This window comes from Lepidochelys kempii, chromosome 1 (genome assembly GCF_965140285.1).
Source record: "Lepidochelys kempii isolate rLepKem1 chromosome 1, rLepKem1.hap1, whole genome shotgun sequence".
NCBI classification, from domain to species: Eukaryota; Metazoa; Chordata; order Testudines; family Cheloniidae; genus Lepidochelys; species Lepidochelys kempii.
In genome coordinates, this window is record NC_136380.1 from 142,862,225 (window position 1) to 143,150,582 (window position 288,358).

At 41.9% G+C, this 288,358-nt stretch overlaps 1 long non-coding RNA gene across 3 annotated transcripts; it reads right to left on the minus strand.

Annotated features, from left to right (window-relative positions):
• Window positions 1–1,189: 1,189 nt before the first annotated feature.
• Window positions 1,190–159,200, minus strand: LOC140916159 (uncharacterized). Of its 3 annotated transcripts, none has more exons than XR_012160445.2 (3): window positions 158,227–159,200; window positions 102,645–102,831; window positions 1,190–2,528 (listed from the first exon to the last, which is right to left on the minus strand). It is a non-coding gene; the product is annotated as an uncharacterized LOC140916159 (long non-coding RNA). The 3 variants fall into 3 exon arrangements; XR_012160444.1 differs by lacking the exon at window positions 158,227–159,200 and adding an exon at window positions 134,242–134,639; XR_013636245.1 differs by lacking the exon at window positions 1,190–2,528 and adding an exon at window positions 82,552–82,698.
• Between the last annotated feature and the right edge of the window lie 129,158 nt (window positions 159,201–288,358).

Sequence of the window (288,358 nt, forward strand, 5' to 3'; positions counted from 1 at the left end):
ATCAAAATTCTGCAAGGAAAAATCAAAATTAAAATATTTTTTAACCACAAATTAAATGAAATATAACAGTATTTGAACCTTCTTTAGAAATGCAGGTATTTTGTATTTATTTAGCACATTTTATCACCAAATCTACTGTAGTGGTTTATCATTCCTTGAACCAACAAAAAATAAAAACAAACAAGCAAAAACTGACCTAGCAGGTATGATTTTTAAAACTAAATAAAGTTGTTAAATAAGGATTTGTTAAATTGAGATTAGTTTTTGCAGTAAATTAGATGCAGAAGTCCAAATGCAAAACAAAGACAATGAAGAATTCTCTGACTCCTTGTGATATCTCAAGTACTGTGCAATGTACCAAAATTATTGTGCAGTTATAATGGGTTCTTCTCTCATACTGGTTATCAAAATACTAGCACAGTAAGTAAAAGAAAAGCATCAATAAGCCTAAACCAATGGACTTTTTTTTTGTTAACATAAAGTCTTTTTAAATTCCAAGATAGAAATAAAGGAACACCAGCTCTTTCAATTTGTGTTCCAAAAGAGAATGCCTCTGACCGGAGAAAACAAAATTATATGGCAAGTTGCTGTGCTCAGCATCAGCTGTGTTTGTTACATCATTTATTAGTCCTGGGGGAATTCAGTGCCAAAACGTTAAAAATTCTGCCACAATATTTCAAAATTCTGCATTTTTATTTATCAAAATTACACAATATAATCACCCCTAATATAATCAGTTTCAGTTATTTTGGTAATTATTTCAAAATACCTGTCAGCAAGTATGTCTACAACAATACAGACGTCAAAAAAGACCCAGGAAATGTTATTTGACAAAGATTCCTTACTAGGCATATTAATACAGATCTTTGAGTAATAATTCATTTAAACTGCAATACAGAAATGTATTTCCGACCCCCCTCAAAAGCAGTGCAAAGGCTTGAGGGAGTCAGGGGTAATGGAGGAGCTGAGGGAGAGGGAAGTAATTGCTGGTAAGGGGCCTGGGAGTGAACCTGGAGGGTGTGGGTGGGAGAAGTATGGAACAGGATTATTTGGAGGGAAGGGATTGTTAGGGAGTTAGAGAGCCTCCCCCATGCCGATGTTGGTAACCCCTAGCCTCTTTCTGAGTCAGGCACACCTGCCCTGTTCTTATGTGTTCTTGCAGCCCCACTCAGCCATCCACACTGCTCCTGTCCCCATGTGGCCCTGCATCCCCTCCCCATCTCCATGTGGCCCTGCACCCCAACTCCCCATTCAGCCAGGCATAGCTTCCCCTGTCCCCGTGTGGCCCTACACCCCCACTCTCATTCAACCCTGGCTGAATGTTGTCACCCTACTAGCTCCTGTGTCCTAGCCCTAGTCTGTCCCCCCCAACTAGTCTTTCTGAATTTCCATCTGTGAGACTCCCTAGCAGCCCTGTGCCCCACTCTGTCTCTCCCCTAACCCAATTCTGTGCCTCCTCACCTGGCCCTGCAGGTAGGGTGCTGTGAGGAAGGCAGCCTCTGCCCCCTCCCTTTCTGCAGCTGGCTGCTCTGGCCCATGGCTGAAAGGTGTAAATGCAGCATCCCTTCCCTTCTGCATTAGAATCAATTATTTTGTCGGGTGGGGGGGGGATCCACAAGGGATATTAATTCTGTGCTTGTGCAGTGGTGCAGAATTCCTCCAGGAGTAATGAAAGCTGACGTTTTCAAATTTGGAAGACGGTCGGCTATTTATGACCAAAACATGGCAAAGTCAATTTCAACTGACTGTAGAATGCTTTGCATCACGTTGGGTGCCACCTTCCTGGTATTCAAAGCAAACTCCTCTGCTGAAATGTCACTGAAGACAGGAATTGAAGTGTCATCCTTCTTGACATAAGACATCATAGGAAATCTTCTGGGGTTAAAAATCCTTATGGATTTCAGGAACTTAATTGCAGGCTGCCCACTCTCAGTATCATTGATGTACTTCTTCAGCTGAATTGTCAACAGCTGAATGAAACAGGTGCACCAACTTTCTATTTTGATCAGTTGTTACATTATTGACATCTTCTGCCTGAGAAACCTTTGAGTGGTTTCCACTGAAAACTGAGTATGTGTCTCAAGGAAAAACAGTAGGTCTTCCATATTCTCAAAAGCAAAGAGAGTGCACTGTCTCTGGCTTTCAAATGTAGCCATTAGGTCAATGATTGGCTTGCACATTTCACTGATAAAATACAATGCAATCTTCAGCATTAAACGTTAGGTTTCATCTGACAGCACTTTTTCAAGTTCTTGCAATGAATGTGGCAAAGAGTGGTCCCCCACACTCATTTCTTCTTCAACAAACCCATGATAATATTGAAAGTGCTTTTCATGGTACTCTATATTCTTTTCATGGTCTCTATATTCTTGCAGAGGGTTGTTTAATTATGAGCCATTTTCTATTAAACTGTCTTACTTTCCATTACATTATGAGGATACCACTGTTTAAATACTTTTTGTGAAAAATTCTTTCAATTTTATATTTCTCAAACAAAGATTTGAGATCAAGTAAGTTTGTTTCTTGAACTGTTGAGAAAAAACAGACGTGAACATTAAAGCAATTGAACTGGATTTTTGTATTCTGCCTTAAAAAGCTAAGTGAAGAAACCATGTTGTTTTAAGAGGAAAGGTTGGTTTCAAAACTGGGAGAATAAATGGGTAATTTTGTTCGTTCTCTCAGGCAGCATTTGTAATTTCAGTCATTTACTTTCAAAAGGAGAAAACATTACCATGAAAAACTGGGTAGAGTCTAACCCACATGGCTATACTTCCTGGACGCTTGCTTCACTGTGCGTGTGCAGTGTTTAGCTAAGGCAACAAGGACCTTTCAAATAATGGGACAAGAGTAAAAGAGTTATAGAATGGCTGGCTAATTTTCTCAGACCCTCATTTTTTTCACCCCCTGCCAATTACTTTATAAACAAAAAGTTTAAATATCCATGTTAATTACATTTATTAGTCCTTGCTCCAGCAGTTTCCGCTGATGATCAGATTTGTTCTAGGCAGCTGCTGCAGATGCTCCAAGCTATACATTATTAATGGGTAGCAAGGTTATTTTACTCTAGATAGAAGGACTTTCTGGGACACACCGTTCACCAAAGGTGTTAATTCATATTTTATTGAGGTGATTATCAAAGCAGAACCCTTTTGCCTGCCTACCCATAACATTTGAAGATATAGCAAAACAGGTGATTTACACAGAGATTTATATGAGTGCTGTGTGAAACTCAGTGGTTTCCATTCACAGGGGCTTGTGCAGATTAGAGATGGATCCAAACCAAAGCTCTTGATCTAATCTAGGTTCAGCCCCAAATTTGCAGCTATATGCTCTCTGTATAATGGACTGATTCTGAACATCATAAACTCTGTGGAAATAGGCCCAGATTCTCCTCTGCATTAAGAGAGTTTAGCTGGTCATAAGAGGCTCACCTCCGCATAAGGGGATTCTTGGATCCTTAACAGCTCCTGTGACAACCCCTCCAAGCTGGGCATGGCTGTGAAAAATGGGCATAGGTAGGTACAGCCTTTTGACCCCACAAAACCCATCTGCCTAAGACCGTCTCAAGAAGGAGGGTCTAGTTCAATGAGCAGTATAACCAAATTCCAAATGTTGATAAATCATGAGACAGGCTTCAAAATTCTGAGCATGGCTAAAAATGAATAGATTTTGTTTAAAATAAGAATGTATCCTCACAATAGCCCTGTGAGGCAGGGAAATGCTATTATCCCTCTTTACACATGGAGTACTAGTCACAAAGGGTATGTCTACACAGCAATGTGATCCTGAGCTCAAGCCTATCCAGCCTTGTGTCCACACACCAACTGTGCTAACCTAGGGTTCGGACCTACTATCCCAGGACCCTGCAGGATCCAAGCCCATGGTAAGCTGGGACCTAGGGTCTGAGCTCTATTGCTTTCCTGTGTGCAAGCAGCCCCTCCTTGACTTGGGTCCTGGAAGTCCTTCAGATGTATCCATCCCAGAGTTCCTGCTCTCAGAGGAGCAGCACTTCAGCCAGCCAGCACAGAGGCCAGAGGCACCATTACTGCCTGGGCAAGCATGCTCCCAGTTCCTGCTCCTGCTCTCTTGTGCCTAGAACTGGGAGCAAAACTGAAAGGTGGGAGGAGGCTCCTGGCTGCTGGATTATTGGGGGTCATCCTTCCCCCCACTGTGCTGAGCTGGGAGCCCTGCCACTCTCCCTCCCTACAGAACAACCGCTTGTTCCCTGCTCTTCTCTCTGGCCCTTGCTCCCAGGCCCTCCCTGGGTTGCATGTGCAGCACCTGGGCAACGTCCACTGTGAGGGTGGTGAGTGGGAACCAGTCCCCAAACTTCTTTACAGCCTCCTGGGGATCCCTTATCCCTGCCTCTCAGTGAAGTGCCCCCCCACAGGGCTTAGTGGGCAGTGTGCTCCAGTACTCCCCAGGTATCCCTTATCCCTGCTTCCTAGGGTGTAGCAGGGGCAGGGGAGAGGGATCTCCAGGGTGGTTGTGTGGGGTGCTGGACCACACTGCCCCCCAAACCCTGGGGATGCACTTCACTGCTCCACAGCCAACAGCAGCCGGGCTGGGGTGTGTGTGTGTTTTTCCTCTGAAACCTATATTTCATGTCAAACTTCACAACAGACAGACAAAAATAAATAAAAACCCAGCCAAACAAAAACACCTTCACTGAACATCCCGTTTTAAAAATTAAGAATGGCAAAGTTTCATTTTAATGGTTTGACAGCCCTGGAGACTAATGTGCTAATTATTCCCAGAACAGGTGCACATAGGCATTTTCCTGACAATGTGACTCAGCCTAGAGGTGGACAACCCAAGTATCAGATTAGATGGTAGTTCAGTGTAAAGCCTGCTCAAGCTGCAGTCATTCTACTGAGACAGACAGGAGCTAACTATGCAGCTTATATGCTCATGTGCTCCTTAGGGGCACCTGAGACCTATCAATAGCATGGTCAGAACTAGGAAACAGGGAAGGCAATAGAGTTTTCCCACAGTGCAACAACATTTGTTGGGCTAGAGTGTCAACACTGGAGTGGGGTGGGGGGGCATTACGCATGATGGGCTGGGGTTACTAGGGTCTGTGCACTGCAGCGTGGATACCAGAACATTAGGTTCAAGCACAGGTGAGAAAATCCTTAACCTACTGTTACAATGCAGTGATTCAAGTCCTACTAACCCTAGGCTTATATTGCTGTGTAGACATACCCAAAGAAGCTAAGCAACTTGCCCAAGGTCACACAGGAAACTTGTGGCAAAGCAGAGAATTGGACTTAAGTCCCCTTAACTGCTGAACTATCCTTCTTCTTCTTTATATCCTTCTGATATAAACTAGTGCAACCCCACTGAATTCAGTAGATTTTGAGCTAAAGTCTCTGCTGGCATAAATGTCCTTTGATGATAATTAAAATTGCTTTCTCAGCAATGTCTAATCAAATGAAATGTTTTCCCCCCAAAATTCTCAGTGTTTCATGAAGCACATGGAAACATTTGGAAAGGTCCAGAATAATTTACATCAAGAGTCTCCCAGTCCTAATAAACACATTTTCCAAGATTTCCCAGAATAACAGAATGAATGGATAGTTTGTTCTTGTCTCATGGATATTCAGGCTAAAAGAAGGAGTTTTCAAACTAAGGATAATGAAGAATTAACAAATCACTGACGAAGTGTTTGAAGGGAGCATACTAAACTGGAATTATTCATGTAAAACTGCAGAAAAATGTTGTGGCTCCAACAGGCAATTTGTCCTGATGTGCTGCTGTTAGAAGAAAAATGGTTTGTTTCCAAAAGATGCAGCCTAATTCTTCTCTGCAGCTGGGTGTCACTGACTAATGAAAATATATTGGCACAATGCTTGCAGGTTATTGTTCCATGTAACTGCAGTTCTTCACTATGTATTTGTAACCAGGCCATGACTGAAAGCAATATGAATGAGCTCAGCTATACATATATTCAAAATATATCATGCTATATTTATTGGAAACAAAGTCTGACAAGATCATGTTTATACCTGGAGTAAATAATGGAATGTGCATGTGTACTGGCAGTGTGAACAGCAAAGAAATTACAAATCTTAAATATTTATATAGTAAAATGAAATGCAACTATTAATGCTTCCAGGAAAGCATGCAGTGCAATGCTATAGACAGACATGAAGAACAGAGATATTCCAAAACTCTAACAGGCTAATTTATCATTTTTACAGAATGGCTCCATGTCTGGTTTGCAGACAGTGTCTCAAGGAAATTAGACTAAGAATGAATAAGAATTGTGGTCAGGCCTGACAACAAAAAATGCATCTTACTAACTGCTGGGTAAGTAGATACTTGAAAAATAGATGTTGTGAGTAACTCATTTTTTTCTGGATTATTGTTTTATTTACTTTGATTTAAACATAATAAATACTCATATTTTATAGAATGTTCTACAACATTGTACGAATGGTTCTGAAAAAGATCATTTATTGTTTTCTTTTTGTTAATGCAATTCTTGGAAAATATATCATTTTACCTCGTAGTCTTTGGGGAAGGGCTAAGTCATAAATACAACTATCTCATTATATGGCTAATGGAGGTTAATCCTGATAGCTTTTTTCTTTGTTATTATTATGGGGAGAAATCCTGAAGACCTTAAACCAATTAGAGATTTGCCAGAGTAAGGAATCAGTGAAAACTGAGGAAGGATGCTGGATTTGGTCCCATAAATAAAATCATAACACTTGCCATTTACACGTAAGCTAAACCAATAAATGAATCTTACATCTGTGTATAAAATGTCATTTTATGCCCAACATGAAATGCCCAACATGAATGGGGTCCCTCAGCAAAGTTCCTTCTGGAGACTCCACTTTCTTTACCAGTTTAGAATGGCCTACACTTTAGGAGTGAAACTACGGCCCCATTTAAGCAAAATTCTCATTAACTTCAATAGGGCCAGGATTTCACTCTGCATCCCCAGTCCCAAAGTTTGATGAAGAAATACTGGTTTCTGGCCCGTGATGAACAGAGCATACTCTGCTATTACACTACTAACCTTAAAGGTAATGTCTTAGGCAGCTGCTTATGTTAGTTCTGAGTAGCTGCTGTAAAATGAAAAAGCTTACAAAACACAACAAAACTTAATGGAAGCCTTCCCCATGTGCCAAATACAAGTTGTACCTACTTTCATTACTTTGTCTCACCCCATCTTGCTTTCACTCCATTCAGCTAGGTTTTTCCAGTCAGGAGTATTCTAAAAGCTAGGGAAAAGAAAAAGGAGCCCTACAGATTTCAAAAGCCTTTGTAAAGCCAGGTTAACAAAATGGCGACCATGCCAAATCACCAGAGCAGTAGCAACCCTCAACAAGTTAAGGTAAAGAGAGGCAAAAGCCAACTCACTGAAAAAGATGATGAAAGGACAATATTCTGAGGGTGATTTCACAGGTGTATAAACTTGGCCTGGGGAAACCCTTAAACTATAGCTATTGGAATAAAGAGCAGTTTTGAATAATTTTGGGGTCAACAAGAAAATAAGTTTATGTTCTGATCCAGCATTCAGTAATTTGCAATAGCTGTGCTAATACTGTAGCCCTGGTCAGCAGAAACATACAAATGAAAGGTTACAGGGATAATGGACAAAACGAGTTATTATTTATATCAACATGCAGTCAGGTAAAGAGGATTTAGGGCCAAATCCTTTCCTTGTGCCCAGTCTGAGCAACTGGACCAGATATGATGGAACTCTGCATGAGCAAGTCAGAAGAATTATCCTCCTTGCCCCATCTGCTGGAACTTCTCTGCAGCTGTTTTTCCCCTCAGAGTAGGTGTGACAGATGCAATGCCCTCAGCGCACTCCCTCTACATATGAGAAGAAAGATTAAAGAACCCGCCCCTCTTCCCCCTTTTTCCCAAGTCCCACCCTCACCTACACAGAGGCTGGGCTCTGTACTGAACACTTTGTGTGTGGCCTCACCAAGTTCGACTCATTGCTTCTGCACAACAGAATTGAACCAGTTCCATTGTGGGTGGAACCTTCCCTATAGTGGAGGTGGGGACCAGGCATGTCCTTTAAGGCTGATAAAACTATGAATGAACACTAAAGAAAATTAACCCAACAAAACACAAATTGCCCATAATGATGTCCTGAGTGTTGACTAATACATCTTCCATTATTGTTTACACCAACAGAAGCTGGCCCAATAAAAGGTATTACCTCACCCACCTTGTCTCGCTAATATCCTGGGGACAACACAGCTACAACAACACGGCTAAATAACTTTGGGAGCACACATAAAGTAACTGTATGAACAGTGCACAAGATGGCTTCCAGGAAACTGGTAGCATATGGAATCTTTTTGTTGTAGTAAAAACCTAACTAACATTGGTTATTTGGTCTCTTAAATATATTTCATAACAAACCAAAGTGTGGTCAAGCACTTAATTATTCATGAGGAAACTACATACTGTATCACTTTAACAAACAGGCTTGAAAGGACATGATTAGGGTATAACTTGCTTGTGTTGAAGGACATAAGGCCAAAGGCAAAGCAACTTTAGCTTCTTCTTTTTAAAAAAAAAACAAACACATTCATATCGGTTGTGCATTATCATCTACATCTTTTGCATTGAACAATGTATTCAGAATAGTCTTTTAATCTTTTTCATTATTTACTCTAAAAATAGTTAAAAAAAGAGAAGGACAGAGTGGTGAAATGAACCTTTTCTGCTTACACACTTTTCCATTTTATACATTTGGCAAAACACAACTGTTATAATGCCATGTTAGCTCAGTACTAGCAACAGATCCTTGCCTGAGATTACTGGAGAGTGAAGTCTACTGTTCTTCAGAAGAGATAAAACATGGATTGTCTCAAGGCATGCTCCCCAACCTGTCCTTCCAATGTGCCCCAATGATGATCTAACACGCAAGGGTAGCTTAGACTTTTAATTCAATACTTAACTTCTTTTCTGAGTCCACTAACAAGGGGTACCAACTGTGACTGTGTTTTTTGTGATATGGGCACTTCTCTGTAAGGAAATGGATTGACACTGCCAATGTATTTCTCATCATTCACCAAACAGCTATTAGGGCCAACAAGTGACTAATATTGATTTTGTGCATCTCAACTTTTGGGTACCCAGCTTGGGACACCTTAAAGGGGGCCTGATTTTCAGAAAGCAGAGTAAACAGCATTTTCTGAAAACAAGGCCCCTTTAAGGTATATTGAGTTAGGCACCCAAAATTCCTTGTCACTTCTGAAAATGTAAGCCTAAATGATTAGGGGTGCCAGTCAGATCCAACCAGTGACCTAGAGGCTTTGTAGTCCATTACCAAGCTCCTGAGCCAGCCAGTCCCCAGACGTGATTTTGTCTGGTTATAACTGTGCCATTAAATGGCATCATGTTTTCAAGTGTAAATCTGAATGCTTTGAATCTACATTTTTCTTATTGGTGCACAGAAATGCTAGTGTTGAATAACTATTGGGCTGCTTCTCTGTGGTACAGGATGCACAGATTCTAAGTCAAATCCCCTTTATTGAGGGTTATTAAGAGGTTTGTATTTTGCCTGAACTGCATACTTCTGCATCTTTACTTATGAACACAGTGATAACCTGTTCTGATTTATACGAATGAGTGAAGGCTGTTTACAGTCAGACACATGGCCCTATTTAAAAGGGAAGATAATATTTCTCTGTTTCCTCCTCACAGCTGTTGTGAAGTATTAGTAGCTTTGCAGTATTTGTGATCAGAGAATGGCTGAACCAAAGATCCAGATCAAAGCACCTCTAAAGTTTGGCGAGTTTGAAATCCGGATCCTGCTTATAGGCATTTTACAATTTGGATCCCTCTACTGAGTATACTGTAATTCTCAGAGCTGAGAGTCACTTTGCAACACTACTAGGAACAAGCAGAGGATTCAGAGGACTTGGCGGTTTGTTTATGGTGCTATGCTATTTACTTATCACCAAGTCTCATTAATTGTTTCCATCATACTTGAGGGCTTAAGTTTTGTCCTTTAACCTAAGCAAATGGAAATGGTACAGGAGATGGAAAATTCATTTGCATGCTGCATGCTCTTCATCTCTAAGCAGCTCTCTAGGGGACACGGTGCGATGGAACACTCTAGTGAATTGTTGTGCTCAATTGTCTGAATCACTTAGAAGTATTACTACCCTTCTGGAGGATTCATGGCCTGCCTGGGGAATTAATTTACATTCCACTGAATTTATTTTAAAAAGACACTCTCCTCCTGAAGACATGTATAGACGTGGTGAAGCGTCAGTTGTATACCTACCTACAGCGAGAAACAGAAAAGCCTGAAACTTCCCTCTGGGCTGAATATACCCCTTCATAAGCTTACCTCACTCTAAGCTTCATTCTTCCACTGAAAAAGATGGAATAAATTATCTACAAGACAAAATGTAAGGAAATAATACAAAATATGGGCAATGGTGGAGCTCAAGACAACATTAATGGTCTCCTCCCTGGGCTGAACTCCCTGCTGTCCTTCTTTTTATCACTATCAAAGCAGCAGTACCCAAGGGTGTGAAACCTATGGCCTCCTTGGTTGCTGAAGTACCACTAAAAGTCCTGAGATTTTTAGTGGCAGCCCTGAGAGCTTGAGAAATGTCCAAAAAAGAAATGGGGCAGTCAATTTGATGTCAAAAGTCAGCTGTTAGGCAAATATGTCTCAGGGCCCCTTTCAGGGGAGGATGTTGGGCAGTGGCATCCACTGAGTTTGGTTGACAATCCCATAAAGCCCTCTTTTCTGGGGTCAGGTCGCCTTCAAGAGAGCACGCATGGAGGGTACCTCCTCCATGATTGGTGGAACTGGAATCAGAGGGCCAATGTTCCCTGGAGGGCCTATTATTAACAGAACAGTAGTGGAACAGAGAATGTGGGGAGTCTGGCTGGAAGCAGCTCAGCCATATGAGCTCAGGGTTTAATGAAGTTTCACTGGTTCAACTTAACCTGCATTTGGCCTCACACTTTGAGCTGTGAGTTCTCTGCCATGCAGTAGCTGGCAGTGTGAGCCACGGAGCTCAGTCTGAAGCCATTCCAGTGCCCTGGATTTTGCAGCACAAACTCAGCTCAGCAATGGATCTGGTAGAAGGCATTTGAGCTGTACACAGACCTGGCCATACAGGAGGACGACAACCGCAGGAAAGTAAAACTGTTACTTTACCTTATTGGGAAACAAGGCAGAGAGGCCTGCAGCACTCTGAAGCTCACCAGCACTTCAAACCTCACAGCAGTCCTAGGAGCCCTGGGGACCTATTGCACCCCAGAGCAGAACAAAACTGTGGAGCCGTTTGACTAGAGAGGATAAATTTTTGACTAGAGAGGATAAACCTCCTGTGTTATTGCCTTATGGACACTGGCTGCTACAGGCAATTTTGGGGACTTGACAGGACTTCCTGATTATGGCGGGATAGGCTGTAACAATTCGGAGCAGCTGCTTGTGGAAAGCAATCTCACATCAGACATGGGATGTGCAATGGAAACCTCAAGAGAAAGGAAGAAAGCACTACGATACACAGCATGCCCAGAAGTATATGCGGTGAGACAACAGCGAAGGAGAGAGGTGACCAGGAGTCCCTACCTGTAATGAGAAGCATTTACTGTGGGAGACAGCATGAATGGATAAAGGAGAAATGCCCTGCACTAGGACAACATTGCAAGGAATGTGGCAAGTTGAACCATTTTAGCAGTGTGTGCAAGAGCACAGGAAGGTCCGAGAAAGATTCAGTCAGACTTATACAAGAGAGGAAGAGCACATCAAATAGAGTGATGACATGATGATTCTCTCCAAGAGCATGTCATGTTCAGGCAGTCAGGATGTGTTATTTCTTGACTTTAGCAAAGCTTCTGATACGGTCTCCCGAAGTATTCTTGCCAGCAAGTTAAAGAAGTATGGGCTGGATGAATGGACTATAAGGTGGATAGAAAGCTGGCTAGATTGTCGGGCTCAACGGGTAGTGGTCAATGGCTCCATGTCTAGTTGGCAGCCGGTATCAGAGTGCCCCAAGGGTTGGTCCTGTGGCCGGTTTTGTTCAAAATCTTCATTATGATCTGGAAGATGGAGTGGATTGCACCCTCAGCAAGTCTGCAGATGACACTAAACTGGGAGGAATGGTAGATACGTTGGAGGGTAGGGATAGGATACAGAGGGACCTGGACAAATTAGAGAATTGGGCCAAAAGAAATCTGATGAGGTTCAACAACGACAAGTGCAGAGTCCTGCACTTGAGACGGAAGAATCCCTTGCACTGCTACAGACTAGGGACCAAATGGCTAGGCAGCAGTTCTGCAGAAAAAGAATAGGGGTTACAGTGGATGAGAAGCTGGATATGAGTCAACAGTGTGCCCTTGTTGCCAAGAAGACTAACGGCATTTTGGGCTGTATAAGTAGGAGTATTGCCAGCAGATCGAGGGACATGATCATTCCCCTCTATTCGGGAGGACTGGTGAGGTCTCATCTGGAGTACTGTGTCCAGTTTTGGACCCCACACTACAAGAAGGGTGTGGAAAAATTGGAAAGAGCCCAGCGGAGGGAAACAAAAATGATTAGGGGGCTGGAGCACATGACTTATGAGGAGAGGCTGAGGGAACTGGGATTATTTAGTCTGCAGAAGAGAAGAATGAGGGGGGATTTGATAGCTGCTTTCAACTACCTGAAAGGGGGTTCCAAAGTGGATGGATCTAGGCTGTTCTCAGTGGTAGCAGATGACAGAACAAGGAGTAATGGTCTCAAGTTGCAGTGGGGGAGGTTTAGGTTGGATATTAGGAAAAACTTTTTCCACTAGGAAGGTGATGAAGCACTGGAATGGGTTACTTAGGGAGATGGTGGAATCTCCTTCCTTAGAGGTTTTTAAGGTCAGGCTTGACAAAACCCTGGCTGGGATAATTTAGTTGGGGATTTGTCCTGTTTTGAGCAGGGGGTTGGATTAGATGACCTCCTGAGGTCCCTTCCAACCCTAATATTCTATGATTCTATGATAGGAAAGCAACAAGGGACAATATCAACCTCCATGCATGCAACAATGTTAACAGGAATATGCCCTCTGTCATTTTAGCTAGATAATGGGGCCTCATGTAATGTGATTCCTTAGGGTGAATTGAATTTGAAAACAGCTATTACAAAGACCCGGCACAATCTAATAATGTACAATGAGAGCATAATGCAGTTCATAGCAAAATATGATCTCATAGTAACTAATCCAAAAAATAATAGATGGTACCAACTGAAGTTTGTGGCAGTGGATGGTTAGCACCACAGACCCCTGTTGGGGAATACAACCATACAAGCCATGGATTTGTCAGGATGCAGCCTCAGAATTTCATAGCTGTAATGCAAGAAGCAAAAGGGGGAGTCCCATGGATAATGGAGACAATTTTAAAGGTGTATGGGGTTGGTTTCAAAGGCAATGATGCCTCAAAGGAAAGCTGTGACTGGAAGTAGACCTGACAGTGGAATCTGTGTGCTTACCACAAAGGAAAATTCCAGTGGTATGATGTAATGCAAGGAGCTCAAAATTCTGCAGAGTAGGGCTTTGATATCAACCGTAGAGGCCAGTACAGCCTGGGTAAGCAGCACTGTGGTGGTAAAGAAGCCATCAGGCAAATTACACATCTGCATAGACCCAAAGCAACTGTAAAAATGTCACTAGTCACCACCCATAATTTATGACATCTTGCTAGCACTTTCCAAGGCCAGAATCTTCATGATTTCTGATGTGAGGAATGGGTTTTGGAACATAAGCCTGGATAAAGAGTCCAGCATGCTGATGGCCTTTGCAACACTATTTGGTCACGACAGATGGCTGTACATGCCAATGGGCATAAGCCCAGCACCAAAGATGTTTAGAGAAGATTCTCCCAAGTATTGGAAGGACTGCCTGGGGTTAAAATAATTGCAGATGATATCCTCATGGTAGGTGAAGGGAGTCATGATACCGAAGCCGAATGAGACCATGACAGAAAACTACAAGATTCCTACAGCAATGGACAGACAGGAACACAAATCTCAACCCAGAAAATATGTGACTCAAACAGCATAGGTGATGTACATTGGGACATCTGCTCACAGCAGAGGGACTGAAAGCAGATCCCAACAAGATCAAGGCAGTCAGAGACACATCAGCTCCAGTGGATGTGAAAAGGGTGTATTACTTCATAGGAATCATAAATTTTCTGTCAAGTTCTGTCCATACCTGCTTGGAAAAGCAGAACCTAGACTGCAGCTCACATGGCAGGATGCTGAGTGGGACTGGGCAGGGCCCCAACAACAAGCATTTGACATATTGAAACAAAGGATAACGGATGCCTCTGTCCAGAAGCACTACCAGCCGAGAGAGACGCTCACACTCCAGTATGATGCATTGTAGAAAGGACTGGGTGTAGCTCTTTTTCAGGAGCAGCCTGTTGTTTATGCCAGCAGAGCCCTGTCAGAGACAGAACAGGGGAATGTCGAAATAGAAAAAAAGAGCTTCTGGATCTGGTATTCGGAGTGGAGCAAATTCCATCAGCACACATATGGCCACCTTGGTATAGTGCAATCAGGCCACAGACACTTAGAGACAATGATAGCAAAGCCCCTTCTTAGGGCTTCAAAGAGATTGCAGTGCTTGCTGATGCACCTCCAGTGCTACTAAGCAAAGATCAGATATTGTCCAGGACAAGTACTAATTAGTTGACGCCCTGTGCCGGGCTGTATACTCAACACCAACAGGTTGGGGGAAGGGGATCAGGACATAGTGCAGCATGTTAATGGATTCGATCTCCGAGTTTCAACAGAAAAGCTGACGGAAACCAAATAGGCTATGAAAAATGACAGCCAAGTAGGGGCAGTCAAGAGAGTGATACTAGCAGAGTGGCCAGAAGACAAAAGCCAAGTACCGATAGGAGCAGAACCATATTTTCAAATTAAATATGAGCTGAATGTGCAGGATGGAATCAGATTTCAAGACCAGAGAGCTGTTGTCCTGCCTTATTACATAAGGATGTCACGCAAAAACAATATATGTTTCACACTGGGGCATTGACATCTGTCTTAGACAGGCTTGAGAGGATGTTTGTCAGCTGGGAATGAATACATAGCTCCTTTCCTTGATAGACGGATTAGACATCTGACAGGCATGTGCTAACCACCAGCAGAAAGAGACTTACTGCATAAGCTGGACACCAATCCATGGGAAGAAGTTGGGGAGCAGACTTATTTACCTTTAGTGAAATAGTACTTGACTGGAAAATAGTATGTGGACTACTATTCAATTTTGTGGGAGATCAATGCCCTGCTTGATACAAGAAGGAAGTAATGGATTGGCAAATTGAAGGTCCACTTTGTGAGGTACGGCATTCCAGACACTATTCACTGACAATAGAGTCCAGTTTGCCTCAGATGAATTGAAGGAATTTGCACGCAAGCAGGAGTTTGACCACCACACCTCCTCCCCAGCATACCCACAGAGTAACGGTAAGGTGGAATCAGCTGTGAAAACAGTAAGAGACCGGTTTCAGAGTAACAGCCGTGTTAGTCTGTATTCGCAAAAAGAAAAGGAGTACTTGTGGCACCTTAGAGACTAACCAATTTATTTGAGCATGAGCTTTCGTGAGCTACAGCTCACTTCATCGGATGCATACTGTGGAAACTGCAGCAGACTTTATTATACACACAGAGAGAATATGAAACAATACCTCCTCCACCCCACTGTCCTGCTGGTAATAGCTTATCTAAAGTGATCATCAGGTTGGGCCATTTCCAGCACAAATCCAGGTTTTCTCACCCTCCACCCCCCCACACAAATTCACTCTTCTGCTGGTGATAGCCCATCCAAAGTGACAACTCTTTACACAATGTGCATGATAATAAAGTTGGGCCATTTCCTGCACAAATCCAGGTTCTCTCACCCCCTCACCCCCCTCCCAAAAACCACACACACAAACTCACTATCCTGCTGGTAATAGCTCATCCAAAGTGACCATTCTCCCTACAATGTGCATGATAATCAAAGTGGGCCATTTCCAGCACAAATCCAGGTTTTCTCACACCCCCCCCCACACCCCATACACACACAAACTCACTCTCCTGCTGACCGTTACACATGGCTACTTCTTCTGGTTCAGACCCCTTATTAGTGTTTTTGACACACAGGAATACCCCATCATAGGAGTGCCAAAACAGTTCAGCACAGCCACGGATGGGATGAAGGACACAGTGAGAGGAGACCTGCTGTAGTCAGAAGGCTGGAGACTCCGCTGACAAAATAGCCAACAATCAGAGATAACAGGCACTATAATACAACAGGTCAGCCCAGGACCTACCAGCACTGGAGACAGCACTCCTGTGAGGATCCAGCCATTAGACAGACACCAGAAGGAGAGGTCTACAGGAGTCAGGAGGAACGCATAGCCATAAAAAGAGAATACGCAAGAGGGACAAGTGATCCAAACAAACAGGAAGCACTTATGAACCAGCAGACACAACACAAGAGAAAGCCTGCAGAGATCGTCATAGAACAGAAAGATGGAGAACAATTTGGAGGCCAACCCCACTATTCTAAAACAAAATAGAATGATACCTATTCTATCCAGCCAGAGGTATGTCACTTTGAAACAGTCTCTCAAAATTCTACACACCCACTTGTCCTCGCAATTATTTTTTTCCTTTGATTGACAAACAGAATATTTTTAATTTCTTCATTATAATTGTTATTAATATAAAGGGGAGATGAGTAGATTTTGTGCCAGTACTTGTACATTTGCAAGACTGTTTTAAAATATAGTACCAGATGAAATGTCATGCAGTGTTTGAGATTATTCACAGTTAGGGATAGTTATTGTCTTTTGAAATTGCAGAGAGCTGGCCCAAAATAAATGCGTAGTTTTTCTGCAAAAAAACATTACAAAAAAGTATTGGGGCAAGATAATGTCTGACAGAGATGAAATGGTATAGCTATGACTGACTGTGAGTCATTCATTCCTTGGGATCTCTCAGCTCTTTACGAAATGGTAGAAAGCCAGAAGATAGGATTGAATGTTACCTTTTGCATATTTGACTTAGCTGAGAGATGTGAAACACCCTCTCCCTCACCACACTGCTACTGACCTTTAGGCCGACTGGGCAAAAAAGGTTCAGACCTTTGGCACATGTCTGCTTCTCTACAGGCAGAGTGGGGTGTGCCGGCCTCCTCACTGCCCAACCACCATATCTTTGGGCAAGCCAGTGAGGAGAGGTTCCTGGCCTCCTGCTGCTGTCACTGCAACTCTATGGGCATTTTTGGACTCGCTACTCTCCCTGCTGGCAGCCCCTCCTGCTGTTCCTTAGGGGTGTTTTGTTTATAAAGTGTGAAGCTTAATGAAGTTTAAATTGAACAGGTCAAACTTTATTAAACCTTTGGCACTGCTCTGTCCATGTGGTTGAGTTGTTTCCAGCCTTACTCGCTGTGTTGCCCGTTCCACTGGTGATCCATGTGTAACAGTCCCTTCAGGGAACATGGACAATCTGACCAGGGGGGAGGGATAGCTCAGTGGTTTGAGCATTGGCCTGCTAAACCCAGGGTTGTGAGTTCAATCCTTGAGGGGGCCATTTAGGGATCTGGGGCAGAAATTGGGGATTGGTCCTACTTTGAGCAGGGGGTTGGACTAGATGACCTCCTGAGGTCCCTTCCAACCTTGATATTCTAGGACTCCAGTTCCACTGATCATGATCCATCTTTGCTATTTTAAAAACATTTTAATATAAATATTAATACAAATAATTGATAGCCAGACTCTCACCCTGTGTCCCTTTGGCCAGAGGTTGCTAGTACACAGCTGCGTTGGAGTCTTGTCTTTACCACAGACTCGGCTGGTTACATAACCTTTGAGATAGTTTGATCTCCTCAACAGGTGACCACACTGGGAGAAACCTATCTCTGTCTCACATCATCTGACGCATTGTCTAGACCGGGAATAAGACTGCCTTGCTCCGGGGTGTGAATTTTCCACGCTGCTGAGCAAGTTAGTTATACCTATATAAGTTCCTAGTATAGACCCAGGCTAGAGCATATAGGGACGATTTTCAAAATATTTAGGTATCTAAAGATGCAGATAGGCACCTAGGTGCTTCTGAAAATCCCACTGAATGTCTAACTCCCATGGGAGTTGAAATAATTCAAATCAATGAGAGTTAGCAACTAGATGCTATTGGAAGATCCCACAAGGTGCCTATCTACATATATAGGCACCTAAATATCTTTAAAAATCTGGCCCTTAGGAGCTGTTGTGGGGCTTGTAGACCCCATCACTCTTAGGAGAGGGGGGAAGGGAGTTATAGCCGAATGGCTAAGTCCAAATGACCACCCTAAGTGCCAGGGCAGTATGGCCTAATGGCTGGAGTCAAAAAGGTGGCCATCCCTTGCGGGGCCGTGGGACCTAGTGGCAAGAGGGGGAAGTGGGCCTCCACCCAGGGGTGGGTGGCAGCCGGGATAGGAGGACCCAGACCCTCACTGCTCCACCAGGTCCCAATCCCAGGCCCTGATAGCGGCAAATGGATTTGCCACTAGGTCAGCAGGGATCCACAAAGGGATCCCAGTTCCACAAAGGGATCAATGTCTAGTTCCCCTAGGCTATTTTCTACCCTGTTTTCCAGTGCTGCCATCCACAGGCCTCCTGGGCCTCTGGCCTTTGGGGTCTGGGGCTCTGGAAAGCTGGCTTTTGGGATCTGGGGCTCTGGCACATGGCTTTTGGGGTCTGGGGTCTGGCAGCTCCTGGGAGAGAGCCTTCAATGTGTGTTCTCCTTCCTTGGAGGTCAAGGCAAACTGAGCTGGGCTGCTCCCTTTTATACTGAAGCTCCAGCATAGCTTCCTCTGCCCACAATATGGGGTTATCCCCTTCTTGTCCAGTGCAGGGCTGGTAAGCCCCCTCACAGGAGCCTAAGTCCCATTGTCTTTCAATGAGACAGGCTCCTAAATGCCTAAGTGCCTTTTGAAAATGTGATATACACTCCTAAGTCACATAGGTGCTTTTGAAAATGTTATCCAGGGCTCATTCTCCCATGGCCCTGTGCCATCATGATACTTCAATGAGGAACAAACTGGTGAGACTCCCTTCTTTAGGTCAGACATAAACATACTTCAAATAATGATATTCCCATATAGTAAGATATTCGCTGTAATACCAGATAAGAAAATTTCTAAGGATTTCAGTATGGGTCTAATGCTCTTCTCACTGTATACTAAATCCATCCCATTGAAGCCAGTGAATAACTTCGGTCAGTCATGAAATCAATGAGGTTGCACCAGTGTAACTGAAAACAGATTTGGAATCAATGAGGAACTATGTATTTATTTATTTATAAAAACTAGAATGTGGCATCTTAAATTAACCCAATGCTAAGAGCTAGCCTCAGATATTGCGTGAAATTAACTGTTGATTGAATGGTGGAAGCATGCCTCTGCAAGGCACTCCCACAGTCAGATCTACAAAATAAAATCGTAACTAATGAAACAGGAAACAACTTGGTAGAAATTTGGCAACCCATGGTATATCCAGACCAGCTGAAAAATTCTTTTCTAACTATGACATTCTTTTTCTTAGTTTTCAGAATTGCTTCAGCTAATCAATTATTTATCTTGTGTACTTTGAACACAAACTATCTGTTCTAAATCTCTACATTGCAAGTGTTTCAGATGATCCTATTTGCTATTTTATATTAATCTGTTCCTGCATCTCCTTCATATCCCAGTCTTCAGCCCTCTCTGGCTCAGAGAGCCAGCAGGCACCTGCCTCTGTTACTCTCAGCCTTCAGCCTTTTCCAGTCCTCTCTGGCCTCCCATTACCTGCCTTCCACTTTCAGCAGCCTGGTCTGGCTCCACTCTCACTGCTCCCCACATCAGGGTCATCCCCTCCCTGAAGCTCTCAGCCCAGCTCTGCGCTTCTTCTGAGCAGTCTCTCCCCATTTAGGACTGTGGACTCATAATTCTGAATTCTCTCTCCCTATAGGCTGTCTCATTTACAACTCTCAAGGGAAGCCCTATCCTCCTCATTACACCAAACTAGGAAGCACCTGGACTGGAGCAGGAGAACTGGGCATGGTTTCATTTAAGGGGACAGTTCCACTGTTACACATTTCTACGAATAATGGCAGGTGCTCCATATGGAATGAACAGAACAGGTAATCATCAAGTGATCCATTCCCTGTCACCCATACCCAGCTTCTGGCAAACAGAGGCTATGGACACCATCCCTGCTCATCCTGGCTAATAGCCATTGATGGACCTATCCTCCATGAATTTATCTAGTTCTTTTTTGAACCTTGTTATAGTCTTGGCCTTCACAACATCCTCTGGCAAAGAGTTCCACAGGTTGATTGTGTGCTGTGTGAAAAAATACTTCCTTTTGTTTGTTTTAAACCTGTTGCCTATTAAGTTCATTTGTTGCCCCTAGTTCTTGTGTTATGAGAAGGCATAAATAACACTTCCTTATTTACTTTCTCCGCACCAGTCATGACTTTATAGACTTCTATCATATCCCTCCCCCTTATTTGTCTCTTTTACAAGCTGAAAAGTCCCAGTCTTATTAATCTCTCCTCATATGGATGCCGTTCCATGCCCCTAATCATTTTTGTTGCCCTTTTCTGAACCTTTTCCAGTTCCAATACATCTTTTTTAAGATGAGGCAACCACATCTGCCATGCAGTATTCAAGATGTGGATGTACCATGGGTTTGTAAAGAGGCAATGTGATATTTTCTGTCTTATTGTCTATGCCTTTCTTAATGATTTCCAACATTCTGTTCACTTTTTTGAGTGCCACTTCACATTGAATGGATGTTTTCAGAGAACTATCCACAATGACTCCAACAGCTCTTTCTTGAGTGGTAATAGCTAATTTAGACCCCATCATTTTATATGTATAGTTGGGATTATGTTTTCCAATGTGCATTACTTTACATTTATCAACATTGAATTTCATCTTCCATTTTGTTGCCCAGTCACCCAGTTTTGTGAGATCCTTTTTGTGAGCTCTTCGCAGTCTGCTTAGGACTTAACTATCTTGTGCAGTTTTGTATCATCTGCAAATTTTACTCCTTTTTCCAGATCATTTATGAATATGTTGAATAGGACTGGTCCCAGTACAGACCCTGGAGGACACCACTCTCTCCATTCTGAAAACTGACCATTTATTCCTACCCTTTTTTCCTATCTTTTAACCAGTTACCGATCCATGAGAGAAACTTCCCTCTTTTCCCATGACAGCTTAGTTTGCTTAAGAGCCTTTGGTGAGCGACCTTGTCAAAGGCTTTCTGAAAATCTAAGTACACTGTATCCACTGGTTCCCACTTGGCCACATGCTTGTGGACCCCTCTGTCATAAATATAAAGGGAAGGGTAAACCCCTTTGAAATCCCTCCTGGCCAGGGGAAAGCTCCTCTCACCTGTAAAGGGTTAAGAAGCTAAAGGTAACCTCGCTGGCACCTGACCAAAATGACCAATGAGGAGACAAGATACTTTCAAAAGCTGGGAGGAGGGAGAGAAACAAAGGGTCTGTGTCTGTCTGTAGTCGTCTTGGCCAGGGACAGAACAGGAATGGAGTCTTAGAACTTTTAGTAAGTAATCTAGCTAGGTATGTGTTAGATTATGATTTCTTTAAATGGCTGAGAAAAGAATTGTGCTGAATAGAATAACTATTTCTGTCTGTGTATCTTTTTTGTAACTTAAGGTTTTGCCTAGAGGGGTTCTCTATGTTTTTGAATCTAATTACCCTGTAAGATATCTACCATCCTGATTTTACAGGGGGGATTTCTTTATTTCTATTTACTTCTATTTTTTATTAAAAGTCTTCTTGTAAAACACTGAATGCTTTTTCATTGTTCTCAGATCCAAGGGTTTGGGTCTGTGGTCACCTATGCAAATTGGTGAGGCTTTTTATCCAACATCTCCCAGGAAAAGGGGGCTGCAAGTGTTGGGAGGATTGTTCAGTGTTCTTAAGATCCAAGGGTCTGGATCTGTAGTCACCTAAGCAAATTGGTGAGGCTTTTTACCAAACCTTGTCCAGGAAGTGGGGTGCAAGGTTTTGGGAAGTATTTTGGGGGGAAGGACGCGTCCAAACAGCTCTTCCCCAGTAACCAGTATTAGTTTGGTGGTGGTAGCGGCCAGTCCAAGGTGTAATATTTTGTACCTTGGGGAAGTTTTGACCTAAGCTGGTAAAGATAAGCTTAAGAGGTTTTTCATGCAGGTCCCCACATCTGTACCCTAGAGTTCAGAGTGGGGGAGGAACCGTGACATGGTGGCACAGTGGTGGGATTAACCTGAAATCATTTTGAGATCCAGTTGAGATTTTTTGAACTAGAAGTACAGATTTTAAAAAGGAATTTTTAGGAAGTCCAGGAAGCAGCTTTGAAACTGAAAGCAGCTTGGTTTCTCTCTGCTTTGTGGCCAAGCAGAGACAAAAGGGGATTATCTTGTGAATTGCAGGTTTTCTTTGCCTGGAGGCAGGGTACTTAACTCCTGCAGGGAAATTCACAGTCTTCCAACCCAGAGGTTTTTTTTTTTTCTTTTCTTCCTAAAAGTAAATAGGGGGTGTGTGCTCTACCCATTTGCCTGGAGACAAAAGTGGCAGGGTTTTTTTTAGGATTTTGATTTTTTTTTTGTTTTACAAGGAGCACAGGTTTGAAAAGAAAATTTTTTTTTTCTTTGGGCTGGGTAAGCAGGTTTCCAAGTAGTTGGAGGTTTTTTGCTTTAATTTGGGCCCAGAGCAGAGACAAGGGAATTGTCTTTTTCTGTAGGCTGACAATCACTATCAGAGAATAGGTATTCTATTCCAGCACAGCAAAATTTTACAGCCAAGTTTTGTTTGTTTATTTCTAAACCTCGGGTGTAAAGTTAGTTAAAAACAGAGAGGTTAGAATGGCCAAATCCTCGGCTCGACTACAGCTGGAATTAGCCAAATTTCAGGCTGAGGAAAAACAAAGGGAACATGAAAGACAGATAGAACTCATGCGGCTGGAGGAGGAGGTACAGGAGGCTGCCCACAAGAGGGAAATGGAGGCAAGGAAGCATGTGGAGGAGATGGAGAGGATAAAGGCCCAGCAGAATATACCAACAAACCCTAGCAATCCTTCTCCAGGTACCACTTCCCATCCCAGAAAGTTCCCCACCTACAAGGCAGGTGATGATACTGAGGCCTTCTTAGAAAACTTCGAAAGGGCCTGCCTTGGGTACAACATCTCTACTGACCAATACATGGTAGAGCTGAGGCCGCAGCTCAGTGGACCCTTAGCTGAGGTGGCAGCTGAAATGCCTAAAGAACATATGAACAAGTATGAACTGTTTAAATCCAAGGCGAGAGTCAGAATGGGGATAACACCCGAGCAGTCTCGTCGGAGGTTCCGAGCCCTAAGGTGGAAACCAGACATGTCATTTACCCGACATGCCTACCACATTGTGAAACATTGGGATGCCTGGATATCAGTAGCAAGTGTTGAATCTCCAGTAAATTTGCCCTTCCTAATGCAAATGGAACAATTCCTAGAGGGTGTTCCTGAGGAAATAGAAAGATACATCCTAGATGGGAAACCCAAAACTGTAATCGAGGCAGGAGAGATTGGAGCCAGATGGGTGGAGGTGGCAGAGAAGAAGAAAACTGGTCGCAGTTGGAGCGGGGACCAGAAGGGACCACCCCAGACCACACCCTATTACCGGGGGCCGCCCAAAGCCCCACCTACCTCCCAAAGAACCCTCCAGACCCCTTATCGTCCCACCACCCCGTTCTCCAGCAACCCACCTCGCCCCGGTGACCCGTCAGCTGGACGATGTTTTAAATGTAACGAGCTGGGGCATGTAAAGGCCAACTGCCCCAAGAACCCCAACAGATTACAGTTCATTGCACCGGAATCACACCAGAGGTCCACAGGCCCAGATACCTCCCAGATACCCTTGGAGCGGAGGGAAACTGTGAGTGTGGGCGGGAAGAAGGTCACCGCGTGGAGGGACACCGGAGCACAAGTGTCAGCTATCCATGCTTCCTTAGTGGACCCCAATTTAATCAACCCAGAGATCCAAGTGACGATTCAACCCTTCAAGTCCAACTCTTTCAATTTGCCTACAGCCAAGTTGCCTATCCAGTACAAGGGCTGGTCAGGAATGTGGACTTTTGCAGTCTATGATGATTATCCCATCCCCATGCTGTTGGGGGAAGACTTGGCCAATCATGTGAAGCAGGCCAAGAGGGTGGGAATGGTCACCCGCAGCCAGGCTAAACAAGCCGTGAGGCCTAGCTCTGTTCCGGAAACTTCTATCAGGACCCAGTCAGAGGTGATGGACCCGGACCCCAGGCCAATGTCTGCAACAGCAGTAGTGGATCCAGTCCCAGAGACCCAGATGGAACCAGTCCCAGAACCGGAACCAGCCAAACAACCAACACCAGACCCCGTGTCAGCACTGAATCCAGTAATTGCAACCTCAACACCAGAGGGCCCCACCGAACCTGAACTGGCAGCAGCCGATAACCCTACACAAGAGGCTCAGCCGGAGCCTGAATCCCAACATAGTGCACCAGCGGAGAGCGGTTCACAGTCAACAGAAACAGCTCCATCCCCTATATCGCTTCCAGAGGGACCAAGCCTATGTCCCCAATCCAATGAGGAACTGATGTCTCCAGCAGCAAGGGAACAGTTCCAGACCGAACAGGAAGCAGATGAAAGCCTCCAGAGAGCGTGGACGGCGGCACGGAGCAACCCACCGCCTCTCAGCTCTTCTAATCGATCCAGGTTTGTTGTAGAAAGAGGACTTTTATACAAGGAAACTCTTTCTGGGGGACACCAGAAAGACTGGCATCCTCAGAGACAGTTGGTAGTTCCAACTAAATACCGGGCCAAGCTCTTGAGCTTAGCCCATGATCACCCTAGTGGCCATGCTGGGGTGAACAGGACCAAAGACCGTTTGGGGGGATCATTCCACTGGGAGGGAATGGGCAAGGATGTTTCTACCTATGTCCAGTCTTGTGAGGTGTGCCAAAGAGTGGGAAAACCCCAAGACCAGGTCAAAGCTCCTCTCCAGCCACTCCCCATCATTGAAGTTCCATTTCAGCGAGTAGCTGTGGATATTCTGGGTCCTTTTCCGAAAAAGACACCCAGAGGAAAGCAGTACATACTGACTTTCATGGATTTTGTCACCCGATGGCCGGAAGCAGTAGCTCTAAGCAACACCAGGGCTAAAAGTGTGTGCCAGGCACTAGCAGACATTTTTGCCAGGGTAGGTTGGCCCTCTGACATCCTCACAGATGCAGGGACTAATTTCCTGGCAGGAACTATGAAAAACCTTTGGGAAGCTCATGGGGTAAATCACTTGGTTGCCACTCCTTACCATCATCAAACAAATGGCATGGTGGAGAAGTTTAATGGAACTTTGGGGGCCATGATACGTAAATTCGTAAATGAGCACTCCAATGATTGGGACCTAGTATTGCAGCAGTTGCTCTTTGCCTACAGAGCTGTACCACATCCCAGTTTAGGGTTTTCCCCATTTGAACTTGTATATGGCCGTGAGGTTAAGGGGCCATTGCAGTTGGTGAAGCAGCAATGGGAGGGATTTACACCTTCTCCAGGAACTAACATTCTGGACTTTGTAACCAACCTACAAAACACCCTCCGAACCTCTTTAGCCCTTGCTAGAGAAAACTTACAGGATGCTCAAAAAGAGCAAAAAGCCTGGTATGATAAACATGCCAGAGAGCGTTCCTTCAAAGTAGGAGACCAGGTCATGGTCTTAAAGGCGCTCCAGGCCCATAAAATGGGAGCATCGTGGGAAGGGCCATTCGTGGTCCAGGAGCGCCTGGGAGCTGTTAATTATCTCATAGCATTCCCCACCTCCAACCGAAAGCCTAAGGTGTACCATATTAATTCTCTAAAGCCCTTTTATTCCAGAGAATTAAAGGTTTGTCAGTTTACAGCCCAGGGAGGAGACGACGCTGAGTGGCCTGAAGGTGTCTATTACGAAGGGAAATGTGCTGGTGGTGTGGAAGAGGTGAACCTCTCCATGACCCTTGGGCGTATGCAGCGACAGCAGATCCAGGAGCTGTGCACTAGCTACGCGCCAACGTTCTCAGCCACCCCAGGACTGACTGAACGGGCATACCACTCCATTGACACAGGTAATGCTCACCCAATTAGGGTCCACCCTTACCGGGTGTCTCCTCAAGCTAAAACTGCTATAGAACGGGAGATCCAAGATATGTTACAGATGGGTGTAATCCGCCCCTCTGAAAGTGCATGGGCATCTCCAGTGGTTCTAGTTCCCAAACCAGATGGGGAAATACGTTTTTGCGTGGACTACCGTAAGCTAAATGCTGTAACTCGCCCAGACAACTATCCAATGCCACGCACTGATGAACTATTAGAGAAACTGAGACGGGCCCAGTTCATCTCTACCTTGGACTTAACCAAGGGGTACTGGCAGGTACCGCTAGATGAATCTGCCAAGGAAAGGTCAGCCTTCATCACACATCTCGGGCTGTATGAATTTAATGTACTCCCTTTCGGGCTGTGAAATGCACCCGCCACTTTCCAAAGACTTGTAGATGGTCTCCTAGCGGGATTAGGAGAATATGCAGTCGCCTACCTTGACGATGTGGCCATATTTTCGGATTCCTGGGCAGACCACCTGGAACATCTACACAAAGCCCTTGAGCGCATAAGGGAGGCAGGACTAACTGTTAAGGCTAAGAAGTGTCAAATAGGCCTAAACAGAGTGACTTACCTTGGACACCAGGTGGGTCAAGGAACTATCAGCCCCCTACAGGCCAAAGTGGATGCTGTCCAAAAGTGGCCTGTCCCAAAGTCAAAGAAACAGGTTCAATCCTTCTTAGGCTTGGCCGGTTATTACAGACGATTTGTACCGCACTACAGCCAAATCGCTGCCCCACTGACAGACCTAACCAAAAAGAAACAGCCAAATGCTGTTCAGTGGACCGGAAAGTGTCAGAAGGCCTTTAACAAGCTTAAAGCGACACTCATGTCTGACCCTGTACTAAGGGCCCCAGACTTTGACAAACCGTTCCTAGTAACCACAGATGCATCCGAGCGTGGTGTGGGAGCAGTTTTAATGCAGAAAGGACCTGATCAAGAATTCCACCCTGTAGTGTTTCTCAGCAAAAAACTGTCTGAGAGGGAAAGCAACTGGTCAGTCACTGAAAAAGAATGTTATGCCATTGTCTACGCTCTGGAAAAGCTACGCCCATATGTTTGGGGACGGCGTTTCCACCTGCAAACCGACCATGCTGCACTAAAGTGGCTTCACACCGTCAAAGAAACTAACAAAAAACTTCTTCGGTGGAGTTTAGCTCTCCAAGATTTTGATTTCGACATCCAACACATCTCAGGAGCTTCTAACAAAGTGGCTGATGCACTCTCCCGTGAAAGTTTCCCAGAATCAACTGGTTAAAATCGTCCTTGAGATGTGGAAAATATTGTTAGTCTTTATGTACTTGGTAGTATATTTAGAGATGCATGTGTCTTATTAACTCTGTTTTCCTAGAGCTCCAGGAAGAAATCCCAGCCAGTGTTTCACCCTAGCTGAGATTTGGGGGGCGTGTCATAAATATAAAGGGAAGGGTAAACCCCTTTAAAATCCCTCCTGGCCAGGGGAAAGCTCCTCTCACCTGTAAAGGGTTAAGAAGCTAAAGGTAACCTCGCTGGCACCTGACCAAAATGACCAATGAGGAGACAAGATACTTTCAAAAGCTGGGAGGAGGGAGAGAAACAAAGGGTCTGTGTCTGTCTGTAGTCGTCTTGGCCAGGGACAGAACAGGAATGGAGTCTTAGAACTTTTAGTAAGTAATCTAGCTAGGTATGTGTTAGATTATGATTTCTTTAAATGGCTGAGAAAAGAATTGTGCTGAATAGAATAACTATTTCTGTCTGTGTATCTTTTTTGTAACTTAAGGTTTTGCCTAGAGGGGTTCTCTATGTTTTTGAATCTAATTACCCTGTAAGATATCTACCATCCTGATTTTACAGGGGGGATTTCTTTATTTCTATTTACTTCTATTTTTTATTAAAAGTCTTCTTGTAAAACACTGAATGCTTTTTCATTGTTCTCAGATCCAAGGGTTTGGGTCTGTGGTCACCTATGCAAATTGGTGAGGCTTTTTATCCAACATCTCCCAGGAAAAGGGGGCTGCAAGTGTTGGGAGGATTGTTCAGTGTTCTTAAGATCCAAGGGTCTGGATCTGTAGTCACCTAAGCAAATTGGTGAGGCTTTTTACCAAACCTTGTCCAGGAAGTGGGGTGCAAGGTTTTGGGAAGTATTTTGGGGGGAAGGACGCGTCCAAACAGCTCTTCCCCAGTAACCAGTATTAGTTTGGTGGTGGTAGCGGCCAGTCCAAGGTGTAATATTTTGTACCTTGGGGAAGTTTTGACCTAAGCTGGTAAAGATAAGCTTAAGAGGTTTTTCATGCAGGTCCCCACATCTGTACCCTAGAGTTCAGAGTGGGGGAGGAACCGTGACACCCTCAAACAATTCTAGCAGATTGGTGAGGCACGATTTTCCTTTACAAAAACCATGTTGACTCTTCCCCAACAAATTATGTTCATCTGTGTGTCTGACAATTCTGTCCTTTACTATAATTTCAACCAGTTTTCCCAGTACCAGAGTCAGGTTTAGTGGCCTGTAATTGCCAGGATCAGTTCTGGAGCACTTTTTAAAAATTGGCACCACATTAGCTATCCTCCAGTCGTTTGGTACAGAAGCTGGTTTAAATAATAGGTTACAAACCACGGTTAGTAGTTCTGCAATTTCACATTTGAGTTCCTTCATAACTCTTGGGTGAATACCCTCTGGTCCTGGTGACTTATTACTGTTTAATTTATCAATTTGTTCCAAAACCTCCTCTAATGACACTTCAATCTGGGACAGTTCTTCAGATTTGTCACCTAAAAAAATGGCTCAGGTTTGGGAATCTCCTTCACATCCTCAGTTGTGAAGACAGATGCAAAGAATTGCTTTAGTTTCTCTACAATGGCCTTATCGTCCTTGAGTGCTCCTTTAGCATCTCAACCATCGGTCGAGCCCCATTGGTTGTTTAGCAGGTTTCCTGCTTCTGATGTACTTAAATTTTTTTTTTGCTATTACTTTTTGAGGGCATGTTTTTGGTTCTCTTACTCTGTTTTTTAATTGGGTGTATAAATTTAAATTGAGCCTCTATTATTGTGTCTTTAAAAAATTTCCATGCAGCTTGCAGGGATTTCACTTTTGGCACTGTACCTTTTAATTTCTGTTTAACTGTTATTAGCTATTGTGATATTTTTTATGAAATTTCACTTATGTCTTACAGCTGAGCTCCCAATTAGGGTAAATTTGTAGGCCCAATTATTACAATAGAGCTCATGTTCAGTTGGTAATCCCTACAACCTTTTCAGAGTCCCCGTCTTCCAAGATACAGCCCCTCTCCCCATCCAGTAAGGGTGATCTATACTCTTTGTTCCTACATGTATGACTTTGCATTTGGTCGCATTAAAACAAATGTTGTTCAAATAAGCAGAGTTTACCAAGTGATCCAGGTTACTCTGTAGACCTGACTGGTCCTTTTCATTATCTAGCACTCCACCAATTTCTGTGTCATCTGCAAACTTCACCATCCGTGACTTATGTTTTCTTCCAGATCATTGAATAAAGATATTTAATAGTACTGGGACAAGTGGGGATCCGTGTGGGACCTGACTAGTAACACCCTTATTGGAGGACAATTCCATATTTACCGTTACTTTTTCTGAGATCTATCATTGAGCCAGTTTATCGATTTAATATGGGCTACATTAATTTTGTATATTGCTATTTTTTCAAATCATGTAATTCTAGGTCAAATGCCTTTTAGAAGTCTGAGCATAGTATATCAATGTTTTTGTGAAGTAACAGCCTGCTGCTCTACACCCTCTCTGTCAATTAGTGAATTCATTCATGTGAGATGGAGAGAAAAATATGGCCCTTGAAGCTCAAATTACAATTGTAACTCATTAGGCTTTTTGTCAAAGCAGTAAACAGGCAGAATGAAAACAAAACTAGAGTGAAATATAAAAATCAAACGATAGGGTGCTGAAAAAGAAGGCCATAAAATACAAGCACTCTTCTTTTTAATCAAATGATTTTGTAAGGTTGTTTAGCCAGAAAGGCAGACAATTTCTGTGATTTAAAAAAAAAAAGAGCTATCTGTGTAGCACTAGAAACCAGTACAGAGGAAGATTTATGTCAAGTATGAGAAATGTAATGAAAAAAACAGAGGTACCGGAGACAAAGCAGAGGGAAATTTGTCATGACAAAAGCTCAAACAAGAAAAACATAATGAATCAATTACACATTAACAGACGTGTTTACCAAAATCCTTTTGCAAATGTCCCATGTGCATCATTGGTTGGTTGGACTCATTTGTTTTTATCAGGAAATGGGCTTGAACCAGTTCAGATAAAGCAAGGACAGATTCTCAAACTGATCTTATTTGGAGGTTCTATTGTGATTAGGTAGCATTTGTGAAATAAATGCACACACTCAGCTTTGGATGGTTTACACCTGAAACTGTATATCAGGGTCAAGTTTGTTTGAAACCAAGCCCACACCTGCATAAAGTTTCACAGGGTTTGGTGAGCTTTGCCCCAATTTGGGGGTTTTTAATGGAAAGTCTTTTGCATTCATCACAAGTTTTGCACAGTTGTAATCCTAAGGATATGTCTACACTTAAACCACTGCAGCTGTGCTGCTGTTGTGCTTCAGTGTAGACACTTCCTATGCTGATGGGAAGGGGTCTCCTATCAGTGTAGCTAATCCACCTCCCCAAGAGCCAGTAGCTAGGTCAAATGAAGAATTCTTCCCTTGACATAGCACTGTCTACACCGGGGGTTAGGTTGGCATAGCTACATCTTTCAGGGGTGATTTCATAGCTATGCCGATGAAATTCCCAGTGTAGACCAGCCCTGAGTCTTTAGAGTTTCTTCTCCTCCATATCTTGTCTCTTATTCAATCTGAATTTTAATAATTAAATTAAATTAAATTTTATTTGAATTTTTACCTATAGTATTCCTTTTACTTGTTATCTGCAGTCCCACCACCTTGTTACACTGCAGCAGCATGAGAGAATGATTTATTATCAGTGATTGTATGTCAAGTAGGCAATCTAATGCATAATAGACAAAAAGTACTAGTGCAGACATATCACTCATATATAGCTCCCAAAGAGTAAGTTGTCAGCTCACACTGTAAGGCCCAACAGTTCTTGAACTGAGGCCTGGAGAGCTGCCAGGCAGCAAACACCTCCACAGGCCAACCAGCTGTAGTGGTAGCCAATTTGTGCTCCACTACCCATGACCCGCTGTGCACACAGACCATGGGAAGTCCCACCTCAAGTGGTCTGACAGGCAGTAGCCCCATGGCTTGTGATTGGCTCCTTGCCTTATATAAACCCAAGGGGCATTCCAGGAAGTGTGCAGGCAACAGTGGGAATCTTCTTTAGGTGCCATGACTATTCCTGCACTTGAACTCTTGATTTTGGCTTGATTTGAACCTCACCTCCTGACCTGGTCTCTGAAACCAGACGCAGATGCTGAGCCTTGATATCCACCCCAGTCTGGAACTTGACTACAAATGCCTCTGCTGCTCTGGGCCTCAGGTTTGACTCTGCTCTGACCATTGGTCCTGACTGCCCTTGTCAGGATCCTGACACACAATAATATCAATTTATTTCATAATCACCTTTGCTATCACATTTTGGATTGTCCATGGTTCAGCTCATTAGCTCAACAACCAGTTGAGGATCAGTGATAGGGAACATGTTGTGCTGAGTGAATATCAACCAACCATACCCTAACAATCCTCCATGATTTAGTTTCTCTAATATTCATTAAAGACACTTTAAAAAGAAGTTAAATGTACATAATTGTTCCCACCTCCATGTTTAGCATATCTGCCACCCATTTAACACACACACACACACTCAGCTTTATAGTTCTAATCAATCATATTGTACAAGTTGTTATATTTGCATTACATACATAAATAAATATTACTTTAATGCTTCAGGTGTAATTCAGTGTAATTATATGAAGTATTCTTCCTTGCATGCACAATCTATGCCAGGGCTGGCCAAATTTTGGCTCGTAAGCCACATGCAGCTCTTTTACCATTAAAGTGCAGCTTGTGAGCCCCCCACATTTCCCCATTCTCTGCCTACCAGACTGCAGGGCCGGTGGGGGGGGGGGGGAGCTTGGGACCTCTGCCTTGCAGTGGGGTCGTGGGGTAGCAGCTTCTGTCCAGCAAGGAGGAGGATCTCGGGGCTTCAAAACGAGCAGGGCTGAAGCCCCGAGCCCTGGCTCCCAGCACGTGTGCCCCGGCTCTCGAACTTCTGAATATTGCCATATGCGGGTTGGAGGGCCAGTAAGTTTGGCCACTCCTAGTCTATGGGAATAGAAACAGATCAATACTGGGTTCCATTTGAAAATTGAAATTGGATGCTATTAATTTATCTGTTTCAAAGTTTTCCTACCATGCTTTAGATTAATGCTTGCAGAAATCATTTTATATCTGATATTGACCTATGTCTCTCCTCCCCAACCTCCAAGGCTTTTAGAACTAGACAGATTTTGGGGATGTGCTGAGTGTTACTATTTGGGAATTGTCTGAAGGCACTCAGTACAAAGAATGATGCTCTCTGTCACCAAGGGCTATCAATGTGAGAGTGCAACAAAGATGGGATATAGAGGAAAATCAACTAGTGATTATTTAAAAGAAAATAATTATCTTGTCAGTTAAACCACAGAAGGAAAAGCAGACTGTGTGTGATGCTAGTAGACGAGGTCATGCTAGAGTGTTTTCAGGTCAATTCACTTGTGTATTAGTAAAGATCAAAGTAATTGTTAACTGTATTAGAGCATAGTTGGTATTAAAACTTCATAAAACTAATGGGATGGTACATGTATTGTTTTTACTTATATATGTCCTATCTCGATGTAATAGCAAACATTGTTACTACCCCTGTAACTAAATAACTCCTCAGACATCAAAGAAGCCTGTGGAAGGACTTTATCAAAAAAGATGCTAACTTCAAAGCAAATGGCCACTGTGTGTGACGACCAAGGTCACAGACTCAAAATGTATTCCTCACTCTCCATTATCAAAGGAAAAACCATGTGAGTAGAGACACGGTCAGCTTGTTTTCTGTGAGAAGAAGATATTAGAATGGATTCAACGAAAGATCTGTCAGCTCTGAACTGTTTTAATTCTTACAGGGAAAGGTACCAGATGCAAAGCAGAGATCCCCAGAGACAATCTGGGAACCCTGAAAAGACTTTTGGGAAACTGGCAGTTTATTACATCACTGCCACCATTTGGAGTTACCAACTATGACTCACCTGTGTATGTATTTTACCTGCTTTAATCTCTCAGTAACTTTCATTTCCTTTTCTTAGCTATAAACCTTTAGTTAACTATAGCACTGGTTGCCAGTGTTGTCTTTGGTGTAAGATCCAGAGTACCAATCAGGACCGGCTCTAGGCACCAGCAAAGCAAGCACATGCTTGGGGCGGCATCCGGCTTCCTTTTTTTTTTTTTTTTTCTCTTGGGCAGTTGTGTCCTCGGAGCTTGGGGTGGCAAAAAACCTAGAGCCAGCCCTGGTACCAATTGATCTGGGGCAAGTGACTGGTCTTTTGGGACTGGAAGAAACCTGATGTGATATGATTTTCTGTTTAAGTGACCATTATTAAGTGACCAGTTTGTTGGGGTAGCAAGATACAGTAGAGAGTTTAAGGGGACTGTCTGTGACTCTGTGGTAAGACCAGCATAGTGATCCAGGAGTTTAAATTTCATGAAGCCAGTAACAAATGTGATTATAGAACATAGCACCGGTTTGGGGTGTCTGCCCTCTTTCTGATAGTCTACACTGAGGCAGGCACTCACAATTATGAGTCACTCCAGCATGAAAGTATGCACCCGCTTTATTCTTATGCCACTGAAAAAATAACCTTGTGATACTATTGCTCGGGGCGGGGGAAGGAATGGTTGCTTCCAAGAACTGTCATTTAGAAATGTAGGACCTGTTTTTCAGACAGTTGAGGCCTGAGTTTACTGCCTGTTTACCTGCTTGCCTACTCTGTGCATCCAATTACCATGGGAGCAATTTGACATTTTAATCCATTTGTGAGTGCAAAGGGTTCATTTGATCATGCAACTAGAGGCAATAGGGAGAATATTGTTAGTGGCCAGATACTAAATGCAGCCCTCAGAGCATCACAGCTTGAGAAATAGGTTTAACACAGTTATTGAGTTGGATGGGTGAGTGTCCCATTGCATGCATATACACAGTTCCCTAATGGTGTGGCTCTTTCCGTATGGGACGGACTCATGGCTCTGGAAGTACTTCTGAGGGGAGTTTTATGACTGTTTATGCCTCCTTCCTCTGAAGAGAAGGAAAAGTAACAGCAACACCAGAAAGACCCTGGATGGAGGAGGTAGAGGGATAACTGCCTTTGTAATCTCTTTAGCAATAAACAGACCTGTTTCTTTTATTCAAAGAAAGTCCTCCACTCAGGGAGAGGAAATAAACATCACACATACAAAATGGAGGGAAGTAACCAATCAACTGCAATCATTGCATGAAAACAATTTTGTTTTCATCTCCTCTCCTCAATAATGTCCTAATATTGACAGCTTATGTAATCAAACACTATAATTGCAATGGGTGTGGCACAGAATTGGGATTGGGAAGATGGCAGGAGACATGGAACATGAAAAGTGGTATTTTAAGAAGTGACCACATAATGCAACAGTTTGAGAATCACCATCTTAATTGAAAGACTTAATTGAAAGCTTGCTGCAGAGGTGATCAAAATCACTGATGCCTTAAAATCCATGGATCATGCAAAATTAGAAACTTCTTATAGATTTTGCTATGTACTCCCATTCTTTCATCACTCTACAGCCAACATAGTGTCCAATCGATGCTTGAAAACCAAATTGTCTTACCTCCCAATCTCTTTTCATTGGTTTAATTAGCACTGACAGTGGAACCAATGTTGTTAAAGCAGTGTGAGATGGAAATTTTCCCTTGAGGCATATTTTACTTGCAAATATATGGCTCTGGTAAGAATGGCAAACATCTTCTGAGAGAAGTTTGTTAGTGATTTACTGAAGTTTTACAATCAACCAGTATATTCATGGGAAACTGCAAAAGAAAAACAATATATACATGCAAAAATCTACATATATATATGCTGAACTGCCAGCTTGATAGTAATCTACTTTTCTCTGGCTTGAAAAGATGACAAGAGCATATCCAAAATCTGTACATACATACAAAGTGCATGTGCATAGACCAACTAGTTTTCATTTCTGAGCAGTGGAGATTCATGTTATGTGTGTCAGATTTTACAAACTTTAGAGGAGGCCACTCATGATGTCGGCAGTCATCAGTCAATAAATCTACTCATTACTCTTCTGAGAATTGCACTGGACACCTCAAGAAAATGCTTCACCATAATGAAAAGGAATTGTCTGAAACATGAATGCCCTAGGGCCACAATAGCATTTCTGAGCCCTAGTGTCTTGCTTGAGAGAGGATTGCTTAATGAAGCCAGGCATTGCATCAATTAAATCAATGCTAAGACGTTAAAGATGAATGTGTGTGTGTGTGTAAAATATACAGCAGTGCACACACACACAGAGCATGGTCACAATTACTAAAATTAGGCTGCTAAATCCATATTTGGGCACCAAATTATATGGCTTTTTTTTTAAAGGAGCGGCTGAATATCCCCTGCTCCAGTTCATTCTGGAGATGAGATTGAAGGATTCCTGAACACAGCCATACCCTAAATCGGCTTAGTCCTTTGTCATTTTAATCACTATCAATTTTTGACAAGTCACTGAGAGTCAAATTCAGCAGGAGAACAATAAGTATTTTATTAACACAGATACTGGATGTTGTGTTGTGGATGCTCAGCTCCCCCCATTTATTTAGGAGCCAAAATATGGAGTAAAATGCCTAACTGTAACCAGCAAGGTTTGGCTCTAACCTCAGTCCCCACATCTGTAAAATGAGGACAGTGACATTTACCTGTGCTTTGAAATTTGTGGAGGAGAAGCTTTCTAAGTATTATTATTCTGAAATGTTTTTTTAAAATAAACTATTGTGCCTTCGGGCACCATGCCTGTCTCTGCACACCACTGCTTAGGGGAAGTGCCCCCAATTAAGGGGTCAAACTCCCTTCCTCAATTAGCAAGCTTTACTAGCCGTTGTAGAGGAGGGACTACAGCGCCACCTCCTTCCCTCACCATTCTTTCTGGAGCTGCTGCTAACACTAGCAATGCTACCTAGGCGTTATCCTATATCACAGTGTGCAAGCAGCTGTGGCAATCAACTCTACAGGATTCAGGGTAACAGCCGTGTTAGTCTGCATTCGCAAAAAGAAAAGGAGGACTTGTGGCACCTTAGAGACTAACTAATTTATTTGAGCATAAGCTTTCGTGAGCTACAGCTCACTCCATCGAATGAACAGGCAAGAGTGAAAAGATTCTTTAATCCTCTCCCCCTTTGTGTCCCATGCCGGGGCCAGCCACAGTCTAGCCCATAGTGAGTACAGAAAAGATAGTGCGTGTGTGTATATATTTATGTCTAATAGCAAAAAAGACACTGGATTGCATCAAAAAGATGAGGATAGCAGTGAAGGAAGTGATATGACTTTGCAAAGCACAGCCAGCTCTTACCTAGAACAGATAAGCATTCAGAGTACTTTTTCCTGTATTGGGTACAAAGTAGAACATCTAAGGTGATTTTCTTAATGTTAGGATTATTTGATAAGAGAAAAAACTAAAGGGGTTGCACTTATCTTCCTTGGAGGAAAGATGATTTTAGGGAGACCTTCTAGGTACGTTTTTATTATTAGCAATAGGGTTTGAGAAAGCAGAACAAGATTAACCGTTTCTGACTCACTACTCACAGTTTGCCTTTGGTCTTGACTTATTGGTGCCAGTTTGATTTGCCTAATTTGCTTCCTAGTAACAACCAATTTTAGTCCTCCTATCCTTGCCCTCCCCCATTCTCCTTCTTCACTGTTTACACCTTTCTTTACCAGCCAGGGTGGACCTACCATAGCCCTTAGAATGCAAGCTTCTTAAGGCAGGCAATGAATCTTTTGGCACTTAAATAATCATAACAGAAATAATGATGATGCCAGATAAGCTTTTACTCTGACAGTTCTGCCCCACTCAACTTCAGAAAAAATATAATCAAGAAACATGCAGCACTACATACTCTAATAATAATACTTTCTCTGAAAGTACTCTGAAAAGCTCTTGGAGATCTAGTGAGGAAAAGCACTATATAAAAGCTAGGAATTATCAAGTATTATTGTTAGGGCTCTAAAAAGTATAATTAGATTGTGGTTTATCCACAGTCCCCTGAGCCCAGAGTTAATTCTATTAGAGAATTGTTACAACACACATGCCATAAATGACAATGTTATGGTCTCTTGCCATGCCTTGTATATTACTGAAAGTTACAATACTGACAACTGCAAATATGAAAAAATAAAGTCTGTAGACCACTCAAAGTGGCTTTACTCAGGATTGACCAGTGGGTATTATACTGGGATGTTATTTGCCCTCTCAGCTCCACCTCCTGCTAGCCCCATCCTTGTCTGACCTATTCACTGCCTTCATCCGCTCTAGTAGCAGATCTCTGAACCAACACAGAGCCTTCCACAGGGCCTGTGGGGAAGAGGAAGATATTTCTATGGAGGTACCTGACCCTTCTTCCTGTTTACAAGATGTAGCCTGAGGCAATTAAGAAATACAGTGCAATTTGTTACATCTCTCTCAGATGAACTAAAAAATGTACTTATTTTAGTAATCTCAAAATGTTCGTAGATATTCAGGGAGAGAGAAAAAAGTATGTAGCAAACTGAAAGGATAGTAAATGGGAAAAACAATTCTAACAAAAGTGGTGCTGGTTCAGAAACACAGATCAGACTCAAACAGAAGCTTATTTTCAATACTTCTGTGGTTCATGAGGAACATTTTGCAGAGCCTGAGTTGATAAAATAATTAAGTGCACAGTACACATTAGTATACATGCTGAAGAATGCTATACAGAAGCCAGGCTGTCTGTAGCGGGGGGATGGACGGGACGAAATGCCCATGTAGCTTAAATTTGGGAGTTTGGAGCTCATAGACTGTCTGTAAAACTAGGAAAAGCTATTTCATCCATTTCTTCTGGTGTGTTTTAAACTTAAACCCAGTCTAAAACCCCTGAACTCATATCATTCAGTTGATCCATTTGTTCTTACTTAAAACAATCCCTTTTTACTTATAAAAAGTTTAATCTTTACAGCTTTCTCAACCTTTCTAGTTCTTGATTTATTGGTAAACTTAGTGAGCAATAGGAGCTATATTCCTTCTGCATTTAATGACCTTTGATACTGTCTGTGTTAAAAAAAAATAGAAGAACATAGGACAATTCAGTGTCACCTGCTAACCCTGAATATTTGCACATATTGTCTGGAAAGGAAATGCTTCTTCTCTTTACTTGTGTGCTCCCCTAGCTCCTTCAGGAAATGAGGAACACTGGCTTTTCCAACAGAGACGATTAAGTGGGTTGGTGGAAAATTACACAGCATCCTACATTTTAATCCCATTGAAGGAAACGATAGTCCTGTGGTGATCCCCAGTATGGTTCTGCCGTTTCATAATATTGGAAAGTGGCACAGTTGGTCTGGTAGAGGCACTATATATGCTAATTGCATACAGGCTAAGTGTTTGCAAATTTACAGTGCTTCATCATCTACTCTCTTTCTTCCATCTGAGGTCAGCATACAAAACATGCTGAAGGTGACTTGTCTAATCTACAGCAGCTTGAGCACTCTGCAGTGTCCACACAATCACGTCTCAGCATTTTTAAATGAAGTTTATGGAGACTTGTTGTACCTTCAGAAATTACATTCAGTGGTGTGGATTCTGTCAAGAAGCGACTTAATTTTTGGTGACTTGGGTCTTATGTAAAGACATAAAATGTCCTGCCTGTCAGTATTCAGTGCAAAGCAACAAGAGATTTTCTTTTTCACCATATAAACTCAATCAGCACTGTGCTGAGGAAAAATGTCTAGGCATTTTAGCTAGCCACTCCCATTTTTGACTCATGATGGTTCTTGTAAGAATTGGAGTCAACCGATACCTACCACCGCCGTATAAAATTTTGGAACCCTGGCCAAAGACAGGTGATTGGGATCAGGATATAAAGATTAAGTTTTTACCATCACTCGTGTCTCACTGTTATTACAGGTCTACACAAAACAGACCCTCTCAGTTCCAGGCCAGTGGTTTGGGTCACACACCTGTTGTCCTTTCCACCAGGCTTGCTTTTCACAGATTTCGCTCTCTGACATTTAGAATAACAGCACTGCATGTGTAATTACATGCCACAGCGAAAGGCAAACTGTGTCCGTACTTGTCACTGTGGTGTGTAGCCACTCAGCAGAGTGAAAGGCTCTGACAGTGGGGAGGCAGCAGGGAGATAACAGAGCCTTTCCCCACAGCCAAAAAAGGCTCCATCAGTGGGACATTACACTGCTCAAAATAGCAGTGTAGACATGGGAGGTACTGCTTGGGTGTGTAAAGAGCTGTGTTGGGTAAATACCCTGGCGGTTCAGGTGTGTAGGCATTCTACTCGCCTAAACTGTGTCTTACAATCTACACTGATTTTATATCCACTGTAGCCGGGTGTGCAGTGTCTACTCCACCTGCCACTGTAAACGTACACATTTAAGGAAACCACACCATACCTGGTTCCTTTATCTGATTGCTGACTCTTGGGATTTGTTTCCTATTGTATTTCTTCCACCCCTCTGTAGCAGGATAGACACCTGCTCGGGCCCAGAGGGGTTTAGAACAGCCCTGAGAGAGGGCTGCTGTAGAAGGAAGGCAGCGGGGCTGACTGGGGAAGCAGCCTCAGCTGGGGGCCACGCCCCAAACAGACCCACCCGGCTCTTTAAAGGCTGTGAGCCAGCGATCTAGAGAGAGATTCTCTTAAGCTTCTGAGAGGGAAGGACCTGGCTGCAGGGACCTAAGCAGAGTACCTAGATTGGAGCAGGGCTGGGGAAGGGCCTGGGGAGCTGAAGCCAAGAAAGTCCCAGGCTGCAGCCTAGCATTAGGCTCAACAGGTACTGAGGTTGCAGGGGACAGCCCAAGGTTAGACAGAGGTAGCAGGTCCAAACCCAACCTTGCCTGTGATGAGTGGCTCATACTGCAGTCTGCCCCAGGGTGCAGGGGCTAGCTGGTGACAGGTAGGAGCCTATGACTGAGGTGAGGTAGGGATAGTGGGTTGGGGGTTCCCTTGGGAGGGGGAGACCCAGAACTGTGGGGTACTGCCAGGGGGCAGCACCTGGAGGAAAGTGGCACTGGGGTCCTGGGAGGGACATGGGAGCCAGCAGCAAGGTAAGACACCAGCCTGAGGAGGGCGCTCTTGGGGCTAGTGAGCTAATTCCCTGAGATGACCAGCAGGAGGCGCTGCTGCTGTGTCTGTGCCCCGGTTACACCCCCAAATTAAAATATCACCTTTTCCTTGGCCGTGATTCAGCAAGGTATATAAGCAAGTGTCTGTGTTTCAGCATGTGAGAGGCTTATTGACTCATCTGCTAAAAGTTAGACATATGCTTAAATAGCTTTCTTCCTCTTTAATGCCTCTGTTCACCAAGATATACATTAGTTGTTTTAGTTCTTCAGAGTGTCTTCTGCTCAAACAATGGAGAATGACTTCTGTTTGTTTAAAAGGGATGAGGGGAGAACTCAGAATTCAGGAGTAAGGAGAAAGGGTATGAAGAGAATTTACTAATACTATACGTATATAGTAAAGAAAACTAGCACCAGCAACTGTACACCATCAGCAATTAGCACCAAAATCTCTAGTGCATTCACATAATTGATATCAATAAAATCATTTCAGGGCCAAACGGAGCTCCTTATTCATATTGGTGAGCAGCTACTTGCACAAGTGCTATAGCCAGAATTTTCAGAAGTGGTCAGCACCAATAACTGGGGTCAGAGTTTCAAAAGAGCTTAGCATGTTGGGTATCAAAAGAGTCTAGATGCTCCACTTACAGATTCCAACAGCAACTGGAATAGTTATGTTTCCTGCTTCACTGGTGTCGTGACTTTGAATTATTCCAGTTTTGTGCTTATCAATTGTCTGTCATGAAAAGAAATATTGTTGGAGGGTGGGACAGTGACAACTGCCCTCCCATTACTTTACCAGACTGATAACTTGGTAGGATTGTTACTTTTCTCCTCTTCCCAGGTCTCTTTTCTCCCAGAAGGATTATTTGATAGCCTGGGACCAACATGGCTACAACTGCACTCTCTTCAGAGAGACAAGGTAGGTGAGGTAATTGCTTTTATTGGACCTGGGAAAGAGCTCTGCATGACTCAAAAGCTTGTCTCCCACTAACAGAAATTGGTCCAATAAAAGGTGCTACCTCAGTCACCCTGGTCCCTCTATTTGAGGAAAGGAAGTTAAATATTAACCACAGTATTGGTCAGACTTATATCTAAACAGTCTGGTGATGCCGAACGCATGGCACACAGCGGCTAAATTCTTGGTATTCTGTCTGGTTTGAAATTAAAAACAAAAATTCTTGTAATTTTTTTCCATGGTGTGGTAACTCTGGTGTGTACAATGGGGTGAATCTCCTTTCATCTGCCAGCCAGCAGACATCCTCAAATTGGGTGGGGTGAGTTGTACCTCCCTGTTCTTGAGTTCCTGTGTAGTATCGTTCTGAATTCAAAGAAATTAAATGTTACATGGCAACCTTCAGCAAGAGTATTTTATATTTTTATTTCACTTCTCTGTGTATGCTGTGAAACTCCAGGAGGGAATGGAGATTTAACCCGGAGTCTAGAGAGGAAAGACTGCCTAGAGGAACGTGAAAACTAGAGGTGTACAGATGCCAGAGCAAACCCATCTGTACTCTTCTCATAACTTCCTGAGGGCACAGGACAGAAAACCAGAGCATGGAAGGGACTAGTTGTGATCCCTACCAAACCTATCCTGGAACAGGTCAGTGATAGTGAAGATCTTGGCTTTCCTGTCTGAAATTCTACCACTTGCAAAAAAACAAACAATCAATCAAAGCCTGAAAATGTGTAAAGTATTCTTCTTAAGGGAAGGTAGGAGAGAATTAATGCTCTATCCCAGATCCTTTATTCAGCCGCAGGACAAGCTTCGATACACATACTGTGCTTGAAGGAAGTGGATGACTCAATTTAATTAGAAAATAATCAGCAATGAGCTCAATTGTGCTCCTTTCTGTGACTGACCCAAATAGGATGAGAGACTGTTACATTCCAGCTAGAGAGCTTAGCTGTAGCTCAAGCTATAGAACCTTGTTTTCTGCCCTGTAGGTCCTTGCTTCAGTTTCTGGTGATGGGCAAAATGGCAGCTATCATATTTACATGGAAAGTGGAAAAAAAATTGAAAGATACAAGAAGCAAAATATCTCCAGGCTGGATTTCCTACAGTGTTAAATATAACTGCCTTGGAAAAAAAAGCCAGTGTTGCCTGTGTATTTCATAATGCCCTGCTCAGATATCAGACTCTGAAAAGATGTCAGGGTAGAAATACTTTAAAATACTCCAATAATCTCCACTTTCTCAGTGCTGACAGAATGGCCAGCAAACATTACCTTAAATACCTTATTATACATCCTTGCATGAAGGGCTGCAGGAGACAAAAATGGAAAGCATGAGTCACGATTCTATTCATCTGTAGTCAGAGGCATTTGCATCTTCTCAAGGTATCCCACCTCAGCTGTGTGCAAGACACAATTTAAATACACATTCACCAGTTACAGTTTAAGAAATAAAAACTGCTGCTTTTGAGATGAGATGTAATTCATAACAGTGCCCCACATTAAAAATGAAAATTCCAGGCTAGGAGGTGTCCTCTTAAATTAAGCGTTAGTAATGTTCAGACATAGCCAATCCATCTCTGATGCTACAGAAGAATTATTTTGAATGTATAATCTCACTTAAATCTAATGAAAGAGAATGGTCCTTTTCAAAGGACATGTTACAATAATTCTGCCAAATTAGTTGTCTAGGCCAAGGACCAGAACTTTCGGTCATTGGGTCAAATGACCATTTCACTTGTGTATTTGAACAAGGCCTAGACCGCTATCGTACTTAGGCGTCTAACCTCCATTGACTTCAGTGGGAGCTATGTGCTTAAATATCTTTGTGAATATGTGCCCAAGTGACTAAACTTTCCAGGTATTTAGTCAAAGGAATGATATTAGCGTTATCCAGTGCAGCATACAGAGGGCCCTAATTTTCCCTCATCTCTTTAAATGTTATGATTCTGTTTGTTCCTACATTTGTGAGGGAGGGGGAGACACACACCTGTATCATATTTAAGTTCATTTTATGCAATCTAGATATTGACCTTAAATTACAAAACAAGTCTTTAGCAGATATTTACTTAGCAGCCATGGTCAGTATCTTTTCTGAAGGTCATAGATTACTATAATGTACTTTTCTAATCAGGCATTCAGTTGACTAACATCCTACCAATTGTTAGGCCAAATAGATGGACCTTAGCCTATCTGTTTTACATTTTTTATTAGTGTTCCAGATTCTGATTACTGATGTTTATAAAATATTTAATATAAACAAACACAAAAATAAAATCTGCTTAGAGGTGTCCTACTAGGAAACAGCATCACAGTCTATGGGATTACTCTTTGAAACTAAGTTTTGGTTATTTATTTTTTTAACATAAAACACTTTCCCCTATTTCATAAGTAAGCTGGAGAAATTCAGGCTTGGTAGAACTACCATAAAGTGGATACATAATTGGGCAAACAACTACAAACAGAGTACCTATTTATGGAATGATGTCAGATTGGAGGGAGGTCTCAAGTGGGGTTTCACAGGAATCTCTTTTCAGTCTGGTGTTTAACAGCTTTATTAACGACCCAGATGTAAGAAGAGAGAGCATACTGATCAAATTTGCAGATGAGACAAAGCTCCGGGGAAGGTTGCAAACACTTGGGAGGAGAGAGATCAAATTCAAAGGGATCTTGATAAATTGGAGAACTGGGCTATAGACAACAAAAAGAAATTCACCAAAGACAAATGTAAGATGCTACACTTAGGGAAGAAAAACCAAATGTACAAATACAGAATGGGGGGAAACTGGCTTGGCCAAAGTACTGCTGAGAAGGATCTGAGAGTTGTGGTGGCTCACAACCTCAACATGAGCCAGCAATGTGATGCAGCTGCAAAAAAGAAATGAAATTTTAAATTGCATTAACACAGGCATAGCATCTAAATCATGGAAGGTGATAGTGCTTCTCTACTTGGCCCTAGTTAGGCCTCAGCTGGAATACTGTGTCCAGTTTTGGTCACCAATGTACAGAGAGGATGTAATGAAACTGGAAAGGATCCAGAGGTGAGCAACAAAGATGATAAAAAGGATGAAATGCAAACTATTATGAGCAAGGGCTGAAGGAACATGGTCTCTTTAATTTGGAAAAGAGGAGGTTAAGGGGGAACATGATAGTGGTCTTCAAATATTTAAACAGCTGCCATAAAGATGGAGAAAAGTTGTTCTCTCTTGTCACAGAGGGAAGGACAAGAGGTAATGAGTTCAAACTTCAGCATAGCAGATTTAGATTAAATCTCAGGAAAAACTTCCTAACTGTAAAACAATGGAACAGACTGTCTAGAGAGGTTGTAGAAGCTCCTTCACTGGTGGCTTTTTAAAGGAGGCTGGATAGTCTTCTGTCTTGGATGAGTTAGACCCAACAAATCCTGCATCTTGGCACCTGGTTAGACAAGATGACCCTTGCGGTTCCTTCTAACGCTATGGTTCTATGATTTCCAAAATCCTCTGCAACCTTCCTCCCAAGACAAACTCTTCTTATTCAGAGGACCTATAGTGACCTGATTTGTCCCTACATTTCTTTGAAAACATGTACCAGGACACTTCTCCCATTTTCATTGCAGAATTATTAAAAAAAAACAAACACCATCACAGTCTCTGACAGAGTTTGGAGATGAAGACAATCTAGTCCTGAAGCCATATTTTTGATTAACTGCTCATCTTCTTTTCTCCACATGTTCTAGTATCATACTTAGTTTCATTCATTTTTCATTTTCTGTCCATGGGAAACATTTCAGGCATGTTTCCCTCACACACCCTGGAAACACTGACAAATCATTTTAGTTTTCCAGCAATATCCACCTCATTTATCCCCAAGCCACCTCCATTATCCTCCAGTGCCTTCTCTCTACCTGCAGCTCCTTATATATTTGTAAAGAATTGTTTGTTTTCACAGCTTTTGCAATTCTCTTCATTTTTAATCTCCGAGCCATCTGTTCAATGTAGGAAGAAGCTGTTAAAGAGGGAAGGAGGAAGATGCTCCTATTGCAATTTTACTGCAGGTTTTTCCATCTCATTTTACAGATAGCTCTGTCTCCCTCATGATTTACTTTCATTAGGTAATTTGATGTACTGGTTTAAAATATTATGCTAATATAATTGCTGTCATATTAGGGATTGAACTAGGGACCGCTGGAGATAACAGTATGTGCTGCTATAGTGTCAGCTGAAGAGCCAAGTCTCTGTAGTTTTGGGCTGTAACAACTCATATCCTCTTCAGATTGGTGCAGAGGGAGACCTGTAACATACACACACTAGTGGGTTGCACTATCATAAGCTATGTTTCCTTAAAGGTCTCCACCTCCCTACACAAATATTGGACCCTTCCAACTCACAGCACACATCTTTAAGCTTCCTTCCTGTTAACTCAAGGCATAAAGGAAAACATCATAGTAAATGTGATGTTGCACTCCATATGTTTTATGGAAATACGCTAATGAGTGAATATAATGTAACTGGAATATGCTTTATGCAAAAGGTATAATTGCAAAGTTTATAATCTGAGTGTTCATCCTATTTGTATATCTTGTATCTAAAACTAAAAATATGAAGTATAACTCTGAAGTCCTATTGTAATTATGCAAAGTGTGGGCCATTAATGGTGGCTTAGAATCTTGATGGCTCCCATTGACTAGAACAATTGGTTGTAAATGTCTCTGTTTATTTGCAAGCCTTCCTGTGCTCCTGTGAGACAGGCTGGGAAGAATGGAGGCTTGGGGTCTCACAGGACATGGGACCATGCCACCAGGTACTGGAATCCATCTTAAACCCGGTCCTTTTCCATTTAAAAGGAGGGGTGGGGACCTAGAGAGACAAAAGATTCCTGTCTTGTGCCAAAGCTATAAAAGGGGGTTGAACAGAACAAAGCGGGCTGCCAGTCATGAGAAATCCTCTACTTGCCACCTAAGCTGGAACTAACAAGGGCTGTACCAGGGGAAAGGATTGGGCCCAGACTAAGAAGGAGTTTAGTCTGTAAAAGCTTATTGGAACATCTTGGAGGGTGAGATTTATCTATATTCAGTTTCTTAAATGTATTAGGCTTAGACTTGTGTGTTTATTTTGCTTGGTAACTTACTTTTTCTGTTATTACTTGAAACCACATAAGTCCTACTTTTTAAACTTTAATAAAATCAAATTTGTTTATTAATTAACCCTGAAACCCAGAATAAGTGATTAATACCTGGGGGAGCAAACAGCTGTGCATATCTTTCTATCAGTGTTATAGAGGGTGGACAATTTATGAGTTTACCCTGTATACGCTTTATACAAAGTAAAACGGATTTATCTGGGGCTTGAATCCCATTGGGAGCTGGGTGTCTGGGTGCTGGAGACAGGAGTACTTGCTGAGCTGTTTTCAGTTAAGTCTGCAGCTTTGGGGGCACGGTTCAGACCCTGGGTCTGTGTTGTTGAGTTAGAAATGCTAACCTGCTGCAACACAGGGTTCTGGAGTCCCAAGCTCACAGGGAAAATGGTCTCAGAGGTAGTTTCAGCACATCAGGTGACAGTCCCAAGGGGGTCTCTGTGACCAAACCCATCACAGTAAGTATTCATTAAATCCAAACAATTGTTTTTAACAGTCTCCAGCATATACAGTATAAACCAGCAATGAATGAATCTCATAATGGTTAAAGATTTGGTTTGGAAAAATCACCCCCCCCCCCAAAAAAAAAAATCTAGACTGTACATCCAACACTCATATGAACAATCCAGACTTTCCAGATGTGTAAAACTGGGCTGAATATCTCACACAACAAGGCCTTCTCTTGATATCCTGGTGGTAGATGTGATATAAAAACATACAAGGCCAGAGAAATAAATGCCTGGTGTTGTTTATTTCCAGACATCCTTTCCAGTGATATTTTTGCTCTCCTCTTATAAGTCCTGGGGGGAAAGATTCAGTTCAGGTTCGGTATCGATAGAAGAACTATCTTGAACCTTATGTAAAGCCAGATTCCCTCCTCCTGCCCCATCTAAACTTATTAACATAAGAGGGTTGACTGGCAATATTTAGAATGATCACATTTGCAGTTGTCCTCTTCTGTCCCTCACAAAAAGACAGTGTCACCTCCCATCTTTTCATAATTTTCTTCCTCTCCCCTCCAGGACTCTCTTATCTAGGTCCTTTTTCTCTATTTTTTCCTCTAGTAGACCTTGCCAAATACAGGTTTTCACAAAAAACAAACAAACCCGTCTTTTCCTTATTGAAAAATTTTAAAATTTCCAACCAGTTCTCATAGAGACATAGTAGAGAAGAGAAATCACTAGGAAGAGAAGCCCTGTTTTCAACTACCTATACTTTGTAGCACTTTCTTTTCCTCCCCATTGTACCTTGTTAGTCTTGACTTCAGTTTCATTCTTCTTCCTGATGTCAGTGTTGTGATTCTTCAAAATGGTATTCATGTTTTCCTTTTTATATCTCCATGGCTTGCTAATTGTGACGTTTGAGAAGTGGGGTGGATGGGGTGTGGTGTATACATCTGAGATTCAGGACACACTCCTACAGTGACCAAACGGTTACAACTGTCATCTGTAGTTCCAATTCTGCCAAAAATATTTCTTAAAACCCGTACTTAAGGGATATGGAACCTCTCAAAATTTTGCTCTCAGAGGAGGAGATTCACATCCAATAAATTCAAATGTTTTAGGATTACAAGTCTTGAATTCTAACCACGTTCTTCATGGTAAGACACCTTAGTAAAAAGATTAATAGTTTGTATATGTGAGAGAAAATTAATGCGAAGTTAGCAACCTAATTTCACCTCTTGCTGAGAGCCCCTGGAAAATACATATGAAGAGGCGACAGGGAGCTCTATTAAAGGTTTAGTCTATTTTGTGTTTGAAAAGGTTTTATTTGAGAATTTAATTTCTGCTTGTTCCTGGAGTTCCAAGACAGCAGTGCAAATAAATAAAAACACAGATTAAATTTTCAGGTTTTTTTCCCCATTTACTATATAACTGTAGAATACGTACTGTATAACAGAGTCCAAATCTGGCTGAGGTCTCTAAGCACTACCACAATATAAATGGGAAATAATAAACACAATAACATGCAAGCAGCACTTGCTTCTGGTAGTAGAGTTCCTACCCTGAATACAAAAGTTGCCTGTTTCTAGCAAATTAACATATTGCACAGTAGAAAGCCTCTGCTAAGTGTTGTGAATTTGGGCCTTGATACAGCAAAGCACTGGAGCACGTGTTTAAATCAGTCCACATTCAGCAAAGTGCTTAAGACCCAATGATTTGAAATTAAGCGCATGCTTCTCTGCTTTGCTGAGTCAGAGCCTTGGAGAGTAAGAACCTACTATATTTCTGGATCAATGAGCTACACTGCATGTAAACTGAATTTTTTCCAGAGGATTAACAAAACTGGAAGAAAATAGGAGTTCTAAAGCTACTATTATCCACTCGCTGATGCAGCTCTTTATGGCTTTTATAGTTTCAACATGACCATAATTTCAAACTTTTGTCTCTGTGTGCCAAAACAACCTGAACAATATTTACATATATGGGGGGGTTGGATTTTATTATTTAGTTTATCATTTAGTCCAAATTGAAAAACTTTCCTTTCTAAACTCGGCAGTGCTGTTCTCAAGGGAATACCACCAGAAAAATCATTTTAGTTGAATATAAACACATATCAGTGGTTTCATCAGTGGCATAATTAGGTTCCATTAAAACAGAGATGGGATTGTCACTACTTTGGTGTGATTCATACTCAGGGGTGAGCTGGAGCTGGTTCGCGCGAACCGGTTGTTAAATTTAGAAGCAGTTTTAGAACCGGTTGTTAGGGCTCCCTGAGCTCCCGGATGGGGAGGCTCCCCCGGCCCTTCCCCTGTCTTCCCCCCTCTTGCAGAGCCTCAGCATGCCGCGCCGCTGTTGCCAGCACTCTGGACCACTCCTGGGCAGCTCTGCAGCGTCTGCCACTTCAAGCGGCATGGTCAGGGGGTGGGGCTGCAAGCTCCAGCGGGCTGCGCGGCATCCATACACATTGCCCTGAGTCCAGGAGAGCTGGCTGTATTTCAAGGAATCCCTGTTGAGGTTACAGGGACAAACCATCCCGATGTGTCGAAAGAATAGTAAATATGGCAGGCGACCAGCTAGGCCTAACGGTGAAATCCTAGCAGATCTTAAGCATAAAAAAGAAGCTTACAAGAAGTGGAAGGTTGGACATATGACCAGGGAAGAATATAAAAATATTGCTCGGGCATGTAGGAATGAAATTAGGAGGGCCAAATCGCACCTGGAGCTGCAGCTAGCGAGAGATGTTAAGAGTAACAAGAAGGGTTTCTTCAGGTATGTTGGCAACAAGAAGAAAGCCAAGGAAAGTGTGGGCCCCTTAATGAATGAGGGAGGCAACCTAGTGACGGAGGATGTGGAAAAAGCTAATGTACTCAATGCTTTTTTTGCCTCTGTCTTCACGAACAAGGTCAGCTCCCAGACTGCTGTGCTGGGCATCACAACATGGGGAATAGATGGCCAGCCCTCTGTGGAGAAAGAGGTGGTTAGGGACTATTTAGAAAAACTGGACGTGCACAAGTCCATGGGGCCGGATGAGTTGCATCCGAGAGTGCTAAAGGAACTGGCGGCTGTGATTGCAGAGCCATTGGCCATTATCTTTGAAAACTCATGGCGATCGGGGGAAGTCCCGGATGACTGGAAAAAGGCTAATGTAGTGCCAATCTTTAAAAAAGGGAAGAAGGAGGATCCTGGGAAATACAGGCCCATCAGCCTCACCTCAGTCCCTGGAAAAATCATGGAGCAGGTCCTCAAAGAATCAATCCTGAAGCACTTACATGAGAGGAAAGTGATCAGGAACAGTCAGCATGGATTCACCAAGGGAAGGTCATGCCTGACTAATCTAATCGCCTTCTATGTTGAGATGACTGGTTCTGTGGATGAAGGGAAAGCAGTGGATGTATTGTATCTTGACTTTAGCAAAGCTTTTGACACGGTCTCCCACAGTATTCTTGTCAGCAAGTTAAGGAAGTATGGGCTGGATGAATGCACTATAAGGTGGGTAGAAAGTTGGCTAGATTGTCGGGCTCAACGGGTAGTGATCAATGGCTCCATGTCTAGTTGGCAGCCGGTGTCAAGTGGAGTGCCCCAGGGGTCGGTCCTGGGGCCGGTTTTGTTCAATATCTTCATAAATGATCTGGAGGATGGTGTGGATTGCACTCTCAGCAAATTTGCGGATGATACTAAACCGGGAGGAGTGGTAGATACGCTGGAGGGCAGGGATAGGATACAGAGGGACCTAGAGAAATTGGAGGATTGGGCCAAAAGAAATCTAATGAGGTTCAATAAGGATAAGTGCAGGGTCCTGCACTTAGGACGGAAGAACCCAATGCACAGCTACAGACTAGGGACCGAATGGCTAGGCAGCAGTTCTGCGGAAAAGGACCTAGGGGTGACAGTGGACGAGAAGCTGGATATGAGCCAGCAGTGTGCCCTTGTTGCCAAGAAGGCCAATGTATGGGATGCATAAGTAGGGGCATAGCGAGCAGACCGAGGGACGTGATCGTCCCCCTCTATTCGACATTGGTGAGGCCTCATCTGGAGTACTGTGTCCAGTTTTGGGCCCCACACTACAAGAAGGATGTGGATAAATTGGAGAGAGTCCAGCGAAGGGCAACAAAAATGATTAGGGGTCTGGAACACATGACTTATGAGGAGAGGCTGAGGGAACTGGGATTGTTGAGTCTGCAGAAGAGAAGAATGAGGGGGGATTTGATAGCTGCTTTCAACTACCTGAGAGGTGGTTCCAGAGAGGATGGTTCTAGACTATTCTCAGTGGTGGAAGAGGACAGAACAAGGAGTAATGGTCTCAAGTTGCAGTGGGGAAGGTTTAGGTTGGATATTAGGAAAAACTTTTTCACTAGGAGGGTGGTGAAACACTGGAATGCGTTGCCTAGGGAGGTGGTGGAATCTCCTTCCTTAGAAGTTTTTAAGGTCAGGCTTGACAAAGCCCTGGCTGGAATGATTTAATTGGGGATGGGTCCTGCTTTCGAGCAGGGGGTTGGACTAGATGACCTCCTGAGGTCCATTCCAACCCTGATAGTCTATGATTCTATGAGCAGCATGGTAAGGGAGCAGGGCCGGGGCTGGGAGGAGGGGTTGGATAAGGACCAGGAAACGGTTGGAGGGGGCAGAGGTTCTGAGGGGGGGTGGGGGTGGGTCAGGGACAGGGAACAGGAGGGGTTGGGTAGGCAGTCGCCGCCCCAGAAAGTCCCAGCCAGGCTGGGGCTTGGCTGGGGCAGCCCCCCAGGCCAAGGGGGCCCCGACTCACGGCGCTAGGGAGGGTGCATGGTGTAGGGCTCAGTGTTATAGAAGGGGGCTGTTGGAGACAGGGCCGGCTCTAGGCAGCAGCAAAATAAGCAGGTGCTTGGGCGGCACCTTTCTAGGGGCGGCGTCCCAGCGCTGGCCGTGCTGCCCCTAGAAATGTGCCCCCGCTGCCCCAGCTCTGCCTCGTCCTGCTCCCCTGAGTGCGCTGCCTCTCCCTCGCCTGAGAGGGAAGGGGGAAGAAGCAGAGCGGTGGCGTGTTCAGGGGAGCAGGCGGAGCGGAGGTGAGCTGTTGCAGGGGGAAGCCATAGGAAGCAATGTGAGGGGGGTAGAAATGCCTCATGCTCGGGGAGGAGGCGGGGCCGAGGATTTGGGGAAGGGGTTGGGAAGGGGCGGAGCCAGGGGGTGGGGGGGCACACAAAAAAGCAGGGGGGGCCAAATTTTTTTTGCTTGGGGTGGCAAAAATCCTAGAGCCGGCCCTGGTTGGAGAAGGGGCTCGGTGCTAGAGGGGGGGTGCATGGAGCAGCACAGTTGGGGGTTTGGGAGGGCTACGGGGCCCCGAGTCCTGTCTCGGGGCGGGGCCACGCTGCGGCTGGTACCTGCACTGTGCAGCCATCCAGGCAGCCACTCCAGGGCCCCGCGCGCAGAGGCTGATCCGATGCCGCCTCGCTCAGCAGCCGTGGCCAAGCTCCATGCTGCCTCCTGCCCGGCCCAGGAAGCGCAACCGGCTGCGCTGGGCAGGGAGATCAGGCACCATGTGATTGGGCGCTGCGTAGGGCTGGGGAGCCAGGCCCCTGGCAGCAGCAGCCTCCTCTTCCCCAGGAGCCGGGCAAGGCTGGCTGGTGCCATGGCTGGGGGCTGCCTTGGACATGCTGGGGTGAGCCCCCCCAGTCTCTCCCACTCCTGTGCTGTGGGGCTGTCCGGCCTCTGGCACTTGGGGGTACTCACATCCTGCGGTGGGGAGTCAGGCAGACGGCAGCCTTTGCCTGCAGGAGCTGCTGCCCCACATGCCGGGAGCGACCCCACTGTGCAAGGGCTGCAGGACTCCTGCGCCACCAGCAGGCACCTGGGATGGAGAATGGGCCTGGGGAGGGAAGGGGGACAGGATAGAGGAACATCCCTTAAATCAGAACTTTCTATAGGGAACCGGTTGTAAGATTTTGGCAGCTCATCACTGTTCGTGCTCCATGACAAAAAGTTAAAAGAGATCTTGCCAAATATGTGCATGACCGATCACTGTAGTCTGTGCTGCTTTCCTTCCTCACAAAGCATTTTTTCCAGGAAATATTATTGCTTTCACAAAATCAGCAGCTGGAAGGGAGCCATGGTAATTTCTCCCCCCTAGTGCTTCCTCAAATTTGTCACTTCCAAAGACTGAAGTAATATAAAAAGAGACCCCAAAAGTTCCTTTGATCTCACATAGAGCAAGGGTTTGGAGAGCATACTGGGCTGTCAGCAGGTTCTCACATTTTGGTGGTCTAGGGTTATAGACATGGTGATTTAGCTGCATAACTTCCACTTATATTAATGGGAGTGCAGTTCAACCTTTGCACTCCACACAGAGTCCATTACACCCTTTAATATCATATGGTGGATAAGTGCTAGCACTTCTGCTATTTAGGAGCAGCTCCCTCTTCGAATGTGAAAACCAGAAAGTAAGAGCGAAGCGACACTACTGGGCAAGCAGCAAATAAACTTCTCTACGGATCTAGCATATGGGTATTAGTTTATAACTAGTTGGGAGCTAGCTGACAAACTGCATTTTTCTAGAGGCTTAACAAAGGAGAAAGAAAATAGCCGAGAGATCTAAAGCTACTATCATTCACTCACTGACAAATACATTTATTGTTGTTATAGTTTCAAAATGAGGGAGAAAATCTATTACAAATGTGGAGACAGGCTGCCAAAATGTTATGGGGTTCCCTAAAAAAATCCTTTTGGCAATGTACAAGAAAATCCCTGGGCCCAGAGTTGCACTCATCCAACCCATACAGAAGTTCCACACTATCTCTCGTGCAAATCCATTGATCTTCCCTTCACTGACCAAACTCCATTCGTGCCACCACCTCTCTCAACTCACTGCAGGAAAACACATGTCTAGGAGAACTAAATAAAGAGGAATATCTTACTACATACCACACAGACTATGCTGACAGCTTGTGCCGCACACTCAAAGAAACTGCGGAACCACGTGATCAACATCCTCTACAGTAAACAGGGAAAGATTAAGAATGAGCTCTCAAAACTGTATACTCTCATAAAAAAAAAACCTTCCACACAAGCTCTCTCATGGCTGGACTTTACAAAAACTGGACAAGCCATTTACAACACACACTTTGCTTCTCTAAAAAAGAAAAAGGACACTAAACTATCTAAACTACTACATGCCACAAGGGGCCACAACAGTGGTTCCCTTAACAATTTTGTTAATCTATCCAACTATACTCTTAACCCAGCAGAAGCATCTGTCCTATCTCGGGGCCTCTCCTTCTGCCCCTCCACCCCCACGAACATGATACAGTTCTGTGGTGACCCAGAATCCTATTTTCGACATCTCTGACTCAAGGAATATTTCCAACACACCTCTGAACAACATACTAACCCACAGAGACCTTCCTACCAAGACTACAAAAAGAAGGATTCTGGGTGGACTCCTCCTGAAAGTCGAAACAACAGATTGGACTTCTATATAGAGTGCTTCCGCTGATGTGCACGGGCTGAAATTGTGGAAAAGCAGCATCGCTTGCCCCATAACCTCAGCCGTGCAGAACACAATGCCATCCACAGCCTCAGGAACAGCTCTGACATCATAATCAAAAAGGCTGACAAAGGAGGTGCTGTCATCATCATGAATAGGTCGGAATATGAACAAGAGGCTGCTAGGCAGCTCTCCAACACCACTTTCTACAAGCTATTACCCTCTGATCCCACTGCAGGTTACCAAAAGAAACTACACCATTTGCTCAAGAAACTCCCTGTAAAAGCACAAGAACAAATCCGCACAGACACACCCCCGGAACTCCAACCAGGGGTATTGTATCTGCTTCCCAAGATCCATAAACCTGGAAATCCTGGATGCCCCGTCATCTCAGGCATTGGCACCCTGACAGCAGGATTGTCTGGCTATGTAGACTCCCTCCTCAGGCCCTACACTACCAGCACTCCCAGCTATCTTCAAGACATTACTGACTTCCTGAGGAAACTACAATCCATTGGTGATCTTCCTGAAAACACCATCCTAGCCACTATGGATGTTGAAGCCCTCTACACCAATATTCCACACAAAGATGGACTATAAGCCGTCAGGAACAGTGTCCCTGATAATGTCACGGCAAACCTAGTGGCTGAACTTTGTGACTTTGTCCTCGCCCATAACTACTTCACATTTGGGGACAATGTATACCTTCAAATCAGCGGCATTGCTATGGGTACCCACATGGCCCCACAGTATGCCAACATTTTTATAGCCGACCTAGAACAACGCTTCCTCAGCTCTTGTCCCTTAATGCCCCTACTCTACTTCCACTACACTGATGACATCTTCATCATCTGGACCCATAGAAAAGAAGCCCTTGAGGAATTCCACCATGATTTCAACAATTTCCATCCCACCATCAACCTCAGCCTGGACCAGTCCACACAAGAGATCCACTTTCTGGACACTACGATGCTAATAAGCGATGGTCACATAAACACCACCCTATACCGGAAACCTACTGACCGCTATGCCTACCTACATGCCTCCAGCTTTCATCCAGACCACACCACACGATCCATTGTCTACAGCCAACCCCTCAGACAGAGACAAACACCTACAAGATCTCTATCAAGCATTCTTACAACTACAATACCCACCTGCTGAAGTGAAGAAACAGATTGACAGAGCCAGAAGAGTACCCAGAAGTTACCTACCTAGTTGGACAGACCCAACAAAGAAAATAACAGAACGCCACTAGCCATCACCTTCAGCCCCCCCCCCCCCCCAAAACTAAAACCTCTCCAATGCATCATTAAGGATTTACAACCTATCCTCAAGGATGACCCATCACTCTCACAGATCTTGGGAGGCAGGCCAGTCCTTGCTTACAGACAGCCCCCCACCCTGAAGCAAATACCAGCAACCACACAACAGAACCACTAACCCAGGAACCTGTCCTTGCAACAAAGCCCGTTGCCAACTCTGTCCACATATCTATTCAGGGGACACCATCATAGGGCCTAATCACATCAGCCACACTATCAGAGGCTCGTTCACCTGCACATCTACCAATGTGATATATGCCATCATGTGCCAGCAATGCCTTTCTGCCATATACATTGGCCAAACTGGACAGTCTCTATGTAAAAGAATAAATGGACACAAATCAGATGTCAAGAATTATAACATTCAAAAACCAGTCAGAGAACACTTCAGTCTCTCTGGTCACTTGATTACAGACCTAAAAATGGCAATTCTTCAACAAAAAAACTTCAAAAACAGACTCCAATGAGAGACTGTTTAATTGGAATTAATTTGCAAACAGGATACAATTAACTTAGGCTTGAATAAAGACTGGGAGTGGATGGGTCATTACACAAAGTAAAACTATTTCCCCATGTTAATTTCCTCCCCCCGCCCCCGCTGTTCCTCAGACGTTCTTGTCAACTGCTGGAAATGGCCCACCTTGATTATCACTACAAAAGGTCCCCCCACCCCCGCTCTCCTGCTGGTAATAGCTCACCTTACCTGATCACTCTTGTTACAGTGTGTATGGTAACACCCATTGCTTCATGTTCTCTGTGTATATAAATCTCCCCATTGTATTTTCCACTGAATGCATCCGATGAAGTGAGCTGTAGCTCACAAAAACTTATGCTCAAATAAATTTGTTAGTCGCTAAGGTGCCACAAGTCCTCCTTTTCTTTTTACCTAAAGTGGTTATTTAAAGACAGGTTCCTGTTCTAATTCTCACTTTGACTTGCAAAGCAGGCAACACTGCTAATAGTTGGAGTAGAAATTTGCTTAAACAACCAAGCTCCCACTCAGAAATGAGATCTGAACTCACCAATCACTATTAGGCTGTAGCTTTATTCTCTTCGAGGAAGCAAGAAGCTAGATGTTGAATTTTCTTGGGCTTTGACTGCAGCTACAACATTGCTGACTTCCTGGTTCGCCCTCACCATTTTAGTTTGTAAGCATCATATGACATAAATCAATTATTGTGAGTGTCAGTCCCAATGCTGCAATAATGCAGAATCCTGCACTAGGGCAGAGCTCCGTTGACTACACCAGTGCAAAGTGGGTGTAAAATGTTACCAAAACAAACAGCTAACTATACAAAATGCAAGTCGATGGTGAATCCCAACACTAGGTGCAAGAAAGGCAGGGAGCTGCCTAACACAAAATAAAGCTGTTTTGGCAGTTAAACTATTTCTTTGAACTAATTTAAGAAACCCGTCGAAGTCAAATTAGCCCTTTTTTTTGGGGTGGGGGGATTAGGAGAGGAGAAAAAGAAAACAGGTACACATGACATCTCCAGTACAAGTTGACTTTGATTTGTTAAATCTTGTCCAGGGAGCCGACATCCCTTTGTAGGTAAAAATGGTTAGCTGATTTTTTTTTTTTTTACTTTTAATCTTACAATTCAAAGTGAATTTTAATACTAATGAAAGATGCTGCACTGACAGCACAGAACAAACTCCTCTCCTCAGCCATAAAACAAGACCAGCCCAAGCGGCAACATTACAGACTTCTTTATACCGACCCATGAATGAGTCTCAAACCTGCTGTGGAATGATCACCTACAGGGCAAGAGTTTGCCTATTCGGCATGCATGTTCAAGCCTCGAGGCAAAATTTTCAAACACACTTGTCATTTTTGAAATTGTGACTTAGCCTTCTAAGTCACTTAGATTTTTTTGAAAAATTTACCCTTAACCACCTCTTACTGAGGATGCTGAACAATGCTGGGTATTATAATAATGACTGATAATAGCACATAAAGGTTTGATTCAGATAAGCACTACAAACTGAAAGGGTTCTTCAAATCTTATGCATGGTTGCCAAACAAGGCTGGAGACTGAAAAGTAGTCTGTTTCTAGCCCTAACAATAACTAGGAATTTCACTGGTGGAATGGAATATACAGAAATTTTAGGAAGTTAACCAAACATTTTTAAACCTCAAAAAGAATCCCTTCAAAATCTGAAAAAAGGTTCGGATATTACAGTCACACCAGTTCAGCCATGCTTAGAGTCTATTTATGGTAGGAAATTATTTTGGTTTGTTTGGGATTATTTTTTGTCTATTTGTTAACTAAGAACTAGGATGGCAAATCACTCGAGTTGCCAGGATAGGAAGAATATTCAGTCACTCCTGAACTGGACCAGATTCAAAATAGTAACCTAGGCTCAGGTCCTCAAAGGTATTTAGGTACCTAGCTACCATGGATTCAAATGGGACTTGGGGGCCTAAATACTTTGGAGGATTTGGAAAGACTCAGTAACTATAACAGTGATTCCCTCAGGTAGCTACCCTCTCTTGGTGGCTGATGTCTATTCTGAAATGGGGGGAAATGGTGGGTGGGGAGCAACACTTCAAGAGTTAGCTGCAAGCATTGCTTAGAGGAGGAAATTTCAGTACAAATATACAAAGACAGATCTGCATTGCAGAAAATGGCAATTGTTTATCATTTCAATAACAATTCAGTCTAACTGAAGGAAATCCAGTTTCAAAAAATGGAATAGACATTATCTGCATTTAACTCACATGACTCAAAGAATAAAAATGGCAACTTTGCCAGAAGACTAGATGTCTCTGATTCTTACAAAGACAGAGTGGACAAGGAGCCTTCCCTTAAACTCCTTGCACGACTTATGTTGGAGCCAGGCACAACCGCAGTCTTCATGCTCACCCATGGCCCTGCCCTCCTTTCAACCAGCAGAATCAACTGGTATATAGGGTAACAAGGAGTAAGATTTTCCTGCATGGAAGGGAGCCTTGGGGTGATACCTCCCATACGGCGCCTTGGGTAGGATGATGCAGTTTCACTCTAACATGGGACTGTATACATAGGCATAAGTAAGCCTAGAGTTTGCACATTTGTAGAACAATAGAGTGTAAATTATACTGACATCAATTACATAGCTCTATTCATACATCATCAATTATCTACACATAGGAATAATTTCTCCTACTGATAAGCAACCACCTCTATCTGAGGTAAAACAGGCAACTGTTTAACAATGCAGAAGTATACTTCACAACAGCTTAGGAGAGGATATGAAAAATACCTTTTCCAATTTAAATTATTGGGCTATTTTATCTAGGCAGAAAGTAATTATGCAGATTGTAGTTTATCTTGTACATCATGGAAAACAGCCCCATTTGTGCAATAGCGCCATGGAGTTATTAATGTCACAGTCAAAACATTCATGTATTAAAGTTATTCAAGCATATTATATCAGTGCTTCCATTTGTTAACCAGATGATTATTATGGGTAATAAACCATTCTATATGTGCTGAATTAGTGCTCAGAGCAATACAATGACCACTTGGATTGTGTCCTGTGAGTGTAAAGTGGATTGTTTCAATATATATTGTTCATCAAGGGCTCTAAAACATGGACATCTGACAAGGCTTGGGAGGGGTTGTGAGCAGAGCAGTTCCAACCACACTCCCTTATTTTAGGTAGGAGGGGGACCCAAAACTCATTCTAATATGGGGTCATCCATTTTAATATGGGGTCATGGTATATAAAAGTTGAGAACGACTGCGCTAATGTAATCTGACAGATGTTGGGAGTTTTAGAAAGCTGGAGATTTTAAAAAACCTCCAGAATTAGATATTAAAATATTATCTAAGAGACTGTACCTTAAACTTGAAACAAGAAAGTTCTTTTGATAGAGTGTATCTCCATAGTGGGAGCATACTAAAGCTCAACTTTGTGACTACTTTATAATTTATATGAAAGGTGACATTATATCTGAATGTATTTATTGGTGAAACTGCGCAATCTACCTTTAACATTTCACTGACAGATTGTCTATAACAGAGGTGTCTATAACCGTCCTGCCCGGCCCCTGAGCTCATGGCCTGGGAGGCTAGCCCCCGGCCCCTCCTCTGCTGTTCCCCCTCCCCCACAGCCTCAGCTCACTGCACAGCTGGCACAATGCTTTAGGCGGCGGGGCTGCGAGCTTCTGGAGCAGTGCAGCTGCAGGGACTGGCCTGACCCGGTGCTCTGTGCTGTGCGGTGGCATGGCTGGCTCCGGCCGGTCGGCACGGCTGTAGTGCTGCCAGCCACCGGTGCTCCAGGCAGCACGGTAAGGGGGAAGGGAGGTCAGAGGATGGGGAACAGGGGGGTTGAATGGGGGCAGTCAGGAAGGAGAGGCGTTTGAATGGGGTGGCAGGGGGCAGTCAGGGAACAGAGAGAAGGGGTGGTTGAATGGGGCAGGGGTCCCAGGGGGGCACAGTCAGGAATAAGAGAAGGGGTTAGCGGGGGGGGGGGGGGGGAGTTCCAGGGGCGGTCAGGGGAGAGGGAGCAGGGCGGGGTGGATGGGGCAATTTCCGAAACCCGATGCGGCCCTCAGGACAAAAAGTTTGCCTGCCCTTGTCTATAAGGAGATAGCTGTTGACCAAGACTGGAGTGTTGTTTGAAGCTGGATAGTAAAGGGATATTGGAATTGTGAAAGAGGAACACATTCTTGGACTAGATTTAGAAATAGCTCAGTTCTGTAATGAAGTGAAGTTTGCATGTCCCGGTATTCTATATGAAAAAGAACCTTTTGGGTTATTTTCCCGAAGCATAACAACAAATATCGCTATAGCAATGCCACAACAGAATATGTGCAATATAGGCTTCTTGTTAGAGGGAAAGCTAATTCAAACTACTTCACATCTAGTTAGTATTGTTTTGCCCAGAAACAAAACTGCTACTGTCAGTTACTTACAGTTAACATAAGAGCACAGTAGAGGAAATATCAAATGCTTTTACAGTGCTCTAATGACCACAGTTCAAAATTATTTATGTTTGGAGAAAAATCAGTGTGAAAACGACAAGATAAGGTACAGCTACTGACTTCGGTTACCAGTCAGTATGGGTTACCAAAGTTTTTCACGCTATTGTAGAATGCCTAAAAGCAAAACTCAGGGTGATATGGTATGCCCCTCTGGGTTCTACAGCCGCTCTCCTCCTTAAGCTCTGAACCACTCCAGAACATCTACAACTCAGCCCCGCATTCTCCAAACTTCACTTATCTGACATGCCACCATTTTTTTCCTCTCTTCCTTCCCCCCCCCCCCCCCATTTGGCACCGTTTTGAACTCTGCCTGAACAAGGTAGATACTGTAGGGAAGAAAACAGACAGACATTTAAACTCCGAAGTCTAGATTCATATAGAAATTTGAGATAACAGCTATACCTGTCGTCAGTATAAGACCATGAAACTCAAGTGACCTGAAAATGTCAGCTCCAGTGTCTGCAATGACTGCACTGTTGTCCATAAGACACATAAGTGCAGGATCCTGTGTGCTACTACTAGAAAATCTTTTAAATGTCTAGTTAGACTTAGGTAGGCATTTATACCATGAAGATAAAACACTCCAACTCCTCTTCTAATGACCGGTATAATACGACTACATATATTTAGGTGTCAATAGTTAATGAACTCCAATAGAAAACAGAAGGTAGATTTAAATGAATAGTCTAAACAATTATCTTTAGTTTGTACAAATATCAACTCTCTAAATTGGTTTTATTTGGATTTTGCTTCTAGCAGTTAAACACAGAGCTATTTTTTCACTTTATGATCATAACTGCTGAACAGTGTTTCACTCATTGAACCAACATGTAAGTACTTTTTTCTATTACTAAAGAAAAGTAGAATTGTTTGGGTTGCCACCTGAAAGGAGTTAGATGCTCATGGTGTGTTAGAAATGCTTCAATGGGTCACCAATTGTATGTATATATTTACTTAGTTGTGTTGGGGGAATTCTTTATGATCTTCAAAAATCTAGATCGGGGTGGCCAACCTGTGGCTCCAGAGCCACATGCGGCTCTTCAGAGGTTAATATGCGGCTCCTTGTCTAGGCACCGGCTCTGGGGCTGGAGCTACAGGTGCCAACTTTCCAATGTGCTAGGGGGTGCTCACTGCTCAACCCCTGGCTCTGCCACAGGCCCTGCCCCCCACTCCACCCCTTCCTGCCCCCTCCCCTGGGCCTGCTGTGCCCTCGCTCCTCCCCCCCGAACCTCCTGCATGCCACGAAACAACTGATCGGGAGGTGCGGGGAGGGATGGGGAGGTGCTGATCGACGGGGCTGCTGGTGGGTGGGAGGTGCTGGGAGCAGGGGGCTGGGGGAAGAGAGCTGATGAGGGGCTGCTGATGTATTACTGTGACTCTTTGGCAATCTACATTGGTAAATTCTGGCTCCTTCTCAGGCTCAGGTTGGCCACCCCAATATAGATGCTTTGTAGAGCATGTGATTTGAGTTCTTTCAATTTATGTAAACACAGAAAACTTTTTAGGGGCCCCTCAATATTAAGATTTGCATTAAATTTACTTCTGCTTCAGACATGCACACGCCAGAGAGAGTATATATGTCATGTGTCAGCTTTCTATTAAATATGTAGGTATCCTTAAAAATGTGGAAGAAGGTAAGAATCTACCAACCTTCAGGAACAGTAGTATGATTATTCAGACAGGCTATCTGCTACTGGGATTCCAGTACTGTAGTGAGGTGATTATACATTCAAATTATAATGGCTCTTATAGAGCCATCATATGATACTAATATAGTTATAAACTCATTCACTATCACATTAACTAATCCCATGCAGTCTATCTTCTCTGCGTGCAACAGGTGCTTTTTTGTCTCCATTTCTGGTTGTCAAAGAAGTAATTTTGTATTCATTTTAAGACCACGTTGAAGCCTATAGAAAACTCTTGACTTATGAGACCCAAATGTACAGTGCACAGTTCTACTCCACCTTATTAGACCTTCTTCGACCATGCAACTGATCTTTAGCAGTCCTGTGAGGGATTAGTTAAGTGAGGTTTTGCCGAGTAGCGGGAACCCCCATTTTTTGCTGCATGTAATATACTGGTGCCAATCCCTTATGCAGTCAATCCCAGATTAAATTCTACATGCACCAGCTGTACTCCAAATAAATGCTATAACTCTTGCAGCAAGATTACTGTGTACAATTCTGAATGTATATTCAGGAGATTGATGAATTATGACAATATTCACAAACTATTATAACATGTCAGCCACTATCTTGGATTCTTATCTTAATGCTTTTTAAGAGAAGCAATGTATGACTTAAAGAGAAGGTTAATGGGTGACTTGATTAGTGTCTTTAAGTATCTACCTGGGGAACAAATATTTGATAATGGGCTCTTCAATCTAGCAGTGAATGATATAATACAATTCAATGGCTGAAAGTTGGAGCTAGACATATTCAGACTAGAAATAAAGTGTACATTTTTAACAGTGAGGGTAATTAACCATTGGTACAATTTAACAAGGGTTATGGTGGATTCTCCATCACTGGCAAATTTAAAAATCAAGATTGGATGTTTTTCTAAAAGATCTGCCCTAGGAATTATTTGGGGGAAGTTCTATGGAAGTCAGACTAGATCACAGTGGACCCTTTTGGCCTTGGAATCTATAAACCAAGCTGCAATCCAAAACCCGAATTCTCTAATGTTTTTCATGCAGATTGTCTAACTGACCTCAGTGAGGACTGCCCATGGGTGTAAGGGTCTACCCATATGGATTGTTTAGGAGGATTAGGGCTCAAATCCAGTAAAAATAACTTGTATGTATGATTAGACATTAATATAATTTGCTGTTTTCTGTCTGCCATTTTCTGAGGAATTAAAGCTAAGATTTTAAAAAGTGACTATTGATTTTGGGTGTCTCAATTTTTGGTTCCCAACCTCAGATATCTTTAAATGGCTTACTTTGCTGAGGATGGGTCTTCAGCCCTTCAGGGCCTACAAAAATGGAAAACCCCCAAATCACTAATCATTTCTTAAAATCTTTGCCTCTTGATTCTGTGGCTGTGTTAGGTTAAAGGGAAAATGTCCTTTTATTCATAGGACTTTCATAAGTATTTGAAATATATGTTTCACTGAGGCATTCAGAATGCCGGATCCCATGTTGCCTGTAGCAGTAAGACCATTAAGTATTTGAGTAAAATATGTGAAAGATCAAGGGTAAGATGAAAGAATTAAAATCAGACTATGTTTGATGCTTTTACAGTCTCCCAAGCATTACAAATTGACATGTTAAGATATGTTCTTCATTACTAAATAATCTATGACCTGAAAATTCTGAACTCCAAACAACCAACTATGACTCCAGCCTCAAACCTATCCTTCAGTTCCTAAATTTCTGTTCTCTAGTAAAATCATGTGTCTTTAACTAGTTATATTCAGAGAATGCATCAAAGAAAAATTGCATCTTGTTTATGAAAATTAGTGTTATTTAACCAATTAATTTCTTAATAAGTAAAGCTTTTAGCAAGTAAAGCTTTTCAGTAGTTTTGACATGGAATAAGATTTGGAATTCAAAATCGTTTTTGGCAATATTACTACCAATTGTGCAATTAAAAGCAGTAACTAATAATGTAGGCTTCTGTGAATGAAAGAAATTGCAGTCCTAATAAAAATAATCATGCTTCCAATCAGAACTCATGAAATATTCAGTTCCATTTTATGACATCTTAACTCCAATCAAACAGAGCAGGAAAGAATTGGAGACTTGATTGATTGTTTAAAGGAAACACTGTCAGTTTGATTACAGGCAAGTGAACAGACATCACTAAATGCAGCTGCATTTAATTTCATTATGTTACCAGTTTTAATAACAAATCACAAATCAGTTATGTAAATTGAACTGCTAGGCACTATGTGTATACAGAATTCAGATACTGAATGTGAACTCTGATGACAATTATTTTAAATGGAAGGTTTTTAAACGTTATCAAGAAACAAAAGCTAATTAAGACAGAGCTATGCAGAGAAAAATCTGCATTATTTGAAGCAAAAAACTGAGTGCCCAGATTTTTAATCTAAGTAGGTTGATTATGGTACAAAGCTTTGATTCATCTTTGTGTTGTGAAGGAATGCATTTACGCTGCTGATATTCTACCATTTGAATGCTTTTTCAATTAACTTTTCATTGACTTTGGTTTTGCTTCTCTTATCTTTAAGTGTTGCAGATGTTTAGGTTGCAAATATATAAATTTCACAGTTCATGGAAGGAAACATGCTCACAGTACAAAGTAGGTTGGAAATCAACAGAGGTGGGATTTTTAAACTTAATTGCCATTTTCTCGTATGTCTTTGCAAGTTTTACAGATGATAAACCTCTGTGGTTTGTCTCATTACTGGAAAAGTCCTGTTATTTAAAACCACAAATTACTTATGACAAATGGTTTGCAAAGAATTGGGGGCCAGACTCTCAGCTGGTGTAAACTGGCATAGCTCTACAGGCTTCAGTAAAGTAGGGGGGTGGGAGGCAGGGGAGGAAGAGGAGGAATGGGGGTTGGGGAACTAGAACATCTTGACTATTTGGCACCTAACCCCCTCCTCCCCAACATATATACATACACATTAGTTATATTATAATTAATATATATGAAGAAAGTGACAAAAAGTTTAACCTCACCCTGTAGGTTACGATTATAGCAAAAACACGATTAGAATAACTAATGTCTATGTATAATAAATGAAATTCACTTTTCCTCATCCTTATCCTCCCCAAGGGCAAAGGCAAGACAAAACACAAGGATATAGTTTCAGATACAACTACTAATTCTGGTTGCCTGTGTTTGGGTGTCTAACTGAAGAAACCAAGGGCCTGATTTTCAAAGGATCTGTCCCCCCACAGGTCTTATTGACTTCATTTTAGTTGTGGTTGTGGGTATTCTACAACTCTGAAAAACAGGCCCTGTGTGTCTTATGTTGAGCAATCAAAATTACTGAGGCCAAATTTTCAGTAGTGTCCAAATAACTAATTTTGTAACCACAGGACACAATTCAGAATCAAGTTTTGTCTCCTTTACCTTGTCATGATTATCAGCTGTAGGAGCCAGGATAGCATTAAACCAACAATACTATGGGAGGGTTCTAAGAAAGCAAATGTAATACAAACTCAAACAGCATGTGATGAACAAATTACATCAATGTAACTAAAAAAACCAAAACAACCCAAGCCTGATTTTATTCTTTGAAATTACAAGTTTGACTGATAAAGGTAACTGTATAGATGCAACAGACTTTTGTAAACCATTTGATATAGTGCTCTAGGACATTCTGGGTAGCACTACACTGTTTCAAAGCCCATCTCAATGGATTAAGAACTGACTAAGGCACAGATCTTAAAAGATCTCGTCAGTGGGGAATCATCACATGCGAGTGTTTCTAGCTGGGTCAAACTGGGACTGGTAGTAGGCCTGACACTATTCTACATTTTCAACAATGATCTGGAACAAAATTTAAAAATCACTGCTGATAAAAATCTGAGGATGATGCAAAGATCAGGAGAATGGTAAGTAATGATGAGGGCAGGGTGGTCATACAGAGCCTTCTGAATCGCTTCGTGGGCTGGGCCCATTCAAACAAAATGAATTTTAATAGAGCCAAATATGTGCAGGCCATACCTACAGAATGGGAGACTGTATCCTGGCAAACAGTGACTTTGAAAAGGATTAGGGATCATAGTGGCCAAGCAACTCAACATTATGCCTAGTGCACTGTTGTAGCAAGAAGGGCTCTCTCTCGTAACAAGTATGACCAGGAAGGTGATTTCACCTCTGTGGAACTGGCCAGACCAAAACTATAATACTATGTGCAGTTCTGGCATCCATATTTTAAAAGAGGGTGTGGAAAAATTGGAGAGAGTGCAGAAAAAGAGCCACAACAATTATTGGATGGCTGGAGAAAATGCCTTACACTTGAGAGATTTAAGAGCTCAAGCTGTTTAATTTACCAAACAGAAGATTGAGAGGTGACTTGATTATGTGTATAAGTATCCTCCATGGAGAGAAAATACTAGGTATTAAAGGGCTCTTAATCTAGCGGAGAAAGGCATAACAAGAACAAGAATGGCTAGAAACTGCAGAAACTATATGCAGTGAAATGTGTTTTCCAGCACGGGTAGACAGACACATGCTAGCTTGGCTCAAGCTAGCACATTTAAAAATAGCAGTGCAGTCAGGAGTAGCAAGGGTGGTGGCTTGGGCTAGCTTACCCAGGGGGTCTGGGTGGGTTAGCATTCTGCTATTATTAGCCTTCTTGCTCAAGCTCAAGCAGAGCTACCGTGTGTGTGTCTATCCTGGGAAGACACACAACCAACTGCAGTGCAGATGTATCATCAGTTTGTATGTTTCCACTTCCCCCAGACACATATCTCAGTTTAACAGAATCAAAAGAGCTTAGGGCGGAGCAGAGAGCAGAAGCAAAGCTAAGGAAAGACATGGAAAGATTACTTTGCGAAGCTGGGAGAATGTTTGCAGAAAACTAGAGAAGCCAGGGGAAAGTTAATTCATTCTTTATAAGTTTGCCATTCTGCAACCGATATATGATCTCAATTGCATCTAATTAGATTTGTCTAAACAATTTTTGAAGTATATTTTAGAAAATAATGGGCATTTCATCTAGTGAAACAGTCCATTAAGAGTCTGCAATTCTCCAGTGATGTTGCAAAGGATTATTGTAAATCTGTTTCAATCTTTTTGTCAGCTTTATTTTACCACCTGTTTCATATTTCTGCTATTTAATTAATAGTGATATACAGCAGTCAAGTTTTATGCTAAACAATGGGTTCCTTTTGTAGATGAGAACTAACGTCAGCATTATCTACATAGAAAGAAATTCCAAAGTTCTAGTGACAACTATGTGTGGGTTTTACTGCTAAATACAATAACACATGGCAAAGTTGTGTGAAGATTTGAGCAGGTCTTTCATTTAGATAAGCAACTACCTCTATTGGCACTGGTTCAGTTTTGGCAGCTTTCCTGATATGGACATATTAGAACGGAAGACCAATGAATTCCAGAACATTTACCAAGGAATGCCACTGTGTTGTCAGCAATCACCTGGTCACCCAAAATCTTTGGGGGTGGTATAAGATCACACATGATGGACTTAAACTAAATAATCAGCCAGACTGCCTTAAGAAACTAGCTAGAGACCAATCCAGATGGCCTTCAATCTGCAAGAAAGCTAAATCCCTTTGGAATTTGCCATGATGCTGATGCCTTTTTCTTGTTGTATTTTACATATACAGGATGTTAATTACTTAAAAAAAATCATACTGACCTCATTTTGTGTGTGTGTATACACTAGAGCTAGTATTGATATCTGTCAAAAGACTATTGCAGTAAAACATAATACGTCCTGCAAATTCTTAGTGTGTGTAGGGGACAGCTTTCTGATTCAGAGGGAAGAGGAAACAACTAGGACGTCATCCATTCTGGATCTGGTTTTGACCATCAGGGATGAATTAGTTGTGAACATGAAGGTGGTCAGGAATTTGGGAGGAAGTGATCATGATCTGATGAAGTTCAAGATCCTAAGGAAAGGAGGACATGAGAACAGGAAATCAAGGACACTGGACTTCAGAAAGGCAGATTTCAACTGGCTCAGAGAAATAGTAGGCAAGGTCCCATGTGTGACGTTATTGACATAATCTGGGTCTGTATAGATCATTGTTGCAACCAAGGTTCTGTAGTGGCACCAAATCTTGTATAAAGGGGGTCTAATAAGGTGTCTAAGACAAGGTTATGGTTGGCTGGTTATGATTATGCTATCTGTGTGCATGTATCATTTTTGTATTTAAAGTATTGGCTCTATACTGTCTGTATTTCAAACTTATGTTGTGCTTTCGGGTGACACCCCAGACAAGTTGATGTCAGCTCTGCCTAGCCTGCTTGATGGCCCATTAAAGACCATCAGATATACAACTGACCCATTGAGAGAAGGCAGACACACCTTGTGAATCAGCAAGGTATGCAGGGATATGCGTATGGATAGAACTCTGAGGTTTTTCCATGCCATGTGATGGACAGCTTGTCTTTGAAACAAAGAAAGACAGACCGCACGACAAGAGAATATAAATAGCTGCTGCAGCTCTTCCATCTTGTCTTCAATCCTGCTTCCTACCTCTGGAGGGATTTTGCTACAAACGGAAGCTCTACATACAGGACGGATGACCCATCCCAGCTGTGGATGTACTCTAGAGACTTGACTTGAACCTGCAGTTTATTCTATCGCTGCTACAAGCCTGAACCAAGAACTTTGCCATTACTGTATGTAATTGATTCCATTTAACCAACTCTTGCTCTCATCTATATCTTTTTCCTTTTATGAATAAACCTTTAGATTTTAGATGCTAAAGGATTGACAACACCGTGATTTGTGGGTAAGATCTGATTTGTATATTAACCTGGTTCTGGGGCTTGGTAACCTTTTTTCTTTTCCTGGGGTATTAGTTTTCAGAACCATTCATCCCCATACCGAGTGGCACTGGTGGTGATACTAGGAAACTGGTGTGTCTAAGGGAATTGCTTGTGTGACCTGTGGTTAGCCAGTGGGGTAAAAACAAAGTCCTCTCTGTTTGGCTGGTTTGGTTTGCCTTAGAGGTAGAAAAACCCCAGCCTTGGGCTGTAACTGCTCTGCTTTAAGCAATTTGTCCTGAATTTTTTTCAGAGTAGCAGCCGTGTTAGTCTGTATTCACAAAAAGAAAAGGAGTACTTGTGGCACCTTAGAGACTAACCAATTTATTTGAGCATAAGCTTTCGTGAGCTACAGCTCACTTCATCGGATGCATAAAGTGGAAAATACAGTGAGGAGATTTTATATACACACAGACCATGAAAAAATATACATTGTAAGGAGAGCGATCACTTAAGATGAACTATTACCAGCAGGAGAGTTGGGTGGGGGGAGAGAAAACCTTTTGAAGTGATAATCAACGTGGGCCATTTCCAGCACATTTCCAGAAGTTAACAAGAACGTCTGAGGAACAGTGGGGGAGGGGGGGAATAAACAAGGGGAAATAGTTTCACTTAGTATAATGACTTAACTACTCCCAGTCTCTATTCAAGCCTAAGTTAATTGTATCCAATTTGCAAATTCATTCCAATTCAGCAGTCTCTCATTGGAGTCTGTTTTTGAAGTTTTTTTGTTGAAGGATAGTCACTTTGAGGTCAGAAATCAAGTGACCAGAGAGATTGAAGTGTTCTCCGACTGGTTTATGAATGTTATAATTCTTGACATCTGATGTGTGTCCATTTATTCTTTTACGTAGAGACTGTCCAGTTTGCCCAATGTACATGGCAGAGGGGTATTGCTGGCACATGATGGCATATATCACATTGGTAAATGTGCAGGTGAACGAGCCTCTGATAGTGTGGCTGATGTGGCCCTATGATGGTGTCCCCTGAATAGATATGTGGACAGAGTTGGCAACGGGCTTTGTTGCAAGGATAGGTTCCTGGGTTAGTAGTTCTGTTGTGTGGTGTGTGGTTGGTGGTGAGTATTTGCTTCAGGTTGAATTGGCACTCTCAGTTGGGTCCCACCAGAACCAGCATCGTTACACCATGGAAAGACCAATTAGGAAGAAAAGGAGTCAAAGGGGGCTGGCAGTTCTTAAAATATGTAATACTAGAGGCTCAACATCAAGCTATTCTGACACAGAGGAAAGATAAAAGGAGCCGCAGGAGGCCAATCTAAAAACCAAAAGGAATACATACAGGAAATGGACGGAGGATCATGTCACCAAGGAAATATACATGGGAACAGCATGAGTGTGTAGGGACAAAAATCAGGAAAGCCAAGGCAAAGAATGAGTTATAGTGGGCAAAACATGTTAGAGACAACAGGAAGGAGTTCTTCAAATACATCAGACAAAAAAGAAAGATCAAGGATGGTGTGGGTCCACTGCCTAATGGAGAAAGTGAGCTGGTAACAGAAGATAGGTAGTCAGAACTGCTCAATGCCTACTTTGCTTCAGGCTCACTGCTAATCCAAAGATCTGAACTTCTTGAAGTTTACCTAATGACAGTAGTTTATACAGTGTGATGCCTGTTACCTTCTTTTGAATTATGCCTGGAAACTATGTGATCTGACACTTGTCTCCTCCTCTCCCCCCAGGATTAACACCATCAAAGGCTACCGTATGAAGAAGGTGCACATAAACATTATCTCCATACATTTTGATAATTGCAGTTGACAAGCTTTTGTAGGGAAAGTCTATCAATGTGTCTCTTGCTCATTAAGGTTAATGGGAAGAGGCATACCTTCATGTCTGCTTATTAAACTGGTCTCTTTGGCTTTTCTCTAGGAGCCAATATTTTGGTTATAAAAATGCATGTGCAAATGAGACACCCTGACTCTCAGCAAAAATCAATCAGCAAGTTGTAGTCAGTTACTCTTCTGTTCAACTTGTATGCTATTAAACAATACATAGAAGAAAAAAACAGTGTGGTGGGGATCTATGGGATCTATTTATAACAACTGTGAAGATTTCTCTATACAAACTGCACATTCTCATATACAAACAGCTGCTCGGGAGGCGGTTTGTACTTTAAATGTTATACCAATAAAATAAAAACCAGCAGGATCTTATTAAAGGGGAAAAGGCAAAATACCACATTTATTGTGAATACAGAAAGAATCAGTTATAGCTATAATATTCCATTCAATCTCATATTTATTCACACATTCATTCATACAAACACACACACACACACACACACACAGGTTTTGCAAGGTTGTTATCATAAAGAAAAGGAGTACTTGTGGCACCTTAGCTTATGCTCAAGTAAATTGGTTAGTCTTTTTCATGAGCTACAGCTAACTTCATCGGATGCATACTTGCATAATGACTTAACTACTTCCAGTCTCTATTCAAGCCTAAGTTAATAGTATCCAATTTGCAAATGAATTCCAATTCAACAGTCTCTCACTGGAGTCTGGATTTGAAGTTTTTTTGTTGTAATATCGCAACTTTCATGGTCTGTAATCGCGTGACCAGAGAGATTGAAGTGTTCTCCGACTGGTTTATGAATGTTATAATTCTTGACATCTGATTTGTGTCCATTTATTCTTTTACATAGAGACTGTCCAGTTTGACCAATGTACATGGCAGAGGGACATTGCTGGCACATATCACATTGGTGGATGTGCAGGTGAACGAGCCTCTGATAGTGTGGCTAATGTTATTAGGCCCTGTGATGGTGTCCCCTGAATAGATATGTGGGCACAGTTGGCAACGGGCTTTGTTGCAAGGATAGGTTCCTGGGTTAGTGGTTCTGTTGTGTGGTATGTGGTTGCTGGTGAGTATTTGCTTCAGGTTGGGGGGCTGTCTGTAGGCAAGGACTGGCCTGTCTCCCAAGATTTGTGAGAGTGTTGGGTCATCCTTCAGGATAGGTTGTAGATCCTTAATAATGCATTGGAGGGGTTTTAGTTGGGGGCTGAAGGTGACGGCTAGTGGTATTTTGTTATTTTCTTTGTTAGGCCTGTCCTGTAGCAGGTGACTTCTGGGAACTCTTCTGGCTCTACAGACAACAGGCTGTTTCTGTTGTTACAGAGTATTGCTTTGAGTCTCTCTCTGTGTGAATTGCTTTGAGAGCAGACTCTGTCTTAGAATGTACTAACGCAATTAGCAGCTTGCAAGTTTCACACATAGAGGGACAGAAACAGTACCAAAAACCAAGAGACCTCTTAATTAGTAATACCCTGGAATTTAAACTATGGGGAATCAAACTCATTTGTGATTTTAATACAGAACTTCTTTAATATGATCCAACATACACTGTACTCTTATTTTACTTCAGTTTTCAGCATTTAGGATCTAATTTAGAAGTCTGCAGAATTTAAGTTTTTTGCTTTGCTAACTGGCTCTGTAAGATCATTACAATAAATAAATATTTCCCTTTTTTAAGTCCAGATAAATGACCCCAAACTGCCCCCTTTCCTTTGGGAAACATTAAAATAGAAACAGGAGAAAACTTGGAAGACTGCAACAAGCTCCATTCAGGCACAGCAGTCCGTCCACCTTTATGGACATTATTACACAATTGGTTCCTAAGTTCTAAACACTCCTTGGTTTTTTGGGAGGAGCAGGAGGGTTCTTGAAAACATACCCCAGTAATACAAACAGCAGCTGCTGGGCATCTCTAAATATAGCAGAAGAAGAGTAATGTAGCAGAACTCTGCTTTGACCCCTCTACACCCTAACACACCCTCTATATCACAAATCAACACAGAACTCAGATCCAGCACATCTACACAGAAAGGGATTTCCCCCGCAGCTGGGGAATTCTCCTCTGGCCACCTGTAGAAAGAGTCCATCCTTTTGAGCCACTTGAGCCATCGAAAGGGGCTGGATTTCAGTAGAGAATCCAGCCCTAGTACTTTGCAAAACAAAGTAGATGGAAAAAGAATCTCTACATGACTACGACTTTGTAATCAAGACCGGTTTTTGACTTAAGCCCTTGTGTTATTAAAAATAAATAAATATGAAAGAAACAAGCTATGACATTCTGAGGTGCAGTCCAGTCCTGTGAGGGGCTGTATCATCACTTATCTTACAATCTTGGGTGCCTCACAATGTTTTGCTGCTGTAGCTCCCAAACTTGGCCCTTCACAAACAGCACTCAGGTCACACCCTGAGGGTTTGTGTATAGCTTAGCCTGCCAGCACACTCCAGTCACACTTTCGCTTCCAGCCACCTTGGTTTCTACTTGCAGGGTGACCCCAACACAGCCCCAGTACCAATTTCCCCCAAAAAATGTGTGTTGTGCACTGTCCCGCCCTCTCCAGGAGAGTCTAGATGTTAGAGGTCTGTCAATGTACAAGAGTTTGCTACTTTAACTGGAGTTACCAAAAAATTCAGTTTGAACAACACTTGATTATTTTGATTAAAGTTTATTTAGCTACAAAGAGTAGGTATTACGTGAGTAAAAAGATAAGGCATTGAAGTCAAAAATGGTTACAAGAAAATAAAGATAAAATGCTTTCTAGTAACTAAAACTTAAACTAGACTTGGTTCAAGGTAAAATCCTTGCCACATGTTCCCAGCAACAGGGCTGACCAAATTCTCAGGTCAGAACCCCTCCCAAAGTCCAAAGGCTGATTCCTTTGTCTTCTCAGGTGAAAGAGAGAGAGAAAGAATGAATACCTGCCGTGGTTTTGCCCCTCCCTTTTATAGTACAGTCACCCTTTGAAATGCATTATCCTGAGAGTTACCCCTAGATAAGTTCCTTCCCACTGTGAGACTGGAGACATGGAGTCTTGTGGTGAAAGAGGTTCCATGTTGTTGTTTGTTAAAGTGGAAATCGATCTGTTCCTACTCCTTTTACTGACAAAGAATGGCTACTTGACCAGTAATTGCTAATCAACTTTGATGACACCCAAGTAGAAGTGTCAGCTTGTCCTTTGTCTTTGAGAAACAGGTTTACCCCCTCTACAGATTTGTCTGGTAAACACTTTTCAGTCATAACTTCATCTTTATAATGTTACATATAATATTTCTACATGCATTTCACTATATGATTGACTAATGAGTTATTAGTCTTCAAATGATACCTTACAAGGCATATTTTGTTGTGTGTAAGGTATGTTTACAGGGGTGCATTCAATTATAAGTACTTTTCATATAAGGTTTTGCACTGCTCCCATTGAGATCAATAGCAGAATTCCCATTGACTTCATCTCCAAGTTGGGGATTCCAGTTTGATTGATTTTTCAGTTTTAACAGCAATCAATCAATATGGTAATCTTAGTGGACATCTTGGTGATGCATAGCAGGGATGTGTTAAGTATCTTTTGGGGAGTGGCAGGTTTTTAAAAGCTTTTGTGTTTTTTCCCCTTAAGTCTATTTCATTGTTAATGAAACTGATTTCTGCTCAAAGGCAAAAAATCACAATTCAAACACTTAAACTGATTTTATTGTGAAGTTACAAGGCACTAAAATAGCCAATGAAAGTGATTAAAAATGGAATGCTTTATTGTATATGTCAGGGGATATGTTGACCTTCTGTTCTGTAAATTATTCATAAAATCAGTATCAGTTGCCTTAGAGATAGGAGTATCAATTATACCAATATATACAGATACAAAACAGTGCACTTATCCAAGTACTGTATAAAAAACTTACATTATTTATTTAGATGAGTTATTTACTAATTGCATTTATGTAATCAATGCAACCACTGTGTATTGTGTGGCCACGGAAGGTGCCACAGAATGACCCCTTGCCACGGAATATAATATAATATACAAAGAGGTTGTGAAGCATGGCATTAATGTACACCTTTGCTGGCATTCCCAGCAGAAATCAAGCATTAAGTATATAGACTGAACTACCCTTTCACTCAAAGATGTGGTTCCCCCAGAGCTTAGATGAGTCACATTAGTGGGAACACGTGGAGAAGCTTGCATTGTATCTTTTCCACGTTATACCTATGCTGTGACTAAAGAGGACACATGGAGTAGCTATCATTGTCCTGGAAAGATATGGATACAGACTCCAGAGGCCGTCCTCCATTTGGAAGTTGGATTGCTGGGAGGTGTAGACAGTTCAATGCTGTTACAGGAGAGCTCTCTCCATACCTATGTAGTCTCTGGCTGCTCTTTATATCAGCTCTTAAAAACCATGCACTGGTTATTGTATAAGGCTTATGTAATGTTCAAATGACAATAATTTAAATGGTGAATAAATGCTCTTCATGCCTCTATAAGGAAAGCGTCATACATTTCTAGTCCTATCTGGCATCCTTCACAAATGCTAAAGTCACAAAATATATAATTTAAAAATATTTAAAAGAAGGTCTAACATGAGTGACAATCCTTGGGAACTGCAAGTTAAGAAGCTAAATTTCCTCTTTCAACCATCAAGAGGAATTCTGAATTTCTTTTTTTAAAATATTGGGGTTCTCCCACCACATGGTAATGCTGATTAGCACAGAAAACTTAAATATATCTTTTCCATTATAGTCTATTTAATGAACAATTAACTCTATCAAAACTATTTACCACAATAGCTTGAGTTTATAGTTTGAAGAATTTCAGTACAACTCTGTGACAGGTTATATAACACTTACCTAATTTGATTCTACCTCCTGTATTTGTCAGTGCAGTTTATTTATATTCATGCTCTGTTTTCCACCTCTTGACTCAAAGAATGCTGTACCTTCAGAACACAAAGCAACCACCAGTATGAATTAATAACTAACATGATGCAGGGCTTGCTCCCACAATGGTGTTAAGTGTTCTTTATGCAAGACATTTGTGTAACCAGTTCAACAAGCTCCGAGGAATAATTCCTTCAACATGATCAAAAGAGTCATCTGAAGTCAGTATGCAAATGAATATAAATATCAGGAAGCAAAGAGAGATTGTTTAGAACAAGTACATTTTAAAAGGAGAAGGAAATTACTTGTGTGTGTATACTTGTAAATAAGTTCTCTAGCTACTTACATGGCCCCATCTCCAAAGGAGATAATGTAGTCAAAGTAAACTTCTGACAAAAAGCTGTAAATGTACTTTTGAATTAAGAGAGGAAAGAATCATCCATACTATATAATACATCAAACTGGGTAACAGGGTTTAAAGCCCAAGAACATCTCCACATTAAACATCTCTATCAACAATTAGAAGGGTTATAAGGAACCCAGACATTTGTTCTAGCAAGATAAGTGACACTTCTCAGACATAGCCTTGCAATGGGGGATTGGAAGATTTTTTTTTTTTTTTTTTAAGTACATGACAACAGTAAAAAAGAAACATCTAGGGCCAAGTTCTGCCTTTGATTTCAGCCTTTTGAATCCCACTGAAGTCAATGAGTTTCCATAGGTGTAATTGACAGATATATTTGGCCTTTATTCAGTAACTCCCAATTTAGAGTCAGTCTAAAGAGGTTTCTAACATTGAAGCACATGCGAATTTATGACCCTTTTGGTTCCATTTTCACTTTAGTCCATAATATACCGGTAAACATAACATTGTGTTTAAAAATCAAGCGATCCTTCACCTATACATATGCGGTAATTAGCTAATGCACTCAAAGTGAATGAAATTCAGACCCTGGAGGGAGGTAGTTTGCTGAAGAAAACCATGGTATGGTTAGTCAAAGGACCAGAGAAGGTTGTGGTCTCCCTCTTGGCTCCTAGTGGATGCAAGAGTGCCAACACGAGGGCCAAACAGCCTATAGGCTTAAGTATAAGTTGAAACACCTGGTATAGAGATTCTCTGCCCCCCACCCCCTTAAAAAAATATTTTAAACTTCTGCATTTGGATACTTGGGATTCACAAGATAATACTCGTAAGTCTTGTCTGACTCCAACTGAAAGCAGTACCCTATATTTAAGGTTAATTTGACCATTCATATCTTGATCTGTTTATAAATGGTACTGTGCCTTCTCGCAATTCAGTAAAATAACCTGACTTTAGGGATAATATGACTTTGAAAGATTTTTTTTTTTTTTTAAATCTCAGCTAAAAATGAAATTGCAGCACAGATGCAGTGGTAAAAACAAAATCATCAAATGTAAATAGCACTCTGTGTTAATAGATGAATGTGAATCCTTATCAAGAACTGTTTTGACAAACACTGAAGAATCACTTCTTTTCAGAGTCCTACTGATTTTAAAACATAAAATGGATGCAGCTGTCTATTAAACAATCATTAGTTTTCTAATGCTCAGCCTAATGCTATTGCACTCACTTAATATATTAATGTCTTTTGAATTAATCCTTTTTGAAGCTTGAATTTTTATAGTCCTGCATACTGACAGAGCAGAGGCAGTTTTGGCCAGAAACCAGGAAAGTCTGCCATCTTCCAAAATGTTTTTCCCAGCGTGAATCAATTTGCAGTAGATCCCGTCTGTCATGGGTATTGGAGAAACAGAAGTAAAGAAATGCCCTCCATCCTAGCACTTACCTGAGCTTGTAGATATTAAATACAAGTCAGTGGAATTCTCATGTGAATAGCAAAAAAAGCCCAACATTTCTTATCTGTGAGTCAGATACCCAGTGGAAGTTCTGACCATGGCATGAGGGAGTAAACTGAACTGCTGAACAAAATACTAAAGCTTAAGGGCCAGGTAATGTAACACAGCTGAAGAAGATTCAAATTCTGTTTTAGGCAATAAATCAAAATCATTAGGGTTTGAATTTAGGACACTGAATGGGTCATATCATCTATCCCCTTAGTTGCGCTTTGATTAATTGCATTTTCTCTACCTATCTCTGATGGGAGTACAGCCTCACCTTGAGTATCTCCAGGAACTATGACCTGAAAATGTCTTTGGCAGCTGGATTCATCACCAGCAATACAGGGTTGAGCCCTCACTCAGTAACATGGAAAATCTAAATATCTCCCTGGGTGCCCTTAATGGGAAATACTTCCCCACTCACAGGCACTGGCGGTTTAAAAGTGAGGCCTTATTAAAAGGAAAAAAGGCAACACAAATTTGGGAGAGTCCGCAATAACAAATCAACAATAGATGCATCTGTTAAGCAAGACTCCTAGACTCCCCCAACCCCTGGTCTCTTGGCAATAGTCTTAAACTCAGTTCTCTGCTTACAGTTGTGAGCATCAAACAAGGTAAGGTGTTCCTGCAATAGCACTTCCCTTCTCTGCTACCTCCCACTCACCGTTCATTGTCTGGCATCAGCAGAGTCCAGGGTCTGGGTGTGTCTGTTTGCAGTCCCTAGGGGAAGTGCTGCCTGGTCTGCTCTAAGGACTCTACTACCAGCTGTAGCAATTACATCTTTGATTTCTCCAGTACTTAACAGCTATGCTACTGCCCTCCTGCCACTGACTGCCTCTGTGCTGTCTGTGACTCTGCCTCTGATCCTCAAACCTACCTCCGTCTCTGCTCTTTGCAAAGGCTTTAGAGAAACATCAGAAGCATACAGGTCCCTGAACAGAGTCCTTATCACCAGAAAGGCAGCATGATGATGATACCATTGTTTCTCACCCTGTGGGTTTGTCCAGGCTATGTGCCAGATTACGGTTTGGTTAGGGTAACCTCTCACCTTAGGAACAGTTGGGGCACTTCTCTCGTCCTTTCGTTTCCCAACAGGGACGATAGCATTTTATTACCTCAAAATCAAAACTGTTGACGTTTTAGTCAAAATGCAGTTAAACCTTCACGTAACTGAAATGCAAATAAATCCTGGCTCATTCAGTCATTTCCCCTTGCTCACCAACAGATGCCAGCAAAGAACTTTCCCCTGCTAGGGAGCCTCTGTGCAACTGGAGTTTTCCAGCAGCTCTAGACTACTCTTTGTACTGTTCACCAATAGGTCTAAATAGTGAGCTCCCTGTGCTCTAGGACTTCAGGCCACAGGGCTTACATAAGTAATATATTTTTTTCAAATGGTTATTGTACTTTTGTTTCCCGCTGCTGCAGCTTAAATTCACTTCTTCCTACTTTGTTTGCTCAACTGTTAATAACAGAACTGTGCACTCTCTGCAGAGGTCAGTTTGCAGTGGTGCTTATGAACTGAGCTGAACAAGTCAGATCATCAGGGGATGGCTGTGAAGCAACCTCTTCATGTTTCCTTTACAGGTTCTTTTGATTAAGTCCATGCTCTCACCCCAAGGACTTCCTACCTTTTTTGCCTCCAGCTCCCATCTCTGCCTCAAGCTCAGGACCCCATTGCTTTTGAGATCTTGATGTTCCATCCTGCCTTCTGCTGTATCCTGGCTCCTTGCTTGGGCCAAAGAACATCTTGTACGTCTCAGTATGGTAGCCTGGGAACCTTTAAGCATTCCTTAGCAACCATATATTATGAAGTGAAGCCCCAGAATCTTAGTGCATGGGTCCAAGCCTTAAAGGGAACTACCTGTCCCTAGTTTTAGCAAAGATCCAGCAGCAGCAAGAGAAAGGTGGTTGTTGTTTTTTTTTCCTCAGAAGTCTCTTAAGATTTACTTGGCAGTCAGCCAAAGGTTGTGGGAGGACCAGTCAATGTCTCCTTACCTCAAAGGATTCCAAGAAAAGAAGCACTAAAGAGGAAGTAGGCAGGTGTGGTGAGCTCACTAGGTCCCCTCTGAAGATACCAACAATAAGTAGGGCTGATCTCAGTGGTTGGTGGGGATCAGCAGGATGGGTGTTGGTTCAGAGGGAGGAAGTTTTCTTTTCCCCAGATTATCAAAATAAAGAGCTTCAAATTGAGACTTGTTTCAAGTGGGTTTGAATTTCACAATGAACATTTTGAGCAGGTCTAATACATGCAATCCAACAAAGCAGCACCTTCTAGTATTACCTTCTTCACTCAAGTTCAGCATTCACATTCCCTGCCATGCTCATCTCTTTCTCTGAAGTATAGAGACTAGCCCAAATTTTCATTTTCTGTCTTTGTGAATTTATATTCCTTCCAATGTGAATCACTTTGCATCTCTGATGAATTTCATTTTTACTGATTTCAGCTAATTTATTAAGTTTGTACTGTATTTTAATACTATCCCATCAATGTATTTATCATCTAAACTTTGTCTCATGTGCAAATCAGGATGGATGATCTGAACTCCCCCATTTTGAAAAGATATTGTCTATCACTGTATTCTGAGTGCTTCTGAACCATAACACCCTCAACCTAAAATATATTTGCAAACATCAGTGCATATTTCAGTAAATCTGGGCCAAGTTAAACTTTGTGTTTGTACAGATTTTAGCACAATGTTGCACCAGTCATGGATGGCTTCTAGGCACTATAATAACCATTATAAATTACTACTAATAAAATAGTAAATTCATTGTGAAAATTATGCCCTATTTTTCAATATCCTCTGCCTTTGTAGCTAGCAAAGAGCAGTTATCTCTGATGATGATATATGAAGGAATGGCAACCCTTAATTAGGGCTTGTCTGCACATGAAAATTAATCCAGAATCAGGTTGGCTGTGAATTTAAAGCAGATTAATTCCTTGTGCAGATTCTTTTATTCTGGAAAAAACTGTCCTATTCTGAATTAGTTTAATCCAGTGGTTCTCAACTGTGGTCCACCGCTTGTTCAGGGAAAGCCCCTGGCATGCCCGGTGGGTTTGTTTACCTGCTGCGTCCGCAGGTTCGACCAATCACAGCTCCCACTGGCCGCGGTTTGCTGCTCCAGGCCAATGGGGCTGCAGGAAGAGCAGCCAGCACATCCCTCAGCCCGCGCCGCTTCCTGCAGCCCCCATTGGCCTGGAGCGGCAAACCGCGGCCAGTGGGAGCCGCGATTGGCCGAACCTGCGGATGCAGCAGGTAAACAAACTGACCCAGCCCGCCAGGGGCTTTCTCTGAACAAGCGGTGGACCACAGTTGAGAACCACTGGTTTAATCCCAGCGGATTAAACTAATTCAGAATAAGGCACTCTGAGTCCTGAATAAGAGTTTTTATACATGGAGTTAATCAGAAATAGTTAATCAGGATTAGCTATCCCAGAACTCCCCATAGAGACAAAGCCCCATATTACTCCAAATTCTCAGTTAATGGTGAGGGAGGAGACTTTTTTTTGGCATTCACTATGATATGCTGGAAGGTGTTAATGGCAATCATCAATCATAAACATGGTAGAAGTTGGTGGATATTTTAAGCATTCATCATTCAGTTTAAATGATGGAGCAACTAAATGCCCCTTTCATTAGTGATAGCCAAAACTACAGAATTTCACCGCCCAAGGCATGCACCAGCAGGGCCAGGCCTGAGTAAAAGCTAAGCCATGTGGCTGAAGGCATTTCCCTGGAGACTGATTGTAAATGCAGGAGATGGGGCATTGATTTAATTGCAGCTGTGTGTGTCCATATATATATGTGAAAGGAACCAGAATGCAGAAACCAAGGGAGATTCTTTTGGGCAGAGTACTTGTTAAGGTGGCAGACTTGCATTTCTGAACAAGGAAACTGCCTCCTGTTGATTTCTACTATTTTCAGGGAAACTGGACTTTGTGTACATTCTTTTTAAATAAACAGAATTGCACTAAAGAAATAACTGACCTGTCTCATCAATTTTCTTTCTCACAGAAACAACCCAATATGGCCCCAAATATTTGCTAACCATTCAGGTTCAAAGGGGGCAACAACCAGATAAAACATAGTGGGTATTTTTTTCTTTTTCCCATCAAAGGTCTTTTAAGAAGCTGATAGTGAGACCCAAACTTCACACATTTAGTATACATATTCTCAAGAAAGTCTCCAGGGATGTGTAAGCATGTGACTCACTGGCCAATGTATCCGCTGCTGGCTAGGTATTGCTAACATGACCAGAAAAAATTGGGACACTTTTTTTTTGAGGGGGGGGCAGGGGAGTAATAGTCACATTAATAAGTCAAAGACCATAATATTGGCACATCTGGTCACCCTAGGTATGGCAGAGTGGCTCACCTCTTCCTTTGGTGGACCCTACTGACAGTCACTCTGCCCTATCATAGTCTGCCTTTTCTTGTGACTTGGCCTTTGGGCAGGCCACTTTCAGTCCCGTCCCTTCCAGGAAAACCTGAATCCAACATGTTACTGAACTGGCAGTGTCACACTTGGCCAAACTTCAGGCTTTTGGGGCCTGCCAGTCCTTGGCTTCAGGGTTTTCATGCTCCCACCTTCCATGGACCAGTAGGGGAACTCAGGCTCACCATCTACTCTGGGTTCGAGCCCAGGGATCCTGTATGAACAGACATACAGTTCATAGTCCCTGGGCTGCTCGCTTCTGTAGACTGCTGTAGGTCTATATCACAGTCTCTTCTCTGGCTGACTCTTCTGCAGGACCCCAACCATATGAATCGAGGAACCAAAAGCAACAAAAAGGTTTTACACCAGGCTTACCTGCTCCAGGGAATCCTTGACACATAGGAGGCTTAGGCTCTAGCCCCAGCTGATCCTGTCTTCCAGGCAGTTTCTCATTAGAGTCTGGTCCCACCCAGGCTTTCCTTCAGAGGGGTAGCTTGAGAGATCTACTGCTTCCCCAGTCAGCTAGCACTGAACTGGGCTTTTCCTCTTATCTCCTCCCTCCAGGCTTGATACCTACTGCAGGTATAGTGGGGTGAGGCTGATTGCACCCACAGGTTCTCCTTAACCCCTTTAGGCCAAGGGAGACGTTGGTACACACCATCATAATAGTGTAGATTCACAAGTCAATGCAATTAAAATATTGGAATGAATTAAAAATAAAGATGTGCCCAGCCCACATAACTTCATTCCGATTCCCCAAGAAGTCACTGGAGAAATGCTGAATTATTTCTGACAACAGCACCAAATATCTAGGGGAATTAAGTAGATTGTAGGATAGGGAAATCTATGCATTGCAATGATTCTAAAACTTTCTAAATTAGGAGTCCCAAACCAGCTAGAGTTTCTTGTCATGATTGCAACACCACAATCATTTGTGGTCATTTACCTTAATCCACGGGGCTAATGGCAAAAAAATGTACCTGGCTTTGTTTAGGTGGGGGATGTTGAATGAGGTTGACTCTGCTCTGGAAGGGATCTGATTTTTGCTGCTGCTAGGGTGCACATGTTGGGGTAGTTGGTGACTTCAAAAAAGTCATTTCGAATCAAAAATACTAAATCTTTTCATTTAAAATATGTTGAAATGAAATGTTTTGATTTTTATTTTTAGAAACAATTTGGAAAATTCAGTAGGAATCTGTGGAATGTCTCAGTAGACCCAAATCAGCATTTTTTGGTGAAAACTAACTAACTAGAGATTAATTCCAGAAGGAGCTTTTCTTTGGAAATTCTCTTCATAGGGTGGGGGCAAGTTTTATAAACTAAGCTCTTGCTATTTATAAAGTACTTTGAAATACTTCTGGATGATAGATGTAAGTTTGTCTTCTGTCAATGTACTTTATAAATAGCAAGAGCTTAGTCTATAAAACTTCCACAGTTGTGCCCCCACCCTATGAAGAGCATTTCCAAAGAAAAGCTCCTTCTGGAATAGACATGTATATTTTTAATCAAATATTTTCAGTATGAAAATCTGGTATTTCCATATGCACCAAGCAACAGGATGAGTGAATTACTAATGTAAATATAGTTGGTATATATAGGTAGATAGAATGAGGGATAATAAAAGGGGGGCAGAGGGAGCAGACAAAGTAAAGAGATGAACACTTTAAAATCCCTCTCATCTAGATATGCTAGATGTATCGAGCCTGATCCAAAGTTCACTGAAATCAGTGGGAGTCTTTCTGCTGACTTCAGTGGGCTTTGAATCACACCCTCAATCATTGCCTGCAGAGAAATGAACAAATATATCCTTCCATCTTCCTCTTTCACTAGCTTCCTGTCTCTCTCTACATCTCCATTCTCCCCTTCAAGGCACTCCTTAACTCTGCTGCTGCCTACATATCCACCCTCATCTCTTCTTATCCTTCAGCCCATCTACAGTCTGTCATCTCCACTTGCCTTCATCTTTCCCCTCATTTATAGTTCAGGGCTTTCCTCACACCAACCTCAATCAACAACTCCAAATCCATGCTCAAAACTCACCACATTTTGCTTGCTTTATACCACTAATATCCAGAGACTCTTATTTGCCACTCTCAAGCCTTTTTTTCCCTTCTCTTCCCATTCCATTATCCCATTTAAACTACAAGGGTGGGGAGGTAGAATGATCTTGTATAGTTGTACTACCTGTTTACATTAAACTGTAAGCGCTAGGCTAGGAGACCTTGGGGCAGATCTGTCCTGATTTTCTTACAAAGCATGAGGCACATCAAGATGTGATGTGTAAGGAGGTATAAGTTAGATCCCTTAGATCCTAGTTACCAATTCTACATGGGTGTAGCTCCAGGGTGGGGGGTAGGAGTGGTCCAAAGAAGGTGTATGTTAAAGTAGAAAATAGCCTACTGCAATTTAAACCTTACATGCTCCCATTAGTTACCTCTCTTTCTGGTCCTTTTTTCTGGCTCCTTGATACGTAAGAGTGACACCAATTTAGGACTCAACTACATGAAAGGTTGCACCAGTTTAATTTAAGGTGTGACTTTTTAAGTGGTTTTTAGGTAAACCAGTGCAAAAGACTGTGTGGAAATTCTTATTTGGGTTTAATCCAGGCTTATTTGGGCTGAATTTAAATTGAGTAGGAACAGGTTTTAAGATGAAATTAATAAGCCCCTCTTAAACTAAAATCAGTGTTTTCACACAGGCTTTTGTACCTGTGTAACTAAACCAACTTAAACTGGTGTAGCTTACATCTTCTGTCATTCCTCCCCCTAAACATGTACTTCACACCATTTTAGACTCCTTTAAACTCACTTACTTGACTTCACATAAGGTCGCACCCACTTGTATGTCACCTCTAAATCTGAACCCAAGTCCTTGTCTACATACACAGATACACCAGCTTAGTTTAAGGCTCCCTCTGGAGTTATCCTCTGAATATGGCCCTATTTCTGTAAAGCAATAGTCACTCGTATTTTACTGTGTATCTATATATGTTTGTCATTGTCATGCAATAGGAGGAAAGTCATATGCTTGGGTTACTATATCTTCTTTGCCCCAAGGAAACAAAAGTAATAAAAAGAAAAGGAGGACTTGTGGCACCCTAGAGACTAACCAATTTATCTGAGCATAAGCTACAGCTCACTTAGTCTCTAAGGTGCCACAAGTCCTCCTTTTCTTTTTGCGAATACAGACTAACACGGCTGCCACTCTGAAAAAAGTAATAAATGAGACCAACAATAATACTAGTACTTAGTACATGGAGCTTCTTTTCATTCAGAGGTCTCAAAGTACTTTACAAAGGAAAGTTAGTACCATTAAAATAAGAATCATCATAAACTGGGTTTTAAGGTTTTTCTGGGAAGATACGCAGAGATATAAATGGCCTGAACAGAGAAGAGGAATGATATGATCACTCACTTGTTCAATGCAATTAGATAAATTCACAAAGGAGAGATTGATTAAAGGTTCCCGTGGATTAATCACTAGAATGGCTGAAGGTCATTACTTGTCTATTCCTGCAAAAGAACAAAGAGTTCTTATTGAAGTAAAATAAAGACAAGCCCCAAGATGCATCATGCAGAGGAGCTTCAATCAGCAAAGTGCCCTCAATCCTAGTAAACAGAAATTGGTTGTGGTTTCCAAGAGAATGTAACACAACAGTATACAGCTAAGTTTACATTGTCTGGGTTAAAATATTGTGTATGAGAGCAAAAATTTACGGGGCAAAATGAGGTAGGGCTCCTGTGGAAAAAAATGTGTTTGTGTAATTAAAGACTGTATCATAATGAATATGCATAATGCTCAGGCAACCTCAGTGCTGGCATTTCCTAATTTTTAAGTGCTCGACTTTGCAACCTTAATGTTCTTGTAACATAGTTTTTACTTTTAATAGAACAAATAGTACGTGAGCATGTCACTAAAGACTGTATCACCATGCAAGGGACTCTACTGAATTATAGTGTTATGGGCAACCTTAATTCTGGCATTTCTTAAATTCTGGGTGAATTGACAGCAATCTTAATGGTCTTTTAATGTAGGTTGTTCTTTTATAAGCAAGCTGAAAAAAAAAATCTATCATGTGGAGCCATAGTGACCCCTGCATAGCACAGTGTGAACCCAGGACCCGTAGAGCCACAACACAGGCAACTACCACGACTGTTACAGCTAGAAGATCACCTGTTAACAGTAATAGTTTGTTATCCTCTGTGAGAACAAACCACAGGAAGGGGAGACAGCACAGGCTATGCCAGTGGTTTACACAACTATCTGACAGCCAGCTAAGGAATGTTAGAACTCCTGGGTTCTACTCCCCTCTCTCTGGAAAGGAGAGGTTCGAATGGTTACAAACAACACAGCCAAACACACATCCGGCACATTCATTCTAAAAAGCAATATGCCTAAAAAGATGAGAGTCGAGCCAGCCATATTCCCAGCTCTGCCAGAAGTAACTATATGCAATCTCAGCTGTGAAATAGGAGTCGTGGTACTTACCTGCCTCCTAAAGTAGCAGTGTGGAGCCTTGCTCAGTAATAAGGGCTGAACGTGCACAGAACTATTAATACCAATCACTGGAAGGTCACTTGAGGGATAGCCTAGCACATCTTCCCCTAGGCTACAGATGGGTGGCTACTGCTACTGTGCTCGTGTCTCATCTGTAGGAGGCTGAGTAGAGAAAATGACATTGATATGCAGGAACTTTGTACGCCTGGAGCATGCTCAGTGTGGATGGAATATTCACAGATTGGAGCAGCAGGTCTTAAAAATTCTACAGAGCATATGCAAATTTTCAGAGACTTACAATTTGACCGAATTTGGAAGTATTGTAATAAATCTGCTGGCTCATTACTGGGCACTGTGTTGACCCCCAGTGAAATATTCATCTAGAGAAGAGGGCAGGGGACTCCATAATACTTCCAGAAAATGGAAATGAATTACTGCTAGAGATCAGAGGGGACCTGGTTCCGGAAGCAGCCTGTGAGCAGGAGCAGCAGTTGGGAGGCTGCAGTCTGGAAGCTGCCTATGGCGGGAAGGACACATAGTTTAGAAGCTGTGACCACATGGCTGGGAAATAGCCTGTTGCTGGCAAGGGTGCCAGTGGTAGCCAGAAAAAAATGGATATTGGGAGCAACCTGGAGAGCATTTGGACAAGATTGACAAAAGACAAGACTTGCTGTGGGATTTTCGGATCAGTGGATGAGTGTCTATGGGAAAGAGGTGGCCTGGAGTGAGAATCCAGGGCACTAGATGTGAGGAGCCCCATGTTCATACTCCTATACTGGATAGCCCTTAAGGGCTGAGATAGGAACTGTGGGTTTATTTTTTTGTTTGCAACCTTAAACCATTGAGCCTCGGGTAATGTCACTGTTTATCGGTGGCAGCCCTAGCAAACCAATCTGTTGTTCTTCATTAGAGTCTGTAAGTGTTTATGGAAATCCACCAAAGACTAGAGCCTGAAGTGCCTAGTGCTTGAAGCACATACTGCACTTGCATCCAAGCATGTGATACATGAAGGGATTGGGGTACCACAGCACTCAAAGCAACTCCTTGCAGTGGAGCTGCTTCAGGTATTTTCATAAGAGCAGTAAAAGTTCTCCCTTACCACAGGATTATCCCCCTGCCAAATTTCAACAGCTTTGCTCCACAGCTTGGAGAAGCATGAGCACTTAAAAAAAAAAGTTGGAAAAATGTATTAAATTACCAATTTCTTCCCAACTTTGTTCTTGCAAATGCCCTCCACGGTCAGAATGTTGATATCATGAGGGTATTTATACTAATGCCAACCTCCTGGTCAGTTGTCCTGGTAGCTGAAATGTTCCAGAGTTTCTCTGCCACTGAAGGGAAAATAAGCAATGAAACTTTGCAAAAGGGCCAGTCTGGTATCCTGTCAATCTGGCTGGTATGTAAACTGCAAGGAGGCCACATCCCTTTGGGATTTGCTATGATGATGATGATTATTGTTGCTGGAGATTTTTGCTGACATTCCAAAAATTCAGCCTGAGGTAGAAAGCAACCATGGAAATTTTCAACCAAATATTTTGGCAAATTTATAAGCGAATGAAAATAGGAGAAATGGTAAATATTAGGGAACCTTCGCTAGAGGCACTTGCTACTGGGTCCTACTGTAATACTCCATAAATGCTGCACAAAAGTGCTATTTCAGCCAATATACACTGTGTTTTATTCTTCTAGTAGTAAAACCCAAGCCAAACTTTTTTCTGTGTATGACTCTAACTGAAAGCAAGATAGCTGAGAGAGTGAATTCTAAGCAGTGCTAGTAACGGCTTCTACTCACTTCGCTGTAAAAACACAGACCTTTTCTCTGTTTTTAATAGGCATGTTTTCCTGCTGTTTTCAATTGCAAAAAGCTCCTTGCAGAAATTGAAAAATATTTTCCATATAATCATTTGGCAAGCCCCAAATAAGCCAAATATAAGAAAATATGCTAAATAACATTACTGAAATGTAATTGTGCTGCTGAGATATAGATATAAAGGAGGAGTGAAACACAGAATAACTTTGATTTCCCTTTCGTATCTTGGCTGTAATCTCACTCCTGGTGCAATTAGTTTCTGTAGCTCATGAAAGCTTATGCTCAAATAAATTTGTTAGTCTCTAAGGTGCCACAAGTACTCCTTTTCTTTTTTAGAGTTTCAGTAAGATCATTTTCACAATCATTGGCAAATGCAAGAGATAGGGATGGGTTTAGAGTTTTAAAAAAATTTATAGTGAATTTATTCAATGAATGTAGCCTTTTTTTCTATTTGCAAATTAGAAAAGTAGTTTTATAGATAATGAATAAACTCAAGAAAATCCACTATTTGAAAATACTCACAAAATAATTTCTATGAATGAGTGATTAAGTTGCAAATATCCCATATTTGAAATTCGCCCTGTGTAGTTAAGTTTTGATCAGATGCATAGTTCATAAGATATGCAGCTGTTCCACTATTACCAGCCACAAATATTCAAAAATCATGAATCAGGCACAAAAAAAAAATCATGAGATTCTAAAACTAATAAACTTTGGGTCCTTTTTAATTGTCCTCTATGGCCGAGACTTTACAGTTCATATTTACAAGGTTTTCTCAGCAACCAGGAAGGCTAAGCACTTCATTGTAGAAAAAGTAATGAAAGCCCAGATTCTCATTAAATCACATGAGATCATCTCAAGAAAAATATGTTTTTGCAGAACCTGTGTTTTCCATCAGAAAATCATTCCACCAGAAAATTCCTGATCAGCTTCTATTACAACTAGGAATATTTAATTAAAAACAAAACCATAAATAGTTTACAGACAGTATTCCCCTGATAAAACTTTTATTAAGCCGTAGGTCTGACCACTCCTCTGCCTTTGCCTTCCCTCCTCTGCATCTTGTTTGGGGGATTATCACATACACAGCTCCTACTCTCCCCTCTGTGCCCCAACTGCATGCCAGGGAGCCTAGACACAGACGGAGCTGAGAAAGACTTTATTCTCCCTACCTTCCTGGAGCAGTGTATGCTGGCCAGTCAAAATCTACCCCTAACTATTCCACATTTACTGTGATGAATTTCTAAGAGGTCTCTCCTGGATGAATGATAGCTTATATCTTCATCTAAAACAAAAGAATGTCACACAACTCCCCAAGTTTCAGTGTTGGACAATTCTGTTTGCTATTTACAGTGCATATATTATATGATATGGGTGAAGTTTTCATAGGTGACAGTAGACGGCTGTATGAGGGCATTAGAAAGGCCACTGGGCCAATAAAGAACAAGACAGCTCCACTGAAAGATCTGAATTGCAATATGATAACTGATAAAGGGAAGCAACAGTAGAGGTGGCTTGAGCACTATGGAATGATATACTCAAAGGAATCAGTAGTAGACCAACGTGTGTTAGAAGAATTGCCTGGGTTTGAAGTTATGACTTTGCTGGATGCCAAACGTACACTAGACGAACTTGAACCTTGCTGCAAAGATTGCGTGAGGTATTACTACTCTTTTGGAAGGAAGAAACTGTTCTGCAAATTTTAAGGATGCTCATTTCATCCAACTCTATATAAACAAAGGAGACACAGATGTATATCTCTTCTTAACATAGTGAGAGAAATCTTAAACTGTATTCTTTTACCTAGACTTCAAACCTTAGCTGAGAGAATGTACCCAGTGTGGCTTCTGCTTCGGAAGCTCCACCATAGACATGGTCTTCTCTGTAAGACCGCTTCAGGAAAAGTACAGAGAAAAGCGTATCCCACTATAAGTGGCTTTTATAGATTTAACAAAAGCCTTTGACTTACTAGTAGTGACTTAGGCACTTAGGGCTAAGTGGGATAGATTGGAATAGATGGGAGTTAGAAGCCAAATCTGTTTAGGCATTTTTGAAAATCCCACATGGTGCCCATCTGCATCTTGAGTTGCCTAAATACCTTTGTAAACCTGGCCATTTGAAGCCTAAATCTCAATGAATGTCAATAGGGCTTCTAAGTCACTTAGATGCATTTGAATATGGTCCCCCATATCTGTAATTATTCAGTTAAAGGAAATACATTACAAAATAATTTTTGGCATTTTACCCTCCTAGATGAAAATAATCAGCGGTCAGACTAGCAAAAAATAAAAATGAAATGAAATGAAATATAGAAGTTATGAATATAAACCAGGGAAGAATAAATATTCTATTAAATACTAGACCATGAGCAATAATAGTTACTTGTTTTAGGATTTTATTTCCATTTCAGTTTCTATCAGTTAATTTAAAAGAAGCTTACTCTTGTTCTATAAATGTCTTTAACAATAATCGTTACCATGGCTATCATGAAGGAATTCTAAATGTAAGAAATATACAAAATACATTTTCTGCGGGGAAATTTGAATTTTTAGATTCAGGGCTGCTCCATTAGTGAAGCAGTGGATGAACTGTCACTAATTAACTGAAAATTAACCGGTAGAATTAATTTTTTTTTCTTCAGACCCTAGGGTTGCATATATTGTTAGCATTGTATGACTTAGGGATAGATAGTCCAGTCTCTACGTAAAAGAATAAATGGACACAAATCAGATGTCAAGAATTATAACATTCATAAACCAGTCGGAGAACACTTCAATCTCTCTGGTCACGCAATCACAGACATGAAGGTCGCTATCTTAAAACAAAAAAACTTCAAATCCAGACTCCAGCGAGAAACTGCTGAATTGGAATTCATTTGCAAATTGGATACTATTAATTTAGGCTTAAATAGAGACTGGGAGTGGCTAAGTCATTATGCAAGGTAGCCTGTTTCCTCTTGTTTTTTCCTACCCCCCCCCCCCAGATGTTCTGGTTTAACTTGGATTTAAACTTGAAGAGTGGTCAGTTTGGATGAGCTATTACCAGCAGGAGAGTGAGTTTGTGTGTGTATGGGGGTGGGGAGGATGTGAGAAAACCTGGATTTGTGCAGGAAATAGCCCAAGTTGATTGTCATGCACATTGTGTAAAGAGTTGTCACTTTGGATGGGCTATCACCAGCAGGAGAGTGAATTTGTGTGGGGGGGTGGAGGGTGAGAAAACCTGGATTTGTGCTGGAAATGGCCCACCTGATGATCACTTTAGATAAGCTATTACCAGCAGGACAGTGGGGTGGGAGGAGGTATTGTTTCATATTCTCTGTGTATATATAAAGTCTGCTGCAGTTTCCACAATATGCATCTGATGAAGTGAGCTGTAGCTCACGAAAGCTCATGCTCAAATAAATTGGTTAGTCTCTAAGGTGCCACAAGTACTCCTTTTCTTTTTAGATAAGCTATTACCAGCAGGACAGTGGGGTGGGATGGGGTATTGTTTCATGGTCTCTGTGTGTATATAATGTCTTCTGCAGTTTCCACGATATGCATCCGATGAAGTGAGCTGTAGCTCACGAAAGCTCATGCTCAAATAAATTGGTTAGTCTCTAAGGTGCCACAAGTACTCCTTTTCTTAATACTTCCATACTGTTATGTTCATGGCATACAAAAAAAAAATCAGATAACATAAGATACACTTTCTGGAAGGTTGCCACATAACACTGCTTTACTTCTTAAAATTCAGAACTTTAAACACACAAGAACCAAAAAGAGAGATTTCAGAGTAACAGCCGTGTTAGTCTGTATTCGCAAAAAGAAAAGGAGTACTTGTGGCACCTTAGAGACTAACCAATTTATTTGAGCATAAGCTTTCGTGAGCTACAGCTCACTTCATCGGATGCATACTGTGGAAAGTACAGAAGATCTTTTTATACCATAAAAGATACAGAAGATGTTTTTATACCTTGCTTTAGACTGGATCCTGGCAGACTGACTGCTCAGAACCAGATTCCACGCTTCCTTACAGTGTTCCCTAATCTGCAAGTGGGACCAGGAAACTAGGTAGGCATATCAATGGGTTAAGAGCAATAATGACACTGTGAGTAGCTATTCTTTAGTCCTGCTCCCTGCGAAGGGCTTCTGTGGAGATAGGAGCACTGACACCATCACCCAGACGCACTGAGTTTTCATCCCTTCTTTTCATAGGGTCAGAAGGGATGATTGGGCCATTATCATTAACTGGACTTAATTTAGTAGAAAATGCACAATGCTCCTAAAATAAAAAAAAATTATGGATAGTGCTGATATTGATAATGAAAAACCAGCTAATGTTCTTTTTAGTTAAATATGGATATATGGGTTGAATCCTTGCAAAACTCCCATTGACTTCCATGGAGCTGTGATTTCATCCATGCTGTTTTATGAAGAAGGTATCTTTCACCTTTGGGGTCAAATTCTGCTCTCAATAACAGATATAAATCTACCAAGGCTATGTGAGTTATCCCACATTATACCCATATAACTGAGAGCAGAGTTTGTCTCTTAAGTTTTTTTTACAAACTTAACTGAACCATTGACTTCAGTGATGTTACACCAACATAAAACTGGAGTAACACAGTAGTGAACCAGGACCCTTAATTTTACCATAAAATGCTTTATAAATTTAATCTTGTGGATGATGGAGATAATCCTAAAACTACTAGAAGACTCCTATGCAATAGAGTGATAAAAATATAGTGACAGCATGGTAAAGAGAATCAACATTACATAAATAATACAGGCCTGAGTCTCCACTCTGTGATACCATTTTTCTGCCACTGTAATTTCTACTTTTATTAAAACAAAACCAGATTAAACCAATCCTTTATTCAACTAATACTGTAGAGTGACATTTTATATCGTAATATTGCATTGTGTGCTCCCTTAATTATATGCCTGAATTCAAAGCTTGCTGCCATGTATTTGGTAAAAGTGCCAAGTACATTTGTGTGGGCGGCTTATGCAAATTGCTTTGCAATGCATTATAAAAAAGGAAAAACACTTTAGCTTCCTATTTTTGGATTCACAGAAGTGATTTTATTTTTTTCTGTTATGAATATGAGTTGATCCCTTTGACTAATGATGAAAGGCTGGTTTTGTGTCACTGAAACCAGAACTATGAAAGCTATATAAAAAGTAAAATTAGTTCAGATAACACGGTGAAGCGTAGAATGTTATGTTTGTACTTAGCAAACATCAGGATATTATGAGATACGTATGCTAAGCACACATGTACAGATAGCATCTAATGACCGTTAGACTTAACTGCTGAAAAATTATGAACTGTAACAGGGCGGCCTGCCCAATTAGCCTTGCCCTGTTACACCTGCCTTGGGTGTGGGACTTAAAAGGAACTTTCTGAGGAGCAAGGAACATTCCAAATAAGTGAGGCTAGGAGTGTCAGACAGGATAGAAGCCTAGGAAGCTGCACTTGGGAGGACAATCCAGCTTCAGGAAGGAGGGCTGAGGGCTCTTGACTCCAGGGGGGATAGAAAGACTGTACTGGGGTTGTGGCCCAGAGGCCAAAGTATGTAAGAACTAAATAAACTGGGCCTCAGAAGGAAAAAGCAGGGGGTGGTTAATTACCTTTGGACTGTGATATGGAGTTCTTGAGGAGTTTCATAAGAGAGGGGGAAATGAGGCAGGGACACCCCAGCCACAAGGAGGCACTCAGGAAGCAGCCGCCTGTTAACATGAACATATATACAATGAGAAATATTATTTTATGGAATAAAGGCTACATATAGAAATCTTGCACAGAGCTCCATGCAGGCAGATTTGAGCCACACTGGACTTCCGGATGCTTACATGGGTCTGTCCACATAAAGCTTGGTGGACGTTTGAGGCCATTTACAATGTCACACCAATAGAAAATATAACCACGGAACAATGTTTAAATTCTTAAAATTAACTAATTGATTTTTTTTTCTGTATATAGTTCCGTTTTTCCTGAAGGAAGTCAATGTGTGGCAGGGTGCTGGTTGAGAAGCCCCTAATCAGCTCCTGCCACTCCAGCCCCAAACAAGGGGAATGGATTGGGGCGGGGTGAATAGCCCTGTGCCTACCTGGTAACTGGCAGCACCCGCCAGTCTTATTAGCCCGGAGCTATAAAGGCTTGGAGGAAGCCAGAGAAGTGGGGAGAGGGAAAGAAAAAGCTCAGGCACAGAAGGAAGTGGTAGCCTCCGAGTCTGTTGCTGGCTAGCCCTGTTGTAGGCAAAATAGCTGTGAAGCCTGTATATAGTTGGGAACTGGTGGTGGGAAGCCTCTGGAGAATAAAGAGCATGGATGTTCCAACCAGACTGAAGTATCCCTGACTCATTGAAGAGGGAGGCTTGGGGCCAAATATCCAGAGATGAAGTATGAACCGTGTTACACAGTGCAATACATCATCGTACACAAATACCACAGGATGGTTACAGGTAGGGTTGTCAATTTTGGTCGGATGTATTCCTGGAGATTTCATTACATGACATAATCTTTAGGAGACTCCAGGCCAATCCTGGAGGGTTGGCAACCATAATTACAGATCACTTTGCATATGGGGTTAGATTTAAAACAGTACCTAATGCACAGTCATCTTCTTCTTTCATATGGCTACGGTAGGTAGCAACAACTACAAAATAATATCTGGCTGGCTATCAAACTGCTGCAGCAGTGAGCTGGTGAATGTCCTTCAGGCCCCTGCCAAAGAAACAAAGGGGACATTCAAATATGTTGTGCTCTATCATTTGTGCCTGGTGACCACAGTCACATACAGGTGTTTTCCTCATTTTACATTTAAAGAGGGTTTGTCCACATCTCCAATGAGATGTCCTGATGCAATTCAATATGCACCAGTCTTTCCGATATAAATCAACACCCGGTGGTTCCTCTCAGGATCAGTGACAAAGTTTTGTTTTGAGCGGTCAAAGTGCTGCATTTGACTGTCCATTTAGCCTCAGCATCAAAGTTGGGTGAAAGGATCTTGATATGGTTCCATAGAGGGTTGCGGGATTTTAATCTAGTCTTTGGCGGGTTCTGCAGGTCATGGTGCAGTGGGATCCTCATTTTTGCATTGACATGATTAAGAAAGTGAGATATCTCAGCAGCTCTTCTAATCTATGGAGGCTGGATGTGCAATAAAACTGGGAGCCAGTCAACTGGAGTAGATTTGAGCATCCCGACACTGTGCACATAGCATTATTGAATTGAGTGTCAAGGAGTTTAGTGTGACTGCTATGAGACCACACTGGTGCATAATATTCAGCTGCAGAATATACCAAGGCAATTGTTGCAGTTTGTAAGGTCCATGGTCTGGAGCCCCATGATGTTTCGGCCAATTTTCTGAGAAGCGCGAACATACCAATGTCATCAGTTGGCCACTGGACGTCATTGTACCGACCTCCCAGTGAACATAGCAATGATTATACTTCCTCAAACCGCCCTTTCCAGGACCAAAAAGGTCAGTCCTCCGATATACCAACTGAATGTAGAAGGGATGTCCAGGGAAAAGTGGATCACCTCTTGAGGACCCTCAAAGACCATCACATTGACATTGTGGCCCTCCAAGAACCACATGTGAAAGAAAAAGATAAAGCTGTCAGACATAAAATCTATGGCTAAAGCAAAATTGCTGCTGTCAATCATCCAAAACATGGGCTAGCAGTGTACATACGAAATGAATTAGAAGATGTGGAAGTTTTGGAAGAATCATTGACCAGTGGAAGAGAGATCAACATGGTTAGAATTAGGGACATCATTATAGTAAACATATACAAGCCACCTCACATCATGTGGCCTGATCCCATCTTACCTTCCTTTCCTCATCTGGCCATCTACATAGGTGACTTTAACAGCCATCAGAAAGACTGGGGATTCTGCTTAAATGAGACAGCCAGGGAGCAGATCACAGAATGGGCCTCCCTTGAAAACCTCCACCTGCTCTATGATCCAAAGCAATCTGGATCTTTTTGGTCTGCGAGGTGGATAACGGATCACAACGCTGACCTGTAATAGTGCAGGTGTTCCACTGACCACAACAAGAAAGCACAGTAATAAGGGCCTTATAAAACATTTATGTGATGATGTACATTGACACAGTGTTTCATATTCAGAGGAAGAGAAAAATTATCACAAAGACAGAACCACCTGGACAAGACAAACAAGGTGAATTTGAAAGAGAGAGGGTGTGGGGACTGTTGATGATAAGAAAAAATTGTGTGGACAGATGGGTTTCAAGGAGAAATTGAAACAGTGGGAGAGAAGCTGCCTGGAGAATGAAGACAGGAAGAAGTTTCCAGAAGTAGGAGCCATTATTTAAGCAAGCACAGAGTAGAAGTGGGGAAAAGACCATTTCCTTGCCAGTTTTTAAAATCAGATTGTCAGTGCATTTGGCTAAGTGCAAAACAACCTGCAATCAATTCACCTTACTCACTTCTTTCTACAGCTATACATAACATTACTGTAGGAGCTGGGGCCAAATCTTTGTTCATACAAGTAGTTTTATTGACATCAATAGGGATATTCATGTGAACAAAGCATGCATGACTTGGCCAGCAGCAAGGATCACAAAATGTGTATCCAAAATTAAATCAGCGGCATGCTGATTTCACCGCTGGACTGTTATTTTGCTCTTTCACTGTTATTTCAGCCCATTTAAATGAGTGACATGTGTCAGTATGTCTGACAACACTAAAATAAGTGTATTTTTCCAAACAATGGGATAGAAGTGCAGTTATAAACTAAAGCTGCACATCACTATTGGTAAAAGCAAGATTTCAAATATTAGTTCAGGCATTTCAAAACCAACATTTTTGGACCCTGACACTCAGCTTTTTCATATCAGCACAGCTCTATTGCCTTTAATGCAGCTACATTAATTGACACCAGTTGAGGATCAGGCAACATATGCATATTATGCTTCCTTGTAAATTAAAATTAAATACGTACACATTAATAGGGTAAATGGAACTATGCCAGTTTGTACCAACTGAGGATGTGGCACATTATGTTGCTAGATGTAAGGACAAGATCATTGACAACACAGCAAAATCCTCAAGATCATCCTGGATCATCTCTTTATCCCTTTCCCTTTACATAATTTTAAATTTCTATTGCACTTAATCCTATACTAAAAAAGGTTTAGCACAAACGGCATCTTTACATTTTGAGTTTTCTCAATTGTCTCTTATGCGATTTAATTTCCTTTTTTCTTTTTTTTCTTGCACCTCTTCTGATTAAGTTCTGTAAATGCCATGGGACCCAGATTGTTCTCAACTTGTTCATAAAATGGACACAGCACGTAATGTACAATTTTTAAAAAAAGCACTGGTTGTGAAACCACACAATTCTTTGTGCACAGAGGTCTTTCTTTGCCTCTTCAGCCAGCATGAGCTATTTAAGTTTACCCATCTTTTTTTTTGGTTGTCGTAAAGATAGTCTTACTGGTAAATCCTGAAGACTCAAGAATAATGATCATAATTTGAAAAACTGCTATTGTAGGAAACACTATCTCAAAGTTAAACCAATCTGATGGTGTCCAGTTTGCAAATTAATTCCAGTTCTGCAGTTTCTCTTTGGAGTCTGTTTTTGAAGTTTTTTTTGTTGAAAAATTGCCACTTAAATTAATATTTACTAAGATCACTTAAAGTCAAGGATTGTCCCTCTTAACCAAAGCATTCACTGTTTATAGAAACAGGCAGGATTAAGGGCCTGGGGAAGAACCCACCATAATTCCAGCGCTTTCCAATGCTAAATCCCTATACTCTTCCTAACATCATTGCAGGGGGACTGACATGATCAAGTCAACTGTCAAAGAATATGACTTTAACTGTTACATTTTGTATGGACTGAAGAGAGACCAGAGAGGATAACACTGTAGTAGTCAAAGCTGGATGTAATGAGAGTCTGAATAAGAGATTTGGATGTGGGAATGGAAAAAAAAAAGACAGAACCTGGAGATGTTGAAGAAGAAGAAACAACACTAGGATCTGGATATGGCCTGTATGGGTAGGCAAAGGAATAGGAAGAAAAAATAAACTAAAGATCACAGGCCTGAGTGATGAGAAGGATGGTGTTTGTGTCTGAGACTTTCAATGCTGTCTTAAGATATTTGGACATTCAATTCTCATTAGAATTAATATGAATTGGACATCTAAGCCCTCTGGATGACTTTGAAAATACTGCTATCCATTAGAAAGTGAAGGAGAAAAGTAGAGATATAGTGGTCTCCCTCACTTTCTTGAGGCCAGCAATAAAAGAATATATACACATATGAAATCTCAGCCTATCTAATTAGATTGTAAAGCTCTTTGGGGCAAGGACCATATTTTTCTTGTTCAATGCCTAACACAAAAGGGTGCTATGGTAATACAAATAAATAATAATAATAATAATGATTAATAATAATATCATCTATAAAATCTGGGTGTCATTCAGCCAGCAGGTCAGTGTTTTTTCATTTGCAGCCCAAAAGCAACACTACATGTACTATTATTAATAGTCATTTAACAATGTGAAGTGTCCACAAAAGTCTTACTAGAATTCAAGTGCCTCACAGTTGTAAATGGATGAGAAATACATTTCTGACTCATGAATAAATCCCCCTGCCTTGTCAGCTGAGCACTGGTCATCCTATACTTATCAGGTTGACTATTCATATGAATTAAAGTTGAATGCCTCCTATGGGAATTATAAACTGTTCGTCAGAAGTCCTTTCCTGCCACAGCATTCAGATGAATGTTCTTGGAATTTCTCAGATCATGCTTTAAAAATGTAAGCAGTATTTCGTTTCCTTACTACTCCCTCCTCTTCTGAACCTGCATTTCACAATTTAATAACTTGTTTGCAGTGGAGAAAAAAGCAGATAGCTATATTTATAACAGTGAGTAGCTGGTACATTTAAACAGCATGTGTGACAAAACATCTATACTTGAATTCGTATTCTCCATTAGCCTTGCCAGCAAATATAATCTCTTCCAACCTAGAATAACATTCATTACATGACATTATCACTTTTGCCTTGGGACCTGCGCAAGCTATAACACGTTTCCACTGAGGATAGGCAAACTGGTTTGAATAATATATTCCTTTTAGTCCCACATACTATATATATATATATGACATTAAAAAACCCACCAAATACCTCACCACATTAAAAGATTGTTAAGGTCACAAAGTTAAGCCATCAAAAATTAGAAAATGCCACAGACAAGGCTGCCTGTGCAAATTAATTTGTCCCCCTTGTGTAGGTGCATTGTGACACAGTCTTTACTTGATCATGTATTTTTTCCTAATGACCCGATCACATTTGTGAATGGGTAATCATTCAATAGTTCTCTTTCCCTTATCATTGTGTGTGTGGCCCCAGGTCTTATTTAATGCATAGCATGCGAACCTTGCATTGAATACAAAACTATTAATTTCCTCATGGGCACTTCTGTGGTACTCAAATTGCAGTATCTGAGTGCTTCACAAATATTTACTAATTTATCTTCACAAAATCCCTGTCAGATTAGATGGTATCATTATTCCAGTTTTACAGCTGGGGTATTGAGACACACAGAGGTAAAGAGTAAAACTATCAAAAGTGGGGACCACTTGAAAAAAAGTGGAATCTGATTTTCCAGACTATTCAGTATTTTATAACACTTCAAAGCACAGCTCCTATTGTCTTCAGCAACATTTGTGAGAACTCAGGACTTCTGCCTATCAAGCCACAGATGTTTCGTGTTGGGTGTACAGAAAATGGGGAAAACACAATTAGTAACCATCTACAAAAATGGTGGTTTAAGTGACTTATCCAGCAGCACCTAAGAACTTTGTGGCACAGACAGTGATAGAATCCAGTTCCCCAGGATGGCATTCAACTGCCTCACCCATGCAACGCTCCCTTCTCTTCTGGAAATTCTCTACCTCATTCACAACACACCTTCCAACTTCTGCAACAAATGAGGAGTCTTAATGACAATGTCTCCTCCTCCACTACACAATCCTGATTTCTCCCCAGAGGAGGCCCAGACTGTGCACTAAATGAGGCGGGGTCCTAAGGAAAAACCAGCATGTGATCATGTAACTAAAGATGGGTCACAACGCATACACACAAGGTGACCAAATTAAAGTTGCACAGGCAACCTTAATTCTGACATTTCCTAACTGTTGAGTGCTTGACTTTGCAACTTTCACTGTGTTCTTTTAATGTAGCTTGTTCACGTGACATTTCTTAGGTTTTTCAAAATCAGAAACCCATCGTGTTGGAACCTTTATATCCCTCTGTCACTTGGTCTAAGTAAGTAACTGACAGCAGTAATAGGCTATTATGCTCGATGTCAGAGGTCCCAAGAGTGTGGGGCGCACCCACTACGGCAGTGTGGAGGAATGTTCAGGGGATGTGCCTGGGCCTGGGCCAGTCCCCATGGGGGCGGGGAGGTAGGGCTGCCAGGCGTCCAGTTTTCAACCAGAATGTCTGGTCAAAAAGGGACCCTGGCATGCCAGGCCATTAAAAGTCCAGTCGGCAGTACAGCGGAGGTTCGGGGCTAAGGCAGGCTCCCTGCCTGCTCTAGCTCTGTACAGCTCCTGGAAGCAGCTGCCAGGAACCTGTACCCCTAGACGCATGGGCAGGAAGGGAGGCTCTGTGTACTAACCCTGCCTTGAGGTTTGGCTCCACAGCTCCCATTGTCCAGGAACAATGACCAATGGGAGCCGTGGGGATGGTGCCTGCTGGTGCGGGTGGCATGCAGAGCCTCCCTGGCTGCCTATGAGTCATGGAGCTACAGGGACCTGGAGGCTGCTTCCCAGGAGCCACGGTAAGTGTCACTGGGACCCCACATCCCAACCTGCTGACCCAGCTCAGAGTCCCCACCTGCACCCAAACTCCCTCCTGGATCCCACACCACCCAACACCTTGCCCCAGCCACCTCCTGCACCCCAAATCTCTCATCCCAGGCCCTACCCCAGAGCCCAAACCCCCAACCTGAGCCTTCCGCCCCACACCGCATCCCCACTCCAGAGCCCAAACCCTCAGCCGGAGTGCCTGGACTCGTACTCGTCCCCATCCCTGTGCTAGCCGCCAGCCTTGGCTGCTGGCCATGGCTCTATTCCCGGCCCAGGGCTAACGCTGGGGACAAGGCCAGTAGTGGAGCTGCACCTGGCTGTGGGCCAGACTGCTGGCCCCATTGCAGCCCGGCTGTGGATCTGCTTCCACCCCCAGTCTCAGCGCCTGGCTGCAGCCCCGCTCCTAGCCCTAGGTCCACCCCCAGCTGCGGCCCCAACCTGGGCCGCCTTACCCTGTCTCTTCCCCCCCTCCCCCCGAGCTGCTGCCCTGCACCCAGCTCCGGGGAGGGGGGTGGGGTGCAGAAGGGGTAAAGGGGGGTGTGACCCTCAAAAGTTGGGGACGGCTTCTCTACATTGTGCAGCCACAAGAAGAGGATGAGACATGTACTTTGCCAGTGGGCTTCATAGCTGATAGTAAAGAAACAGATTTCAGAGTAACAGCCGTGTTAGTCTGTATTTGCAAAAAGAAAAGGAGTGCTTGTGGCACCTTAGAGACTAACCAATTTATTTGAGCATGAGCTTTCGTGAGCTACAGCTCACTGCATCCGATGAAGTGAGCTGTAGCTCACGAAAGCTTATGCTCAAATAAATTGGTTAGTCTCTAAGGTGCCACAAGTACTCCTTTTCTTTTTAGTAAAGAAACAGAGACCCAGAACTCCCCAGTTCAGTTCCAAGATCTGTAGGGAAGTGTTCTCTAGTGGTTATAAACCCTACTGCTCCTCTCTTCCTGCAGCCTATCCCTGCTCTCCTGTTCTCCTATCTCCCTGCCACTGCCACCCTTGGCTCCTGCCCTCCTTCTCCTCTATGCCTTTCTACCTCTTACTGCTCTCCCCCTCTGCACCTATATACCCCCACATCCCTCTCCTTTAGCTCCTGCAACCCGTTTTCCCCCTCTGCTCTTGTCCCCCATTCCCTCCCAATCCCATTTCTCATCCCTCTGTTTCAATTCAGCTATTTTTGGGTCATGTAGGCACAGAAATTTCAAATAAGAACATAGGAGGATCCCTAAAATATCTGATTGACCAAATTTTGAGCAAGTGAAAAAAGATGGTGATGAATGGGTGTGATATAATTCAATCCTAGTTACAATTCAGCTGTAATTTGCTGCCAGGGACTGCTAATAAAGATAATATTTACTCATATGCTCATATACATACCCTGTTCCACTGGGTGGCACTAGTTGATGTGTCTGCAGGAATTGGGTGTATCAGTTGGAGGTATTTTGACCTTCTTTTTCACTTTGTTTCTGATCTTTTTCTGGGTGCCTGCAACAGCATCTGACTGGTATCCTTTACATGGTGCCTTCAAATACCAGCGGGTCTGAGCACAATGGTGTCACATTACCTATAAGAACAATTTACACAATAGGTTACACATAGCTCTGAAAGCCAACAACACAGTCGAGATATTGAAGAACTCCTATTGCGAAGCACTATGGAGTGCAATTTACTGGGGAAAGGAAACAAGGGAAAATAAATAATCAATAAGGCAAAGGGAACATCGGATTACTAACCAAACAATAATCGACAGTTTGCACACCTCTCACAGTCACAGCCAATCTTACCAGTTCTCAGAGTCACTAATATCTTAGGTTTCAGAGTAACAGCCGTGTTAGTCTGTATTCGCAAAAAGAAAAGGAGTACTTGTGGCACCTTAGAGACTAACCAATTTATTTGAGCATGAGCTTTCGTGAGCTACAGCTCACTTCATTGGATATTCTTTTTACTAATATCTTAGACTGTGAAACGGGTTAGTTTACCTGCTAGTATCTACACATACCACAGGTCTATGAGCTCGGTGTTCCTTTGGGCTATGTACTGGCAGATGGATTTAACTGGACATGCAGCCAATTCTGTTCAGTTGTGCGTGGGTTCTCATACCTCACTCATCACTGTAGTATCTGAGCACAGTAATGCATCATGTGACATAAGTGACATCTGTCCTATGTTGGTTCGCTCATCCTCCCCCCAGAGCAAAAGGAGTGTGCAGTGGACTGTTTTATTTTTGAATTTTTAATGATACTAATTATATATGTATTAGTATATACATATACTATATGTGTATAAGTATTATTTGAAAAACTGTCTAATCAAGTTTAAGTTCTCCATATTTATTTTCAAGGTGCTCAGTGGCCTGGGGCCAAGATACATAAAAGACGACTAAAACTACGTACATGCACACACACACAATGTTGCTATATGTTTATGGTACAGAAGGCCAGGTTAAAGAAATGTGCCTTGCACTTAGAGCAGAAGCTAATGAGGTTTGTGGTAGTCCTTTGTTCCTGGGAGAGTTCATTCCACAGTCTTGGGCCAGCCCATGAGAAAAATGTCTCCTGCACAGAGGAGTTTACCCATATTGTAGGAAGTTTCACTGTACCAGAAATGTGGAATTATCAACCAGGGTCTTCATCCCAGAGCTTTAATCATCTTTTAGATTCCCCGGGCCATTGAGACCCTTGCACTTGATTCGATATGATGTGGGAAGCCGTTGTAGAGAGTGGAGGACAGGTTTGATGTGTTCACAGTATCAATCCTGTCTTGCCGAGGCACGAGCTGCATCAGTTTTCATTTCCTAAGCACAGGCACACCACATTGCTGTAAACCATCTGAGAAGGGATAAAGGCACGAATAACTGCAACCAGGTTTTACTGTTTCGTTGTGTTCTTGTCACGGTTACTGGCCTAACTACACTTCTAACACCCGCAGGCTTTCCAAGTGCACAATCTCTAAGCATCAGGCCATCACCTCTTTCTTGGGATGGAAACTCGCATATCTCTGACTCTCAGTCTAGGCTTAAGTTGCAGTCCCCTTGTAGCAGGGTGACTACCCTGCTCCTGCCCTGAAGGGGTTAAAGCAGCCCAGGAGAGGGCTGTGGCATGGGAAAAGCAGGCTGATTGGGAAAGCAGCCACAGCTGTGGCCAGCTTAATCAGGGTCCAGCTGGCTCTTATAAGAGGGCTGTGGGCCAGAAGTGAGGAAACACTCTCTCTAGCTTCCTAGAGAGAGAAGGACCTTGCTGCCTGGGAAACTAAGAAGGGTACCTAGGGTGGAGCAGTGCTGGGGAAGGGCAGAGGGAGCTGGGGAGCTCCAGCTGAGCAAACCCCCAGGCTGCAGGCCTAGTGAAAGGCCTATGAAAGGATACTGGGGCTGCAGAGGGGCAGCCTAGAGATAGGCAGCTGGTCTACCCCCCTTGCCGATGATGAGTGGTTCATAGACTGCAGTCTGCCCCAGGGAGCGGGGGCTAGATGGTGACTGGCCACTGAGGCAAGGTGAGGGTAGACAGTTGGGGGATTGCCGGGTGGGGAGACTCGGCTTGTGGGTTACTGCTGGGGCGGAATCCTGACGAGGAGGGCACCGGGGTCTGGGAGGGACATGGGGGCCAGTGGCAGGCGAGACACTAGCCTGCAGAGGGTGCTCCTGGCCGGAAGAGCTAATTCCCAGGATGACTGAAAGGAGGTGCCGCACTGGTGAGTCGTTGCTCTGCCACACCCCTATATATCTGCTGTAATCCTTTTAGCAGGCTTGACTGAGGCTCAGACTCCGCAGGTCATTCCCCTCCAGCCACTGACAACGGCAATCAGTGACTAAACAACTTCCTTAAGGCAAAGTGTCTTTTATTTAGAAGAAAAGCCTTTCCAAGAAAACAGATCTTCAAAACTATACACCAGGGAATATATGGTACTCTTCCCTCTCAGTCACTAGTGGATAAATGCCTGAGCATGATGTTAGAGTCCAGACTGTGCTTCTGTAGGTGCCATTTTTCAGTTAAGACCTAAAACCACAGATCTGATGCCTTGTGCCTGCTAAGATCCTCATCAAGGAGGCTAACCTGAAGACCCAGCTAAATTCCAACTTTGACTTGGAAATATTGTCCAAATGAAGGCTCCAATTCAGCAAAGCACTTTAGCACATCCTTAACTTTAAGGATGTGCTAAAATGCCTTGCAGAATCAGGGCCTTAAAAATCAATCAAATGCTTCAGGTCGCTCTTCCCCAGAGACCACAATTTATGTAGTCTGGGAAAAGTGCTGTGAGGCAGGAAGAAAAGGTTACCCTTTGGAGCAACATAGCTTGTCCTAAAAGTATATAGAATATATATATTACATATAGAAGAGTGCTGGGTGCTTTACAGTACAAACAGAAAGACGTGCTCCTAATCCAAGGAGTTTAATCTCTTATTTTAGGTATGACCCAACAAGTGGGTGGGTGGAGAGGATAGAGGTCAGAGGATTATGGTGACAGCAATGAAGTCTTAGAATACTTGGAATAAGCTATTGTGCTGGTTCAATTATAAGTCTGATTGTGCTATCAAGGCACTTCACTAGTAGCTTGCATTTCAAGCCGCCTTCCATTCCAACTGAATGATCCACTTTGGGTGTTAACATTCAAAATTCGAAACATTCGAACTAAACACAAAAGTTCTTCTGAAAATTGTAAAACACTCTGTCATAAGAAGGTCTCACTATAAAATCTAATAAGCATGAATTATAGTTGGTAACTTTAAAATTAAGTTTGTTCTAAATTAGAGGGTTGAATAAAAATGTATGTCAGAGTGTGCTGAGCATCTCTTCAATCATAAAAGTGCCATCATTTTTTGTCCAATTAAGTCAGCATAACAATGGAAGGGTTCTTCATCAGTTATTCAGCTTGTAAAAACAACCTACACAAGCTGGGGAATATCTGCAGAAATCAGAAGGTCACAGAAAAACAAACCCTTAAAAAGGAAGAAAACTTGATTACTATAGTCAAACGTCTTCTCCTAGCTACAAAACTTAATCATACACATTGCAATCAGGGCATTGCTATATAACAGCACTGACAGAGGCATTGCAAGCCAGTGTCAGTTGGAGCATCCTTGAACAACTGAATTCAGTGGGATTACCCACAAGCACATTCCTAGGATCAGCAACATAGTGGGACAGCCAGAGATGTACCAATGCTGAGATCCACAATGAAACTACAAACTTTCACTTGCTCCAAAGAGAATTTCTCATCAAATTTATTTTTAAATGCATTTTGACCCATTGTTAAGAGGAAGACTGTTCAGACTTGGGAGGAGAAAAATCATATAGGAGCAGAAAACAGAGCTCCATTGAAAAATACAGCAGGTCAGCCCAGAACAGTTCCATTGCTAGTTACAATGGGATGCATTTCAGCTATTGGCACCTTTGTCCAGCAGTCACTGCCTACTAGAAGAACAAACATACATGCTCTAGAAAAGAGAAATAAACTAAAATTATGCTTCCGAGGACCTATGAAAAATACATACATGACCCACCTATATGGGAATGTAATAGAGGGTGCAGATGAATAGTCAGCCAAGCTCCTGTCACTCTATGATGAAAAGAATTAGGTCATCTGACTTGAAGGGGTTAGATGGAATATCATAGTGCCCAAAGGCTCTCCCCTGGGTTCTAAATTCTTTTAGCCTGCTCACAGTCTTTCACATTCTGTGATATCTAGGAATGTGAATCTGTTATAACTCACTTATCTTGGAAGAGAATCTGATTTTTTTTTTTTGGTTAAATCCACAGTGTGTCAAATGAAAGCCTGAGGGAAATTGTCTGCATTAATATATGCAACTGATAGCATCTTTTTGTCTTGTAGAAAGTGTTTTTTATCCCTTTGAAAAAGACCAGTAGGAAAGTGAGGTGAAGGGAGTATTTCTACTTTACCCAAACTGAGAATTTGATGAACAAATAGTGAAAGAAGAGACTGTCACATTAAATTGTTAACACTATTTCTTGAAGGCTCTTCACCAAATATAAATGACAATCCCAGAAGAAGAAATAATCCTATTTGGACCAATTGGCTGGTCCACGATGATTATTCCATTTCATGAGACTAGCTTACATCTATTCTTGGATAAGAGACAATTGGATTGACCATCCAAAAACCCTGAGGAGTTCAACATTCTTTAGCACAGTGGAATGAAAACTCTAATAAGCACAGGCTCATCAGAAGAAGACGATATAAAAAACTGTTCATGTTTTTGGTTAAGCAATCTCTCTTCAAGTCTAAAACTACAGGTATATTGGCCCCAGTCACACTGGCAAAAATCATGATTACTTTCTTTGTCTCTATAGGAACAACTGAATCACATTTTAGTTTCGTCCCTTGACGACGAAGAGTCTGTGAAATTCCAAGACATTCTAGTCAGCATGTCAATGACCTTAAACCTTGCATGTACTAGAGGCTGCTCTAAATTATGCTAGCTGGGTATGGTCCACAAAGGACCACTATACAAATTGAAAATTAGCAGAGTACAATAGACAGGTCAGGAGGCACTTGGCATAGAAGCTGGTTAGTTTGCTTTATGCTAGTTCAGAGTGCCCATTCTCTGGAATTCTCACCGGGCTGGATAAGGCCAGATTCTGCCATTTTGCACTACCTGAGTGGCACAGGGTGACGGGAACAGAGGGAGAGAATCTGTCTCAATTACTTTATAACTAATTTCCAAATGGCAAACCTACATTTTAAAATAAAAAGTAACGTATCTGCTGAATTAATAGAACATGGAAAGTCAACAATCTTCTTGTACTGGATACTAGTAGCAAACACAACCCTGTTTACTAAGGGGGGGAGGGAATATTCCAGGAAACTGCATACATAGACAGTATAAAAATTAACATAATGGTTAGGGTGATCATATGTCCTGTTTTGGCTGGGACAGTCCCCTTTTTCAGTCCTGTCATGGACATCTTCACTTTTTTGGTAAAAATCATCAGTTGGCGAAAGAAAATGGGACAAATCCCCACTTTTGCCAGAAAATGGGGCACACCTCCTTAACAGGATACAGAGTAACGTTTGGGGAGGGCAAGTAGCAATGCCAGCCCTGCATGGTGAGTCTCAGGTGAGTGGTGACACCAGGCGGCAGGGCTCAAGCAAGCAGCTCAGGCCAGCCCCATGCGGTGGCAGGGAGTTAGGTCCAGCCATGCACAGTGTCCTGTCTTCATTTTGAGGAAATATGGTTACCCTAATAATGCTTAAAGCATTAGGAGAGAAAGTGCAAACACATTAAAACATAAAAGCATAAAATCAAAACTTGCAAAAGTGATAGAAAAATTTGCAACAAAATGGAAACTTTTAAATAAACAAGACCTGTAGGTGTTAATGCAAAGTGGGTTTGAACATCATGGATCTTGAAAACACTGCATATCTTAAATTGGGAGTAGGCTGAATGACATTTTTATGTTGATTATTTGGGGGATTCCACCCATAACTGTAAAGTTACCTGACTTTTTAAAATTGTTGTTAAGGTCATCTTTGAATTATGGCCAGCAGAGTACAGAACCTTATTAGCATACATGGAAAGAAAATTAATTTGGCAAAGATTGTTTTCTCGTAAGTAGAGTTATAATACTCAGGAAACAGCCATTTAAAGGTTAGTGGGTCATTCTGCTTTTTGACCTCTGCAAATTTCTCATTAACATCAAGGACAGTTGAATAAAGGCAACATAGAACCTGAATGTTGCATATCACTGTATCTTTACTGCATCTGTAAAATACTCAGCACTAGTACTTTAAGACTGGATAGGATCCTGACGGCAATGGGCAAGAATCCACTGGTGATGGTTCATATTGGCACAAATGACACTGCATTGCAGGATCTCCCACAGATAGTAGATGATTTCAGGGTACCCAGAAGCATGCTGAAGAAGAATGCTCAAGCCATCTTCTGAGATCCTTTTTGTGCCTTAAGTGAAGGAAGGCAGAAGATCCTGGAAGGGAATCACTCGCTAGGTAAGTGGTTTAGAGTGAAGGGCTTTGGTTTAGTGGAACTTTGTTACACATTCTATGGGGAGAGGGTCAGTATAGTTTGGATGGTCTCCACCTTAGCAGAAGGGGGACCAATATCCTCCGACACGAGCTGACTAGAGTAGTCAGGAGGTGGTTGAACTAACTAATAGCCAAAGGAAAGGGTAAAAAGAGGGACGATATGAACAATCAGCACAAAATTAAGATCTTGATAACAACAAAATTTAATCAAGGAACCAAGGGACATGAAGAAAGGCAATTCTTTAATTGCCTATACACCAAAGCAAAGAGCCAGGGTAAACAACAAGAGAAATTGGAATTGCTCATTTGTGATCCTAAAGCGGTACTGCTGAAACCTGATGGGATGACTTGCACGACTGGAATGTTAAAATCAATGTTTATAAACTATTTAGGAAGGACTGAGGGGGCAAAAGAGGAGGGGGAGTAGCAGTCTATCAAAAATGGCATTGCCTGTTTCCAAGTCACTGATAACTCAGAAGAAAATGTTCTTGAATAGGATATTAATTGGTATCTGGTACAGACCACCATATCACATTAAAAAACAAAATGACAGCTTCTTATGTATTTTTCTTCAATGTGTAGGGAGAAAAAAGCTGTGTGATCATGGGGGACTTCAATTTGAGTGACATGCTGCAGGTCTCATGCTGCCAGTACATAAACATCCCTGGAATTTCTAAACATCATAGATGACAATTTCCTAACTCAAGTGTTGCCGCCACCATGGAGGAATTCTATATTAGACCTTGTCCTAACAGATTAAGAAGAACTGATCACAGAACTAAAAGCTAATGGTAGCTTAGGTACAAGTGAGAATGACTTGATCAAATCTATAATATGCAAGTAGAATAACATCCAGATCAGTAATTATATATATACACACCCACCCAATGCTTTAATAAGGCCAATTTCACAAAGCGAAAACTGAGGCTAATCAGCAGGGAGAAAAAATTTAATCATAAAAATGTGAATAATTGGGAATCATTTAAGAACACCTTACTCGATGGGCAAAAGGCCACAATCAAGGAAGAAGGCTGTGCTGATATTAAAAAAATGACCTGATTTACAGTAAGTGAAGACAGCTGTAAAAATATAAAAAAATTGATAGTAATGAATATAAATCAGGAACTAGGAATTGTAGAAAATTGATACAGAAAGCGAAGGGACATGAGGAAAAATCTATCACAAGTGAGTTAAGGACAATATAGAGAGTTTAAAATATATTGACGACAAAAAAAAATCCTATTGTATTGGTCCATTATTAAATGGAAGTGGTAGAATGATCAATAATAATGCAAAAAAGGCAGAAATGTTCAATAAATCATGTTCTGTTGGGGGGGGGGGGGAGGGAAACAAATTACATTGCCTCATCACTCTTTCCATTCCACTGGGATGTTAAACAGAAGCTACTAAAAATAGTCTTTTTTTTAAATCAGCAGGTACAGATAGCTAGCATCCTAGAGTTTTAAAAGATCTGGCTGAGGAGCTCATTGGACTGTTGATGTTGATTGTCAATAAGTCTTGGAACACTGGGTAAGTTCCAGAACACAATCCAATGTCTGGAAGCTGAAGCTAGACAAATTCAGACTGCAAATGAGGCACAGATTTTTAATGGTCAGCATAATTAACCTTTGGAACAATTTACCAAGGGTCATGGTGGACTCTCCATCACTGACAATTTTAAAATCAAGATTGGATGTCTTTTCTAAAAGATCTACTCTAGGAATTATTTTGGGGAAATTCTATGGCCTGCGATATTCAGGAGGTCAGACCAGATTATCACAATGGTCCCTTTTGGCCTTAGAATCTATAATCTGTGATGCTATTAGATGATTAAGAGTCACAGTGAGTAGGACACAGATCTTCCACCCTTCCCTTTTTTTTTTTTGAGCTATTGATCACTGCATTCCAGAGGGCTGTTAAAGACTCTTCTTTCACTCTGTGATTTGGAGAATCTCATAATGAAGAAATAGTTTTACAACAGCACCTCTACATGGCCAGACTCAAACTCATTCTGGTCTCCATTGGTCTGGACTTCCCCAGCATAGGATGCTTAACTCAGAAAGCACTACCTCAGTCCAGTTTCCAATTTTCCTGATGCTGGACTCTAGTTCTATGACATAGTGCAGAAGGAGATAGCATGCTACTAGCCTAATGAGGGACATAAAGATTAGGACCAGTACCATGATATGGCTGAAGAATCTAACTACTGATTTGTGGCTCTGTCTAGTCTTTGTCAGTGTCTAATGCTTCTTCAGCTGATATAAATTAGTACAGATCTTTGGAGTTCAGTGGAGTTACACTGATTTCCACACACTGAGGATCTGGCTCAGTAATTCAGATTTTTGCTTTCTGGCCAGATTATGACATTTTGTTTCAGTTAACTTTGAAGCCTCTGATTTATGGAGATTTAGCAATGCATTTCTTTACTTGCATATTATAAAATGAGCAGTAGCAGCAGGCACCTTTGTAGAGTAGACCACAAGAGCTTCTGGCACATGCAAATGAATTCAACAGGTTGTCACTAGTGACAGGGAATACAGAATGAATTCATCAGAGAAACAGAACAGGTCATTTAGAACAAAACAAAACAAACGCTGCCTCTGTTGCAAAACCACTTTGGAGATTCATTTACATAACCATTTAGTTTAATTCAAATGCTAGATTAATCTATGTGTTTGGACTACTTCCAATAGGGCTTATTTAATAATAGCTTAAAACATTTGCTTAAAAATAGTTACATAAAATATTTACTTAATGAAGAAATATGATGGCAATTTTAGGAGCTATTCACTCTAAAAAAACATTAGGACTGAAGGTATTTGAGTGGAGAGAAATGGAGAACACTGCTGTTCACGCCACCTGGCAGAAATGGCTGGGTTCAAAATCTAGGGGTTTCTCTTAATGATACAAAACAGAGTGGGCTCAAGAAGCAATCTGGGAAAACTTCAAACCACCCGTACTCACCTCTAAAAGGCAATACTATTCTACTCATTGAGCCTTTGTGTAACAAAAGAAAACTTTTAATAAAAAGGGATTCCTTTTGGAAAACACATCAAGCACAATTTGAAAGCATGTGACCATGAGCAAACACCCACCCCGGAGTACATGGGGCAGTGTCCTTTGCCTCAGTTTCTCTCCTTGCAGTGTGAAAGTCCCACAAATGTTCCTTTAACCTGTCACTGTCCTCTCCCCTCCACTGCACCCCACTCACAGTTGTCATCTTTTGTCAGCGACGGCCCAGAGTTCAGAGGCATGTTTACATGAGTTCACCTCCCACTTGGGGGAGGGGGGGCAGGCACTGAGCAATGCCTCCGCTCTTGCTGCGATCTCTGCAACTGACTCACAGTTGCTACCATTCCCTCCGCTGCTGCTAGCGCTGTCATTTACACTGAGGCCACTGGCCACCGCCGTTCATGCTGAGGTTCCACCACTTAACCCAGCTCTCAGTGAGATTTCAGCACCGAGTGGGGAACCTCGCAGCAGGCTGGGCAGTTTCTTTCACTGCAACGCTGTCCCACGCCAGATCTAGGGCTCGGCAGCTAGGTTCAGTTGAGGATGACGCCTTCAATCAGGGCAGGCTAAGTATAATCAGGATAACATTCCTTTACCCCTGCATTCAAATATTAGAGTGATTTGTAAACCAGCACCAGCCAAAATTGATCATTTTGGCAGAGCAGTTCCCTCTGCTGTGCACCTAGGCAGTGTGTGTTTAAGGGGACTGTTGCCCCCTTACTCACATTCAGTGGGGGTGTTTTGGTTGGCTAGCTCCCTGTACTAAAAGGGGAAGGGTCTATGGGAAATCAGGACCCTGAGACTGACAGTCCCCAGGAGCAATGGGGAGAGGCCAATGCTCCAGGTCAGCCTGAATGACAGGATGGGCAGGCTAATCAGGGAGTCAGGAGGCCAGGGAGGTCCCGTCCTCTGTGTGAGCTGGATTTGCCTAGTCAGACAGAGTGGGGCCAAGCTAAGGAGAAAGCAGGGGCCCAAGCTGAGCTGGGGAGCAGAGCTGTGCCAGATCCAGAGAGAGCAGACTTGCCCTGGGAGGAGAGCTGCAGCAACCAGAGCCAGAGGGGCCAGAAAAGCAGCCCAGGAAGCAGGTCAGTGCTGGGAGCAGAGTCACAGAAGCAGCCTTCAGAGCAGACCTGTCCTGGGAGCAGAGCTGCAACAACCAGAGCCAGAGGGGCCAGAGAAGCAGCCCAGGGAGCTGGAGGCAGAGTGGAGCTGGAGCAGTCTGGAGCTGGGTGCGGTGAGCAGCTGGGGAGACCGAGGGGGACCCTGGGCAGCGAGCCCAGCACAGGGAGATGCCTCAGCCAAGAGGCTCTGCAGGCCAGACTTGGATCGTAACCCCGACAGGGCGGGGGCGACACTGGGAAGAAGGGTCCTACCACTTAGAGCCTGAGAGCATGTGGCCATCACCAGAGCAAACGTCCAACCCACAGCATCCCCGTAGCACAGCCAGGGCCTGAGAAGGCGGCCTGGGGCTTACAAGGAACAGACTGTGAACTGCCCTGACATTCCAGAGACACTGTTTGTGATGTTCCCTGCCACAAAGCGGGTTGATGTGTTTCCTTGAACCTTTCCCGTTTTTCCTTATTCTTTTTTAAATTAATTGTTGATTAAATAACTTGCATTTGCTTTAACTTGTATGTAATGGTCAGTGGGTCAGAGAAGTGCCCAGTGCAGAGAGAGTACCCTGGAGTGGGGACACCCTAGCCCCTGTCCTAGGTGACCACAGGAGGGTTGGGGGTTGAGCCCCCCAGGAATCCTGGGCCCTGCCTTGTTGGGATTATGAGGGCTCTGCCAGACAGGAGAGTGGAAGGGGAGTCCTCAAGGACAGGGAGGCCACTGGGTAAAGGAAGTGGGAGCGAGGACTCAGATCCTTTTGCTAGCCCACTTCACCGGGGTAGTGCAGAAGCTCATTCTGCCTTGCTTACACCTAAAACAAATTGTATCGTCATGATCAGACTTTACCAAAGCAAAAATTATTGGCAAAACTTCCCCAATGTGAATCTTTCCCATTGACTTAAATAATATCTGACCCGAAGGCCATTGAAGACAATTGTTTGTATTCTGATTAGAATAAGTTTGTACACTTGAAGTTGAACCTGCGCAGATAAATCTTGCAGGACAGGACATTTTGCAGAACCTTAAATGTATAACAGTCTTCTTCAAACTCACCACCTATAAATACTACAACGTGCAACACTAACATGTCCTTCAAATTACTGATGTGCAACAGAGCAGGATTGTTCTAAATCTCAACACTCTACCTGGCCAGGAGAAAGGGACTGATCTGCAGGATGGAGTGACCACGTGAATGCGCATAGGAGCCCCTACAGTCACAAAGAAACTTAGACCCCTGGCTTTATTGTTTCTAAGGATATGTCTACAATGCAATTAAAACCCATGCCAGCTGACTTGGGCTCACAGGGCTTGGGCTGAGAGGCTGTTTAATTGTGGTGTAGATGTTTGACTCAGGCTGGAGCCCAGCAGCTAAGTCCCAGCAAGGTGGGAGGGCCCCAGAGCTCAAGCTACAGCCCAAGCCTGAATATCTACACTGCAATGAAACAGCCACTTAGCCTGAGCCCTGTGAGTACAAGACAGCTGGCATAGGCCAGCTGTGGGTTTTTAACTGCAGTGTAGACCCAGCATAGAAAATTGTCATTTTATCAGTGTTGAAGATTAGAAGAGCTATTACTTGGTATTTTAAAGGTGGGGGGGGGGAGAGGGGTCAGAGTATCTATTAACTTTGATGCTGTTCCCCTAAATATAGACTAATAGAATCAAAGAAATGTAGGGCTGGAAAGGATCTCAAGAGATTTAGTGCAGCTCCTCATGCTCAGGCAGATAAAGTATACTGAGACTATTCCTGACAGGCGTTTGTGTCATCTCTTCTTAAAAACCTTGAATGATGGGGATTCCACAACATTATTCAGAAGCCTATTCCAGGGTTTAACTATTCAGACAGTTAGAAAGTTTTTCCTCATGTCTAATCTAAATCTCCCTTGCTGCAGATTAAGCCCATTACTTCTTGTCCTTCCTTTAGTGGACATGGAGAACAAATAAGCACTGTCCTCTTTATTTTAACATATGTGAAGACTTATCAGATTCCTCCCTCAGTCTTCTTTTCACAACATTAAACATGCCGTGGTTTTTTAGCCTTTCCTCACAGGTCAGGTTTTCTAAATCTTTTATCATTCTTGTTGCTCTCCTCTGGGCTCTCTCCAATTTGTCCACATCTTTCCCAAAGCACAGTGCCTAGAACTGGACACAGGACTCTAGTTGAGGCCTCACCAGTGCTGAGTAGAGAAGGATAATTACCTCCCATGTCTTACGTATGACATTGCTGTTAAAAGATCGGTGACAGGGCACTATTAGTAGCACCCTAGTCACTGAAATTACGGTAGCACTGGGAAGAGTGCAGGCTTCATTGTGTTGGGGATTACTGACACCTGGGTGGCAATTGTTGGGCCACTGAGGCAGTTGGCTCAGTAATTTGGAGGATATAAGTGGCAGGAACAGGAAGCTGGAGGGAAGCTCAGAGGGTGACCCTGGGTGAGGAAATAAGGGTTCCTAGAAGTCTCCCCCTGCTGTAAACCTGTAACATGTTCTGTTGTGCTATATAAGTGAAGAATAAATACACACATGGTGAAAGGGTAACAACCTGGGGTGTTTGTGGTTAAGAGATCAAGAAAGAGGCCAGGCAGTGTGACACATTGGGTACTGACAGATTTAGGTTGGAGGTCATCTGGCTGAATAACTGTCATGGACTGAACTTACTGCAGATACTGTACCTTTTCCACATTACTGGACAGTTTTCTTAACATTCTTATTGAAAGTTCTTTGATTATAAAAAAAATCTTCAGTCACGTTTTCCCTTTTTTACTATGTACTTTTAACAAACAAAAAATGTCATCCTGAACAATCTGAATTTTTACCTTTTAACTTGAGGAGGGGTCTGAGAACATTGGTGCAAACCTTACTCACTTTTTCTCTCTGTGCTTTTTCTGTCTTCCTTCTCACTCATTCACTGTATCATTTTGCTGTTGCTCTCACTATTGTGAACTTTTGCTGGCTCTGTACTGGAGTGTGTGTGTGTGTGTGTATTAATCTATGGGTTCTATATAAGAAAGCTAAAAAACAGTAGCTGCTTGTTCTCTGCTGCTGTGTTGCTCTTTCTGAGTCTCTCTTCCTCTTTTTTATCCCTTCAGTATTGCTGACCCATTCCCATATTACCCGTAGGGTGCTTTCACCACCACCCCAGACAGAAGAACACCCCCAGGGAATTCTCTCGCTTTAACATGCATGAGGCACAGTGCTTTAATTATTGCTAGTGCAATTGTAAACTGAATATAAAGGCCCCATCTTAGGCAGTCCTCCAGCCAATTTACACTCTTCCACCAATGCAAAGCAGCACTAAACTCAATATATCTGGCCCTATGAGGATCTTCTCTGTACAGGGGGATCCTCAAGTAGCACAAAGCTACACTGTAGTTTCTGGGCTCCCTGGCATGTGGGAAGCACGGTTAGGGAAATGGGTACCGCCAGGCTTCCCAGTGCCTGTGACCAGTTTGGCTGTCTTAATAACCCTGGGGCTGTTAGCAAAGGCAGTTCTCATGCTACTCGAATGTATAATGAGGGATTAACTCTATACCCAGCTAGTGTATGCAAAGGTGGTTTAAAGCCATCTCTGCCCTCTCCCCACAATTCCAGACTATGCTTTGTGTTCATTGGCTAGAGGGGCAGATGGGACTAGCATTTTAGGCTTCTTGGTAAAGAGTTGTAAAATGTGCTGGCTTTGCTTTTTATGCAAAGTGGGTTCTATAGCACCACAGCCAAGAAATAGGAAATAATGCAAACATAATCCAGGTAGGTGCAAGAATCACTAAAACCGCAATTCTTGACAGAATGCAGAATGAAAGAAGCAGACAAAGGAGCTGGACCTACAGTAATTACAGGAGGTTAACAGATCAATATCAAAACCACGGTCTGTAGCCACATACGTGACTGAACAGCTAATTTCTTTTAAATTGAGAACACTTTGAAATTAGATGGAACTCCCATCACCAAAGTAATGAAAAATATTCTCTAACCCAAATAAGCACCAGTGCGTAACAAAGAAAATGCCACATTCCATGGAAAGCAGACAACAGAGAAAAAATGAACAAACAAAAATAGAAGAAAATAGCAGCAAAACACTGCACATGTCCATTACAGCAGATCAAATGACACATCCTAAATCAAGAGGCAGTGATGCATTGTGTGAGAAACAAGCTTATTTGGCCCATTTATGCTAACGGCTTTCACTAAATCAAACCAACTTGATTTCTGAAAAATGTTTTAACTGAAAGAGCAATGAACTGGAAAGACACCTACAATCTAAATGTTAAAATGAGGGAGAGTCAATGTGTAGATTCCAAATATTTGTGTGCTTGTGAATTGTAACCCAAAACTGATCACTCTGACAAAGAAGTTGTGTCTGCACCTGGGCAGAATAGGTGTGTCTATGCAAATACAGTCTGCTCCTCAAGACTTTTTGCCTAATGCATCACTAGATGTTAGGGGAGAGCTCATTCAGACCCTGCATGCATCAGTATTGGATTGTGTGTGTGTCTTTGGGGCACTTACCCAGGGCATGATTCTTACTTACACTTTATTCCCTTTGTACTTCTGTGGCCCAAAAGGTCATAAAGCAGATACCTCTGATCATCTTGGAATTTCCTCAGGATAAAAAGAATCCCTGGGTGGTAATGATGCTCTAAACCATCCCTTTCAGAGCCTCCAGCATTGGGAATATGGCTACTCTGTGGCCATTCACAGCTGCCAGAAAGGCTTTTGGTGCCAGAAGTAACATGATGCAAGTAAGAGCAACCCTGTGGCTTCTCTAACACCCTGGATTCCAAGCTGGCACTTAGTCAGCCCCAGAAGAAGGGGAGTGCAAAGGTGGCATAATGTCACTTTTGCATTCCCTGCTCTGTTCTCGTACTGAGCAGAACATGGCTGGAATAGAGAATTGTTATATAAGAACATAAGAATGGCTATACTGGGTCAGACCAAAGGTCCATCTAGCCCAGCATCCTGTCTTCCAACAGTGACCAATGCCAGCTGCCCCAGAGGGAATGAACAGAACAGGTAATCATCATGTGATCCATCCCCTGTCACCCATTCCCAGCTTAGGGCAAACAGAAGCTAGGGTCACCATTCCCGCCCATCCTGGCTCATAGCCATTGATGGACCTATCCTCCCTAAATTTATCTAGTTCTTTTTTGAACCCTGTGATAGTCTTGGCCTTCACAACATCCTCTGGCAAGGAGTTCCACAAGGTTTCTGTGTGTTGTGTGAAAAAATACTTCATTTTGTTTTTAATCTGCTGCCTATTAATTTCATTTGGTGAACCCTAGTTCTTGTGTTATGAGAAGGCATAAATACCACTTCCTTATTTACTTTCTCCACACCAGTCATGATTTTATAGACTTCTATCATATCCCCCCTTAGTCATCTTTTTCCAAGCTGAAAAGTCCCAGTCTTATTAATCTCTCCTCTTATGGCAGCCATTTCATATCCCCAATAATTTTTGTTGCCCTTTTTTGAACCTTTTCCATTTCCAATATATCCATCTGTAAAGTACCTAGCTGGTATTTATAGGACCTTACCCGATTATCAAGAGATTCTTCAAAGCAGAGCAGCTGTTAGAGCACAAAGTCCTCAAGATACCACTTACCTAAATCTTGAACACAGTTCATTGGTAAGAAATAATGCTATCTGGTAGTCAAACTCTTAAATTTTGTAGCTTTCTGAGTACCTTTTATAGTAGCAATCATCTCTGCTAGAAAAGTTTCTGAGATTGTAATACTTTCTTCTTGGTGTCTCTTCCTTATATTTTACCAGAACAGTGTAGTGCTATGAACCATCCATGGTTTGGTCTAGTGAATTAGTTCTATCCCTAATTTCAGGGATATAGTATCACTACTGAGAGATACTCAGTAGTGATATTATATACTATAGTACAGTAGTAGAGAGAAAGGACTTTATATGATCAGATGCTCCTTTTGCTATTGTTTGTTGTTTCTGGGGATCTAAAAAAGAGGTGAAGCCTCAGACACGTCAAGTCTCACTCATTGGGTGTGAGACTCACTCATTAGCATGCTGTCTCACTCTCACACATATTCCTAAGCTTATCTCACTCATTTTGAGTAAATATATAAAGATTTAAAATATTTTTACTCATGCGCTGAAAGAGACGACAGTGTCTTCTCAAGTTCCCATTACTGTCAAGGGTTGTCAGGATCGTCTTAGTTTTGCCCCACTAAAATGCAAGAGAAGAGAGACTGTTCACTCTTGCTTGCAAGGCCAAACCTTGGACTAGACGGGACACTGTCCTCTATTAGCCAGTGAAGCTGGCAAATCCTGAGCCACGTTTCAAGTTTGAGCCACCAAAAGAAGTTATAAAAATAGCAAATGTGAAACCAAACTAGACATTGAAAGAAATGTGGAATCTGAATAGTTTATCTATGGTTTGTTAGCATCAAATTAATTATATTCAATTTAATTACTTAATTAATATAAAACACAACCAAACAAGACATTAAATGAATGTAAAAATAAATAATTTAATTTTAATACATTTATTTTGCATTTGTTTATTTTGGAATCTGGTTATTTTAGTTTGCTGTAAATGTACTAGGAACAATAATATATAAACCAAATAATATTTGTATTGTAATGTGTTTTTCAAATGTATGATCACTGTGACAAGGTTACATTCAAAATAAACATATTGTTGTATTGATAAAACAGTTTTCATTTTTGTTAGGTTTATATTTCTCTTGTTCTGTTCACTGTGTGCCTAAACCAGGGATTAACGACTCTGGTCTTCAGGGATCTCCAGTCATCCAGGTTTTTGTTCCAACCAGCAAATAATTACAAAATAAAATCAAAACAAAATCTACCGAGTTTGCATTGCATTAGAATTCTAGACTTTCATATGAATTAGGACATTTAAGTGTTCCATATGCAATATTAAGCAGTGTACATTTTAAAACAAACTATTAAGTGCTGGTTTGATTAAAAACCTGGACTACTGGATGTCACCAAGGTGAGAGTCCCTGCCTCAGCAATGACCTAACACATCACCTGGAAAGTCTCACTCTTTGGCCTTGAATCTCACTCTTAAGGACAGCCAATCCTTGGCATCTCTGCATGATTTGCTAAATCCATTTTGGTTTCTTTTATTTCAAGAGAGGGGCAGCATCTTCTTCGTTGCCTGTTACTTTATCTGGTCTCCTTTTGGGTCTCAAAGGAAGCACAACATTTCACCCAAAAGACTCTCAGAAGATATCTGAACCTAGCCATTCCTTCACAAAACATTTTAAATTTGACTTTTGAGTTTCCACTGATGCTACATTTAGACACTGAGCTTTGAGTGAGGTAGTTCAGTAATTCTGCAGTTAAATCTCTCCCTTGTTGACAATCACTTACTGCTACATGGAGCCTATTAGCCCAGGCTGCTGGAATTATGTGAGCAGAAAGTTGTGTTATTCCGCCAGGATAATGTGTTTTTGCCATTCAGTTTCAGCAATCTGAAAGTACTCCCAGTTCACTCTTTGTTAATGTTGATTCTAACTTAAGTTACAGCTTGTTTACTGCTTATACAAAATGAGTAAATACTTAACTGTCTGTCTAGGTTTTGGTATGGCACCCATCATCGTGGTGTCTGACCACTTTTACTGTCAATGTATTAAGGATTAAAAAGTGCACAATGAACATGCCCTTCACATTCTATTTTAAAAATAATCACTAATGTGACTAGCTTTATTTTAGACAGAATATCTGCTATTGTTGAATACACTATATGCCTGTTAGTAAGGACCCCTTAGTAAGGCCTGCAAAAGTATAATATGAATAATAGGCCAAGCTTGGCAAGACTGCTGAGTCCAAATAAAACTAGTATTCCATAGCATATCAACAGGACTTTTCAAAAACTGAATAATTTTGGAATGATGAGTTAGAACCCTAAGGATAAGACCTTGCAATTCAACAATGAGGGACAGGAGCACAGAAAATCTCTCGCCTCATCTTCACCAACCACACATTGGGACCATGACTCACTCTGTCTTCCATCTCTTTCCCACTCCTAGCTTCTGACTGAGCTCTCTTCCATCTCTCTAGGCTGCACAGCTCCCTACATAGCTGACCAATTAGGTAAGCCTCAGTCACTGGAGGTTCTATGTTAGTTCTTCCTTGCTCCCATCCACTGCAAGCATTCTGAGCTACCTGCCCCTGCTGGGTCCTAGGGTGAAGCTGAAGATGAGAGCTATCTCTAGGGTAGTCAGGGAAAGGCTCAAGGACAGGTGAAGGAAAGGAAGAAGTGTCCTGTTGGGGAGGATTGAGGTAGGGTTGGCTCCACCCACAGTTTCCAATCTAGCCCCTTGTTTTATCAACCAGGCAAGGTACTAACAAGCTTCAACAGGACTTTATTTTCAAAGTGGAAACCTCTTTACCAAGCTGCTGCTGCACCCTCTGTAGCTTTCTCCCAGCCTCTCAACTCCTCTCCCTCTTTCCTGTCCTTTCAGACTCCCAACAGCCAGTGCTCCCAATTCTAATAATTACAAGCAACATCTAAACACCACACCCCTCCTCCCTTGACCACAGAATATCCCTATTCTCTGTCACAAGGCCCTTTAGAAACCTTTTGTGCAATCTAAGAGCCTCGCTTATCCTAAGGTAGAAAACACCTCAAGGTTGGCCAGTGTCTCCACTTTTCAGGCTAAGGACTTTCCTCTTCTGGATTTTGAAAGTGCTTGGCACATTTTGGGTGCTATTGTAATAAGTACAAATACTACTACTATTGGGTAAGCATGAAGTTTCAGCTTTCCTGGTTTTTTGTAAATCTGAGCAAAGTTCTCAACATTATTTGTGTTAATATATAGACTTCATACAGCACATTTTAACTAGTGGTGGGAAAACTTCAAAAGGCTTAGAAATTGGTTAAATAAGAATAAGAACCCAGCTGTTCGGATGCTTATTCAAACTACCTGAAGTTCCTGAATTTACAAAAATGAGCTGGAAATTTCATGAGAGATTCCTTGTGAGAATTCCTGCAATTCTTGCCTTGCATCAAGCTCTTCATATCACAAAGCTAGCCCATGTTATTTTTGCGCTTCCATTTACATTCCTGCCTCGAACCTGGAAGTACAGAGTGATACGTGGTATGGGGAGAATTAACTCTTTTTAAAGTTGTTTAACTTTAGCTCTCAAAAAAGATGCAGTTTCAGTTTGGGGTGAAGATTTGGAGTTCTCCAACCTGGTTTTCCCATCTCTACCACTAGCTTTTGTAAGGCATTTTGTAAGGACGCAATTGTGGATAAGTACAGAACCAAAATACCAGGCTCCAGTGCCCGTTTACTTCTGGAAGGGTGTGGAATCACCATGTTTGGAAACCCTTTTAAAAACATAAAAAGAAAAGGAGCACTAGTGGCACCTTAGAGACTAACCAGTTTATTTTAGCATGAGCTTTCGTGAGCCGATGAAGTGAGCTGTAGCTCACAAAAGCTTATGCTAAAATAAATTGATTAGTCTCTAAGGTGCCACTAGTACTCCTTTTCTTTTTGCAAATACAGATTAACACGGCTGCTACTCTGAAACCTTTTAAAAACATGGGACTCGATTCTACTTACATTTCTTAGGGTTGTGACTGGGGGTCTGAAATATATTTTTATTCAATAGGAACAACTCGGTGCTCAGCACTATGAAAATTCTGCCCATTGCATTGAGATGCCTGAATAGGAGCCGAACTGTTTTGTGTTTGATCTCGTGTTTCGATTCTGGGGGAGGTTCTATACATAGAGATATTACTGACATGTGAAGATGATGGCTCTTCTCAACTGGTTCATTTATTCATGAGGGAAGAACCACAATGCTTTTGGTATTATTCCCAGAAGAAGATGGTATTATTCCTTTAGAAGATGGCACATGTGAAAATGACCTTACCTCACACTATCAGCATATCAGCACTTGGCACTCTACTGTCTCTCAGAGATGATAACTTGAACAACAACAAATACTGGCAGATGCCCCCAAAAAGGACAGGGTAAGTGAATGGTGCACACCCATCTCTAACTGTGAAGCTTAACAGTCACATCACATTACATCTAATAAATTGTAACAATTTAACTTAACGTTTTGGAAGGACAAAAAAATTAGTACCATTCCCTTAACCATACTATTTTTTAAAGAGATTGGTGATTCAGCTGAGTGAAGATTCAGCCACTGACAAATTAGCCCTGTCAGCTCCTGTATATAAAAAGATGCTTTGCTGAAATGTATCATTTACAAATACCAATATGCTGTATACGCTAATAGGGGTTTTCCAAATAAAAAAACATATATGTCTTTTTAGCATTTTGAAATTATGCTTGTCAAACACAGTGCATTTCATGGAGTGCTGACCTTAGATGACATCACATACAGAGCTGTATAGTGAATACTTGATAGAGAGAGAATGCAAAATAGCCATTATACATGAGAGTTGGCTGAATTTATGAATACTACTCATTTAATTTAGTTTATATGAGTTGAATATATCCTCCAGGAAGGAAAACAATTATAAACTAAACTTAACTTTAGGGAGAGAAAGGGCGGTCAGGTCACTGACTTGTAATTCAAAAGACCAGGGTTCAATTCCTTGCTCTACAACAGACTTCCTGTATGATCGTAGACAAGTCTGTGTTTCAGTTCCCATCTCTAACAGGGGTACTAGATTGTATTTACACTACCTCACAGGGTGTTGTGAGGATAAATACAGAGTGTGAGAGGCTCAGCCAGTAGGATTGTGGGGGAGGGGGATATAATTAGCTAAGATATATAGGTAGAAGGAAAGAAAAAATTACAATAGGTGAGATTGGTCTCACAGCATTACTTTAATGACCTGAAAATCAAAGTCAGGGAACAATTTTCAAATTCCCACACCCATTTTCAACTCTGAAAATTGCCACCTTGAGACCTATGATACTGAATGGTTAATAATGATGTCATGCAAAGCTATGAGAAAATCTAAATTAATTGATGTTACTGCTTGTGACTCGTGAAGAGTATCAACTGCCAAAAACTACAGGAATCAGCGGACTTTTCACAGAAGTATCTCAGACTTGGTGGCCACCTACCAAAAATCCCCAATAACCTGGACCCTTATATCTAACTTTCCAAGGCACTTGAGGGATCAAGAAGCTTCCTGTGGAACTCTAAATGAAGATGTCCATCCCTTGAAGTTTTGACAAGCTTTCCCAGGAGCTCTCTCTTATTTTTGCCATGTACTTTTGCCATACTCAGCTTGTCTGAGAGGGTGGAGCTCTGCTCCTGTAGAACATCTAAGGTCAGCACTTCAAACAGTTACAATTAAGTCAATATTTTGAGCACCTGCTCACCTGTCAGTACAGGTGTATGTACATCAACACTTAGAGCACATGTGGGGGATTCATCTCAATGCCTCTAATGGCTTAGGTAGTCTGCAGGAGCCCCACTTCTTAAGACTTTACTGTGTGTGGCAATGCATATTGTTGAGTGTATTGGGACGCTCTAGCTGAACTAACAGTCTGGTGTATTTTGTGAAACTCAGCCTCCTCAACATCGTCAGTGCCCTCCAACAGTCGGTAGGAAGTTCACTGGATTCTGATGCATCATTCTGAGGTTCCCAATTTGAAACCGAAGAACTGTTATAATAGGCCCTTCAGTGTCTCTCTCATTTGGTCCATTCTTCCTCCCTAAGGCCCAATCACCCAACCAGAATGTAGCTTTGGCTAAGCACAGTCCTAATTGGACACTAGTGATTTTCTGTAACTTCAGAACTTAATTTTCTCTTGAAATTATAAAAATAGTACCTAGCTGGAATTCTGGCCTTTTTTTTTTTTTTATTACCATGGGCAAGACTACGTATTTCAGCTTCTTGTTTTAGTGAATACCAAGATTTATGTCACTTGCTGGAGCTAACTCCTGACCTTGATTTCACCTTGATTTAAAAATCTTCATACTCATTTCAGCTGGTTGATATATACTTAACTGATTAGCTATTTTGGTTGATGGTTGGCTGAAAGCTGCTGAGTAAATAGTCTGTGTCTAGCGTTATCCTCCTCAAAGGGCAATACAGAAAACAATATCAGCTCACAAGACTGCATATGCAAAAACATGCATATAATAGGCTGCAGCTGAATTAGTTGACAACTATTAAGTTTTTCACTGATTTAGTGTACCACAGTAAAAAATGCTATTTGAACTTGTTACTGAAAACTAGATTTTAAAAAAATACAATCACTAAACATGTAAAAAGCATAAACATGGGTGTATAACCAAAAACTTCATAGGTCAGGAATTATGCAAATGAAAAGGGTGACAGGCAGATTGTACATACCGAACTGAGTGTTAGCGGAGGAGTACAGTGTAGGTGCAACTATGGTAATCTTATTAGGCCTCAATATAATGAGCTCTCAGTTTGGCCAGTGTGAATGAAAAATATAACAATTAAGACACTCGCGTCAATATAAGCAGCCTGATTAATTGTTGAATGGGGTAGTTGGAATTCTGTGAGGGAAATAAAGTGGATTACAAGGATCAAACAGAGAGAAGCACTCCTACAAGATAAGTTGTAGTTTCGACTCCAGTAAGTCAGTTGTGAGGCTGGGTGACTGGAGCAAGTGCTCACACATTTAATTTTTATTTTCATTATTTTAATTTTTTTAAAGGAAATATTGTACAAAAACATTAAAAGAACATTAATTTTATATATTTAAGGACTCAAAAGTCAAGAAGCACAATATTTAAGGATGAATATGTAACCCAAATTCTTACTTCTTGTGTGTATATGCATTCCGTGATGGTCTTTAATTACCTGATAATATACGGTCTCTTGGACCATATAATATATCACAATATTTTTCCACGACTTTAAATACACATGTTTCACTGTCATAATGGTCCCCTGTATCTTTATCAACTGAGACTTTTTTTAATTAAGTTCTGTTCTCTCCAAATTATATATTGTAATAACTTGGTGATCACTGACATTTTTATTTTTGTTTGGAGAAAGATATTTTTTTTCTGAATAGTAACTTAGACTTGTGCACCTCACAAGCTGTTCCTTAAAGAGAACTGCCACACCTAAGGTCAGTGGAGACAATCAAACTAGAGTTCCTTCAATAATAAAACTGCTGGAAAAATATTCCCTTGGAGGGGCCAAATGCTTTAGAATTTACTCTTCTCTACCTTTTTCAACATAGCCCAAATTTACTAGGGCACGTGCTACTAGATTTAATCTTTCCTCTGCGTAGTTTGTGAGAAGGAGTTTGTGGGAGGGCTAGTTTTTAGTGGGGTGTTATTCCTATTTTGAAAGGTCTGATTGTTTGCAGCTGTATATAGCCGGAGTTGCTGCTAGTTTTGTTTGTTCTTTATGTTCAGTTATGCTTTCAAAACAATTGTCAATGGTTCCTAGCATGCAGAATCAGAGAAAAGTGAAAAGGAAGCAGAGCCATGAGCTTACCCTACCTTATCCCCCTCCACACTAGAGGTGTCAGCTATAGAGAAGAGAGAGACTATTCTTTCCCAAGGGTTGGTGCAGTACGTGCACCCTCATCCATGTGCTCCCCAGGAACATTGGGGGGATTTTGCTTTCTGAGGTATATTTCTCCCATAGATGCCCCATGGGCTGGCATGGTTCCATAACTCTCCTAAGGCCAAAATCTTATCCAAATGTATATACACTCAAAGGGGAAGGAATCAAGTTGCAATTAAACCTTAACTTTTGCATTTCCTAACTTTAGAGAGATTAACTTTACAACCTGAACTACACTTGCTATTTACATATATTTATATTCCATCAAAAATGTATCTAGTGATGTCTTGTTTTCATAAGCGCAGGATTTGCATTATTAGAGGTGGCTAAAATTTGTTGACAGAATGTTTTTCCATCAAAAAATGCTGTTTGTCAGAACTGAAACTTCCCACAGAAACATGTCAATTTCAATGAAATTTAATTCCCCCACCCCCACAAAAAGTTGAAAAGAAAAAAAAGCATTTTGATAAGATGCCAAGATGGTCAGGAATGCAACTCCATGATCTAGTGTCCATAAGTGTCTGACTGCCAGGTGCTGGGACTGGAGGACAGGGGATGGATCACTTGATAATTTCCCTTTTCTGTTCATTCCCTTTGAAGCTGCTGGCATTGGCCACTGTTGGAAGACAGGATAGCTGGCTGGATGGACCATTGGTCTGACCCAGTATGGCTGTTCTTAGGTTCATTTCAACATTTTTCAAATGGAACGTTTTGACTTTTCATTTAAAAACAATTTTTCATCTGAAAATTTCTTATTTTATAATATAAATGTTTCATTTCAAATCAGTTAAAAAAACCATTAAGTTGCATTTATCTATGCTACATTGCCTTATGGGAGTTATAGTTTCAGCCCTCATTCTCCCCTAAGGGTCAGGCTCCCTACAGGACTACATACCCCATAATATATTTCCTCTACATCATGAATTGCATTGCTAGGTGCATTATGGGAGATGTAGTCCAGTCAGGGAGTCTGGCCCATAGGCAAGAATGGGGGCCAAAATGTGTGCAGCATACTGGGGTGTAAATCAGCAGTGTTCCAGCATGCAACAAACTGTCCATGTGGAGCCTGCTGCCATGCACTAAAAGTTCCCTTGTGTGCTTTGGATCTACTTCACTTTGAAACTTTTGTGCTATAGATTTATACCCCAACTTGCCGTGTGTTAACTGTTCATCTCTAGACAAACCATACAACCTCCATATGGCAATAGGGAAATGCAGTTTAATGTTGAAATGCAGTTAAACAAAAAACATTTATAGTTTGAAAATGTCCAAATATTTTATTTTGATCAAAATTGTCAGAATGAAGCGTTTCAACATTTCCAAATTTCTGTTCTACTGAAAATTCAACATTCCAACTTTGTCCCATTTTGTGATGAAAACAAATGTTGAAATGTCAGCATTTTCCATGGGGGAGAAATTCCAACTTTTGCTCCATTTTAGTGCTGTATGAGTATTGTTGTTGATGAGATTAAGGAGTGTCTAGGACTCCTGTCTCGAGCAAGTGAAAACCAGAATTAAACATAGTTTTGTTGGGAAATCCCAATGTATTGTAAAGAAACGTTTGGCTGAGTTGATCACAGATTCAATGAAACTTTTGACAAAACACAAGCAGGTTTCCATTGGAAAACTGCTAATGTCTTAGGGTCCACAGCTCCAGCAGGAAACCTGCTAGTCCCTGGCTCCACCCAGCCTCCATAGGCTGGCAGGCACACACTCCTGTCCTGTCCATGTGTGAAACCTGTCAACATCCACACCTCCCGCTGGAGCCAGGGCTCTGGGTTCTGCTAGGCTCCCTGCTCTGTGGCAGCAGACCTGGGTGAAGCCAGGACTCTCAGACTGTATTACACTGCAAGGAGCCTAGCAGCCCCCAGTGCCTTGGCTGGAGCAGGGAACCTAGAAGCAATAAGAGCACTGGCTGGCAGGATCCCTGCCATGGAGCAGCTAAGTGAAACTGACATTCTTGTCAGTTTCATGGCTGCTGTTCAGTGGTTTTGTTTCAGGAACACTATATTTCAGTGTTTCTGAAACAAAAGTTTGAGGAATCTCTGGTTCACTGGGAAATTTTGGTAAGTTTGCTTTTGTTCCAAATTGGAACAAAAAAAAATCATAAATACCAAAATCCCCAGCAAACCAAAATACCTTAGTATCAGCCAACTTTATTCATCTCACATGTTAGCTGAGCTAACTTGAATCAGGTACCTTTGTTCAGTAAGTTCCACCATGAAATATACAGTGAATGACACTTACTATTATTTTACACGATGAGACTGTATCCATCTTATCAAATACCTGCAAGCAACTTTACCCACCATGGGCTTGAACCAAAGCTCATCAAATTCAATGGGAGCCTGTTAAATTTAATCAGCTTTGGATCAGGTCCTACCTCTTCATTGCATTATTCTTTGTCTCAGGACAAAATGAAATTCCCACACCCTTATCATTATACACTGAGAAGTAAAATGCATGTTGATAGGTACTGATGGCCTTGCAAAGATTCTTATAATAAAGCCACATTAAATGTGCATAAGAACCTCCTAACAGATGGAGAAAATTGGAAAACCATTGATGTTAGGAGAAAAGGACAATGGAGAAATATTCACTTTTCCAAGGCATCCTACAGAGTTAATTCCCCAACACATGCTAGGCTTTTGATCTGAGATTCATTTTATTGACCTAAAGATTAAATGACTGGGATGACGCAAGAATAATTGACAGGAAAGAGGGAAAATCGTGAGGTATTGTCAGTTGTTCTCTTGCAAAAAAAGACACATTATGTAAATATATGCAGAGCTTCCGTCATTGAATATTATGGAAAAAATTGTGCTGTTAAAGCCAGCAAGTGTTACAGATGCTTGTTCTAGAAAAAAGGCTACCAGTTCATTACCCACTTCTACAAAAAAAACCCCAACCAACCATCATGCAATAGCTTTCGAAGATTTGAAAATGTGTTTATTCCTTTCTTTGCATGTTACATAGTATAGTGTGAGATAAACACTAAATTGCCACAAGCAAGAGGAAGGGAACAAGATTAACACACTGAAATACCTTTTTCTTATTTCTGAGCTTTCTTTTTGAAATCAAATTAGCGCTGGGGAGGAGGGAAGGCAAACAAATCTACATCAAATAAGCAACAAAGGATAATCAGAAGATCAACCACTTGTTGCAGCCTATATGAAGTACCAGGTAAACATCTGCCTTTTGAACAAAGTGATAATAGAAAGCCAACAGTTGGAGATCCAATTATCTACAGACCTAGCTCTCAGAGAATATAAAAGGTATTATGGGTTGACTGTGGCAAATGCTATTGTAAAGAAAAAGAATCAGTCTGTGCACTGACAAATATTGTCTGTACATAAGATCAGCTGTCATCAGGAATAGACAATTTCTTCTAATACATGACAAATGCTATTCATACGGCATATTTCATGAGATAGCCACAGTGTAAGTTCTTGCCAATACTGCCCCAGTGAGTGAGATATTGTCCATGCTACTATGCAGTCTTGAAGGGATCTCAAAGAAAAATTACAAGTACAACACCAGGGCATAGCATAGTAGTTAAGTAAAACTCTCTTTGTTTATGTTTAGATGAAATAGTGAAAATCAGTGTATTTGGAATCACAGCTTGAACATGAACTGCAATTCTAGAAATGAAAAGACTTTCATGTATACCTACAATGCTGCACTTTTTGAAAAAAGATACTAATTTTCCTAAGCAGACTCATAAAATGCCTCAAATCAGTTTAGCAATCTGCAGGGTTACAAAAATGGTTTTTATGGTCTGGCCATTTTGTATCTTCATTTTGGTGTTGTGATAGGTTTTAACAGATTCATCCTGGGGGGTCAAATTAGAAATCTGAATAAAACTCCTGTCATTTCAATTACAACTCAGCAGCAAAGTGATTTGAAATACTATTTGTAGCATGAAAAAGACCAGTCAGCAACAACCACCCTTCTCTTCCTTAAGAGTTATAAATATATGTACGTGTTCAGTATTGAAACTCAGCCACTTAAGGAGGGAACGGCTTATTAGTGAGAGGTAATCAATATATGAATTAATGTTATACAACAATGGTAGACAACAATTGTGGCCCTCTGTGTGAAACTTTCCTTCTGTAGCCAAACATTCATTAGTATTCGGTTAGAAAAAAACAGCCCACAGTATACAAAGGCAGCCAAAGAAATATTTTGGGAGAGATTCAAAACACAGGACTATCCATATGCCATATATATATATATATATATATTAACTATATTTAAATAACTGTAGTATTCAAGATATGGACAAATATCACTCATGGGGAGTATTGAATAGAAACAATACAAATTACAATTTCAATTGGAATTATGAAAAAGAAAAAGAAGACTTGGCAAACTTCTACAGACTGTGACAACCATTCCCCTTGGGATCGGCGATAAATACACGGAACAGTTTAGAATCAAGTAACTTAGGTTTGGGTGCTGAGCTCAGCAACATTTAAATAGCTTTAAAACTCTGAGCCTAAAGTTCAAAGCTGGATACCCAGCAAGAAAATCTAGACATGCTTATTGAGGAGAAACAAAAAGAAGAGTGGCTAAACATTAAGTTCAATTTTGGTGCACATTTCCCCAAAAATGGTAACAACGTTGTCAACTATTTCTTAGGGAGGGAAGAGGCGGAATCCATAAAACATGTGGTTTTTGTTTCAAACTAATTAACTGGACAAAACTGTAAACCAGAAGTTTCTTATTTAGCTAAAAACTATTAGTACTAATGACTTGTGAGTAGGATTAGCAACGAGCAACTCAACAAACAAATCACAAGGTTTTCCGGCCTGGGTCTTGCCTAAAGACAATGCAACAGGGCTGTGCTACTGAAGCAGAGGCTCTGTGGGATGTGTCTGAAGCAAGTAGGCTCACCTAAGCCTTGAAAGAGGTGATGAGCTTTAGGCAAGACCCAGGCAGGGAAAACTTTTGTGGTCTTAACCCATTTCTTATGGCTTCTTACCTGTACTTTGGGTGAATGGACAATATGTTTGTTTGGAAGGAGCTATTGTGAATCACTTTAATTTGCCACTGATCACAGGCTTCCAGAGAGAAATTGGGTCTGTCGGGTTAACATGGCTAGAAACAGGAGGGATGTCACTCCAGGATCAAGTCTAAGAGTGGTAGAACGGTGGGGTTCCACCCAGAGAGAGGTGAAGACAATGAAATCTGTCCTTTCAGGGGGTTCACTCATGAAGGACTGCAAGTGGGTGTGAGGCTCCGATCACCCTATAACCATGGCCATAGAGTGGGAATAGGGGATCTTATGTCCTGGTGATCCAGTTTAAAGTAGGGTTCCAGTTTGGGAGAATCATAGAAGATTAGGGTTGGAAGAGACCTCAGGGGGTCATCTAGTCCAACCTCCTACTCAAAGCAGGACCAACCCCAACTAAATCATCCCAGTCAGGGCTTTGTCAAGCCAGGCCTTAAAAACCTCTAAGGATGGAGATTCCACCACCTCCCAAGGCAACCAATTCCAGTGCTTCACCACCCTTCTAGTGAAACAGCTTTTCCTAATATCTAACCTAGACCTCCCCCACTGCAACTTGAGACCATTGCTCCTTGTTCTGTCATCTGCCACCACTGAGAACAGCCTAGCTCCATCCTCTTTGGAACCCCCCTTCAGGTTGTTGAAGGCTGCTATCAAATCCCCCTTCACTCTTATTTTCTGCAGACTAAATAAGCCTAGTTCCCTCAGCCTCTCCTCCTAAGTCATGTGCCCCAGCCCCCTAATAATTTCCACTGCCCTCCGCTGGACTCTCTCCAATTTTTCCACATCCTTCCTGTAGTAGGGGGCCCAAAACTGGATGCAATACTCCAGATGTGGCTTCACCAGTGCCGAATAGAGGGGAATAATCACTTCCCTTCATCTGCTGGCAATGCTCCTTCTAATGAAGCCCAATATGCAGTTAGCATTCTTGGCAACAAGGGCACACTGTTGGCTCATATCTAGCTTCTCTTCCATGTCCTTTGATGCAGAACTGCTGCTTAGCCAGTCAGTTCCCAGCCTGTAGCATGGGATTTTTCCATCCTAAGTGCAGGACTCTGCACTTGTGCTTGTTGAACCTCACCAGATTTCTTTTGGTCCAATCCTCCAATTTGTCTAGGTCACTGTCATAAATATAAAGGAAAGGTGAATCACCTTTTTGTATACAGTGCTATAAAATCCCTCCTGGCCACAGGCAAAACCCTTTCACCTGTAAAGGGTTAAGAAACTAAGGTATCCCCACTGGCACCTGACCCAAAATGACGAATGAGGGGACAAGATACTTTCAAATCTGGAGGGGGGGGAACAAAGGGTTTGCTCTGTCTGTGTGATGCTTTTGCTGGGAACAGATCAGTAATGTAAGCCTTCCAACTCCTGTTAAATTAGTAAGTAATCTAGCTAGAAAATGCATTAGATTTTCTTTTGTTTACGGCTGGTAAAATAAGCTGTGCTGGAGGGAATGTATATTCCTGCTTTTGAGTCTTTTTGTAACTTAAGGTTTTGCCTAGAGGCATTCTCTATGTTTTGAATCTGATTACCCTGTAAAGTATTTACCATCCTGATTTTACAGAGGTGATTCTTTTACCTTTTCTTTAATTAAAATTCTTCTATTAAGAACCTGATTGTTTTTTCATTGTTCTTAAGATCCAAGGGTTTGGGTCTGTGTTCACCTGTACCAATTGGTGAGGATTATCATCAAGCCTTCCCCAGGAAAAAAGGGTGTAGGGATTGGGGGGATAATTTGGGGGAAGACATCTCCAAGTGGTCTCTTTCCCTGTTTTTTGTTTAAAATGCTTGGTGGTGGCAGCATACTGTTCAAGGACGAGGCAAAGTTTGTACCTTGGGTAAGTTTTTAACCTAAGCTGGTAAGAATAAGCTTAGGGGGTCTTTCATGCAGGTCCCCACATCTGTACCCTAGAGTTCAGAGTGGGGAAGGAACCTTGACAGTCACTCTGGACCCTATCCTTACCCTCCAGCGTATCTACCTCTCCCCCCCCACCCCAAGCTTAGTGTCATCTGCGAACTTGCTGAGGGTGCAATCCATTCCATTATCCAGATAATTAATGAAGATTTTGAACAAACCGGCCCCAGGACCAACCTTTGGGGCACTCCGCTTGATACCGGCTGCCAACTAGACATTGAGCCATTGATCATTACCTGCTGAGCCCGATAATCTAGCCAGCTTTCTATCCACCTTATCTCTATCCATTCATCCAGCCCATACTTTAACTTGCTGGCAAAAATACTGTGGGAGACCATGTCAAAAGCTTTGCTAAAGTCAAGTTATATGATGTCCACCGCTTTCCCCATATCCACAGAGCCAGTTATTTCATTATAGAAGGCAATCAGGTTTGTCAGGCATGACTTACCCTTGGTGAATCCATTTTGACTGTTCCTGATCAGCTTCCTCTCCTCCAAGTGCTTCAAAATGGATTCTTTGAGGAGCTGCTCCATGATTTTGCCGGGGATTGAGGTGAGGCTGTAGTTCCCTGGATTTTCCTTCTTCCCTTTTTTAAAGATGGGCACTATATTTGCCTTTTTCCAATTGTCCGGGATGTCCCCCGATCATCACGAATTTTCAGAAATAATGGCCAATGGTTCTGCAATCACATCAGCCAACTCCCTCAGCACCCTTGGATTCATTGCATCCAGCCCCATGGACTTGTGCACGTCCAGTTTTTCTAAATAGTCCTTAACCTGTTCTTTCAGCACTGAGGGCTGCTCACCTTCTCCCCATACAGTGCTGCCCAATGCAGCAGTCTGGGAGCTGACCTGGTCTGTGAAGACGGAAGCAAAAAAAGCATTGAGTACTTCAACTTTTTCCACATCATCTGTCACTAGGTTGCCTCCCCCATTCAATAAGGGTCCCACTTTCCCTAACCTTCTTCTTATTGCTAACATACCTGTAGAAACCCTTCTTGTTACCCTTCACACCCCTTTCTAGCTGCAACTCCAATTGTGCTTTGGCCTTCCTGATTACATCCCTGCATGCTTGAGCAATATTTTTATAATCCTCCCTAGTCGTCTGTCCAAGTTTCCACTTCTTGTAAGCTTCCTTTTTGTGTTTCAGCTCACCGAAGATTTCTCTGTTAAGCCAAGCTGGTCACCTGCCATATTTGCTATTCATTCTGCATATCAGGATGGTTTGTTCCTGTGCCCTCACTAAGGCTGCTTTAAAATACAGCCAGCTCTCCGTGACTCCTTTCACCCTCATGTTAGCCTCTCAGGGAATCCTGACCATCAGTTACCTAAGTGAGTCAAAGTCTGCTTTTCTGAACTCCAGGGTCTGTATTCTGCTGCTTTGCTTTCTTCCTTTTATCAGGATCCTGAACTCGACCATCTCACGGTCACTGCTGCCTAGGTTGCCACCCACTTCTACTTCCCCTACCAATTCTTCCCTGTTTGTGAGCAGCAGGTCAAGAGGAGCACAGCCGCTAGTTGGTTCCTCCAGCACTTGCACCAGGAAGTTGTCCCCAACACTCTACAAAAACTTCCTGGATTGTCTGTGCACTGCTGTATTGCACTCCCAGCAGATGTCAGGGTGATTGAAGTCCCCCATGAGAACCAGAGAAGGGTGGGTAAAGGTCTGTCACTTGAAAACACTGCCTAGGGGAAAGAGAGGGTGTGACGGGGTGCGACTTACCATGCTAGCACCTCCTGCTGGTCATCTTGCATATCATCTCTACTTTCAGTGGTGTCTCACCTGCCATCAGTTCTAGTCCTGGACCCGTGTCGCTCTAAGGACCACAGTATCCTTTTCAGGACACAGGCCTCCAGCTGTGCCACACTCTGTGCTCCCTCCCACACACACACACACACACATCTAGGGGAATGTACCGCAGTCCAACGATCCAGCCATTTCCTCAGTGGTGAGTTGGGGTGAGGTGTGGACCCGGGCCCCACTCAGTCCGGATCCCAGTCCAGGGACCCTGTAGATGGCAACCATGCTCTGCGTCTCCCCCAACCTCTCAGTCTACTTCCCTGGGCTGGTTCCCTGCAGCCCCAGCAACTTCCCTGCCCTTGTCTCAGGGCCTCAGCATGCCAGTCTTGGCAGTCAGCCAGAAGCTTACTCTCACTCCCCTGATCCTGCCCGGCTCAGCTCCTCCTGCAAGGTAGCCTGTCCTCCCTCCTTGAGCTCCAGGGAGCAACTAAACCTTCTCTTCCCTGCAGCTCTTCTGATATGGGCCTGCCTGGCCCTGATTGGCTGCTCCTCACAGCCCCTCTCCTATTGGCTGCTTTCTACACAGCCTCCCTAGGGCTTCATTAACCTCTTACCAGCCAGTGTGGGGCAGATGCCCCATCACAGTGAGGGAAAGAGCTCTGCTGAACTCACCTCTGAGCCATCACACCTGTGTTTATCTAGGCATGTCTAATGCACCAATCATTGTGAAATCTAAGTGCAAAATAATAAAGAATCACATAACAATAGATCATGCAGGATGAACATGTGCTCTACACTTCAATAGCTGCCATTGCTTAGATTTTTAAAAAAATATTTCTTCCTCTTACTTTATTCTCCCTTAACTTCAAACTAGTCCTACTTTTAGGGGGAAACAAGTGTGTGCAAATTTTTCCATTTAGCTATGAATATGATTGGATTTGGGATCATTCTCATTTCCTCTGCTAGAATGGTCCACAGCTGAAACCCTGAGAATTCTTTTCTGCCAATTTCCCCCTGAACTCTGTCAACCCTAGTTTCACCACTGAGTTCATATTCATTAGGAAATCACTGATGGAGAGGCAGTTTCTAAAGTAGTAAAGTCCTTGGACATGTAATGTTTTAAAGATCAGTACTAGTACCTTGAATTTGTCCAGTATTAAATACAGCATTTACCTCATCACAGGAGAGAAGCTGGAAGATTGAGCCTTGTGGGACTTTGTACAAGACCAACCCCAATGGAGGGGCTGAAGACAGGCACCGGTGACCACTTCCACCAAACCTCAAGAAATAAGCATGCCAGGGAAGGAATATGTAGCTACTGCCCTTCATCCCACATGTGCAGGGCTTGGAAGTGAATGGAACTGCAAGAGGAATTTACATTGAGGACAAGCACTCAAGGTGGAATATAACTCAGATATCAGGGTCAATCGACACTCTTATGTAAATTCTTTCGTGACAAGATGGGAAAACCTTGTGGAGTTACAGGTTTTACAAAATTCTCAAATTATGTTTTTGGGAAGCATAAAACTAGTAGAAAACGAGAGGTCACAAACTTCCTCCTTAGTAATTTAAACCCATATCCAGTTGGTTACCTGGTTTGATCATGAGTGATTAAATTAGGGGAAGAACAGTATTTTTTTCTAGCTAGCTCTTCTCTTCCTTTCCCCGCAGTCCTGCCAAGTCGTATGTTCTATACTGTCATATATCCCCTATAACCAGACTGGGGCATTGGTTCAATACCACCCCATCAGGAAAACTCCCATTTACTGAATCACCAATATTGCTTTCTGCAGCACCTGTGTTTTTCTTGAAAGTTTTTCCATGATTAGACCCAACATGGCTTAGCTTATAAAATCTGACACATTCAAAGCCCAAGGTTGCAAGACCATGAATATTTGTAAACCTTTTTGCCAAACATACTTAAAGCTGTTTCACAGCATGGCTTCATATTAGCGATGTCCCCACCTGTGGGGATTGCTCAAACAACACAGCTTATTTGCAGAGTCTGGTCAGTTCCCAAATGCATTATGTTTACCAACCTGCAAAACATAGACTGCCTGGAGTGGTGTCACAGCTGATTAACTGGGTCTGCAAAAAAATTTCCATTAGTACTACTGTCCCCAGTGGAGATAACATTTCAGTTATGAAGTCACCTCACAATTAGTTCCCGGGTACACAGTTATTTGGTGGGGGGAGAGGGCTCCCTTGAATATAGGTCAGCATTAGGTTGCACAATGCAATCACATCATCATTTACAAAGGTAGTTAGAATTTTAAAAACAACACAGTGAAAGATTTTCCTTATTTATGTTACAACTTAGGGAAACGTAATTGCTGCACCAAACAACAGGCTGGGAGCCTTTGAGAACAGAGTTGTGTGAAAACTGTTGTAAGTGAAATAAAAACTAGATCTGAGTGAAATATGTATAAAGGAAAAGAAAATGTCTTGTTCCTCCCCCATCCCCCGTACCAATTAAAATTTTACCTGGTTTTGAGTTCATGAAATTTCTGTGAACTTATCGAAGTCATATATCATTTCATGGAAAATGTTTTTCACTGTCTGAATTAAATGTCATTTTTATGTGAAAATCCACATTTTTTAAAAATGTTGAATAAGTTGTCAGAGGAGAGGGAGCTCTCCAGGGTGGAGGGGGTTAAGTACAAGTCTGCAAATCAGGGGGCTGTATGTTCTGTCTCCACCTTTTCCATTGAGCTCCACCTACACTAGCTAATCCCAAGTTAAACTCAACCATTTTTCCTAGTTAAGACAAAGCCATGGTTTCCAGTATTGGCACTTTACAATCTCTGATCCTGCAGACTCTTGCTCACATGTATTAAGATGTGCATTAAGAAGGTAAATATTGTCTTTACCTTTTTATAGGTGGCAAACTTCAGCTTGGTCTACTCTACCAAGTTAGGTTGACCTAAGTATATCACTATGGGCTGTGAAAAATTTTATACCTTGAGCAATGTAGTTAAGCCAACCTAAGTGCTGGTGTAGACACTGCTAGGTCAAAGGATGAATTCTACTGACACAGATACCACCTCCCAGAGAGGTAGGTTTACTACAGTGATGGAAGAACTCCTTCCATCGCTGTAGTAAGTGCCATTGTAGTGCTTCTAGTGTATATACCTAAAGTCCAAGGCAGTGGCAGTGCCAGGATTAGAACCCAGGGGTGAAATCTTGGCCCTACTAAATTCAGTGGGAGTTTTCCCATTGATTTCAATACAGCCAATATATCACTCCCATTCCTAGTCCAAAACCATTAAACCACTCTTCCCCTGTGTAAGGGCCCAGGGCCCAGAGCCCAGCACAGCTGATATTCCCACAGTGCCACCAGGAGGCCATGCAAAGGCACAGCCAAGGACCACTGTGGAGAGTAGGCACCACAGGAAGTGCCATCCAAGAGACCCAGAGTGACTAGGGTTATCAATTTGGGTTGGATGTATTCCTAGTGGTTTCATCACAACATAGTCTTTAATTAAAGATTCATCTTTAATTCTTGGAGACTCCAGGACAATCCTGGAGGCTTGGCAACCCTAACTGTGACAGTACCCTGCAGCTCCCTTCTTAGCCCGAGAGGTTGCCCCAGGAAATTTTCTGGGCAATCACACAGACCTTGGCTGCTGCAATGGCAGACGCTGCTTGATTTCCTGATCTCCAGCCTGACTCTGACCCTGATTCCTGCCTCTTTAGTTTAACCTCATACTGCCTCTGACTCCAGCCTGACAGTGACCCTGACTCTCACTTCCTGATTCCAGCCTGCTACTGCCTCTGGTCTCTGACACTGGCCTGACTGTTGCTTACAGAACCTGGCTCTTGCAATTCCCCCAGCTCAAGCCTCGTGACTACTGCCCCTGGTGGGCAGAATTTTGCACAGCTGTGACTGCCAGCCCAGTCTGCCTAAGCGCCTGTCCATTACACCCTGCAAGTCATACTACCTCTCAAACTCTATTCCTATTTTCTGTATCTGAAAGACAAGATGATGTTGAACTACTAAATAATATTTGTAAATTATTACTGATTACTGGAACGGATATCAGGTTGGAAGTGAGCACGTTGAAGATGAAGTGGATGTGGAATGAGGATTGTACAGCAGGAATTATCACTGTAAACGGGAAAGAAACAGAGGTGGACAAATATTTTTACCCGGGTCAGCAGCTGAACAGAGACAACTCATTCAATGGGGAATGCAGTAAGAGGCGTAAGGCAGAGTAGGAAAGTTTCAACAAAATAAAGATGTCTCTAACGGATGATGAACTGCCCATGAAGAAAAGGAAAGAACTGTTTAACTCCACTGTTCTTCCAGCAATGATATACGGAGCAGAAAGCTGGTCAACGATGAAAGCGGAGGAAGAAAAATTCGCTGTCACCCAGAGAGCAATGGAAAGGCGAATGTGTAAGATATCACGCCGTGATCATGTACAGAATGAGGAGATCATAAAGTGTACAGAGGTGACCGATGTAGCGCAAGCGATGTACGACACAAAGCGAAGATGGGCAGGTCATGTAGTCCACAGGCAAGAAAATAGGGGGACAACCCGCCTCAGTGACTGGATCCCCAGAGACCACAAGCGACCACTGGGCAGACCGAAAACACGCTGGGCGGATCCTATGACAAAACTCTTTGGTAAGAAATGGAAAGAACGTGCTCGCAACAAAATAGAATGGTGTGGTGTCAACTTGCACTTGTGAAGGGACGGTCGAGGACAAGCCCGACAAAGGTTTGGGGTTTTTTTTTAAATTATTAAAGGCTGATAAATATCCCACCATATCCTTTTTTGATCCTGTTTACCACCTATCTTTATGAACTGCCTAGAAAGAGAACTGACCTTTTTAAATTAGTTTATTTTGTCAAACAACTGTAACTGTTTGAAATTTTTGAAAAATGTTTCGCTTTCTATCTCAATTGTTTCCCTTTTTTCCTGATTTTCCTTTTATTCAGTGGCAAAATGGAGAAAAAGAAAAACCTCAAAAATGTGGATTAATAAAAAGAAGAAATTTTTGAACTTTCCTTTAAAAAATAGTTTTCAATTTTTTCAGGGATTCTCCTCCCCCTCCTTGCCCTTCCCGTTTTTGACCAGTTCTAATTACAAATCACTGCCATCTTGCTTTGCTTGGCTAGTATACATTTTTAATTAAAATGGACTTTTGAGTACTTTTATGCTACATTGTGAATAACTTTAAGTCCTTTAAATTTTGCAAATAAATACATACAATTTTTGGTGTTTGTGAAATCACAGAAAACAAATGTTCACAGCAGCTCTAAATGAAGCTAGACATTTTTTCTTGTCCTTTTTTTTTTTGTGTGTGTAAATGGTGCTAAGCCAGCCACTTTTCATTTGTGAAACACCGCTGCTCATTTTGGGATCATTGGTTACACATGTTGCACACCACAGTAACTGTGTTGCACATCACAGCAACAGTGGAAGAGGATGGTCAAATGGAATCGCCATTTGTTGTGACAAATTTTTCAAACTGATCTCATCCACGTGATCATCCCTGCTCACAATTTTTACAAGCAGATCAACTGAAGGAGGAAATCATCTAAGCAGTCAGGCCAAAACCTCTGAAAAATGCCCAAAGAAGCTCATACTCATCTTTTCCCCTCTTTATTTTTGTGTTCAATTTGAGAGACTTTAAAAGGGTCCAATTTTGAGTAGGTGGGTGTTTGGTGCTTTCTGAATACCAACGCTTTCTGAAAAGACCTCTTTTAGAGGTCTTCAGTTTAGAACCCAAAAATTGAGAACCCCCAAATTACTAGTCGCTTGTGAAAATCTTGGCCTTAGATTTTTTCTAGTTTTACATTTAAAAAAAGTAGAAGGCACTTTAGTTTATTTTTATTGGGGGGCAAGGAGGAAAAGCTGGGTGTAAAGACATGTGTAATAGGATGTGTTTTAGACTTCCTTGTTTTGATTTGTTTGAAGAGCAAGAAAGTTTCGAATAAACCACAGCAAGGGATAAGGGGTAGAGGAAAGGTCTAGGAAAGAGATGACGCATTTGAAAAATCTTACTCAACAAAAAAAGAGTGAACTATGCAACTGGGCCCCTAAGCTAGTCAAAGTTTTCTTCATAATGAAAGATCGAGACATTTCTAAGCTGGAAGCCAGCAGTACGACATAGAAAAAATATTGGCAAAAGCTTGACTTTACTGGAGTTTTTGTAGACTCAACAAGCAACAACACAACCCACTGGGACCCAAACTAACCAATGTACTGTATTGTAGAAGTAACAAAAGGAAACTGATAAAGCAAAATCTAGATAAAGAAATATAGACTTGAGTTTGCAAGTTAAATTTAATAATTGAAACGTTTTCTCTAATATTGCAGATGTCAATACTGCGTCATGGCTCTTCTGCAGTTTCCATTCCCAGGCACCTCTCTTCCTTTAACGTTACTTCCCTGCCAACTGACATCATCTGTACCTTAATTCTGCAGTTTTCAGCTAAAGTCACATTTTTAAAATGTGGTCTCTAGTTCTGTGTGTGAAAGTATTTTTTTCACCTATGCATGCCTAAGTGATGACTTTACACATGTAAAACACCATTTTTCTAATACCTTATCCTTATACTTGAGTTAATGTAAAGAATGATTACAATATTTACCCTGAGATGCATATTCCCCCCGCCCACCACCACCACAGCTGGGTGTAAGACGCATTTAGTTTGGTCTGATAGGGAAAGAGACTATAGAATTGAGTCTGAGTCTGGTCCTGCAGCGCACACTCATGCAAAGCACTGGTAGGGAGCTTTGCCTAAGTTAACAGTGAGTAAGAAGGTAAGAGTACAGGGCTGGCTCTCAGGGGTATCTGCAAATTCTTTGGTTTTGTCTTTAGACTTCAACATTTTGTTCAGTATGAAAGGATGACAAGCAAGGGACATTGGGCTCTTGTTCAATAATATTACTTGTCAGTTTGTCAATTAGCCACAGACAATGTGCTGTTCTGCAAGTGTGTTATTGTTATGCTGAACAGATCCTCCAATGGCACACTCTATACCCACCAAACAGCAGCAGAGGTAGCTGCATGAAAACCATGCATTGCTCACAAACCCCTTGGAATAGGCAGAGGGACACATTCTCCAACCCTATGGCCCACAGGATCTTCACACTGGCTCTGGTCCCCAGCCCCAGGTCTCAGCTGCCCAGCTGGAAGGGAGGTATATTCCAGAGGACATCCCTGGGCAGCTGCTGCACGTGGTGCTTCAGAGTGGTGGGGAATTAGAGATGGTCAAAAACTGGAGAAAAGATAACATGGCCTCATACTGTAATATCATTTTTGCTTATTTTCACAGGAAGGAGGAAGATTTTTGTACCCTTGGCAAACCCCATTCATCTCCGTGACACAGAGGCCCATTTGTGGTTCACCACGCTGTGTCAGCAACTCTTCTCAGGCCTTACCTACTCACTACACCTCACACACTGGTATCATGATATTTATTTAAACGGTGACACGTAATACCTTGTTTGAAATCTAATACCACACTGGTCATTAGTGCCACTGCGAAATGTTTGTAACAACTCTGTAAATGAAATGATGGATACTCACTGCTATTCTGTCCCTGAGACTGTAATCGGACAAAGGTGACAAAACAGATTTCTTCTACAGAAAGGGGAAAGAAAATACGGTGACAGATGCCTTGTGCAGAAAAGAGGGCTCTGACTTGCTGCCTCTGAGTCAGCCAATCCTCCTGCAGCTTTGTAAGGGGGGAGGTGTGATCATAAACTCCTGTGTATTTGCACCCTACAGCTATTGAATAATCTTTGTACAAAATATGTCTTGTGAGGTATCATTTGAAAACAAATAACTCACTGATCATTAATATTCTTGTGTGATGTATCTACGTGGTGGGTATTAAGAGTTATTGGTGTATGCTGGACTCATTACTAAAGTGTGTTTAAACCAGGCATGTCAGGGGAAGTTGGTAGACAGGTCAGCCTTAGACAAAGGAAGGTGTATTTTCTTCTCTGACCACTCTGCTCATCAGGTAGAGACAATGAAGGTCGATTTTTACATATCGAGTCAGCAAAGCTATTAAGCAAACAAGTGGGGCAGGAGACAGCATGGCACCAACATTCTACAGGAAATAGAAGCTTGGGTTCAGTTTTAGTTTCCAAAGAATCCATTTCAAAGGGTTACTGGTTTATAGAAACAGGGGCAGATTCTGAACTGATAAGCAATTGAATCAATTGATTGGGGACAATATTACTGTACTATAAAAGTGTACACAGAGTGAGGTTTTTTCTAAAAGCAAATGACACACTGGTGATTAATATAATGAAATGTATGTATTATGAGAAAATATGGAGACTTAATGATATTCAATTTTCTAGTCTAGGGCCAAACAGGGAGAAACAAGTCTCACCCAGACAGGTGAGAAGGCAGCTATTTACCTGTATCCCATGTAAATTAAGGATGCTGGCATCAAAACATTGGAAGCCTCATTTACATACAGGTAGATGGAAAGCCCACAGGAAGGGAAGCATGAGGTCATCCTGCCTCTGGAAACAAAGCAACTGAACTGTTGAAGATATAAGTGAAGACAGAAGCCATCGTTGGTATCCATCACTAGACAGACAACAGAGAACAGAGCTCTTGCAAGCTGAGAAAGATGGGTCCTTCAATCAAGGGGTGACTGAAGTCTCTGGAAACTGAATATAGTTGAGAAACCTGTTTAAGCAAAGATCTTTCACCCAGGAAGACAAAGGAAGCCAGCACCTTGTACTTCTGTTGAAGGTCTTGGCTTCAGAAAAGTCAGCCATGGCTGGGAAGAAGGAAAATAGGTGAGGGACACCAGCTTGAACAAAGTCTATACCTTGCTAGATTTTTAGACTTTTAGATGTATGTTTTCACTTTTAATGGCTTGTAACCCTTTTAACTTTTTACTTAACCTATGTCCTATTGTTAATAAAGAGGAACAAATGAACCCTATTATTTCTCAGAACTCTCCAGGAGAGGGCTGGACATCTGGTTTTGGCAAAATTCAGGACTGGGGGTGTGTTGGGGTCGCTTTGCTGGTTATAACCAAGGCTTGTGGAAGCCAGCGTGGGGTTGTAGACAGACTGTTGGGGTCAGAGTTGCTGAACCAGGGCTGACTGCTTAGCACACAGACACTCAGAGTCTGACCTGAGTGCTAGTAGGCTGACAGTGAGCATCCCAGGAAAGCATTGTGAGGCAATCAGGGTTACAGGGTAAGAGGTGATACAACCCCTCACTGATCTGAATTTCATCCCAAACCCCGTAACCATCTCCCAGCCCACCCAGTCAATTCCTCACTATAGACCCTTGAACTGCAGACTGTTCTCTGTAGTCTGGAAGAGAGAAGAATGGTGCCATGAATGTAGCCAACCACTCCCACCTCTTGGATCTTCTCCACTCATGGATGGGAATGAGGTTGGAGAATGAACCAACTTAGATTTTATATATCTGTCAGAGACAAAACACAGGACACTCAAAAGTTGATATGGTAAATAATGATAGTCAGGTATGACTCTGCAGGCTTTCATCCTCATGGAAAACAATTTATCAGTCACACAATGTAACTCCTATTCTTCTGTATAAGTGAGAAAGCTACCTAAGTACTGTGTTTATGGCTTTAGAATTACAAGTGAGTATCAAGAACCGGTACCTCTCTCAGTTGCAAAGAAGAAGAAAATGAAGTTAATTAATGTGTTGTCCACATGGAACTTGAAAATTCTTTAGTCTAGGGAATACAATGTGCACTGGCTCTTCTCACTTACACTGAGGTGGGAAGTACAGTAACTACTCTGGATTTAATCAAAGCCTTCCCTAAGCCTTAATTAATTTCTGCACTTGATCTAATAATATTCAATGAAGCCTTTATAGTAACTATCAAAGCATATACAAACCCAAACCAATGCTTTTCTCCACTGTGAAATGGTCCATTATTTTGCTGTTTTATTTAAGAAGGGATTTTCATAAACCACGGAAAAACCCAAAATACATAAATGTGATTGGACCAGCTGGTGTTAACTGACATAGTCCCACTGATCTCATAGAGCTGGTCAGATGAGGATCTGGCCTGATTAGCAACAACTTTTGCTGAATCTCAGCAAAAAGTGTCAACCTAAAAACTAATAAATGGGGAGGGAGAGATGTTCCAGAAGGACAGTATTCAGCCAAAACTTAAACTCCTTTCTGGGCAAAAAGCCATGTACCTATATTCTTCACACACACTTTTTCTTTTCATATGCTATTCTGCAGTTACCTGGGAGGTCTGCCTCAGAAAACCAAAGTGCTGCATCGTTATCTCTCTAGTTTTCATCACGCTGTTACCTGCAGGATACAAGTCCTGATTCTCCAGAGCCACAGAAATGCAACTTAAAAAAAAAAATCTAATCTCATTTGGAACAACAATAGTATGCCCCCACTAACCACAAGCACAGCATCTCAGGACAAACAGCCTTGTGGGCCTCGGCGGTAGTAATTTTCAAACCTGTATTCTTCAGATTTGATTCTACAATATGAACATTGTATTTTCTCTGACATGTTCCTTTACATAGGTGAGAGCTCACACTATCCATTTGCAGGGAGACCATTACTAATAACGTGGCATAGCTTTGCTTGCAAAAATGAACCACAACAAACAGAATTTTTTTTTGCCCATCCTCTTTACATTATATTCATTTTTGCAAAGTAAAAAAACTTTCCCTGGCACAAATGGGATAGATTGCAATAGCAAAATATTATTTTCTTTACTACATTTTTGTAATGCAGATGAAAAACCAAATTTGCTTGATTTGCCAGCTTTCTGCAGCTAAAGATGGGTTGGGTGAATAGTTTGCATTAGGGCTGTCAAGCGATTAAAAAAATTAATTGTGATTAATCATGCGTTTAACAATTAATCATGATTAATTGAACTGTTAAACAATAATAAAATACCATTATTTAAATATTTTTGGATGTTTTCTACATTTTCATATATACTGATTTCAATTACAACACAACACGAAGTTTAGAATGCTCACTTTGTTTATTTTTTATTACAAATATTTCTGCTATAAAAACAGAAGAAATAGGATTTTTCAATTCACCTCATACAAGTACTGTAATACAATCTCTTTATCATGAAAGTTGAACTTACAAATGTAGAATTATGTACAAAAAATAACTGCATTCAAAACAATGTAAAACTTAAGAGCCTACAAGTCCACTCAGTCCTATTTCTTGTTCAGCCAATTGCTCAGACAAATAAGTTTGTTTACATTTGCAGGAGATAATGCTCCCTGCTTCTTGTTTACAAATGTCACCTGACAGTGAAAACAGGTGTTCTCATGGCACTGTTATTGCCGGCGTTGCAAGATATTTATGTGCCAGATGTGTTAAAGCATGTCCCTTCATGCTTCAGCCACCATTTCAAAGGACGTAAGTCCATGCTAATGAGGGGTTTTGCTTGATAACAATCCAAAGCAGTGCAGACCGACGCATGTTCATTTTCATCATCTCAGTCAGATGCCACCAGCAGAAGGTTGATTCTCTTTTTGTTGGTTCGGGTTCTGTAGTTTCCACATAGGAGTGTTGCTCTTTTAAGACTTCTGAAAACATGCTCCACACCTCATCCCTCTCAGATTTTGGAAGACCCTTCAGATTCTTAAACCTTCAGTCGAGTGCAGTAGCTATCTTTAGAAATTTCACATTGGTACCTTCTTTGTGTTTTGTCAAATCTGCAGTGAAAGTGGTCTTAAAATGAACATGTGCTGGGTCATCATCCGAGACTGCTATAACATGACATATATGGTAGAATGCGGGTCAAACAGAGCAGGAGACATAACAGTTCTCCCCAAGGAGTTCAGTCACAAATTTAATTATTGCATTACTTTTTTAAATGAGCGTCATCAGCATGGAAGCATGTACTCTGGAATGGTGACTGAAGGGGCATATGAATGTTTAGCATATCTGGCACATAAATACCTTGCAATGCCAGCTACAAAAGTGCTATGCGAATGCCTGTTCTCACTTTCAGGTGACATTGTAAATAAGAAGTTTTACATTGTTTTGTTTTTGAATGCAGTTACGTAACAAATAAAAACTACATTTATAAGTTGCACTTTCACAATAAAGGGATTGCATTACGGTACTGTATGAGGTGAACTGAAAAATACTATTTCTTTTGTTTATCATTTTTACTGTGCAAATATTTATAATAAAAAATATAAAGTGAGCACTGTATACTTACAGGTTTCAGAGTAACAGCCGTGTTAGTCTGTATTCGCAAAAAGAAAAGGAGGACTTGTGGCACCTTAGAGACTAACCAATTTATTAGAGCATAAGCTTTCGTGAGCTACAGCTCACTTCCTCAGATGCATATCGTGGAAACTGCAGCAGGCTTTATATATACACAGAGAATATGAAACAATACCTATTCCCACCCCACTGTCCTGCTGGTAATAGCTTATCTAAAGTGATTTCCAGCACAAATCCAGGTTTTCTCACCCTCCACCCCCCCACACAAATTCAGCAGGAGAGTGAATTTGTGTGGGGGGGTGGAGGGTGAGAAAACCTGGATTTGTGCTGGAAATCACTTTAGATAAGCTATTACCAGCAGGACAGTGGGGTGGGAATAGGTATTGTTTCATATTCTCTGTGTATATATAAAGCCTGCTGCAGTTTCCACGATATGCATCTGAGGAAGTGAGCTGTAGCTCACGAAAGCTTATGCTCTAATAAATTGGTTAGTCTCTAAGGTGCCACAAGTCCTCCTTTTCTTTTTACTGTATACTTAGTATTCTGTGTTGTAATTGAAATAAATATATTTGAAAATGTAGAGAAACATCTAAAAATATTTAATAAATTTCAAATGGTATTCTATTGTTTAACAGTGCGATTAAAACTGTAATTAATCCTGATTAATTTTTTAAATCCTGATTAATTTTTTGAGTTAAATTGCATGAGTTATCTATGTTTAATCAACAGCCCTAGTTTATATTTTGTTGCAAGAAGTTCCTCCTCTTTGAAATCAGCATGAAAGCTTTTTAACTTGAAAAAATGTGAGATTTGAAGTCTACTGGGGTTTGACTTTGCTACTTTTCCAAGAACTTGGAAATTATAGAACCAAATTCTACTTTGATTTACAGTAGTATAAATCCAGAACAATCAACTTCATTGAATTTGGCCTGCATTTACAATAGTGAAGTAAAGACAGAATTTAATTCATGATCCTCAGAGAAATGCAGTGTACATAACACTGTCCTAAAGAAACAGCAAAAAGAATGACTATTGTCTGGTTTGCATGCTACGACTCATAAGAGAACAGAAAATCTACAATGTTCCTTTAGGGAGGCTGGCAAACAGAAGCTCTGAGAAGCTGATTAAGCCCATTTAGAAAAAGCCAGCACATGAGATATTATCTGATGTATTGTTTTGACTCTCAATAGGCTTAATTTATTTATTTTTGCACTTAAGACATACGTTATTTATTATTTATTCATAGTACAATAATGTCCCATAGGCCTTAACCAGGATCAGGACCCTTTGTGAAAGGTAATGTACAAACACAGATCTTTCAAACACATGGTCTTACAATCTGAAGGTATGGATAGACTAGAGTTTGCCGATCTATTGTCATTCAAGTTAACTGAATGACAATTAACTCGAGTTAACAATTGTAAATGACAGTCTAGACGCTCCACAAACATTTGTTCCAGGACACAAATGTTTGTGGTTTACTTTAGGATGAATCCTAGAGTAAACCACAAACATCTGTGGTGTGTCTAGACTAGCATTTACAATTGTGTTGGTTAACCTGAGTTAATTGGCAATCAGTTAATTTGAGATATAACAGGACCATGAACAACTCTCTGGGACTGAAAAAGACAAAGAGTTTACAGTCTAGAGCCCTGTGCACATGTGTTAGCTAGCATGTACTGAACACACTCATTTTCCTAGTTTACAAAGGGCTGTAAAAAAAAAACCCAACAACCCACAGTAGAAAAGTGGTGGGGACAAAAGGGAACAACATGCAGTTCAAGTACAGGTATTCAGGTGATGACAAACCCACATCTTGTTTGTTCTGTTTTTTATTATTTTTCTTTAGCTCATTAGTGGGCAGATGGGAAGGATGGGGTATGACCGGAGAGGGTGAGTAAATAGGAGAATAAGAGTAGAAAGAAGTAAGAAGGGGAGGAGAGACATTGAAGGGGAGACATCTTGTTCATTCACTGTGCTTGCTGTTTTCTTATAGCTTTTTAAAATGTACTTTTGTCTTTTTTTTTTTAAAATAATCATAGTTGGCCACATGCCCAGATGATAGTCACAGAGGAGACATACAGCAGTCATCAAACAGGTATATTTAAACAAACGGTCATTGTTCTCTAGAAATGACTTCAGATAAGGAAGAAAGAAAACCTTTGCTTTGATCTGAGTATAATGGATGTTATTTAATTACTTAAAACAAAAGTTTTGTAGTGAGAATTTTGACTGCAGTTGGAATTCTGTAATAACAGCAGCCAAAATGTTTGGATAGAACTGTTGGAGGAAATAAAAGGATCACTGCATCATGGAGTGGAAAAAATAATCAATGTTACTTATAACAAGTGCTCATCCAGCATTCTCTGGGGTGGGGAAGGGAGGGCATTATGCTTTTCTCATGTAGTACCTTTGACTTTAAGTATTTTATATTAATTTTTTTCTAGAGTCATCATAAATTTAACAGCCTCCAGTGCTTACGGTACAGTGATCCTAATCTTATCCTATGTCAAGCGAATCTTTTACAGCTCTAGGCTAAAAATATGATTTTCTATATTTGGCGAAAATCCCAGTGATAACATCCCAGTCAAGTTCTTTGAACTATAGTATAACAGCCAGATACGTCAGCGAGAGCCTCGTCCAAAGTCCAAGGATGAAAGTTCTATTTTTAAGAGAAGTCAATAAATAGAGATATGCTGACACAGAACTATGCAGGTTCAGGAGGTTGTTTCAAATATTTGTAATTTTATAGTTGGATTAAGAAAGATCAGACTCTTGAGTTACAACAAAGGTACCAATTCTGCAAAGAATGCCATGTGGGCAGATCCTTGTGCCCGTACAGGAACCCACTGAGGAGAATCAGATTCCACCTGAGTGTTGGGTCATGCATGTGCCGAGCTCACTGCAGGATGGAGGCCAACATTTACGATAAGATGCTGAGGGAAGAACATATTTGAAAAGGTGATCAGGGCATACCAAAGTCAACACAACAAACTGTTGAGCTGGTTTGATGCATCAGAAATGCATTGAATTCAATAGATTAGTCTGAACTGGACTCATGCACCCTTGGACTAAAATTCACCAAATTCAGCATTTTGGATAGTGTTTCACAGAGCTCTTCTTCAGAGATGTTTTCCATTCCAAAGCTTATCCACTGCTAAGCATGCTGAGATTTTAACTACCCAACTTCCTGTCCCTGGTCATATAATACCAGGATGGCTGCTTTTTAAAACCCTTCGGTTAATTCATCTTGATATCAGATTTTCACATCTTTCTGGATGACTGGGGTCAGAGGGAAAAGAGAGAAGGGTATTTATATGGATGTCTCAGGATAACAAAGCATAGATTGAAGCTTAGCTTTATGGCACCAGTTTCTATTATTAAACTAAATAAATTAATTTATACTCCTACAGCACTTAGAGGCCCCTAACCAGGTCAGGCCCCACCTTGTGCTAGGTGATCTACAAACATATGGTAAATTACAGTCCCTCAAAGAGTTTGCTATGTAATTGTTCTTGCAATTAACTAGAAAAAGCTGAGAATCTGAACGGTACTTAGTACTTTCCATTTTCAAACAAAAACTATGTGTTCCTCAGAACTAGGGCAAGTCAAAACATTTCTGTCTAAAGTTTTTTTTTTAATTATTAAATATTATAAACCCCATTTTAGAGAGGGGGAAACTAAAGCCAGAGAAGAAGTCACAATCAATCCTGGGACACAAAGATTTCTGGCTGTCACTCCAATTCTCGGGAATACTTTAAGTTTTTTGTCAGTTTTGGTATTTTTTGACTGCCTTAACTCCTGAAACAAATAAAACAAGTTAACTTGTCTCTAATGTGTGAGCATTAAGAGTATGCCCTTAAAACCCACTAATTCACGTTTCTTCAGCTTGCATTTTAACTTTTATAAAAAAAAAAAAGATATTTGAAGTTTCCCCTCTCGCCACCTACTGATTGTAGTTGGCAGCAGATGTGGGGTTTACCCATTCGCTCGATAAGGACACGGCCCATGTGAGGGGATGCAATCTTGTCTGGGCAGGAGATGTTGTGTGTATTGGGGTTGCCCTAACAACAGCAGCAGTGCTGTTTACCCAGTCATCACTCCCACTATGAAAGTAGCTGAAGGCAGTTACAACTAGGAAAACTATAAAAAATAGGTACCACCTATTAATGTTACCTCACCTGCATATTATTATAAAATCTCATTATAAAAAAAGAAGAGAAAAAGAATGGATGATCTAGCTCAGAGTTTGAAGATGCAAGGAAGTGGTAAGAAAGGGCAGCAGTTGGAGAGAAGGGTAGGGACTGAGATTATAGTGTAAGAATGGGGACAGAATAGCATTTCCTTGTCCTCTTCGTGATTGCCTCTGTTCAGGTTATGGTCAGAGAAGCCAAATACCATCCCTTTTTGGATGTCTATTCTGTTTCCAGAAGAACCAAAACACAAAAATCCAGCTCATGTCATGAAACTGTTGTGCAAGGTACTGTAGAAATACAGCAAAGAGAATTCCTGGCCTGAAGAATGTACAGTCTGGGAATATCTGAGCACTCTACCTATGCTAGAATTGTATATATACTATATTTATGGCCTTCAGAGGTGAAAGTAAGCCGGTATGGTCCGGCGTACCGGCAAGAGCCGGTATGCCCTGTCGGACCGGACCAGCTTCCCCAGGCTGGCGATTTAAAGGGCCAAGGGCTTCCTGCAGCGACTGGAGCCCTGGGCCCTTTATATCGCTGTCCGAGCCCGGCTGCCGGAGCCCTGGGGTCACGGCAGCAGGGCTCCGGCGGTCATTTGAAGGGCCAGAGGCTCTGGCTACTGCGGGGAGCCCCGGGCCCTTAAAATCGTTGCCCAAGCCCCGCTGCTGGAGCCGTGGGGTAGCAGCCAAAGGGCTCTGGCAAGTGATTTAAAGGGCCTGGGGTTCCGGCCGTGGGGAGCCCCGGGCCCTTTAAACTGCTGCCTGAACCCCGCTCCCAGAGCCCTGGGGTAGCAGCAGCAGGGCTCTGGTGGTGATTTAAAGGTCCCTGGAGCTCCCAGCCACTGCTACCACAGTGGAGCCCCAGGCCCTTTAAATCTCCACCCGAGCCCTGGGGTAGCGGCAGCAGCTGGGAGCCCCTGGGACTCAGTCAATGATTTAAAGGGCCTGGAGCTCCGGCTGCAGTAGCAGCCGCTGGAGCCCCAGGCCCTTTAAATCACCCCTGAGCCCCGGGGCTCCCAGCCGCCTCTGCAGCTGGTAGCTCTGGGGGTGATGTAAAGGGCCCAGGGCTCCCAGCCGCTGCTACCGCAGCCAGAGCCCCAGGGCCTTTAAATCTTGATTTAAAGGACCCGGGTATTAAAGGCCCCGCCTCTTCCGTTGAGGCCATGCCTCCTGCTCAGGACTCCAGCGTACCGGTAAGTCCTTTAACTTACTTTCAACCCTGATGGCCTTAGACATATATTTGGTGCAGTCTTCAACGTTATCACAATACAGTATCATCCCTGAGACCAATATTTATGGAAGACTTCACCACCCTTGCTACAGATAAAGCGCTGAAAGCCATGAAATTCTAAGTCTTAAAATGCCTATCAACTATGTGACAAAAGGCACCACCATATGATTAAAGGAGAGTGTCAGCTGTGGTTTTAAGTTTCTGGATTTTTTTAATCACAGTGCTATTGTTGTTTAAGCGGTGTGTTAATATCGGTCTGTAAAGGCAGCGCCCTTTATTTATATCATAAAATAATAGACCTATACTTTTTAAGTTAAGCAAAGCTGTGGGAAATTACTGGCCTGTAGGGTTAGACTGGCAGAGCGTTAGTCACAGCCTCAGTTACACATGAATGTATTTGAAAGGAATAAGAAATAATCAGACAATTTAGAAGTAATAACAATCACTGTATCTGTAGACTAACCTAAAATGAGTTTTATAATTCTGTAATGAGTTCCATAGATCTTTCAATTCTTAGGAAAGATAAACTTTCAAGGAACCTATTAGTATAACAACATTATGATTTAATACAATTAGTGATAGCATGGAAAACTTCAGGCTGAGATAGCTGACTAGCCAGGAGAGTAACAGATAGCTCATCGGATAGGTGTTACAAGCTTACCTCCCTGGGTGGTCATACTAGGCATACCTAAATGTCTTCTGCAGGGGTGTAATCCGAGAATTGCCCCGGAGCAGAATGTGTGTGTTGCTGTCACAATTATGATTTTGTACAGTGCAAGTTTTGATTGACCAAAACACAGTCTGATACAGATGGTAACAACATGTGGCTTGTCAAAACTAAAAAAAAACCCATACATTAAGATGGTTAAAATCCTGATAGTTAGATTTATAGCAGTGACTGAAATGACCTGGAGGTGGGCAGCACAGCCATGGGATATTTTCTACAAGCTCAAGAAGCCCCCCAAATGAGTCGTCACAGAAGAATCTTTAAAAGGACTTTTGCACTACTCTGTAGTGTATAAATGTTAAGTTTATTAAAGTGTGTTTGGGGTATTCTCTATACAGAGGGCTGGAAGTTCCAGGAATACTGCAGTAACTACCGCAATTCATCAATACTGACTTTTTAATAGTATCCACTGTATTCATCTGTTGGCGTTTCTGGTATTTACAAAGGATGTAGTGATCCATTAGTGACTCGTTAACAACCTGTAAAGCCTCCAAATTGTTCATTTCAAATCAAATTTTCACATAAGCCAGTTTTTAAAGAACTCAACACGCAGAAGTAAGGCCAGTTTTTCAAAACACCTCACTCCCCTCCCCTGTAGGTACCTAAGTAAGAGCTAGATTTTCAAAAAAGCTCACCACAATCTAACCCTTTCTTTTGGTGCCTAAATGGCAGCTGAGCTCTTTTGAGCCCTGCTATTATATGCAATGTTATATTCCTATTATTTTCTCTTTGTCTTTCCTCTCTCTCTCTAATTTTCTGTACCCTTCAGTCATGTCTGATTCCTAGTTAGACTGCATATTCTCTGAGACGGGGTATCTATTTTGTCCTTGTTTAGTGCCCAGCACAATAGGGTCCCAGTTCTCACTAGGGCCTCTGAACACTACTGTAAGACAAATAAATAATACTAACAGGTCACTTGAAGTCGTTTCATCTAGATGAAAGGGAACTCTTTGTATTGTTAGGCATCTAGAAATTATTTTGCAGTTGTGGCAACATTTTTATGTCTTGGTTTTATGGCCAACACCACAGTTAATTAATGGAAAGCTTTCCTATACTGATCAATGCACAGATTCTGATCTCAACTTCACTAGTGTAAATTTTGAGTAAATCCATTTAAGTCACAGGAGTTATTCTAGATTTACCCAGAGGTGACAAAGTGGGATTTAGCTTTTCATTTGCAGTGGGGATGATGAAAGATAACATGGAAGTTAACTGGTAAAGTCACAATAGCAGATATTCCCTTGTATGTCACTGAGTTACTGTGTGACATACAGTATATCATATGCTGTTTTGACAGTATCATGCTGCAATTTAGGAAGTTAACTCAGATCATCACTTCAGAATAATTATAAGGTTAAACATAAAATTGTTTCCCGCTCCCCTGTCCTTAGTTAAATAAAAAGATAAGGGAATGCAAAATACATAGCTCAATAACTGCAATTTGATCTTTCCGAATTCCTGCTTCAGGTGTTTTAAGCTTCACGTTTATGTAAGCCTGTGACCCTAAAAGGAGATCACTTTCACCCGACGTGGTTCAGAGTGGTGTTAAAATCATAAATCCTCATCTAGAGCCAGTTAAACATTTAAAGACATGATGAAGGCATAGAGCAATGTTCACATAAAAGTGCCTTCCACCTCCAGTCATATTTTTAATGACCCAGAGGCAACAGTAGGTTAGTAGCAAACCACAAAATTTCACGATTTAAACTCCGTTGCCACTCAACTGAAGATTACTGACACCCATAGGGTTGGCATTAACAAAGCGTGGCACCAGAACATTCTATTTGAATAATGACATTGGGCTATGGATTCTACACCTAAACATAAGTCACCTCAGGCAGTCATCTTGTGGAATCCAGGAAAGTTTTGATGCCTAAATAGTGTCTTCCTCTGCAAGTAGTTACACTGAAACCAGCACAGTTACACCCTGAGTAGGGTACTAATCAACATGAATAAAGCTACCAGAACCAGGCCATGTCACAGATAAAAACCCAAAGTTTATCATTCAGCAATCAAGAAAGTATGAAAATAGGAAAAGTCAAGACACATTTGACAAATTCTTGGCTGAAGCAATAGGCCTTGTACTCATTTAAAAGCTGACAAATTTAGTCAACCATCCAAGTTCCACAGTCCAGAACCCTCCACTATTTTTGCACTCCTCAGTGGGGTACATCATGGTACTGTCAGCAAAGCCTCTCATCTGATCAGTGCGTGCTGAAGATCCACCATACTTGCTTCCGTGAAAGGGAACATCTCAGATTATTATTGCACCTTAGTCAGCATATCAGATAACTGGTTTCAGAAAAGAAACATGGGCATGAGAACTTTAAGAGAACTGAACAGACCCACCCACAGCAAAACAACAACAAGAAAAACCGTTAACACAGTTAGGGTTGAGAATGCTTTCCCCATTCAAAATTATTTACTGGACTGTTATCCAGCACTTGAGAATGTACTTATTATAAGTCAGGAAATTCTCAATTTAAGGGTCCATCACCAACTTTATCCCCCATCTGTCTATTAAGCTATTTTCTTTGTGCACCCTGTGACTGATATTATAGACACATGGGATATCTGAGTCTATTGTATCAGCTTCATAACTATATTTATATGTCTGGGCTAGGGGGTTTATTTTAGCTCCCTGGGGGAGTTACAGGAATTACAGGAGATTGTGCAGGAACTAAAATCACTGAGGGACAGTTAAATGTAAATCCCTTGGCAATTAAATAAGACTGGAGAAGCCTCAGCCCCTGGGAGAAATTGCATAGGCTCGCTTGAACTGGTGGAAGAAGGCTGCCAAACAAAGAACTGAGAAGTGCATAATGTGACTAGCCTGACATAGGGGAAGGAAGTCACTGTCACTCGATCCAAGAACTGACATGACCAGTGATTCAAAGGGACCCAGACTCTGTGGGAAGGGTTTGAAGTTCTTTGTTCCCATCAGGGTCTCCATACAGGAGTGACAGGGTGACTGTATGGTAAGCTAAGACTGGCATGTAAGCTGTTAATTGTTAAGATATTTATTCAGAACAAAATCATTACAGAGAACATAACACTTTGTACTATGAAGGTGGACTGGTCACTGATTAACCCTGTCATTGCCTCAGAGAGAGCAGGTGCTGAACTAAAGTCAGATCTGCTGAGATAATCACAGTGAATTGCAGGAGGAATTGCCACCTAAATCCATGGACCAGAGGGACAGACTAACAAGACTCCTCCATAAGTAAGGTGATAGCTAGAGCCTGAGACCTAAGTGGAGTGTCCCCCAGGTGGTCACAAAGCGGGTCAGAGATGCAGTTACCTCAGATACAGTGACACACACCACCATGGTATCCGATTCCCTGCCCCACCTTCAATATATAAGCCAGGCACATCACCCATCCTTATGGCCCACTTCTCTCTCAAGACACTCATTATAATGATACACCCCTGCCAATCTTGGCTACAGTCTCACATCCATTTTCTAGATAGTGCTAAGAGAATCCCATTTCCCCTGCCTAACTTCTTCCTGACTCTCTAGTACTTCACAACCAGCTTCTTGATATCATCTGGGATTACAGTTTATATTATGGAAATAAATAATATATTAGAAAGCATGCACACAAAGATGATGCAGTCCACGGACATATCTTCTGTATTACAAAAATCTGGTGACCTCAATGGTTTATTCAGGGTATAAGGCACCAAAGTGGCTTGGCAAATGGCTGCACAATTGTTAACCCCTTAATAAGATACCTTTTAGTTGTGAACCTACGTGGGTGGCAATGTCTGCCTGAGTCTAGAGAGAGCCTGCAACAAGAGCTCTCAGAGGAGAAGAGATGGGAGAAAGACAAGTGTTTATTAAGACCCAAAGAGAGTACTTTTAAGTGCTCATTTTTCTCTTGAGAGTATGAGAGACAGAGAGTCTATTTGCTTTAATATCCATATGCTCAGGAACGTGGTGACCTTTTTATATATACAGGAGAGCAAGATTGCTCACCAGGCAGGTGGTCTCAAACTCTCATAGCTCTAATTTATAATTTTTAATTGGAGCTACATTTGACTGCTGTACTTTCAGTACATCTATCTGAGCATTATTCCTCTACTTTCAGTAGAGGTAATTTCCAACTAATGATAGTTTTTATGGCCATGCCCTTACACTGATTTATGCAAACTGGAAGAAAGGTTTTAGAAATTCTCTAAATTAGCTTAAAACTGGTTTTGAAAACCCCCAATTCAGTTATAGTAAGGCAAAAGATATGTTAAAATGACTCCATCAGAGAACAGGTTATGATAGGTTTCCTTAAGCAACAAAAATCAGCAAAGTAAATTATTTTTTTTTTAGTAATAAGACACTTACCAGTTTTCTTTAAAGCTGTTGATCAAATGGTTCAGCAAATATACAATATGCTGTAAAACCTCAGCAGCCATTTACCTTGAAGCCTGACACACACACACGCTAGCAGAAAACGTCGTTACAAATAAAAAACTACTTGGGCCGAGATCGGCAGAGGTTTCTTTCGGTTGTTTGTTCTGGAGGAGGAATTTTGCTTCACTGATCAAACTTAGGCCATGTCATTACTACAACGTTACACTGGTGTACCGCTGCCAATTTTTATATATCACTCAGGCATGGCATGAACTCACCACAAGTGGGAAAATTCAGTGTCCCACCGATAGGTATCCCAGTGTGCCCTGCACCAAAATGAGAGCTGCGTTGACGGTGGAGAAGCAAATGGTGATCATGCTCTGGAGGCTTGTAGTGCTGCATTGCTACTGATCAGTGAACAATCAATCAATTAGGAGCTGGGAAATCCACAGTAGGGGCCATTGTCATGCTACTCTGTAGGGCCATTAAGCATATCCTGCTGCACAGAACAGTGACTCTTGGCAACGTACCAGAAAGAGTGGATGGATTTGCAGCAATGGAGTTCCCAAACTGCGGTGGGATGCTAGACATCATGGATATCCTGATTCTGGGACCAGCCTACTTGGTCAGTACTTACATAAACTGAAAGCGATACTTTCCCATGGTTATGCAAGTCCCAGTGGATCACCGCAGATGCTTTGCTGATATCAGAGTGGGTTAGTCAGCGAAGGAGCATGATGCTTGCATCTTTAAGAACACCGGATTTTTCCAAAAGCTGCAACCCTGGAACTCTTCTCCAATCAAAACATTCCCACTGGTGATGCTGAAATGCCAATCGTAATTCTGGGGGGACCCAGCCTAGCCATTGCTCCCCTGACTCACGAAGCCATATTCTGGCCACTGTGGCAGCACCAAAGACAGTTTCAACTACCAGTTCAGCAGGTGCAGGATGACTGTGGAATGTGCTTTCGGTAGATGAAAGGGTTGCTGGCTCTGTTTACTGACTAGACTGTATCCAAGCAAGGCACACATCCCCATGGTTACAGCTCCATGCTGTGTACCACATATCATCTGTGGGGAAAAGGCTACCAGCGAGGCGGCCTGGCTGTCTGCTGAATTTAAACAGCCAGACACAAGGGCTATTAGAAGAACCAACCATGGAGCTGTACAGATCAGAGAGGCCTTAAAAGACCGTTTTAACAGTCAGCCACAGTAGTGTGTGACACTTTTATGAAATTATTGACTCCCATTACAAATTCTGTAATGCAGCAATTATGCTTGGTATAAACATAAATAAACTCTGAGTTTCTGAAACTAGAACTTTAACTTCTTTTACTGTTTCTTTTCCCCATAACAAAGTGCAAATACAGAGGGTAAACACATTTTCGCAACACAACCAATGTGACTGATGTTGTAAAAATCCAACTAAAAACCTGCATAAACAATGAATATTTATGTTCATGTATTAAAAACTTATTACAATGTTTCAATCATGTCACAAATATGTAGCTAGGACTTCTGATTTCAGTTTTAACCAATAAACACTGACAAAACACCCCAATATGAAACAGACAAAGAAAATTATTGCATGGAAGGTTTAGACACGGGGCACTCTATGAGTAGAGGGAAAGTGTGGTGAATATTACCAACATCTTCACAGGCAACGGTGATTTTGGCTGATATCTCCCTCCTGAGGTTGACAAAGGCACAGAGAACTCAGCTGCTACTGTCATCCTGAGGCCACCTGGGCCCATATGCTGCTAGCCAGTTTACTTTAATAATGCCAACAGAACTCATCCGAGAGTGGCATGGTAAAGTCTCCTACCATGGGGGAAAACATAAGGCATCCTTAGAAATGTTTGGGAGAGAATTGCACAGTATCTCCAGGATCCAGATCTCCGAAGAGGACCAAAGGGGCATCCCTATTCAGATAATCCAAGTACTCAGCATGGCTCCCACTGCCTAGCCCAACAAATTGAAGAAGGAAAAGCAGATGCTGCCCCCTATCTGTGCCCAAGCACAGGACACCAATCTGATAATGTACACACACTGTCATACTACTATTTTTTAAATCTATTCTCCAACATTTTATTTGATAACATCATGCAAGTAAAGCAAGCAAGCAAAAGTCAATACTTTGCTCTCTGAACTTGCAGGTGAGATATGTACCATTTTTAAATGAAGAAGAAGGGCACGGGGAGAGAGAAAGAGAGAGATGAGGTTTCAGCCACCGAAAAGGTAAAAAAATGCTTATGAGGAATAATGCAAGACAGAGCTTCACCTCACTTCTCAGCTGGGAGCCTTCCTGGCAATTAGACTATTTCCAAGAAAGCAAGTGGACACGAAATTTCAGACATGGTAACAAACACTTTGCACTCAGCACAAATTAGCTAGAAACAGTTCAATTGCAGAGGTCTTTCTAATTTCAAAGAGATTCAGTCTCAGACTTCCAAGGACACTGGAAGTAGATGTTTGTTATATATGGTTTGCTACTTATTGCCTTTCTAGTATATTATCTTTAAGGTGCATTTCATCCTGGTACACCCATTGAGAAATGTGGAAAGCCTATAACACAAAAAGGTACAACTAGGTAAATAATCAGCTATCCCTTTTTTTATTTTTAATTTGACCCAGGCTTCTGTCAAAAAAATATCCCTTATACTCACTCATTGTAACTAATAGGGTTGAGCCATTATTCCCGCTGACCCTCTCCTTCTTCTTTAAACTGTGACCTGAATTTTCCAAAACTAGACTGAGCATTAATGAATATTTTATTTTTATTCTAAGTGACTATGCAGGTAACTCTCTACTTAAAAGCTTTCAAATATAAAATCATAGCAACTAAATTCACATGCAGAAGCATGCAGTTCTGAAGGTTTCTTTACATATGTGCCTACATCTTGAGTCAACTTTCTGCTCGAGAGTGATGAACTAATAGCACTGGTGATAGCTAGCTTTAAGATAGTCAGGTGCCGTGGCAGCTTTCCCAAACAGCTTACCCAATGAACGTCAATCCTGACTCACAACACCCGTTGCTATTCCAGACCCGAACTTCTCCTGAGCAGATTCTGCAAATCTTTCCAATTATTATAGTGGTTTGGTGAAGTGGACAGATGTGACATTATAAAATCATTGGCTCATACATAACATTTCAATACAGTACTGTCTTGCTTCTATCAATGTGTCTGCTCCCTTACTGATATTACTAATGTTTCCATTTATTTTCTTCTTTCTAGTGGAGTCAAGAGAGGATACACATACGGAAGTCTAGCCATTAAATTGTCAGTTGCAAAGCTGGGACTTGAAATCTATCTTTCCAGCAGTGGCATCTGTGCCTGAGGCCACATTGAAAAGAAGCAGCAAAGGATCTTGGAATAAAGCAGCTACAAAGTTGCCTCAAGGAGTGCTTAAGAGTCAAGCTGTTCTTTAATTTCCTTTGACTAACCTTTTCTGCGGAGGAATTTACTTGTTTCCATAGTTAAAATGTTCCACGAGAGCCTCCTTCAGCACCCTTTCATGATGACCTCTAAAAATGATCAAGAACTAAGTTGTCAAAAATGTGTACCCTTAAATGGGACATACTTGTGCAAAGGAATACTCAGAAATACCTGCATATAGCACTAGATACACATAGATTGTAAGCTCCTTGGGGCAGGAACTGTCATTTGTTACATGTTTGTAAAGTGTCTAGCACAATGGGACTCAACTGGTTTGTGGATTTTAGGTGCCACTGCAACATGTTAAATAAATAAGTGTTTATTTCAACTGGATATATAAATGTGCACGAGTAACTGTTCAGGGAGCTTTGTACCACCCCTCTCTGCCCCCCACTCTCCTCAAAAAATGAAGAGTGGGTGACGCTAAGTCATCCCTGCACATCTGGAACATCCATAGAGGAATAGATTTGAACTATAAAATCTGCCATGATTGAGGGCTGGAGAAGCTGCACCAGCCTAGGAGCAGACTGGTTACTATTTCTGACATGATTTATATAGTGCTAGTAACAGACATACAGTCTCTCCCTGAGTAAAATTTCCCCCTGTACAGAGGGTCAGCACAAAGTGATGCCCCACTTAAGTTTTCAAGATATGGTTTAAGTGGAGTTTAAGTGGTGTGTACACCTTGTGATGTCTCTCTGAATAAGAGTGAATTTTACATTCAGTAGCTAGAGAGGAACAGGTTTCAGAGTAGCAGCCGTGTTCGTCTGTATTCGCAAAAAGAAAAGGAGTACTTGTGGCACCTTAGAGACTAACCAATTTATATGAGCATAAGCTTTCGTGAGCTACAGCTCACTTCATTGGATGCATAAAGTGGAAAATACAGTGAGGAGATTTATATACACACAGACCATGAAAAAAGACACACTGTAAGGAGAGTGATCACTTAAGATGAGCTATTACCAGCAGGAGAGTGGGGTCGGGGGAGAGAAAACCTTTTGAAGTGATAATCAAAGTGGGCCATTTCCAGCACATTTCCAGGAGTGAACAAGAACGTCTGAGGAACGGGGGGTGGTGGTGGTAGTAGATGTGCAGATGAACGAGCCTCTGATAGTGTCCCCTAAATAGATATGTGGGCACAGTTGGCAACAGGCTTTGTTGCAAGGATAGGTTCCTGGGTTAGTGGTTCTGTTGTGTGGTGTATGCCCACATATCTATGCAGGGGACACCATCATAGGGCCTAATCACATCAGCCACAGTATCAGAGGCTCATTCACCTGCACATCTACCAATGTGATATATGCCATCCTGTGCCAGCAATGCCCCTCTGCCATGTACATTGGGCAAACTGGACAGTCTCTACGTAAAAGAATAAATGGACACAAATCAGATGTCAAGAATTATAACATTCATAAACCAGTCGGAGCACACTTCAATCTCTCTGGTCACTCTATTTCTGATCTAAAAGTGACTATTCTTCAACAAAAAAACTTCGAAAACAGACTCCAACAAGAGACTGCTGAATTGGAATTAATTTGTAAATTGGATACAATTAAACTTAGGCTAGAATAGAGACTGGGAGTGGTTGAGTCATTATACTAAGTAAAACTATTTCCCCTTGTTTATTCCTCCCCCCAACCGTTCCTCAGACGTTCTTGTTAGCTCCTGGAAATGTGCTGGAAATGGCCCACCTTGATTATCACTTCAAAAGGTTTTCTCTCCCCCCTCCCCACTCTCCGGCTGGTAACAGCTCATCTTAAGTGATCACTCTCCTTACAGTGTGTATTTTTTCATGGTCTGTGTGTATATAAATCTCCTCACTGTATTTTCCACTTTATGCATCTGATGAAGTGAGCTGTAGCTCACGAAAGCTTATGCTCAAATAAATTGGTTAGTCTCTAAGGTGCCACAAGTACTCCTTTTCTTTTTTAGAGAGGAACAGATGTTTCTGTATATCACAGGTCTCCATTAATCCATTTAAATTTATTCTCCCTTTTTACAACTCTTTTGATTTCCTTTCTAAAGGACAGGGCCAACAGTGCTCCAGTCTTTGATGGCACTAGGAAATTTGTACTTTAAAATCTGATTTTTATGGCAAAACTTGCCTAAGAGACTGGAGATATGATGCTCCCCAAGCAGATGTAGGAGGTCAGGCCTGAAAAGGATTGAATACAGATCGGGGGGAGGAGAAGGGGTGTCTTACAGTGTGTTAGGAAGGCAATTAGGTTATGGTTTTGTGGACCAGCTGGGTATGTATGAGGAGGAAATGGGGAGGATTTGTTACCCCACCGTCAATTGGGAGAGTCAGAAAACCATAAACACCCCCTGAGGTTTGGTGATCACTATGTATTCAGCCTGAAGACACCTGTTAGCCATTGAAATCACCTCTACACTTAGCTTCCCAACTAAAGTCCTTCCAAACAACTGGAAACCCATCAGAAATAAGCCAGTGTCTGACTAGATGCTGTATTAATCAGTTGCATTGATGTAGGTTTTTTTTTTTTTTTTTTATAATCTCTACTTTTCACAAAGTCATACAACACCAGCAGAAGGTAATGAGTGAATGTTAGAACTTAGCTAATTTTCTGCCATGCATTGCTAAAATGATCCTTCACACATGGTGTTAGGAACCAGGAAGTAAGCTGTCTGGCCTAGTGATCAGAAGAGGTGTCTAGGTCAGTGAATGAAAGCAGGGTCAGAGCCAGAGTCAAAGGCCAAATACTGGAGCCAGGGAGTAAAGCCAGTCAGGACCAGGAATCAAAGCTGAGGATCAGAGCTGTGGTCAGATACCAAATGCCACAGCCAAGGGTTGAGCCGGAGTTCAAAGCCAGGGTTGGTAGCTGATGGTCAGGAACAAGGTGAAAGATCAGGAACCAGAGGGAAGCAAGGATCAGGTGACCAGTAGCACAACAAAGGTTAGGGGACATAGGCCCATCCCTCCCCCACTTGGGCCTAGACCAGAACTGGACATTTGGGCTGGCCACCTTTCCATCAGGATGGAGGGGTGGCTGAGCCAAATTTGAGTGGCACTGAAACCCTGTACACCAGGTCGCAATACCACTCACTCAGACTTGGCTCAGTTGTCCCTCTATCAGGACAGGGGGATAGGCAGGCCAAATTTGAGTGGGATTGCAACTCTGGGAACCAGGTGGCAACGCCACTCAGAGTTGGCCTGTCCTGGTAAAGGGGTGTCTGGGCTAAATTTGAGTGGTGCTCCAATGCACCTGCATGGCCTCCTCACCTTTCAAGCATCCATGGGCACTGGGACCCCCAGACCACAGGGTGAAGCAGAGCAGGAAGCACCAGGAATCCCTAGTCTCCAGAAGGATGGGAGGATTGAATCCAGGCTTTTGGTGCTTCCTGGGAAAGCAGAGACATGGAAGGAGGATGGGGTCTGGGGCTCCCAGAACTGCCTGGCCCATGGTAAGGATGGTGCTCTTCAGCATGACCACTTCTCTGAGTAAGAGCTTGGGCTGGATGTGGGATGGGGAGACTGCAGAGCTGGGAGTGGAGCAGCACAAGGAGTGTGTGTGTGGAACTGGGTGCAGGTGGGAGAATGTGGAGCGGGGTGCAGAGGCAGCTGGTGGGGGGGAGTGCATGGGGCTGGGTGCAGTGGGAGAATGTGGGGAAAGAACTTGGGGCTTGATACAGGGAAAGGGAGGGAGCACTGAGGCCCCTTCCTCAGGAAAATTCTGGTTGTGCCCCTGCAGGTGGCACATTTCCTAAACTTCTGCCCATTTCAAGTACTCGTTGCTCCAGTGCTAATAAAAAAGACATTCTGGAATGCCATTCTGGTAAGTGGTAGTATTGGAACGCTATTACAGGTCCCCAAAAAAGTGCCCGAATGGCATTTCAGAATGTGTTGGCATGACTTAAATGCTGCAGATACCACAGCGATTCTGTTTCTTGGAAAAATATATGCTACTAGACGCTAAAAATAATTTAGAGATTACCATTGGTGGAGGGAGTTGGATAGTCCCTCTCTATACAGCTCTGGTGCAAGCACATTTGAATTATTCAGTTCTGGGCACCCTCACTATGAGAAAGATGTAGACAAACTGGAAGGCGTTCAGAGAAAGCAAGACAAATGATTATGGGCAGGAGGGAATGATTTCAAATGGAAGATTAAGTTAGCCAAATATGCATAGCTAAGCTAAGCAACAGCTATAGGTCAGGAGGTGGGGGATACAAAACCTGCCTTCAAGTGATAGAAGGATGTAAACAAGGAGGGACAATTATTTACTAATATTTTGTTATTCTATGTCATCATGGAATGCCAGCAGCGCTAAATGTGCAAGTATTGACAGGCAGCTCTCTTCTTATCAAATACACTTTGAATTCACAGGTTTAAAATACAACTGATTGCCTTCTCCTAGTTAGTAGTCTGTCTTAAAGCCACAGACGGGGACTATCATTAGGTGGGGTAAGCACCGAATTCCCTTCTCTGGTCCGAAATCAAGCACATTTGGATGAGTGGGTACTTTAAATAACAAAGTGTTCAGCTATTACATTGGATTCCCCCTTTCTTCCACTCCCCTCACTGTAGTGCCAAATGATCAGCCTGCCTGGGACTCTGCTTCCTTTGGAGTTATCATTTTTGAAACAGTGAGTCTGTTTTTCCTGATTTCTTTAATGTGCTCTCAGGTGACGTGCAGACTAGGTTGACAACAGAAACAAGAAGCCTTGCCTCTCAGTGAGATATGCATAGCTCTGGCATCCTTTCACTGCTTTCCTGGATTAGCAACAATCAGGAAAGGAGGAGATTCCAACTGTGCTCTCTGTAACATTTCAGGCTCTTTTATACATTTTTATTCAGCACTATACTCAAATACTTGATTTTTCACAGTTGCCTTCATGCTGTTTTCGCTCTGTTAGAGTCTTCATTGGTGACTAATGATGTTTAGTAAGCTTTTCTCAACATAGCCCTTATTATTTCTAGTAATTCTTTGAAGGATCTACTTAATTCAGGCCTTTTCCTCACCTGTTACCCATCTGTAATTGATGTTAATCCTTCTGATCTATCTTTAGCAATGGAGGGGGGGGGGCAGATCGGTGTCAATAACTAGGCTACTTTTAATTATAAAGGGGAACAATCAGAACAGGAGTGGTTTTCCCCTCCCCAGAAGAGCTCGTAAGATTGCAATTCTCTGTAGGAAGAAAATGGTGAGAGTTCTCGTTAACAAGGAATATAAAGCGAGAGCGAAGAGCTGACCCATCTTTTCTTTTCAACGACCACTGGGTCGTGAACTGGAAAGAGACAGAGAAAGAAAACAATGGGATGTAAACAAAAGGTCTCCTGCTCACAATCTAGGTCTTCATCCAGTGTGGTAACAATTGTGACCACAATACTTGACTAGCAAAGATTTAACCAGAGCACATTGAGATACTGCCTTTTCTCAACTCACATCACAGAATAATAGTAGTTACAGCTAGAAAAAAAGCTAGTTATTATAGGTCATTCAGTCCCCTGCCAATTGTTCCCTACTACACATTACATTCCTTTTTGTCCAGTCTGGTTTTAAAAGCTTCAAGCAACACGAGCTGAATTACAGCAGATCACAATACAAGCAATGTGACAACACCCAAAAGCTAAGAGGTGAGATTACCTTACCCTACGCCCTCCTGTGCCACTGGCATATCGGGCAGTGTCCAGTTTCTCCACTGATACGGTCACCATTGTTGTGGGAATTCTTCCCAAGTGATGCCAATGTCCTCTGTCACTGTCTCTGTCAGTTCTTCCCTGGCCTTCCTCACTCTGCTCTTTCCTTCCAACAGTACCCAATTCAGCGCATACTCAGCATGTCCACCAGCTTCCATGGTACACTTGTCCAAACCACCTGAGCCTCTTTCGTTGTTGATATTTTTCTAACATGCCCTGTTATTTCTCTTACATGTGTTATTCTGTCTTGCCATGAAATGTGTAGCACCTTCCTCAGCAATCTGCGATGGGCAGCCTCCAATCTCTTTTTGTGAGCAGCTCATTGGCCAAGTCGCTGCTCCATACAGTAGCAAACTCAGTACAATTGCATGATATAGTCTAACCTTCAGTTTGGTGTAGAGATCTCTGTTTAACCATGTGGCTCATCATTCCAAAAGTGATGTTTGGTTTTCCTAATCGCGTATGAATATCTTTATTGCAGTCACCTTCAGATATCACTCCCCCAGTATTTTATTTCTTTTTTTTAGCCACATACACCTTTACATTTGTTCTCCAATTTCACACTTTCATAATCTCTTTTCTCTGCATTTATTTTCAATCCCATTTTTGCTGCTTTCTGTTCCACCTGTGATGTAAGAGTCATCATTCTGTTCCTCCTCACGCTTAGTAAAGAAATATCAGCAAAGTCAAGGTCTCCCTTTTTATGCCATCCACTATGCCTTTTGTTGCCCACTTCATCATCCAGTCTATTGCTAGTGTCAAGAGGATTGATGACAACACACGCACCCTTGTCTAACTCCAATCACAATACTGACCCAGGCTTGTATCGGATCTTACCGTGCATCTACTTCTATCATATAAACTCATTATTTTGATCAGCTTGTCTAATATCCCATAGCTTCTAGCAATATTCCACATGGTTTCTCGTGAACACTATTAGATGCTTTCTTACAGTCAATAAAGATGGGTTTTTGCTGAGCCGTAGCTTTAGATGATCTGTTGAAACGAGAGCTACTTGGACAGAACCGAGCCTGTTCTTCTCATAACATTTCATCCATGATATGAAAACACTACACTAACATTTTAAAGCAAATAAACCCAATAGAACTTAATGAGCAATGGAGCCGGTAGAAAAATTTGATAGAACAGTGTTCCAACAGAAAGTGCTGTTTCATCAAAATGAAACTGTTTCATGGGACCATATTAATTTCAAAGAATATCGCTATGGGAAGCGTTGAAACAAATTATTTACCCTCATATTTCATTTTGATAAGGTAAACACTTCACCTTCATTTTATTTTTATTACATTAATATTTCAACATTATAGAAACAAAAGAGGTCATTGTTTCTTATTTTTATTTTTAATTTCTGTTCTGTGAGAAATGCCAGTTTTATGACTTTTTGTTCCGGTTTGGAATGAAAACAAAATTTTGACATCAGAATTTCCTGCAGGATGGAAATTCCGGTTTCTGATTAGCTCTCATAGATAAAGTCTTGCTTTTTGGCTGCTAACATATTGGTAAACAACAAAACTTTGACATTATTACCTGTCTTACCTTTGAAAATTTTAGCTTGGCCACAACTGAAAACAAATATTTGCAGATGACCATTCCAAAAAGCTCAAACATAGTCAACATAGCACAAGCTACAGTGACAGGGAAGAACTGATATGTGGACATTAACTTTTTCTGCTTATCGCTTTATGAAGAGCTCCACAGTCTGTACCAGCTTACTATTTACTTATATAGAATTACTTCTAACCACCTCTCTTGAAGTTCACAGTTCATGGCATGCTGCTCTCTACTGCACAGATGATAGTTTTCATATTCTAAAAGGTGGTTTCTGGACTTCCCTGCTTTCTTGGCCCTTGACTACTGGAGGGGAAACTTTAAACACCGGGGTACTTTTATTGTGTACAGAGCAGCTGGAAAACAGTAGCCCCTACATGCAGTTGTTTATGGAGTTAATATTCATTTTTACAATCTCTTAGAACTAATGCATGAATAAACCTTTTGGTTTCTTAATGACATGTAAATGTGTCTAAATCAGTTCTGCATTAGATTGTTTCTCCTTTATTTTATTACCTGAAAACATTTGAGTGAGGCTCAAAGTAGAACATTTTTTGTTTAATTGCTGGAATAAACAGACATAAAAGGAAAAGGCAAGCAAGTTATTTTTCTCCTAATGGATGAATGCATTATTGGCTTGTGCGTGTGTGCGTATAAGAAATTTCAGAGCAAAGATCAAGGTTTAGTAATATAACTGAGATTCTCTGGGCTCAGGATTATGGCATTTGTGCCTCCTTGCCAGCACCGTTGTTTAGTAAAGTATGTGTCACTCACACAACCTTCTGTCAAATCAAACACTGCAAATATAAGATGAACCACTATTGAAATTTCCACCTTGCCTATGCACAGCCAAAATCCTTGAACAAGTGTCTAGTCAGAGCTATAACGTCTACACTCTCAAAACAAAGGCCTTGTTTTAGATTACGTATCATTTCAGCAGCATTTGCATGAAGGAGAAAAAACAAAACCAATCTACAAAGGAGAACACAATGAAAAGGTTTCAGAGTAACAGCCGTGTCAGTCTGTATTCGCAAAAAGAAAAGGAGTACTTGTGGCACCTTAGAGACTAACCAATTTATTTGAGCATGAGCTTTCGTGAGCTACAGCTCACTTCATCGGATGCATACCGTGGAAACTGCAGCAGACTTTATATACACACAGAGAATATGAAACAATACCTCCTCCCACCCCACTGTCCTGCTGGTAATAGCTTATCTAAAGTGATCATCAGGTTGGGCCATTTCCAGCACAAATCCAGGTTTTCTCACTCTCCACCCCCCACACAAATTCACTCTCCTGCTGGTGATAGTTGTCACTTTGGATGGGCTATCACCAGCAGGAGAGTGAATTTGTGTGGGGGGGTGGAGAGTGAGAAAACCTGGATTTGTGCTGGAAATGGCCCAACCTGATGATCACTTTAGATAAGCTATTACCAGCAGGACAGTGGGGTGGGAGGAGGTATTGTTTCATATTCTCTGTGCGTATATAAAGTCTGCTGCAGTTTCCACGGTATGCATCCGATGAAGTGAGCTGTAGCTCACGAAAGCTCATGCTCAAATAAATTGGTTAGTCTCTAAGGTGCCACAAGTCCTCCTTTTCTTTTTACAATGAAAAGGGAGGAACAAACAGAAAAAATGCTTTATAAATGTGCTGTGGGGTACCACTCACACTGTTGCCACTGAGTTCCCCTCCTCCACATACTCAGAGAACTTGCATAGCAAATCAGAAAGATCAACAGCATCTCCACACACTGGCACAAGCTGTACTTGTCTGGCACACAGGTGTTTCAATTGTATTTGACTATTTGCTAGCTAGCCAGCCAAGCCACCGCCTCCTCCAACAGCTGCTTTTCAAAACAAAAAGACCTAATCTTAACAGAAGTCAGTGGAAATCATGGATGCTCAGCACCTGAAAATAAGGCCTTTTTTACTTTAGTGTCTATAAACAGATTTAGGTACCTAAATTTAGACTCTCATGTTTGAAAAAAAATAAGAGGTCCAATAAACCATGCTGCTTTTATTTTAGAGTCTCTCTGGAGCTGTGCAAAACTACCAATATTATGTGTGAACACTGTCTTATATATATTATATTATATATATACACACACACACACAAACTATAACACAGTATATACATATACACACACGTAAATAAATAAAAATCACATTCCATACTTGTCTTCCATGTTCACATGTGGGTGTAATCATATATATTTTTCTGTTCTCTTTTTTCAGCAGTATGATTTTTTTTCCATTCAGCCTTAGTGCTTAAGAATATATGCAACCGTCATGATTCTATCTTGCAGGTTTCCAGAGACCAATTTTAGACCTGTGCTTCGACCGGATAAAAGCTGGTATTTTTCCAGGGACATGGTGGAGAAAGATAGGAATGTGAAAAGTGAAAAATATTTCGTTGACATCTCCTAGTCTCCTCAGTGCAGATGGGGATGCCCATTTTAAGTACTTTCTGTGCGAGGCAGCCATTGCAAGTTAATGAAAACCCAAATATTGAAAAATAATCCGTGTAGCAGAAATTTAAATATATGCATTGATTTATAAAGGTGTTCATGTGTGCACGCACACACAGAGATTAATTGCTCCCTAACGTGCTGTGGGATACATTGTTAATTATTGTCTCTCTCCTCTGCACCTCAGGTATCACATCAGTTTAAAAAACAATCTGCAAACAGATGGAGAGCTGCTGGAGTTGAACCTGCCGGTATATAAAAAGTGGATACAGACTTTATAATGCTGCAGTGTCAGATGGTCTATTAATTTTCAGTAATGGTCTGAAAATAAAGTAAAAAAATATTTTTAGAAAAGGAATTGGAAGAATAGATGAATATTTTAATTAGAATTCATTTTGAATTCACATTTATTGAAAATGATTTTTTAAAATCACTACTTCTACAGAGCTGGCTGGGGATTTGCGACCAAGCCATGCGTCTTAGGCAGTCAACAATATATGTGATGGCTGTGACCTAGTACTGTGACTGGGCACCTTATAGATCAGATAGCTATGGTTCCTTCCCGGCTCCCAACATGGTCCTGGTGCAAGCTGCAATTTACTTCATGCTGGACTAGCTTCCTTGGCTGACCCACTCGTGGGTGGGTGAGGCCAATACTCTACTCACTCTCTACCCCTCTTTTCCCCCAACCTCTCTGGTGTGAATAAATTGAATAACTGTCACGTCAAGCTTGAACAAAACAGAAGTATTGCAATTGTTAGACCTCCAACTTCTGTATTCTGCAAAATGCAAGCCTTGCAAAAATAAAGCTTATGCTTGTGACTTGTGGTCAGGAAATGAGGCAACCAGATAGCGATTTATGCTAACTCCTATGTATTTATCAATCCAAAATTACCCACATTCAAAATCTGATTGGCTACAGAAAATAGATAGGCCTAAAAAATTAATGATACAATGAGGGCAACCACATAAACCATGTGGCCCACCCTGATTGGTTGGTCTGTTCTAAAACACGGCTGTCAGACCAGATAAAAAGGCGAGGGCACGAAAGCGTGTGTCTCGTTGGTCATATCTGACTCACACCCCCTGAACGGAAGGGACGTGCACTTCTCGACTGTCTATACCTGGCCAGTGCGGAAAACGGCTGACTGAAGAGTAAGGTATTTTTCGGACGAATGCAGGGTGAGTAAAAAAGGTCTGGTCGCTCGAGCCAAATTGATCATAGTCGTATCGATACCATAGTAGTAGATGGCTGATGCATAATAGCTTTGCATGTGTTATTGCTTGTTTTTTGCATAGTCCTAGCAAATGCATGTCGTGCTGTCGTTCATCAGCTTTATGTTGCCTTTAAAAACACCAGGAATATAGGGCTGGTGAACAATAGTTTTACCTGTGCTTGTCTTCGGGGATTTATTATAACCTGCCAGGACCAGCCTATGTAGAGTCACTGTTCAGGAACTCGCAAATGGTCCACAATATTACTTGTACTTGCGCTGGTCTTCAGTATAATCTGCCTTTTGTATTAATCCTTATTCAGTGCTGGTCTTTGGTTTTCCTTTTCTTGTTTTGTTTATGCTGTTATTATAGTCGAAAATCCTTAAACGCCTTCCTTGACGAATAATTAGTAGTTCTTACTTATTTTATACGGACACCACTTAACCTCATTACATCTGTGTTGGGTGGTGGGAAGTAGCGAACACCCCAAGGTGAACTGGGGCCCCGAGGCGTGCCTCCTTCTTCCTTCATCTCCACATCTAGTTTCCTCCATGAGCAAGTGGAAATAGCAATCCAGTGGGACTGGCCTGTCTCTGTGCCCCGAATAGCGATCTCGGTAGCCCACGCTGAGTCTGCGTGGAGCAGCATCTTACATTCCCTCTCTCCCCTCTATAGCCCTGTAGGGCCATGACACTATCTAGCCCTAATTCTTTTTAAAATGCAGCACTCTATGACTTTGTGTAAGGTGACAAAGTGATGTCATCATCAAGTAATAAGCAAATGATGAAAAATGCATATTTTGGAGCCATGCTGCATGAAAATAGGTTGACCTTGCAAACATGGAGTATGGAGATGAGGTGATATCATGGTTTAAACTGGCCAACGTTTCATCTGCAAACTGAGGGTCCAATCTAGTATGAATCAGAAACTATGGTGGGCAAGTCGCTCACTCGAATGAATGATTGTTCACCTCATGTAATTGCAGAGTTGGTTGGCAACACTCCTTGTAAGAAGTGTAGGATTGGAATATGAGGGAGTTTTGCAGGTGAAGGCAGAGGAGTCACGACAGAGCGTGCAGTGCAGGTTTGTTAGAGATGCCTGCCTGCACTGTGTCTACTTCAAGCCAGATCAACAAGACTCACTTTCGTGAACATTAGAGCTTCACAATTTCAATGGGAAAGAACACAAGAAAAGTCCAAAACGTATTTGCGAAAGCACAGCCTATTTTAATAGCCCTATTTTACCAGTTTTTCTTCTGAGAGGAAATAAGTGTTGCACACAAAAAAATAGGCTAAACTAAAAGCAGTTACCTCTACCAGTCTAGAGATTGCCATTTATATGTGACAAAGTTAATTCATAGAATCATAGAATATCAGGGTTGGAAGGGGGAGGTCATCTAGTCCAACCCCCTGCTCAAAGCAGGACCAATCCCCAATTTTTGCCCCAGATCCCTAAATGGCCCCCTCAAGGATTGAACTCACAACCCTGGGTTTAGCAGGCCAATGCTCAAACCACTGAGCTATCCCTCCCCCAATTCTGCACTTTAGCAGAGTTACTTTTAACAGAGACCAGAAAAGCTTTCAAGAGATTTGCAATGTGAACATCTAAAGGTATCCAAGGGTTTTAGCACCAGAATTTCATGTTGCTAATCAGACCAGGGGACTGACAAATTGATGTCTGGTAGCGTACTGACAACATTCACTCAGCTAGTCAACAACATGTCAAAAGAGCAACTCATAAAGCTTGTCTTTCCCCCAGATGCTGACACCAGTTGCAAACTATGGACCGCATTGTAAATCAGGGCCAGCCTAGATCATTTGCTGGTGGCATCTCAGACATACATCAAGCCATTCCAGAACATACCCACTTTGACTCACTAATCTCGATTTTGGTTATCTGAATGTAGCTAATCAGTCTTGCCATACAGTCTTGTGCACATAGCTAATCGGTTTTGCCATACAAAAAAAGCAGCATTACAATAAACAGGGAAATTTGAATGAATTGAATTATGTCCAGATTTCTACCTACATAGGAATAGAGGAGATGTGGCAAAAGGGGCTACAATGCAAACTCCATCCCCAATCTGAGTTTTTTCTCCAGTTGTTTGCATTTACTTTTGGGGGGGGGGGAAGAGATGAGGACTTCTGTGGTACCTGCTTCCCCTCCTGCAGTGCCATGCCAGCCAGACCACGGGTTATGTCCTGAGAGTGGTGCTGCAAGTGAAATCAATGTATTTGATTTGACAAGAACAACCTATTCCAACCAATCACTTCTTTTTCCTGTGCCTGATCTTTTAATTTCCTTTATTTTATGTCACTGGTTTTTAGTCCTACTGGGATCCCTTTTAGTGGAGAGCTTTTCCCAGCAGTCATTCACATTGTACCACAAATTCAGGGTAACTTGTTTTACCTCCTGCGATACAGTGTAGTTGTTTTTCAAGTGTGATTGGTGAACACATGAATGTAATAAAGTGTGATGGGTCAAGGAGACAATGTTTGGTCCAAATCAGATTTAGCCTAACATTTGGAGGTTGGGCTCAAACTGAACCAGAGCTATGGTACTTGTCAGAGTGCTGAAATCGCATAAGCTGTTCCCTGACTGTTGCAGGGAGATAGACTGAATGACCTAATAGGGCTTTTCCATTTCTAATTTTTATGAACCAAAATGATAGAGATTTTGCTAGATCAGTTAGCTTTTCTTGAGAGATTTCTGCCACATTTGGACATATCCAGCCTGGAGTTGGAATGTACAGCCCTTTCTGGTATTGGATCTGGCCCACAAGCAAAAAAAATGGAGAGGAATCTGAATTCAAACACTCCTGTGATTCTCTAAAATTAGAGTAAGCAGGAGGATTGAATTTGATGCTCTGGTTCCTGCCCATCTCCTAACAATTTTTCATTTAGAAGATCTAGGTTTTAATCTTAGTTTAGGTCAATTTGGTTTAAACAAGAGGTTCAGAAGCATGGTATGGGACTTCAAATTGAGCTTGCATACTTTGGTCACTACAAATATTGGTGGCCTTATGATCTCAGTCTGATGGTGGACTTTAAACAAAGTGACTAAGATTTCAGTACATTTGTGAACACATACTTATGTGCAATATTTATCTCCCTGTTTTGTACCTCCCAACTTGTTAACATTCCTTTCTGTTGTTCCAAGGTCATTCGAAATACACGGTGAAACTTCCTGTGACAGGTGGGATGATATTTGCTAGCTTTCCTTTTGCTGTGGATGGAACTCCACCCCACGCCTCGCTTTTTAAGCATGAGGGTATTACATAGCCAGCATCACAGTCTTTCCCAGATCCACAATCTGTATATAACCAGCAACACTGTTGCATTCTTAGCTCACATACTTGATCAATGCAGAAGCAGGACTAGACCATAGTGGACCAGGATTTTACCCCCAATATCTCTCAGAAGAGATGGATTACAGCCAGGCCTTAATTTGGATAGCATGCATCAAACAAACAGACAATCTCTTTACAAAGAATCAATATTTAAAGATACTCCCAAAATAAAACATTGCAGAGCATATAAGACATGTGTTGCATTGCATATAAGACAAACACTTAGATAAAACAATTATTTTACATAAAAACAGTTTAAACTATTGCATTAAATTATCCCATGCCTGGCTGAAGGCATATATTTGTAACAGGAAGATTGTAAACCTCCATTCTTACCAGGTCTCTTATGGACTGTCCATCAGAAGGACTCTCACTCCTCCAGAGGCTGGAAGTCTACATTCTTTGGTCACAGCAGAAATCATAGAACAACTCCACTGATTACATTCCTGTGCCAAACATACCTTCACTCCCTTCCACAGGGGAACAGGCTGGAGCACGACTGATCTTTGGTTATGCCAAGCTCTTTCTTTATTTTAAGAGACTCTAAAGTTACCCTGTCAGATAATCTATATCCCCTCTAAAACCTGGCCAAATAATCTGACTACACAAAAACTAGGACAAGAAGGTATTTTTAAAACAAAACAATGAGATTAGAGAAAGACAATTAAGACAATAGATTTGGCTGCTTACTCCAGGGCTGGATTGTTTCTGATGACTTTGGAGATAATGCAAATGACAGTTAGCCTTGAAAGTGTACATTAGCCAGGGCGGAACACGAACACCTGCTGCTTCAGTTTATTGTTCTGTACTAGGTGTTACGGTTTCAGGAGACTGCATCTGTATTCTCCTTTCATGGTCCACCAAGGGAACCCACTTTAGGCTTCTGCTTCTCAGCCATCACCTCTGTTGGGTGGAGACCCACATCACGCATTCATGACTGGAGATTTTATGGCTACACAGCTCGCTGCTTCACACTAATATCCCCAGCCACTTAGAAAGCAGTGACTTTTATGCAGTCTATTTTCATAGATATTTAGGTCAGAAGGGACCATTATGATCATCTAGTCTGACCTCCTGCACAACGCAGGCCACAGAATTTCACCCACCACTCCTGCAAAAAGCCTTACACCTATATCTGTGCTATTGAAGTCCTCAAATTATAGTTTAAAGACTTCAAGGAGCAGAGAATCCTCCAGCAAGTGACCTGTGCCCCATGCTACAGTGGAAGGCAAAAAACCTCCAGGGCCTCTTCCAATCTGCCCTGGAGGAAAATTCCTTCCCGACCCCAAATATGGCAATCAGCTAAACCCTGAGCATATGGGCAAGATTCATCAGCCAGATACTACAGAAAATTCTTTCCTGGGTAACTCGGAACTCACCCCATCTAATAGCCCATCACAGGCCATTGGGCCTATTTACCATGAATATTTAATTACAAAACCATGTTATCCCATCATACCATCTCCTCCATAAACTTATCGAGTTTAATCTTAAAGCCGGATAGATCTTTTGCCCCCCACTGCTTCCCTTGGAAGGCTATTCCAAAACTTCACTCCTCTGATGGTTAAAAACCTTCGTCTAATTTCTAGTCTAAATTTCCTAGTGGCCAGTTTATATCCATTTGTTCTTGTGTCCACATTGGTACTGAGCTTAAATAATTCCTCTCCCTCTCTGGTATTTATCCCTCTGATATATTTATAGAGAGCAATCATATCTCCCCTCAACCTTCTTTTATTTAGTCTAAACAAGCCAAGCTCCTTGAGTCTCCTTTCATAAGACAAGTTTTCCATTCCTCGGATCATCCTAGTAGCCCTTCTCTGTACCTGTTCCAGTTTGAATTCATCCTTCTTAAACATGGGAGACCAGAACTGCACACAGTATTCCAGGTGAGGTCTCACCAGTGTCTTGTATAACAGTACTAAAACCTCCTTATCCCTACTGGAAATACTTCTCCTGATGCATCCCAAGACTTCATTAGCTTTTTTCCCCAGCCATATCACATTGGCGGCTCATAGTCATCCTATGATCAACCAATACTCTAAGGGTTATGACCAATGTATTGCCAGCAATTTTCTGCACTTCTCCTTCTAAGCAAGCACATTTATTCTTAAGGTAAAAACATTACAGAAAAAAACATATTAAAACAATAAAGGAACCTACATGACTTCTAAAAAAACTTATAAGAGATCACCTACAATGCTAAACTAAGGCTCTGGTGGGTTTTAAAGCTTCAAAACCCTCAACTGGGTTTTCCCTGTGGTTGCAAGTTTATCTGCCTTAGACCAAGAACCACAATCAAAGCTTGTCGGAGACATAGTGATTTATACAGCTTGGGCATTTTATTTTGGTATTCTGTAACAGGTAATCAGCAGACAGTCATGCTCTCCTCAGGGTATAGTATTAAATGGCTGGATTTTTGCATAACTGGAATTGGGGAATTTGCACTGACTGCTTCCCAGGGATTCCCCAGGAAATCCATTAACACAAAAGTCCATATTTGTCTGGCAAATTTTCAATACAGTCTTTTGATCTCCCAGGCCTCACATCTGTCATATCTTCCCCCCAGCAAGGTTACACACTATCCCAGCCCACAATGCTACATAAACTTAATGCAATAAGGTCTTCCAAGGATATTGCAGGAACTTGCCATATCTATCACACTAATATATTTTCTCTTTGTTACTTGCTTACACTAATTGTCTTGTTTTAAAGGACACCAGTATCACATAATGACTTCATTAGAATTGCAAAGCATATTTACCTGGCTTTCGGGGCAGAATAACCATTTATCTCCAGTGTCACATCACACTGTGGGGTGGCTTTAAAAAAAAGCCTAAAAACTAAGGCTGGGTGAAGTATTTGCAGCGAACCTGGACCATGCTCATAGTCAAGCTGGGCATGAAGTTTATCGTACGAGAATCTCAGCTCATGGTCATGAAAGATTTGCAAACTTAGGCTGAAGTTGGCATCAAGTTTTCTACAACTCTCCCCGCAGCCAGCCACTCTCCTTTCCCTCCTGTCACCCCTCAACAAATCCTAGAACAACTCCCACTTTTGACATCTTTAGTAAGGAGTACCTTCCCACTCCATCTTGGAGCCAGGTGACTATTCCTCCCTGTTTGATTGTGAGAGGGATACAACTATGCCCATGAAAGTCCTTTGAAATGCAGGATGCATCCCTCTACTCAATAATGAATCAGGGAGCTGAATATAGCTGTCTCCTTTGTCCAGCTGCTGATTAACAATATACTAAACACAGGCTTTTATATTTACCTTCCTGATTAATTAATATCAGATTCTGCACCCTGTTATACAACACAAGGGTATTATAACTGAAACGGGAACTCAAGCTTAATTACTGTAGGTACAATGTCTGCCAAACGCTTAAATAAGTACAAGGCTGTTTCTATTTTCTAAACCTGAGTGGAAACTGAATGAATGTTACCTTGTACTTAGTAAGGATCCGCTCCTTTGAAGCCAGGGGCAAACTCTCATTCACCTCACTGGAATCAGGATAAGTAACCACAAAGAAATAGGTAGTGTTGCATATTATTAATACATAGTGTGACAAAGTTCCTCCTCTGCCTTGGTGGGTCCTGCACTTTTTGGCAGATTTGCTCTCCTCAGAGGTTCTCAGCAGTGCTTGGGCGCTTCTGCTGGAGGCTCAAACCTGCTGTTCACCTACCTAGCCTCATCACTGGCCAGGATGGGGGAAATGGAGAACAATCCCCTCAGTCTCTGCTGATCCACTTAGTGGGTCAGGGATAGGCCAGGTCCCTTTTCCAAATTAGACCTTCCCTTCTAGAGTTTCTCAAAGACCACATCAACTCTCCTGTGTCCAATCAGGAGTTAAGGGTGGGGGCGGGGGACCCGGGCCCACCCTCTACACTGGGTTCCAGCCCAGGGCTCCGTGGATAGCAGCTGTCCATGTCTCCTGTATCAGCTGCGTGACAGCTACAGCTACAACTCCCTGGGCTACTTCCCCATGGCCCCAGCACCTTCTTTATCCTCACAGCAGGATCTTCCTCCTGCTTGTACTCCTCAATCCCCCAGCAGCACACCTTCTCACTCCCCGCTCCTTGCACACACACACACACACCCCGCTAACTGATGGGAGGTCCTTTTTAAACCAGGTGTCCTGATTAGTCTGCCTGCCATAATTGATTCTAGTATGTTCTTAATTGGCGCCAGGTGTCTTAATTAGCTTGCCTGTCTTAATTGGTTCTAGCAGGTTCCTGATTGCCCTAGGGCAGCCTCTGCTCTGGTCACTCAGGGAACAGAAAACTATTCATCCAGTGGCCAGTATATTCCCAATAGGACCAGACTTCTGTACCCCACTGGTCTGGGTCTGTCACAATACTCACTTTAGTTTCCATGTTACTAGCCAAGTAAATTAGCTACCCTGTAATGAAAAGTTCAGCCAGCTCTGAGTAATATTTGTGTCTATTTTTCAGAGTTAAATTCCCATTCCCAGTGACAATCTTTGCATGACATACTTCCAGAGGGGAAAGGGGAAATGCAATTGGACTAGGAAGGGAAGAAGGAAACATTGTTTGGAATAAAAAAGGTGCTTGAAGCAGATCTTAGGTCTAGAATGTAGGATAGGTCCATTATGAAGATATTTATCCCATGGATTGCAACTCCACCTGTGGTTTTGTGTAAAAAGAAAAGATAGATAGATAGATATAACAGTACATATATATATATTACTGTTGTGTACAATTGTGAAGCCAAGTGATACATGGAACATACCATTGGTTCTTTGAGTGCCTCAACTGCCCTCTGCTAATCCACATGCGCAAACATCAAACCAGAATAGAGAATGGCCATACAGCCACTCTGCAGTCTACAAACCATAGTACTGGTAGTATTGGTCAAAAACTACCACCCTTTGGAGGTGATTTATCTAGCATATCACAATACTCTCAAGATACACTGGCCACACATACCTTTCTCCCTGATCTTAACCAGAGACAGCTACAGCGCAGTGCTATGCTGAGAGCCACTGCTGAGTGCATGAATCACAAACCTCTTTGAGATTGGGTGTGAATGCACCCGCACTTAATACAGTTGTAAGAAACACCTACGGAGCCGCAGCTAAAACAGGGCCTAATACGGACATCTAAAACTGCAGTGAAACATCCACCACTGGGCTGTGTCACCTGACTTGGGCTTATGCTGTGGGGCTATAAAACTGCAGTGTAGACATTTGGCTTCGGGTTGGAACTTGAGCTCTGGGTCCCTGGGGAAGGAGGGAAGGGGGAAGGAATTTTCAAATGTTTGAAATTTATCTGCAAAGCCAGTGTAGACAGGTGGAAAAATAAGCTTTCTTGGGAAATAAACAGAAACAAACAGGGCATTTCAGGGCTTGAAGTCATGAAAAAAACCTATAGGGATTGACAGATCAGCAATGAAGTCTTTTTGTTACAATTTTTGTTTTAAGCAAAGCAATGGGTTTCACATTTCAGTCGGTAAACATTCCATGTCAAGGGATGGTCTTCAGAGGCATTTTGTCCTTGCTAATGGGCTTTACTTAACAGGGCGTTGCAGGCGATAAAAACACATCTATTTTTCAATAAAAGGTGTCTCTCGGTCTCACACAAACACTGGCAAAAGCTAGGGGAAGAGAACATTATGATATGAAATACACCCTGAGTAACACAATTTTTAAAATATATTAGTGCACTCTGCCAAGAGTGTAATTTCTGAAGTAATAAATCAAGCTTAGTAACCCATGTCCCCTAATTAGAGATCCAGGGATCCTCTTAAATGGGAAACATTATCAGAGAGACTTTTGATAAGTGTCTGAATATTTAGAAATTTTTGTTCAGAATTCATAGACCAGGATCCCCTTTCTGTCACGGCAGATGCAGAAGTAGCGAACAGTTGGATTCAGGATAAATATTTCATAGATTACCTGTGTACAAAATGAAGCTCCCACCGGGAAGGGCCAACCTCCCTGAAATAAACTGCTCCCTGGCAATCTAGAAAGGTGGGAGCTTTGTTCTTTAAGTGATAAAAAATGGCAGTCTCTAAAATAAGAGTGTGAAACACTTTGGACCCCGTTTGGCTCAATCTTAAATTGCAGCAGGAACTGAAAAGAGAAGATTCACATGAATTGTACACAACCAGTGTCAAGTTGTGTGGGGATTAAAGATGAGAATTTGATACCTTCATAGCTATTAACCCACTTTCAATACTGAAGCAAAATGTGTATCGTTTGGCTAGAAAGTGAGGTAATAAAATTTCAAACTATAGAATGGCTAGGATATTCCAAAGCAGCTGTCAGTAATGGTATAATTGATAGGGTACTGACCAGGGGGGTTAGGAAACCTGGATTTTATTCCTGGCTTTGTCACGACCTGTTGTGTGACTTTGTACAAATCACTTCCCCAGGCGGAGCCTGTTTCCCCACCCACCCTTTGTCTGTCTTATCTGTTTAGATTGTCAACTCTGTCTCTCGCTATTTGTACTCCAGGTAGCACAATGGGACCCCAGTCCTGCTGGGGCCCCTAAGCGCCTCTGTAATTAAATAAAAAATAAAAAAGCAAGTTGCTTGTGCCACTCTCTCTCTCTCTATAAGGGAGAGAGAGGAAGGAAGAAAAGAGAGAGAGAGAGAATGCATACACATATTCTAAAGGATATACTTTCATTACTGGGCACAAAAGGTTCTTTGAAGCCAACAGAACACTTTGGATGCAAACAGGGCAGGCTCTACTGTTTTTGCTGCCCCAAGCAGCATGCCGAATAGCCGCTGCCGCGAGCGGCTGAAGATAGAAGCTGCCACTGATTTGCCACCGCCGGCGGCTGAAGAGACCGGCTGACGCGGAATTGCCGCCACTGCGGAAACGCCCTAATGGCACACAGACTGCCGCCCCTTGCAGATTGCCGCCCCAAGCACCTGCTTGGAACGCTGGTGCCTGGAGCTGGCCCTGGATGCAAAGTTGTGCCAACATTCTGAGCCAGCAGCCAGAAAAATTCCACTAATCAGTTCACACTAATGTGAGTGGGGTTGGTGGAAACACTTAGGCCTCAGAGAGAAAGTCCTCCAGATACTCCTACTGGACATGAGTTTCCCAAATCCAAATAAACTCCAATCCAGCAATAGTCAAGGCACTCTACAAGCCATATGACAATGGCAAGGAATCCCAGAGAGAGTCGTTTTCCTCTGGCATTAAGTCACCAATCCATCTGACAGAAAAAGATAATCTTCACTCCTATTTTCAATTCTCAACTATTACGAGAAAAATAAATAGCTTTCCTTTTATTTGTAACCATTGCATGGCATACAAGATTTAGGATTTTTTTTTAAATGGCTTTAGCAGTTTTAAAATCTTTTCCCCATATGATCTTTGCTAAAATCGTCATCTCTCCATCTTTCTCGTTTTATATCAGTTTTGTTGTATGTTTCTGACCTGTATGTAGTTTTAATATTCTTTTATAAATCACGTACTTTGAGAGTGTGCCATCATGGAGTTAACCTGAAAGAGCTGTGCTATCTAGGAGGAAATTATTCCTTTCAGTGTCTAGCATTTTATGAGCAGCTTGGGAATTTTCAGTGTTTGTACAGAGTGCTCAGAAATACAGTGCAATTTAGACTGTAAGTAAGCGTGAAACCAACTGCTCTATTATGTAACTTATCTACTAGTAAAAATAATGTTCTACATTGTCCTGTTCCAGCTCTGCAGTATCAGTCAGGTTTTCCAAATTTTCTATCCTGTTGTTTGAGTTGAAAGGAGAGATCCCTCCTCTGTGACACAGGAGTCTTCCAAACATAGAACAAAGTCTTTTAGTCAAAACAGGATGACTAATAGCATAGTCATGGACCTGATTCTCTGCTCCTCAGTACCTTGTGTAGTTATTTATACCACTGCAAAGAGGTGTAAATCATTATCATTGGATCAGAGCAATATGCTACATCCATTTTGCCCTGGTGTAAATGGCTATGCAAGGCACAGGAAAATGCAGAATCTGCCCCAATATGTCTATTTCTATGAGAAATATAATAAAAACAGACCCTGTTCACTTGTGGCTGCTTCCTAATTTACAGGTTTCAGCCAGAAATGCATTTAAACCCATACAAAAAAAACTCAAACAACAACAAAAACCACCTATATAATTGAGATGACCTTCCCACACATAGCCGTTTGGATGAGATATCAAACTTCAATATTTTCACTGATCCAGGACTAAATATTGCATATCTAGGCTCTGGGCAAACATAATTTTGAAAGGAAATCTTCACAACTGAGGGAAAGGAAGTAACATTTTTTGTGGCAGGTTATTTTATAAGATTATTTGAAACTGATCTGAAGTTTGAGACATGAAAAAGGTCCATCACAGAGAAATTTAACACCATATCATCACCACATATGTGGTGGAGATGTCTGCCCATGTATATTATTACTCTCATAAAAACTGTGAGACTATCTTATAAATGGATATCTCATGCTCCTGTGATTGTCTCACCTGTCCCCTGCCCACTCATACATCTCCGGGACTTATAACATTTCAAACCACTGAGCAGCTTCAAACATCTTTTTCTGGGAAGGGATTAAAAAAAACACAAGAAATGTTTCCTTCTTTCCCCAAAAATTAACCCTGCCCCAGGGCTGCGAGAGAAACTATTCAGTCCTGCACCAATAACAGCTTTTCTATACATACAAGTGTTACAGTTTTAAAGTTCAGTATGTGTCAAGGCTGAATCCCCACTCTGTCACTCCGAGTGCAGAAGTGGGGGCCCACAAGGATTTTAAAAATTAATACTTGCCACTCCAGGCTTGTATTACACTCCCAAGGTTACAGCTTTTCTCTGACCTTGGCTTGGTAAACACTGCCACCACCCAAATACAAAAAAACCCAAAAGACCCTTGGAACCCAGGAAGGAGCAATTGGGAATTCCTTCCTGTGGGCTACCCTCAAGCCCTTTCATGCCCCCTCCGGGGAAGAGCTGAGAAAGAAAACAAAGGAAATTAGCTGTGGCTATCAGCTAATCAAACAACATGCACAAACATCTTAGGACACCAAAAATCCAATCCTGTTCTTAAAAAAGATAAATTTTATTAAAAACAAAAAGGGAAAATTTACATCTGGAACTTAGGCTTTTTGCTAGATCTTAAAAGAAAACATTACAAAAGTTAAGCACCCAAAATAGCTTTCTTGGGGGTTCAGCTTAAAGGTTACAAGTAAACAAAAGCATCAGGGTTAGCACAGAGGAGATCCACAAGCCAAAATAAAAAATAAACCTGATTGTGTCCAACTAAACATTCCCTATGCAAATAATTTCTTCTAGGTATGGAAGATGTATTTTCATACCTGATTCAAGCCTTACACAGCATTGCTGCTCTGTCCCAGTAGCCCAGAGAACACCAGGCAAAGGGAGAGTTTCTCTCTCAATTTTAAAAAGTTCTACCTTCCCATTGGCTCTTTTTGTCAGATGCCCACTCCTTTTCTTTTACCTGTGGGCTTGTTGACTCTTTACAGGTAAAGCAAGCAGAGAATAGACCAAGAGGGATTTTACAGCTAACTGGCTGGCTGGGTGTCCAACAAAGGGAGCGAGCCACCCCCTTCATGTATCACAATATGCAATGCCTCTGCAGGGCTAGAAAGAGTAGCTTTATACAGTAGCATTGGAAAGAGGAGATTCCCACCTCCACAGTAGGATTCAGCATCTACTGCTAACCTTGCAGGGCTGTGTGACATTTTTAAGAGAGAAAACGTCCCTTTTAGCAGGTTTTAAGGCTATCTCTGAGTCCTGCAGAGTTGACTTGTAGTGCTCAGGCACATAGTTTTTGCAAGCAACAAGATTTTACTTTAAAAAATATATTTTAAAAACTCTCTAATACATTTGTGATGTAGCTTATCTGTAGTGTATATGAGATACACATGAGGATAGCATCTAGTCTGAAGTTTTTATTGGTATTTAATTGGGATGACCTGCATAACTCATTCATGGGCTCATCATTTATGAGTTATGCATCTATGCAACATGGATGCACCCCTCAACCCCAAACCCTAAAACGAACCAATTAAAAGCAAAATAAAAAACAGAATTCCAACCCTAAAACAAAACAACCTTAAAAACTGCAATAAAAGTCATTTATAAAAAACATAAAACTCTATTGACAGCAGAGTTTCAATTAAACTTGAAAATGGAGAAGTGCCAGTGACACCACGCATGAAGTCCACCTAGGACTTCGGTATTGCTATTGAGTTTACATGGAAGGCACTCATACTGTGTTGATGGGCAGCAGTATAAACCCTTAAGATAGGTAGATATAAACAGATATCTCAAATTTATAATCACAGCACAATATCATGAATGCTCTCTATCCATCTCTCTCTTCTGTGTTAACAGTAGTAAGAACATAAACCATGCTATATACATACATATAAACCAAAATGGCATAGTCTATACTATTAATGTTGCTAAATATTGTAAAAATAGATTTAGTGTTCTAGCTACATTCATTCCCAGGTCTCCTTAATGACTGACATTCAATGCTGTGCATCTTTAGGGGTTTTAGTTGCATTATTTCACTGCATAAATTATGTGAGCCATCCAGCTCTTAATAACAATAGAGAATTAAAATAATTATTTTATCTTCACACAGCCATATTTTTCTGACCAGTCCATTTTTTGTTTAGTGAATTCAGCCATTTTTCTGATAATGCCCTCTCACAGACCTTTTGAATATGGGGGAAAGTTTGCATATAGCTTTGACCAGTCGTTCTCAACCAAGGGTGTATGTACCCTTGCGGGTACGCAGAGGTCTTCAGGTGGTACCTCAACTTATCTAGATATTTGCCTAGTTTTACAACAGGCTACATAAAAAGCAACTAGCAATGTCAGTAAAAACTAAAATTTCATACAATGACTTGTTGACACTGCTCTATATACTATACACTGAAATGTAAGTACAATATTTATATTCCAATTATTTGTTTTATAATTATATGGTAAAAATGAGAAAGTAAGCAATTTTTCAGTAATAGTGTTCTGTAACACTCGTATTTTTATGTCCGATTTTGTAAGCAAGTAGATTTTAAGAGAGGTGAAACTGGGGTACGCAAGACAAATCAGACTCCTGAAAGGGGTACAGTAATCTGGAAAGGTAGAGAACTACTGGCTTTGACCACTGGTGCTGCCTTATTTGTTTCATCTGTCATCTTAAGAACATAAGAACAGACCTACTGGGTCAGACTAAAGGTTCTGACAGTGGTCAATGCCAGATGCCCCAGAGGGAATGAACAGAACAGGTAACCATCAAGTGATCCATCCCCAGCTTCTGGCAAACAGAGGCTAGAGACACCATCCCTGCCCACCCTGGCTAATAGCCATTGATGGACCTATCCTCCATGAACTTATCTAGTTCTTTCTTGAACCATATTATAATCTTGGCCTTCACAACATTCTCTGGCAAAGAGTTCCACAAGTTGACTGTGTGTTTTGTGAAAAAATACTTCCTTTTGTTTGTTTTAAACTTGCTCTTTATTCATTTCATTTGGTGACTCCTAGTTCTTGTGTTAAAAGGAGTAAATATCACTTCCTTATTTACTTTCTCCACGCCCATCATGATTTTATAGACCTCTGTCATATCCTGCCTTAGTCGTCTCTTTTCCAGGCTGAAAAGTCCCAGTCTTTTCCCTAATCTCTCCTATACGGCAGCCATTCCATACCCCTAATCATTTTTGTTGTCCTTTTCTGAACCTTTTCCAATTCCAATATATCTTTTTTCAGATGGGGCGACCACATCTGCACTCAGTATTCAAGATGTGGGTGTACCATGGATTTATACAGAGGCAATATGATATTTTCTGTCTTATTATCTATCCCTTTCTTAATGATTCCCAACATTCTGTTCACTTTTTTGACTGCTGCTGCACATTGAGTGGGTGTTTTCAGAGAACTATCCACAATAACTCCAAGATCTCTTTCTTGAGTGGCAACAGCTAATTTAGACCCCATCATTTTGTATGTATAGTTGGGATTATGTTTTCCAATGTGCATTACTTTGCATTTATCAACATTGAATTTCATTTGCCACTTTGTTGCCCAGTCACCCAGTTTTGTGAGATCCTTTTGTAGCTCTTCGCAGTCTGCTTGTTACTTAACTATCTTGAGTAGTTTTGTATCATCTGCAAATTTTGCCACCTCACTGTTTACCCCCTTTTCCAGATCATTTATGAATATGTTGACTAGGACTGGTCCTAATACAGGCACCACTGTTTACCTCTCTCTATTCTGAAAACTGGTAATTTATTCCTACCCTTTGTTTCCTATCTTTTAAACAGTTACCAATCCATGAGAGAACCTTCTCTCTTATCCTGTAACAATTTACTTTGCTTAAGAGCTTTTGGTCATGGACCTAGCCTTACAGCATTCCCTTTAATTTATGTTTTATTTCCTTTCTCTACACCCATTTTCAATCCAATTAATTAGCTCTCCATGTTTATACCACATTGGCTTTTACTGCAGGGGAGGGGGAGTGGGGAAGGGGAGGAGAGGGTGCAGATGCAGTATCAAAAAGCTCCTAGGTCCAGATAACATATACTGTATTTTTTATCTAACTATTCAGAAATGTCCACACAGAAATCAAGCACATTTATCAGGTTTGTTTGTCCTTTCATAAGTCAGTAATGATTGTTCTCTCCCATATTATACATTTCTAATGCTTCATAATCCTTTCCCTGAGCAGTGTCACCAATATATTCACACAACTTAAGTCAGATGTGCAGATCTGAAATTTCCTGAATTTTCTTGGTTCAAAGTATAGTAAAGGACAAAATTGTCATGTTCACCTATGTGTCTGATATGTTGGGGGGAAAGTCAATATGGCGATTGTAAAAGGAAATCATGCCTCACCAATCTACTGTAATGCTTTGAGGAAGTCAAGAAGCATGTGGACAAGGGGGATCAGTGAGTATAGCATACTTGGATTTTCAGAAAGCCTTTGACAAGGTCCCTCACCAAGGGTTTTAAAGCAAAGTAGGTAATATTGTTATAAGAGGGAAGATCCTCTTATGGATTAGTAACTGGTTAAAAGATAGGAAACAAAGGGTAGGAACAAATGGTGAGTTTTCAGAATGGAGAGAGGTAAATAGCAGTGTCCCCCAAGGATCTGTGCTGTTCAGCATACTCAGATGATCTAGAAAAGGGGGTAAAACAGTGAGATGGCAAGATCTGCAGACAATATTAAATTACTCAAGATAGTAAAGTCCAAAGCTGACAGTGAAGAATTAAACGGTTTTCACAAAACTGGGTGACTAATCAAGGAAATGGCAGATGAAATTTAATGTGGATAAATCCAAAGTCATGCACATTGGAAAACATAATCCCAACTGTACATTGAAAATGATGGGGTCTCAATTAGCTGTTACCACTCAAGAAAGATCTTGGAGTCATTGTGGACAGTTCTCTCAAAACATCCACTCGATGTGCAGCAGCAGTAAAAAATGCTAACAGGATGCTAGGAATCATTAGGAAAGGGATAGATAATAAACCAGAAAATACCATAATGCCACTATACAAATGCATGGTCTGCCCACACCTTGAATACAGTGCGCAGTTCTGGTCACCCCAACTCAAAACAGATATATTAGAATTGGAAAAAGTACTGAGAAAGGCCACAAATGTGATTAGGGGTACGGAAAACTTCCGTTGGAGGAGAGATTAAAAAGACTGCAACTGTTCATCTTAGAAAAGAGACAACTAAGGAGGGATATGATGATAGAGGTCTATAAAATCATGAATGGTGTGGAAAAAGTGAAGAGATGTTATTTATCACAGAACACAAGAACCAGCGGTCACCCAATGAAATTAATAGGTAGGTTTAAAACAAACACAAGGAAGTACTTCTTCACACAACACACAGTCAACCTGGAGTTATGAGTGGATGTTGCTAGTAGATGTTATGAGTGCCAAAAGTATAACCGCGTTCAAAAAAGAATTATATAAATTCATGTGGATAGATCTATCAATGGCTATTAGACAAGACGGTCAGGGATGCAACCCCATGCTCTAGGTGTCCCAAACCTCTGACTGCCAGAAACGGTGCAAGGGGATCAATCACTCAATAATTACCCTGTTCTGTTAATTTCCTCTGAAGCATCTGTAACTGGCCACTGTTGAAAGACAGGATACTGGGCTAGATGGGCAATTGGTCTGACCCAGTACAGACATTCTTACATTCTTGATTCTTCTCTAAATATATGGGAACTACACCCACTAACCTCAGATCTTTGACATTTCTCTTGCCCTTAACAAGATATGAAGAGTCACTTCCAGGTGCTTTTCTTGCTTTATCTTGATGCTTCCTTTAGAATTTTGGAATGTAATTCATCTGGATCAAGTGCCTTGTCAAACTTTAATGTTTCCACATACCTAACTATGGCATAATCATAAAGCTTTTACTATCTTATGCAGAAAAATTATATTCCAGTCTTCTGGATGTGACCCTCAGCTTTTTTTTCAGAAATACTGTACCATATGATGGAAGAGAGAACACGTTGGATTGTCTGAAACATTACTCCTCCACTACCACTTGTTCTCATTCATGTCTCTTTATGGTCTCAAAACTGTATCTGCCTGTTAAAAAGCATAGAAAATATACTAAGTTAAGACCATCTAGCTGCCTTTTTTCATTTTAATTTTATTACCATTTCTTATCAGCATTACGGACAAATTTTTGCTTATAGGCTATTCACCATCATTTTTAGCTTTTCTTGGAGCCAGAGGCAGCCACACTTGCTCAAGCTGAGCACTACCTTACTCCAGAAGTTGTCAAATTGAAATCAAAGTAAACTTTCCTAGGCTTACCTTGTTTGGAGTCCACCTGGCATTTGCAAGTATGAGGTCAGAAAAATTTGTAGCTCTTGTCTCCAACAGCTGAGTGGATCCTTGGGCAGGACGGAACCATCTGAAGCATCCATTATAACAAGCCAAAATACAAACAGGTCTAAAGATACATTACCATAGACATGCACATTATGTGCTTCGGTGTATCATGGGACAGACACAACAATCCGCATGACCCACAGCTCTTGTTTGGAGTGCTGTTAAGAGTGGAGAGCACCAGAAAAAGGATGATTAGCAAGGAATAACTTCGCAGTTACAACTGATGTTGGTGCCAGTGGCAATGATACAATTCTCTATTGTAACAAGGATGATGGCTATATAGCCAATGTGGACAAGGAGAAAGCCTAAAGAAATGAAGCACACAAGTCCTGGTTAAATGTTTCAGTCACACTGCCAAGACCAAATGCTAAAATTTCATGGTCCCTTGTCATAAACTCTAGTTTTATAACACTGCTATTAGCACTCAGACAAAAAATTTACTATGCATAGCAGTTATGGAATCCACACTAGCAGCCAAAAGCCAGGTATTCTCCAAACACACAGGAAAACAGTCTTTACCTGAAATAGTTTACACCACAATATAGACAGGTTAATACTTCACTATTTTTTTTAAATCCAATTTCTACATAACTCTCTCTACATATGGCTTCTTTCATTTTCAGCTATGTCATTATATGAGCAATAGCAAATCCCCGTTAAGACTTGACTTGACTTGAAATCACTGCAGCCATCTACATTTGATGCTTCCCTTCTCACACATGACTTCTGCGTCCTTGCCATTCAATAATTCCATGCCAGTGATTTTTCTGATTTTTTTCACTGATCTCATTAGCATTCTGAGACAGCTTCATGCTGTCAGTTTCCTTATTTGCCTTTTACCGTTATTGTGGTTTTCCTTGCCCAGAGCACTTCTCTGTTATGTTTCATCTTACTTGTGTGTTGTAACTACCTTTTTAAATTGCATCTCACTGCTGCTTTTCAAGCCCACAGCTTCCACCAATTTATATGTTGGCTTGTATAACCCTTTTTAACAATAAAGTGTCCTGATTAACTTACATCTCCTGCTTTCCAGATTTTTCACCAAGCACTTCCTATGCCTGGAACCTGGTTTTCTTGTACGTATTTTATGAACTGGTGATTTACCTCCTGGAAAAAGCAAAAGATAACACCATAGGAAATGGTTCTGTGAATAATTGGATTAATACACTTTGCAAATTTTCAAAAGCAGGAATGAAGTAGGAATTTAGAAGTGAAACTAAATCACAAGCTACAGATCCAGGTTTTTAAACCAGATCCCAAAAGTTCACTTTCTGACTCCTGTACCAACAAGAGGAGAGATTTTATACCTTGCTACAAAAACTGCCTTGAGAGATTTATTCATTGATGCATGCTGTATATTATACTGAATAGCTAATAAAAAGATAATATTTTAGGAAATTAGTTCTCACTTTTGTGATCTATCATATTGAAGAGGAGCCGGTTGTGCAAACCTTGTCATGTTAGAGAGCACTTGAAGTCAACTGAGTTACTTGTATGAGTAAGTGCTCACTGACATGAGTAAAGCAAGCACAGTCAGGTTCCAAGTGTTCTGCAATGACTGAATTAAATATTATTGCAGAAATACCCAGACACACACTAATGGCCCCAATTCAACAAGGGACTTAAGCACATGCCTAACTTTATGGTCTGGGAGTAATCTAATTAAACTCAATAGGAGTACTTACATGCTTAAGGTTTCCACATGTGCTTAAGTAATTTGCTGAACTGGGGCCAGTATTCTTATCTGTGTTTTTCTGAATGTCTAGATACTGTCGTATATAACTGAAATGTACTATTTATTATATAAATCTCCACAGTTTTTAAGTACCCATTTACTTCTTACTCTTATGTAAGCAGTGTCAGGATGAGCTCCACCCTGACATCTGGTGGTGAGGTGTGGCAAGTTGTGGAAAAGAACTTCAGGGGCAGATCTCATTTGCATAGGCACACCCACCACGCCTAGAATGAGACCATAGCTGCCCAAATGGTCACTTTGGCTGCTGTGGGATCCCCAGTGTCTCTGTTATTGGGGCAGGAAGAATAAATTGTTATTACCCTGATTATGGGAACTGTGCTTGGAACTGTACGTGGCCTTTTGTTACGATGGAGGGATTCACCATCATCTAAGTAGCACTCGCTAGGCAAGGGTCATGGGTTCCAAAACTGTGTGAATGGAGAGAGGCTGGGGACAAGTATTAATACTTGGTGGCATGGGCCCCTTGGTGAGGGCCTTACATGCTGATTGCACTTCCTCCTCTCTCCACTGTGGAATATCAGAGCTAATTTTGATTTCATTAGAAGTCTAGTTATAGGCTGCTGAGCTCACTTTGGGCTGACAGTGCCCCAGCACTGGGGCTCCCCTACTATAAGCTGAATTCACCTAAGAGCTGAAATCACTGAGTGTTGTGTTAAGTAGTGGGGGAGCCTGAAGATATATTGTGGAGCAGTTTGCGGGAGGGCTGGTGAAGCAGTTCGACACGGAGCAGTGTGTGGATGGCAGGAGCTGCTTGTGGGCCGTGGAGCTGAGTGAAGGAGTTCGTGGGGCGGCTGGCGGAGCGGAGCGCAGCTGAGTGAAGGAGTTCGTGGGGCGGCTGGCGGAGCGGAGCGCAGCTGAGCGAAGGAGTTCGTGGGGCGGCTGGTGGAGCGGAGCGCAGCTGAGCGAAGGAGTTCGTGGGGCGGCTGGCGGAGCGGAGTGCAGCTGCGCGAAGGAGTTTTGTGGGGCGGCTGGCGGAGCGGAGCGGAGCGCCGCTATGGAGCTATGGGGCGGTCAGCTTCAGATCACGTAAGGTGCCTCTTACCCCCGTCCCATTTCCACCCAGGTTGGGAGGTAAAGCTCCGCAGCTAAACTTTCGAACTCTGGGGCTGCCCTGACCAGGGACAGAGACTTTTGGGGCATTGGACTTTTGGGGTTGCTGGACTCAAGAACCAAAGGGAAAGGACATGCCCCAATTTGCCTGGGGTGGGGTTGTTTTTGCTCATGGGTTGTGTTATGAATCCTGTTGGTGGTGTTTCCCCAACATAATGCCACATTGTTTCTCTCTGTTATTAAAAGGCTTTTGCTACACTCAGACTATGTGCTTGTGAGAGGGGAAGTATTGCCTCTTGGAGGCGCCCAGCGGGGGTGGTATATATTTGTCCCAGGTCACTGGGTGGGGGCTCGAGCCGGTTTGCATTGTGTTATTGGAATGGAACCCGGCCCTTGTTGCTGCCAACTCTGACGGGCAGAAGGGTTACACTTATATATACTATATCATTAGAATTCTGAAGCAGATCAACAAAATTAAGATTTTAACTTCTCTTAGTAATTTGTTTTGATTATATTTGGATTACTTTAGAAAAGAATTCAGCAATATCCATATGATAACTAACCAATGAAATTATGACTGAATATAGTCCACTGTCTGGTACATAAAGCCAAAAGGCCTGTTGCTTCTCTTGCGGACATTGGCGTAAATTACGAGAAATTCCATTAAAATCAGGGAGTTATATGGGGTGCAAAAGTGGCATTAGGTGCAGCAGTTAGGTGCACATCTTCTTAATGATGATGGGCTTGATCCAAAGCCCATGAACTCTGTGGAAAGACAGATTGACTTCAGTGGGCTCTGGATCAGGCCCTCAGACATCCGAGTGTTATTCCACATTGTGAACGATAAGCGTATACTCAAAATATAGCTTCTTGATGGGTCAATTTAAGATGGGGGAACTACTAATAAACAGGCAGTAGGTTCATAAACTTCTTCTTTGGGTCAAATCACACATTATTTGGGGAATTTTTTAAATACAGACATAAAACACACGCAAAACATATCATTGTCTGGCAGGGTTAGTGCATCAGCTACTGATTGTCTTTCTGATGTATACATGATTCAATTCTCTTCATGCCATGTGGCTATCTATGGGCTGGTGGATATGTAAGTGCTTCATGAAGGGCTGCATTTGGAGGGTCAGTAACACAGCTCTGTGCTTCAATTTATTTTCCTTTTCCACTAGGAAAAGCAGTTTGATCTACAAATAGTGTGTGATGTGATACATGGCAGAAACTTGTACTGCCTGCCAACAAATAAATAAATAAACGAGCTCTGTGTAGCATCCTTTTAACATATAGCAAATATAACAGCAACAGTAGGAAAGCTACACATAAAAGCCAATTCAAAATCAACATTAAGAGATCCCATAAGTCTTTCTTAGGATAGTTATTGCATGTGTACTCTAGTGTAAATACTGCATTTTCTCTTAAGAGGAAGTTCACCATATGAGGCTCAGCACAAGCTGACAATTCCTCCTCTGGTAGGAATAATTGTCTCATTTGATCTTTAATGAGCTAGCAAACAGGAACAGCCAACAGGGGAGTTTTGTGAGGCAATTCTCCAGGTGACGGAGGAGTGACTGCATGACCCTTGAGTTTTGTTTGTTGGTGTGTGCTTGCTTGGATGCCCTGTGCCTGCTTGATTGACATTTATAGAGTGGTTTGTTTGGGGGGCTGTGTGCTGAGCCTACCAGCCTGGTAAGCAAGGCTGAGAGCTTCCTAAAGAGACTCTAGTCTGACATCCTTTGATACTTAATCCCCTTAAAAACCCCTGATGAGGAGACGGGGCTAACTCAGGGAATTCAGATCTTTGAGACAGCTCGTAAGAGACCTGAGGAGCTAGCAAATAGGGGAGTTTTGCAGGGAGTTTAGAGAGGGAGCGCGAGAGCCAGACACATTTAATAAACATTCTCCACACTCAGCCCCAAAATCCTGCCCATCCCATTCAGAAAAACACATGTGAAGAACAAATAAACGAATGTAGCAAGAATAAAAAGAATGCAGGCAGAAATCCAGCATCAGAGCAGGGGCTATCCAGTTTACTGCACTGAATGCAGCATGTATGACTGTGGGCATGTGGCATGTGTGAATTCGATGCAAGCAACTCAAGGCCTTCAGAGATCGAGTACAAGCTCTTGAAACCGGGAGGCTGAATTGGAGGAGCTAAGGGAGACAGAGGTACGTAGATGAGACTTTCTGGGACACAGAAGAGCAGTCCTACCTCCAGTCTGAGAGCCTCTGTGCTGTTGAGGAGGTGAATGTCTGAGGGAAGGAGTACATCAAGCAGGAAAGGGGGGAAACAATCATATAGTTGGGACCCTCCTTCCAGATGTTGTCATGGTGTCCTCTCGTATGGAGGATACACCTCTGGGGCAGGGAACCCCATTTATTGGGCAGAGACAGGTAATAGTAATAGGGGATTTGATTACCAGAAATACAGATAGTTGGGTTCATGATGATCTGAAGAACCGCATGGTAAATAGCCTACTGTGTGTGAAGTCTGCAAACATCTTGAGACATCTAGACAGACTGATCTGCAGTGCAAGGGAGGAGCCAGTGGTCGTGGTATCTGTGACATAGGGAAGGGTAGGAGAGTGGTTCTGGAGACCAAATTCAGCCTTCTAGAAAAGATGTTAAAGTCCAGGACCTCCGTTGTAGCATTCTCTGAAATGCTTCCAGTTCCATGCACAAGGCCAGTTAGATAGGCAGAACTGCAGGCTTTCAAAGCGTGGAAGAGATGATGGTGTTCGAGGGAGGAATTTAGGTTTAATAGGAACTGGGAAACCTTCTGGGAAAGGAGCAGCCTATACAGGAAGGATGAACTCCACCTTTATGAAAACAGAGCCAGATTGCTGGCATGAATATATAACTAATGGAAGTAAGTGGAAGTTGATAGTAATGAAAATATACAGCATATATAGGAATGACAGAATAGGTTGTGTTAGTGGGGGAGTGGCACTATATGTAAAAGAAAAGATAGAATTCAATAAAGTAAAAATTTTAAATGAATCAAGCAGTACAACAGAATCTCTATGGATAGAATTTCCAGGATTGAATAATAAGAGTATAGCAGTAGCAATATACTACTGGCCACCTGACCAGGATGGTAACAGTGACTGTGAAATGTTCAGGTAGATTAGAGAGGCTACAAAAAACAACAACAATAATAACGGGGGATTTCAACTACCCCATATTGACTGGGAGCATGTCACCTCAGGATGGGATGCAGAGATAAAATTTCTAGACAATATAAATAACTGTTTCTTGGAGCAGCTGGTCCTGGAACTCAAAAGGGGAGAGGTAATTCTGGATTTAGTCAGGATCTGGTCCAAGAGATGAATATAGCTTTGCCACTCGGTAATAGGGGCATTAATGTAATCAAATTTAACATCCTTGTAGGGAACTAATACCAAAGAAACCCACCATAGTAGCATTTAACTTCCAAAAGAGGAACTACACAAAAATGAGGAGGCAAGATAAAAAAAATAAAATAAAAAGAACAGTAACAAGAGTGAAATGCCTGTAAGCTGCGTGGAAACTTTTTAAAAAACAAAATCATAATAGAGGCTCAAATTATATCTATACTCCAAATAAAACAACAACAACAAAAACAAAAAACAGTAAGATCACCAAAAAATGCCACCATGTCTAAACTGCAAAGTAAAAGAGGCAATTAGAAACAAAACAACATCCTTTAAAAGTTGGAAGTCTAATCCCACTGAAGAAAATAGGAAGGAGCATAATCTCTGGCAAGTGAAGTGTACAAGTAGGCCAAAAAATAATTTGAAGAGCAACTAACAAAAGACACAAAAACTAACAGCAATTTCTTTTAAGTTCATTGGAAGCAGGAAGCCTGCCAAACCGTGTGGCCACTGGACAAATCAAGGTGCTAAAGGAACATTCAAGAAAGACAAGGCCATTGAAGAGAAACTAAATTATTTCTTTGCATTGGTGTTCTCTGCAGTAGATATGAGGGAGATTCCCACATCTGAGCCATTCTTTTTAGATGACAAATCTGAGGAACTGTCCCAGATTGAGGTACCAGTAGAAGAGGTTTTGGAACAAAATGATTAATTAAAACAGGAATAAGTCACCAGGACCAGATGGTGTTCACTCAAGAGATGTGAAGGAACTCCAACATGAAACTGCAGAACTACTAACTGTATAATGTAACTGATCACTTAAATCAGCCTCTGTACCAAATGACTGGTAGATAGCTAATGTGATGCCAATTTTTTTTAAAAGGATCTAGAAGCGATCCTGGCAATTACAAGCCAATATGCCTAACTTTGATACCAGGCATATTGGTTGAAACTATAGTAAAGAGCACAATATGTTGGGGAAGAGTCAACATGACTTTTGTAAAGGGAGATCATGCCTCACTATTAAAATTCTATTAAATCTATTAAAATTCTCGAAAGGGGATCAACAAACATGTGGACTAGGGGGGGTCCAGTGGATATAATGTACTTGGATTTTCAGAAATCCTCTGACAAGGTCCCTCACCAAAGGCTCTTAAGCAAAGTAAGCTGTCATGGGATAAGAGGGAAGGTTCTCTCATGGATCAGTAACTGGTTAAAAGATAGGAAACGAAAGGTAGGAATATCAGGGTCCCCCAAAGTTCTGTACTGGGACTAGTGCTGTTCAACATATTCATAAATGATCTGGAAAAGGGAGTAAACAGTCAGGTGGCAAAGTTTGCAGATGATACAAAATTACTCAAGATAGTTAAGTCCAAAACAGACTGCAAAGAGTGACAAAAGGATCTCACAAAACTGGATGACTGGACAAGAAAATGAGAGATGATGGGGTCTCAATTAGCTGTTACTACTTAAGAAAGAGACCTTGGAGTCATTGTGGATAGTTCTCTGAAAATATCCACTCAATGTACAGCAGCAGTCAAAAAAGCAAACAGAATGTTGGGAATCATTAGGAAAGGGATAGAGAATAAAACAGAAAATATTACAGTGCTACTATATAAGTCCATGATATGTTCATACCTTGAATACTGCACAGCATTCTGGTCACCCCATCGCACAAGAAATTACTGGAATTGGAAAAGGTACCAAAAATGGCAATAAAAATGATGGAATGGGTATGGAACAGCTTCCATATGAGGAGAGATTAAAAAGACTGGGACTGCTCACCTTGGAAAAGAAATGACAAAGGGGGTTATAACAGAGGTCTGTAAAATCTTGACAGGTGTGGAGAAAGTGAATAAGGAAGTCTTATTTACCCCTTCCACATAACACAAGAATCAGCTGTTACATAATGACATTTATAGGCAGCAGGTTTAAAACAAACACAAAGAAATACTTCTTCATACAGCACACAGTCATCCTGTGGAATTCGTTGCTAGGGGATGTTGTGAAGGGCAAAAGTATAAATGGGTTCAAAAAAGAATTAGATAAGTTCATGGAGGATAGGTCCACCAGTGGCTAATAAACAAAATGATCAGGGATGCAACCCTATGCTCTAGGCGTCCCTAAACCTCTGCCTGCTAGAAGACGGAATTGGACGACAGGGGATTAGATGACTCAATAACTTCACTGTTCTGTTCACTCCCTTTGAAGCATCTGGCACCTGCCACTGTTGGAAGACAGGATACTGGGCTAGATGGGCCATTGATCTAACCCAGTATGGCCGTTCTTATGTTCTTATCTTTGTTGTCTTGGGAACAAAGTTTCTTTTTTAAAAACTGCACAATTGGAATAACTATTACTTTCAGAAGGCTAAAGCTGCTATCATTTTCACGCAGTGGCTTTGGGTTACACACATTAATCAAAATAGTTAAAATATTGAGATTTTTATATTACTCTTAAAACAATTTTCATGAATTCTATTATTTTGGGGGGGATACCCTTAGTTTTAGGATTAGGGTTTCTCAACCACTCAGTTTTCAGTCTGTATCAATTATATGCTATAACTAACCACTGAGTTACAGGGTGATCTAAGACTGAGTAGTGAACAGCAACATTCGTCATTTGTGTTGTTGTAGTGCCTCCTAAATGTATAAGGTGGGGCGCAGTCGACGCCCCAAAGGGTTCATTAGCCAAAAAATTCAAAAAGAATAGGCAATTAAGCTGCGCAAAAGATAATATCCCAAAAAGTCTTTGGGTTGTGTGGTAGATTCTAAAACAATCAGCTGGGGAATTATGTACTTTATTCGTAGGACTTCTAATAGCCGAATACAGTACCTTAAAAAAATAAAAACCAATCATAATTTCCTACCGTTAGAAAAAGTGTTAAAATATGAACCATATCTTTACCTCAATACCAGTCAGTTATATTATATAATATTAAAATATTAAACCTGTACAGATCTTAAAGCATAATGCTCACTCTTTCCTTACAGCACATTGTTTGCTAATAACAAATACGGCATTTCTTGAGGTGAATATCAAGATGGCTTGTTAGAAGTAATCAAGCCTATGCTGAAGGAAATCTGTGCACCATAACTCAGACAAAATTCAACCTAGAGAACCTGAGTTATATTTCAGGTTCCCAACAAGAGAAATTTATTAACACACCACATGACTATCTTCAGCCAGTCATCAAACAGAATAATAATTTACTGATTTATAACACTTAGCAAATATGTACTTTTGCAAGCTTAAATTAAACCTAGCACACACTGTGAGGTCAGAAAGAATTACCCTCCGACCCCTTCTACAAATGAGGAAACAAACATGTAAAAGGCTACATGACACACTAAAGCAGTGGTCCGCAATCTATGGAGCATGCCCCCATAGGGGGACATGCAGAAACGTTCAGGACGGTGTGCAGCGGGGTCCAGGTCAGCCCCGTGGAGTTGCTTGTTCTTATTCACAGAGGTTATTTGATGTGGACCTGGAATCAATGACACAGATGCCACATTGTGTCTAAATGTGGAGGCCACAACTGTATTTAAAACTATTTCCCTAACTGCGGCAACCACCACAAACTATCCTGCTGGATTGTCCCAGTGCAGACTTCAACTGGCACCAGTGACCTGGGTTATTACAAACACGAGGGTGGGTCTGAAGGCCATGCCCCATCTCCAACCTCAGGAACCCTGACTGGAAGCCAGAGTCCCAACCTTCTCCCCTCCTCTACACCGGAGGTAGGAGAGATTAGATATAGGGAGCCACAAGCTATGAGATATACAGAGCCAGCCTCCCTCACCATGCAGTACTGTGACCAACTGCCGCACTGAAATGCTCCCAAGCTGCCACAGTTGTACTCTAAACACTGAAACTCAGCCTGCCTGGATGCCAGATGTAATGTGAAAAACCCTACGCAGCACTTTGCCAATTTTGCCAGAGCCCAGATCTAGCCACAGCCCAAATCTGGTGATCAGCTGAGGCCCCATCATTACCAGAACTTCAACAAGTAGATTAAGGGTAAGATGAGACTGGCAGCTCACCTTGGCTACCCAGCAAACAGTAACAAACCCCTTCTTCTAGCACCTCCAGAGGGGAAATAATCACCTGGCTCCTGCACAACCTCCACTGCCCCATGGTAGCAGTGGTGGGCAGGACTCCAGAACCCCAGCCCAGATGCAGGTTGGGATGCAACCCTACATGCCTCCATGCCCTGCCACATGCGGGGGCGGGGAGGGAGGGGAGAAGCGGGAAGAGAGAGAAGCAGCCCCACATACATACTGAAGGCAAGTGAGACGGGGAGGGGGAAATAGAGGGAGCATATGGAGCACTGCCCTGGCTGTTTGGGGATGAGATCTTCAATCCCCCTGGCCCCAGCTCTGTTTCTCCACTGCTCCAGGCCCCATTAAAGCCACACATTTACATTTGTTCATCTGCACCCAATTCAGAAGAAAGGGGAATTGGTATCTTTTAAATTATGTTTTTTAGCTAGCTGTGTGTGCTTGCACGTAATCAAAGGCCAAATTCTGCTCTAGGTTACACTAGTAACAGTGTAGCTTCATTGACCACAATACAGTCACTCCAGATTTACACCAGTGTGACATAGGTCAGAGTTTAGCCCTTAGAAACTATGGGGGGGGGGAGAATTCTGGCACCATTAAAGTCAGTGGGAGCTTTGTCATCAACTTCAATGAGGCCAGGATTTCATCTTATGAAACTAACATTTTAGAATGATTTAAAACACTGTACTACAAAGTCACACATGGATGTGTAGGGCATGACCCAGAGGACACACTACAAGTGGAGCTCCTCCCTGCCCCATTTGGGGGAGGGCAGAACTTCCAGGCAGCATCCACACCATCCTCCGGACCTTAGAGGGGGCTCACCATGGGTCCAGGGATCTGGGCGTAGGGGAGAGATGGGCAGGGAATTTTACCGCCACCCTACGCTTCCAGAAGAAAACCTGAGACAAGTTAACACATTCAGAGGCCATATTAACTTTCCTGTCACAACCTCTCTATTCTGAGGAACCCTCTTAAACAGGGAAATTAATGATCATTCCTTGGTTGGCACATAACTTCAGTGAAGCAGGGTAGAGTCACAGGGGGTCCAGAGACAAGAGCCACAAAGGTGCTGGGAGATTCCTGGGGCTTCCCAGGTTCTGATCCACTCCACAACAGAAGAGTCCAAAGGAAACACCATGAGATAAGCCATGCAATATTTCTGTATAGGAGTACGATCTGTCTCACCACTACTCCCAAGTCACAGTAGCACAGCTGTTGGTATGGGTCAGAAGGCACTGTGTTACAAATCCCTATGTTTAAGGACTTAGAATTTTTGCCAAATAAACAAAAATCCTATCTGCCATAATTCCGTCACAGTTGCTCAGAGACAGAGTGCTTACTTAAGAGTTAGTTACCAATTCAAAAGCTGCCTTCTGAGGACCTCATCTTCACAAAATTTGGCTAGTCTACCTCTGAGTAAAAATTCTCATAATATTTTATTCCCCTGTATAATATCAAAATAGAAATTTTCATCCATCCTACTAGAATATAGAAATCAAAATATAATCATACTATTGTCCTTTTATCTGACAATGTAATTAAGCCTTTATTTGTTTGAATACAACAGATCTGATCTACACAAAACTCAAAGTGAACCAGCTCAACATTTTCCAAGGTTCTACAAAGAACTTTTCCTTCCAGCAGCTCTTTTTAATTTTTCCATATGGACCATCTGATTTCTAGCCAAGAATGGAAATGCTGAAATACTGTAAACAAAGTATTTATGATATTTCCCCCCACTCTTAAGCACGAACTACTTGGCATCTTACAAGAAAGCCTTTTCTTTCTTTCACAGCACAACTTTCAGATCCTAAAAGTTCAGAGTTTTCATTTAGGTGCTTACATGAACTGAACCTCCAAATCTTCTGAGATTTGTTCTTTGCTAATCTGTAACTTGATCATCTTCTGAAATTATTGGCATTAATTCAGTCCAAGGAAAGATACTAACATCAGGCTGTACTGTACAATGGATATGCACAGGTCACTTCCATTAATACTAATAAGAGGCACAGATCCTGTGTACCTAAAATATATTGTAGGCCATTTTGTTTGCTTTACAAGTGAAAAATACAGCGCGTGCCATAGCTCATGTCACTGTCAAATGTTTTTGCTTCTCGCCAAATAATGTTCCTTTTTGAAGATTTTTAGTATTTGAGAAAAGGTAATATCTATAACAGATTGAAAACTAGGTCTTGAGAACATCAAGAAGCTGACATTTATAGAGATAAATTTGGTACAACTCAAATTTACTGCAACTGCAGTATAAATAATCTGAATCCTGTCTCAGATGAGCTACTGTGTGACTGTACACACAGAACAGAAACATTAAAAGCACTTCACTTTTAATTTCAAATGAGGACCAGTTCCAAGGCTTAACACTGTAACCTTTGATTTGTGTGTTCCCAATTAGTAGTTTAAAAACACAGAATAAAACCAAACTAAATTGTTTAAGGTTTGAGCCTCCAGAGCAGTTACAGAACATTTAGTTTAGTGGAGGAGTCTGAATGATATAATGAATGATAACATTGAAAGTTTTATTTAAAATAAAAGAGTTAAAGCAAACAAGCATTACAGTAACACCATGCTGCATTTATACTCTTAGTCTAAGATGAAAAGGGGCATTCAGGGGTGATCAGTCCCAGGATGGGAAGAATCCCACAGACTCTGGCAACTGAAACATGGGGCTTCTACACCCCTTATCTGACTATGTTGTATGTTATCTTTGACTGAAACTCAGCCAAGCACGGAGGACTGACACAAGGCTCTCTGCAATTTGCTGTATGAGGTGGGGTAAAGCAAGAAGAGTGGCCAGTAAGGTTGGGCTTCTGGAAAAGTGGCCAGTAAGGTTGCCTGCCACAGAGAACATCTCCATGCTAGCCTTTCATTGGCCATTGTTCAGGAAAATGTTTGAATTTGGTCAGAGATGGTCTGGAGGAGAGAGAGACATGGGATCCATGCTCATGCATTGCCTAAACCAATTCCATAGCTGGCAGGAAAGGGCTGAGGCCATTATTCCAGGCCAGTCCATAGGCTGAAATATTGCCTGCAGAAGTTGTATGGTGAGTTGGAGGGTGTGGATTTCATCCCCCCAGTTCCTAACACAAAGTCCTTTTACTTCGGCGTTGTGCAGAGAGGAAGGTAACACATTTAACCATTTAGGAGCGAGTCAGGCCAAACCAATATTGAAGTATCACAGTAGCCAGGATATACTGCAGTTATGATTAAGATGATGCTTTATTCCATTCTCTTATTTTCAAGTGATTATACATTTTAAGTCACCGTCTGAACTAAGATTTCTTTTTGTGCTCTCATCCCAAAAGGTGAATTTCTTTTGGTGCACAGAAAGTTCAAAGCATCTCTCAACCTCTTCTAAGTTAAGAGAGCGTGGAAAAAATTGTGGCATGTTTTTCTTTTAAAAATGGGCGTTGGTGATTTGTGTGCTTGGATAAGTAATATATAATCTACATTTCAAACTCGCCTTGCACACAGCCATGAATGCCCATTGGGATGATGCAGGCTGTGCTAAGTTTGAAAAACTAGGCTGAGAAATAATGTTACAAAGTGAATGAGAACAGAGTACCCTGTGCACATATATCTTCAGCACTCACACTGGCTAGGGTTTCAGAGTAGCAGCCGTGTAAGTCTGTATCTGCAAAAAGAACAGGAGTACTTGTGGCACCTTAAAGACTAACAAATTTATTTGAGCATAAGCTTTCATGGGCTACTGCCCACTTCATCGGATGCATAGAACGGAACATCTAGTAAGAAGATAGAAATATACATACATACAGACAGACAACATGAAAAGGTGGAATAAGAGGCTATTATCAGTAGGAGAAGAAAAACTTTTGTAGTGATAGTCAAGATGGCTAGGGTTGTGAAAAGTCCAGTCTCTCTTGCCCCTGTACCCAGGGCGGAGGGAGATACGAGTAGGTTTTTCAGATTTTATTTTTTCCCCAAATTTTGTTTTCTTTTGGATTTCAGCATTCTTAAAGATGCCTGGATATTTACAAGATAATTAATAAATAATTTCCAGTAAAAATGCCAAGTTCAATTTGCTGTAATTCATGGAGATTTAGTATTCACTGTGCCGAGTACTTAGACAATTGCTGGGTTTCCTTTAAAATATTCTTGAATTCCAGAAGTTTTACGTTTTAGCACTACTGCTCACCTGTCTGAATACAGATTTGTCATTAGTTATTTTCCTGTTTAATAAAACTTTCAGTCTTCCCATTTGGGAGCAGAAACAATACAGCATGACCAGACATGCAACACAGAGAACAATTAAGAAATATTCAGTGTGATCAGTTCAGAAAGAAATAGTAGACTTAAAATTCTTGACTGAATCTATCACAAACATTTATAAATTCTGAGACAAAAACAAAAATCAAACCTCCAATAAAACGGAATTAAGGTTGAGAGTATACACCCGTAATTTAAGAGTTAAAAGCATTATAGGGATGTTGTAGAAATCCAAGAAAAAGCATTACAAACCTTGGAAATTAATTTACAGCTACACTTAAAAGTAACCCAAACAAGTTAAGGTAAAAAATACACAGTTAAGGTAGTCAAACAACCTTAACTCTACCTCATAGTGGTGCAATGCAATAACCATATAATTACACTTAAGATATTTTAGTAGGATCAGATGAAATTCTTTTTAAAAATCACCTCCCCCCCCCATGTTTTTTCCCCCTCCCTGGCATCTCTACAGAGTAGAGTTAAGGCTACAGCTGAAAATAGTTGTGAGCATAATTTTTCAGGCACAACATAGGTCATAACCTGATTTAAGTGTTAGATCAAGTAAACATCTAAATTACCTTGCACCAGTAATTACTGGTGCCTGCAAAATGTGGGCACAGAAATAGAGGCTGCAATTTTAAAATCTGTTCCTTCATGCAAAACCAGGCCTGATTCTGATCTCTCTTGCCATATACTGGTTTTATACAAGTGTAACTTCATTGACCTCAGAGGAGCAGTTCCACACTTTCATCAATGCAAATGAAATCAGGATCAGGTCCAAAGTCTTAGAATGACTGATATATGTTCAAATATTTGATTGATTCCATAAGTATTACAGCTCAGTGGGTCTCATTCCAAAAAGTAGCTGTCTCACTCTTGGCCATTGGCAGTGACTTTTGAAAACAAGCTTCACTTTTCATGACTGGTTCACAAAGACAACAAAGCAGCCAACATCAAAGCATAGCTGACCTCCCATGGTCTGTCCTCTGGTTTTATGATCACTGACAGTGGGGAGCCAAGGCTGCAGAACCAGCATGAGGTAGCAATTTAAGATAGGTGCCCTACTTTGAAGATTGCCTGCACTGGAAAGAGGAGGATTTTCTTAAGAATGATTATTGTAATAAGTGTACTGGCAGAGATTTGCAAAGTCTGCACCACCATGACTCACACACGGACTGCCAAAAGATTCTTTAATGGAAATATACAGTCTGCTGCAAATTTTACTAGAGATAGTTACGTGCTTGTGTAGCACCACAAAAAGGCCACCGACTCTTCCTATCTAGTGAAAAGGAGCTGCTTACAGCATATTCCCTGTGAGGAATCCTCACTTTGGGAATTCACTCCCTAACATGTTGGTCCACCAGATCCCAGATTTGTTAACTTTCTGGGCATGCTGCAGAGTGAAGTTTTAAAGCCTTGAGGAAGGCCAGGGCTGAAGCAGTTACTTTTAAAGATAGTCCTTTCTTTATTTACTTGGTGATTTTTGGTTTATTTACAACACTGTATAACGTTAAGAAACATTTTACACACTTTGAGCTAAAGGAAACTAAAAGTCATTCCTATCCTGTGGAGCCCATCTGTTGTAAGAGACTCATGAGTGACTGAGGTATGGGCTCCTTAGTTACCCTGCCTCATTGATATTACAAAATAAATAAAAATTTTAGCAGAAGCAGCTATACAGACAGTGCAGGCACTGTATTTTTAATACAAGGAAGCCTCCATTACCTTAGTGCTTCACAATCTTTAATGTATTTATCATCACAACAGGTCTCCCAGTACCCAGGCTAGTGTTCTAATCACTGGACCATTCTTTCTCTCATTATTGTCTAAAAGTAGGAGGGGAAGAATGGGAAAAATATTTTTACATTACTGACACCAGTTGCAGCAAAAATATTGTTCAAATAAATGTATATCTGACATAGTGTGTTTGCTTGGAAGTTAACAGCTGAGCTGATATGCCCTCATATCCCCCACATGTCATTTCTAACCAAGCCCCTTGACATAGCCTGATCTTCACATCAGTGCTGGTTGCTGTGGCATGATGTCTCTCTCAAGCAGACGGTTTCTTTTAATTCATATTATTTCATACAGCTTAAGTTTATTGTCTAAGTTTAAATCTCCATTCAAATGAGCGTGTTGGGGGGAAACACAAATGCTTATTCACCAAGCAGTTTCCTTAGGTTCTTAGAACTCTAATTATGATATGAAAACATGATTTCCAACTTTGCAGATGATAACTAAGCTGGAAGAGAATAAAAGCAAATGAGGAATAATTAGGTAGTGCAGCCAGATAGAAAATCATTTAAATCATTTTATATTCTTGGAATAATAGATAGCAAATGCAGGGCTGCACAAATAAATTGAGAATAATTAGCCTTACCTCATGGAATGAAAACCTGGAATCTGTGTTAAAAGGAAAAGGGGCTAAAGCACACTGGGCAAAGTGAAGATTAGACGGGGATACTAAAGAATGTGAGTAAGGGTATCTTACTTTGTAAATGGTCTCTGACTTCAATGGGCCTCCACCTGGAGTAAGATACTACTTTGTGTGAGCATGTGAATTACAATCTGGCTCTGGGAAGGGAAAGATTAAACGTTATATAGTCTAAGAAGGAAAATTATTTGCATCACTGTAGCATCTAGGAACCCTTGTCATGGACCAGGACTCCATTGCACTAGGTGCTGTACAAACTCAGAACAAAAAAACAATCCCTGCCCCCAAAAGCTTACAATCTAAGGCTATGTCTACTCTACAGCTTATCTCAGCATAATTTATGTTGCCTGGCAGTGTGAATAAACCACCTTGCTGAGCAATATAAGTTATGTCGACATAAGCACTTGTGTGCACAGCACTATGTCGGCGGGAGAGCTTCTCACACTGACATAGCTTCTACCACTCACAGAGGATAGATCGTCTTTACCAGACGTGCCGCAGCTGTGCCGCTGTGTAAACCTAGCCTAAGTTTAGGACAAGAGTCAACAGATGGATACAGACAGACAGGCCAGTACAACAAAGCCACGGCTTGACTTGGCTTCTATTACCTAGAAGTTTAGAATGCACAGGTTTTTTGCTATGATTTTTCTCCCCATTGACTAGAGTTGAATGGATCTCACTATACCATCTCCTACATCTCGATTCTTAAGTTAATACAACTGAATTGCAAGTTGAGGGGGAATGCTCTCCCCTTTCTGCATATGTCAGTGCATTAACTAACACCAATATTAATTGGAGGTACCTGTGCATTTTTCAAGCCTTTATACATTTATAGGAGAAGTGGAAGAGATTCTGAATGTCAAACTTTTCAGCTGCCTTCCTTCTCAGAGGGCTGTGATTTTAGATCTGAAGTATTCCTTTAAATCTGGAGTTGTCTCTGCTTAAAGGGAAGGTGGAGGAACACATAGAACTTTAATGACGGAATTAAAGTCATTGTGTGGGACCCTCAATGTTGCCAAACACAGAAAGTTGTTCTTTTTCAAACAAACAAAACCACTCTTTCTAAAAGAATGAGCATTTAAAAAAAAAAGTGTCCAGTTTTACTATCAAATCTATAATTGTCCCCACTTTTACAGTTGGATCAGCAAGGGCAGACCTGTGTGCCTCCACAGAGCCCTATTGTGCTCCCTGTTGGGTACACAGATCCATCTGTACAAACCCGAGTCTTTACTTGTGAAAGCATCACAGTTGCAACTGACGCTCTTATTAATACTAGGACTGTCAAATGATTAAAAAAACAATTGCAATTAATCAAGAGATTAAAAAGATAGTCGTGATTAATCACAGTTTTAATCGCACTATTAAAAAATTATAGAATACCAATTTAAATTTATTATAAATATGTTCGGATATTTTTCTATATTTTCAAATATATTTATTTTAATTACAACACAGAATACAGAAGGTCCACCGAATATTTATAGTTTATTACAAATATTTGCACTGTAAAAAAGATTTTTTTTTAAAGTGCAATCTACAAGTGAAAGGATGAAGGGCCATACAAATGTTTAGCACATTTGGCACATAAATACCTCGCAACGTTGCCTACAACAGTGCCATGGCAAATGCCTGTTCTCACTTTCAGGTGACATTGTAAATAAGAAGCGGGCAGCATTATCTCCTGGAAATGTAAACAAGCTTGTTTGTCCTAGCAATTGGCTGAATAGGAAGTAGGACTGAGTAGACTTGTAGGCTCTAAAGTTTTACATTCTTTTGTTTTTGAGTGCAGTTATATAAAAAAAAAATTCTACATTTGTAAGTTGCACTTTCACGAAAAAAAGATTGCACTACAGTACCTGTATGAGGTGAATTGAAAAATATTTTTACAGTGAAAATACTTGTAATAAAAAATAGTAATATAAAATGAGCACTGTACACTTTGTATTGTGTTGTAATTGAAATCAATATATTTGAACATGTAGAAAAACATCCAAAAATATTTACAATAAATTTAAATTGGTATTCTATTATTAACAGTGCAATTAAACCTGTGATTAATCAAGACTATTTTTTAATCTAGTCAATTTGTTCTGCATTAATCACTTGAATTAACTGCAATTAATTAACAGCCCTAATTAATACATATTTTTTCTTGAAATCCTTAGTTTGGAGTGGGCCTGCATATATGAATTACTAGTCATCTTCCAAAATATAGTATATGAAAAGTGTTCCAAGTTTTCTACATATAGTAAATATTTCAGCATGAAATGTTTGCTCAGTTTATGGCACAGCACACACCATTCTTCTACATGGCAATATTTTATTTGTATATTTCATTCAACATTTAAGTTTGGTTCTGCTAACCAATGAAATTAATTCTAGTTCACAAACATTTTTACATGACTGTAATAATAATATAGTGCTGTGCTATAGGATATTGTTTCCAGGCTGTCACAGTTAACTTTGCTAATATCTCCTTCCAGTAGAAGCCAGAAGCATTAACACAAGTCAGCTTATTGGTACATGAGATCCATATATTAAAAGGTAATTTATCAGATTTTCTGATCGAGTGTCATGCTAGAAATACACTCAGGTGAATTGGGCCCTTCCTGTTTTTGGAGATAATGGACTCTAGACAAGCAGCCCCCTATGCCTGCAGGGAGCCCACTGACTTCAATAGAGGAGGGGCACACAGGTGTGCCTGTGTAAATTAAAGGATTGTAGGCCCAAATCCCTATTTCATGTAAGTCTCTGGTTCAGAATCAGCAGTAAGTTTATGTAGCATCCTTTACTTTGGGAGTAAGGAGTTTAATGTTTTGGCACAAGGGATCATGACCTTGTGACACTACGGCATGGGAGACAGTGTAAAGGTGCACGCTAGGAAGATTGACAGATAGATAAAGACTGGGATCACTGGCAGATTGGAAGTGAAAATCAACATCTTGGTAGAATATAAGATATTATAGGTACACTTAACACAAGCGCTTAAATTTACATCCCATTGGCTTCAAGTGTTCACAGGATCAGAGCCTTACTTTCCATCTGAAGAAGCTTTAACTTACTGTCTACCGCTCAGCAGTGATATCTCCTTAGGATTTAAAAGCACTGTACAACAGATAAAAATGAGTGAGAATGACAAGGTGAGATTTAGAGAGACAAGGTAGGTAAGGTAATATCTTTTAGTGGATCAACTTCTGGCAGCAGTACAAGCTTTTGAGTTTACACAGAGCTCTTCAGGTCACAACAATAATTTGTAATACACTTCACCCATCTTATTGATCTAGGTCTCCATGCAAAGTCTGTTACATTACGAACACAATTAAGCTAGCTGTTTAAACGGTAATGTCATACGCTGCTTTCCTGGGATGCTATTCAAAAGTAAAATGCTTTTGGAAAGTTGAGACATTAAAAATACTGATCCAAATTACTTTACAGTAAAAAGAAAACACATTTCCAACTTCTTTTGCTTTTTAGTGAAACAATCACAGAACATTGTCAATAGCACTATCAATCCCTCGAGTTTGACTCAGTAATACATCACGGAAAATAAATACGGTTCTCCATTGTTATTAAGAAGATTGTGAAATCAATCCTACAAGGATTATTCTTTGCTTGGGACTTTCCTGCATACTGTATGTTTGTATTATAATAGTGGGGAATGTTAGCATAGCCCCACTAACTGCACCTAGAGAAATAAATTATGTCATTCTGATATTTTTACATGCACTTATGAATCCCTACACAGCACAACATTTAAAAGCAAAAAACAATAATTTTAAACCTATCAAAGAGTATTAAAAGAACAAACAACTCTAGAAAAACCTCTTCAACCCCCGTACTGCAATGTTTTTCACTTAGGCATTTTTGGAAGATTTTACAGCACTTTAAAACATTAAGAACATATTTAAAAACTTAAGTTAAAGCTATGTCTAAGCAATCATTGCAAAAGCATGGAAGTGAACCATGAAGACGAGGGAGATAAATATTCAAATATACCAAGAGTTCTTAAATATATTCATGTAAAATATTGCATTGCATATTCCAAAATTAACCTTAACTCTGGCTCTGTAGCATCAATTCAGCTTTTATAGTTTACTGTTATTGTTTTCAGACTGTAATGTTCCTTGGTAGCACCCTTAACTTAAAGTGGCAAAGTTGTTAATTTCTTTTTTTTTTTTTAATATAAACTAGTGAGGAGCAAGTGTCTCCTATTTCCTCACTTCTCCTGTACAGTACAGGGTAGGAGCTCCAAAGGGTACCCTGTTCCCCCAGGACATTCCTCTCTTGACCCTCAACACACACATATATAACCAGACCCCATTTGTTCAACAGAAGTACACCAATTCCCCTGCCAGGAGGGATTTCCACAACCACGCAGGAGGGAACAGGATTTACTTCACTGAGAAAATCTAATCAGATACAATATTAAAAATGTGAATTCACTGATAAAATATCTTCCTAATGCATCATTTATAGAAAATGTTCTCTCTCTCTCACTGTAATTTATTAGACAGAATCAATGTCCCTTTTCAAGGTCAAACTCCTCAAATTTGCAGCCCAAAACTTGTCTGCAAGTTGTTTGCAAAATCACTATAAATCTGATTATCCATTGGTGAAAGGATGAGTCCTACAACATGTGCTTTTGGATATGATTGGAGGCCTACACCCAACAAAGCACTTAAGCATACACTTAACTGGAAGCATGTGAGTAGTTCCATGCTTTGCTGAGGCCTTACTCCCCAAAGTTTCAGATGTTTTACAATAGTACCTTAAAATATTACTCCTCTTTCTACAACCCACTCCCCCCAGCAACCCTACTACTAACCTTATAATTCCTTCTCCAAAACATTTTATTACCCCTTGTCCAATAGCTCTGTTGTCCAGAGCACACATTCTTCAGCACTCTAATACTGGAAGTCATACTTTCAGTGGAGTAAGTTTTCCTTGTTTTGAGGAGGGGAAAAAAGAAAAGTTTGTTTGGGGGGGAAAACACCTCTAACAAGCATTTTCCAATAAAATCAAACTATTTCTCAGAATACAGTTATTGGTAAAATGTCTGAGGCCTTAGCTGAAATGGTTTGTGACTGTGTTTCCAGCAACTACTCTTGAGGATGGTAGTTCAATTCCCAGAGATACTAGTCAGGTCAAGAATTTTAGCTGCTTTAATAATCAGCCCATGAAGGTTTCTTTTTCAGAGCAGATGCCCCCAAAAGAGCAAACTCTCACAAATGCTATTTGTGAGGAGCATTCGCAGCGGTGGAAACTACAGCAGTATATTCCCATCAAAGGCAGTGGGAATTAAGCACATGCTCTAAGTTAAGCAGATGTTGAAGTGATTTCTTAAATCAGGGACATAGAGCACTGTACCCTGAGTGCTAATGCTACATTTCAGCATTTGTTCAAGCTGTGGATTTTTGATTATATTTACCCTTCAAAAGGAACATGGAAGTAAACAAAGCCCATGTGGAAAGGTAAAATATAGGGAAATAGGTCCTGATTCGGAAAGGTTGTGCAGGAGGTCAAGCCAGATATTACAGGGACTACAAAATCATAATAGAAAGCACTCATGACTGAATACAGGTATGTGCTGTTTAGAAATAAAGGTAAAGATGGTAGGGTAGCATTGTACATCAATGAAGCAGTAAACTGTAAATAAATACAAAGTGATAGTATGGACAAAAAGAATCTGTTTGGGTCAAAATAACTTTGGGGAAGGATTATAAAAGAGGTTCTGTTGGGATAATAGGAGGAGTCTGCTACAGATTCAAATATGGATAGTGAGTTATCTTTTTAATATTACTAGAGAGACAAACACTTTTGGGAACAGTGGGAGACTAACCTCCCGGGTACAGGTTAGAGAATAAATGCTACTAATACTGGTAGGGCCCACTTATTCCTGGATGTGATAGATAACAGTTTTCTTCATCAAATTACCACTGCACCAACCAGAAGTGATGCAATTTTAGACTTGGTTTTGGCAAGCAGTGAGTACATCATAGAAGAGCTGATTCTAGGAAATAATCTTGGATCAAGCAATCACAAGTTGATTCAGTTTACATTGGATGGGAGAACGATCAACACCAAGTCATCAACTCTGGTTTTTTATTTCAAAAGGTCAGAACTAGGGAAATTAAAGAAACTAGAAAAATAAATCAACTGGACTGAAGAACTCAAGGATTTAGGAGGCTTGGAATTTCTTCATATCAACTATACAAAAGTATTTGAAATTTGCATCCCAAGCAAGGGGAAAAACCTGTTGGGAAAGGTTCGGCAACCCAGCTGGATGAATAAGCACCTCAGAAAGATTATTAGAAGTAAGCAGAGAGCCTATAGGGTATGGGAAAAAAGCTACATTGTGTAGGTTAGAAAATGTAGGCATAAAATGAGAATTGCTAAAAGTGAAGCTGAATTAGCTCTTGCCAAGAAAATTGAAATAAATGCTATTTAGTTATATAAATAAAAAGAGACTATGGAAGGATGCTGTTGGGCCTCTATGCAACATGGATGGGAAGGAGATTAAAGATAATCTCGATATGGGCCAAAAGCTAAATGAATACTTTGCCTCAATTTTCAATAAGTATAATATGGAGCATATGCATGAATGCAATGTGACTGAAGGAAATGAGTGTCTAGAAATGGAAGTCACCACATTTGAGGTGGAAAAAAATACTTTAAAAATTAATGTGCTCAGATCAGGGGCAGTAGATAATTTCCATCCCAGAATACTAACTAAAAGAACTGGACATAAAATTGCTAGTCCAGTAGCAAGGACTTTTAATGAATCTATCTATTTATGGGTAGTATCATATGACTGGAGACTAGCTAATGCCATACCTATATTTAAGAAAGGGATCCAATTACAGAGCTCTTAGTCTGACCTCACTAGTATGCAAGGCTTTGGAATAAATTGCAAAGAAAAGAATAATTAGATTCATAGAGATAAATGGTAAAGGGGATTAAATGCAACACGGGTTTACCAAAGGTAGATCATGCCAGGCTAATCTGATTTCTTTCTTTGACAATAACAACTGGTTTTTTAGATAAGGGAAGTGCAGTAGATCTAGCATACTTGGACTTTAGTAAAGCATTTGACGCGATAGCACATGGAAAATTATTAGTTAAAGTAGGGAAGAAGGGGATCTGTACAAGCATTATAACATGGATAAGGAACTCGCTAATGGGGAGACGGCAACAGGTTGCTTAAAGGTGAATTAGGGAGGTTATTAATGGAGTTTGTTTACATTTGCACAGCTGTCTGCATCTCCCAGTGGCTGCGGTTCACCGTTCCCATCTTAATTTGTTATTGTACATGGCACAGGTAACACCTCATTTGAAATACTGTGTACAATTCTGGTCATCCATGTTCAAGATTAATGTAAACTGCAATAGGTGTAGAGAAGAACTACTGGGGATGATTAGGGCAATGAAGGGCCTATCTTATGAGAGGAAACTGAAAGAGCTTGGCTTGTTTAGTCTGGCAAAGGGAAGGTTGAGATGGATATAATTCCTCTTTATAAATACGGTAGGGGGATAAATACAAGAGATGGTGAAGAGCTAATTAAGCTAAAGGAAAATGTTGGCACAAGAACAAGCCATGGACAATTTCAGACTGAAAATTAGAAAGTTTCTAACCACCAGAGGGGTGAGGTTCTGGAACAGCCTCACAGTAGGAGTTGTGGGGCAAACAACTTAATTTTAAGAGAGGGATGGACAAATGTATGAGTGACTGTATGACAGGGTTGCTTGTGATGGTAGGGGGCAGGGCTCAGAAGCCCTGGGGCTCACCTTCCAGTTTGTGTCTTGCCTTCCCTAAAAGGTCACGTTTAAGGGATTCAGCCGACCACCTGCAGGGGTCAGAAAAAGGGATTTTACCCCTTCATGGCAGCGTATTCTGGAGGTGTTTGTTTATCTCCTTCATCTGAAGCACCAGGGATGGCCCTAGTTTGAGATGGGACATTGGACAGGGAAGGCCAGTGCTCTGAGTTGGTACCAAGCTTTCTCCCTCTCACCTGCTTGGTTGGCTGGTTCTTGCTCACATCTTCAGGGTCTAACTAGTCACCATAGGTGGGGTAGGGAAGGAATTTTACCCCAGGTCAGATTGGCAGGGAGCTTGGAGGTTGTTTGCCTTCTTCAGCAACATGTACGTGGGGTCAAATGCCAGGATTATCTGGGTATATCTCACTTAATCATTTCCCTGCCATTGAGGAGGACTCGGACAGTGGTGCACCTTGGTCCATCTTATTCTTTGCCTGTGGCACATAATAGTCTAGTGTCTTGTCGGCTATAACACTTGGGTCTAATTTTGGTTGTTGGGGTTAATGTGCAGGTGCTGGATGGTGTTGGTGGCCTGTGATACCCAGGAGGTCAGACTAGACAACCCGATGGTCTCTTCTGGCCTTAGCCTCTATGACTCAAGGCCATAGTGAAGGAGTGCAAAACTATCCAGTTTAACTTCACAAAGGTTCAAGTGTGCAATATGAGATTTGTACACGTATTAACGTGAATTATACAATTTAATCAATGACAAAATTCGCCTTTCTGAATCAGACTTTTGCTACAAAAACATGATGAATTTCACCCTTAGTAAAAAAAAAAAGTGCAGTTTTTCAAATAAGGCCTCAGCTTAATTTTTGCACTCAGGCAATGTGGTTTTGAAAAGAATACCCAGATTTCTCCCTTAGAAGTGGAAAGGATCTGTGGTTTTCGTTTTGTTTAACATATGAAATACAAAGACTTTGTGTTCCTTTTGACTAAAGCTGTTTTCAGACTTCTCATGTAGCACTACTAGCCAACTTGCAGCAACCCAAGGATGGCAAAGAAGCCGTCTGCTGTTTGCTCTGATTTAACTATTTTATCTTAGTATTTCTAAGGAGGCCAATCACTATAGTGTCTCAGGCTCTTGTAATAGGCCTGCTGCTTATTAAGCACCCCTCCTGGCTGTGGGTGTCTCTGTAGGCCACCCTCCTCTCTTTTTTCCTCTCTTCAGGGCCCTTTAAGAACTCTCAGAGCCTTTCTCTGGTTAACCTACTCCCCCTGACATCCCACCTCGGGTTAGTTTAATACCAGCAACAGTTTACAACAACCTGGAGTCCCAAACTAAACTCCATTCCAACACCACAAAGGAGTAGTCCATACTTAGCTTTGGTGTTTTCTCCCCGTCCTTCCTCCAGGCTCTTCTTTCATCTTGATCTGATCTCCCAAACAGTCCTCCCAGCTCTCCCTGACTGGGACTGTTACAGCCCAGACTCATCAAGGCACTTCTTCCAATGAGTAGCCGCATTGATTTCAATAAAAAGAAAAGGAGTACTTGTGGCACCTTAGAGACCAACAAATTTATTTGAGCATAAGCTTTCGTGAGCTACAGCTCACTTCATTGGATGCATTCAGTGGAAAATACAGCGGGGAGATTTATATACACAGAGAACATGAAACAATAAAATAAATAAACCAACAAAAAAGCTATTACTGCTGGAAATGGCCCTCCTTGATTATCACTACAAAAGTTTCCCCCCGGTAATAGCTCACCTTACCTGATCACTCTCGTTACAGTGTGTATGGTAACGCCCATTGTTTCATGTTCTCTGTGTATATAAATCTCCCCACTGTATTTTCCACTGCATGCATCCAATGAAGTGAGTTGTAGCTCATGAAAGCTTATGCTCTAATAAATGGGTTAGTCTCTAAGGTGCCACAAGTCCTCCTTTTCTTTTTGCGGAAAAAGACTAACATGGCTGCTACTCTGAAACCACTGATTTCAATGGCACTACACATGTGCTTAAAGTTAAGTATGTGGTTGAGTGTCTTGCTAAGTTAGAGCTTAACAACTGGACATATTAAAACAACTCATAAGGCCAAACATGAACCAGCTTTGTTCTCACCTTTTCTTGTGATTGGTTGCACACAGTTGGTTTTTTTAAAAAATTAATCATCCTCTCTCTTTTCTGTTCAGCTCTCATGAATAAAAAATAGACTGCGCACAAATATATTACTAGCACATTAACTCTTTTTTCAATTTAAAATTATCCAATCATATTACTTACTCTCTCTTCTTTCCCTGATTCCCCTAATGCTCAGTCTTCTTAACTAGGAATTGCTGTATGTGCATAGGAATACCTTTCCAGTTCTTTAACCACTACTTCCATTACAATCTCTTAATCTGTCCAATTTCATCAAAGTATATTTGAAAATGAATTGAGCTTCTTCTATTTTAGTTCCCATACTTTTATCCTGTTATTATTCTAAAATACAGCCTGCTCCGGAAATAAAGAAAACATCAAAACAGGTCACAGGAAGTGTTCAGGCTACTTTAAAATGGCTTCAAATCCTCCTCTCGGTTATATCAGGTACACAAAAGTACCTTTTCTAGAAAAAGAAATATGTCAGAGTTCTAGATGTATCAGAAAATAGATACGGTAAGTGACCCACTCCCACAGAGAGTCAGCACACAATTCTCTGTTTTATGCTTTCTAAGATCATTTCAGTAGCTTAGCAGATCTCTACCGAGAACCAATAGTTTGCACTTAGAACTGTGTGCAGAAGCTTTGTTTTACAATAGCCACTTTAAAGAGAAAAGGGCTACTTATTTCCAAATGAAGTCCAATGTGCATGTTGTGTTTGAGATGCCATTCTGTGATTCAAAATGCAACTTCTGCTTTCTCAAAGGCATGCGGATTCTTTGCCTGGACTGGTGAGGAAGAGGTAGTGCTCCATTAAGGGTTGGAAATTAGGATGAGGGGGGCCCAGCAGTGAAGCCCTCACCTGAGTAGTTGGGCAGGCTAGTAGAACCCAGGTAAGCCATTGGCCCCTAAGCAAGGGGGAGGATATGTAGATCTTGCCCCTCCAGCCTAAAGACTCCTCTCACACCCAAACTATTATTGTATGTGTGTGTGAAAACAATTTAAGGGGAGTTAGCTTAATCATCAGGGCACAGAGAGCTTTAGGGCAGATCCATGACCTTTTCCTGGGGAACATTTTAAACTGGTCAGAAACCTTGCAGCTGAGGGTATGGCGGGAGCCACCAGGTGTCCATGGATTGACAAGGCCGGAAGATGTGTGAATAATCAGAATCAAGGAAGATTGGTAATCACTCACTAAAAATATCATACTGGGTGCCTGGGTGATACAGGGAAAGTGTAGGTATACCTCTCTAACTGGGGAGCAGATATATTTTTGGCCTATGTTAGGCAGGGAATTGTTAAATGGAGCACATGACTTATGAGGAGAGGCAGAGGAAATTAGGATTATTTAGTCTGCAGAAGAATGAGGAGGGATTTGATAGCTGCTTTCAACTACCTGAAAGGGGGTTCCAAAGAGGGTGGATCTAGGCTGTTCTCAGTGGTGGCAGATGACAGAACAAGGAGTAATGGTCTCAAGTTGCAGTGGGGGAGGTTTAGGTTGCGTATTAGGAAAAAAAATTTCACTAGGAGGGTGGTGAAGCACTGGAATGGGTTACCTAGGGAGGTGGTGGAATCTCTTTCCTTAGAGGTTTTTAAGGTCAGGCTTGACAAAGCCCTGGCTGGGATGATTTAGTTGGGGATTAGGTCCTGCTTTGAGCAGGGGGTTGGACTAGATGACCTCCTGAGGTCCCTTCCAACTCTGATATTCTATGATTCTATGATCTGGGGAACCTGGCTGAGTGTGGTGGGAGGTAGCCAAGGTAACTACTGGCATCTCCTTGTGGCAGTTATCCAAGGTAAGGACTCTCCTTTAAAGTGTCTTGTTCCCTGATAAACCGGAGCTGGAAGTGGACTTGGAGAAGGTGTCCCCTAAAGAAGCTGGGGAACAGGGTTAGGGCTCCCAATCTCTGGAACAGCAAGGAGAAAACCCCCATTCCCCAGCCCTTTAACCTTTGCAAATGGTGGTGGGGTCCCAGCAATGTGCTGAGCAGAGCTGTGGAGGGATGAGAGGCTGACTGCAGCCCTCTAACAGGTGGAAATGATTGAGGAAGGAATCATGACTTCACTGACAGTTATTGCCTGATAGTTCCCAGATGAGTTAAGTTAATAAAGTTGCAGCCTAATTGAAGCACATCCCTTGCATCTTGTCTTTCTTCCTGTGTGCCCAGAACAACGAATGAACACCAAGAAGCAAGATTTGGGGCTGCTGCCATTTTGAGAGTTCTCATTAGAAATAACAGCTACTGCTGTTCACTCTATCTGGGACTGAAAGTAAATGCTACACGGAACTCGTATAGCAAGCAACAGGACACTTAAGGCTTAGTTGTGCCTAATACGGTTTAACATTTATATTGCTACCAGGTGAGGCCTCCTTGCACTAGGCTCCAGTGACTCAGTGCCTTAGAGTGAACACTACAGCGTTTTGTGGGGTGCAGATTGCTTCCTCCTGTACACCTGGCACAAAATCCCCTTTCCAAAACACAGGAGGTACAGAGGCCACTCTGGGTAGTTGCTTTGCCCCACTCTCCTGTTTGATGCTATCCTGAGGCTGTGTAGTGCCTGTGTGACTCAGGGCTTGTCTAGACGGCGGGGTAATGTGCCCTATGTGGGCGTGATGTCTAAAGCCACGCCTACACTACGAGCTAGGGTCTGAGTCCCCTGCTCGTGCACACATACCTGAGCTAGCTATGACTGAACTTAGGCAAGTACCAATAGCAGTGGAGCCATGGTAACGCTGGCAGTAGCAGCTGAGGCACGGCTGAGCTATGCCAGGTACAAAGTCGGTGAAGCCAAAGGGTACGTACTTAGCATGGCTCCTCTTCAGGTTTTCTTAATTGTAGGTTTAACCATGGAACTTAATTCAAGTACCTCAGAGTTTAATTTTGTTATCAGTGTGTGAGCCCCTCTATTTGTCCTTTACAAAACCATTAAAAGGTTATAAGCAAATATTTAAAAAAAAAAAAAAAAATTCTTGCTCAGAAGATTTTTTGCAAGGCCTGAGGAAGGATTTGAGAACAGAGTAATGTGGTCAGATCTTCAACAACCATTGAGCAAAGCACCTCATCAAAAGTTAAGGGTGCAGCAACATGTACTAAGTGAAACTTTGGTTTATTGGACTCCAAACTGGCTGATGAGCAGGAACTATCTTCATGTGGGACAGAATTTGGAAGGGGATGATGTACAGATTAGTGCTGGGTCCTCAGCTCTTCAATATTTACATTATTGATGACAGAGTAAAATTTTAAAGTTTGTTCCTGATACTAAATTGTGGTTAACAGTAAAGTAAACAGGAACAATGCGGTCAGAAACAGAAGGGTTTTGATTATTTAAGTATCTGGGCTAATTGACAGAGAATGCAGATAAATAAGGAAAAATGCAACAGAGGCAGAAGTCAAGAAAGAGGATCTCTATTTAATGGGGAAGTTTTGCAGAGTAAAAGAGAAAAAGATTTGTACTCTAGAAAAAATGTCTGAAGTTAATTCAACTCCATGTGCAGTTCCACTGAGTAAGACAAACCACGTTAGACACTATTACTTGAGGATTAGGATCAAATGACAGTGGTGTTATTAGGACTGTCTGAGGCATCGGTAAGAGTTTATCTACATAGCTATATTAATACTAATTCCAATACTTTGCAAAGTGTGTGCGAGGGTCCATCTGTAATGGGATCCACATACTGATCAGAGGCAGAAGTGGGAGGGGAGTCTCTCCTGTCTACAAGCAAGCAGCCTGACTATACCCCCATGCAGCTGCCGCAACTGCCAATCTCAGAGGCAGGCACCCACAGCTGCAACCAATATGGAAAACAAGGCCTGTTATAAAAGGGGAGCACTCAGAGAAGGAGGGGAGGCAGAAAGGCCTGGGACAGCAAAGGGGCAACACCCCTGCACCAGGCTGCCTGCAGGAATGAGACCTAAAGAGACCAAAGCAGACCCGTTGGCCTAATTAGAGACCAGGATCCAAGAACTGCCCTGATCAGGGGCTAACCAAAGGGAACCAGGCAGGGAGCAGTAGAGATCCCCTGAAAGACCACATCAATAAGCACTGACTAGAGTGCCAATTTTCACTGGACATCTGCCTGGAGATTCCATCACATGACATAATCTTTAATTAAGGATTAATCTTTAATGCCTGGAGATTCCAGGACAATTCTGGAGGGTTGGCAACCCTTGCATTGACACCATCCATTGCAACAGGATCATATCTCAATGCCATTTCAAAAGCGAAACAATCAATCTCATATCATCCCGGTCCCAAGATATCCCTCTGGCCAATCCTGCAAAGTGGGCAGCCTGTCCTGGAAGGGGCTGAGCACTTTCCACTCTGTTCCTTCAGCAGTAATTGAGGGTGATCAGCATCTAGTAGGATTTAGGTCCTTGATCTGCCCAGGAGAAAGTTGACAACCCCCAGCAGCCACTTGTTCTTGATTACATTTTAACAAACCCCATCAAAGCCCCATCTTGTTTTGTGAGCTTGACAAATGGTGCCATTCAAGGATTTTCCATTTTTGGTTCTAAAACCTCACTTTTGCATACAGTGAAATGAAACTCTGCATAGTGTCTGAGAAGCAGATTCATACCCCTTTACACACAATTTACAAGCTTTGTTTGCCATTCATTATTGTTGCTTGCTGATGCCCTAACAACATCTTGAACCGAGAATGACATTTTTGAATAATACTTTACTAAAAGTTAAAAATCTCTAATTTTCCATATGCCCTCCTATTTATTTTCTTACATTATGCTTTCTTTGCTTCTGTCTATATCGGGCAGATCAATCACTCCCTTTAGTACTGTATCTCTAACTAGACTTTCTTATGACCTGGTTGTGTGGCAAAGTCCCAGAGCAGTATAATGATCAATGTAACTAGTAATGTCAGATTTCCAATATCCTGACCCAAGATACTGATTCTTCTCTAGACTGCTCTCTAAGCCATCTTCAGCTGCTCTTCATTTCCCTATAGCTCAAAAGTGAGAAAAAAAACCAAGAACTATAATTTTGTAAATCTTTTTTAAGTGTGTTGCATTCCACATTTCAAAATCAATATTTAGTAATAAATGTGAATAAGCAATGAAAGCCTGGTAACATCTGGTGAATAGTACAGAGTTTTCAAATTCTATTGCCCAGTGGATTACTCAGTTAAGGCAGACAGGCTTGATGGGATGTTAAGACTCAGAGGTGATCACTGAGTGAGTGCATTTTGGAGAACTGATATCGTAAAGTGTGATAAATGGTGTCCTGAGGATAGGGTAAGGGGGGGAGAAAAGCCATGGTGCTTATAATCAGAAGAAAACAGCTATTATTTCATCTTTCCTAATGGCAGGATACTGCAGTTGGCACCCAATGAAGCAGCAGGTACTGGATTAGTTAGATCATCTCACTGAAGCTGATACACCGCTTAATTATGGAAGGAGCATAAGCAAAAACGTGTGAATTAATAGTAACGATCTTTTCAAGAACCGGTTATAATTATGCAGGTTAAAGTGAAGGCAAGTTATTTTTCAATATTTTGCTCTGAGTATAATATTGAAAAACATGCTATTTGCAATCATGTCATTGGGATTTCCCCGCCTGTAAAATACAATCGGTACCAGAACAAGTGAGGATTTTAATCTATAATGCACTGCTATTATTAAATATCCAGGCATGAAAGCAAGATAGCAAAACAGAAGATACTGTTTATTAAAAGCACCAACTGTTTAGCAAAATGTACAATGGAAAAACAGTAAAGAATCTCTCTCATAATAAATTTTCAAACTGAAAGGCTTTTTGATTGCTCCTGCTTCTGAAAATAGTCATTATCTAAGTAAACACAATTCTCTTTGAACACTAAACTGCCCTTTAGCAATCATTATTTGCCTGTCAATCAGCAGATTGCATAGCCATGTAATTGCAATGTCTCTGGAGTTATCTGGTTGCTGTTATTTCCAATGGAACAGTAGTTTCCAGTTACCAGGAACCAATGCCATACTGCATACAAAAATCACCTGCAACATTGCTTCAGGAACACAGCAGTGTTCAAAACTGTAGATCTTATGGACAAGAAGAAAGAGAGAAACAGTTTTTTTCTCCAACTGCTTGAGGAAGGATACCTCCAGAGATATGTACTAAAAGGAGATGCAGAAACTGAAGATAAATATTCTTGTTTCAGTTTGCACATTCATTTTCCAGGCATCAATCTAAAATCATTTGCTCTAAAAGCACTGGAGATTAAGTGACTTCATTTTGATAGATGATGTTTTGTAAGGATGAAATTCAACGAAACCTTTGATACCTCAATGGCTTATAATAAGGGCACGTAGTTTGCCTTGCTAATGATGAATCCCCAGACAATTAACACTTCAATTCTACGGAGCTGTGAATTCCACGGTTTTGTATAAGCCACATTTACAATCCCAGGAAGAAAATAAAGTAAGGTTTCAGAATGTTCTGAAAAGTACTGGACAGAATCTGAAATGATTAACAGTCAGGAGACTTTACAGGACTACTTCTGAGACTTCAGATTTGAATGACAACAAGTTGAGTGCAACAGCCTTTCAATCTTTGCTGCAATAGGGTTAGAAATTAGAACGGGGAAACAGCCTTATAGAAGGAGCTGGGTGAATAAATGATTTTTCTGTTCACTGGTAGCTAAAGAAAAAAAGTTTTAAAAAATTGGTTCATTTAACCCATATAGAAAAATATCAGGTTGAATGAAACATGTTGTGTGCTACCTGAAAGGCTTGGCAGAGGCCTCCCTAGTACCTTCAGCTATGGTCTGAGCACTTACTGAGGGTATGGAAGAGCTAGATTCATTTTTTCCTTCCTGCCTGATGTGCAGAAGAAATCTGAATTTGGGTTTCCCAGATGGCACAAGCATTCCCTAACCATTGGGCGACTCTGAGGTGGGTCACTCACCATCTCTCCTATTAAACCTGTTCTACTTTTTATAACTAATAAAGTAATTGGAGCAGAGATGTGAACTCAGGTCTCCCACCACCTAGGTGAGTGTCCTACTACCAGGATATACAGCCAATTTCAATCTCTTTCCCTGGCCCAATGAGTATTTATTGTCATTTTGAATGACTATACATGAAGACAGAATATGGCCCTAGAAAAAGAATGCATTGTGAATTTTGGAACCAGACTCTAGTGTGAATCTTGCAAGGTAGATAATTCCGTCACAACAAAACAACATAGGCAAACGCCCAATATTTAGAGTTGGCAGATGGTAAAAAGTGTAGCTGCTAGAGGCAAGCCAGAAATTAAGTGCAAGTTATGAGTCACTGTACACTGGATATGTGGGAAACATATTAAGCAGATAGGTCTTCAATGCCAAGATTTCAAGTCAGATTAAACAAATAGAAAACAGGAAGCCAGTGAATACATTTAAGAAATCGAGTGTGCTAGCAATGAAAGAACAAGTTGCATGACTACGTTCTAATATGAACAGGATAGATCCTATTAGTCAGGAGGCTGTTAGAATAATACATTATGGAAAGAACCAGGGCATGCATCAAGGTTTTGGTTGTGGCAGTCATCAAATAGGCAAAATAGGAATACATTTTAAAGATATTTAATAAATGATATACTCAGGTCTTAACTTTGGAGTCAGTCTGGAGATGTAATGATCACTTAGAGTTCAGGATTACACCCAGCTATGTATCACATGAACAGCTGATATGGGAGAAAAATTTAACTCTAGGTCTGAGTCATGTAATGGGTCAAAAATAATGGATATCTTTATAAACCATGCTTAATAATAAAATGTTAGATATAAACAGTTGGGGATGTCACTCATACAGCAAGAGATATGGACAATTTCAGAAAATATAATATTTAGTATGTTGAGATGTGTATCATCTGCATATAAAATATTGATAAGATGTGATACAGAGAAAAAGGAAGTATATATAAATAAACCCAGCAGAATACCCATCATTAGATCTCTTAAGACTATAAATTAGAACTATAAGCCATTAATTAATGTCATAAAGGCAAGACAAACCAGAGGAGCATAATGACATGGATACTATCAAATACAAATGATAAATGAGCTCATAACTGAGGAAATGAAGGAGAATGGATTATAATTTTACTAGTTCCAAAGAATTCTCAGCCATTATGTTTTTTCCACCATCCATAGGAAAAATCCAGATAGTTTGGAAATGTAAGGATGAATGGTATAAGACAGTTGCCCTTTATTTTTTGGTCATTTAGAAACTCTCATTTGGGGGGCAGGAGGGAAAGAGAGAGAGAGAGAGAGAGAGAGATGTGAGCAGGAAACTCAGACTTTATAAGTATTTCCAGCTCAGTATCTAAGAACCAAAGACAACCAATCATTGTGGCACGAAGTTCTTACATTAATGAAAAATTGTTGCCTCAGAGTTTAATTTCTATTTGAGTTACAAATAGAAGGAAAACTTAATGCTTTTCCTATTCAGCTACATGCTCTGTAGTGCTCAGACACACAGTGTGCAGATTATGAGACAGACTAATGTCTCTTTCCACCAGAATTACTGTAATAGCAAAGCTATTTTGCAAATGACAGTGCAACCATCAACTCAAATAATTCTGGAAAATTAATACCCAAAATGAATGCACTCTCATAGCTGAGGGACTACATTTTATATTTTAGCCTTTTCATTCTTGTTTTATATGAGATGTTTTATTCCGACACCCTAGACTTCTGTAGCATAGAGGGGATAATTTCTCCAGTTTTTCAGCATGATGATAGTTTAATCATTTGGCAGCTTTTAAAAGTGAAAAGGCAACACTTACATTTTGGATTCCAGAAAAACTTGAGAGCAAACTCAGAGAGCTCTGGGTCAGAGAAACTGGTTATCTTCTGCTATGCACCAGGTGGGGTCAGGATCTGAGACAATGCCAACAAACGGGTAACAGACTCTGTATGCCCGAGGCCAAAGGCTCTTTTGTAGGAGGAAAGGGGGTTCCACAAACGCTACTGGAAGAGGAATATGGGCAGCAGGTTTAAAACAAACAGAAGGAAGAATTTCTTCACACAACCCAGAGTCAACCGGTGGAACTCGTTGCCAGAGGATGTTGTGAAGGCCAGGATTATAACAGGGTCCAAAAAAACTAGGTAACTTCATGGTGGATAGGTCCATCAATGGCTATTAGCCAGGATGGGCAGGGATGGTGTCCCTAGCCTCTATTTACCAGAAGCTGGGAATGGGTGTCAGGGGATGGATGACTTGATGATTACCAGTTCCGTTCATTCCCTTTGAGGCACCTGGCATTGGCCACTGTCAGAAGATGGGATAGTGGGCTAGATGGACTTTTGGTCTGACCCAGTATAGCCATTCTTATGTTATGTAATATGGAGGGTGAGGCCTGTATATCTGCAGTGGCAATGTGGCTCCATTGATCATACTCTCATTTTCCCCCACCATCTACACACAGATTTCTGAGATATGTGGAATAGTTCTGCTGTTGACTCCCTCCTCACCCACATCCCTGAGAGCCTCCCCCATGCACACCCACATTAACTAGAGAAAGCAATTGACCACTCGAGACCAGTTATCAACAAACATTTAAACATTCCACTAGCAACAAATGAAGTGTCTGGACCCAGAAGTAAAATCAAATCCTATGTGTGTATGCATGCACAAGCATGTATGTGTAGGAAATGTATACCCTAAAGATCTTCTGACCTCTGTCACTTTTTGATTTGGAACTGTACAATGCAGATTAAACACATTCTGTGTGTGCTCCCTGCAACACACACACACACACACACACACACACACACACACACCAGTGTGTGCAACTCTTTCAGGCAGACACACCAATTTTAATTTCTTGTTCCATTTCTGAGTGAAATTGATTCCCCCTCCCCAATTTTCTTTTAGCCTGCTGTAAATGATTTTCAGATTTTATGTTTGAATCACTATAGGGTTTTAATTCCACATTAACTGGTTTGGTAACTCCAATGCTGCCTTTGGTACTGTGTTCTTGCTCCAAGTTAGTCTTCTAAATGAAATTAATCATCTCAATATATATATCTGGCTGCAGATATTTAGCTAGGCCTGTTATAATGAATAGGCCAAAAGCAAATTCATCATAATGTTGTAAAGATCCTTAAAATCATCTTAAGGCTTGTCCCAGACAAGACAAAGCTCTGCAAAGCCTATTCATCCTTTCCCCAAACCTGAATTATGAGGGTAACTGCTACTGTGGAATTTCTAAGGCTATGTCTACACTACGAAATTAGGTTGAATTTCTAGAAGTCGGTTTTGTAGAAAGCGTTTTTATACAGTCGATCGTGTGTGTCCCCACACAAATACTCTAAGTGCATGTCATCGGTGGAGTGCGTCCACAGTACCAAGGCAACCATCGACTTCTGGAGTGTTGCACTGTGGGTAGCTATCCCACAGTTCCCGCAGTCTCTGCCGCCCATTTGAATTCTGGGTAGAAATCCCAATGCCTGATGGGGCAAAAACATTGTTGCGGGTGGTTCTGGGTACATATCGTCATGCCCCCCCTTCCCTCCCTCATTCTCTGAAAGCAACAGCAGACAATCGTTTCGCGCCTTTTTTCCTGGTTTACCCATGCAGACACCATACCACAGCAAGCATGGAGCCCGCTCAGTTAACCGTCACCGTATGTCTCCTGGGTGCTGACAGATGCGGTACTGCATTGCTACACAGCAGCAGTTCATTGTCTTTTGGCAGCAGACAGTGCAGTATGACTGGTAGCTGTCGTCGACGTAGTCCAGGGTGCTCTTTCAACCGACCTCGATAACGTCAGGGGAGCCTGGGCAAACATGGGAGTGACTCAGCCAGGTCATTTCCCTTTTAAGTTTCGTCTCCTGGCGATTCAGTCCTGCCGGCAGTCATACTGCACCGTCTTCTAATGAGCAGCCAGTAGACGACGATGGCCAGCAGTCATACCACACCATCTTCTACCGAGCTCCCAGGAGATTACGATGGCTAGCAGTCGTACTGCACCATCTGCTGCCAGCAAGATGTGTAAAGATAGATGAAGTGGATCAAAACAAGAAATAGACCGGATTTGTTTTGTATTCTTTTTCTCCCCCCCTCCCCCCTCCCTCCGTGAAATCAACAGCCTGCTAAACCCAGGGTTTTGAGTTCTATCCTTGAGGGAGCCATTCTGTTTCTACTTGATGCAAAGCCACCCCCTTTGTTGATTTTAATTCCCTGTAAGCCAACACTGTAAGCCATGTTGTCAGTCGCCCCTCCCTCTGTCAGAGCAACAGCAGACAATCATTTTGTGCCTTTTTTCAGCACAGACGCCATAGCACTGGGAACATGGAGCCCTCTCAGATCACCGCTGCAATTATGAGCACTTTAAACACCACGCACATTATCCAGCAGGATATGCAGAACCATAACCTGCAAGAAAAGTGAAACCAGGTGAGGAGGAGGTGACTGCAGTGCGGTGACGAGAGTGATGAGGACATGGACACAGACTTCTCACGAAGTACAGGCCCCTGCAATGTGCACATCATGCTGTCAATTGGGCAGGTTCAGGGTGTGGAACGCTGATTCTGGGCCCGGTAAACAAGCACAGAGTGGTGGGACCGCATAGTGTTGTGGGTCTGGGACGATTCCCAGTGACTGCGAAACTTTCGCATGCGTAAGGGCACTTTCATGGAACTTTGTGACTTGCTTTCCCCTGCCCTGAAGCGCAAGAATACCAAGATGAGAGCAGCCCTCACAGTTCACAAGTGAGTGGCAATAGCCCTCTGGAAGTTTGCAATGCCAGACAGCTACCGGTCAGTTGGGAATCAATTTGGCGTGGGCAAATCTACTGTGGGGGCTGTTGTGATGCAAGTAGTCAATGCTATCACTGAGCTGCTATCAAGGGTAGTGACTCTGGGTAATGTGCAGGTCATAGTGGATGGCTTTGCTGCAATGGGATTCCCTAACTGTGGTGGGGCGATAGGGATATGGGTTCTGTCTATCTTGGCACCAGAGCACCAAGGCAGCAAGTACACAAACAGAAAGGGGTACTTTTCAATTGTGCTGCAAGCACTGGTGGATCACAAAGGACGTTTCACCAACATCAACGTGGGATGGCTGGGAAAGGTACATGACGCTCGCATCTTCAGGAACTCTGATCTGTTTCAACAGCTGCAGCAAGAGACTTTCTTCCCAGACCAAAAAATAACCGTTGGGGATGTTGAAATGCCTGTAGTTATCCTTGGGAACCCAGCCTACCCCTTAATGACATGGCTCATGAAGCCATACACAGGCACCCTGGACAGTAGTCAGGAGCTGTTCAACTATAGGCTGAGCAAGTGCAGAATGGTGGCAGAATGTGCATTTGGATGTTTAAAAGCGCGCTGGCGCAGTTTACTGACTCGGTTAGACCTTAGTGAAACCAATATTCCCATTGTTATTACTGCTTGCTGTGCGCTCCATAATATCTGTGAGAGTAAGGAGGAGACGTTTATGGGGGGGTGGGAAGTTGAGGAAAATCGCCTGGCCGCTAATTACGCGCAACCAGACCCCAGGGCGGTTAGAAGAGTACAGAAGGGCACGCTGCGCATCAGAGAAGCTTTGAAAATAGGTTTCAGGAATGGCCAGGCTACGGTATGAAAATTCTGTTTGGTTCTCCTTGATGGAAACCCCCACCCCTTGGTTCACTCTACTTTCCTGTACGCTAAGCACCCTCCCTTCCCCTCTTCATTCACCTCTTGCAGAGGCAATAAAGTCATTGTTGCTTCACATTCATGCATTCTTTATTTATTCATCACACAGATAGGGGGATAACTGCCAAGGTAGCCCAGGAGGGGTGGTGGATGAGGGAAGCACCGGGTGGGGTGGTGGAGGAGGGAAGGACAAGGCCACACAGCACTTTAAAACTTTAAAAGTTTAAAACTTATTGAATGCCAGCCTTCTGTTGCTTGGGCAATCCTCTGGGATGGAGTGTCTGGGTGGCCTGGGTGAGGAGGCATCGGGTGAAGAGGCTATGGAACTTGGGGAGGAGGGCGGTTGGTTACACAGGGGCTGTAGCGGCAGTCTGTGCTCCTGCTGCCTTTCCTGCAGCTCAACCATACGCTGGAGCATATTAGTTTGATCCTCCAGCAGCCTGAGCATTGACTCCTGCCTTCTTTCAGTGAGCTGACGCCACCTACCATCTTCAGCCCGCCACCTCTCCACATGGTCATATTATGTTTTCCTGCACTCTGAGATTGTCTGCCTCCACGTATTCTGCTGTGCTCTGTCAGTGTGGGAGGACAGCATGAGGTCAGAGAACATTTCCTCCCAAGTGCGTTTTTTTTGCCTTCTAAACTTCGCTAGCCTCAGGGAAGGAGAAACATGTGCAGCTGGTGAGGAAAAAAAAAGGAGAGTGGTAGTTAAAAAGACATTTTAGAGAACAATGGGTACACTCTTTCACAGTAAACCTTGCTGTTAATGTTACATAGCACATGTGCTTTCATTACAAGGTCGCATTTTGCCTCTTATTGAGGGTCTGCCGGTTTGGTGTGAGAGATCACTCACGCAGGGCCAGGCAACAGAATTCAGCTTGTAGGCAGCCATGGTAAGCCACAGTCTTTTGGCTTTTTTAACCTTCATGACATGTGGGAATGGTTTCAAATAGCAGCGCCCTCATTTCCCATATGAAGTAGCCATTGGGTTGGCCATTAAAAATGGGCTGGCAATTTAAAAGGAGGGACTGTGGTTTCTGGGTTCACATGAAGCAGAAACCCATATAACCCCCCCCACACACACACACACACACACACACTTCTCTGGGATGATGGCTTCACCCCTCCCCCCACCACGTGGCTAACAGCTGGGAAGATTTCTGTTCAGCCACAGGCAAACAGCCCAGCAGGAACGGGCACCTCCGAATGTCCACTTACTAAAACCATCCTATTTCAACCAGGTGACCATGAATGATATCACTCTTCTGAGGGTAACACAGAGAGATAAAGAACTGATGTTATTTGAATGCCAGCAAACGCCGGGACCATATGCTGCAATGCTTTATGCTGCAATGATTCCCGACTATGTGCTACTGGCCTGGCGTGATAAAGTGACCTACCATGGAGGAGGGAATAAGGCTGCAGCCCTCCACAGAAACCTTTTGCAAAGGCTTTGGAAGTACATCCAGGCGAGCTTTATGGAGATGTCCCTGGAGGATTTCCGCTCCACCCCCAGACACATTAACAGACTTTTCTAGTAGTTGTACTGGCCGCGAATGCCAGGGCAAATTAATCATTAAACACGCTTGCTTTTAAACCATGTATAATATTTACAAAGGTACACTCACCAGAGGTCCCTTCTTTGCCTTCAGGGTCCGGGAGCCTGCCTTGGGTGGGTTCGGGGGGTACTGGGTCCAGGTCCAGGGTGATAACAGATCCTGGCTGTTGGGGAAACTGGTTTCTCCACTTCCTTGATATGAGTTATCTACAACCTCCTCCTCCTCCTCACCTTCCTCGCCCCCAAAACCCACTTCCGTGTTGCCTCCCACTCCTTGGACGGAGTCAAAGCACAGGGTTGGGGTATTGGTGGCTGCACCCCCTAGAATCGCATGCAGCTCATCATAGAAGTGGCATGTCTGGGGCTCTGAACCGGAGCGGCCATTTGCCTCCCTGTTTTTTTGGTAGGCTTGCCTGAGCTCCTTAATTTTCACGTGGCACTGCTGCGGGTCCCTGTTATAGCCTCTGTCCTTCATGCCATTGGAGATTTTTTCAAATATTTTGGCATTTCGTCTTTTCAAACGGAGTTCTGCCAGCACGGATTCATCTCCCCATACAGCGATCAGATCCCGCACCTCCTGTTTGGTCCATGCTGGAGCTCTTCGGCGATTCTGGAACTGCATGGTCACCTGTGATGATGAGCTCTGCATGGTGACCTGTGCAGGTGAGCTCACCACACTGGCCAAACAGGAAATGAGATTCAAAAGTTCACGGACATTTTCCTGTCTACCTGGCCAGTGCATCTGAGTTGAGAGCGCTGTCCAGAGCGGTCACAACTGAGCACTCTGGGATAGCTCCTGGAGGCCAATGCTGTCGAATTGCGTCCACAGTACCCCAAATTTGACCCGGCAAGGCCAATTTCAGCGCTAATCCCCTCATCGGGGATGGAGTAAAGAAATCGATTTTAAGAGCCCTTTAAGTCAAAAAAAAGGGCTTTGTCGTGTGGACGGGTGCAGGGTTAAATCGAGATAACTCTGCTAAATTTGACCTAAACTCGTAGTGTAGACCAGGCCTAAATCTTCCAATTCCTTCTGGAATAATATGTTGAGACAAGCATGGAACATTTCAGCCCAACAGGAATTTATTTGATTAAGTCATGAGCAAACAAAGGAGGAACTAAAGGAGGAGGTACATGTCAGACTTCCACCTTCACAACCGCTTCTGCTCCACATGAACCATCATTTCTACTTTCTTCTTCCTCTCCCTCATCTTCCACTGTCTCTTTCGTTTAGGACTTGTTCCTACACCACTGAAATCAAATGGAGCTTTGCTACTGACTTCAGTGGGTGCAGAGTCAGGCCCATACTCTTTTGTTCTCTTCCCTCCAAGACTTTTGTTTCCCCTCTATCATCTCCCTTTCACTTTATTTCTCTTTCTGTTTCATCTCTCTGTCCCCTTTCTTCCTTTCATAATATTGTCTGGGACACTTTTCCAGAATATTCTTTCACTGTTCAAAACACCTACATTTGCTGCCAGCAGTCCCCTCATTTCCTCGCCTCCAAGGGAGCACAGATGGTGTTTCCAGCCCTGTCATCCTTTGAGGACTATGCCAAAGAAGGGCAGCTTTAGAAAGCCCAGCTGTCATAGGTTGTAGCAAAATAACTGAATTAATTCACATGCCAACCAACCTAGCCATGCCCCCTACCCAGCCAGCATTGCCCACTTTCAGGCTATTCTGCCTCCTTTAGGTCCCTTGACATGAAACAGGTTATGACCATTTTCTAATATCAAAACATTCTCCAAGTGCTCCTGCTTCTCGGCACATGACCAAAGAACCAAGCATAAACTCAGGGTGCATCTAACCCAGTATAATTACATACCATAGAAAGAGCCAAGACTGAGTTCATTGGCAGCTAACAATGTACATAACAGCCACACTTACATATCAATGGATGTTAAAAGACACTAGTTCACATCATGTAATACCCGCTATTGGCTGCTGACATTTTATTTTGTTTAGTCAAATCTGAAAAATAAAACTGATTGTTGTTTCCATGAATACACATCATGCTGGATTTAATAGTGCTAAAATGCTAATTATGAACAGTACTTTACATTGTAGATTTTGGAGAGAGGGGAAAAAGTATTATGTTAAACACCACCATGTCCACATGTGCCATGAGTCAGCTAAACATATGATGAGCTGGAACAATGCAGGCAGCACAGAACATAGCAGCTGAAATTAAGCTAAATGGCATACAATACCTTTTCATGAGGCACTAATAAATGATTTGAGGATGGACACAGCTGCATTCACAGCATTAGCTTTCGCATAATGAACACATACGTAATGCCTTGTCTTTTTTTCTCCCCCACTCTTGTTTGCAAACATTGCAAATATTTGTGTACTAAGCAGCTAAGAAGTAAAATAAATATAATATCGTTTGCATGGAGAGCAAGCAATCTCGAACACCAGCTCCCCAGGCTCCATTATAAATCTGGCCATCAACATTTCACTTACTTTTAACATCCTAATGGGGATTTTCAAGATTTTAAGGACAATTAAGTTAGTGTTATTACAATATATCAAAATCTTCCTGAGGCCGTCAGGCACTTCTACATGGGAATAACCCATGCAGGGAAGAGCCAACCCCACAAGTTCAATCTAATGACGTTTCTATGTATTTTTTCATGGGGCAGGTGATTTGCCTCTCTCAGCAGAAGAAGCTAGGACACTGACAAAGGGATACCTTCAGAATACAAGAGGCATCTGTGTTGATTCCTCTCTAACTCCCATCTCCACCAGTTCTCCTGGGCCCTTGTAAAAATATTTTCTACTTCCAGGGCTCCCTCTACTGCAGCTGCCTAAAGAACATGCAGTAACTAACCTTCCAGAGTATTTACAGCACAAAGGAGGAAACTGCAAATAAATTCAACCTCAGCCTCAAGCAATGCCAATTTTCCCTGTGGGTCAGGGAGGAGGAAGTTGTGAAAGAGACCAGTTGGGTGCTGCTGCTTACCTGGAATTCCCCAATTCTTCAGACACAGAGGACACAAGTTCTTAAGTCTTTGGCCAGATGAAGCCTATGAAAATGTGTATAAAATATAGTTTAAATCCCATAGAGCACTGTCCTTTGGATTTGGTTCCACTAGCTGTTATTATTTGACATAGTACACTTGTGATTTAAATCTTAGGCTTATTAAAAGAAGCTTCAGATGGACAGCCGTGCTTGCTTCCAGCGTCACGGTTGTGTGCACCAAGTCTGTTGCATCTTTTGACTGTTAGCTGCTTTCTCTGCCTGTCTCTTATTAATCTCACTCTCATGTTGTGGAGCTGCTAGTCTCTTACTAATCTCATTCTCATGCTGTGGAGGCCCTTTTCTCCTCTACTCCAGTCTTCTGTGACACAGCCCAACAACAAGCCCCCATTGCTTCACCACTGTTTATTCACCACAATTTCTGGGACCCAGAGGAGCCCCATTAAGGATGGCACTTGGCTAACACCTAGAACAGAGTTACATATACTTTCGCAGAATACCTGCTTGTGCCTGTCATGCCATTTCTATAGCTCAGTTAAATGCCCTAGCATTAGAGGTGAATGAACCCTGCAGGTCTCCGAGTGCATTATAAGGGAGTTAAATTATAAACATGTTAAAGTTCTGTGATTGCTAATTTAGATTTTATTTTATTTAACAGCTGAACTTGTGTTCAGTAGGTTTAATGACACCAACATTATAATATATACCCTACATTAAAAAAAAATCAACACTCTCAATACATTTAATTAGAACCAAATAATTAAAACCTGCTTAACTTCGCAATAATATTGCAGAATATAATAGCATTTCATAGGGCTTACATTACCCATTTGTGTGGAACTCTGTACTTCGGGTAATAATTGTACTGTTCGGAGCGCATAAAGAATGGCAAATTAATATGCAGCAGTTGTAATTTAGTTCCCCATATTACTGTTCAAGTGGCTGTAAATTAATTCTTCATATTATAGTTTTTTGGTGCAAAAAACCACAATAAGAATGATCTTTCTTATTTTCCTAACTTATTTTCCTAGCATGAAAACAACTATTATCCATATACACCAATAGAGATCTTTAATGTGCAGTGGCTACCAAGGTACAGCGTTAACTTATAATGGTAGTGTAAGGATGGAAAACAGAATATCCTTATGTTTTCTAAGAATGGGAGACTTCATGTAGAGCGTTAGATTACAATGTGTTTATACAGCCATGACAACATGCTCAATAAAACCGTGGTGAGCACTGTGTGGTGGGGTTTTTTTTTATGAAATGGAAAAATTGTATAAACATTTTACTAGAGCAGTAACAGATACTCAAGCTCCTTTGGGTTCATTCTTTTCAGAGACAGATTATGGCAGACCCTGAGTGGGATCACAAACAGGGGAGCCAGTGCCAGGAGCTCTTACCCCTTTCATACTCCTAAGAAAGGGACAGCTAAAGTCCAAGCCCTTGTGCTCTACAGGGCAGCTCCTCTGGTGGTGTAAATTATCATACCTCCCAGTGCAAAGGAGGTGTTGACTCAGTAGTGTCAGTAGTGCTAGACTCACCACAGGGAGTTCGGCAGGCCTTAGCTCTGTCTCTCTTCTATACTGACTGTTGCCATAAGATTGATGTAGTCAGGGAATGAAGGGGATTCATGTTGCATCCTTTCAAAGAATGTAGCAAAATTGCTGCTCTGGTGTGAACTCAAATCACACCTGGAGGTGCTGAGTCTGCATCAACACTGATGCAAGAAGACTGGTTCCCATGCCTGTTACAGGTGTGGAGACTCTCTGCCCCAACTTCCTTATGAGGATGTGGCTTTAAGAGTCCCAGAAAAGCCTGTGCAGGTTATATTTCTGGTGTCACTATAGTGCTGCTTTGTTATTGTTCGGTTACAATAAAAACCAGTACTTACTAGTCTGAACTACTCACACCATCCACCCCCAGCACTGTTCAGAATTTGTAAAGCCAGAAAACAAGACCATATCATTCACCGTACCAGGGAAAGTCCTCCCCATCACTGGTGAATACAGGAACTGATACACTCTGCTTTTGGAGCTGTGGAAACCTTGTGACTGTTGCTGAACAGCTTTCATTTTATATTAATTCTGTACAGGTTTTATAGCATCATCACAAAGACAAAGATAGAGAATTTCTGCTGAACCACATTTAGGAAAAAATATGGAAAAACACCCTCTAAATTACAAATAGTCTTAAATATAATTAAAGCTACCATTTAAGAGAACAAATACCTTAACTGTAAATATTCACTGTGCATTTATTTGTATAGACCCGAATTTTCAAGGTTAACTAGTCCCCTCACTTGTCTTTTAAACATTAACGCTGGTGCCTTTACATTTCTTCTAAGTGCCAAAGCCATTTTCAAAGAGTCACGAGGCAGACTTTTATGCCCAGCGCTGGCCATGCCTACATTTTTTGGTGTTCCCTGCAAAAGAGAGAATTAAATGCACAGGGCTGAGGTCTTTACTCAGTTTTCATGTAGGGTTCCATCCTGCAAAGAATTATGCATGTGAGTAACTTATTTCACAAGGGTAGTCCATGTACCTAAGGGTTTTCAGGACCACGCTCTGAGTTATTACTCAGCCAAACTTCCACAGACATCGATAGGAGTTTGAATGAGTAGGGTGGACTAAGCCAAAAACTATAGGGACCCTTAGAAACACTTGCTCTGTGCCACCTCCTCGTTTTCTCTCCCCACCTCCATATTCCTGTGATGCCACTATCATGGCAAGTAGCAGCAGCAGCAGCCTACATCTTCTCCTCACTCCCCCTGAGTGAGCCTCCGTTGCAAAGGTCAGAACACCACATGAAAACAAACCAGTAAGAATGTTTGGCTGGCTCTTGTATGGGGAAAGAATATGCAAAAATGTCCAACTCCATAGCACAACCTAATTTCAAAACAATCAGAGCAAAAACAAAAAAACCACAACACAACTGTTACACTCTGATGCACCGCAGAACAGCAATTCAAAAATACAAAAAAGGAAGCAAGAAATGCAGGCAGGTGGTCAATCAAAACATGTAATAACCATGAACCGGGTAGGTCAGCAACTGTCAGAAATGGACGTGACTGGTGTTTGGACTGTTGTTAGGTAGCAATGGACCTTGAGAAATGGCACACACCCAATGCTATGCACATACACCTAGCCTTAAACAGGAACAGGAATGCTGAGTTCAGGGAGCAGGAAACAAAACAGGAGCAGGAAGACAACAAACACACACCCGTAACCACATACACAGATGGTACAAGACAAAATGTGAAGTATATGTAACTGGAGAATCAGCACGATGCGAAAGGGGCAAAGTCAATTTATGTTAAAAATTCAAGAGAATATTCACAAGAAAGTGTTTGCTGTCTCTTTCCAGCTCTCAATAAGTCATTTACTTGGTAGCTAGTATCTTTCAAAAATTTTAGCTTCTTATATCAATGTAGCAAAATAAATTGGGAGATACCCCCACGCATGACCAATATGAATTCTCTCCTAAATTCTGGATTATGCAGTAAAACTATATGAAATTCAATGATTTTCCCTCACTGAGGCCTGTGTGAAACTTTTATTTGGGTCTGATTTGATTGGATCCACGTCTCTGAATTTTGTTTTGAGTTTCAGGTTCTTACTGGCTTGGAATGAACCTAATAACCCAAAGAAAAAACACAGTCAAAATGGTCAAGCTGCACCTGGTTTTGTGTCAGAACTGACGTGAACCTATAAATTTGGCCATGGTTCTCCGCAAAGTTTTGTTACCAGTAGTACATTTTTGACAGACCTCAGCTGCTTTGAGTTTTTAATGAACGCAGGTGAGTTGTATTTTATAATGGAAGTTTCAAAAATTCTGTTCAAGTCCAGAGAAGACACCTGGCCTGAACAACTGAACTCTTGGTTTCTCAAGTTAGTTCTTCTTTTAAGATTCACTGAGGTCTAATAAATCCTCTGGATGATCTTAAATTATACTGCCTGGGTTTTTATCTCTGGAGCCTGTTTTATTGCTTTACAATGTCAAACTCTGAAAAGTTCCATTTTGATAATTACCACATAGATAGCAGTACAAGCTTCACTCTAGTCACATTGGCTCCAAAATATTCATATGCCTTATTCTTCCCCAGTTAGGTAAAATATTGCTAGTTTGACACATTTACTGATTGAGTAGGTAACCTCAACCCAAGCCCTAGGACTGGCCATGGACATAGTTTCCGAATGATAGCTGCTGCTGTTGCATAGAGAGAGAATAGCATATGGAAAGTGATCTCACTATAAACACTGCAGGTGCTATTGATTTTATATCTACTACTGCCTGATGTGGCTCCCTCTCTTTTGGGGCCAAAGTGAGAGATCCCAGCATGACCTGTGTTTACTATAAACTTCTCCAACTGTGATTGTGAGAGAATTTCCCTATGCAGATATTTTGCAGCTAGAAGTAGTTTTTTAAAAAACTGAATTTTAATGTTTTTGAGACGTGCTGGGTTGAAAAAACCAGGGGACCTGATATTCTCCATTCATCCTGGTACAGATACAGGGGACCTTAGTCTGTTTTTATTCAGTCCTCACTCTAAGGCAAAACTGTGAGGCTAGAGTAAAGACTCAGTGAAAACAAAGCTAGGACGTGAGGATTTGGCCCCCAGAGAACAGACACAACACAGGTATTAACATTGCACCTCTTTCCACAGTTTAGACACAGATGTGGGACACTGACTAGGAGGGAGCATTTCTGCAGGTGAAAAAGATACTTCAGCCACCATGCTCACTCAACTATTGTCTCTCCCAACAGCGTTGCAAAGCTGTCAGTTTGGTTCAAAAATATGTCTATCTTTGCATATCTGTAATTGATTTTTCATTCCATGTTAACGGAGCAACTTACCACAAACTATTTTAGGCTCTACAACTTTTCTGGGCTAATGGTCAGGAGATCAAGGACAATCACTTTGCAATAATGCCCACGGTGGGGCATTTAAGGCAGGTAAAATGAGACACAGAAAATTAGGTGCTTTTTTCTAATGTCTGAATTGACAACGTCATGCTTTTTAAACCATATTTTAGGTAGAACTGAAATAGTGCAATTCTAGATGTATGCCGAATACTTTGAATGTCCCAGAGGATTTCTGAGACAAAGCAGAATCTAGAGAAAATGGAGTCTGGTTGGAGGAATTTCCCCAGCAGCGTTACACTTGTACTTATCTTTATAGCACACAAATAAAAAGATGTCACATATATATCTGTACTTGCGGAACAGTCACCATATACTGATGTGAAGCTAAGAAGATCATGACTGAGCAGAAGAACATAAGCAATATAAATGGCTTTAAAATTGTATGGGTCTTCATAATTAAAATATAAAACCAAATGGCTTCTTATAACTGAAATATGAAGCAACTGAGTGTCACCTTTGCTCGCAGATACGAGTCCTTTCTGCAATGAATGGAATTGAAAAGGACAGACACAGCCTGAGGTAAGATGCACTGTTGGCATATTGATATTGTTATTTCCGTTCCTTTCCTGTTTTGCTGGATTGCAGCAATCACTGCTTGTTTGTTTATTGCTTAAGGCTTTTGTCATCATCATTCCTTTCTGACTCAATAACAAACGGAGTAAGTGGAGGAATTCCTGTTCTGCATATGATACTGCAAGGAGGGGGAACCAAGGTTTTTAACAATTATGTAAAAGTTTTCTACTCAAGTATGTTTTCTGAAAGCTGGATGTTCCTGCACAACATGCAGTGAGGAAGTGCTCACTGCAAGAGTCAACCAATCGGTGCAAATACAAAGAAATAAGAGAAAAGAGAAGGGGGGGATCTAAAATCTGACTTTTGATCTGAAAATGGATTTCAGCACAATTCAGTTTTGTGAAATGTTTTGCTTTTGCTCCCCAAACACAGAATGAAAAATTTCTAAACCTTGAAAATTGTCACAAAATGGAGCTGTCGTTCTCCAGCCAGCTCTATTATTGACCGAGCCGACATGTGTGTTGTCCATTTAACATCGGACAGCAGAAGAAAATGACAGGAGTGAACATACCACAAAAGAGCCCAACTTCAGAGACTCAAGGAGAGTAAGGAAAAACTGTACACGTGTCAAATTTTGACATAATCAGACTGATAGTGGAAAAAACAGTTTAGCTTCAGAGGGAACTTTCAAGTGTAGTTTCCCCCTAAAATGTTACTATACAAATCTCATCATGGTATTCTATGCTTCTGGTCTGTCAAGGAGGTCCTGACCCATTGTGCTCAGTTTTCAAGTAAAGAGAGGCTAATTTCCTAACACCCAGCATGGCAAACTCAGCTTGTGCTCTGAGAGTCAGAGTTCTTTCCTTCTCATGCATCATCTCCAATAATAAATATTTATTAATGGTGGTGAAATCTGCAAAGAAAAAACTCAGCATGATTTCTCAGAGCCCATATTCAATTTGTGGTGTTGGAAGTTAGAAAAAAACATATTTTTAATTCTATTTTATATCTGGAAGTCATTAAAAGGCCAACATGAGACCCCATGATAGCATTTTCAGTCAGTTTTCAGGGTTAAACCCACACCTTAAAGACTTCCTGGATCAAATTCCTGCATCTTGTTGTTATTCTGTAACACCCCAGCCCCTCTGTTTGGAATGTTTATAGGTCTAATTAATGTAGTATTGTCATCCTGAAAAGTGCGTTAGCACTGAACTTATCTACGTAGCCAGCCTGTCACTAGAGGGCAATGTAACCCCGTAGGTGTCTAACAACAAGTGCAACCCCATTAGTTGTGTTCTTTAGCCTGTCTCGCCACTCTTCTATCAGTTCTCAGAGTAACAGCCGTGTTAGTCTGTATTCGCAAAAAGAAAAGGAGTACTTGTGGCACCTTAGAGACTAACCAATTTATTTGAGCATAAGCTTTCGTGAGCTACAGCTCACTTCATCGGATGCTCAAAGCTTATGCTCAAATAAATTGGTTAGTCTCTAAGGTGCCACAAGTACTCCTCTTCTATCAGTCTGACTCTGGCTCTCAATGGAGTGCCATAGCTGGATGTGACTTCACTTGGGTAGCAGTACACAAAATATCCTACTTTTATACCTGAGGGAATACACATACATAGACACGTTGTCTTGTCTGTGTAATGTCCTCGGTTTGGTACTGGACATAGAGGCAGCCAATCAAGCAACACAGAAGGGTCTACCAAACAAACCTTGATTACACCTTACCCAGGCATCACTCTGCATGCACCATGCCTCAATATAGCCTGTTGCATTTCCTTGTGTGGGACATTATTAGGTGTCAAAGGCACAGTCTGTAACAGTTTCTCCTCTTCCTATATTGATAACCTGTGGAGAAACACTCTCTAACACTCATACCCATTCCCCCATCATTCTCTCTCAGGTGGGAGATGTGTTGGTAACTGCCACTGATGAGGTAACTGATGGTCTTCTTCTTCTTTCCTGCTCTCCCTCAACTCTCCACTACCAATCTCTCTGTGATACTAAAAGCCACACAGTGAGAATGAGCAGGAGCAGTAGTGAGATGGAAGAAGAAAGAGAAGTGGATTTGGTTCAGCAGCCCCTAAGCAGAAATTGCAGGGAAGCCCCTGTTTCCTCCCTGAACAAAGGCTGGGGCAAATACACAAGGATCACACCAGGTGAATGATACTTGGGAGTTACATGACCAGCATATAAACATTTATGATAAAACCTTGTATGTGTCTGAACTGCAGCCTTTGTGGTTTGATTGTGAGACAATCAATGTCAAATATGTGATGTCAGGTGAAAACTAAAGTAAAAATGGAAATAATACTGTGATCATTGTTGCCTGGAGGGGCCACACTGAGATTGCTTAATTAGAGCAAACTACAAAGAATGGGGCAGACAATCCCCCAAAACCGGTGGTTTAATTAGATTCACCAAACCAGCAACAAAACAGATTCAAAAATACCGTACTGGTTACCCAGAAAAACTCAGCTCCCTTAAAGCAATCCAGCCTTGGGCTCCCACCCAGACACCCAAGTCAAATATGATGATTATTACTGAAAGTCTTGTTCATTATATATACAAAGTACTACCAATCCCAAGAGATCAAACATATTACCCACCAGGTTAATGAATATTTCAAATCTTACCCAAATAAATAATAAGATTTATTAAAAAAAGAAAAGAGTATTGTGCTTAAAAGATTATACATACCCATATACCAATATGTATAATGTTCTTAGGTCATTTACATAGTACAAACGGAGAGCTGCTGAGTTTCCAGAATTAGTTCATCGGGTTACAGTCCAAATAGGCAGTTCACATATAGGGTATGTCTACACTAAGAAATTAGGTCAAATTTATAGAAGTCGGTTTTGTAGAAAGCGTTTTTATACAGTCGATTGTGTGTGTCCCCACACAAATGCTCTAAGTGGAGTGTATCCACAGTACCGAGGCAACCGTCAACTTCCGGAGCATTGCACTGTGGGTAGCTATCCCACAGTTCCCGCAGTCTCTGCCGCCCATTTGAATTCTGGGTAGAAATCCCAGTGCCTGATGGGGCTAAAACATTGTCACGGATGGTTCTGGGTACATATCATCAGGCCCCCCTTCCCTCCCTCCTTCCATGAAAGCAAGGTCAAACAATTGTTTTGCGCCTTTTTTCTTGAGTTACCTGTGCAGACACCATACCATGGCAAGCATGGAGCCCGCTCAGCTAACCGTCACCGTATGTCTCCTGGGTGCTGGCAGACGCGGTACTGCATTGCTACACAGCAGCAGTTTATTGCCTTTTGGCAGCAGACAGTGCAGTATGACTGGTAGCCGCCGTCGACGTAGTCCAGGGTGCTCTTTAACCGACCTCGACGAGGTCAGGGGCGCCTGGGCAAACTTGGGAGTGACTCAGCAAGGTCATTTCCCTTTTAAGTTTCATCTCATGGCAATTCAGTCCTGCCGGCAGTCTTTTAATCTGCAGCCAGCAGAAGACGATGGCCAGCAGTCATACTGTCCCATCTTCTGCTGAGCACCCAGGAGATGACGATGGCTAGCGGTTGTACTGCACAGTCTGCTGCCAACAAGATGTATAAAGATAGATGAAGTAGCTCAAAACAAGAAATAGACCAGTTTTGTTTTATATTCATTTTCTCCTTCCTCCCTCCGTGAAATCAACGGCCTGCTAAACCCAGTTTTGAGTTTTATCCTTGAGGTTTTGAGTTCTATCCTTGAGGGGGCCATTCAGTTTCTCACAAAGCCACCCCCTTTGTTGATTTTAATTCCCTGTAAGCCAACCCTGTAAGCCATGTCATCAGTCGCCCCTCCCTCCATCAGGGCAACAGCAGACAATTGTTCCGTGCCTTTTTTCTGTGCAGACACCATACTACGGCAAGCATGGAGCCCGCTCAGCTCACTTTGGCAATTAGGAGCACATTAAACACCACACGCATTATCCAGCAGTATATGCAGCACCAGAACCTGGCAAAGTGAAACTGGGCAAGTAGGCGACGTCAGCACGGTGACGAGAGTGATGAGGACATGGACACAGACTTCTCTCAAAGCACGGGCCCTGGCAATGTCGGCATCATGGTGCTACTGGGGCAGGTACATGCGGTGGAACGCCGATTCTGGGCTCGGGAAACAAGCACAGACTGGTGGGACCTGTCATAAATATAAAGGGAAGGGTAAACCCCTTTGAAATCCCTCCTGGCCAGGGGAAAGCTCCTCTCACCTGTAAAGGGTTAAGAAGCTAAAGGTAACCTCGCTGGCACCTGACCAAAATGACCAATGAGGAGACAAGATACTTTCAAAAGCTGGGAGGAGGGAGAGAAACAAAGGGTCTGTGTGTCTGTCTATAGTCTGTCTTTGTCGGGGATAGACCAGGAATGGAGTCTTAGAACTTTTAGTAAGTAATCTAGCTAGGTATGTGTTAGATTATGATTTCTTTAAATGGCTGAGAAAAGAATTGTGCTGAATAGAATAACTATTTCTGTCTGTGTATCTTTTTTGTAACTTAAGGTTTTGCCTAGAGGGGGTCTCTATGTTTTTGAATCTAATTACCCTGTAAGATATCTACCATCCTGATTTTACAGGGGGGATTTCTTTATTTCTATTTACTTCTATTTTTATTAAAAGTCTTCTTGTAAAAAAACTGAATGCTTTTTCATTGTTCTCACATCCAAGGGTTTGGGTCTGTGGTCACCTATGCAAATTGGTGAGGCTTTTTATCCAACATTTCCCAGGAAAGGGGGGGTGCAAGTGTTGGGAGGATTGTTCATTGTTCTTAAGATCCAAGGGTCTGGGTCTGTAGTCACCTAGGCAAATTGGTGAGGCTTTTTACCAAACCTTGTCCAGGAAGTGGGGTGCAGGGTTTTGGGAAATATTTTGGGGGGAAAGACGTGTCCAAACAGCTCTTCCCCAGTAACCAGTATTAGTTTGGTGGTGGTAGCGGCCAGTCCAAGGAAAACGGGTGGAATATTTTGTACCTTGGGGAAGTTTTGACCTAAGCTGGTAAAGATAAGCTTAGGAGGTTTTTCATGCAGGTCCCCACATCTGTACCCTAGAGTTCAGAGTGGGGGAGGAACCTTGACAGGACCGCATAGTGTTGCAGGTCAGGGACAATTCCCAGTGGCTGCAAAACTTTAGCATGAGTAAGAGCACGTTCATGGAACTTCGTGACTTGCTTTCCCCTGCCCTGAGGGGCAATAATACCAAGATGAGAGCAGCCCTCACAGTTGAGAAGTGAGTGGCAATAGACCTGTGGAAGCTTGCAATGCCAGAAAGCAACCAGTCCATCGGGAATCAATTTGGAGTGGGGGCTGCTGTGATGCAAGTAGCCAACGCAATCAAAGATCTGCTGATATCAAGGGAATTGACCCTGGGAAATGTGCAAGTCATAGTGGATGGCTTTGCTGAAATGGGATTCCCTAACTGTGGTGGGGCCATAGACGGAATCCATATCCCTATCTTGGCACCGGAGCACCAAGCCGGCGAGTACATAAACTGCAAGGGGTACTTTTCAATAGTGCTGCAGGTATTTCACCAACATCAACGTGGGATGGCCAGGAAAGGTACATGACACTCGCATCTTCAGGAACTCTGGTCTGTTTCAAAAGCTACAGCAAGGGACTGTCTTCCCAGACCAGAAAATAACCATTGGGGATGTTGAAATGCCTATAGTTATCCTTGGGGACCCAGCCTACCCCTTAATGACATGGCTCGTGAAGCCATACACAGGCAGCCTGGACAGAAGTCAGGAGCTGTTCAACTACAGGCTGAGCAAGTGCAGAATGGTGGTAGAATGTGCATTTGGACGTTTAAAAGTGCGCTGGCGCAGTTTACTGACTCGGTTAGACCTCAGCAAAACCAATATTCCCACTGTTATACTGCTTGCTGTGCGCTCCACAATATCTGTGAGAGTAAGGAGGAGACGTTTATGGAGGGGTGGGAGGTTGAGGCAAATTGCCTGGCTGCTGGTTATGCACAGCCAGACACCAGGGCAGTTAGAAGAGCACAGAAGGGCCCGGTGCGCATCAGAGAAGCTTTGAAAACCAGTTTCATTACTGGTCAGGCTACGGTGTGAAAGTTCTGTTGGTTTCTCCTTGATGAACCCCCCCGCCCCTTGGTTCACTCTACTTCCCTGTAAGCTAACCACCCTCCCTTCCTCCCTTAGATCACCACTTGCAGAGGCAATAAAGTCATTGTTGCTTCACATTCATGCATTCTTTATGAATTCGTCACACAAATAGGGGGATAACTACCAAGGTAGTCCAGGAGGGGTGGTGGAGTAGAGAAGCACCGGGTGGGGTGGTGGAGGAGGGAAGGACAAGGCCACACAGCACTTTAAAAGTTTAAAATTTTAAAACTTACTGAATGCCATCCTTCTGTTGCTTGGGCAATCCTCTGGGGTGGAGTGGCTGGGTGGCCGGAGGCCCCCCACCGCATTTGTGGGCGTCTGGGTGAGGAGGCTATGGAACTTGGGGAGGAGGGCGGTTGGTTACACAGGGGCTGTAGCGGCGGTCTGTGCTCCTGCTGCCTTTCCTGCAGCAGTACCATACGCTGGAGCATGTTAGTTTGATCCTCCAGCACACTCAGCATTGAATCCTGCCTCCTCTCATCACACTGCTGCCACCTTTCAGCTTCAGCCCTCTCTTCAGCCTGCCACATCTCCTCCCAGTCATTTTGTGCTTTCCTGCACTCTGAGATTGTCTCCACGCATTCATCTGTGCTCTGTCAGTGTGGGAGGACAGCATGAGCTCAGAGAACATTTCATCACGAGTGCATTTTTTTTGCCTTCTAATCTTCGCTAGCCTCTGGGAAGGAGAAGATCCTGTGATCCTTGAAACACATGCAGCTGGTGGAGAAAAAAAAAAGGGACAGTGGTATTTAAAAAGACACAGTTTATAGAACAATGGGTACACTCTTTCATGGTAAACCTTTCTGTTAACATTACATACATAGCAAATGTGCTTTCGTTCCAAGGTCACATTTTGCCTCCTCCCACCACGTAGCTAGCCCCTCCCCCTTCCCCGTGGCTAACAGCGAGGAACATTTCTGTTCAGCCACAGGCAAACAGCCCAGCAGGAACGGGCATCTCCAAATGTCCCCTTAAGAAAAGCACCCTATTTCAACCAAGTGACCATGTATGATATCACTCTCCTGAGGATAACACAGAGAGATAAAGAATGGAAGTTGTTTGAACGCCAGCAAACATACACTGCAATGCTTTGTTCTACAATGATTCCCAAGTACGTGCTACTGGCCTGGAGTGGTAAAATGTCCTACCATGGTGGATGGAATAAGGCTGCCCTCCCCAGAAACCTTTTGCAAAGGCTTTGGGAGTACATCCAGAAGAGCCGCGAATGCCAGGGCAAATTAATCATTAAACATGCTTGCCTTTAAACCATGTATAGTATTTTAAAAAGGTACACTCACCAGAGGTCCCTTCTCTGCCTGGCAGGTCCGGGAGGCAGCCTTGGCTGGGTTCGGGGAGGCTCCAGGTCCAGGGTGAGAAACAGTTCCTGGCTCTCGGGAAAACCGGTTTCTCATTTGCTTGCTGTGAGCTATCTTCCTCGTCCCCAAAACCTGCTTCTGTATTGCCTCCATCTCCACTGAAGGAGTCAAACAACATGGCTGGGTTAGTGGTGGCTGAACCCCCTAAAATGGCATGCATCATAGAAGTGGCATGTTTTGGGCTCTGACCCGGAGCGGCCATTCGCCTCTCTGGTTTTCTGGTAGGCTTGCCTCAGCTTCTGAAGTTTCACGCGGCACTGCTTTGGGTCCATGTTATGGCCTCTGTCCTTCATGCCCTGGGAGATTTTGACAAATGGTTTGGCATTTTGAAAACTGGAACGGAGTTCTGATAGCACAGATTCCTCTCCCCATACAGCGATCAGATCCCGTACCTCCCGTTCGGTCCATGCTGGAGCTCTTTTCCGATTCTGGGACTCCATCATGGTCACCTCTGCTGATGAGCTCTGCATGGTCATCTGCAGCTTGCCACGCTGCCCAAACAGGAAATTGAAATTCAAAAGTTCATGGGCCTTTTCCTGTCTACCTGGCCAGTGCATCTGAGTTGAGAGTGCTGTCCAGAGTGGTCACAATGGAGCACTGTGGGATAGCTCACAGAGGCCAATACTGTCTAATTGTGTCCACAGTACCCCAAATTTGACCCAGCAAGGCCGATTTCAGCACTAATCCCCTTGTCGGGGGTGGAGTAAGGAAATCGACTTTAAGAGCCCTTTAAGTCGAAAAAAAGGGCTTCATCGTGTGAACGGGTGCAGGGTTAAATCGATTTAACGCTGCTAAATTTGACCTCAACTCCTAGTGTAGACCAGGGCATAGAGTTTGTTCAAATTCTTCCATGAGAAGTAACAGGGTAATCCAGACTGGAGCTGGAGACCTCAGTCTTGAGACTCAACCTTACTCTGACCAAGCTTAAGCAGATGTGAGATACAAGACTGGGGCCCTAGCATTCTTTTATAGCTCTCTGGCAGGCTATGGGTAGCCTCAGGACAGCAGGTATTCTTTGGGTGAAGCATTGTGGCTTTGAAGTAAAACCTCCTATTTCCTATGTGTACACAGGTACTGTACTTAGCTGCATTCATCAGCATAAAGTAATTATCCATTAAGCAGTTCATAAACAGTTTACTACAAACTTCAAAGAGAAATAAATGATGATATTACACTCAAGTTTCATCTAAAAGTTAATATTCCCTTTTGATCTCTGAATCAATATACTATAGTAACAGACAGGAACCATCTGGTTACATTATTAACATCTAACAAGATATAAGTGAACATATGAATACAATTAGTATTTACCTCTAATTCTCTAACAATACAGGCTTGCATATCAAAGCTCTAGTCTATCTAACATGGCTTTGTTAGCGATTTATAAGAAAGAGCCCTAATTGCCATTTGTGAACTTCTCTAATATGTCTTTAATGGTTGAATTTGGGTCATTTAGCTTCCTGGCTGCTTGACCCTTTCTGGCTCCTGTCACAAATACATACATTCAAACTTTGTAGAGCTCGAGAGAACGGTAATGTACCATAAAGCTTGCAGAAGAGCTTTACATTTGAAGATATCTACCCTGAACGTGTAGAGCTACGTGTTTCGGATCATTTGGATAAGCTTCGGCTGAACACCTGAGCTTTTCATGCATTAACCAAATCCCAGAGTCTTCTGAGTTTAACCCATCACTTGTAAGGGATCCTCTGCACCCATCTACCCAATCAATGCAGCAGAATTAAGGGGGATAGTTATAATACAGCTGAAACCCTGGATTGGTTGCAGCACCATTGCTGTCTACGCTATAACTGGAACAATTTTAACTAGGTCAGGGGACAATCATGTAATAAGTGGGCCTCCTGATAAGGCTATATTTGTAGAGTAGAACAGGCCAATGAAGGAAAAGAAGGAGTGTGTGTGGGGGGGACAAACAGTGTTGGTGTAAGCAGGCGAGAATCCCATTAACTTTAATGGTCTTTAAATAGTTGCATCCACTAACACCAGTGCTAAAATTTCATTCCAAAGAGAACGTGATTAGGTTTCACACAGGCTGAGACATACCATACCTTGAACTCTATACTCAGTTCAAATGGGTTTGTTGCCAATATTTCACACCACAAGGACTTATGTATCAGATTCTCAGCTTTTAAAAAACAAACAAACAAAAAACACAAATCTTGCTTTCCAAGAAATGGAAAAATTCTCTTTATAATGCAGATTAAAAACTTCTATACCCATACTTATAAATAAAAAAATAACAACTTTGTCTAGGTCTGTGCACTGAAGATACATGAAAGTTTTATCCTTCTTCCCTAAGTTGTAATTTTAAAATGACATGCATGACAAGTCTTATGGGACCACTCAGAATTTTCTATTGACATCTTTCTGTCATTGTTATCAAAGCTTCATCTTCCAAACTCTTATTTCCAGACATCTAGCTGTCACTGGATTGTTGTGTTTCTATGACAGCTTTATAATCTATAGCTATATATGTAAAGACATACATAACTGACAGCTAAAGTATGTGTGACACAGAAATCATTACCTTCGGTTCCAGAAACACAGGCTTCCAAGTACTTAGCTAAGAGCAACACAAATAATTTAGGCTCCTATCCCTACCTTCCTGTTTAAAATGTCTTACCTGAAAAGTAAAACTACTAAACAAAATGCCAAAGTGGTTTATTTTGCAAACATTTTGTTGACCAAATCTCATGGGATGGAAAATATTGACAATACTCCTGCAAAAATGCTTATCTATGAATATTCATGATGGAAGCATTGCTGCAACCATCCTGAAGCTCATGGTGCATTCGGGAGTCCATCCAATCACTGAACAGAAACAATGCCATTTGATTTAGTGATTTAGTGAGCAATCACAGAGTTTAACTAATGAATTTTTTAAGAAATAATTTTGGTGAGTGGTACTTGTAAAACCAATAAGCTAAACTGTCATTTATTAATAATAATAATAAAAATAATAAACTCTTGAAAGTCAAAATATATTCACAGATAATTCATTAACAAAAATTGGGCTACATTAAATGAATTATTCACTCTGAATATTTCACCCACTTCTAATCAATAAAAGTTAAGACTTAGGTGCAACTTAATTGCAACTTAGGTGTAACTTAATTGATTTCCACTAAGCACTAAGAATTCATTTTACACCAGCTGTGAATTTACCCCCAAAAGAATAAAGTTTCAAATCTTGTTATTGTCATGGCAATAACCCAGATTTCCCATTAAATCTAATTCCGTTTAGACGGCAATGATAACAGTATTTTTCCAATTATCTTGGAGACACTATTTTGAATCATTATGAAAAATGCCCTATCTAAATGTGCGTGGGGGCAGAGCTCAGGATGATATGTAAAAGTTGGGGGATATATGCAAGTCACAGGTGTAATTTAAACCTCCCTACACTAGTATTATTACTTGTACCAGCTAAGGACCTGCATTCCAGATTTCACCCAGAAGAAAGGCAGGTAGTGTCACCGCTTCGTTCCTCAGGATTTCCACTACGCGCAATCAAGTTTTGATTTTGCTTGGTGTCCCATGGGAGCCTAACCTCCAAAGGCTGCTAAGAACACACACTGAGGCCTCAATTAAGGAAAGCATTTAAGCACATGCTCAAGTGTTTTGTTGATTAGGACAGGATTGCTGAAGCAGGGTCTGAATCACATCCCCTGCTTCCTTAGTCACATCCAACCCAGTCGTCACCCTCCACATTTTTGTCACAAGAGACGGCTGAGGCTCCTTCCTGTCTCTCTGACCTCCCACTCGCTAGCCCTTCAGCTGTAAGAGGCCCTTACAAACAGGGAAGGCTCCAGGCACCAGTGAAGGAAGCAGGTGCCTGGGGCGGCCAATAGAAAGGGGCGGCGCTCCGTCCATCATTGAGGCAGCACGTCTGAGTCTTCAGCGGCAATTCAGCAGTGGGTCCTGCAGTCCCTGTCATCCTCTTCAGTGGCACTTTGGCAGCAGCTCAAACAGGCTTGGTTTGTTTTTTCCTTTGCCGCTTGGGGCGGCAAAAAAGCTGGAGCGGCCCTGCTTATAAAGCCAGTTTGGCAGAAGTCAGCACAGATGTTGGGTTGAATCTGGCCCAGGGAGGAAAGAAAGTGAGATAAAAGTTTTTCATTCTCACACCCCTCAGTGCACCTCTTATTTTAAACCTAGATATATCTCAGCCCCTTCCAAACTGCTCATTGTATCCATCATTTTACTATATTAATTATTCAACACCACAAAAGCAGAGTAATGAATCTGAGCGTATAGAAAATGCTACATTTCCTACCAGAGTGAAAGCCACACCAAACTTCCTGCTCGATTTGTTTTCCTTGTCCTTCATTTGGAATCTCTCTCTGAAATGTAGTCAGACTGAGAAGTACTTGTTTGGAAATCTCAAAGACATATGGTTTTGTACTGAATACAAATACAGTATTACAGGCAACAGAGCAGCCAGCAGTGTGTTTACCCTTTAGAAACAGTGATTTGCCCCAGCTAGGAGGGTCAGTGGGAAAAAGCATATAATCTTGTCCATGGGGAATTATGTAACTGTTCATAAGAACAACTTCTGGCCTTTTATAAAGGTGCTCCCAAAAATGGCATTGACAATTCATGCTTGAGCTCAGTTAAACTTTTAAATATTGCTGCTGAAGTCAGTTACAACTAATTCAACAATACTCATTTCTCTTGATTCACTATTAATAAAGTCAGTGGATTTATTCCATTTTACTGTAATGTTGGTGCAAAATTACAGTATTATTTCTTGATCATCTAAAAGTATAAAGTCATGTATTTCAAATGGGAGAACTCTCAATTAACATTTATTGTCGCTGGCACATTTCTGCATCACACCAAGATGCAACATCCTGAATACCAGTGACTGGCAAATCAGAAGTTCACCCTGCAAAAGCACCCCAGGGATTTGACCTTGTTTAAGGGCCAGATCCTGGGACATGCCAGAGATATAGTGTGTACAGGTAAATAAGGGAGTAGTACAAAGGACACTTTCAGCCACATTTATGGCTCTCTACTCCATGCCTGAACCTGGGGTGTCCCAGGACCAGGCCAGTCCCTTGACACAATATCAGGTAACTTCTAATATGTTCTGAGATACACCTGCATTTCTATTCTGACTTCTGGGGATAATCACAGTGCACACACATTCCAGCCACACCCTTTCTTCTCCAGCTACATGGGCTGCTGGCAATGAAGATGGAGCAGAGTTATGATGGCGGATTTATATCTCCCAAGAATGTGAGCCAAATAAGCCTACCTTCTGGAGCATAGAGGAGGACTGGGCTTCATGTTGGAAAGCTCACAAGGACAGGATATTCAAATATTTCCTGGTTACAGTCAAAGAATGAGTTCTAGAGTCTACAAGGCCCTGTGCCAAACCCTTCCAGGCACTCTATTACTGAGAAGTGGGTTGACCTGATGCCCCACGCAGCTGCGTATGCCTCCACCAAGCCCTAGACTCTTTGTTACATACCCACCTCCTATCAGTTCTCCTGCAGCAGTGCCCACATAGCTGATTTTCACCCAGTCTAACAGCTCCAGTGAATGGCAGAGAAAAACACTGTGAAGACTCAGGCTGCACAGCCACTACCAAGAAAAGTACCAACTACCCACCTAGGACAAGAGAAGCACCGTCCAACAAAGGCAATGTGTTTGATCTGAAAAATCTCCATGACTAGTTAGCTTATGTTGTCAGTCCCATTCCTTACATGCGCAAGAGCACATGTATCCCCTCCACTTCAGAAATACCAGTGAGAACAGCGAGTTTGGTGACTTCTGCTTCTGGCCAAAAATAAGTGGTGCAAAAGTGCTCAAAAATGAACATAAACCATCAAAGAGCGTCAAGCTAACTATTTTAAACCTCAAAAATAGGTTCATTTACATTTTGAGCTAAGATTCTGATTGATTCCTATTTGATTGCAAAGAGTTTGTCACCTCCCTATAAAGACATTTTGTAAAATCTTGGGAGGTGGAAATAATATTTAACCCCGCCCCCTCCCCCAATCTCTTTAGATCCACATGATAGCCACAGTGGATGGTAAACTTCTGCAATGAAGTTTGCCCTTATTTCCCTTTCCCCTCTTCCAGATATTTGCATCTTTCATTATCCTATGTCTGCTTCAAAATAAGGCTCAGAGATTTTTCTTCCAATTCCTTTGCCAGATTACCGACTTTATTTTCCTGAATGCATAATGCACACTTCTCATTCAGGGGCAACTCAGGGACAGATTCCTTCTGACACACTTAGCATGCTACGGTGAAGACTTCTGGCTGCAAGGAACCACACTGAAGCTTTTTTCAGTTCAGTTTCCTGAGTAAATTATAAGGCCACAAAAGTTCAAATAGGTTTAAAATTTACTCTCACTCATTCGCCCATCTCCAGTAAGTGCCATCAATAAAAATAAAAATAAATGCATCAGGACCAGTGAACAATCATATGCCTACATGTGGTGAATTGAAGTAATTTAATGAAACAAATACCGTTTCCTTTAGAAAACCTGATTGCAAGAATAAGGTGGAGGGAAATTCTTCACTAGTTCTGTTTAGAATTACATTCGTAATCAAAATGAGGAGATTATTAAATACATTTGCAAAGATGCTGCATTTGAAGCTTGGTTTCATTTAATCACTTCTTCTATGCTCAGAATGGATGGGATTTCCTGCCGTCCCTTACAGCAGACAACAAATCTTTCCTATGATTGTAATTTTTTTCCTCCTCTCTCCTCATATTGAAATGACCACATTTATTTCACTAGGACTTTTTCTTCCTGCACCAGGACTGAAAATCTCCATGCTTCCTCACACAAGAGGTTATTTGATTTACCAGATTACACACAAGTACCTAGGTAGCTAGTCGTATCACAGATATTTGGATGCAATATCTTGTGCAGCATTTAGCACAAACAGATATTAGCAGTTTATAAAATCTGATTATATAACTCGCCTCCCCTTTCCTACTTCCCCCCTCCTGTTTGCTCTTCCTTCACTGAAACCGAGTGGAAGTTTGGTTCTATATGAATAATGCAGACATTTGCTGGCTCGGTTGAGATTTTTAACAGAAGTTGACAATTTCTGTATTACACAGGGAAACAGAACACACACATTAAACAACTACAATTTTTTACTGAAGTGCTCAAGGAAGAACCTTGGAACACTTCTATTTTTAACTCTCATCCCTTTGCTTTCCCAGTTTCCTTCAAACTAGCACTGACTCCCAAAAAGATATAAAAAGTATTAAATTAAGTTTGTCTCAAAGTTCCAGATTATTCCTTGACAGTCTAGTACAGAGATTCTCAAACTTCATTGCGCCCCAGCCCACTTCTGACAACAAAAATTACGACATGACCCCAGGAGTGAGGACCAAAGCTTGAGTCTGGCCGCCGCGGGCTAGGAGGCCAAAGCCAAAGGTGCCTGTAACCAGAGCCCTGCCACCCAGGGCTGAAGCCCTTGGGTTTCGACTTTGGCCCCGGGCGGTGGGGCTCGGGCTTCAGCTTTGGTCCCAGCAAGTCTAACACCAACCTGGGTGACCCCATTAAAACAGGGTGGCGACCCACTTTGGGGTCCCCACCCACAACTTGAGAATCGCTGCTCTAGTAAACCATCTCATGTGTCCGACTATATACAACTCAGATAGATATGTCCTTCACTGGGTAGGGCTCGAGCTAAGGCACGGAGGGTGATACCAGAGTCCCTCACAATATTTAATATATTTCTCTTCACAACACCCCTGTGAGGTAGGGAAGTGCTACTCTCCACACTTTGCAGATGGGAAATGGAGACAGAATTACCCAGGGTCACTCAGGGAGCGTGTGGCAGCACAGGTGATTTCACCTAGGTCTCCCAAGTCACAGGCTATTGCCCTAACCACTGGACCTGCCCTTCCTCTCTTTTATTGGGGTGACCGCCTACTCAGAAAAGAAAGAGGAGAAACTCACAGTTTAATAAATGTACCTTCACCTCAACCATATTTACCCTTCGTTCTTGCCACACATTACATGTTACATACAGAACTATGGGAAACATCTTGACAGTAGACAACAGAGGAGCAGTTTTTAAAGTGCCCTCCACTGATGAGGACAAGGTAACCTCCAAAAACAGCAGCATGCCACTGAATGTTCTGACAGCCATGAAAAAAGCACTGAGTGGTACTTTCAAAAGTTCCCTGAAATAATGAGCATATTTAAAGAGAAGGAGAGTTACAATACCCCACATAAGCCTTTGATGTAGAGTCACTCGCACTCCACTCAAGGTAGTACATTAAAATGATAGCTTTGTTTAAAAAAAAAAATCTACAGTAGTTTCCCTTTAATGTATTTGCCAATAGTTGCTTTACTGGTATCTCAGATGCCAAAGTTATTTCCTATTCTAAGCAAAGAAGAAAGCTGTGAAATCTCATAGGAGAATGTAACAAATTGTTGGCAAAAGATGATCACTGTACATACAAGTATAAGAATCACCACTTCCCTTTAAGCATCATATGACACAGACTACAATACAGGAAATCCTCCATAGCTCCTATGATAGTTAAGCCAAAAACAAAGTATGAAAAATGAGGTAAGAGAAACAATTTTAAGCTTCAGTGACCCAAGACATCACCAGTCACGGACCTCCTACAACTTTAGGAAACCAAGTTAGTATGGAACAGGCCTAAAGGCAAAACGCCCTCTTCTCACATTAAAATGGATTTTTGCAATGAATGGATAACCTCTTTCACTTTTCATTTAGGTGTGCTGGCTGATGTGGCTGTTATTATTCATGGCAGCAATACTAGCCACAGTACAGCAGAAAGAACAACTGTAATTTCATCATGTATCTTTGAGATCTTCTTGGGACTGGAGAGGTTTTAGAAATACCTCTAATTTGACAAAGGTATAAGCAAGCCTGGTTTTAACTAAGGGCTATTTTTATTTCTCTGTCTTATACAACTGCAATTTGCGAATGGATTAAAGGAATTATTAAGAGCATGACATCTTCCCTTATACCCATATAATCATGGCAGCCTTGCAGCTTTTCAAAAGCTTCAAAAACAGATTCCAAGGAGAAACTGCTGAGCTTGAATTGATATGAAAAGGAGTACTTGTGGCACCTTAGAGACTAACCAATTTATTAGAGCATGAGCTTTCGTGAGCTACAGCTCACTTCATCAGATGTATGCCGTGGAAACCGCAGCAGACTTTATATATACACAGAGAATATGAAAAAATACCTCCTCCCACCCCATTGTCCAGCTGGTAATAGCTTATCTAAAGTGATCATCAGGTGGGCCATTTCCAGCACAAATCCAGGTTTTCTCACCCTCCACCCCCCCACACAAATTCACTCTCCTGCTGGTGATAGCCCATCCAAAGTGACAACTCTTTACACAATGTGCATGATAATAAAGTTGGGCCATTTCCTGCACAAATCCAGGTTCTCTCACCCCCTCACCCCCCTCCCAAAAACCACACACACAAACTCACTATCCTGCTGGTAATAGCTCATCCAAAGTGACCATTCTCCCTACAATGTGCATAATTAAGGTGGGCCATTTCCAGCACAAATCCAGGTTTTCTCACATCCCCTCCACCCCCATACACACACAAACTCACTCTCCTGCTGGTAATAGCTCATCCAAACTGACCACTCTCCAAGTTTAAATCCAAGTTAAACCAGAACATCTGGGGGGGGTAGGAAAAAACAAGAGGAAACAGGCTACCTTGCATAATGACTTAGCCACTCCCAGTCTCTATTTAAGCCTAAATTAATAGTATCCAATTTGCAAATGAATTCCAATTCAGCAGTTTCTCGCTGGAGTCTGGATTTGAAGCCCGTTGCCAATTGTGCCCACATATCTATTCAGGGGACACCATCACAGGGCCTAATAACATCAGCCACACTATCAGAGGCTCGTATACCTACACATCCACCAATGTGATATATGCCATCATGTGCCAGCAATGCCCCTCTGCCATGTACATTGGTCAAACTGGACAGTCTCTACGTAAAAGAATAAATGGACACAAATCAGATGTCAAGAATTATAACATTCATAAACCAGTCGGAGAACACTTCAATCTCTCTGGTCACGCGATTACAGACATGAAGGTCGCTATCTTAAAACAAAAAAACTTCAAATCCAGACTCCAGCGAGAAACTGCTGAATTGGAATTCATTTGCAAATTGGATACTATTAATTTAGGCTTAAATAGAGACTGGGAGTGGCTAAGTCATTATGCAAGGTAGCCTATTTCCTCTTGTTTTTTCCTACCCCCCCCCCCAGATGTTCTGATTTAACTTGGATTTAAACTTGGAGAGTGGTCAGTTTGGATGAGCTATTACCAGCAGGAGAGTGAGTTTGTGTGTGTATGGGGGTGGAGGGGATGTGAGAAAACCTGGATTTGTGCTGGAAATGGCCCACCTTAATTATGCACATTGTAGGGAGAATGGTCACTTTGGATGAGCTATTACCAGCAGGATAGTGAGTTTGTGTGTGTGGTTTTTGGGAGGGGGGTGAGGGGGTGAGAGAACCTGGATTTGTGCAGGAAATGGCCCAACTTTATTATCATGCACATTGTGTAAAGAGTTGTCACTTTGGATGGGCTATCACCAGCAGGAGAGTGAATTTGTGTGGGGGGGTGGAGGGTGAGAAAACCTGGATTTGTGCTGGAAATGGCCCACCTGATGATCACTTTAGATAAGCTATTACCAGCTGGACAATGGGGTGGGAGGAGGTATTTTTTCATATTCTCTGTGTATATATAAAGTCTGCTGCGGTTTCCACGGCATACATCTGATGAAGTGAGCTGTAGCTCACGAAAGCTCATGCTCAAATAAATTGGTTAGTCTCTAAGGTGCCACAAGTACTCCTTTTCTTTTTGCGAATACAGACTAACAGGGCTGTTACTCTGAAACCTGAATTGATATGCAAACTAGATATCATTAACTTGGGTTTGAATAGGGACTGTGAGTGGCTGGGTCATTACACATATTGAATCTATTTCCTTAAGTTAAGTATCCTCACACCTTCTTGTCAACTGTCTAAATGGGCCATCTTGATTATCACTACAAAAGTTTTTTTTCCTCCTGCTGATAATAGCTCATCTTAACTAATTAGCCTCTCACAGTTTGTATGGTAACTTCCAATTTATCTGTATGTATATCTTACTATATGTTCCATTCTATGTATCCGATGAAGTGGGCTGTAGCCTACGAAAGTTTATGCTCTAATAAATTTGTTAGCCTCTAAGGTGCCACAAGTACTCCTGTTCTTTTTGCGGATGCAGACTAACACGGCTACTACTCTGAAACCTGAATTAAGATAAATCTTCTACCCAAAAGTACCATATCACTTACAAAACAGACCGACCAAGAACATATCACAGACATTGCTATGATATGCTTTGCAGTCTTTGCAAAAATGGTAGAGTAGGGCTCCATTGATGCATACTGTGTACACTGCCACTTAAATTGTGAGAGGGGCAGACACCATCTTTTTGTTATATATTTGAACAGAGTCTAGCACAAGATGGGGGGAAAGTTTTCAAGTTGTTGAAACGTTGCATTTCATAATTTTCTCAATTAAAAGTTTAATTTCCCGGTTCAAAACAAAATGTAATTTTCAAATTTTAGTTTCATAGTAAAAAAAGTTAAATGAAAAAAGGTTGAAACTTTTTGAATAAAAACACATTTCAAAATTATTGAAATGAAACATTTAGATTTGGTGATTATTAGCACCATTATTTACTTAATAGAAATAGGTTATATTGATATAACCACCTTTATACCAGTTTTCAGAGTAGCAGCCATGTTAGTCTGTATTCGCAAAAAGAAAAGGAGGACTTGTGGCACCTTAGAGTCTAACCAATTTATTTGAGCATTGCATCCACACTAGCAACTCTGTGCAAAAAAGCCCAGAGATGAGAGGTAATAGGGGAATATTGCAGAGAGGGGAAGAACAAGGAAATAACAAAATGATACTGATTAACCTGAAAAGCAATGATCACAGCCCACCAGCTGCCTAATCATTGCATGGTGTTTTTTTCAGGTATCACAACAGAGCTGAGTTTGAAGGATGGATTTGAAGAAAGACAATGTAATGGCTTTGCAGATATTTACAGGGAACTCCTCCCACGTCTATGGGGCAGCATGGGAGAAAGAACAAAGGGATGAGTTGGGAAAAAATTATGTAAAGAACACTTTTCAAAAATTCATTTTACACTTCTGTCTCATCATGACCATTTAACACGTGTTTAAATAACTGTGCTCAAAATTTAGGTATTATCCTTTTTTACTGATTCCTCATGTGTTCCACAGAACTTATGTTTCAGGTTTGTATTGTTAAAATGCCACTAAAATATAAAGTTATGGAAAGTTACACTGCTTATTAAATTGTGTGATTAAAAGGACTCTTTTTCACATTCCAGAAATCAAAAAATTAAAGCAACAGTCATTAATTGAATATCCCAAAGAATGGAAGAAAAAAACCTGATTCACTAATCTGAAAGCCAAACTAAATGTGCCTGGGAAAGCTCCAATGTGCGAAACTCACTTGCAGAAGACTTTCAGGGATATTTTTAGTTATTTGTGTGGGTGTAAAAAACAAAGATTGCTTTAAAGCTAGACTTCTATTTAAACCACAACTTTAATAGAAGTAAAGTTTTGTTATAATAATGGTCTGAATCACTGACATAAGACTAGGCAAAATGTAGGGATTCAACCCAATTATTTTAATAGAAATTCATATAGTAGGCTTGAGAAGCATGTGAGACTGAGGCTCAGGAGGCTGCTTCAGAATATTTAGAACAACACTAATCTTTATGTACACACTTCCGCTGCCACATGAGTAACAATATAATTTCTGTGTCCATTGCCCCTCTTCTGTTTCTCTCTTTTCTATTTTTCCTTTATGTTTACATCTTTATATTTTACCTCAATTTAAACAGTGTGTCCAGATTAAAGCATGCATAAATCCAGTCTTCATAAAGATCTAATTTAGATTAACTGTGGGTATTTTTAAGCATTTGAGGTCAATGTCTTCAGACATGGCCACCCAGATATGAAAATATAGGCCTTAGAGTTGACGACAGGTGCTCAGCTAACAGCCCAGGAGCCAGGACACCCCATTTATAATTTATTTTCCACAGAACAGGTACAGTATGGCAGAGGCAGTGCAAACTTCCCAATGTGCCTCTGCTCTCACATGCGGACACCAGTTCTAGGGGTGAAAATTCATTTTCTATGCCCCTCCTGGTTTGGCCCTGCGGCTATGTTGGCCAGCAAGTGTCTGCCATCAGTGCCAATTAAGCTGTGAGGAGGTAAAGGAGTGGTGGAAAGGGGAAAAGCTATTAGTCACTGACACTACCATCTTCAGATGGCAATGCCTTTTGGCAGTAAAGCTACTTTTATTTGGATGCATTAGTATAGATTTAGATGCCTAACTTCAGGCACTTGCATTTGTTGCTTGGATTTCAAGCAACTTGGAGCCGTGACTGTATCTTTTTTCTATGTTTGTACAGCACCGAGCATAATGGGTCTTGGTCCATGACTGGGACTCTTACTCATCACTACAGTATAAATATAGAGGGTCAGAACTTTGCCAGGGAGAGTGGGGCAGGTGAGAAGGCACCCAAATGTCTGAAAGTTAATGGCCCACAACTGATTATCAGAATACATCTGTTAGGTGCTGTACTGGATTGAGCAACTGTTACCACCGCCATGAGCACTTAGCATCCATTTGCTACTTTTGTTTACTTCTGTGTATTACCTTCCAGTTGCTCCTCTAAAGGAATAAATAATCCAAAATTATCAAATCTAGACGACAGCCTCAGCCTGGCTCCCAGCAAAGACAGCTACATATGTAAACCATCAATATTTGTATCGAGCGATTCTAGGAATTCACAAATAGATCTCTCATGCATGGATGATGACAAAGACAGAAAGCAAAATGGCTACCCTAGGGTACTCTCCAGTGCACTAAATCTGTACTGTTACCTTCTGTTGGTAATCTCATCATTCACTGACTGACTACAAATGCAGGGTTCCATTCAGGATCACTGAGTTAGCCTTAATTCATCCCTATATGAGTAGGCAAAACTATTTACCATGTAATTAGAATAGCTTTATTTGCATCTTAGTGCAAGTTAGACCAGGAAAAAAACCTGATCTTTAAGTAAGTATGTAATTATATGCCTGCTATGTTGTACCTTTCTATGAGGCGGGTGTCTTCAGATCTTTAAACATATCAAGACACAGAGGATTTTATTCTCATTTATACGAAGGCACGATTCTGACAGTATAAAGTGGCCTTAAAGTGAGTGTTATTTACAGGTATGTTCACTTTAAGGTCCCTTTAAACTGTTTTAGCAGTGTAAATGAGAACCAGGCTCTAGGTACTCTGCTTTTGTATGTTAGAAAATGAACAGCAAACACAGAATTAAGCAGACACCTGTAATAACATGGTAAAGTTACACTGATATATTCTATTAGCATGCCATAGGATTTTGCAGCTTGGCAAGTGTTTAATCTCATTCTTTTGGCTAGCATTCATGGAGTCCCATACCATGGCAGTTGTGATCCAAGAACCTCTGGATGCCAACTTCCACAGGGCAATGGGTACATAGGGGTACAGAGATCTCTGGGCTTGAAAGAATGTCATGTAAGGTCTCTAATGAAAGCCTGTGTCACTCTAGGCATCAATCACTGCGAGATGTGTGTGTGGAAAACGTGAGGAGTTAAGTATAGATGCTGAAAATTATGTTCTCAATGTCTGTAATTAAAAACAGGTCACTTAAAGATAGAGCGGCTTCAAACAAACTCCTCCAGAACAGGGATGGGAGACACTTATTTCTAAGGGGCACCACTGTGTGTTGCAGGTAATAGAATGCTAACAGACTCCGACTGGAAGTCAAATGCTAATGAAGAGCTGGGGAGAAAAATAACAGGAAGAGGTAAAACAACAAGCAGAAGTTTAGCCTCTAGAAAGGATGTAATGGTGTTTTATATGGAACCACTTGTTTTCATCTCACACTGATTTTTATTTGAATCTCTGTTCTTTAAGTAAATGTTTTTGTTTAATAATTGATCTTCTGCTGTGTGTAAATCAGGAGCTGTGAACTCAGGTAAAACTGGCACTGTGGTACAATGCTCCTTCGGGGTCAGAGAATCAGATTTCTGTAGGTAATCTGAGACTGGTTACCACGGGTGGACACTTTTATACTGGTAAATGTTTAAAGGCCCATTATTATACTGAAATAAGGAGAATTATTAAATGACTTTAGAATGCTTTGGGCCAGTGGTGGGCAGCCTGCGGGCTGCACGTGGCCATCAGGATAATCCACTGATGGGCTGAGAGACAGCGTTTACATTGACCATCCGCAGGCACAGCTGCCTGCAGCTCCCAGTGGCCATGGTTCGCCGTTCCCGGCCAACGGGAGCCGCGGGAAGCGGCGACCAGCTTGTCCCTGCGGCCCACCACTTCCTGCATCTCCCATTGTCCGGGAACGGTGAACCATGGCCACTGGGAGCTGCAGGGGGCCATGCCTCCGGACGGTCAACGTCAGCAAAATGTCTCATGGCCTGCAATCAGATTACCCTGATGGGCCACATGTGGCCTGCAGGCCACAGATTTCCCACCACTGCTTTGAAGGGACTTGGTTGCATCTATTGTGAACCTGCAAAGCAAAGATAGGGCTGGTGTAGCCCAGCAGAGAGTGCTTAAGGGGCTGACAGGCTGATTTTGTTTGGGAGCTAACACCTGCTCAATGCAGGCAAGACTCCCTCGCTCTGGAGGCAGGTGATAACAAGGTGACTCTCAGCCCTGGGTGCCCCAAGAAGCATCATAGCAGTTGTCTTGGAGATTACATATATTTTGTTTTTGAAGGAACGGGGGGTTTTGTTTTTGATGAAAGAAAATGGGACTGTACAATGGATACACTTTTATATTGAGTACTTCTGGCACCTTAGAGACTAACAAATTTATTTGAGCACTCCTTTTCTTTTCGCGAATACAGACTAACACGGCTGCTACTCTGAAACTTTTATATTGGTAAATGGTTAAAGGCCAATTATTATCCTGAAACAAGGAGAATTCTTAAATGACTTTAGAATGCTTTGGGCACCGTTAGCTTATCCATTCCTTGCCAAGTGAACTCCCAGAAACACAAGAAACGTGATAAGGTGAATTGCACTTCCAAGTTTAGTAATGTTGCAGGAGTGTGCAAACAATGGCAATGGTGTAAAGAGTCAAAGCAAACTCCAGCATTACAGGTATGTGACAGCAATGGGAAAAAAAATCACAGAAGAACACTTGAAAGCTTTATGCTAAAATAAAAAGCAATTATAATAATATTACAGGACATATAAAATTCCTCTTTTTTAAAAAGTTATAAGATACAGTACACAAATTTCAATCTACCTCTTGAATACAGCACTTCAAACACTTTCCCTCTCTTTTTCCCCCATCCATCCCAGCTTACAAAACTAAAGCCAAAATGACTGATCTCTGTGTCTTTTTATCATGAAGGAGGAAAACCAAGCAGCTGCAGATAAGCTTATCCACATTTATAAAAGCAAATCTTGGATTTACAGTCCCTTCAGCTCTCTTGGCATTGTTGCTATTCCCTATAACTCCTGCTCTTCTTAAAAATGTTACTAAAAATATACCAGCTGTCTGGTAGTGTTTAGGCACAAGAGAAGTGCACGTCAAATTTGGAAATAGCATGGGGTTTTGCTCATAAAAGATTCTTGTTGCACTGTAATGTAGGGTATGATTCACCAGAGTCTTGAAAAATTGGACGTGTCACACTCAGGACATTAGGTAGTGATTCCATTACCTGAAGGAGGCTATTCTGAGAGGTTCATTTTATTGAATTTACTTATCTATGTTCTTGTAGTTCACGAGAGCCAGAGAAAGGTGGGCATTATTGTGTGTGCAGGGATTGCACTCTGCATAGGTTTGAATTATTCAAGTGATTTCAACATGGAAGCACGTTCTCTAGAGCTCTTTAGGAAACACCACAACTGTTAAAAACAAACTGTGCTTTTCCCAAAAGGAGCATAAACTCACTTGTAAAAATGATGCAACAAAGCAAATATGAACTTTTGAAGACAAGTTTCATCAACCGGCTCTTTCTGAATCTAAAGGGAGCTTTTTCCATAAATCTGTTATTCAACTGGAAAAAAAAACCAAAAAATTATTCAAATATTTTTCACCTATCTGCATAGATGGTTGAATAATGCAAAACAATCAAAACAATTTGAGTAGAAAAAATGCAAAATTCCTTAAGGTAAACTACTCACAATAAATATATGATAAATTACCATTACAATAGTTTTACAGGCCTCCTGATTTATTTAAGCTATGTTTGTACTGGCATGCCCTTTCATAATTGTGACAGGATCCTTGAGATACTTGGAACTGTGGGACCACTCTGCCCCCTTTACTCTCCAGCCTGGGCTGTCTCTCACAATGCTATGCCATGACACCCCTCCATGTGCAGTTATCACTGAGCCATGAGCATGTTGAGACTCACCCCACTAAATTATATGGATGCTCTCTAAACTACTCTTGAATTATACAAAGAGAGGCACCAGCAAATCACCCCAGCCTTGCATCCCAGAAATATACCATCTTACACTGTTCAAGACTCCCTTGAATAGTGCAAGCTTGTTAATTAGTTCACCACTCCGACAAAGGGTAGTGGACATGAAGCAGTCCTTGTTAACCTGAGTTGAGATTCTCTAAGCACTTCAACCAAAAACGCACTGTTTTAGGTAAAAATATAAAACAGATTTATTAACTACAGAAAGATAGATTTTAAGTGACTATAAGTGTTTGACCTCTACACCTAAGTTGGTTACATAAGAAATAAAAATAGAATCACAGTCTAAATTCTAACTTTAACAGATTAAGCAAGATTTGAATCAAACAGCTCTTCTCACCCTAACAGATATTACACGCAGCTCACAGTTCTTAATACACAGGCTGTATTTCCTTTCAGCCTGGGACCAATCTCCCCAGTTCAAAGTCTTTGTCTTCCAGATGATCTTCCAGGGGTTGAGATGGGGGAGGAGAGAGGCCAAGCGGTGATATCAACCCTTACTCAGACTTTCTCTCCAGGTGCTAGAAATGTCCTTGCTATGATGTGGGGGTTAGGTAGCCCCCATTGTGTACATGTCCTCTCTGAGAAGTCTCTGGGAGAGTGGATTCGTCTTGATGGCCAGACAGGCATTGCTGGCCCAATCTAGATGTAAATCAATCTGGTCAGTGTGTTGCTCCTTTGTTGCGACTGAAAGGCTAGCTGAGGGCATTTCCCACTAACCACAGTTTTCAGAAACAAACACATAGCAATACTTCATAACTTCACATACAGTGATAGTACACACAATTCAACAGGATAGTAAAGTTCAACAGATCAAGACTTCTTAAATGGTACCTGACAAAGCATACGTTGTACAAAACGCACCATAATGATATCGCAGTGATGAATATCGGGTTCCAGGGTGCTATTCTGAGGTACAGATTGTCACAGTAATACACAATTAAGAAATAAACTGTGGGCCATATCATTTCCTAAACAGGAACATCTTGCTTAGAACACAAAAGCTGTTGAGTTTCCTCATCTTTCTAATGGTGGGGAAAGGGCAGTGCAACAGGTAACAGGTTTCACTCCCAAAACCCGTAGACGTCCAAGATTCCAAATGTCTTGGGTCACACTCTGAAGGGCCAAGATATCCTCAGGGCTTGAAATCCCAACTGACCCCTGCTGCCAATACTTTAGTGCCATCAGCTTCTGCATAAATGGTGAATGTATTCACCATATGCAGGTTCTTCGATTGACAATGCTAATGATTTCAGTGTTATCTTATGCTGGGAAATCTCATGCGTTTCCAGGCATTGGAATGTTGTGGGGATCAGTTACCCTCCAAGCCCCATTCCCTTTTACCACACCCCAATGCACAGACAGCATTCCCTATAGAGCACTCCTGTGGAAGCAGAACTGGCTCTAGGCACCAGCAAAGCAAGCACATTTCCAGGGGCAGCATTCTGGCTATTCTTCCCCCCACCCCACCCCCGAAAAATCCACCGCGTGGGTCACTCTGTTGAGATCAGGAGAGAGATTTTGACCAGCTGAGAGCGCCTTGGGTCCAGATTCGCTGTCAAGCAGCAAAGTCACGGTCAAGGCAGATGAGACAGCGCTTAGCTGGCAGTGAGCAGAGCCACTGGGCGCCCCTCATAGGAAGAGAGTGAGCACTCAAGGCTCAGTGTGGAGGGGGTCGTGTGGGGAGATGCACGTGTGCAAGGGTGACTGAGCAAGGCGGGGAGGGGACACACCGCAGCTGGGAGGAGAGAAGCGTGGCTGTGCAAGGGGTGAAGCATCAGGGCAGAGGAAAGCTACGAGGGCACGCAGCGCTAGCAGGGGAGGGGACAGCTCTCGGCAGGGTGCCGGTGATGGGCAGGGATTGCTTTCCAATCCCGGCAGCTGCAGCCGCCCCCGCTGCCTCCCTGCGCAATGGCAGGGCTGCGCTGTGGTCTCTCTCTGCATGCGGAGCGCATGTGCGGCAGGCAAGTAGGGTGGGAGAGAGAAGGGAGACGACAGCCCAGTTACTCCTGGGATCGTTCCTGCGGCTGGGGGCTGCAGTGTCACCTATGACTGGCGGGTGGGGGGGAGCCTTGCACGCACCTACCCCTGACGGATTGGGGCGGGGCGGGACTAAGGAAAAAGGCGACGGTGCAAATCTATTATGCTGGGTGGCGCCGGCAGTGCCGCTAGTTAAGGCGGTGGAGTGGGGGAGCTCGGGGCGAGCTAGCTCTTTGGCACCCTCAGGGATGCTGGAGGGCTGTAGCTGCAGGCAGCAAAAGGGACCTGCTGGCTAACACCGCGGCTCAGGGGGACATGCAGCGGGTGTGGCTGCTGCTGGAAGCCAGGGTGAATCCCAATACTGTTAATTCCTTCAGCAGGACCCCGATTCAGGTACTTGTGTAAAAGCCAAAAAAAAAAAGAAAAAAGTGGGGGGGGGGGCGAGGGCGCAGCCAAAAATTTTTTGCTTGGGGTGGCAAAAAACCTAGAGCCAGCCCTGTGTGGAAAGTTTCATGTTATGAAGGGAATGTTGCCTCAGAGCTAGAGTTCTGTGCCCTGCAGTGTGCTTAGTTTTAGTTTCCTCTGCTTATAGAAGTGGATGGTATGACTGGGCCTCGTCACTTTTCTCCTTGAAGCCTCAGAAGTTTCCCCCTTCTGCGCCAGGTTTGCCATGAACTTGAGAACAGTCTTAAAACCAAAGAGCCCCAAAGTCACCTGGGCTGAATGTTTTAGAATTCAGCAAAAGAAGAGAAAATAAAATATGGAGCAATTCTCTGGGGAATGTCAGCACAGTGTTCATTCAATAACTAGCAGCAGAAGTAATACTATGGTAGCACTTTGGAGGCACCAATCAGGGCTAGTTATGCTAGGTGGTGCATAAATACAGATAGACTGTAGGCTTTTTGGCACAGGGACTAACTCCCCTCAGAATGCTGCCTGAAACTTTCAGCAAGCCCCCCCAAATAAAACAAGCAACCAAATCCCCTGACTTGCTTTGGCATTATGACAAGGGTTTTCTTTTCTCAGAGGCTATAATCTAAACCTAAGTGTTTGTCCCAGTTAGTAAGGGCCAAGGAAATCTGCCTTTAGTTACCTCACCTATTTTAATCATAACTGTAAGCTGGTTTCAACTCCTCAATGCATGTGCAGTTTTATTAGATTTATCAGCAATTTTTCATCTTTTAAGTCTTAAATGGCACCTTCTTTGGTTCACAATTGATTTGGGCTCTGGAATAATGAATGACTTATCACTTCACTTCAAGTCACTCAGCACAAATCAATAGTTGGCCCAGCCTGTATACAGAACAGTAAAAGATTAACTCTTTCAGTCCCAATCCTGTTGTCCTGTTCTCCATTTGATACTAAATAAAAGATTACAATAAAAGTAACAACCCCCCAACAAAATCATATTCTATTGTTAAAGAGGTTTAATACCCAGTTGAAGGCCAGTAACTCATGTCTGTCCCAGTGATACTATGAATGACCTGTAAAAATGTACCCAGGGAAAGCTGCCCTTAATAATGATTTTTCATTCCCACCTGGAGAAGTGCTGATTGCTCTATATGTGCACACACAGAGTTCTGAAATACTTCCAGCATGCTTGAATGTGAGAAACAATTATTCAGTTCCAGGATGTCTGCTGTACTATATTAACACAGTATTGTAAGGTGACTACAGTCATATACAAGAGAACGCTCAAGTTACCTGCAAGTAATCCAGATCAGTTAGATAAAGTTAATCTTGAGACTATGACTAATTCTTTCTATATGGATCTGATGGAAACCTCATAACTCCCACTTGCTGACATATGGAATTGGATGTTAGAAAGATTTAACAGGATGAGCGAACTACTGCAAGCCACGGATATTGAACTTGAAGTTCTCATTAAGGCACAGGAACCCAAAGGGAATTAGTTTGCAATCTCTGTGAAAGTATAGTGACTTTATTGAACAAATAGAAAAATCAACTAGAGTAAATGAACGCTGGTAGGGAAGCATAAAACAATTCAGAGAGGGCCACACAGTGACACTTTGCTTGTTGGCTGACTGACAAATTCCACATAGAACATTTTAAACATATCTCATACACTTCAGCATATGAAGTAATCTCTAGCCCAGGAGCTTACATAGTAGCCTCTGAAAAATTCCACTTCTTAACACTGTGGTTCCAGTTCCATAGCTGGAAACAGCTCCTGAGTAATCTAAAAATCTACAACCATGCTGTACCTTGGTGTGTGCATGCATTAGTTATCATGCTACACCACAAGTGTCAAACATTTAGCCTGCAAGCTGGACTCAGCCCATTTGAAGTATTTATCTACCTCCTTCCCTTTCCACATAATTTGGAACTCTTCATAGGTTGAGTTTGAGAACCCTGCACTATACCTAAGCAAAGTCAGAACTGGTCAGTACTTGGATAGGAGGCCTCCAAGGAAGGATGACCGGCACTCAGGAGGTCTGAATTCATTTCCTGATTTTTCCACAATGGAGTTATTGTGCTGGCTAGGTGAGTGGGTAGTTCTTGGCATCTCATCAGATAGTCCCCAAAGTGAACTACTTCTGTACAGAAGAACCACGGCCTCAGGTAGTACCACTGAAAGTTCTTCAGTAAATCTGTTCTTCCTGCCTTCCATTTGGTAACAGCAAGAGCAGGAGCACTGGGAGGATAGCAGCCACTGAGACAGATTTTGCAACCTCATGCAATATCTTTGTGGCCCACTGTATTAAATTTATGAATGGCTTATTGTTTTCTTCTCCATAAAAGGAAGGTACCACAGTTTCTCCAGGAACTAAAAAACTGTGTGAAGATGTGGGGGAGGGTAGAGGGGGTGATTAAGGTGAGTCACTGGATATGTCCATGCTACTATGAAAAACCCATAGCATTGATTTTCAGAGCTCAGGTCACCTGACTCAGGCCTAGGGGACTATAAAATTTCAGTGTAGACATTCAGGCTGGAGTATGGACTTTGAGACCCCCCACCAGGCAGTGGGAGGGGAACTCAAAGCCCAGGCTCCAGCCTGAGCCTGAACATCTACACTGAAACTTTATAGCCCCCTCAGCCTGAGCCCTGCTAGCCAAAGTCAGCTGACCTGGCCAGTGTTGCCATTCTTTTATTGCAGTGTAGACATACCCACTGAATTTAAACAACTCTAAAGAGGCCCAACCGCTGGAGTAGTTTGTATATACACTGGTTCAGGCTGAATTTTTCAGAGACAAGGAAAAAACAAAAGGGCTTTTGGTATTAAAGGATAAGCCTGAACTGACTTATGATCCATGATTCTTTCTGATCCAGTATACAGAAGGACCTTCTGTCAAATGGGGGCCCCTACCCTAGCGGAAGGTTTGGAAAGACTTTGTCCTACTACGGCCCCCATACCATTGGAGGATGACTCCTGCTACGTTTAGTGTTTTCTCTAATGCTTTTCCCTTAAGAAAAATGTGCTTGTTTAGAAGGAGCTACGTAGTAAGTGGTAACTGCTGGCAATACACTATTCATAGTCCATGGAGAGACAGCAATCCATAGGCACTGGCTGTTAGACAGCCTGCTTGCTGGGGATATCACAGTGAAAGGCAGGGATCTAAACAGCCTTAAAACCCTCTTGTCAGAAGGAAGTAGGGCAAGGGTCCTGACCAGGCACAGGTGAGAGCTAGAGACCTGGCACCTAACTGGGAACTCCTGAAGTAGACCACAGAGAAAAAGGATACAGGTGCAGTTACCTAACAAACAGATATTGTTTTGGTGTCTTCAGGTATTATTCTCACCAGAGCGAGGCCAACTTCAATGCTGATCACCCAAGTTAACTCTGAAGTGAGGAAATACCTGAAGTTGTAAAATGAAGGTCCTGACATTCCTAGTCATTTTGGAGATCCTTTGTTGGCATGTTTCCCCTTACTCTAAAGAAAGGGGACTCAAAAATGTCCCACAAAATCCCACTTTGAGCAATTACATTCTGCCACCCTAAATTCTCCCTGTAGTTGCAGTAGGATATGCTATTTTTCAATAAATTTATTTTACTTTGTTTTGGCAAATCTTTCCTCTTATGCCCCAACTGGGCTTGCAGGGGCTGTCTGAAGTGATGTCTGGGACCTGTAGAAGTTTCTGAAGTATATTTTTATCTTGAAGGATTCTAAGGGGCCATATAAATACAAAATGGGATTAATGTTGCTTAAATTTTAGAAGGGATTAATCCAATATTGGCATAACGTTTCTGGGAAAGTGGATGCATTTCACTGTGATTGTAACACAAAAAAAACAATTCGATCTCCTTCCTTTAATTTAAAAAAAAAATACATGGCAATTAGAGACTATCCAATGTTCCAGATGCAGTGTAGATTTAGCAATCCATTATGACTGAAAATAGCTCTGGTGTTCCCCCTCTTCCATATAAAAATAAATTAATACTGAGGAGAGAGGCATAGCAAAATAAGGTTTCTTAAACTGCCTACCGATAATGAGAAATGAAAACGATTTGCTATGCTAAATGGAACTAGACAATCTCAAATTGTTCTTCATTTTAGTAGGTGAGGGAAAAAGCGGTTTTAAAAAAAAGAGTGGAAAGAATATTTTCAAAGAGTCTGAAAGCCTATGTTAATATTAGAAATTGATATTACAAGCTAGATATTACATCTACATACCCATATGGAAGACTGGGGGGGGAAAAGTCAGGAAATTTAGTCATAAATTCACACAGCAAAGAGACAGAAAAATTGTATGTCAAATTACTTTACAGACATGAAAAATATGCTATTCTTGTTCAAAATAAAAGAGGTTTATCTCTCTTCATAAGAGAAGGTCACAGCAGTATATTGCCTAGAATTGGTTAAATTATTCATTGCAAACAATTTCAGTGGATTTGTCCTTTTTTTCTGTCTGTGAAGCATCTGCATACCAATACGGTTTTCCTGAAGTTGTTCCTTATTTATAACTGTTTGACAAACTGTTTTAACATATTGAGGCTAGGGACTTTTGACAAACTGTTCATGGTGTGTATTCCTTCAAACATCCACTATTCTGACGTGGGCATTTGTTAAGGTTCCTTCTCCACTCTGAACTCTAGGGTACAGATGTGGGGACCTGCATGAAAGACCCCCTAAGCTTATTCTTACCAGCTTAGGTTAAAAACTTCCCCAAGGTACAAACTTTGCCATGTCCTTGAACCATATGCTGCCACCACCAAGCATTTTAAACAAAGAACAGGGAAAGAGACCACATGGAGACGTCTTCCCCCAAAATATCCCCCCCAATCCCTACAGCCCCTTTCCTGGGGAAGGCTCGATAAGAATCCTCACCAATTGGTACAGGTGAACACAGACCCAAGCCCTTGGATCTTAGGAACAATTAAAAAAAATCAGGTTCTTAGAAGAAGAATTTTAATTAAAGAAAAGATAAAAGAATCACCTTTGTAAAATCAGGATGGTAAATACCTTACAGGGTAATCAGATTAAAAAACCACAGAGAATCCCTCTAAATTACATAAAGGCTAATTCAATCAGAGTGGATGTAGTCCACTCCCAATAATATAGATGAGGAGGTGTCCATTCCAGGAGAGGCAAAGCTGCTTTTGGAATGAGCCAGTCACTCCCAGTCCCTATTCAGGCTCAAATTAAGGGTGTTAAATTTGCAAATGAATTTTAGTAGAATGTCAAAAGTAGCTATACTACTAAAATTCATTTGCAAATTTAACACCCTTAATTTGGGCCTGAATAGGGACTGGCTGACTCATTCCAAAAGCAGCTTTGCCTCTCCTGGAATGGACACCTCCTCATCTATCTTATTGGGAGTGGACTACATCCACTCTGATTGAACTGGCCCTGTCAACACTGGTTCTCCACTTGGGAGGTAACTCCCTTCCCTTCATGCGTCATTATATAATGCCTGCATCTGTAATTTCCACTCCATGCATCTGAAGAAGTGGTGGTGTTACCCACAAAGCTTATGCCCAAATAAATCGGTTAGTCTTTAAGGTGCCACCAGACTCCTTGTTATTCATTTTTCAGTAAAGTTCCTACTTTACGGGTGGGTGGGGGTTCAACTTTGCCATTTGCTTCCAATTCTCTCACGTGAAACCTTAAAACCATGATAGAGTCAGGAGAGGGGAGGTGGTTCCCATGAGAGAGGGATTCCTCTGTCCAGCAGGGCAGTGGTTCTTAAACTGGGGTCCTCACAGGCAGTCTGCAAAATATTACCAAAAAAAAACCAAAACAAACACCTCACTGCATGTCTGCATTGCTTAACGATTAAAAACAAAATCGATTTCTGTTTACACAACATATTCCATGGTGCATGAACAACACAGTAATACTGACACTGCATAAGTGTCAAGCTGAAAAAAAACTCACTGCTTTGCAACCGCAAATAAGAAGTGACATCCTTTTTTGATGACAGACATCTTTGGCGGGTGAAAGTGGAATATATTTGTACAGAGTGAGCAAATTACATTGAAAATGGACACTTTTTAAAGTGTCCTCATACTAGTACTGCTAGTTGTGCTGAAGCTATGGACGATGCAGAACTGGGCAGTAAGAAAAATGAAAAACAAAGTTTGACAAAAGTTATATCGATGTTGGTTTTATGGAGGTTTTAGTGATGGATGACTGCAATACGTAGTGTGCTTACGGATCCCATCCAACAAAGCAATGAAACCTGCAAAGTAGAAATGATGACACCTCACAACTAGGCACCTGGAGTATAAAGATAAATCTAGAGATTTTTCATTGAAAGAAAGAATACAAAATCGACAGAAAACTCAAATGACAGTTCCAGAAAAGGCTCTGAGAGCATCTTTCTTAATGGTGCTTTGGATTGCAAAGAACAAAAAAAATCCCATGCCACTGAAGAACTGATTCTTTCAGCTACTGTAGAAATGTGCAAAATGATGGTAAGCGAAGAAACTCAAGGCCACACCACTGTCTAACAGTAGAAGAATTGAAGAGCTTGTAAAATTCCAACTAATTGAAAGGCTATGTACAGACGAACAGTTGACAATTCAGCTTGATGAGCCAACGACTGTTGGCAATGCAGCACAATTATTAGTTTTTGTTCATTATGTTTGGCTGGGAGAAATTTTGGAAGATTCTTTGTCAGGAAATATTCAAATTGGATGATTTCATGAAAGCTGAATCGCTGAATTGGGAGAAGTATGTTGCTGTTTGCATAGACGGTGGTGCTGCTGCTATGACAGGCAATAGGAGTGGTGGTGTAGCAAGAATACGAGCCATAAACCCATAGCTAATTGTGAAACTGTATGTTGCATCACCAGGCCTTTGCATCAAAGAAAATGGAACCTGAATTACATGATGTGCTAAATGCAGCTGTGAACTTTGTAAAATCCTAGACTTTGAACGGACACCTTTTTGCAAAGCTGCGTTTAGAAATGGGTGCAGGACATGACAAATGTTTCATACAGAAGTGCGTTGGCTTTCTCATGGCAGAGTGTTGGAAAGAGTTTATGGCTTCACAAAGAGGTGCTCAGTTTTCTCTTTCTGTACACAACGCCAAGATCACTGCAAACTTTCTGACCTGATATGGATCATGAAGCTTGCATACCTCGCAGACATTTTTAACTGGTTGAATGTGCTGAACCTGTCCAGCCAACCATGATACAACCATACTTAAGGCGAGCAATAAGATTGCAGCATTTCAGAATAGGAACAGAGATTTGGAAAACTAGACTGAGCAGCGGAATCTCAGACACGTTTCCATTACTGACAGAATTTGTGTGTACTAACAGCATGACAATTGACCGTGTGGGAGACAGACTCGTTTAGCTTTGGCAGAGTACATCAGTGTTTACTTTAAAAATATGAACATGGAGGAATATGATGGGGTTCAGGATCTGTTCTCAACTTTTGCTATGTCATCTTGCAAGTTTGCCTGTCAGGAGTGACGAAGTTCAAGAGGAAAGTTGGCTAAAGAACTGGACTAGAACTCAGGAGCCCTGGATCTGAATATACCACTTGGGGCCTCAATTCCCATAATTACAACAATAAAAATATTAGTATCATGCCATTTGTCTGTTTTGACTAGTTAAATTGCAACTTTGGGGCAGGGACTCTTCCTTAGTACAGTGCCTAACACAATTTTGGATGGGTCCCCTTATGCACTACTTTCTTATAAACAATGACAAACAGTTAAGCAGCTTTCTATATTGTGCAATCTGCCAGTCTTCAGGAAAAGTGAAAGTGGATTCAAGATTCACTCTGGATATTTTTACAGAGCACTAACAACAGCTTATCCTATCCATCTTTTAACCATTTATCCTCATTGATAAAGTGCATACCAGGATGCCCCCTCACCTGAGAGTGTTAAACCAGGGAATCTAGTTTACAGATGAACTGCATTACATTACATTAGAGGGAAGGTGGGTAGCATGCTATCAGGTTGATGCTGACTGTGCCCTGAAAAGGTTTTGACTTCTTGTGCCTGTGCAGGAGACAGGTTCTCTGCCTCTTCTGTCGTTTAGGCAGTCTTAATCCACAGACCAGTTTCACGTGGTGGACAACTTAATCTCAGCTGCCCTCCTGGAATGGCGGATTTGAGTTCATCCTATTAGGAAACATTTCATTAGTTTGTGGATAAAGTCAGTCAGATGTGGGCCAAGCAGTCTGCTTCATTTTCTGTAGCTATTTGCTCAATGCTTTGAAGCTTGCGGTTTGCACACATTCTTGCTAGTAAAATAGCTCTCCATGAACATTTGGGCCACTAACACAAGGTGTGCAAGCATGGCTTGGGCAATTATTTTTACAATTCTGTTTTGCAATATTCACCCAGCTCTTTAGTTAAACTCCTTTCTTAAAATAACTCAGTATACTGGACTTCTGGGGTATAACTATGCTGCAATAACATACCTGTGGCCGGCCTATGCCAACTAACTCAAGCTCAGGGCTATAAAATTTCAGTGCTGATATTCAGGCTTGGGATGGAGCCTGGGAAGTAGTTAGGAAAGTGGACTGGACTGAAGAACTCAAGGATCTGAATGTGGAGGAGGCTTGGAGTTAGTTTCTGCAACTTTGATTTAAAATATCTGAAGTCTGCATCACAACCAAGGGGAAAAAATTCATAGGGAAAGGTTACAGACCAAGCATCTCAAAACAGGTGATTAAGAGAAAGCGGAAAGCCTACAAGGAACAGAAGATGGATCAGCAAGGAAAGCTACCTGTAGGCAGTCAGAAAGCGTAGAGATAAAGTGAAAACTGCCAAAAGAAAAGCAGAGTTGGTCCTCACAAATTATATTAAAACCAATACTAAAAGGTTCAATCACCACATAAATAAAAGGCAAATAAGGAAAGAAGTGGGACCGCTAAGGACTGAGTATGGGATGGAGATTAAAGATAATCTAGGCATGGTCCAACACCCAAATAAGTACTCTGCCTCAGTTTTTAATAAAGGTAATAAGGAGCTTAGGGGTAGTGGCAGGGTGACCAATGGAAACAAAGGTATGGAAGTAGAAGTTACATCTGAGGTAGAAGTCAAACAGCTTAATGTGACCAAATCGGGGAGCCTGGATAGTCTCCACGCAAGAATATTAAAAGAAACTGGCACATGAAAACATCTTTGAAAACATACACTCAGTGTGTAACAGCAGTCAAAAAGCTAACAATGTTGGGAATCATTAGGAAAGGGATAAATGAGACAGAAATCATCATATTGGCATTATATAAATCCATGGTATGCCCACATCTTGAATACTGCATGCAGATCTAGTCACCCCATCTCAAAAAAAGACATATTGGAATTGGAAAAGGTACAGAAAAGGGTGACAAAAACAAATAGGGGTATGGAACAGCTTCCATATGAGGAGAGATTAATAAGACTAGAACTCTTCATCTTGGAAAATAAACGACTAAGGAGGGGGGAATATGATAGAGGACTATAAAATCATGATTGGTGTGGAGAAAGTAAATAAGGAGTAAATAAGTTAATAGGCAGCAGATTTAAAAAAACAAAAGGTAGTATTTCTTCATGCAATGCACAGTCAACCTGTGGAACTCTTTGCCAGAGGATGTTGAAGGCCAAGAATATAACAGGGTTAAAAAAAGAATTAGACAAGTTCATGGAGGATAAGTCCATCATTGGCTATTAGCCAGGATGGGCAGGAATTGAAAAGCATTCTCTGAAGTGTCCCTTGCCTCTGTTTGCCAGAAGCTGGGAATGGATCACTTGATTGCCTGTTCTGTTCATTCCCTCTGAAGCACCTGGCATTGGCGACTGTTGGAAGACAGGATTCGGGACTGGCTGGATAATTGGTCTGACCCAATATAGCTGTTCTTATGAAATTGCAAGCCCAATAGTAAAGACATACCCTCTTTTTGCAAAACTGCTAAGGTAGTACCCATTTTTTAAAAGGGGGGGAGTGATTTAAGTAACCACAGTCCCATTAGTTTGACATCAGTCATATGCAAGGTTTTAGAACAGATTTTGAAAAAGAGTAAGTAGTTAAAAGGACATAGAGGTAAACAATTAGGATAAAACATAACATGGTTTTACAAAAGTTAGAATCATGCCAGACCAACTTGATCTCTAAGAAAACTGATTCTTTTAGACTAAGGAAATGCAGTAGATCTAATCTACATGGATTGCAGTAAGGCATTTGATGCAGTTCCACATGGGATATTAGTTAAATTGGTGAAGATGGGGATTAATAGGAGAATTAAAATCTGGGTAAGGAGCTGGTTAAAGGGGAGACTAAAACGGGTCATACTGAAAGGTGACCCGTCAGGCTGGAGGGAGGTTATTAGTGGAGTTCCTCAGGGATCAGTCTTGGGACCAATCTCATTTAGCATTTTTATTACTGACTTTGGCACATAAAATGGGAACATGCTAATAAACTTTGCAGATGACAAAGGTGGGATGTATTGCCAGAATGGAGGACGACTAGAATATCATAGAAGAACTGGAGCACCTTGAAAACTGGAGTAGTAGAAATGAGATTAAATTTAATGAGTGCATTACTCTGCATTACCAACTAACAATTTTTGCTATAAACTGGTGACATATCAGTTGGAAGCAATAGAGTAGAATGAAGACCTGGGTGTATTGGTTGGTGGCAAAACATCCAGTGATCAATATAATGCAACTGAGAAAAAAGACTAATGCAATCCTAGGATGTGTCAGGTGAGGTACTTCCAATACAGACAGGGAAGCGTTATTGCCATTATACGAGGCATTGGTGAGACCTCATCTGGAATATTATGTGTAATTCATCCGATGAAGTGAGCTGTAGCTCACGAAAGCTTATGCTCAAATAAATTGGTTAGTCTCTAAGGTGCCACAAGTACTCCTTTTCTTTTTGCGAATACAGACTAACACGGCTGTTACTCTGAAACATGTGTAATTCTGGTCACCCATGTTTAAGAAAGATGAATTCAAACTGGAACAGGTGCAGAGAAGGGCTACTAGGATGATCAGAGGAATGGAAAACCTAATTTATGAGAGGAGACTCAAGCAGCTTGGCTCATTTAGCCTAACCAAACGAAGGCTGAGGGGAGATATGATTGCTCTCTATAAATGCAGCAGAGGGATAAATACCAGAGAAAGAGGGAGAGAGAGAAAGGAGTTATTACTTAAGTTAAGTACCAGTGTGGACACAAGAACAAAATGGATATAAATTGGCCGTCAACAAGTTTAGTCTTGAAATTAGACAAAGGTTTTAACCATCAGAGAAATGAAGTTCTGGAATAGCCTTTCATGGGGAGCAGTGGGGGCAAAACAAAAACACTTAACTTATTTCAAGGCTGGGCTTGATAAGTGTATGGAGGGGATGGTATGATGAGGCTGCCCATCTGTGACTGCTAATAGCAAATATTTCCAAAGGCTGGAGATGGGACATTAGATGGGGACTACAGAGAATTCTCTCTTGTGTCTGGCTGGTGGGTCTTGCTGACCGCTCAGGGTCTAACTGACCACCATATTTGGGTGTCAGGAAGGAATTTCCCTCCAGGTCAGACTGGCAGAGATCTTGGGTAGGGGGTATGGTCTTCCTCTGCAGCATGGGACACAAGTCACTTGCTGGTTTAAACTAGAGGAAATGGTGGATTCCCTGTAATTTGAAGTCTTTAAATCATTATTTGAGGACTTCAGTAACTCAGCCAGAGGTTAGGGGTCTAGTACAGGAGGGAGTGGGTGAGGTTTTGTGGCCTGTGATGTACAGGAGGTCAGACTAGACCACTACAATAGTCCCTTCTGAGGGAGGCAAGATAATAAAGTCTAGGATTCTATGTGTACTGCAGAAGAAAAGATGCATTGACTTCCAAAAAAGGAAACCATAAAAATCTTCCCATATCTAAAACTGTGAATGCAAAGAAGAAGGGGTGGATAGAACTTTAAAATGCCTTTGTAGACTAGAGTAGTGCAGCTAAGTGCTATATCCAGTGAAGCTGTAAGTACTATGTGCCAATAAAACCTACCTTTTCTAGGACATTGACTCAGAGATGGAGCTTTTTAAGAGACATCACATTTGTTCATATCTTGGGATGTTCAGACAGATTAAAGAACTCAAAAGGTGGAGGATATTTGAACAAAAAAGACATTTTTATTTAATATACTTTTAAACATACAGTGGTTTATCTATTTATGTCAGAATGGAAATAAAATTAGTGTTGCAGTAAAGGTGGAATATTCTCGTATTCTCTTCTAGTCAGGACAGTGTCAGTAATTTAGAATTAGCAGTGAGTGAATTCAAAGGGTCCAAAGGTTAATCTGGATGAGCTGCCAAAGTGTGACTGCTTATTTGATCTACTTAAGACTCTTGGGCTTGCAAAAAAGTGAGGTGAGATTCATGTAGTCTAAGACCAGAAAGGATGATTGATCTAATCTGACCTCCTGTCTAATGGCCATAGAATTTTCCCAAAATAATTCCTTCAGCATATTTCTATAAAAATCCAAAATCTTTATTTAAAAGTTGCTAATTGAGAATCCACCATAACACTTGGTAAATTGTTCCAATGGTTAGCTACCCTCACTACTAAAAAAAAAAAAAAAAAAGTATGCCTTAGTTCCAATCTGAATTCATCTAGCTTTAGCTTCCAGCCATTGGATCTCATTCCTTTTCTGCTAGACTGAAGAGCTCATTATCAATTAGATTGAGCTCCTTGAGTCTGTAACTACCAGCATGTGTTCCAATCCTTTAACCATTTTCATGACTCTTCTGAGGTCCCTCCAATTTAAATCAACATCCTTCTGGAACTGTGGCCCTCAGAACTGTAAACAATGTTCCAGCAGTAGTTGCACCAGTGCCAAATACAGAGTTTAAATTAACTTTTTTAATCCTATTCGTGATGTCCCTGTTTATGCACCCAAGAATTGCATCCTTTTGGCCACAGCACCATAGTAGGAGTTAGTGATCAGCTTCACTAACTCCACAATGACCCCCAAATGTTTCTCAGAGTCATTGCTTCCCATATAGAGTTCCCTATCATGCAAACATGGCCTGAATTCATTGTTCCTAGATGTATACATTACGTTTGGCTGCATGCAAAAAGCCTCTGGAGAGTCCTCAGCTCCCAGAGAATGCAGTTAGACTGGATGGTGCTCAGCTCTCCTGGAGATGCTTGGCATCTTGCAAGGCTGGACCCTTTGACTAGACTGTTTACAACACTGTTAGCCAATCTCTCGGGAGACCTCTGGTACAGTATTCAGGTGTTCAGACTGGAAAACCCATGTAAAAAAAAGGTATATTTTAGTATTTTTGCTTCCATTGTCTTCTGGAACTTTAGAGGTGCACAGAAATTAAACAAGGGTAAACTGTTAAACTAACATTTTGAACATTGAATTGAATGATGGGTAATGGTTGCAGGTAATTTAGCCCAATTAGTTCTCCTATGCCTATTTAGGACGTCAGTGCAGTACAACCCTGTTTATTGGCATATCTGAGACACTCAGCCTTCTCTCAGAGAATATATAGAGACACTGAAATCACATCACGACATACATTTACAGTTCTGTATTTTAGTTTACAACTCTTCAACACTGCATTTCTGTTACAATTTATGAGCATAGCCACCTATAAGTGTACTGTTCTGAACTGAAAATAAGTACAAAAAGTTAAATAAAATAACTCAAATGTTAGGAGTACAGTAAAAAAAAGTTTGCCAAAATAGGTCAATAGGGATGTATTCTGGTGCTAAAATAGGTCACACACTTCCATACTACTATGGTAAACAGTGAGGTGTCTAAGCCCTGGTCTACACTACAAGTTTAAGGTCTAATTTAGCAGCATTAGATCGATTTAACCCTGCACCCATGCACATGACAAAGCCAAAGGGCTCTTAAAAAGGGCTTTAAAGGGCTCTTAAAATCAATTTCTGTACTCCTCCCTGACGAGGGGATTAGCACTGAAATCAACATCACTGGGTCAAATTTGGGGTAGTGTGGATGAAATTCGATGGTATTGGCCTTCAGGAGCTATCCCAGAGTGCTCCATTGTGACCACTATGGACAGTGCTTTCAACTCAGGTACACAGGAAAAGCCCTGGGAACTTTTGAATTTCATTTCCTGTTTGGCCAGCATGGCAAGCTCATCAGCACAGGTGACCATGCAGTCCCAGAATCACAAGAGAGCTCCAGCATGGACCGAACAGGAGGTACTGGATTTGATCACTGTATGGGGAGATGAATCTGTTCTATCAGCACTCCATTCCAAAAGACGACATGCCAATATATTTACCAAAATCTCCAAGTACATGATGGACAGAGGCTACAACAGGGACCCACAGCAGTGCCGCATGGAAATTAAGGAGCTCAGGCAAGCCTACCAAAAAACCAAAGAGGCAAACAGCCGCTCAGGGTCAGAGCCCCAGACATGTTGCTTCCATGATTAGCTGCATGCAATTCTAGGGAGTGCCCCTACTACTACCCCATCCCTGTCCATGAATACCTGCATGGGGGGAGTATCATGCAACAGGCATGAGGATTTTGGGGACAAGGAAGATGAGGAGGAGGAGGAGGAGGGCGCACAGCAGAGAAACCATTCTCCCTGACAGCCAGGAACTGTTTATCACCCTGGAGCCAATACCCTCCCACGGCAGGCTCCCGAACCATGAAGCCAGAGAAGGCACCTCTGGTGAATGTACCTTTTTAAATAAAATACATGGGTTAAAAGCAAGCGTGTTTAATGATTAATTTGCCCTGAAGACTTGGGATCCATTTGCGGCCAGTACAGCCCCTCCTTTTAAATGGCCAACCCAACAGGTGCTTGGTATGGGAAAGGACAGCACTGCTGCTTGAAACCATTCCCACGTTATGAAGATTGAAGAAGCCGAAAGACTGTGGTTTACCATGGCTGCCTGCAAGCTGAATTCTTTTACCTGTCCCTGCATGTGTGATCTCTCACACCAAACCAGCAGGCCCTCAAAATAAGGGGCAAAATGCGACCTTGTACCGACAGCATATGTGCTATGTAATGTTAACAGCTTGGTTCACCGTGGAAGAGTCTACTCATTGTTCTCTAAAATGTGTCTTTTTAAATACTACTCTCCCTTTTTTTTCCCCTCCTGCAGCTGCAAATGTTTCAACGCTCCCCCTGTCATCTCCATCCCAGAGGCTAGTGCCGATAAGAAGGCAAAACAAAACAAAAACCGCGTGCTCGCGATGAAAAGTTCTGAGCTCATGTAGTCCTCCCACACTGAAAGAGCTCAGCAGAATGGGCAGAGGCAAACAATGTCAGAGTCCAGGAAAGCAGAAAATGAATGCGAGGACAGGAGGGATGAGCAAGATGAGAGGTGGCAGGAACAAGAGAAGTGGTGGTGGCAGTGTGATAAGAGTAGGCAGGAAGCAATGCAGAGGCTACTAGGGGATAAAACAGATATGCTCCAGCATCTGGTGGAGCTGTAGAAAAGGCAGCAGGAGCACAGACCACTGCTGCAGCCCCTGTGTAACTGCCCGCCTGCCCCCCCGCCAAAGTTCCATAGCCTCCTCACCCAGATGCCCAAGAACACAGGGGTGGGGGGGGGGAAGAAGGGGCGTGCGCTCAGAGAACCCAACCACTCCACCCGGGAGGACTGCCCAAGCAACAGAAGGCTGGCATTCAATAAGTTTTGAAGTGCAGTGTGGCCTTGTCCTTCCTTCCTCCCCTCATCTACCACCCCGCGCAGTCCTTCCCTCCTTCCCCACCCCTCCCAGGATACCTTGGCAGTTATCCCCCTATTTGTGTGATGAATTAATGAAGAATGCATGATTTTGAAACAAAAATGACTTTATTGCCTCTGCAAGCGGCGATCGAAGGGGGGAAGGTCGGTTGGCTTACAGGGAAGTACAGTGAACCTAGGGGGCTGGTTTTCATCAAGGAGAAATAAACAGATCTATCAGACCATAACCTGGCCAGTCATGAAACTGGTTTTCAAAGCTTCTCTGATGTGCAGCGCGCCCTGCTGTGCTTGTCTAATCGCCTTGGTGTCTGGCTGCGTGTAATCAGTGACCAGGCGATTTGCCTCAATCTCCCACCCTGCCATAAACGTCTCCCCCTTACTCACATATTGTGGCGCACACAGGAAGCAGCAACAATGGGAATATTGGTTTCGCTGAGGTCTAACCGAGTCAGTAAACTGCGCCAGCGTGCTTTTAAACATCCAAATGCACAGTCAACCACCATTCTGCACTTGCTCAGCCTGTAGTTGAACAGCTCCGACTACTGTCCAGGCTGCCTGTGTATGGCTTCATGAGCCATAACTATAGGCATTTCAACATCCCCAACGGTTATTTTCTGGTCTGGAAAGAAAGTCCCTTGCTGCAGTTGTTGAAACAGACCAGAGTTCCTGAAGATGCGAGTGTCATGTACCTTTCCCAGCCATCCCATGCTGATGTCAGTGAAACATCCCTGTGATCCACAAGTGCTTGCAGCACCATTGAAAAGGCACCCCTTGCGGTTTATGTACTGGCTGCTTTGGTGGTCCGGTCCCAAGATAGGGATGTGTGTTCAGTCTATCGCCCCACCACAGCTAGGGAATTCCAATGCAGCAAAGCCATCCTCTATGACCTGCACATTTCCCAGAGTCACTACCCTTGATAGCAGCAGCCCAGTGATTGCGTTGGCTACTTGGATCACAGCAGCCCCCACAGTAAATTTCATAGAATATCAGGGTTGAAAGGGACCTCAGGAGGTCATCTAGTCCAACTCCCTGCTCAAAGCAGGACCAATCCCCAACAAAATCATCCCAGCCAGGACTTTGTCAAGCCTGACTTAAAAACTTCTGAGGAAGGAGATTCCACCACTTCCCTAAGTAACCCATTCTAGTGCTTCACCACCGTCCTAGTGAAAAGGTTTTTCCTAATATCCAACCTAAATCTCTCCCACTGCAACTTGAGACCATTACTCCTTGTTCTGTCATCTACTACCACTGAGAACAGTCTAGATCCATCCTCTTTGGAACCTCCTTTCAGATAGTTGAAAGCAGCTATCCAATCCCCCCCTCATTCTTCTCTTCCGCAGACTAAATAATTCCAGTTCCCCCAGCCTCTCCTCATAAGTCATGTGTTCCTGTCCCCTAATCATTTTTGTTGCCCTTCGCTGGATGTTTCCAATTTTTCCACATCCTTGTAGTGTGGGGCCCAAAACTGGACACAGTACTCCAGATGAGGCCTCACCAATGTCGAATAGAGGGGGACGATCACATCCCTCGATCTGCTCGCTATGCCCCTACTTATACATCCCAAAATGCCATTGGCCTTCTTGGCAACAAGGGCACACTGCTGACTCATATCCAGCTTCTCGTCCACTGTCACCCCTAGGTCCTTTTCCGCAGAACTGCTGCCTAGCCATTCGGTCGCTAGTCTGTAGCTGTGCATTGGATTCTTCCGTCCCAAGTGCAGGATTCTGTACTTGTCCTTGTTGAACCTCATCAGATTTCTTTTGGCCCAATCCTCCAATTTGTCTGGGTCCCTCTGTATCCTATCTACCACTCCTCCCAGTTTAGTGTAGTCATCTGCAAACCTCATGAGGCTGCAATCCACATCATCCTCCAGATCATTAATGGAGATATTGAACAAAACCAGCCCCAGGACTGACCCTTGGGGCACTCCGCTTGATACCGGCTGCCAACTAGACATGGAGCCATTGATCACTACCCGTTGAGCCCGACAATCGAACCAGCTTTCTATCCACCTTATAGTGCATTCATCCAGCCCGTACTTCTTTAACTTGCTGGCAAGAATACTGTGGGAGACCGTGTCAAAAGCTTTGCTAAAGTCAAGAAACACATCCACTGCTTTTCCCTCATCCACAGAGCCAGTTATCTCGTCATAGAAGGCAATTAGGTTACTCAGGCATGACTTGCCCCTGGTGAATCCATGCTGACTGTTCCTGATCACTTTCCTCTCCTCTAAGAGGTTCGGAATTGATTCCTTGAGGACCTGCTCCATGATTTTTCCAGGGACTGAGGTGAGGCTGACTGGCCTGTAGTTCCCCAGATCCTCCTCCTTCCCATTCCAAATTGATTCCCGACTGACCGGTAGCTGTCTGGCGATAGCCCTCTGGAAGCTTGCAATGCCACTTGCTTCTGAACTGTGAGGGCTGCTCTCATCTTGGTATTCTTGTGCTTCAGAGCAGGGGAAAGTCAGTCAAAGTTCCATGAAAGTGCCCTTACACATGCGAAAGTTTTGCAGCCACTGGGCATCATCCCAGACCTGCAACACTATGCAGTCCCACCAGTCTGGGCTTGTTTCCCGGGCCCAGAATCAGCGTTCCACGGCATGAGCCTGCCCCATTGCCACCAGGATGGCCAAATTGCCGATGGCCCCATTGCCACCAGGATGGCCAAAGCCTGTGCTTTGAGAGAAGTCTTTGTCCATATCCTCATCACCGCGCTGCCGTCGCCTCCTCGCCTGCTTTTGCGAGTTCTGGTTCTGCACTTACTGCAGGATAATGCGCGAGGAGTTTACAATGCTCCTAACTGCTGCGGTGATCTGAGCGGGCTCCATGGTTGCTGTGGTATGGCGCCTGCAGGAGAGTGGAAGCAGTGGAAGAAGACTGTTAGCACCGCGCACATTTCCCGAGGAAGAACACATGTACCTGGGAGCCCATGACAGACAACATGGTGAAATTCGCTATTGAGACAATAGCAGCGGAGCAGACTTGCAGCAGAAGTTTGTGTATGATGGTTGGCAGCACCCAGGAGAACCAGAATGGATCCCCTGAGCTGCAGCAGAGCAGAGTTGCAGCAGAAGCAGTGGATGGTGGTGGTTAGCAGACCTACTGCACCGTCTGCAGCACCCAGGACACAACAGCGGTGGTGTTGGTGAGCTGAGCTGAGCAGGCTGCATGCTTACCGTGATACGGCATCTGCATGGAAAAAAGGCATGAAATTATTGTCTTCCATTGCTTTCACAGAGGGAGGGGTGACTGACGACATGTACCCAAAACCCGTGACAATGTTTTTGTCCCATCAGGCATTGGGAGCTTAACCCAGAATTCCAAGGGGCAGCAGAGACGGCAGGAACTGTGGAATAGCTACCCACAGTGCAACGCTCCTTAAGTCGATGCTAGCATCGGTACTGTGGATACACTCCCCCAACTAAATGCACTTAGTGGGGACATACACAATCAACTGTATAAAATTGATTTCTAAAAATCAACTTCTACAATATTGACCTAATTTCAGAGTGTAGACATACCCCAATATAGCGAATTTATAAATGCATTTCCCTGGAAAATACCTCACATCATATACTCACTCACTCTGGTTAAGATCAGCTGAGCGGCTGTTGCTGCTGGTTGAGCTCTCCAGAGCCAGTGCTAAAGGTCTGTCAGCTGAACCACACGCACCACTGGTAGCTCACCATATCACAGGGACCTTTCAGAGCAGGATGCAAGGTGGTGCTGGATACAGAGCTGGCTGACATTATTGTGCTGTTTTGATTTCACCTTGTGTTAGCTATGAGAAATTCATAAGTTATAGGCTTAATCCTGGTCCCACTGAAGGCAATGGTCCAACTTGCATGTTTTTCAAAGGGAGCAGGAACTGGGCGCCTTGTATTTTTTCCAGGTTCTGAAGCACAGCATTAGGGACCTGATCCATAGTCCATTGAAATCAGTGGGGAACCCATGAACTTCAGTGAGCTTTGGATCAGGCCTATAAACATGAGGATTATTAGTGCTTACAAAATGAAGTAAATAAAATTCTGTGTTACATGGACAATTATGCTGAACATGCCATGGTATTTTGCAAAGATCTCTTTCCTTTGTTTTAGTTGCAAGTAGTGAAGTTTCAATGCCTCACTTTAATTTAAAAAAAAAAAACACACACACACAATTCTGTCTGCTAGAAGACAGGTGCAAACGAACACCAGCAGAAGGTGTTAGTAAGGATCACAGCCATTACTGAAAGGAGCAGAGCTTTTGCTACCTTATACAAACAAACATTGTGAGTATGAAAGAGGGATGTTCATGTTTTCCATATGGCTAATGTGAGGCTAGAACAAACTTTGCATATGTTCATCTTTAAAAATGTTACATTTATATGCACTTGTTCCTGGGTTTCTCTCCCTCCCCTCACCTCTTTTCCAGTCAGCTAAATACAGTAACCCCTGTTGTCTATTCATACGCACCCATTTTGGGGATTAGACTGTCATCAGGTCATGCCTTACTGTTTAGTTATTTTTAGTCTCCTCACTTCACCTGGCAATTTTTGCAGCTAAAGTGCTGCCATCTGGAGTTGTTAATGGCATGCTGATGGAAGTGTAATCACTGCATGACTTTGTTCTGCACTTCCCCAGGGTGCAAAAATTGAGATACATGTTTAATTTGTTATTTTGTGCTTACAGCTGCTAGTGATCAAGTGTGATAGATAATGTATACAGTTTCGTGCTCTTTCAATACATAGTCTAAGAAATTCCTACTATGTATCAAGAGTTGCTAACATCAGCAAAACATACCAGCAGATGCTAAAAATATCCACGGGAGTGAAACCTATTGTTTCACGTTCTTTGTTTTCAAGAAGGTTTACGTACTTATGAAACCAAAACGCAATGATGTCTATCTTATTAGGAGATCCCTGCTCCTGTTGGATTGGCATTAGAATTGTCAGCAAGGACAATTAGCTCTCTACCTTTCAGGCCTTCGCCTGCAGAAAGGATATTTTAGC